We start from the raw sequence: 237,386 nt of genomic DNA on the forward strand, positions 1-237,386 counted from the left end.
ATGGTTTTAAATGTAAAAACAAAGAACGCAGACCCCCTTGCTCTCACAGTTCATTCATTTCAAACTGTTTTTCTAATCATACGTGGAACTTCTAATGTATTTGTTATTTACTGCTTTCCCCCAAAGCCTGCTTTCAAGTTCACAAATAATTGTTTCTATGCTTTCTCATGATTTAAAAGTCATCTTAATGATGGGAGACATTTTCCATTAAAGATCATTCCACTATTGCAGATGCAGTAAATACTTTCTAAGAGGCAGGTACTTGTTATAAGAATCCCCTACGCTTCTTGTTCATGCTAAGGTATTGGGAAGAGGAAATAAGATGTCTTATCAAGAAGCTAATTAGCATGATGGCACATAATTAAGGAAGGAGACTTTAAAAAAAGGAAAAGGAAATTAATTTACTGAAGACAGAAGAGTAAGATAGAAAGGGGAATAAGGAGCCTGCTTCCACTAGAAAATCAATTCAAGAGCTAATATTGCAGAAGAACTAAATTCAGGCGTCATCTGTGACATGGACTCCCAATATATGCAGTATTTAGGTACTTCAGAGTGGGAACACTGATTGAACCTGAAGGCTTTTTCACGTTACGTCATCACAGGCAGGGAATTGCCTGCTCTTGTGTATATGTGAATCAAATATCATTACCAACAGGGTAGAACAACACAAAAGGACTTTTTTTTTCACATGCTGGACAAAGTGGTTCAGAATCACTTAGGTCTCTGGTGGGATTTTGGTATTTTGGAGTAAATCACTCAACAATCTTAGCATTAAAGCATATCACCATAAGCAAAATCTAGAGAACTGGATCCAGGTCTTCTTCTTTTTGCAGATCAGTCCACATGTGGCAATGCAGAGAGGTGATGCAGTCATCCTGCGGTGCAGATAAACATGGCCATAAACAAAAAGCCAAACCAACCAACCAAACTTGTAGAATGCAAAAGCAAAACCCATTGATACAAAAGTTTAACAAAATGCACAGGGTAACTTAGCATCAATTATCACGCATTCAGAAACAGATGTATGAAAAGCAAGCAGGTTCTTGTTTTTATAGAACTGAGTGAACAGCTTTCAAGTTCAAGGCTGTAACACATGCAATAGCACGTACTACACATGTCAGTCCTACTACTTATTTAGAAAATAAAACAAAGGGGAATGAATAAGACAACTGTTTAGAATTGTGTTTTGCATTACAGATTAGCTGCCATGAAAGCAAGCGGCAGCATTTATAATGGGGGGAAATAGATATTCCCAAAAGAAAAATCAGCATTAGAAATCATGTCAAAATTACTAGTGGTCTTTCCGTATACAGAAGCAAGCAGGGGGAAATCAGAGATTATCAGGAGAGCTTCCAAACTTGCTTTTATTTGCTATAGACACAGACTACAAGTAGCAGATTTTTTTATAAGTAAAACATTAATTTGGTGTATAACGTATGAAATTTGGCTCCTGTTGCCTAGAATTGGTTCAATCCTCAACAACAGCTGGCTGACATTGAGAGAAAAAAACATATCTGGGATAGCAGCAGAGAGGGGTTGAATTAATTTTCAAAATCTCTGCATTTTTTTTTAGCTTCTGCTGCCATCTACAGAAGCCATCGCCAATCTGCACCAAGGGTAGGTACAGCAGTGAGAAGAACAAGGTAAACCTTCAGCCCAGTGACAAGCTGAGCTAGAAAGAACAGGGGTACTTCAGCTAACAGTCACTGAAGGACCTAAGGAGATCTCTTTGTAGATAGCATCTCTCTCTCAGTCAGGGCCCAAAAATTCATTCACAGCTACCTCTCGGCTCTGTAAATGAGTTAGCTCATCTGCATAGCACACAGATAAAAGCACAGACCTCATCAGTCTGTGTAGATCAACACAGCAGTGGAGCTGCCTGTGATGAAAGTTTTAATTTCTCTTGGTAAGACTGGTACATGGGTAACCACTACCTTGATTCAGTTTCTAATTTCTCCACTTGGTCATTTTGTGAAAAGATAAGCAGTACACAGGATTTATTTTGACTCTTCTCCTGAACAGCCTTTTGTCATCTAAATGACAAATCACAGAAATATTCTACATTTACATTTGTGATGACACCATACATTTGTGAAATATTTTCTCATCAGATTATGGTTTAACCAAGAGGTGAGTAGCATTCCCCTAATTTTTACATTCTATCAGCCTTGAGGACATAAGACCTCAGTGTGCTCTGGCTGAGAGACCTGCTTTGCTCAAGCTGAAATGGAATACGGTGGGCACTGGAAGATGGGAAAACCTTGGGATTTCTGCACCAAATAACTCCCTCCTCAGTACAGCCCAAGGCAGCTGCCTTCAAAATAATACTGGAAGATAAAGCAGAGAACAAACCTCCTTCCTGCCAGCCCACAGGTTGTGCAAAGCCTACAGCCGTGCCTCACTGTGGGAAGCACTGGGAAACTTTCCAGGTGCTTGAAAGCATCTGGATTTACCCAGCTTGGAGGCTGAGCATATACAGCTGTATAAACTATAGGGAAATATCCAATTAATCCCATCTCCTCCTCCTCACAGTGAGATTTAATGCATATAATCACTAGGTGAAACAGTGCTGTGCTGTCTAGGTGAGTGGTTGCAGGGACCTGTAAAGAAATGCTGGCACCCAATTACCTGCCCCTCCTTTGACTACACCCTCACAAACCATGCACGTGTGTCTTCAGCATGGGCTCAGGCAGGCAGAGAAGCAGTGTCTGCAATACTCCCCAGTTCACCATGTCTGGGGCAGGCACGGCTCTCCGTTCGGAAAAGGAAAATTCTGAGCTGCACACCTGGGTATGAATATGGGAAAAGGCAACAGGCATGAGCAAAATGCCACTAAAACTCATCTGCTTCGTCCTCTGCACTCTGATTTCACCTGATCTCACAGGTAAACCTCTGAAAAAGCTTCAGTTAACAGAAGCCAAATGACCAAGGGATTGTGAGGAACTAACAGTCTTTTGTCCTTCTGTTAAACCTGTCTCTGCAAAGCAATGCAGCATGCAGTCAGGTGACTCTGAATTTTAATTACTAAAAGTAAAAGAAAAAGACAATCCATATATTTTACATTCTAGAAGGTGATTCTGCAATTTAAGGGGAAGTTTCAGTCTGAAGGAAATTGACAAATTAATACTGTACTTGCCTCTGCTTTTTCTGTTCCATGAGAAGCTGTACTTGCAAGTCCTCTTTAACTGCTATTATCTCTGAGCACAGGGGAACACACTACCTGTAGTGTGAATGCAGGGTCAGGGAGTTAGAAAGTTTTAATTACTGGCTCAATTATGTTCACTGAGAATCTCCTTTGCCCTGGAAGATGGTTGTGCATTTTTCAATTTGCTTCTCCAAGTAGATGCTTGTCTCCAAGCACATCACCTAGATACGCCTGGTCTCCTAATTACTCTTCAGTGCTCTTGCAATGGTCAGTCCTCCAGAAAGGAAGCACAACTTGCAGGTGTACTCAGATTTTGCTCAGTGATGTCTTTGAAAACTTCCTTCTTTGCTCCTGAATTCAAGTTCTCTGCCAGAAAAAGTAATTTTACAGCTTGCTTGGCCAGCAGAACACTTTAAATCATTATTTATAAATCTTAGTTTCTTAATATGGAAAAACACTACCTCAGCTCCAAGTGGTGTGTTTTCTGCAGTTTTATTCTGTGGAATAAGGAGGACTGTGACAAACATATATATTTTTAAAAGATGACAAAGCTGGGCAACTATTCTTCAAAAAATCCATTTTAATTTTTACTGCTTTTTTGTATCTGTAGTGTCAGACAGCCATGCCCAGGCTGGTACCCATGTGCATATTGTGAGAGGCAGTGAGGGGGAAAGGTGGAATAACTTCACACTGTCTCCCCTGTTCCATTGGCCTCAGAGTAAAACATGAAGACTTAAGTGTCCTAATGTATTTTTTGAGCAAAGAACACTCTTTCATTTAAAAAAAAAAAACAAAAAAATAAAAAACAAAAACAAAAAAACAGAGAAAGAAGAGTATCAAAATCTACTGCAGAGCAAAGGAAATTTGTCAGCATTACTTAAGGCATTTTAAAATGAAAATCAAGAAAGATAAACGTACTGTGTGCTCCAGAGTGAAACTGCTTTCTTTTAACCACAGATTCCCTAAGTTGAGCATAGAAGGAGAAAAATGTTAAAAATAAAGTTCAAGAAAATCATTGCCATTGTAACTGGAAATCAGTTCTTCATACAACAAACAGAATATACTACTGATAGGGTAGCAGGCAAAAATGGTATTTACAGAGTAATATGGAAATGTCTTTTCCATGGCATGACTGGAGATGTCTGTCCAAAAGTACCCGGGCTTGAAAGACTGTAGCCTGCCTCTTCCTATAAAGCTTTTGTGTTTGTTATTGCTATTCGCAGCTACTTGCTACTGGTATTGCTTGTGAATACAAAACCAAATGGAAGCAGTAAGCAGCCCAAGGATAATCTCTGATCTCTGGGTCCTGCTGGCTTTCTCTGCCCAGTTGTCTCCTGTGCATTGTGTGGCTGGTGTTTCTTCTCCCTTAAAATAACTAAAGATAATGGAATGTGTTAGTACTGACACAGCATACTTCACTGTTCATACTTCGTGCCTCCTCTGTTTGTACAGCCTACAATCATCTTTCCTCCCACTTTTAAACGTATTTGTTTACAGGCTTCACTGTGCCAATAGGAGAACAATCACAGATTTTGTCAACAACAAAGTCAAGTAACACAGTGTAGTAAGCAAAGTACGGTCAGGAAATCAAGATTGGTCTCAATTAGACAAAAAATAGTTTAAGGGCCATCAAAAGGTAAATACAATATAGTAAGAAGAAATTCCATATCTCTGAACACAATAGATTATATATCCACCTCTGTTCAGACCTGGAACATCATACTGCGTGTGTGAGTCATATAGAAAAACTGGTGCCTGGTCATGTAATTAAAGTCTGTTATGTAATTCACACACCTCGATGCTGCAACTACAGAAATTCACATGGGAACCCAGAGTACAAGGAATAGCAGTAGCAAACAGCCTAAGCGTCAAGAAGCATAGAGAATTGAACAAGAGACCAAACGAATCCCTGAGCTGCAAAGTGAAAGGCAATAAAGACATTAAAAAAAAAAAAAAAATCTGTTTTTTTTTGTTGTTGTTGTAGTTGAAAAGTGTCTTGACAATAGTACAGAGCCCCAACCAGACAGAAGTGACAGAACTGCTGATATAGCAGACAGCAAGTCTTTCACTATCTGAATGCCAAGGAAGAAATCATCTCATCCCAGAGATCTCTGTCATTCAGTTTAAAGAAAGGCCAACCATTATGTCAACAGATTCAAATAACATCTTGCAAAGTATCACATCATAAGCTACGAATATGGGGAATATTATAAGGGGAAAAATGTGTTTTTGCAGTGCTTTAAAAGAATAATCACCACAAAAACATTGCTCATGGACTTGTCAACTCGGTTTTGATCTTGGGTAGAACAACTCACGTTAACTGGTAGCGTTATAATCACAGCTTTAAAAAAGCACCCTTTTTTGCAAGTTATATTAAATTTTAAAAATAACTTCAAAAATTAAAATAAAAAATAAAAGAGAAAGACAAGGGAAACAATTTTCTTGGGACTGGAAAACAGCAGAACAGAGATATGACCATTCTTATCATGTTGTGAAGGGTGTACTCATGGGGAAGCCTTCCTCTTGTGCTCTTGTCCAACCTTTGCTAAGGATTTTACATTAAAATAGAAAGGATAAGTGAAAGGATAAAATCTAAAATCTGTGTTGTAGGCATCATCCCAAACTTAGGCTTTGCTGATCTTCAGGAGAAACATTTTAACTTCATTAGTCCTTTAAATAAGTTTATCCAAGAAATTAATGAGGTAATTCGATTACAGCCTACAAGCACTTACATTATTAGAATCCTGAAACACGAAAAAATCTGTTCTAAAGCCAGAATCGTCAAATGACCAGTCCAGCCAAGCCTGGAAATAAATTGTACATTTAAACCACGATGAGAATTGTTCATTGGAACAGACTGTGGAGCATAACAGAGTATCTGTTATTTGGCTTCATTAAAATAAATTGGATCGCTTTCTAAAAGCTTTGCCTTTTCTCACTACTTTATATATTTAAAACCTCTGAAATAACAAAAAGACATGCTTTGCCTTTCTGTGAGCAGAGGCAGCTAAGTGTTCTGTGGCTTGCTCTTTGGTTGTCATTCTTCTTTGTGAAATACCTACAAACACTTAAATGACAGTGTCAAAATGCAGAGTTTTTCTGATGCAAAGCACAGTTTTGCACAATTCTTTTACTTTTTTTTTTCTAGTATGTTCATATAGATTTATTTTCTTTGTTTCATTTTTGCTAGGACTTTTAGGTGAAGATGCTTCGCTGCCAGCACCTCAGAATATCTCTATTCTTTCTACCAACATGAAACATTTCTTAATGTGGAGCCCTGTGACCGTCCAGGGAGAAACTGTGAGATACTCTGTTGAGTTTCAGGGGTAACTTCTGGTTTCTGTTTTGTTTTAGTTATGGTTTTTTCCTTCTTTGCTCTTTGAACACCAATTACAATCTCACACTACTTGGATTTCTTGAATACTGTTCAGCTCACAAGTGTAGGAGAAAGCACTGTTAATAGTGAGCAAGAAGAATACTCACGTTTGGTCTAATTCTGAGATTGCTTACAGACCAGGCTTTATCAACTGCTGGTTGTTAAGAAAGAGCTGCATAATCCAAGGCATGCACTAACTCCATGTATGCAAACTGCCTCTGTCTAGAGAATTAGGAAGATTAGCAGAAGTTTATTTAGAAAAGGAAAGAGAAAAGGCTTGAATTTTTTTCAGTGTTATTCCTTTAAACATATTATATACATTTATTTTTTTTCAGAAAGCATACAAGATTCTTATTTATCTCAAGCTGTGACTTATGTCATAGTTTGGCCTTTGAAATCTGATTCATCAGGGATAATCAAGTGAATGGGCAGCATCTGTGGCATCAACTCTGGGTTGCTATTCCCCACGATGCTTTTGGCTGATGAACAAGCTAGCTCTAGAATTTCTCTAGATAAAATCTAAAATACATTCATACTGGTTTTATAAACTCCCAGTAATCCAACCCAACTGTATTCTAGTGCTGGTCTTACTTGGAAAGAACTAGCATAGCAGCCTTAACCCAGCCTTAAAGGGGATGCGACAAGGATACCTCCTATCAGAATGCTGCCTGTTTGCTTTCTTTTCCCTAGGGAGTATGAACGAGAGTACGCTAATGAGAGCTGGATCCCCATCTGTGAGTGTTCCCTCATCACAGTCACTGCATGTAATATCACAGAGGATATCTCAGCCACCGTGGCCTATAACCTGCGCGTAAGGGCAGATACTGGTGCTCAAAGATCAGAGTGGGGCACCCTGAAAGGTTTCTTCATTCGAAATACAAGTAAGTCCTGACATTTGTGTTAAGCTGCACCAGTTACATTCATTTCTTGATGTCTGATAATAAGAGTTAGCTCTCATGCACGTCTGTGTATTGTACATGTGACTTGAAGCCCATAAATGGACAGAGCACATCCTACTTCTCAACTCTTCTCGTGCTTGGTTGGGACGTTTCATTCTTAGACGGTCACGCCGTGGTCTTGGATATCAGTCCCTCCATAAGCAGGGCAATATTTACCAGGGCTTGAATTTCAAGGGCTTCAAAGAAAGCTAAGAAGAGTCCAGGCATTCCTCTTAGCAGGCTGACCAGTCCTGCCGCTGATTTCAAGGAGTACTGATCAAGTGGGGTTGTTATCAATGCTCTATCTAATCCATTTAGCCTAGTTATTTTTAGGGTCCAGAACCTGATCCTATAGAAGCAGATACTCTAGAAAACACCCGTGTCATCCTCTGTCTGCTTTGCACTGCTCTGGAAATCCAGCTCCCTTCAAGGCACAATTGTTTCCAACCATGCTGTCAGATGAAGCTGCCTGTCTGAAGCCAGAGCTGACCTTAAACATTCATGGATCACTGGAAGTTACTGCTTCATGAGTAAGCAGCCCTCACCCTCAGAGAGCATTTAGTCAAAGCAGCCCCCTCAGAAATACCACATGAAATACCGAGCGTGTCTGTTGGTGTAGCAGTGATTTCTAGGTGGTGCTTTGGATGATAAATCTTTCCCTTTTCCAGGAGCTGTTAGCACAGAATTGAGTACAGACCACGCTGTCAAGCAGAGACACAGGAAGGATATTCCTTAGCTTAACTCTCTTTACGGACAAGAACAGCAACTTTCTCACTTTCCTTGTTATCTCTTTTCCCAAGCAGATCTCAGAACGGAGCAGTCTTTTTATCAGGGGATAAATTATGATTTTGACACAGCAGCTACAATTGGCATCAGATCTTTCCTAGTTATCATGAAATACGATACTAATGTGCCAGAGATTGCAGTTATCCTGAGATTCGAACTGTTCATGCACTGGTAGTTATACAGCTTCCTTCTTCAGTTCAATCAAAACTCCCCATCGAACGTATTTAAAAGCTAGCTAATATAATTGGAAAATCTGTTCTTTTGTCATGCCCTGACTGATAGAGTGGATTATCTCACAAGTGTTCAGGAAGGATGATAATCAGGCTTCTGAGGGTTTCTATAGCTTTGATCATAATGCAACAGACCCCAATCATTCAAGGGCCTTACAGTCTTCCACAGCAAATTATCAGGTCCACAGCAGATTATCAGACATTGTTTGAAACAACAATTCAGGATTTCAGATTAGCCCCATTGGTCTGCTCCTATCTGGAGCATCTTGTCTTTCTGTAAGCAGCTCTGCCTCATCAGCTCCTGCCAGCTACAGCATTGCTGAAGGACTCATGGCAGACTATGGAGGACCTTTGTAAAGTCCAGAATTTTTCATTCCCCAAACTGCTGGAGCCATCAGCACCTCCTAAGATTTGAACTGTGGCTTTGGGCAGTTCCCTTTTTGGTCACCAAAAGGCAGATGGTATGCTGCACATATGTTTATCGGTATCCCAGCTCCCTCCTCCCTCCAGCTCCTCACCAGCATTGTTCCATAACCTGTTTCTTTCAGCTGGCACCTTCATTACCTCTGCTGTAGTCTGATATCAAGTCTAAAACCAACACTGAGGAAGACATGGCACAACAAGGTACTTCCTTTCCTGCCTATGATTTTAATCCTCTTTCTTTGAGAACAGACTACCCAGAGTCTACTTGGCTTTAGGCCTAGGCAACCTTGGCACCTAGTTGCCAGGTGGGATCTCAGGCAGATACAGTCTGTAGGTCATTTTAAGACTCATTTTCAGCCAGAGCCCATCTATGTGGTCAGAGCTATCTCTGAACTCAGGAAGGAAAGATCCCACACTGCTGTCACCAATCTGGCCATGTTCAGTTGGTTGTAGCTCTCCTCAGTACCCAGAGGTCACCTCACATAGCAAGTACAATTTGCCTTTACATTTAAATGAGTCCATTGAGGGAACCCGCTTGCCCTTTCACATTCACAGTAAAGAATAAAGATAGCCTGTGTCAAAATCTATCTGCAAGATCTCCAGAGTGACCACCTGGAATTCCATTCACACCTTTTCTAAGTGATAAGGCATCACAGAGGCTTCCCAGTACTGTGAAGTATTTGACAGCTCGGTCCTGTGTCTTAGAGACCTCTGGGCAATCCTCTCTCTAAGCTAACTAACAGTGGAACTAAGTGGAACTAACAGCGTAGTTGATTTTAGTTCTTCATTTGTCATAGATCTGATACTTCAGTTCCCGAGCACAAGAGATAGATGGTAAACACTCATGTTTGGTTAGTATTTGTGGCTTAGCAATATTCATCTGTTAATACCCAATATTATTTTTAACCTCTGAATGGTGTTAGTATTTTTTTTTTCCTCGAGACATCATGTTAAGCATAATATCAGCTTTCAATTTAGAAGTACAAAGTAGTTTTCTAAGCCTCATTTTTGTGGCACATTCATCATAAACACACTTTGATTTCATATTTTCATATTGTTCAGCATCAACAGCAATTCACTTTGTGTAAGAGCAAATTCTATTAAGAACATCCCTTCTGTATGTTCTGTATGCTCTACTTCCTTTCTTGAAAGCAAGAGGGCTGAAACCAATTTCAGCTACAACAGAGTGCTAAGGAATAGCATGGGTAAGTAGTGCAAATACGATGTTTGTATTCCCTTGATTCTAAATTCATGAATGTACAGTGCATAGTTTCATCCATGCTTGATTGATTCTGATTGTTCCTCACAGCAGAGTCCCAGACCAAACCAAGCTTTGAATATGAAAGTAAGCATTAAGCATATCACCAACAGATTTACTTGCATACTAGTTACAAAAACATGTCACAGCAGGTCATCAGCACACCCAAGTCCTTCTAAAAGCAGATACTGAAACATAATGAAGATTCGTGTGAACAGACTGAACTATCCCAGGGCTTTATTTGCTTTCTCCTCCACCTTTGAATAACTGCCAAAATTCACATGAAGGAGCAGTGGTTTCACAGCTCCTCTTCTGTGTGCTAGCACCAAGCTAATGCCCAAAAGCAGAACTGGCCTGGTGTGGTGTCTCAACTTCTGGTTGCCCAGCTGGTTCTGCTGCTGATCACGTGGGACCCTCAGGCCAGATGCTTCATCCACTGGAGAAAATTAAAAACCTTTCAAGTCCATGCTAGTCAGCTATTGCCAAATTCCCGTTCAGAATGCCAGTCACAGACCTCCCCCTGCTCAAGCTGCTGCAAAATCTAGACAAGCTGGGAAGCAGGGCAGAGAGGTTTCTCCTCCATCGAAGAAACCAGCTATTATTCCAGATAATTGTTAGTGTGCTCATGATGGCAGCTGGAAAACAGCCATGGCAGGAGCCTCTCATTTTCCTAGCTGGGCCCAGTCAGACTTTTTTGAAGATATGCTTCTGATGTGATAACAGTGCTCTCTCCCCTTTGGCAGCTTTTCTGACCCCACCTCTGATGAAGGCCGTAGCAGATGGGTATCATTTACTAGTGGAGCTAGAAGACATGGGACCTGCTTTTCAGTTCTGTGTTCTCTACTGGGAGAAGGGCCAGGAGAGCAGGGTGAGTTTATCCTTGGATTTTGGCATGAAAAGAGAGCCCACGTGTCTTAGAGCAAAAGCATAAAAACACTTCCCAGGCACTGTTTTTCAAGTTCAACCTGCTGCTGCAAGGCTGGAGCACCTGTCTGGTATCAGCATGTGCCATGCTCCTCTGCACTGCAGGCTGCTGCTTTACTACTCCACAGCCATTAGCTTACTGGGCTTTTGAAATTGATTTCCTTCCTTTTTGGAAATCCAAGTAAATGAGATGAACCTTGTCCTATAGACTTGTGTCTAATTTCCTTTCACAAATGAAATGCTAACTGTTTGATATTTAAGATCTTAATGATCTAAACATTAATTCCAAATTTCACAATAGTTTTTACCAATTGAACTGTCACAAACACCAGGTTTACTGGTCAGTACACCTCCAGATCTCTACCAGGATTCTTTTCACTTTTTACTAGTTGTCACACTGGACGACTTATTTTGCAAGGTATCACAAACCACAGGCACTCATCAACCTGATTTGTTTCCCTGAAATCTTTTCAAACCAACGGCTCTCAAGGTCATGTTTTCACGAAGAAAATACTTTGATAGAGAGGACTGGCCCTGCCAGAAAAGCCCTACTGGCTTTTTAGAGATATCCATATGCATATGATGGTGGAAGCTGATCAGGCCCACTGTGAGCTAAGGCTTTACCTCTGCAATACAGCAAGATTTATGAACAACTAATTGCTACCTCTCCTTTCACGTCTTAGCAGATTGGGAACAGCAACTTCATCTTGGTTTCAGTTCACAGAGTCCTATTTATTAGGGGAAAAAAAGAGAGATTGGTTCATCTGCTATTTGAAGTGTGCAGAAGTGTGTTACAGTTGCACGCTCCAAGTTCATTTGCTCCTTACTAGCCCAGTCCCTCTCTGTACCGCAGCGTCACAGCACAGCTCTTGCACCCCCATCTCACCATACTAGAACAAGCAGGATATTGGCATCCCCAGAATAACTCAGACCCCACATCAAACAGAGAGTAGTGTGCTAGTGTTGTGGCTGACCACCATCAATAAGCTCATGGCTCTTTCTTTGCACCCCCTCCTACTTTTCCTGGCACATGTGGTCTGCACTCCACTGTGCTCCTTTTTATTGTCTCTTCCTATTCACACAGTCCTCTCTGACAACACCTGCTCCTGTTATTCTCCTCTTTTCCCCCAGCAAAGTCTGGGCTAGCATCACATTAGAACTCCTGCTCTCATTTAGGTCCTTGTCCAACATTCTGGTGTTCTCTTTCCTGGGTCTATGGCAGATGCAACAGAAGATGGTGAAGGAGATCAGCTCCACAATTCATCTGGCCACCATGGAGGCAGCAGCTGAATACTGCGTAAAAGCCCAGACATACGTTGAGACAATCAACAGACGCAGTAGCTTCAGCCAACCACAGTGCGTGAGGGCACAAGGTAACAGCCAGCCTTCCTGCATCTTCCAGTCCTGTAATCATGCCCAATAGATACCCCAGCAGCACTTCTTTGGTTTGCAGCCAGCATTTCAAGGTCAGGCTGGACTAGGCTCTGAACAACCTGACAAGCTGCAGATGTCCCTATTCATTGCAGAGGAGTTGGACTAGATGACATTTAAGGTCTCTTCCGACTCAAAAAATTGTATGATTCTGTGATCTAAGATTTCCTGTCTTGTTTGTAAATGTGCCACCCATGTGTTCTCCAAGGAAAATCTGGAGTGCAGCCCCCTGCAGTGGCATAGGTATCCCTCTGTCGAGTGTGGTGACAAAAAAATCTTACCAGAGCAGATTGGAAGGGCAGCCACAGAGAGCTGTCTGATTGCACTGAGTAACTTGTATTCTCACAAGCTAACAATTTTGTTGCTTCTCTTGTTTTCAGGCAGCAGAACCATGTGGCCCATCAGTGTCCTTTTGTCCTTTGCTGGCTTTGCTGTGGCTGCCTTGACTCTGCCTTTCCTTGCCTGGAAAACAAGAAGAATCTTCCAGGATTCCTGCTGCCCCATTGCTGTCCTGCCAGAAACACTGGTAACATTTTCACTTTGTTTTTAGGGCGCTGGATATTCACCGAATCATGAGGCAGGCAGAAAAAGCAGACAAATACATAGGAAAACTTGCTTATTGCACTGTAATGGAAAAGCTGGTACTTAGGGAAAAGAGCAAGCAAATCTTTCAACATAGCTTCATAAACTGGCAGCAAAGAGTTCATGCAAGCAGGCAGCTGAATTGTAGGATCAGGCAGCCCACATGGGTAGCTGCATGGCTGCCACTGCCTTCTGCCTAGAGCACTAGTGAACAGGGACGATGCTCCTGCTGCTTGTGGGGAAGCAGCTTGGAAAACACAGGCTGACCAGCTGCTCCTCAAACAAAACAGCTGTGTCATTGGCAACACAGCTCCATGTCCTCTGGCACCAGCAATGAAATCTTAATTCCTTGGTGAGGAGCAACCAGTAATTAAAACACCCTCTTCCACATACAGAAGGAGTATATTTAAGGCAGTAGCTTAAATGTGTTGTCTGTCTTAAGTGAGAATGTAAGGCAGCACCTTTTGTGGTCGTGGTCTGAGCCCCAGGTCTCTGCTGGTTGCAGCAGGCAGGATGAGAGGAGGCCTGTGGGGAGAGGCAGAAGAAAGAGACCAGGCTCATCAGTCTGAGAGGGTTTGAATGAATGAATTTGCTTTACAGAAAGTACCAGAGTCCCCCACCCAGCTGATATTGTGCGGGAGGGAAGAAGCAGAGCAATGTGATCTGATGGTGCATGTGATCCCCTCTGAAGAGGTTCTCTGCCTGTGGATTCAAGAAACACTTTAAGCATCCTACTAAAAAAAAAAAAAAAAAAAACACAACAACACACACAGCAACCAACCTTCTACAGACCAAACAGAATGTGCTTCAGCATCTTCAGAGTGCCAACAAGTAACTCTGTTCTTTGAGCCAAATCTGCTGCAAGGTAGTCTCTGTATGAACACGTGGCCGGCTCTCATCCTCTTCCTAACTTCATCCATCCACAGAAAAGCTAGAAAGGACCCCAGGTGACAACTGCCAGTTTCTGTACTTCTCCTTCATACCCATACCTATGGATAGGTTAACTTGTTTCCTTCACGGTTACATCGATGGTCCCAAGGCAAAGCCCACACTTCAGCCACCAGCATTTCACCAGAACAACGTATTTAGAGCTCAGACACTGAGTCCTAAACCACTTCACTGTCAGTAATTTTGCCTCAGATTTTTTTTTTTTTTTTTAAGAAATGAACCTGCCAGTCAGAGTTCCTTGCATGGTTAACACAGCTGAAATGAACAGAGATAAAATGCTGTCAGGGCTGCAGGCCCTAGACATGAAATAAAGATGTGTTCCATGTGACAGATACCAACGTATGATGCCATAGAGGAGAAAGATCGTTAATGATGAGTTAAGTGGGAGGTGACTGGAGCTGAAAAAGCAGGGGAAAAGTAGACTCAAGAAAAGGGGAAAGAAACAGAAAGAAGGATAGAAAGATATGCAGAGCATGCAGTCAGGGCCATCTGGGGTGCATGTTGGGCAGCCCCATGGTTCAGCACCACAGCTGAAGCAGGCTACTAACTGCATCATGCACAGCAAACCTGATTATGTGTCCAGGAGGGCTGTGGGGATCAACAGGAATGTTTATATAGAGGGAAAATATCAGGAAGGATGCATCAAACATCCCAGCACGACCACATCACAGCCTGTTTCAGACCTGATGACACCATTTTGTTCCAGATAGCTTATCATTATTTCTGCCTTCAGGAAGGAAATCTAAAAAGAGAAAGTCCTGCTAAACAGAAATAAGAGAGAGTACTTTTGCATATACTGCAGTGATGGCTGTTGCTGGAAGGTTAAGTCATTTAACACCTGCTCAGCAGAGACTTATGCTGGGAGGGTACGGGAAAGCTTTGATCTGAAGAGCTGCTTTTAAAACTACCAGCGGAACTAATGAAACACAGCAGAGCTTTTCCTCACAGAACGCGCCTTGACTTTCATTCTTGCAAAGTCAGCTGAGGCCACCAGGTGGAAGCAAAGCACCGCGAGGACGGCAGAACTGCCGGAGCAGAGCTCCGCGCTCCCCCGCCGAAGCAGCTCCTTCCGAACCCCCCGCAGCCCGGCTGGCATCTCGCTCCGAGCAGCACAGTCGCTTGCTTCGTTCCTGTCTTACCAGCTTCTGTCTGGACAACGCAAGAATCGAGTCACTAGGAGTTAAGTAACCACGAGGTTGGCTCCGATGGGTTCGTAGCAGAATATAGGGTAAGAAAACCTGTGCAAATCTGGCTCGGCATGGATGCTCAGGTTATCACTAATTAATTGGGAAATGGTGAGTTACAAGCACACGTATAATAGCAGCTCCAGACAATTGTATCAGCAAGTCCCTGCTGCTCCAGCTGAGCTGGGGGCTGCAGCAGGGGACAAGCAGCAGCTGGGTGATGTGAGGAGCTGTGGGCAAGGAGGGAAGTCAGCACGTAGCTGGTATGGGCTCTTTGTCAAATGCCTCCTCGAATAGCATTGCTCAGATCTGCCTTACAGTCAGTGACCTCGGCGGTAAAGCTGGTTTAGTGAGCTCCCCTGCTTCACATCTGTCCTGATTTTATTTCCATGGGTTTGGATGAGTTCAGTGTTTTAGTTTCTAGTGTGCCCTACAAGGGTGTTCCCATAAAGGAAATTGTCCTGTTGCTTGTCCAGCCCACGGCTATTATCTGAAAAGGCTTAACATTCCCTCCTATCTCTTCCCCCTCCAACACTGTTGCATTACAGCACTATCAGCCACTGCTCAGGGAAACAGAAAAAAGCAGGAAAAGGCTTTGTTAGTTTGAACAGGATTGGGAAAATTATTTAAACGCATATTTTCCAGCAGCGTGTTAAGCATAGTGAATGTGTTTCTCTCTCATTGCAATAGCAGATTTTATGACCTTCCTCGCTGCCAGTAAAGTGGTTTAACAATTGCACAATAATGCCCAGGCAATTTTAAAAGACATATCTGGAAGAAAAAAAAAAATCCAACAGCAGAGAGACAGGAGGGAATTGTTTACGTGTTGCTGCCATCTTAGCAAGACTGTGCTCCATTTACATCAGGATATTCCTGTTTGTGTCTGTGGAGACAAAACCAAATCTGAGATGCTGACTGAAAGAGCCTGGAAAGTTTCCAGCTTTGAAGTACACGCTGCATTTTGCTACGCCTGAAGATTAGGGGGCAGAACAATAGCAATTGTTTTGCCATCCCTGCACATAGAAACACAGTGGCACCACATTAGGGAGCTGCTGTCAGTCACTCCTTCCATTCATTTCCACACACTAAAGAGTTAACAGTGCCTTAGCAGTCATGGCAACGGCTGCCTTTGATAACTGATTTTGCTCCCACGACCATAATGCCACATTTCAAAGACAGGATCAGACAAGTAATCGCAGCAAAAAGCCATGATGAACTTTGTTCATTTCCATTAGGGTGGTGGTAAGTGACTCCATTTCTTTCTAAATACAAATTTCCTTTTTACTTTCCTCGTGAAGTGTCACATGGAAATAAAGTACAAACATGCATCACCTTGTCACTGCATTTGATTCTTAAGCTGCGTATAACCTGTGGGATGCAATTCCTCAATACAACCTTTTCCTGCAGACTTCCTAAGAGCAGAACAGAAGAAATGTCAGTAAGACCTTTTCTCAAAGAAAAACCATCCAGCCTGTGGAACACAGATCAGCATCAAGTGTTGATTACATGAACTTTTAAAAGGGTTACATGATGTTACTCAATTGACAAGAAGGCAAGAAATTCAATTACCTGTTCCATAACACTAACTGGCTAGAATATAGTCTAATTTTTCCTCTAAGTATATTTCCTTAGAAGTACATTACTGCTGGCAATTTTTAAGGGCTGCTGACATTAATAAACAACCCAGCATTTTACTCTCCCCTTGAGATTTTTAATTTGATATACTGTCATTTTCTTTAAAAAAAAAATATCAAAAAGAAACAAAGATCACTGCTTTTTCAGGACTATAAATTGATTTCAGTTTCTTGTGAAGGTGATATACTGCAAATGAAGTGCTACAAAGATCAAAAATGTTTAAAAGGTTGCACATAAAGATGTTTATTATTTAAAGACTTGCGTAGAAAAGTCTATTGCTATCAGAACACAACTGCAGAAACAAAACAGCTCAATTCAGACTTGTGGGATTCTCAATAAACAGAACTATAAAAGTACTCAGAAATCTCTAAATCAAAGTATAAGTATAAGTGGACTTAAAAGATGGCAAGGTTAAGTGAAGTCGTCCAAATAAGTACTGCACATGGAGCTCTAATTTGGTTTCCTTCACTATACGGGCTGTAAGTCAGCTCTTGGCTTAGAAGTGGCTATTTCTGAGAGTGCATGCTCCTGATTCACTGACATACACGTACAGCTGAGGACATGCTCCCACAGCACAGGCCAGCAGCTCTAAAGGCATCCTGCTCATCCTCACAAATGTTAGCCCCAGAGTGAGGTCTGACAGGCAGCTAGAATAAAGTAGAGGAATTAAGAACCTGCCGGCCTGAGCTTCCCTGGTGCACCTGCACTTCACAGTGGTAAAAGCCAACTACGCGCCAACCAGAGAGGTGCTGGGCTCACGCTAGAGCCTGCTGTGCCTCCTCCTGCTGTACGTCCAACTGGTTGGTGTTTCTTTAGCATGGAGCCAGGAGGAGAGTGACAGCTCACCTGACCTGTGGGCAGCAGGGACATCCTCCAGCAAGGCACAGACCCCTCTGATCTCTGCACTAGAAGAGAGGAACGGATCCAGAGGCTGTGACTGGGGCCAGACACATGGAATAATCAATGGCAACGAATGAGGGCTAAGAACACGAACTCGAATGTAGTTCCCTGCAGGAGGGAGAAAGGTAATAAGCCTCATCACAGCTCTCACACAGCAGTCTGACCACAGGAAACATAGGTGCACCACATTAGAACTGGCTTTGGTCACAGGGCTGTGACCTACTGAATTCCACATGTTCTTAGCCTCCTTTATAAGCTGAAGTCTTCATTTTCCCTTGGGACACAAGCAGCATTTGATTTATTTATTCATTTATTTTTCCCCAAAGCCACACATCTCTATGATATCCTTTGATTCACTAGAAATCAAAATCAAGAGAACTGCCCTGATGGACCAGTTTGGGATGAACTCACACATAATTCACCAAGGGTTTGCCTCAAGTCTGTGACACTGCTACCACCAGACACTTCTAATTGTGGCATGGCATTCTAACTGGGCAAAAACAGTCTCAACACCCACAGTAGAAATAAAGACAAAAAAAAAAAATCAGATATTGTTACATTGAATTCAAGCAATGGTATCACAGGAAAATTAGGCAGTTCATTAAAAACAAGAGGGAAGGGAAAAACAGAAGGAAAATCTTAGTAAGTAGATTAAGGCCCTTTTAAAGATACAGAACTTAAAGAAAATGTATTCTACCGGTCAGAAAAGAAAACCTTAAGAACAGAAGAAATTTAGTATGGTGAAATAGCAAGGTGAGGGAAGATGATAGAAGCAACAAGGCACCCTTCAGAAACCTGAAGTTATGTCCAAGTGAGGAGAAAAAAAAAAAGAGGGATCACAGTTTCATTCTGATTAAAAGTAAACACACAGTAAATCAAGACAAAAAGAATTTAAGATACAACTTCTTAAAAACATCTAAACTAATAATAAATCCTTTCCCAATTACATTAGAAATGGGATGCTTGCCAAGTAGTCTACAGGGCCAACAGATGGTGGTGTTACCACGCAGCTCTTAGAGGACTTAGAACAATAGAATCATAGACTACTCCAAGTTGGAAAGGACCCATAAGGATCATAGAGTCCAAATTCTGGACCACCCAAAAATCAGATCGTATGACTGAGAGTGTTGTCTACATACTTGTTCAACTCCAGCAAAAACAAAGCTGTGACTCTATGGGGAGACCATTCCATGCCCAGATTAACCACCCTCTCAGTGAAGGACCTTTCCAGGATAATAATTGAGAGAGGGCTCACAACAATATCAGCCAATTCTGAGTACTCTGAAACAAATCCCAGCCTCCATGGACTTATACATGTCCAGGTGGAGCAGCAAATCCCACACAAGTCTGAACTGGTTGGGAGTTTACCACAGTCACTGCCCTCTAACTCAGGGCACCTGGGGTCCCAGAGCCCATCACTGGTGTTGAAGACAGAAGCAAAGAAGGCATTAAACATCTCTGCTTTGTCTATGCCTCTATTTGTAAGGTGACTATTCTCATCAACAGAAAACATTTCCCCTGGTCCTCCTGCTGAGAACACATTTAATAGCAGACAAAGAAACTGAACTTGTAGCAACTTTGTTTGCTGTGAAGTATTGGAAAAACAGGATTACCTTTCACAAGTGGGCGTGCTTGGATTGTTTGTTTATTAGGAAGAAAATTAATAAATTACACAATCATTGTATTCAGTCTGGAGTTACAGCACGTGGGTGGGAGATTTGAGTACTAGCTGTGGTGCCTGGCTCTTCGTGTGATCCCAGGAGAATTTAGGCTGTGACAGAACTCAGAAAGTCTTTCATTCAACTTCCTTCTCATAGCAGGGCCAACTGCTGTCAACGCAAGCTGCTCAGGGCTTTATTCATTCTGGGCTTGGATATCTCCAGAAATACAGCCTTCAAAACCTCTCCCAGCAACATGCTCACCTTCGTGTCCTCTCAGTGAAAAAAAGTGACTCCGTAGATCTGGACGGAAACTCCCTTGCATTATTTTGGCCATAATACTGAACTTACCAAGGCCCAGTAGTTTCACTATAGGATAGTGATATTTAACTCCACGTTAGCAGGGAGCTTAGGGTTGGATTAAATGACCTCCAGAGATCCATTCCAATTAAAAATATTCTGCAATTCACTTTTGGCAGAGCTAATTTAATGGAATGCTCTTGTCTATATCAAATTATACAGCCTGTTTTGTTTTATGGGAATTATATTAACAAATGGAGAAGAATAGTCTTCTGTGAAACTGAACAATCCAGAGCCTCCTAGTAGAGCACACTGTGGAGAAACAGGGATTTCTTCAAAGGTGCACATGGCCTTAGAGGCCAAGCAGACAGGCAGCCTGTATCCTGCTTCAGGCATTCCAGGAAACAGAACAGAAAGGAATTTTCCTGATACAGAACTCAGTGGAGGAAGAGGGTAAAAAGAACTTGTAAGCCCACAAATTCTACCCCAGGATCCCAAGCTGTACAGATAGTTCTGCTACTGCTGAGCTTTTTCCCCCCTGCAAGCTTCACTCTCTTCAAGTTCCCAGAAGATTTAATGCATTTTTCTTTTGAACAATTGCTCTTTCATTTTGCACCCCTGCTGAGGTCAGTGTTCATATAGTCCTGCAAAAGCAGCCTTTGATACAAACTAGCTTAATCTCTATAGTTTTCCCTCATATTGTGGTCTTCAATCCTGCCCCCTGCTTTTTAGACGTATAACCTCTATCTGCTGTGCTTTCATTCTTTTAAATAGCATCCTGTTTGTCCTCCAGGTTGCTCATATATCTCATCCCTCCTGCTGCTGTCCAGGCAGGTGGATAGCTAACGTTTTTCCCTCTCTTTGCCAAGTTCTGGTCCTGACTCTCTCTCCTGCCACCTGGTACTTCTTTACTGTTCATTTCCACATTGTTTTCATCATATCACTGAGTTTGATGCTACTTTCGATATAGTACCAAACTAAACCATTTTAGCATATGTCTCTCACCATCACTGTATGTTATGTTGGAATAGTCTTACTCAAGCCTTCTCAGCTTCCCATACTCATATAATATGGCATTTTCATAGCCACTACTGCACAGGCATTTGCTTTCCTTCCAAAGCACTGTGATATATCGTTGTCTGCCAGGCACAAGCTTTCTGTGCATCAGTCTGTCAACCTCCCATTGACCTATTCCCTTCCACTTGGAACAGTTATGCAACTATATAACTGTTCCACAAAGTCGTATCTTTTTCTCTCTGTTTTGCATTTACTGCCAGTCTCTTGGTTTTTCCTTTTGTTTCTTTACCTTCCTCTGTCTTCCCAGAGGGAAAGACTTCTGCTCAAATTGAGATTTGGCACTGAAATGTTTAAAATCTGCTTGCTGTACGAATGAATTTGTTATGTTCTACAGCTCCTCTCTCAATGTAAACTGCATGCAGTATTCTGTAAAAATCAGCTTCAGCTTCTACATCCAACCTGACCATCCTGCCTTCCTGTGGCTGCCAAGCTTAGCACTTAGCTTCAGGATAATCACCCAGCTCCCATTTGTCTCTGAACCAGCACAACTACTTGAGATCGTGACCACAGTCTCAGGGCTCTCAATCCATTGGTTTGGAATAGTCCTTCAAATTCCATCAGAATCATGAGCCAGTAGTGACTTAGTGTTGCATCACATACAGGATATGCCTAAATCACGGCAAAGTCAAAACAAGAACCCGGTTTTCATCACAAACACTTTCTGCCAGCCATTTTCTTTCACCTCACAAGCTCACAGAACAAAGTTGGTTTGCACACCTCCATGGCTTCATTACAGCTGCACATTCATAAGCCCATTTCCCTCATCAACAGAAGCACAGTATCACAACGAAGTAGCTAGGAAGATGCATATGCTACAGCATAATCCCGTCTTTACAGTGCAGAGTAACATGCAGCAGTTTAAGTACTGCTGATATATTTCAGGTACAAATCTTGTTCAAACAAGTTTGTCCATTTAAAATAGCATTACCAAATCATATCCTACCATTGGTGCTTAGAAGCACTAAAATTACTTCTGATAAGTTCTTTGTGGTAAAGAGATCAGGCAAAGCATCATCAGAAATAGCAATAAACATACATAGGAAAAGTTGACTCACCCAACCAGTGATGAAAGTCTTTCCAACTGTAGAAAAAGCCTTTCCAGCAAACAGACTTCACTCAGAAAACATTCTCCCTTTGGAGGCTAGCCCTTAAATGAGCCCAGGGAAGGGTGACCCTTCTCCTCAGGTGGGAAGCACCAGTGAATTGATTACACCTGTGCTCCCTGGGCCAGCCACCCTCTTCATCAGGTGCTCAATCATCAGTTCAGGTCATGAAGTAACAGTTCCCCTGCATCTACCAATCACAGTGTTGGGGCATATGGATAAATCCTAGTTATTGCAGTAAAATACAAGGACATATGATTAAACAACATTGTTGTTCTTCTCACAAATGCTACCTAATGTACATGCCAGACAGAATCAGAAAGCTACATCATTTAAACTTTCTAGCTTCTGTCCATAACAAAATATATTGATAATAAAAAAAAAAAAAAGTACCTGAAACAAGAAAGGGAAGATGGTTCCTGACAGGAGTTAAAATGCTATTTCAGAGTTTGAGCCAAAGTACTTATTTTGAGGAAGAATCAAATTCTCATTAAATCTATCTCAGATTTGATTGTTTAGCTACAAGGACCAGCATGCAACATTTATAAGATCTATTCAATTTCAAAAGACTACTGAGCTATTGTAGTGAGTGTATGGAGACAGGCTGAGGGAACTGGGGGTGTTCAGCCAGGAGAAGAGAAGGCTCCAGGGAGATCTCACTGCAGCCTTCCAGTACTTGAAGGGAGCTTACAAGCAGGAGGAGAGAACCAACATTTTACATCGTCTGATAGTGACAGGACAAGGGGAACTGCTTTAAACTAAAAGAGGGGAGATTTAGGTGAGTTGTTAGGAAGAAATCTTTCACCCAAGAGAGAAGTAAGGTGCTGAAGCAGGTTACCCTGGGAGGTCATGGATGCCCCATTTCTGGAGACCTTCATGGCCAAGATGGTTGGGATCTTGAGCAGCCTGGTCTAGTGGCTGGCAACGCTGCCCACGGCAGGGTGTTGGAACCAGATGATCTTTGAGGTCCCCTCCAACCTAAGCCATTCTATGATTCTATGGCAATTAGTGCTTTAGGCACTTCCAAAGACACAGGGGGATATGAACACATCAACTTTTTATGAATTTGGAAATCAGATGTCTACGTTTTGAAAGAGCATATTTGTGCAATGGCCCTTTGACATTTGTCAGCTACATTTGTTGTGGGACCTTTTGTTTTGGGGCAACTATTTTGTGAGGCCAAGGAGTCTATGAATATTGTAAGGCTTAAAACCTGCCAATAAGGCCTGGATGTGCAAGAACGCTTCTTTAAATTTTAGCAGCGAAGAACATGAATTCTGCTTTAAGAGTTCCACTTAAGTGAACTGTAACTTCTTGTAACAATTTAAACATGTCTGAGCAAAGTTAGCATTGGAAAAGTTACAAAAATTAGTTAAACATTTATCTTACCCAACCTAACTGCCAGCATCTTGACTGTGAGGAAACAATACTTGTAATTCAAATACAGAAGAATTTATAATTCAGGGTCAGAAATGGATACCAAAGTCTCTTGCAGCAAATTAAAGAATGAAAGATGTAGCTGGGAAGCAAGCATGCTTTATGTTGGAAATATTTCTTCTGAGAATGAAGAAAGGCTTCCTTTTTACCCAGTAAGTATGAGATCAAAATATCTATACAGTAATTTAACAAAAGGTGCAACACGAGAAATGGAGGGATATAAAATTACTCAGCGTGATATCGAGCAGGAGTGCATCTTTGCACTGGACTGTTTTGGAGAATTTCACCCTGGTCACAGCTCCAACCCAAACCCAGCCACGTCCAGTCCCTTTTTATGAAGCAACTGTTGGCATCAACTTTCAGCTCTGCTCTATGCCATAACAAAAGCACTTGGAACAGATAATCACTACAGCTGCATTGACACTGCTCTGTTGTAGCTCTGCTTGTGCCACCTGCAAAACCACAACCTGAGGCTGCCCAGCCTGTTTTCTGCCAAACTGCTCAGTAATGTGAAGGCTGCTTGCTCTGGGGAATACAGAAGCTGCAGCCCTCCTATTTTCCAGCATGCTCCTACGTGGTGTCTGGCTGCCCTGGCTTTGGGACAGATGCTGGTAAACCTGTCCTGTTCAACCAAATGCAGCATGATTTGCATTGCTATGTCACTGTGTGCTGATGTCTTTGTGCACAGTCTACCTCTTCTAAACCTCAAACACAAGCAGAGGCACATCATGAAATGGCAAATTGGATGTGCTACCATGCAAACACATCATCCTCCAATGAAAGAGGATAGGAAGTATCATCTACTCTCTGACCTGCAGGAGATCTCTGGGGAAAACGGTGCCAAGACATTCCATATGATAATGTCCTCTTCTCACAGAGGGCTCCATTTTTTCAGGAGAAAGAGTGCCTTCAGATCCAGTCTTAGAGTGGCACCTGGTATCCAAGAAAGGATGAGCTACGTTCAAAGCTGGTTAAAAAATCCAAACTGGCTACTCTGAAACTGGTACTTAGGTATGTCTTGTCTACAACCAGTCACCCTAGATCAAGGTATTATGTGATTCTGTGATTCTGTGAAGGTAACTGTAGTTGGAAAGCAATTAAAAGAAAACCTGTTGATTATGCTGTTTGTTGTTTTATGAGACCTTTCTGTCGAGACTACTGAAGGTCTTTGCTACCATACTGTCAGAAATGATTTTTACCTGGTCAGATCAGTATAAAGTTCCTGAGCAGCCTTACTGGGCTTGACTCAATGCCCCAAAGTGCAAGAGAGACACATCCTTAGTGAAAAGTCAAAAGTTAAACTGAAGATTAAGATAACACTTTTTGCCACATTAAAAGAGCCGGAAAAAGATGAGTTATGCTGATATCTATGCTAAAGGAAGAAAAGGAGAATTTGGCCCAGAGGAAAAGAGATCAGCTTCTAGGAGGGGTCCATCCCAAGGTGGAAAGAGGAACTGAGAAGCCCAGTCCAGTGAATGCAGAAAAAGACATTTACAAACACATGGGAAAGCTCAGAAGGACGGACTTGTAAGAAATGAGAATTTGATGAAAAGCTTTTTTAAACTTTTGATTTAAAAACAGCATATAATCCCATGCAGCTGACACTGCTGGTCAAATAAACAACTAAACTAAGCACATCAAGCCCGCCCCTTCATTAGGGGACCAAAAGTCCTCTCATTTTATTGAACGTTTCTTTTGCCTTCAACTAGTGAAAAACATACCCTCACTGAAAGATTTCCTTCGAAAACACTATCATTAATTTAAATTCTCTGCAAAATTCTTTCTGTGCTCAAGAAAATACTAAGCAATAACAATTTGCACTGATTCTGTAGGAAATCTTAAAGCAAAAGGAGGATACCCATAACTCACAAAGGTAGTTTTTTTACATCTGATAAGAGCTATTGCTGCAAAAAGGATTTTTAAAGTTCTTGTAGCCACAATATGAAAACTACTTCTCCATAGCATTCAAACCCTTCTGCTTTACAATGCAAGATAAAACCACATAAATACAATTTAATCCAGGCATCTGAACTGCTTTCTGTAACATATGTATGACCTTTCCATTTTTATACACACCAGATCTGATAAACAGAGATTATATAAAGAGGAATCATTTGAGCTTTACCACATGAGTATAGGAGAGATTGTTTTCCCCCTTTTTGGGTGATCCTAACATCCAGTGGAGTCTAACAATTAGTCAATTCTTCACTAGGAAGAGGGAAAACAACTGACTTCTGACTTCTATTAGGAAAAAGAAAAATCATGTTAGAAGATGCCCTGACTTTGAGCATGCTTTACTTTGTGCTGAATACTTTATATTCTCAAGGCTTTAAAAACCTCTCTATCACAAATCACAAAAGAAACCAAACCTCTTCTTTATTTTGCTTTCCTTTTTTCTTCATACTGCCCCTATGTTTGTTCTCAACACACCTGTCAGCCCAAAAACAAGAATAAAGACAAGAACAGAAACAGAAATATCTGTTAGGATTAGGAGAAAAACAAAATCTTGAAAGTATTTAGAACAAAGTTACCACAATAAACCAAACTCTTGGATGCCCAGCTCCCTGGGAGAAGAAATAGCATCCAAAAGTTGATGCTGGGATCAGAAAACACAAGTGATAGAGCAGCAGACAGAGGAGACTGGTGAGAAAAGGTCTGTAAAGATGTGTGTTCACACTTGGAAAAGTGTGATGAGTTAGTCTTCCACCACTTGGAAGATAATCCTGCAGAGCACTAGTGATCCTATGAAGGTGTGCTGTTAAAGTACACTCTCTATTTCTCTAAGCAGCTGGCATGCCTCAGAACACAGAAACATCTAAATCCATTGCTAAATGAAATGCCCTGTGGTCATCTAAATAACCATCTCAAAGGACTGGAGGGGCACAGTGCAATTATCATACAATCACAGAACTGTCAAGGTTGGAAAAGACCACTAAGACCAACCCCACCCCACCACGTCCCTCAGTGCCACGCACTTACCCTCTTCTTGAACCTCCAGGGACAATGACTCCACCACCACCCTGGGCACAACTTAAGGCTATCACCTCTCATCCTACCAGTTACCCAAGAGCACAGACCAACCCCCTCACCACAGCCTCCTTTTAGGAGTTGTAGGGAGCAATAAGGTCTCTGCTGAGCCCCCTGCAGACTGAACAGTTCCCTCAGCTTCTCCCCCTCACACTTGTGCTTCAGGCCCCTCACAGCTCCATTGCCCATCTGTGGACACACTCCAGGGCCTCAATGTCTTTCTTGCAGTCAGGGTCCCAAAATTATTGCTGCACAGAAGCATTCCCCCCCCCACCACAGGCCACTGAAAAAAAAAAAATCTGATGCTGAGGAGGCAGTTGTAGATGACAGGATGGCAAGAGAGGGCAAAGTGAAGTCCGCTAAAGCAGGGAATTATCTGCTCTACCAAGCATTACCTTTGCAGATTTGATGTTGTAACTGTTCTCACAGAGCAGCATCTCTTAAGGACTTCCTAAATTATTTTTAAAAGAACAAGGCTATAGCCAAGTGATTCCGTATAAATAGGAAAATTTCACAGATAATTGGAAGCAGGCATGTAGGCCAGACACTGGCAAGGAGCATAATGGATTCCCACAGCTGCCTGTGAGGGAGGCAGGGCTGGGGCCCTTCATTCCGCTGTGGTGCTGACCAAGAAGAAGCTCCACCAGCAATTCCTTTCTTGGAGGAGCTGGAGAAGAACAGCCATATTCCATGGCTGTGGGCAGTGAGGCATGGAGTGAGTGAGGTTTTACGTTGGCCAGCATGCTGATTTAGCAGAGCACGGGGTGTAAGCCCCTCTGCTACTGTGAGCCTGTGTGGCTGTTCCAGGGCTCACTTTGTTCCCTCCACTCAGACTGCTCTGAGGGGCTGCGGGTGGCCCCAGAGTCCTTGCAGGGTAGAAGGAATAAACAGTCACTCAGTCCAAAGCCCAGCAAGTAAGTGGAACTTACCACAGAAAATTGTGCTCATCTGTGAAGTACACAACCACTGTGTGACAAACACTGCCAGTGCTCAGGTACACGGTCTGTACCCTGCACACACAGCAGCTCTGCATACAGACCATGTTGTCAGCACTATCCCCTCACAGCACACCAACCAGCAGTGTCCTACAGACCCACTTCACTAGGTAGTGTGACAGGCATCAGTTCCACTTATTACAGACTTTCAAATTTGAATTCCTCTGGGGCTTTGCTGACCTCCGGAGCAAACCCTTGCAGACAGAGAATTACACTGCTGTACCGATAGCAAAATCAGCCCTTCAGTTTGTTCCTCGTGAGCTTAGAATAGAAAAGCTGAAGCATTATTCCATCCCTCCTTCTCCTGGTCACATCCCTGACCGCTGGTACACGACCAACGCATTTCGCAGCCACACTGATCCCTTTGGGGAGGAAGGTGTGACTCTGCCCCAGTCCCGCTCAGCCGTCAGCATGATGCAGGCGCCTCCGAGGGCTGCTCAGGAGCGCGGTGGCACAGCGGCTGTCCCTGTCGCCCAGCTCCTGCCGAGCCTCCCCTGTCTCTCCGTGCTGGGAGAGAACAGCGAGTCCTGCAGCCTGCAGGTGTCTCCCAGCAGAGGAAGCTGCAGAGCCCCTGGGGATCATGTGTGGTACCCGAGCAGATGTTGACTTGCTCTCGGTGCTCTTGGTGAGACAGACCCTCTCTGATCCTCTCACCGCCTGCAAGAGGACGGCCGCACTCCCGCGCCTGCAGCTGCTCCTTTAACATACAAAGGCAGGATTTCAAGTGAAGAGAAGAATGGGAGTCTGGCTGCAGCGTTTCCTTCACTGCTACAACAGCAGATTGGAAGAAGCTGAGAGTTTTGGTGCCTGGAAAACTGGATTCTGAATCGTGAGAGGCTTTGAAACACCACCCCCGCCCCCCAAATAAAACAAAAACCTTTGACTTCTTCTCTCAGCAGGAGGGGGAGGGAGGGCGGATTTACCATGAAGACAAATCGAAGATGCAGAGCCCTGCTAGCAGTGAGTCTGAATCTGATGGCTCTCCTCTTTTCTACAACAGCTTTTATCACGACCCACTGGTGTGAGGGCACGCAGAGGGTCCCCAAGCCGAGCTGTGGGAAAGAGAAGAAGACAAACTGCCTCAACTACAGTGGGAATGAGACTGCCAATGAGACAAACCAGAATGTGGTTCATTACAGCTGGGAGACGGGAGATGACCGCTTCCTTTTCAGGTATTTCCACACTGGGATCTGGTACTCCTGTGAGGAAAATATCAATGCTGCTGGTAAGTGTAAAACAACTTCCTTCCAGCTTGTGTTGTTTTGTGTTTGGCTCAGCGTAATGAACACACAGACAAGCTGTTCTGTGCTGTAGCTAACGCAGATTTGCCCTGCAGAGAGAGGCAGAATTTTAACAGTTGTTCGTTGAAACACAACCTGTTCCCAACGAGAGCAGAAATTTGCTTGTTTACCTGCTGGCTGATGCAGGCTCTGTGCTCTGAAGGCGGCCGAACCCCGGCTAAGCGGTGTGTGCTACCCCTCAGCAGGCACTGCAGCTGGGCACTGCTCGGCGCTTCGCCTCCCAGAGCTGCTCCATGCAGCGCACAAAAGGCACTGGCTGTTAGTTGTTATGGAGATTCTGACATTTACCCTATCGGATTGCGATTGCCCCCTAAATAACCCAAAGGGCAGTGGTCTGAATGACGGGAAAAGCGCAGCGCTCCCGATTTTTATCAGGCTGTAGCCTAGAGTTCCTCTTTTCTAAGTAAATGAGCACTCAAATGCTTTCTAGTCGCTAGATTATACATGGTATATACTGGAGTAGAGAAAAGGTAGTTAAAGGGCAGAACTGAGCACAGGAAAGCTCATTTCTGTTCCCTGCTCAGCCATTTACTTACTGAGGAGCACTAGAGAAGACTGCTTCAGTTTATCAGTGAATTCATTTCCCTTTCTGTACCCTGGAATTTACCAACAAATAGAACACCGGAGGATGGATGGAAGGCAGTCCTGCTTCCAGAGTTGTCAAACAGAGCTCACATCCCAACTCGGATGTGAAAGAGCTGTCCTGCCATTGCCCAAGGAGTGAATCAAGGGCTGCTCACCACTGTGGGCAGAGGAGGACAGCTGATCATCCCATGTGTTGTGTCTCCTAGGACACAACCTCCCTGGCAGTGGGAAGTTCACAGAATTTGTTTAACTACCCTGTGTGCATGTGCTATAAAGTGGGGCAAACTTAGTGAGCAGCTCATAGTCCATCCCTAGGTGGTGTGCACACTCACTGGTAATTTGGGGGATAGTGCTTCAAGCTGGTCATTACAACTCAATTTGATGTAAGAAAAGAGAAGCTGATGAACTCTAGCCTTCGGAGTGTCAACAAGTGGCCCCATGCTAAAATAAGAGCACCAAAGTAACACTCCTGACATTAGGGGGGAAAAAAAAAAGAAGAAAAAGGAATACTTTTCTTATTGATTTGGAAATAAACTCAGGCCACAGCAAACTAAGTGAGTAGTTTAAGACCCTCCAACACTATAAGCATCTTATTTGGGAGTGGCACAAACGTGCCTGAATTCCTTGCAGATATTGCAAGCTTTCCAAGCCAAGCTTTATGTTTAGCAAAACTTGTGACTGTGTGGTTCTAATCTGAAACCTGAATTATCAAAGAGAAATATGGTGATCACTTCTGTGCTGAGTAAACAAAGCCATGCTGTAGTGAGTGATTTTTAGCAGGTGGCTGAAAGCCAGCTTTAGAAAGTTGTGGTGAAAGCGGGAGAGAGGGTTGTTACTCCTCTCCAGCATGCCACCATAGCAGCCTCATCATATGTGTTTTATCTTAGAACACTAATTTGGTGAAAAGAACTTTTCAAAATCAGCAGATAAGATGCAGCCAACCTTTAGAATCCAACCAGGTATAAGGTTATATTGGCTCAGACAGTTGCTTTGTTTGGGTTTTACAATAGATTTTCTGATAAGGACAGGAATGGTGTAATGAACACAGGTCTGAATTTGGCCCATGAGAGTGTCAACACATGAAAGGTCTTCATCCAGACTTAGTGGTTTGTGAGCACATGGTCTTGGCCTGTGGTCATTGCTTATACATGCAGCCCCTCTGCTCAATGCATCTGCAAGTAAGCAATTCCATAGGCTTATTGCACTGCTTACAGTACATTTATTGACCACAATTATCTAAATACTGCAAGTCATATGGTCACCATGTCATTAATAGACACCCTAGGATGCCAGGAGAATGCCAAGAATATACCACTTAGCATACAGAAAGTAGAGTATTAAGTACCTAAAAGGCACATACTTTTGATAATGCTTTTCTTAAAGCTTTACAAATACAATACCGAAAATGAAGGTATAGGAAATTTATCAACCCCTAATCATCTTTGAGGTCCTCTGCTGGACTCTCTCTGAAAGATCCTTGTCTTTCTTGAACTGAAGAACCTAGGACACAGTGCTCCAATGTGGCCTCATCAGGGCAGAGTAGAGGCAGAGGATCACCTCCCTTGACCCACTGGCCATGCTCCTTTTAATGCACCTAGGATATCATTGGCCTTCTTGGACACAAGCGCACACTGTGGACTCATGATCAACCTGCTGTCCACCAGTAAACCCAAGTCCTTGTCTGCACTCCTCTCCAGCAGAACTCTCTCAGCCCCTAACCTATACTAATGCACAAGGTTATTCCTCCCCAGGTGTAGGATTCTGTACTTGCCCATGCTGAACATCAGAAAGTTCATCTCCACTCAGTTCTCCATCCAATTATAGGTCCTCATGAATGGCAAGATGTCCAAGATTCTCACACAATCCACATACTGAATGCATAATTACCAGCATTTAGCCATTTCATTTAGCCAAAGTGCTGTTCCTAACAGTTCTTGTAAGCCTACTGTGCTGCTAACGTTATCCAGTCTTTTGGAGACCTGGGTCTCAATACCACATACGCTATACACAAAGCACTGTTCTGAACAACCCACACAGGACATTCTCATAAACATAATGCTTGCTTAACAGTCTTCTTTTAGCCCACACCTGATGCCATCAACAGCCATCATCTAGGCAAAGTCCTTCCAGTAAAAACTCCATAAGTTTATACTAGTCAGCATACAGTACGTATGACCAGTACATATGGCCACAGACAACAGGGAGCACCATTCCTACAGTTCCTGACCTTTCCCTCAACACTCACTGCAGATGTCTGAATGAATCCCACTGGCAGTGCCAGTAATTGTCTGTGTTGTCGTGGTGCTGTCAAAACAAAAATGTTTTGAGTTTCTTTCCACTGCTTATTTGAAACATCTGCTTAAATTTCAGGTGTAGGGGTACAAAGACATACTATGCACTGTATGGAGACCAGCAAAGTGAGCCCTCCTCTTGTTCCAAGATTTCACTAACATCTCTAACAGATGTTGAACGTTGTGATTATTTCTGAAATATTTGGTGTACCTGAAGTTTATTTTTATCCAGCATGCCTAGGTCTGCTAAAGAATCTGAAAAATATTTTGCATCTCAGAAATAAAATTTTGAATTCCCTCTGGGAAAAGAAGCACTTGAGCATTTATATTCCTTCTGTAGTTGAATCCTGTAGCTAGTTAGCACAGTTTCTCACTCAAAGGTATGCTGAATTCCAACCTGCTTGAAGGAGGATGGAGGCTCTCCTTTCCAGAGTAGGTTCAATGCTTTGGATATCAAACAGGTGAAGGTATCATTCATAAGAGCAATACATCTCACTTCCCAAAGAGCATGAATCTAAAGCATACTTTATGAGCTCTGTAGCTCATGCTGGTCACAAGTCCTGTTCTGCACTTAGACACAGCACAAAGTGCTTGCTGCCTCGTTCCAGGTTGTGAATTCCTTGGCTACAGCCAGGTGACTCAGAGCTGAGCTGCCTAACAATTTATTTCTTTTTGAGTATGACCTTGCATCTTATTTCACACCTGCTGTCTAAGTCTGTGCTTGGTCTACTACTGGATATGTCACAAGATACCAAACTAGTGATGTGCTAACAGCAGCATGGATGGAAAAGATCCAGTGGTAAAATGATTGGTGGATTTTCTGACTCAAGAATATAATAGTAAAAAAATGCTCAACACATGAAGTAGGTAAGGCAGCCTATCTTATCCTTTTGCACAACTGGGAAGCGATAAAATCTTAGCCATTTTTGCACATTAAAGCATGTATTTGATTTTAATAGAAATGAACCATAACTCGGATCTTGTTTAAGTGGCTAATGAGCAGGCAATATCGGTAATCAGATCTGCATATCAGAGAGAAAAGCAGCTCTTGTACACATGCACTTTAAGAGTACTGCCCCTTCCAATAAAAAAAAAAAAAAGAGCTTTTTTGTGTTGCTCGCCACACTCCACAAAAGCCAGAGAAATAAGAAAACTATATCTAGGCTCGTTTTGCATTATTGGAATTCCATTTTGAAAGCAAGGTGTCTCTGTATTCTCTGTGCCACCACATATTCATTAGCACTCTTCAAGGAGTAAAATCATCGAATGGCTTGGGATCACCTAATTTTAACCTCACTGCCACGAATAGGGTTGCTCATGTCTATAAGACATGAGATCAGGCTGCCTGGGACCCCATCCAGCGTAGCCTTGAACATCTCCAGGGCTGGAGCATGGGAGAGCAGAACTTACCTGATATGCAAAGATGCACCAAAGTGAACCACAAATACAGACACTAAAAGCTCATCTGCAGAAGGAGACAGAACTAGGGAGGTGCATCCTGCAGTAGTGAATAGATCTGTAACATTTGAAGACAAAAGCTTGCCATATATTTTTGCAGTATGAAGTATAGAAACAATACTGCTTCACCCTTCTCTCTCCAACAACATGATAATAAGAATATGTGACTCACCATAGGCAGCTGTCCAGGGAGAGGGACAGGGCAGAAGCACCTGTGGAATAAATAATTAACAAGCAAGAGGAATTGGGAAATCTTATTGCATTATGAAAAATGTAATATAATTGGCATAACTGAAACCTGGTGGGTTTATTCACAACTGGAACGTAAAAATTGCTAGTTACAAATTGCTTAGGAAGGAAAGAGTGGGTAAAAGAAATTGAGGAGGTTTAGCTTTGTATTAAAGAGATAATTTCCAGCGATAGAGGAACTGAACTCAGGGGGGCATGGTTAGTTTCCATCCGAGAATGCAGAAATAATTGGCACATGAAAATGCAGTTTTGGTAACAAGAATCTTTCATGAATCTTCACATTTCTGTATTCAGAGAGGAAGATGGGTAAAAATAATAAAGACCACTTGAGCCAGCAACATTAGGACAGGTTTTAGTGAAAGCAGTCAGTACAGGGCAACAACTGGATACCATCAAAGGTAGAGTTTTATCAAAAGTAGAACTAGACAAGAGTAATGCATTAGACCAAGTCTCTGTGGATTTTACAAAGCATCTGATGGAATGTCCCACTGAAAATTCTTCTCAGAACTGCAGACTGCAGAGGGAATGGTGACAGCAGGTTGCTAGGTATCCATATATTTCCACAGTGGAAAACAGCCAGAGCCTCTTCGAACTGGAAAAAAGGCACAAAGCACAGAGAACTATGGCAATAACATTGATGGGGAACGACAGGGTTCAAACAAAAAATATCACTGACTTTTTCAACAATTTAAGAACAAGAGGCATAACAGATAAATAGAAATATTTCCTCTTAAAGAGTTCCCTGCCATGAACGATGTGAAGGTGAAAACTGAGGACTGCATGTATCCAGGAAGGAAATATCCATCACTGACACAATGATTTGAGAGCAGCCTCTGACCAGGAAGTCCCCAGACTAATGATGCAGTACTGATATCACAGGAGCAGAATCACTTACTGCATACACACGTCTTCCCTAAATATCAGTTATTTATGATGATACAAAGATAATGAAGTAGGTAGAAATTTTGCTGGAAACTGGTGCAGATTTTACATTACATTATTTATTATTATTGGGATAAATGGAGAGGCTGCAAGCTGATTAAAGAATAGTCTTACAATGAGACTGAGGAAATTAATATAAAAAGAGTAAAGAATGCAGTGGAAATCAGAGATATCTAGCAGTCCTCAGGTTTAGTCTTGAGACTGATTTGAAAGCTGAGATTAACAATCTGCAAAAAAGAACCAGAGACAGAATTAACATTATTCAGTTTCTTTAAACAAAATTAATTAAAATTAAAAAAAGAAAGCAAAACCAGAAGAAAGCAAAATCCACAGCAAACCAGTGGACATTAACAAAGCAGATGTATGTGCCTCTACTGATCAGCATCATCATTACAGTCAGTAGAGAGTAATGAATACTTCGAGGGGAGGTTACAGTTTTCCTGGAGTGGAATGAACAAAGCCCTGTGACGACCTGTTCTCCTCGTTGGCCAGAAAAGGAATCTGTCCAAGAAGTTGGCATTCTAACACGGGAATCTTAATTTGAAGAGAAGAATCTTACTTTGAATGCACTCCTTACGTATGCTGTGTCACAAAGTCTGGAAATATTGCTACTACAGAGTAAAGATTTATCTCCATAACTAAAAATGTGAGCTGACATCACAGAGCAGTAAGAATAATACTGAAATAAATAAATTTAAAAGCATAAATTCTGTGAGGTCACAAGTACTCAATGATAGGCAAGAGATAAGAAACAAGATGTGGGCCAGCATTTGTCTGTGAGGTGACTGCCAGCTGCCAGAGTGCTGCAATACAAAGGAAAAGTGTTATTCTGTGGATGAATCAGCAGCACTGTGCATTTTGTTAGCACCATCATGAATAGTTAGGGTAAGAAAACGGGAGGGCAAAAAGATGCACTGTGGGATTTTTAAGGTAGTTGAGGAGAAGAGAATTTCCTTCAAGATAAGAAAGGAAAAGAAAAAAGTAGAACAAATCAAATATCAAGAGGAGCTATGATAGTACCATATACACACACATGCAAACATATATATTCAAATATCAACGAAAGAACAGTATTTGAGTTACTTATCACTGAGAAGAAAAATGAAGATGCAAGGAGGGGTTCTCAGAAAGTGAGTGCCTAGAATTCACCGCCACAGAGGGCAGTGTGAGCAAAGGAAATGACTGAAATACTGATAGTTTTAAATTTGCAGAACGAGCCATATGACAAAAGAGCAATCTTTCTGGCATGAGGAAGCTTGGACTGAATCCTGCATAACTGATTTGTTGGTATCTTGAGGAGGTCTGAAAGAAGCCATCTTGGTCTGACTGCCTTTTGTCACACCATGTTTATATTGTATTAAATTACGTAGAATCCATGCTTCAGGGTTTCCAGTGGTCATTGATAGGAGCCAAGAAAAAATAGCTGCTGGCTTGATGCACGTCGTATTTTCTGAAGGGTTTTATGCCTTCTCTAAAGCATCAGAAATTGGCTACAGATGGAGACTGTGCAAGGGTGCTTTGCTGCTCTCCACATTATTACAGCTTCTCAGAATCTAATTGGTATGTCTGTTCATGCACTGAACATTAAATTGATGATCTAATTTGCGATCAGAAGAGAAACCTCCTCCAGGTTAGATAACAAGGATGGTAATGGATTTTTGCCTTCTTTTAGAACAAGGGGAAAGGTCCACTTCAGGAAAGCAACTGTGATTCCTCGTAACAAATCCTGAGGTTTTGCTTGTAAGATAGGATAGTCCTGGCCATAGGAATTCAACCAGTGTAATAGGAGTCCTCACAATGATTCTTGTTCTTCTTCTCCTGTGGTACATGACAGCTGTAGTTTCTGTGGTCATTGGTACAGACCTTCAAGTTTCTGTAGAGTAATGGGGACGTTTTGTGTCTGTGATGCACTGGGAATTCTGAATTTGAGGTCCTCCTGATCCTGCTAGACACAGGATAGCTGTATGAACACGTATCATAAATTGCAAATATAAAGATGAGTCTGGTATGGTGAGTACTGAGACTGGTAACAGAGCAAAGGGACAAGGCAAGGCACCACTCCTTCCTTGCCAAATTTCTCCATCTCACAAACAAAAGCTACAAAACTACACTGCTTTCTCTTTGGATGAGTCCATCCTCAGCCTCTTAACCCAGCAGTCTTGAAGAAGCTGTCTGAAGGGCTTTCCTGGTTGCTTGTAGATGGAATAAACTTCAAAGAAGTAGAAGATAAACACATAGGTCCCGTATTTCAAAGAGATACAAATGATCATCCAGATGGATAATTGAGACTGTTACCTCAGTGCCAGTTACTGCAAAATATGATCAGATGCAGTTAGGACTACAGATAGGATGGAATATCAATCATCACACAGTCCTCCTGGATTTATATTACACCATACTTATTCCTGATTTTAAGTTTTCCTTTATGTGGAATTAGCAGAGCTAAAATAGATAAAATTAAAAATTGACTTACCTGACAGATCTCAAAATAAGGAATTATCAGGGAATAGGGCCACTTCTAGCATGATCCTCTGTTAATCATGCTTTGCTGTAATGTTATTCAGTATTCTTGTTGGTAATCTAAATGGTAATATAAATCTTCACTGATCTAACTTGCCAATGACTTAAAGACTACAGATGGTAGTAAATAATGAGAAGCAGATGTTATTACTATGGAATGACAAGGCCTGTATGAACAGTCACAGTTAAACAAAAATTTGCTTTATGCTGTTCCACCTTGGACTTGGCTGCCTCATGGGACAGGGGGAGGGAAGGATATAAGCCATGTTTGCTGGGAATCAAGTTCATTCCACGATGTTCAGATTATGAAATTTGGAGACAAAAACACCATGTCATACCATAATCAGTCATTCAGACTGATTTCATCCTGCATTATCTGACCAGACCAAAGAAAAGTGAGACTTTGTTGCAGAGTTCTTTAGGTCCAAGCTTGGGAATAAGGTTCACAAAAATAAATACATTTTTTCCGCCTGATTTCAGACACTGGATTTTTTTTTGCAGTATACTCTGTGTTTTCTGTTCTTCTCTTTCTCTTTGTTAAAACATCTGTGGCTGGAAGTTTAAGGTTGTCTGTTTCCATACTCTGAGTCAGGTGTGCCCACTTAGAAACTCAGGATGCCTCAACCTCAAACAAGGGTAGGGAAGATGGGAGAAGTTTCTGGAGTTCGCTTTGAAGCAAGCAGATTGAATCACACCAGCTAAGCAGTTAAGAGCAGACAGATGGGCAAGCTAGGGAAGAAATACTGAGTGTCAACTGTAAAGAAGTAGTACAGGTTGATGTAAAATTCAAGGTTCCCACTCCTCCAGCAACTACTTTACCTCTTAACCTACAGGCACTTGCATGTGTTTCAAGCTTCAACCTTAGACTTGAAACTGAAAGTATTTTGTTATTCTTACTGGTTATTCATATATCTCTACAGCTAAGAATCTAGAGCTTGATTCTTACAGAAAACCATGAGATCGATGTAAGAACCATTGCTTCTACTTCCTCTGGAGAGACAAAATGCAGAATCAATCTGAGATTTCACCATTAGATAAATGAATGAATGACTAAAAGAGCATGAAAACTGAAAAGGTTTCTTATTCAAACATTTTATTTTCAGAACCATTAAATAGATAAATAAATAAAAAGACCTGAGAACGGAGAAGGCTTATTACTCAAACATCTTTCAAGAATTATCTATCTATGATCTCTCAACTCAAAAGAAAAAGAGATGGGTTAGTTGCTATATATTTGAGACTGAAAGATAGCACAATACTGGAAGACTCTTAATTGCTGAAGACAAAAATGTCTATCAGTCAGGTTAATCCTACAGCATAGGCTAACCAAAACAAGATAATGTTGCAATTATATTGAAATAAATAGACTCATCATCTCCTGATTTATTTACCTTCCCATTGCATGGGTTCAAACTCAGATATAAACCCAAACTAGCTTGCCTGTATTTCTACTACTCAGTAGTGCTGCTTCTAAAATACCTGGAATCAGCGAGAGAAAGAAATGAAGATCAGAACATGTACCATCATCCTTATCTCCTCTATTGCCAAGACTTATTTTACTGGAACCTCCATCTCCCTCACCAGAATATTCTGAGAGCTGGTTTATGTGTGGAGCAATTGATGTACCTTTCTGTGAGCAGCAAATGCTTCTTCCTCTGCTGGAAATTCAGCAACTGAGGGAGATCTTTCAGTGAGCCCAAACAGATTAAGTTACCAAATGAAGCTTCTCATGTTTTCAGTCTGAAAAACTGAAAGGTCCTTTACTTTGCTATACTTCAACCTTGAACATTTCTTCACTGATTACAACACAATTTCCATCTTGATCCCACCATATCGTCTTAAACTTTCAATGAGTAGCCAAAGTTTCTGTAGAAAGCTGAGGGCTGAGAAGATACTGCCTTTGCTCTCCTCAGAAGAAACGTGAGATAAACATTTGGTTTCCTCTTCATCAGAAGAAGTCAGTGAATCCTCTTCTTTTATCTATGCTAGAGTAGCATCACAAGCTGTTTCTGGATCCCGTGTTGGAGGATCAGGAGAAGGAGAACCTGAGGACTCAACCTGCTTCTCTGGATCAAAACCAGACAAAAAATTAAAATTGAGCCACATAGATCAGAAACATCTTTTATTTCTGTAAATCCACGTAGAAAAAGACACTAAGTCCATTTTACTGATGGCGTAAACAGGAGACGTGTAACCCCTCTTTTGTTCCTATGCTTTTAGTAGATTACAAATTTAGAAAGCAACCTAACCAAAAAAGTGATGTACTTAAAGCCTTTTAAATCACAACTCTCCCTACAATATCAAATACTTAATCTGTCAAAGAAAGGCTTGATCTGGAGATAGTGTCTAGATGCAGGACTCAAGCATATGCCAAGTTCAAGGAGGAGAATGTGACTCCCTCAAGGATAGAGAGGCCTTGCAGAGAGATCTTGACAAAAGTGAGGGCTGGGCAATCACCAAGTGTGGGTCTCTTCCAAATTAGGATCTTCTTTGGTTCTTTTCAGTGACTCATGTTCACAGCAACATGCCATGCCATTGTAGTAACGCTCTGCTCTGATTTTGTCCTTTCCTCCATTTTTAGCGCACATCAGCTTTTGATGTTTCCATTTTCTGGAGTAATCCTAACCGTGAAACAGAGTTTCTTTCTTTGCTCTCAGAGACTTTCATCTCTGCTTGCTTTGCTTATGAATTTCTGCAGCTAGGGCACAGATCCAATATGAATACTCTGGTTGGGCGTTATCTGGAGAGAAGTGCTGGCATGGTTAAAAGCGGATCCATGCTGACCCACAGCTACTAATTGGAAAGAGTGGAAGATACTCCTTTGATCTTTGCTAATCACCAGCCTGAAGGGAACTGCTAATGCAGTCACACGAGAAACTGTAGAAGACATCATGCATATATATACAGCGAGGTATACATCAACTATACATATTCTGTCAGAAGCATTATTTCTGGTCTTTCATGGTTTCCTGGAAACCTGATAATCCCACAGATAATGGACTCTGTGATAACTAGTATGTTTTGGCATATTTACATTAGCAAGATTACTCTTCTTTTTACAGCACTTAGTCACAAATGACAGCAAATGGGAAGTGGACAAAATGGCGGCTCTGTGCCCTGAGGTGCCTGTGGAGCCAGTCAGTAGGAAACAACTCTGCCTTCTCATTAGCTGTCTGGAATGGCACCTTGGCATCTAGAAAGAGATGAGATTTGTAGAGCCAGTAAGGCTTCAAGCAAAGTGCAGTGTTTCTGACCACAAAGCTGACCACAGAGTAAGCACAGAGGGTCAAAGTTGTCAGCTCTGCAATGGACAGGTACAAATTTTCATCCTTCCATTCCGTTATTTAAAGTGCTTAATCAAAACTGTGCCCGATTTCATGTCTTCCATCTGATAAAGTCAGATCTAATTTGACATCAGAGTCACTGCAAGCCCCTCTCAGCACTATTGTTCTCTGAGTTCTGTTTTCCATCTCCTCAAATGTATGCCCATCTATATATGTGTACACAAAGGGCCTGTCAACCCATTGGGCCTTACAGAGATAGTCAGATGAGTCTTGTGTCTTTGTGTGTTTCAATCAGACACGAGTGTAAAGAAGTTTGCCTTCAGTGACTGTGAAGGATTTGCTCACCAGTCAGAGTTTTGGTGCAGAGAACACAGTTGCCATGGCACACAGTCTGACTTAGCACAGCACGCTGCACGTTCCCCTCTCTGCCTGCACCCAGTGCCCCTGCACAGCTATCTGCTGCTCCGAGGAAGCAAAAGGGAAACTTTGCAGTGTGCACATCCCCTCTCTGATAAGACTATTAGCATTTCATTTTGAATAGGTGAATTGAGGAAAAAATGCATGACTGAAATGAAAAAAGTGGAAAGCTTAAAGAAGTGGTCCTCTGCTTTAAAATGTAGGAAGGTTTAAGAGTTTGAGTCCACTGAAAGAAACAGAGAGAAATGAGAATTGGAGCAAATTCTCACATTACTTGGAAGCAAGAGAAATGTTGACGGGCAGCAGCTATAAATGAAAGCTGTTGGAGTGATAGAAAACAGTTATTTGCATAGCTCAATACATATTTGAGTGCAACTCTGTAAAAACTGGTTTGTTTTCCAGCAGAAAATATTGTTCCAGCGAAATCAACACTTTCAACAGTTGGTTTTGTTTGGAGATTAAGGCTTCATTTTCATTAGGGGAAAAAAAATAGTTAAGTGCTTTGTCTGGGATAAGTTTAATCAAAAGTGGAACGTTTCACTTGTTAATTAACCTGATAAACTTAGTTTGCACGAGCTCATTAACCTATATTTTTCCTCATGTAGTATTTTAATTCACGGAAATAGTGATGCAATCCTCATCCACTCCTTCAGACCCCTGGAGGGTTATATAATTTTTTCAGCTACATACAATGATTTTACTCTCCATAGATGACATGGAATCTCATTAGAATCACATGGCTCCAGATATAGTTGGAGAGACAAAGACCTGCTAGGGCCTATTGGAGAAAAAAGGGACCTTGTCTTTCATAGGCTGGGAGCCAGTGTGTTTCTAAAAGGGAATGCTGTTTAAATGAAATTTAATCATTTAACAGAACTGTACTTCTGAACTCATGAAATTTTATGCAGGGTAAGTGAACACAGATAGCTTTTTCTTTTTTCTTTTTTTTTTCTCCCCCCAAGATGAAAAACAGAGTTACAATGGAGCTCCTCCTCTCACTCAGAACTACTACATTTTTCTTAAAGTTACCTTTTATTTTATTGCCTTAATTGTGCCTTTAGAGGCACTGGCCTCTAAAGAAGGAACACAAGACCAATAAATGTGATCTCAGTCACCAACTTCTGGTCCTTGCTATTGCAACAGGTGTGTTAGTGTGTTATACCCTCAGCATATTGTCTTAATGCCTGTGCTTTTTTGTGTGTTTTCTGCCCTCTTCCTGATTTCTAGCCCAAACCACCAGTTTATATTCCGAGGTGTATTCTGGACCAGTTCAGCCACTGTGTTGTCCTGAAGACAGTGACTGAAAATGTTCCAGGGAAGGGTAGAAATCTGAATTCTCCATCTGTGGAGTGGGAAAGGAATGAACAAACCATACATTTTAGGGAACTCATAGAAGAAGAAGTACATCTGTATGCTATAGTTTAGATGCAATCTATGTGCACAGCTGCATCTCCAGCTGTTTTATATTGCTGTGCACTTGCTTTCTAGAGTCTACAACTTCCCCACAAAAGGATCTCAACCTGAGCTCTTGCACTGTGCCAGTGACAAGATGTGCACAGCATAAAGGGAAAAGCAGCTCACTGCCATGAAGCTGATATATGGCGCAGTCCTGATGGCTCTGTAGGGCCTTGCTTTTCTTAATTCTCTGTCAGGGTTGAATTTTTGGGATTTGGAATAGCCACTTTCCTTTTTTTCCTGAAGTGATTTGATTTCTCAGACATGAGAAAATTTTGATGACAATTATTTGCTGGAAACTCAGGAATTCTGACTGCATTAGGAATAGAAGAAGGCAAAGAAGTGGAAAGAAAGAAAGATCATGGGCCTCACCCTGCAAGTTAGACAGAGAGATCATACGATGCTGCCACAACTCTCCCTCATTCCCTGAGGCCAGCACTTCTTACCATACACCATTTCCTCAGAACAGAAGCCCAAAGCCAAGCTTTCCACAGTAGAAACCACTGAGGAGCTGGCAGTCATTTCACTTCTGTGCTATGGGTGCTTGCACAGCTATAGAGCCGTGAAATGGGAAAAGTTCCGATGAGCCTGTGTGAGAAAATGCTGTGTGCGCTCTTGGGAACAGAAGCTGAGCCCAAGGGACTTTAAGACCCAAGGGATTTCTCCTCTTTTGCCTGTTTGCCGCTTCCCAACTCAGCCTGAGCAGGTACTCAAGATGCAGGTGCACACACACCTGTACATGCACACAGATGCCTCTGTGACACTTACCTGCTGGCCACACAGATCAGTGTAGAGAGCTGTGCCTGCAGCAGCACCCAAAGAAACACCAGCAGCACCCCACCAGCTCCTCTTCCTCTCCATCTGAGTAAGTGTCAAGATCACCAGTGATAAACTGCCCACCTCTTCTCTCTGTAGATGCACAACATCACACCATTGGCCTCAGATACTGTCATGGGCTCTAGGTCTATTATCCATACCAAGACCTCAGGATGCTCACCCAGGCACTAGCTCAGACCATGAGTATTTCCAGATATGCCTTCTAGTCTCTGGCTGGTTCAGTCTGAAGATCCATACTAAATTACAAATACATGCATATCTGCACAATTAAGTAATATTAACTGGAGAAAAAACACAAATTTCAGTGTTTTCAGTCGCTGGTACCTAGACCTGTAGGTCACTATGACCTTCTAAGGAAGCCCAGCGAGACACAAGTGAGCCTGTGCACAGCCAGCATGCTTAGGATGGAATGCATTTGCCAGGGCTTGCACAGATGGCGTCACAGATTTCTACCTCATCCTTGGGAAGCCCTAGAAGGAATTGGCACCATGTAGTTTCCTCCTGTTGATGTTTGGGTAGTCAGTCCTTTCTCCTCAACCTGCAGCAATTTCCTGGTGCTGCTGAGCTCCAGAGAGTGTTGTACAGCAGTGCTGAAGCCAAGTTGTACCTCCTCTGTCTATGAAAGAGAGTTATGTACAGGAGAGACCATTCCTTGGCTTTCTCCTCTGTTAGAATCAGTGAGACAAGTGAGTGAGGACTATCAAGGAAAGGAACCTTAGACACTCTGCTTGTTGCAGCTCAAAATGACAGCCTTTTCTGTATTCTCCAAAGACTCTGCAGGACCTAGTTATTAGGTGACGATGCATCTGGAAAAGGGCGGCACAGCAGGATAAACTCTGCAAAGTCTAAAATTAAACTTAAGAGGGCTTAAGAGATCGGTTATACAAGATATCCAAAAATAACTTAGAATAAATCCTAAGAGGAGCAGTGAAAACACTGCTGACATCTTCAGTTCTTAGAGAGATGCATGTCTGCATGTCCAAGTACGAACACCATCTATAAATGCCACCAGTGGTTACCTCTGAAAACAGAGGAAGAAACTCCGATGTCCACGGGCAGGAACAACAGAGGGGAGAGTCCTTCATCAAGAACTTCTTATGTAGTTCTGAGCAGAACCTTTAGTACTAAGGCCATCACAATCTGGAAATCGGCAGTTGAAAGTGACCTCATCCTCCGTGCTTTTCTTTTTCTCAATCCCCAGTCTGCAACCAATCTTTGCATCATGGCCCAAAAAGGCCTTTTTCTGGTCACTCCAGCATTTTCTGTCCTTGTTATTTAAGCTGGAGGCCTTGTCACAGAGAGCTTTCCAGGGAGAGACAACATTGGGCAAGCTGATTAAAGGGAAGGTATGGATGCACATTCCTCCAAGCAGCATGCGATCACCCTCTCTACATTTGTCCTCTGGACAAAGCATCTAGAGCCAAACATGATGGCACCACTAGCTTCATCAGGACCCAGATGAACTGGAATGGCTTTGTCAGTACTTTACCATGTATCTGAGAGGCACTGTGCATCTCCAGCTCTCAGAATGACAGATGTCATTTCTCTAGTAGCAAATGCCATTCATTGTTAGCTTTCTTGGGATAACATGGGGGAGAGTCAGGCAATTTTTAAAGGTTTCCAGTAATATGGCTTCAGGTTCACTGCAGCCATGGGGGAGACATGACTCTGAGAAGGCAGGTTAAGATAATAGTGAGATAAAATTAATAGATTATGTCAAAACAAACAAAAAATGCAGATCCATATGGCTAAAATGAAAAATCCAACTTAATCTGCTTATATCAAATTCAGATCTAAAGGTCACTCTCCCTATATTAACTTGATATCAGTGCATTCCTGACAGACGTCATGCCTTATAATGCAATCTGGCTGAGAACGATTCCTACTTACAACACAGGATCTTTTATAGCCTACCTGCTTGCCTGAATTTCTTGATCAGGTCCCTAAGAACACCATGCATGAAAAAAAAAGGTAGCTGGCCTTGCTCATGTCCCTACAAATATAGGAAGAATGGCTACAAAGAGCAGCGAGAGAAGTTCTAGTCAGGGCTGCAGAAGCGGGTGCAGCCCTGGGAGGCACTACAGAAGGTGCATCACCATTCATCAGGGATCACAAGACTTGGTAAAGTCTCAGGTGACCTGATCAGGCCCCAGCAATAGTCCTACTCTGAGCACAAGGCTGAAAAGAGACCAGCAAGGCCCTGTCAACACAGAGCTTCTGAGATGCTGCTGTTTCTGTGATACACCACCAAGTATCTTTCAGGCTGTTTCATAACAAAATTTGTTCACCTGACATTCCCTCTGCTCAGATATGGACCTCTTTTGGGAATAGAGATGTTTGCTTTGATAAGTTGTTTTCTATTCTAAAATGTCCTCATAACGCCTGCATTCACAGAGAACAAGTCCTTTGCTCAGACATGGGGTTACAGAAACATTCGTTTCAGTATCAAGTGCAACTTTTATAGCAACTCATACACAGATTACATACACAGCACTTTGTAGCATATGTAGCAAATAAACAGTAATATTAGCAATCTGTTATGAATGTTTTCTTTTATCTCAATCCTACCAACAAAGACATCAAAAGGATTAACATTATATAGAGATCACGGAATCATGGAATCCTTGGAGTTGGAAGGGAACTCTGATGGCCATCTTAGTCCAGCTCCCCTGCAGTGAACAAGGATTTGTACATATAATTAATTGCTTTTAAGAAAAAAATGCAGACTTCAACATCTCTTCTGTATCTCACCATGTATTCTTTTTTAATGGCTCACATTTTCTAAATAAGTCTTTTGACTGTGCAACAATAATTAAAGAAAACTAATAAAAACTTCAGCTGTTCTTCCACAAATTTAAGTCTTAATGGGCAAAATGGATTCTTCTCCATTACCTGTGGAAAGCATGCCATGCTCTGATTACTCAGGGCAGAGCAGAAAAGCTACTGGCCACTTCGTAATGTATCTTATTGTAAAAACCACATGTATTCATTGGACAGATGCACCTAAACAGAGGAATTATTTTATAGTTTCTTCAATTGCCTGAAGAAGTAAAAAAGAAAAAAGTCAAAGCATTTATCTTTAAGATACGTTTGCTGCTTCGGTTACATTTGCTGAGGTAGAGTCCTAAAGAGAGAAGCTTTAATTTACAGTGATAAAAGGATGAAGCAGCCACAAGGCAGAGGGAGTGACACAGGGCTGTGCAACTGTCACGGCAACACATTAGCCTGCTTTATAACAATGGGTTTTAAAAGACTTGAAAATGCTATGCAATTTTTTTAGCTTGCTTTGTGCTTCAGCTTTTGTCTTTCATAGCCACATTTCATAGATAAATCAGGGCCTCATTCATCCCATTTGGAAAACTGGGGTGAGTGAAGCTTTGACATCTGCACCCAGGTAGCCAGAGCTGGACAAATCACTTTGTTCAGCCCTTCCAGAAAGATGAAGTTCTCCATCTCTCCAGTGAGTAGTACTAAATGTTCAATTCTTGTAGAAAATGACTGCTTCTTTGCTTTCTGCTGTAATATCCAGTGCCCAAGTGGAATTCCACATTGATTCTCAAAGTTTTTAATGACAGTCTGCTGACAACGTGAGTCTAGTAATGTCTACAAGTAGGATCAGCATGGTTTTTATTCTGCTTAGTCTGTTCCCTGAGAATATGCTTTCATGCTATGCCCTATAAAATGAAGTCAACCATTCCCTGGCTCACTCACATTCTCCCTTCAGAGAAGAATACGTTGCTTGGGGCACTGAGAAAGTGCAGCTGCAGCTTGAATATTGGGCCCCATTCAAGTGAGCCAAGTGAGTGTCCCCTCAAGGGCCCTCAAGTTGGTCAGAATCAAATCTATGAAAATTCTTCAAAATGTAGCACAGAAAAGTTGTCCAAATAATTCGAATTTTGAATAACTTTCTTTACCCTTGAGTAAGTATATGGGATTCTGGCTGTTTGGCTGCAGTCGTAGCTAAAAATACTATGACTGGGACTCAAAACTTGCTGTTAATGGTTTGTTGTTTTTTTGTTTTTTTTTTTATAGACAGCTTTACATAAGCAGTATAAAACTGATTATTTTTACATAACAGATACCTATCATTTGCAGAATCTGTGGAGTCCTCCTCATCCATGCTTGTAAATGACAGTCCAGTGTTGGTGAGCTGTGCATTATGTGGCTCCTTCCCTGCTATCAAGTTGTTTTCTCCTAATAAAAGGCACAGGAACCAGAACCTAGAAGGGCTTTTTCATACCCTTGATTGAAGGTGACTCCTGCCTTGTGAGGATAATTTGTCTAGGAAGGAGGCCCAGTAAACGTCTGCTCTGTGGCTGAGAACATGAGGTGGTGCCATAGAGTCTCAGGTGGGAGCGATGGCAGGAACACCAGGAGAAAGAGGAGGCAGAGCAAAACCAAACACCTTCTGTCTCCTAAAATAATCCTTTTCTTTTAAAGGTGAAAAATGTCGAAGTTTTATTGACCTTGCTCCGGCTTCTGAAAAAGGTAAGACAATACATTTAAGACTTCTTCCCTTTTTACAAATTGCACCAGTGCTGTTTCTTGTCATACTTCAGTGCCAGGGGAAACATTACTTCCTAAGCATACGAGAACTTACATGTCATCCAGATTACTTTCAGCTGAGGGGTTAAGACAGCTGTTTACTATGTTCCTGCAGACCTGTCATTTCTCTGATGCATTCCTTTTTCATTCAGCTGTTTGGTGTTGTTTTTTTTCCAAGTAAATTAAGATTTATATTGTAATACAGACATTTCCCTGCCTCTTCTAGTGAGGAAGGACACTGCATAGTTTCTTCAGGCCATGGAGACATTTATACTCAGAAAATTGCAGTGACACTTACTTTCAGGTTCCAAATGTCTCTTTGTGAGAGGGAATCATGTAACTGCTTGTGTGACCTAACATCAAGGAAAGAAAAGAAGGAAAATAATCAGGTGCAAAGAAAGGGCAGACTGCAAAGCTTCCCTTTACCCCATACTAGAGGTGCACATCCCCCATAGCAATTCAGTCCATATTTCCCAATAGTATTCATAATCAGAAATATAAAATAAAAGGTAGAATTCAATTAACTAACAAGTTGGGCAGCTGAGCACATCCTGCTTCCAGCTGAAGACCGAGCACTCTGCCCACAATCACAGAGGCACACGATCCACTCCGTCCTCATAATGAACTTCTGGAGAATCCAAAGGATGTGAAAACTCACATTTGTACAGAGACACCATTTTTTAGATCACGGGTGACAGTCCCAAAGCCTTTTCAGCAAATGGTACCTTCATGAAGTCTGAAGTGGTGAGTGGTGTAAGGAACAATTGTTCTCAGTCTGAATTGCTGATCAGCTGGGCAGCTTGAAAGAGAAGGATGGTTACTGTTAATAAACTATTGGGGTATTCAGCGAGAGGAAATACTAACAGTCTCTATGAAGGTCACTGTAAGCAAACTTGAACATATTATGCACATAAGGGAAAAACAATCCTGGGATTACTAACACTGATGAGCTGTGAGCTAAACCTTACGTAGAGAATTGTGACCTTGGGATTGAACAGATTTGAAACCACTAGCTCCTCATTCAGTAGAGGGCAAAAAGCAAACTGGATTTTAGGAATCCCAAGGAAAGGGCTTGAGAACAGAGAATATCCTGTTGCAGAATGACTGTACATGACCAAGAGCCTCTCCCATATACAGAATACAGAATGGTGGTATTTTTTTTCCCTTCTATTCCAGTTCATAGAAAGGCAGCAAGAGTATTCAGAGTTCTAGAAGGTTCTGTACAAGAAAGACTAAGATTCTTTAGCCTGAAGGAAAGAAATGTGAAATGACATTGATAAAGACGTGAAAGGAGCAAAAAAGGCAACAAAAGCACAAGGCCAAGCAGACATTGCATGATTTGAGAAGGGCTCGAGACAAGCACAGCCTGTCTGTTAGAAAGGCATGAGGATGGTTTTGTGCTTCATCCCTTTTCTGTGCAAGTTCATTAGGGTTCATAATGCATCACCCACGCTCATTCCAAAACAGCACTTCGTACTTGAAGTATTTTTTTTTTTGGTGGTGCTAAACGCTGTCAGCGTTTTTTTCCATAGCACTTTTAGAGTTGCTGCATGTTATCTATATTTCTAGGCTATTTTATTTTTTGTTTTCGAAGAAGTCAAGCTCTTTTGGTGCAGTTTTAGTGAACAAAATGATTTCTATTTCTGAAGCTTTTCCGTGCTGTTGTATGATTTTCACTGAAAGTGAAGGGAATGCTCAGCTGGAGATAAAAAATACCAACTACCTGACTTATAAAGAAAAACAGAAAAGATTCTGCAATTGCATATCAACTGAAACATGGCCAACCTGATTTCTTCACCATCAGTCTTGTACCATCCTGAGATACTTCCATCACATGTGAAAAGAAAGCTGTGTCAACGATGCCCAGCTTAGTTTCACTGCAAATTATTTAACTTGTAGACCTCTTGTGTTCTTTTGTAAATAGAAAGAACTTCCAACGTCTTTAATTTCTTCATTCGGTCACTCAGCATTGACTTTACAAGTATCCCTTCTGCTGTAGTAATATTCCAAAAGAAATCAGAGAAATCAGCATTTTAACATGTATTTCTCAAGCAGAGCAATGAGGGTATTCAGAGCAGATGATTGCAGAGGGTCATCTAAATTCCAAAGTGAAAACCTATTTAGGAAAGGTATGTAGCTGGATAACTGTGCTCAGCTGCTGGCAAGGGGCAGGAGATAGATTTCCCCACTTCTGAAGCCCTGAAAAACCTGCGTACACCTCCAGATTCTTGTGGTGTTGGCTGGGCATGCACACTGGGCAGAGGCTTGCAGCTATTTGGTAGCACCTGGTGCTGGGCCAGATACTTGATTCCTCTTCCAAGTAAATGAGATATGATAAAAAAGCAGCAAATACATAAAAATTGAGAGCCTTTTCCTGAGCTCAGCTGTACTAACATGCTTTGGTTTTCACAGAACATTGTGTAACTGGGAACACAACTTGTCTTTACAATGAGACTTCTGCTTACTCATTTTCTATACACATTCTTTGCATGAATTACCACTAAAATGTGGTTGCTCAAGGTTTTTTTAATATCCAAAATGTCTCTAGGTATGCATGCTCAATTACTGCAGCTGGGGACTCAGCTTTCCAGAGTGTTCTTTCAAGTTGGCTTTCTCTGCTCCAAATCAGACCTGTGTCTCACCAACTTCTCAGCTAAGTACAGGTTGTTGGAGACTGTCAAAATACTTCCAAGCACATCATCTCTCACTTTGAAGGCATGCTAGAGGGAAGCCTAAGCACAGACTTAGTCTCGTTGTGTAACAAGTTTTCCTATAGTCCATCACCAATTAGCAACAAGTCAGAGTAAAACCCCATCAGAATATTTAAAAACTTTTTTAATAGAGAAAAGTTGATCATAAACATTTACAGGAAAATATTAAAAATACGTGCTGAGGAGTAGGTGCGTCCTTACCACAGATCTTACCTTCATAAATGAAAACCTGTTTCATATTTTCACTGTTAAAGCATGAGGATCTACAATTTTGAGCTCCCTATCTTTAGTCCGCTTATGCTGATCGGGATGTTGTATTTCTGTTCAACTATTACAGCATTTGTATATATTGCACCAATGCCACCTACTAAAAGGAGGCAGATCTGAGCAGCAGGATTTGGGGCAAACAGACCCACAGTGTGGTATAAATAAACACTTCCAACCTACACTTGGAGAGCCCTTCCCTGCTCTTAAGACAGCTGCCAACAATCTGTCAGAACCCTTTAAGCCTAACATTGAATTTATTAGCTATTGCTGGTTGTTAGTGCTAAATCTGCTTAGCAAAATCAGCTTTGTGATGGTAGATATAATGAGAAAAAAATATTTTCTGTGTCCATATTTATTACGACATTATTCATTCACTAACGGTGAAGGAAGGTAGGATAGTAGGTTACTAACAAGGTTACTTTGGCCAAGACTTTTAGAGGACTCTCAAGGAGCAGTTGGTTTTGGGTCCCATGAAGCCTTCTATTTGCTAATTCTCATTACAGAAATGAGTAATAAGATAGCAAGTATTTCCAAAAGGAGCAGAAAGAAAGCTGCCACCTGATCTTCAAGTTCTGAATCGTCCCTGGGATTTTCTCAACAAAGCAAATTAAAATTTCATTCTTGCAGATTATTTTGACATCAAAAAAGGGTAGCTGGCTTAGTAAGGGGCACCAATCTCTTACACTAAAAGCACATCCAGTTTTTAACTACTTGGTACATCTTTTAATGCATCTTCCTCTGCCTATGGGCTGCTCAAGACCTCGCTTGTTCAACACAGCTTTCTTTCCATCAGGCGCCTGCCGCAGTGCCCACCCAGCACACTGGGCTGCAACATGCTCCGTAATCCTCCCTCTCTCACCAGCCCTTCTGGGCTCACCTCCTAGCTCCCCTCTCCCATCCCTGCAGATTTGTCCCCAGGAGGACATGTCCGCACAGGGCCACAGAGGATACATTCACATGGAAGAAAACAAGGCTGAATATTATGTCCGGAAACTGCGGCACCACGGTGTAAAACAAAAGGTGGCAATAAGTCCCATCAAGTGACCTGATGAATGACAATTATACACAAATACAGGCCTGTTCCTCCCCGAGCATAGAACAGTGTGGAGGTTTGAACTCCCTCACCCTTCTCTAAATGACATAAATGTCAGCTGTTAACCACAACGACAGTGAGGGCAGGAGAACGAGGTGCTCCAACCTGAGGAGTCCTGTTGGGAAGTTGCTTCAGGAACAAGCTAAAAGATCATTGTTCACTCAAAGCTGAGATTGTTGCACCAATACAGGGCAAGATTCACATATAGGATTCACAGGACAATCTCTTTACAAGGATGGTACAATTTGAACTACTCTAGTGTTCTGTAAGACCTCACTTGCTTAAACAGTCCAATCCATGGAACAGTACCACAAAAAATAACAAAACGGCAGGTCATCAGCAACTGTCTGCACAGCACTGCTTTCTACTTATTCACATGCATAAAATAAACAAGACCTTTTAGACACCATGAAAATTGAGGCAGCATAAAATCTTACAGAAGGAAAATGTTCATTGCTGGTGAGTATTTAACACTCAAAAATGTTACAGGGGACTTTTTAAATTATAGACTGCACTGGCAGAGATAGAAAATGACTCCTGTATGTCCTCTACAAAGCTCGTGATGATGCATCCTGTAGAGATGAAAAATAAAAATCTGTGCTGTCTGAAAAGTAGCTGGCAAAACTAGGATGACAAACAAGAAGTAAATAAAGTCTCACCTAAACAAAGCACAGAAAAAAGAGAAAGCTTAGCCAAATCTATACATGCTTTTAAGCCAGCACTACAATAGCAGCTAATGAGAAAGAAAACAAGATGCCTGATTTTAATGGGTACTGACATAACTGGTGTATCAGAAATTTGACAAGAGAAAAATAACTAGAAGGACAATAACGTCATGGCACTGATTGCACTGAAAGTCAAAGCAGATGTCTTGTACTGAAGTTGAACAAGAACAACAGAGTAACATCATTAACAAACAACACAATCTCAGACGATTCCATGCTCAGACAAAAAGTACAGAATTAAAGAAGTGATCACCCATTGGCTTGGCTATCAACGGCAGGGTCAAATCTGGGAGCAGGGATGGTATGAGGACAAGAAAGAAAATATCAGGAGAAAACTTCAAAACTCTGCACACAGGCTGAGAAAACATCACTCTAGATATGATGCAGAGACTAAAATTTGAAGAAACTTAATGAACATGGAGAAATGAGTTGAGAAACATGTAGTTCTTCATTTTTTCCTGAGCAGAGAGCTTGGTTCAAAGTGTTACCAGGAGATGCTTCACATCTGTGACTAATAAATACACATTTAGCATCCTTGCAAAAGCAGTAAGTCAATAAAAAAAATAAAACTTGGGAAGGAGGGAATATAACAAAAACAAAAGCTGATGAAAAGAAACCAATGGCTCATCTAAAACCTCTCCACAGGCAACAGCACAGGGCCTGTGCTCTCCCACACAGTCAAAACTGCTTGAAATAAAATGGACAAACAGCTTATTGCTGATAATGGGCTGTTCATGGCGCTGAAAGAAAAAGGAATTGCAGGAAATTGTGATTGCAATTATTGAGAAAGAAATCGACAGACAATATTCTATGTTGATAAATGCAAATAATCCTACCTTCACATATATAGTGATGGGTTCTGAATTAGTTTTAACCACTCAGGATAGAGTTCTTGGGGTGGTGACAGACACTTCTATGAAAACATCAATTCACTGCTCTGCAGAGCTTAAGAAAAGATGAACAGAAATATTAGGATCATTGTAGGAAATAAAGAAGAAAACACAAAAAATCTCCATAACACCACATGTATTCATGATGTACCCACCCACAGCACTGCGTGCACTTCTCATCCCTCCCTTGCCACCCCCAGCTCAAAAAGGATATAATAATATTTAAAGAGACAGAGAGGAGAATGACAGTTATACTCAAAGATAGGGGATGCTCTTTTGCATGGGAAGGACAATGCAAAGCAGATTTCAGGCTAGAAAACAGACAGAAGAAATTCAAAGCAGCCAAGATACAATAAAAAACCAATACAACTTTTTGGTTATGTATGTGTGACTGAAGAAAAAGAGGGTAGCTTTTCTAAAAGGGCTTCAACTGCCTAGAGATCTCCATCCAGTGAAAAGAAATGATTGGTTCTCCTTAAGGAATTGTACACTTTTCCAAACAGTTCCCACTGTCTTCTGACATATTTTACATTTTGCTTACATTAGGTTTAATAGTACTGTAACAGAGTATATGTATATATATATATATACACTCATGCAGACCAGTTCCTGTGCACTTGTATTAGGAGAGTTAAGTACACAATGAAGGAAACAATATGTTACTTACCTTGTTACTTAACTTTTATCCATGGGCTTTACTTTTTGTTTGTTTGTTTTGGGTTTTTTTGTGCATTTTTTGTTTGTTTGTTTTACACACCTATTATGAATCGTAAGTTATTTTTAAAAGCCAAGCAAATATACAAAGAAGAAATCATGCTTAAGAGCAGAATTCCAGCTAAATTTGCAAGCAGTAAGCTTGCTTTTCATGCTGATAATGCCAAAGGTCTGGAGAATATTGCTTCTCTGCCGTGGGGAATGCTAGCTGCAAGGTCTGAGTATAATTCATCCCTCAGCCCAGTACTGAGGAAGTACAGGACCAAGCCTGAACTGCAGCTCTACAGAGGGAACATTTAACCAAAATATACTCATTAATGCTTACGGGACAGTCCTGATTTAGAGTATTTTTCATGATCTTACACGTTATGTTACTCAACTGAACACACAGTAGGAAAAAGAATACAGAGCCAAGGTATTCCTCAGTCTGTTCAATGTCACATTCAGGATTAAATTCAGAACCAAGTACAAAGTCAAAACCACAAAAAGATACAGAAACCACATCAGCATAGCAAAGAGAATCTTTTTGTTTAGCTCACAGCTCCACCTCACCTTTCAAAACAGAGAAACCCATGAAGAACTACAGCTAAACAAAACAGCTGGCATTTCTTCTATCAGCTACACAGATCCTGGCAATTACATTTGTCAAATGTCTTTCATGTTCTGAGACTGCAGTCTCTTCTCTGGGAGCTTTTTTGACTGCCTTAGTTCTTTTACAAGAGCAGATAGTTTTAGATATTTCCAATGGCTCTTAGGATTATGAAGCTTTCTTTGCTTTAGAGGGAAGTTTTACTTAGTTCTGTGGTCTCCCTCATTCCACTTTTTCTACACTGCAGCACAAGAGGAGCAGGCAGATGGTCTGATATTATGAGACTGCATTAACCAACAGATGGACTGACTGCTCAGAGCTGAGTCCCTATGCCAGCCACAACAGCATGCTCAAGGTTTATTCCTTTCACCAATTTTTATTGATCATTCCAACATTTCTGGCTTTTAATTCCAGTCTTGAAGCAGCAGACGTGAGAAAATGACTCAAATAATCAGTAAGCAACTGGAAGAGAAAGCATGAGATTTACACGTCCAATTTAAGATTACATTAATGCTTTTCCCAAACAAGAAGTACAACATTTCACAATGTGTTCCTGGTTGTATATTTTTCCTCTCTTTTCCAATGAATGTGAAGTGGAGCAATTAATGTGAGATCCAGGTGTCAGTTCCAACACAGAAGACAAGTCTGGAAAAGCAGAGCTCTGACGGAGTGCTTAGAAACATAGGGGGAAGAAAACTCAAATCAGAAGAAACGAGAGGAAGAGGACCAGAAATGCAGAGAAAATGTCACTTAACATCTTAAAAGTCAGTAAAGCAAGAAAACCATACATCCATTTAGTCTACATAGCACTCACCAGAAAAAGCAGGATCTATTCTATGAACGTTGAAGGAGCTGTCAGTGCACCAGCAGCATTGTGCTACTAGTTCTGGAATGGAATATTAAAGAAAATAATGTTAAAGAAATAACTAGATTTCCACTGATGTGGCAGACACTTTGCTCAGTCCCACTGTTTCTATCACATAGAGACTTTCTGTCATATGAAATGTGATGTCAGAAACGTACTGCTTGTATCAGAAACTTTCAGACAGATCAAGCTTGAGTTGACAGAGGAGTGATTTAAGATGATGTCACATCATAGCTCAGAATTCCTTCTGACTGTCAGAGCAGATATTTAGCAGTGAATTACGAGGAATCTGGCAAGTATAATGCTTTTTGAAATCTCTTTAGCTGTCCTAACACTGGCCCAGTATTATGACTTGCACAGGGACAGCGTGGCACAGTGGCACAGCTAAAATGAGGCTGCTTTGGTCAAATCCTTGAATCCATCAGCCAGGAGGCCAGTTCTACCATTAGAACAGCTGGTGAGCAGTAACCACATTCCACCTCCAGTGGGGAGCACAGACAGAGGCAGGAGCTGTTTCCAAGGAGGATAAAATCCCACTGCGATATTCTGAATATAAGTTTACCATAATAAGGAAGCTGTCTTTCTGTTGGAAAAGGCCCACAGGAACCAATGCAGACTCCGGGCCATGGCTCCCATCGCTCATGGAGTAGCGGGGCGTTCAGGAAGCAGTGTCACTGGTTTGGCAGGTAGCACACATTTTCAAGCCACCAGCCAAAATGTATGACTAATATCTCCACGCACACAATTCTTGCCTGCACCACGTATAACACAGTTAACATGACTCAGCAGTCTCCTTCAGGAATAGCGGTACGATTTTCCCAGAAGAGATTCTTTATGAGCAAACAGCTCATGTTTATGGATTAAAAATGCTTTGAACTCTTAACAGCAATTCCACTGTCAGCCGCCTCTTCAGTGTTGCCTTGAGAACGAGCACTAATACTGGATCTTTGACAGTCAATTTCATGACCTGACCACCTGGAGAAACAGGCCAGGATGGGATTTCAATATCGTTATTTCATCTGGAGACAGGCCTTACAATCTGGCACTGGAAACTGTTGGCACAAGAAGCTGGCGTCACAAATCAACTTTCTGAATTTCCAACAAATATGTAATCATACATGCTGGGCATGGTTGTATATGCATGTAATAGAAGGCATAGATGTGCTTTTATATTCTCTAGAACTGGTTTGTCAGCTGTGTTATTCTCAGAAGCACAAGAGAAGATGAAGTTATGGAACTTTGTGATACCATGAACAGAGGCAAAGACTTCTTTATCAGCACAGTCTCATTCAGACAGCATTGAATTCTGGCTGTTTCAGTTCCAATTGCAAACAAGTCTGGGAATGGCTTTACTAACACAAGACAGCCAGGAATCGTCTTTGCATCTTGTAAGGAAAAAGCACTGAAGTGCATATCAGTAATTTCTTCCCATCCTTGAGGTCAATTTAACCAGAGCTCTCTCTCATATAAAAGGTGCGGTCACAACTGTTGCTTATTTTTCTGGACAGGAAATGCAGTGAGTTTGAACAAAGAGTACTTGGTGCTTTGATTTGTACTTCTGCTCAGAGCACTCTGAACAGCCCTTAGTTTTTTTTCTCCAAATGAAAAAGGCCAGAGATGGAAACCAGCAGAATACCCTACAAAGACAGCAGCAGTCATTGCAGTTTTGTATTTATACATCTTCAGTTGGGTACTGTACAGCCTAAACCTGCTCAAAACTTCTAGAAGTCATTAACCACACTGTTCTTTGGACTGCTTAATAGGAATTCATCAAAACGTGGCACGTTGCCTGGAGTTCTTTTAAGTATAATTTCTGTGACATTTTTCAGGATTCTTTTTTCAAAGGAAACTCAGCATTGAAAACTTCTGATTCAGGATGCTCCTTGCTGAGAGGTAATAGTGTGTTCATTTACAGTGCCTTGCCTGATGCTCAGGGTTGACATACTTGAATAAATTCAAGTTCAGAGAAGAATTTTTCATCCTTGAGACTCATTACAGGCGGAGGTAAAGCCTCTTTATCTCATTGTCAAAAATAAATTCTGCTTGCCTCATTTTTCCATTCCAGAATTGCCTGCAGCATCCTTTTGTTAGCATGTTGTCACTGTGCAGCAGTTGCACTCAACATGATCACCACTTTTGAAGATACGCACTTAGTATCTATGCATCTGTTTGATGCTGCCCTCCACTATCTGCCAGAAGAACAAGGGACTGATCTTGTCAGATGGTTATGATGTACTCAAGTTCCTCAACTTCCAGCAATCCTGTGAATAACAATTATCTTTTCAGTCCTAATGAGCAACATGTTCACTTCGTTCATGGTTGCAGGGAAATACATTTCCTCTGCACCCAATACTGCTGATTCAGAGGCAAAGTCCTTTCCTGGGGTGATCTGAAAGGTCGAATTCAGTTCTGTGAAGAGGCAGCACTGATGGTTTTGCACCAGGAACTCCACAAAGATGACACACTGTTAAGGAAACAACAGTAGTGCAATGCTCAGGGATGCAAAGAAATTCACTAATGTCCTGGCTAACTTGTTGATCTAATAATCTCTAAACAGAAGAAAGAAAAAATATGCTTTCAGCAGCACTATATTTTCATCTTAGGCAGAGATTGTTATCAGAGGGCAATCTGCCTTGAAATCAGGCTATAAAAAGGGCCTTCTGAAGGAAGAATCCTATGATGCAACTCAACATACACAGACTTTTTCAGTTTGCCCCAGCTCCATCATTCCAGGTTCCCAGTAACTCATCTCAGGTCACATACTTACAGGGCTTTAGCTTTTCCAGAGGGTTGTCCTGAAGATTAAGACCCATTCCTTCCAGGAGCAGCTCCACAATTTGTGGTGTTCAGCTCCAGAACAATCCCACCTGCAACATATCCCCACAGAACACTCACAGAACAGGAGCAAAGAGCCAAAGTGATCCACAATACACAGATTTCTATCATTGCCAGCTAGACTGTTGAGGATGTGACAGGCTGGCTAGTGTAGAGATACCTAGGGAAGAAATGGCAAGATAAGGGATATCAGAACAGCAGGTGTTGATGGTAATGAGATTACTAAGTCATCAAAATCCTCCTATCTACATGTAGCTTCTCATGATACCATGCTGGAAGACACAGGACAGCAAGTAAATTGTGATGTGTAATAGAGACATAACAGTGAGACAAACTGCTGTCAGCTCCTGTCTGACACAAGAACATAGCACATTGTTGATAACCTGCTAAAAGCTCAGGAGGTGTGAGGTGGACTTGACAGGCAGCATCCCTCTCACCCAATATCATTTCAGGGAATCCTGAAAATATTGTCTGAATATATTTTGCTTGTGAGAATGCACGTATGGGAGTGTAAGGGAAGCAGTTTTGCTTTAATTTGGTTTTAAGGTAGAAGACCGTTCTTTGTTAGGAAGTCCTACACTGCTGCCACAGCACTGCAAGGGGAGCAGGGATGACACACTGCCTGACTAATGCTGCACATTGTGAGGAAGAGGCAGGCAGGAGCTGGAAACTCTCCGCATTTACAAGGAACGTCCTTGGCTTAACACACATCTCGAGCTCTGCACATGAGCTCATGGCAATGCTCCGTTCTCACATAACAGTTAATTTAGTGAAGAAGCAAGCCAAAAGCATACACAGGACAAAGATCAAATGTTGAGAGGAAGAATACAGGCCCTCGGAGGTGAAGGCCATCCAGGTGGGAGACTCCTAATGAACCAAGTGCTGACCACTCTGAAGGAAATAATTTCTTAAAGGCTGAGTTAAGTCAGACAAACCACGGTGGCAAAAGACAGAAGCTAATGAGTACTGAGATAGTAAAGGCAACAAGAGAAGACAAAGAAAGAAAAATCCTCAAGAGAGCTTCTTGCCTGTCACATGAAACAACTGAGGTCTCCCCTAGAGATGGAGCTCTTTGCTTTGCAGGAAGGAGGCTTTTGAGGCTGGAAGTGGAGTTAAGTCCTGGCAAGGGACTGCCTGATGAATCTCAGGTTGGGAGCAGAACATTGGGAGATCACTTCAACATAAGCACAGAACAAGGAGACCTTCTCTCAAGAATGAAGAACTGTTCTGCTTCTGATCATCTTCTACATGAAGATGTAGAATGCAGATACAGCTTGCATTTGCAGGATGTTATTCTTTCAGATGAAATTCAAACTCAAAACAGGCAGGAAAGGACATACAACTGTGTAAATTCCGTACGTGTGACTTATCTTCTCCCTGTATTAAAGATACTTTCTAAAAGATACAAAGCAAATATTCAGCGTACAACATGAAATAAGACGTGAGGGTCCTGATCCTGCCTTTCTGGGTAGGACCAGGACTGAAAGAAGAAGGAAGAAATGTCCATACCTTCCACAAGAAACTACCTCTGTATCACACTGGAAAAAAGTTTCTCATCCTGTTTGACCAGGTGGATCCTATTTCTCTCAGCAGCACTTACTACTCTTATTACTCAGAGACCTACCGTTAGAGAACTCAAAGCACTTCCTGTGACACCAACCACAATCACTGTGTTTCTTCCTCTTGTCACTTTCTCCTTGACCAACGGTGTTACTGTGCCCTTCACTCTTACCTCCCAGAACTCTACAGTCACTCTGAATATGATCAGTGCTACTTCCAGCAGTATTCCACATAATGCATGAGCTGCAAGATCCAATAGTGTGAGGGCCAGATGAGCCTAGGCAAGTCCTCTGCAGCATCACAGCCCCTGGCATGCAGCAAACAATGCAAAACAGCAAGTCATGTTGATAGATAAGCATCTCCATCCCCTATCGAGGACAGACTCTGATAATCACCACCCTCATTTCCAGCTCTGTCACAATCCTTTCAGTGCATCAACATACAGTCCCAAGCAGTACCACACTGACCTGAGCAGAATTTCTGCTCCCCCTTCTGTCTCTGTGGCTCTTAGTGCTGTGCTAAATGCTGTGTCCTAAGTGCCACAGCTAAGTGCTGTGCTGGGCTCTGGGAGCTGCAGCTTTGTCTGCTGGGCCCTTCTAGAGAGACAAACTGTGCATCTCTGTAGTTTCCCAGCATTTCTCAAACTCATTACATTTGTGTCTACAGCATCCAATTTCAAGCACCTGCTCCTAGGTGGGCAATAGGCAGCTTACATGCAGTTTACATACTTGAAGTAAACTCCAGAAGCCAAAATGTAGGAATCCTGATATGGTCAGTAAAACCACACTGGCTTTCCTAACTTCTTAAAGCAATTGGCTCAGATTAATTCTTGATGACATTTACATTGAAGCTTGCCTTTCTCTCCTACTCCTTATAAACTGCATCAGATCGCTTATTTAATAGTGTGACGATGGAACACAGCGACAGTGTACAAATATTAATGAATTGCCTGTGTTTCTGGAAGCTTAGAAGATCTCCAAGCTCTTGGTTTCTTTGGGCAGAACAAAATTTACAAACTGAAAGGTGAATGAATGACAACTGCAGTTCATCATTTGGAACAGGGTGTTGAGGTTGATAAGCTTTGCACTGGAAGCTGGGGAGGAAGCAATAGCAATCAGGCTGGAGAGAGACAGAACAAAAAGAATCACCAGGACTTTGAAGGTGAAGTTAGTATTTTTGGTTGTATATAACTCTGAACAAAACAGACAATGGCTGACATGTTTTATTTACCAAATAAATCTAGGTCTGGCTCTCAGGTGAAAATAACTTTTTCATCTGCTCAGAAAATGAATCATGATTACTTTATAAGCTTACATCAAACAATGTTCAGCATCAGGACTTAGTATTGAGGCCTCTTCAATTCCCAGAATACCGAATCTCAAATCCGCACTTAATTTTGGAAGCAAGCCAGAGATTGTCATAGTGCGTGCGAGGCAGATTGAAGCACTTTTCTTAGAAATGTCCATGTTACCAATACTAGTAAACACTAATATTACAGTGGTGCTGGGAGATGCTGTGCACTGCAATGCTGTGTTCAGCACCGCTCTGCACAGCCCAATGGACATGTACCTTTAATGCCCTGGAAAGATGCTGGAGATGATCAGAGCAAATGCATGATTATTTGAGAGACGTGAGCCTGTGCAGGGTGAGGGTGGGGGCACGTGCATAGGTCAGCTGGAGACAAAGGAAACCTTGCAAGAAGAGGGGTTGAAACAAGAGGATAGATTACATATCCAGTGAAGTAGAGGACAGAGCCACACCACAGCCTTGAACTGCAATCACTGCTACAGCACTACCCTGGTCTGTAGGTACCAGCAGTGAGTATCCCCAGAAGTTAAAATGGGGAATAAACACTGGGGCAGACATGCTTTCTGTTATTCTATCAAGGTTGAGTGGAGGAATTTATGAATTTGAACTAGTTAGTCAGGGCTTCCAGCTGCCTCAGGTTACAATCAGGTTTACATAATCTGATTCATTCCAACTCAAAGCATTTCATCATTTTCTTGCTATAGAAACTTATGGTTTTAAGAAAATGAGGTAAAATCTCTCCTTAATCCTGCTGTATCTCAGAACAATACCTTGGCTGTCTCTCTCTCCTATTTCTTTTCAGAGAAGCGTTGCCAGTTGCCTTGATACCAAATTGACTAATAGACGTGAAAAAAGCAGCTGTTTGCTGTTGATAGATGCAATATTACACAAAGTCAGTGTAAGAAATTAAAAGGCTTGTTTACAGCTATCTTTGTAGCACCGTTTAAGAACTCAAAAAATCAGATATGGTGACAATTAATCACACATATTAATCAGATGCAATTTCTCAGACAAAATGTGAGCTGGGATCATCCTGGTCACTGATAAGACTCAAATATTTGATAAAAGTGAGACTGGGTATCTGATTTACTAAGCACAACTACGTATATTAACTTACATTTTCTTACAGTGGGGAGAGAATGTATAAATATAAGTGAATTCTGTAGTAGTCTCTATGGTTACAACTAGTATTTTTCTAATATACACCATTGTCTTCAAATGCTTAATTTTCCATGTTTCAATTGCTTAGGCTGAAATTTTCCATCACTGCTCGTTGTTTCCAGGTGAATTCTCTAGCAGTTACACTAGCAAATGTACAGAAGAATTCTAGAAGGTCCTTAATGCTGAAACAGCAATTGAGAATCTGGCAGGGACTTACTATTATCATCTGTTACCATCCTCTCACATTTACCCCACGGCTTGCTGACTTTTAAAGACTCAGCAGATCCTGCTAGAGGCTTTGTGCTGAAATTTCCAAATGTAACATCTACAACAAATGCACCAGCCTCACATGGCCACTACCAAAATGCAGCCAGAACCACGTATCTGTGGCCAGCCCCAAAGTGCTACAAAACAAGGTTCAAATGGGGCACATCAACACTTCCCTTCACCTGAGGAATTGTACCTAGGGGCTGAGGACACAGAAGGCTGCACAATTATTATTTTTTTACCTGCAGCTTTTCAACTGATTATAAATACTTGGCTCCACCCCACCAGTATTTTGGCAGCTTTCATACATGATTGGATCTCCAAAACCCACAGCAGTACAATCATTCTGCAAAACACTAACTTCTGTGAAAGGGAATTTCTAAGAGTAAAGCCCAAGTATTATGTATTTCAAACCTGCACAGGAAATATTTTCTTTGAACAGCCTTGCCAAAAAGAAGTATCCAAGAGTGGACATCTCCCACCAACCATACTCTTAAATTATGTGTGCCATCACCACCATGCATGCTAGATTCTGCTTATTTAAGTCATGGCATAGCAGGGGGAAAATAGACTCTATATCCTATGCTTTGGGTCACAGGAGTCAAGATGCTCTAGGTTCTCAAAAATAGGTTCTTTAACCAAGCTGGGATCCTAAGCAACAGCTTGTTCTTTCTCTAATATCTTTATCACCCTTCTTTTCTTCAGATCTTCATTCATCACCTTTTCTATTTCTCAGAGTTTAAGTGGTTGTCTACTAAGTTTAAGCTTTTTGAATATCCAATTATTGCTGTTCCTAATTTCCTAACCATTTTTATACCTTTGACCTCGTGGAAGTATTTAGCAAGTAAGTGACCAGTTGCCTTTCTTGTACATTGCAGGTGTCCTATGGTTGTCAGTAGTATCTGAGGTGTTATACATCATGCTGTTAGTCGTCGGATTCAGCCTTATGTGCCTCGAGCTCTTTCATTCAAGCAGTGTAATAGATGGGCTCAAGTTAAATGCCTTTGCTGCTGTCTTCACTGTGCTTTCAGGTATGAGTGTTCCTTTCCCTTTTTGCCGTAAGAAGGGGACAAATCAAAATGCTAAAACTCTGAAGGGATAAAAACTGGGGGCTACAAGACTCTTATCTCCATTGAACTATCACACATTTTCACTGCGAGTTGGGAGCTGGAGCAGCATAATAAAGTCACCTCTTGCCAGGGAGAAGTAAAAAAGTACAGTTCTGATTTCACAATGGCAATGCAGTAATTAGCCTCTCCCTTACCCTGCCCAGCCACTACCAGGGTCTTAGCCTCCTTTTTCATCATTTGGATAATGCAATAGGAAATGAGAAATATATTGTGTTGAAAATTCTTTTTTTCTGTGTTTATCCTAAGAGCATATGAGGGCTTGACACTCCAAACCAAAGAAAGATGTTTATCTTGTTGTTTAGCAAAACTGAGAATGAAAAGGATTCCAGTAATCACACTTAGGAGAAATCCCAAGCGTAAGTTTGGGACAAGTATATCCTTCAGAACAACTGGTTCAGACTGTTTTCATGCTCCATCTGTACTTGGAGCCTTTCAATGTATGAACTTAAGGAATTCACTTGTCTAAAATTTATTACATCTAACCACGTAATGAAGGACCACTTCACCTCTACGCTCAGAGCTCCCCATGATTTATACAAGCAACCAGCCACAGCTGGCTTTTGTGGGCACACCTGGATGGACTTCTCTGGCAGATAGAACATCCGAATTAAGAGAATTTTGTTCTGCTGTGTTTCAAGCTAAAAGACATCATAACATGCAATGTACATTTCTATGAAGGAGTGTCGATCTTCAGGACCGCCTCAAACTGAAATACAGTTAGCAATATAAAACTTTGATCAGAAGTGAATCTGAGAGGACAAAAAAAAGTCTGCTAGAAACTGCCAAAGCATAATTTTATGGTTCAGATGTCACTCCCAACCCTCTTTCCATTAGGCAGAAGTAATAAGTGCCAGCTTCAATTTCATCCCCGTGTTCCAGCAGCCCTTGTTCACGACCTCCTACTCACCTGAGTCAATGGACTGTCATCTCGGCCTCCCACTCAGCAAACGGGCTGAACATTGCTGAAACATCCATCTAAGTTCTGTAGGAAAGAAAAGAACAGAACAGCCTTGCTGAAGTTAGTCCTGGCTGTGTTGAACCTCCTGATGACTTTGACTGACAATGACATGCCTCAGGGTAGTCTGTAATATTTTATCAAGGCTGAAAAGCTACTGGCAGAAGTTATAGGAACAGCAAAGCACAGATTTTTAGTATCAATGTCATAACCATCAGCTGGAGAAAAATCCATTTACTTAAGAAGTATAGCAAGCTCTCAATGAATTCTGGAAATTAAATGTAGCCAGAGACAAGGAAGGTGTGCAGCAGCATGCTGTGCTCCTGTGAGGCCTCCCACCCTGCTGAAATCCCAGTTCTGCCTGTGGGATCTGCTCTTTCCTCCTCCTGACTGCCCAGTGTGTCACACTGACATGAAGCAGCTGAGCAATTCCCCGCAGTTTCCTGTAATAAAATATCTTCGTTCAGCCTGTGCAGCAGTTTGTAGCAAATATAAATTTTGTCTTGCTGAAGGTCCTGCTTAACATACCTGCAACAGAAACACATAATTCCCCTGGCTTCCTCCCCCAGAATTGCCCTACATCATTCCACATGTGTGATGTGAGACTAACGAAGTGCTTTTGATTCTGGAAGTAAGCAGGAGTCAAGTTTAGAAGAGCCAAAATTTGGGTCTAGGGGAGAGAAAATTGGGATCTGCCACCTGGAGGAAAAGCACAAGTGAAAAAAACATGAATGGTCTGAGACATCAGGTGATTTCAACTAAGGGGCAAAGTGTAATGCACCCTGCTGGGGCAGAATATCCGTATTTCAAAGTGTCTGGAGCTGCTGCAGCACGGGGTGCTTTGTAACATCTGTAGGAAAATGGACGGTCCTGCCTTACTCTCAGCTAACTGCTTGACCCCACGCTTTTGGTGAGCTCAGCTGCACTGCTCAGTACTTAAGCAGCTGTATCTCTAGCTACTGTAGCTAGAAAGTTCTCCAAGCATCAGAGCTGCTTTTTGCCACCGCTTCTTGAAAAGTGAGATTTGCTTTTGCTCAGTGGGATGTCTAGATGTAAAAAATACAGGCAGATTTTTCTGCTGAAGCTGAAGAGCCATGCTGGTGGTAATGTACCCTGTGACTTGACTGCAGCTCTGCTCTTTAACATCATGGGGAGCACAGTGCCTGTAATACACTGCCTGATCTCCCAGCTGCACTTATCTCAGCAAAATACAGTTGTGCCACAAAGCAAGCATCATCAAAAGTATTCCTATGATTGTCTCATCACACATTACTAAGAGTACCGTTAACTTTCTTGTGTAACATCCAAGTGTTTTATAAGTGCACAAATGTACATATCTATCAGTTATTCAGCTAAAATATAATCCTGTTTGGAACTGACACATCCACCCTAGCACTGCCTACAAAAGCATCTCTTCTCGTTCTCTTACCTGAGGCCTGTCTGGGTCAGGCTGTGAGATGCCTTCTGGGTGGCATACCCTTGTTTTGCAGCAGCGAGGTTGGTGGTGATGCTGATTGTGCCATATTTTCTTTAACTTTTCTCTTAATTGAGGTTTCAGTACAACGTAAAATAGTGAGCTCTCAGTCACACCTTTCCTCTGCGCACACCTCCACAGGAGAACAGGAGACATGAAAATGCAGCGAAGCCTGCAGCGGAGCTTTCAGAGCACTTCCAGCAGTAGCTATCCCAAGAACTGTAAAAAAATTTCAGCTGTTCTGCTCTCTGCTTCTCAGGTCTCTTGGGGATGGTGGCACACATGATGTATACTCAAGTGTTCCAAGTGACAGTCAGCCTCGGGCCAGAGGACTGGAGGCCACATTCCTGGGACTATGGATGGTCCTTCTGGTAAGTGTCACCACCTCTTAGTATCTTTTCATTTCTGAGTTGGTCCATCAACCTGTTGGGTGATTGTACATATCATCTCAAATTGCCAGGAACATGCATGTGAATTTCCAGCTGCCAAAACTCTACGAGCAAAACTCCGCCATGGCCATACTATCACTGAAGTGTTAGAGGACAGTTATCAGTAACTGTGCAGCAGCAGCTGTGCATATCAGCAGGTACATAGCATTTCTAAATAAATAGCAGCCACAATTACCAACACAGATTGAGCACTCTCATTAAAGTTCAATTTAGGTACATAATTACCGTGGCATTTCAAAGAGTTTTAGGGGGGTTTTGTTGTTGTTATAATTAATGTCTTCGTTGAACCCTACAGTGCAATTTTTAACACAGCTGCAGAGGAATGCATAGCACTCCTAGCACCATGGTCATTCCCTGTGAGTCAGGAGGAGGTTTGGAACAATAGACATTTAGGAGAATTATTGTTATATATATATATATTATTTTTTTTTGAAACTTTCCCATTATCTTTGAAAATTACATAAAAATAGTTTGGTCAAGATATACCAATTGCATTACATCATTTGCAAGTTTCTAAGAAGCTTGATAAGAAAAGGAGAATGCAGAGAATAAAAAGCCAAACACTGCAGACAGCATTCACATCCCTCCAGAAGCATCATCCTCTTTGTAATGGGGAAAATACTTCAGTTTTTCTTTCATTTCTGAATATATTGCATCATTTTAATTCCACCTCAAAGCTCAGACAACAATCTTTGCAAACACCAGTAAATGAATACGAATACATCTTATGCACAGCACTGCAGGGAGTTATTAGTCTCTCCTCTCCTCAGTAGACTTGTTTCATGAGAGGACTTATAAACATTTTAGTAACATATCATTAAATATAAACAACATTTTTTAAAAACGCAACTTATTATCTGTATTAATGGTAAATATTCATTATTGCATACAATGATGAGCTTATAAAATTATTATAAGTGTTTATAACATATGTAATAATAATCATTGTATATTTATTAATATAATTAAATAGTAATCTTGCTATCAGTTTTTAGTAATCTCTTTCATGATTTACCACAAAACTAAACATTCAGACTGTTGCTAAACGTCTTGCATGACAAATCAGTCATTAGAGTATTCTCTTTCATCCCATGCAAGACAAGAGGCACCATGCCATCAGAGGCTCATAGGTCCTGGTATCCTGGTAGACCACCTGCTAGAGCACAGAGAATTGCAACAGCACTGGAAGGAGTGCCAGGGATCAGTGCCATGGCTAAGAGCCGAAGGGCACGAATGGAGATCCAGGCTGTTGTTCACTTTCCATGTAACAATGGGAAAACTATTTCTCCTGTAACTTTATTTCTGCTCTATCAAATGGGAGTGATAATTACACTTCCCAAAATGAGGAATAGTTGCTTGTGTCACAGGGTTTGCAGTGCAGTCTTTGGTCCATGTTACCTTACCCCATTTTCCCAAGCCCTTGACAAAGCTTGGCACAAGTCAGGAGTGGAGCAGAAGGTCCTCTAGGCATGAATTTCCAGAGGATCAATGGATGTCCAAGCATGGCCCCTCCAGAAAGAAACAAACACATAAGTCAGAGCTGTTTGAGCCACAAACCGAGCACAGCCCTAAGCTGAGCCACCAGAGGCAGTGCAGATGCAATCCCACTACACTTGATCCACAGCTGGCACGGAGGCACTGCTGCTAAACAGGTCTCCACTAAGGTAGGATGCAACTCAGCACCCTTTACACTTAAAATTAAATTTAACCAGGGTCCATACAAGCTAAAATATATCAGTCATAATTGTCTTGTGATGATGATTTGCTAAATGCCAAACCTGAGGTCACAACCAGAGTCTTTGTTCTGCATTTCCTTCTCTGAACCTTTCAGTATTTCTGAGTTAATAATTAGAAGTTATCACAAGCCTTTAAGAAAAAAAAAATGTCTCCATATATTATTCACCAGGCACTAAGCAGGCACAGTGAAGCGTGTGGTTTCAGCTGGCTTCTTCCTTGAAATCAATTAGGAGACCAGCTGGAAATATTTGGGGATGTTGGAGCTTCTTCGCACACTGTTTGAAGCCACTTGCAAGGCTTCCCTGTGCTTGAACACACACAGCACAAGTTTCCTTCCCACTTCTCAACCCAACCACGAGAACCCTAACAAAGCTTCATCCCCCTAGGGTTCTCTGCACTTCTTTCTCATCTGGTTGCATCTGGCAGACAGGTTCAAAAATCCCAAGGAAAAGGCTGCCTCTACACACTTCATTGCCACAGAAGTCCCTAAAGGACTGTTGTTATGCACTGAATTTTGAAGTCACTGAAATGAGCCATTTCTGTTTACTTGAACCATTTTTTCCCCCAGATTTTTCAGTTCATGAATACGTGTTCTTCGCTTAATTTTCAACAAAGAACTGTTTCCTTGTCTGCAGAACATATGCAGAATAGGAAAACAGTTCATGCTGAGGGCTCTGTTTATAATGTTTATTTATGAGGTAATGCTATTGTGCTGTTTTTTTCTGTCCTGCATAATTTATAACAGTGTTAAAATTGGTTATAGAAAAGATGAAAGAAAGGAGCAGGTTAAATGTGTAGCTGACAGATAATTAAGTTAATCTAAGTTAGTTAAAAATTCAATGTGAACAACACATACCTGGAACTGATGGGCTGAATGCAATGTCCAGGGGAGCCTGAACATGGATAATTTCTGCAAACAAAAGGAGTTCTTCATGCTAGGAGCCCCATGCTAACATTGCTGATCCAGCCTGGCACTGCCACGGTCACTTTATTTCCACTTCCTTCTCCTGCTGTCTCCCCGTGTTCCTGGTTGTCACTTGCATATGCACACCATGGGCTGCCCAAGGCTGGCTAGCACCGCCTGCATGCTTGGGTCATGGCCCTCAGGTTGGGGATCTCTACAAAATGGAACTGTTGTCTTCTGCTCTGGTTGGGCTTTTGGAGACTGGATGTAAGCCAGGAATGCTAGAAACGACCCTGAAAACAGGAAAAGCATAAAGATATTAACCTGATGAAAGTAAAATGGAGTAGAAGCCACCCATCAAGTTGTGTTGGAAGTTAGTGTCCATACTCTCTGAGGATCTATAGTTTTCTGCACAGCTCTTTCCAGGAATTCCATACTGCATTTAGCACTTGCCTGCTAGGATCTGAAACACTGCAAAGAGAAATCAAGACATGCTGGAATTTTGTCAGAGTGCCCAGAGTGTTAAGATTAGCACTCTTCCATATGGTTCCCCACGAGATTGAAGCTGTGCCCAGCCCTTAGCTCAGCATCCTGCCTGCGTGCCTGAGCACTGCCAGAGGTCGCCGGAGGTAAGATGAGGAGAATGGGTTTGTCACTGCTGACTTACCTGCCCGGTCACATCCTGTGTGTGTGTGTCTCTTGGCTTCAGAAATATAACATGAGCTACTGTCTTAACCCAGCTGTCTGCTGGTTTCTCTCTCCACAGTCTGGCATGGGGTTCTTTCACCTGCTGCATGGCGGCCTCCGTTACTACCTTGAACTCTTACACTAAGACTGTCATTGAGTTCAGACACAAGCGCAAAATCTTTGAGCAGGGCTTTCGAGAAGAACAGAACTTCCTAGACCAGGAAGCCATCAAGTACTTCAGAGAAAGGTCAGTGCAGACAGCCTCTCGGTCAGTGGAGGTTTTCATGGACTCTGCTAGCCTCAGAAAATCCAGGCAGGTGGGCAAAGTCCCGGAGATACCTGGTGAAGATGTGTGTTAAAGAGACAAAAGATCCTACATGGTCTGGTTTTTTTTCTTAAATTTTGTGATGTCCCAGTGCCTGCTTGTTCTCCTCTACTCATTAAGACACAAGGCTGACCAGTCCTTATAGTATGCATCTAATTCACAGAAATTCATACGAAGCTGTATTGCAAATGCAAGCAGATATTCTTTTCCTGAACGAGGTGAAACTGGGGGGGTATAGCAAATGTTATAGCTGTCCTTTCTCAGAGTGTGTAATAGGTAATGCCTTAAAATCCCTAATAGCTGCTGAGATATATTCCAATCACCACTGGAGTTGCCATCTTCCACACTCACATGCTACAACTCATCCTGAACTCCTCCTCACAAAATCGTGCATCTGTCACATTGCAGTGCTATGCTCCTCTGCAGAAACACCCACATTTCCACCCACACTGCTGCCAAGGTCCTGGATTCACTTCAGATCTTGGCTGGGCTCTGGAAACCCACAAATGCTCCTTTGCTCTGCTCCTGAGCACAGCGTGTCCCTGTGTACTGCCCACCCCATGCTGCTGTCCCTGCACACTGAGCCCATCATCATTAACGGCCCATTGGCACACACTGCACACATCTGCAGACCTGGGTGGCTCTTTACAGCCAACTGCTCAGTAACCAGCTGGTCCTGACCACAAAGATCTAAGTTCCATATTCAGCTCTTTTCTTGATCAGTATGACAAGAGGAGTGCTACCAGCAACACCTCTCACAGGCATTTTCCACTTCTTAAAAGTGACTTCCAGTCCTTCAGACGAGATCTGTCACTCTGCTCTGCATTTCACCCCTGTATATTCCTGCTGCAAACTCAACACCTCAGTAGTGCCATGTCCTCCCCAGCAGTGAGAGGGCTACAGGGCAGAGGTACAAACACAGTCTACATTCAGTCTTGGCATATGCACTGCTCTTCCCTTCTCATTCATGACTGGCCTCTCACACACTCTTTGGCTTCCTATGTGATTCCATGTTTGATCCATGACACACTAATCGTGCCTTCCCTTTCACTTCCCCTGTACTTCTATATACACAAAGACTTCCCCCATACACATACACACATCTATCAGCAGCAACCTTCACCTCACTGCTTGCTCATCACAACCATCTGTGTCAAACATCATTCTCCTTTCCAAAGAATACTCTGGTCAGTCTGCTGTCAACCAAGCCCTGTGCCCTGACCGTTGCTACCCAGCTTGCATTTCTTGCTTTTACCAGTGCAGTCAGTCACACCTTGTGCTTGTCACTGGTGGGGTTGTGCCTGAGAACACAGCCCATGTGAGCCATTGGAGCAATTCCACTTGCTGGAAGCAGATCAACCACTCTGAGGGTGCTGACATATGTCACACAACTTAGTTTACTGCCTATGGAATAATTGTTCAATAAAAATCATAGAAAAGACCTTACACTTTATAGGATCCCTCTGAAGGGCACTGGGAGTTCACATCTAGGGCATAGGTATGCCATGTTAGAAAGTAGGCTAATTTATTGTGAGTTCTGTAACTTTCTTGTTAGCTGAAGTGGCTGCACTGAGATACTTGCTGTCCTTCTTTGACAAGAAGCTTAAGGCTTTGCCTAAAGCAGCAGAATGTGAAGAACACAAAAACACTGACCTAAGACAATAGGGAAGGTGTGAGAGGCTCCTTAGGGGACCCTCCATGGAACAAGGAGCTGCTAAGCTCAGGGAATCCTCACCAAAAGCCTGTTGCTGGAAGCAACATAGAAGTATTTTGGATAAAACATACCTAATGAGCATTTGTTCTTCTTCTTCTGACCAAAGCAGCAGGTTCTCAGAGGTAGAAGAACATGGCTGGGAAGCTTTGAGGAGACAGGAAAGCTGGCAGGATCAGACATCTCAGTAGCAAATTGAGGAGTTCTCCCGAGCAGGAAGAATGAGAGACCTTGCTGCTTATAACATTGCTTTGGTTAGTCAAACTTAAATAGTCTGTGCTGATGTTCCTCTGTCAAATCTTGAGTTTTCACTCTACCTTTCAAACAGTCTTGGAAGGATCATAGAAATGACCCAATCAACTGTGACTTTCTTAATTTTGCATTTAGAGATGGCAGTTAACTTTTAAAAACTCTTCGCATGAAATGAATATACGCAGGGAAGGGGAAGGGATCACCCTGCGCCTTTGGGGAACACCAAGTGAGGGGAAAATGGTCAGCGGAATTACTGAACTGAGAATTACAGATGTGAGACCAGCAGGATCATAAGCAGCAGAGTGTATTTTGTCATATTGAGAGGTGCTAAGGAAACTTGATAAAATATCACCACTGCCATTTCTGGAACAGGAACTAAAGACATTAACCGGACAGAGGACTGTAACCCTTTTCATCCCACATCTGCATTGTGTTGTTTGACTTGGATTCTTCCTGCATTCACACCAACACACCAGACGAGCAGGTCTCAGTCCACAGTGGCAGTAAGCTGAATGCAGCACTACAGGCTTGTCTCATTCCTCTTGGGAGCAAGGTTTCATTTTGCCTATGCAGCTAGTAGGGTATTTAACACACATGGCCAAGAAAAAAAAGAGAGAGGTGCTTCCTTAGCCAGTATAAATTCATGTTTGTTAACGCTTCTTTTATATATGTCACTCAAAATGAGCTCCATACTAGGCAACACATGTAGGAACAGTCTGTTCCTTGTGGTTGCTCTGTGTATGGGTCAGGGATGCCCTGAATTTCATGTTTTTTGTCTCTACCACGTGCTCTATGGCAGGACTGTAATTTTGTTCACTCCTTCCAGCTTCTTTGCTCATTTTGAGTCTGTGTGAACAATTCACTTGTTGCTCATCCTCCATTCTCCTTTGCACACGTGTGGCAAACACAGCCCAAGCACAGCATGTTTCCAAAGTGAAATCACACCACGTGCACATAACAGCTGCAGCAGACAACTGAAGGTCCCTCAAAGGACCCCCGAAATGAAGCTGCTTCTTTTCATAATACAGCCAAACACACACATGCATGGCATCCATCCTCTTCCCAGCTATGGCATGGAGACATACGTGCCCAGACCACACATGCAGCTCTCAGTCTAGCTGTCACCTCACATGCAGAATGAACATCTCTGCCACATCCCCACTCACACTGCAGTGAAACCTCACAGACCCCTCCGCAAACCCATCTCAGCTGCCAATGCCTTACATTTCTGTACTGGTAATTACAGCATTCTTGCAATGTTTTTAATTAGCAAGTTGTTGATACTTGAGCTCAGATTCCCTGTCAACTAATGTGCTTTGTGATTACGATGTTTTGGTTGGGTTTTTTTTTGCGTTATATCTGTTGTATCTGAATATGTAACAAGAAGTGCAGAGACAGCATTACCATGGAATCATCCCAGAGATCTAGAGCTGGGCAGCAATACAGGCATTTGTTTGGTTGTTTTTTAAATGCTAGAGCACTTTCAGTTAGCACCAGCACTGAGACCAGGGTGTACTGTGAATGCAGCAGTGCTGCAGCACCAATTAGCAGCACAGTGTTTCTGGATTCTTTGTGTCACCAGGGAAGTGCTGGCGGCTCCAGCAAGGACGTGACTTCCTCTAGCTTTGATCTTCCTTTGCACAAACAGAAATTAACTTAGATTCTCCTTCCTTCCTGGGCATGTATCCAGGCATATTTTTCCTTCCCTCCTACTCCTGCATCTCCCCGTTCCTTTTCAAACCTTATAAATAAAGCCCTCCAGCCATTCTCCCTTGCATTTCTGCATATCACTTCCCTCTTCCTCACATGTTTGTCTGCCTCAGTTCACATTTAGCACCCAACATACACAGTTAGCCCCCACATTGAAATGACTCAGTGCAATGGACAGTTTTCTAAGAGGAAATTATTTTTTTGTGAAAGTTAAAGTCTTAATGTTAGTCTCCACAGCTGCAATTCATCATTTGGGAGACAGGAAAAAAAAGTTACCCCCATTTTGGCTTGGGATCCCTTCCAACCCAAGCCATTCTATGTTTCTATGATGATTCATTGGAATTTATGTTTATAGGCCCCTGCTCCCAGATATGAAGAAGTCTGTATTACAAAAGATAATTGACAATAAAACAGCACTTGTCTTGCAAGTGCTTTGTCAATCACAGCATCACTGTATTGCTTTTGATTTTTACCACATATAACTGCATTATCTTCTCAAGAGGACCCCCTAAAATACCACCAGAAGAATCACCAGCAATACATTAGATGAAAGAGCTGTGATGTTCCCTTGAGAGCTCCTAACTCAAGAAGCATGCACACATTCTCCCCCACGCAGGGGATAAGACACATCAACACACGGCTCACAGCCCTGACACCTGATCCACCTCAGCTATGATGAACACAACGCTGACCTTTAAAGCTCCAGGGAGGAAGATCAGAGGCAAAGGAACACTAGAGGCTTTCAGATGAGAGTATGGAAGAACTGGAGCCTAGGGTGAGTGATAGGGGAGCTGAAAGGGTGGAAACCAAATTCAGGTGGGTTCTTCATGGAGCAGGACAAGCACTACCCAAAGTAGGGAATAAGAAGTTATTGAAAAGATATGAGTAAACATGAATGAGCCACTGACCTCTTCTACAGTTGACATGAGGGGAAAGAGGAGCAGCTTTTGAAACGCATCCAGGCCTGGTCGGGTTGTGGGAGAGGTGCTGAGTTCCACTGGCAGTGCAGCCACTGCAGTCAGCCATCTTCGCACCGTGGCAGAAAGGCCCCAGTCTGACATCCAACCTTCTGCTCTTGTGAAGCATTGTAAATCTCACTTACTAATGACCTAAGCCAACATACAAATTTATCTAGTAAATCTGGAAAGTTCAGCCTTCCACAGTGAATTCCTTCGTAGCACTGTAACTGCCAACTTGCAGCTGTCCATCAACACCCTCTGTGGCACTCAGCTGGTCTCACAGTATTTTCCTTGGTATCTGAGCCCTTATTCTGATCTGCAAAACCGGTGAAACTTCAGGCAGATGCTGCTGGTGACATTCTAACTTGAGCTGAGCACAAACAGACACTGATTCCAGTGCAGAAATCTTGTCTCTGCAGGGCTAAAAAATGCAGTTTTGAAATACTAGGAGTAGTGTGAAACAGATGACAGAACCAGAACTACTACTGCAGAAGTAATAAATCAGGACTGTTCCTAGCTCTGAGAATCAGAACTTGTCCACTCATCATTTATAGGCGCTATTTTTTCCTTTTTGTTCATTTCTTTCATGCACCTTAATCAGACCTTTCTTTCTCTAACTTCATTGTACTCACATAAAAATGCTGTCCAAAGAAACACTCACCTCTTGCTCTGATTTCTAACTGGGTCACCTATATATTTCAACAAGTTTTAAGCTACTGACCTACAGCACCTCCCCTTTACATTGTCAGTATCTTTTCCTATGGAAAATTCCTAAGAATTTCAAATCTAGCTACTCACCTTTGATTAGCACACAAGGATAAGTGTAACATTCTGCCTTAGATTTACACTGCACTTTATTCTGCGGCACAGAAAGGTTTATCCGCAGAGCTGTTCCCTCTGGTAAATTACCCAGACTAGCATTTAAATGGTGTAGAACTAGCAACCTACCCACTTCTACACACACGTACACAACACAATGTTGTTAGCCCCTGACATCCTAAAAAGAATGGGAGAGAAGCAGCCCTGAGCCCCTCATTTCTATTCCCCATGGCCTCTTTACGTAAGCTTTCCCCATAGAGGGGCAAAGCTGATGGAAATGAGTCCTTCCTGAGACCATTACAATCTCCATAGTGGGCCTGGCTGGCTATAGATGGAGGAGCCCAGGTATGTTGTCCCCTTATTTATTTTGACCCTTCCATTTCTGTAAATTTGGGAGCAGCCTTTGTTTCTGTTAAAGGTGCTACTTCTATATTCTCTTTTCCAGGACTGAGGAGGAGAGGGCTGAGGCTGGGGACCTGAGGTTACAGTGCCTCCATAGCTGCTCCCCAAATAGTAAGTGACCATGGCTCTGGATACACCCGATGCACAATGGCTTGTACTGTCCCCACAACCGGTTTCTTGGGGTTGAGAACAAGGTTTGGAGTAGGAAGCTCTGTAAACAGAGGTTCGTAACCTTCCCAGACAGTGCTGCCCAAATGATAATCAACTAGTATGTGAACAGTACAAAATTCTCAAGGATTCAATTTAAGATGTATCTATACCCTGTAATTTTATGCTGTCTCAAGAAGCTGTGATTTCATAGTAGTTTAAAAATATGCTACAATTTACACCTGTATAGCTTTCATTATCACTACCCTTTTTCATCTATATTTATCACAAATTCATGATGATGCATGCTATTGAATATAAAAGTGACTGAAAGCAGCTTTAATAGACAATAACCCTAGTATAATAAATGCTTTTTTTTTTCTTCCACTTCTATTAATCTTTATTCTGAAGATTGTTATGCTTTTATCCAGCATTCACAAAAAAATAATCTTACTTAAGCTCCAGAAATCAGTGGTTCAATGCATGGAGCAATATTGGTGGATGGTTCCTGTCCTACTCTGAATATTATATTTTGCCTTTACTCTCCAGGAAAGATGTGTTGTGTCTCCATCAATTTCCTTGCAAAGAAAGCAAGTGATTCTTCATACAGCAGGAGGGCGAGTTGGGAAAGTGACTTGCTTAGCAGAGCTCTAAGATTAACTCTGCACCAATAAAAATTGGAAACCTCATGGCATTTTGTAGCTCCTGGCTTTCTGAGATGCACATCTCAGCCACGTACAGAAGTTAGGTGTTCACAAGCCTAGAAACTGATGGTGCTGTTTTGTATCAGACCTGCTGGAACAGCTCTCCAGTGATCTCCACACAGGCACATTCACATTAGCACTTCTCTCAAGCTTGTTTTGCCATCAGCACAGTTGGTAACTCTTGCTCCTTAAGATATCATGGCACTTGTAAACCTTTCCATAGGCAGATCCACATCCTTCATTTTCACAGGCCTGAAAAAATCTATTGGTATGGAATTGACGAGTCATATTTCTTAAGAAAATTCTCTACCTACCAAGCTACCAACTAGTGCTCAAATGTGCTTATTTCATTAAGGAGATTGTCCAAAGGTGGGTTGGTTTTGTTTTCAGCTTTGACTTTTATAAAGAACAAATAACAACCCTTGATCTCAATAGGTGTTCCAAAGAATAGAACCAACTGGTTCTATGCCCAGCCCTGCCCTGGTGCTTCCCTTACAGGACGCACAGCTACCTCAGTAGGTGTACTGACTGCTCTCTAAAAGCAAAATGTATATGAGAAGTCAGGTACCTCAATCATCTGGTGTGCTTCACTCAACGTCATCATGCCAGTGTCCCGAACTACAGCCAATTACTACTGAAAGCAAACATGAAAAATTACATTTACTGCTGCTATTATTACTTAATACTTCAAAGGCAACATTATACAAAATGCTAAAAAAAAACTATCAGCTAACCAGGCAATGCTTTACTCTTATTTGTAAAGATCACAGCATTTCAGCTAAAAGAGACATAGAATAGAGCAAAACCCAGACAGAAAAGTTGATGTGAAATCCAGTCAGAAATTCTCTTCTTTTTTTTTTTTGCCCATCATCACACCCTGCTAATATAGGAGGAGATACAAATCCAACATCATTCCCAAGCCATTAAAAGTTCCCTTTCTTTCCTCCTACTACCTTACCCTCAAGTATTTCCCCAAAATATCCCAGTTCCCTGTTTCTGAGTGATACTTCAGGATAAACTTCAGACTCACTCCTTCCTTTGCCTGGTAGGAGTGCTTTTTTTTTTTTTTTTTTCCCCTCTCCAAAGTGCATCTTTCTGGTTACTAATGAGTTGCAGATATCCAATCAAGCTCATTATATTAGCTGCATAAGAGGTACCATGCAGCACTGCAGCAAAGGAATCAGTGATGAGGCTTGCAACCCCCTTGAGAAAGGCAAGCATCATAATTTCCATTGATAGACAGACAGGCAGCAATGAGATGACATCTCCAGTGTCACAAACAGGAGATACCCCAGCATCACACTTACCTTTCTAGACACTCTTCCCTAGGCTTGGTAAGTGAACCATCATGGAATTTGAATTTCTGAACTGCAGCCTGGGCACAGGTTCTGTGCTTGAAAAAAATCTACTTTTGTATGTACTTTGTGAACAAGGAAGCACTAAATCCAAAGGTAGACAGTCAAGTCACAAAATACAGAGAGAAAACAGGAGAATGAGTATTTATTGCTAACATTACTTTCTAATATTTGTACTGGTTCTGATGCATTTGTCTTGTGGCAGTAGCAAGGGGCTCCAAGGACAGGCCTGTTGCTTTGGTGAGAAGGCAGCACTGCAAAGGACTCATGGTCAGCAGAGAACGTTAATGTCAAGAGCGCAGCACAAGAATGCCTTGCTAAAGCCACACTAGCCACAGAGGCCTGCCTATATTTAAGAAGAGGACATTTCACTTTGGCCAAGTCTTCTGCACAGGACAACCTGCACTGCGCTAGCAGAGGAAATGTCAGCAACATCTGATATTCCAACTCTTGACACAAAGGTTGTCCTGTCCCAGTAGAACAGAAAGAGGTAGAACCAGGAGTTATTTCCCTTCACCTGGCATTTCCTGGAGGACTTGCCAGCTGGCCTCACTTAGAAGTGCTCCAAGAATGTTCTTATTTGGACCAAACAGCATATTGAGAACATTCACACATTCTCAAGATCCCATTCTTTCTCCTGTCCTCCCATGATGACAAAATAAAACATCTGGTCCTTCTTGAGAGATAAGGGCTTTTACTGAGTGCCACTGTAGTGCAAAACATAGAGCATATACATAAAAGATTGAAAGGACAAGGCTGAGCAGTTGCAGAAGACAAACAGCCACTGGACAGGAGACTTCAGAAGAGAAATATTAAGGGCTGGGAGCAGCCCACGAGCAGTGCAGTAGCACAAAGGGCTTCTGGCAGCCCAGGCTGCAGCAAGAGCTCAGGCTGCCCTGCTGGTGGGGCTGGAAGTTTGGGGAAGTGACCATCAGCTATTCATCTCTCAGAAGCTCAGAGAAGCCTTGATCAGGGTAGCGCAATAGCCAGTCTTGAAAACTACACATGAAACCATGTAATGTCCAGCACTGCACTGTAACAGGGTTTAAGCTTTCCAGAGCTGGGCTAAGAGCAGTGCTGGGGAGTTGATTCATAAGCTGGTATCCTCTGTTCTTCCCAGATCTGCTTCCTCTGCAGACATTCAGGTCTGGCATTTACTCATCGAAGTATCCCAGTCATATCTTGCTCATAACAGACTTACTCTTTCTACTGCAAATGTCTACACGCTCTTAGTTGCCTATTTGCTGTCCATTTTGACCTTCCAAGCCTCAACTTTCCCTGTCAGATGCGCAGTCGCTATACAAAAAAGATAGTTTCACAACAGAGTACTTTGTTGTTGTCCTGCAGTTGTCACCAAAAAATGCTCAGTTATTACACTCCAGGCATCATCTATACCTGATTTCTGACATCTCTATGTTCCACTTCCACTCTCTCCTTCAGCCTCCCCTCAAATCACTGGGCATTAAAACAACAAGCCTGCAGCTCGGGGTCTGCAGGGAAGGCAGGCGAGGTACAGAGAGCAGAGGTAGGACATGGGAAAGGAAGAGGCAGGAGAAATGGTCTGTATGCTGGCAGAGCTGGAGAAGAGTCAGGAAGCTCAGAAAAGCCAAGAGCTTAGCAGGAGGGAGAATATTTTCCATTTTACTGCTCACTGTTTGTGATTGAAAGCCTTGGTTGTTATTTGAGGCAGATTAACCCAGGGCCCAGAACAGCACCTTTTCTTGTAGAAAACTGAAAGCCTGTTCAAAATCAAATTGGCATGAAAAGAAATACAATCTAGTCACTGTTTTGGTAGTGTGGGCGTTTTTAGAGGGCCACCTGACTGATAGAAGGCCTGGAAAAAAAAGTAGTTTGTTCTCCTACCACCACCCTGCAGGCATGTCCCCAGGGTCCACCCCACAGCTCTTCCACCATCCTCCCACCCCTGCCTGTCTACAGTAAGCTCTGCACAACCAGCTTCACCATACAGCAAATAGTCTTTTTTTTTTTTTAATTAAATAAGGGCACCACAACTCTAAATTGAAAATATGGTGGAAACAATTCATAAAAATCTGTTGCTTTTTCTTAGATGCAGGAGTCACAGGAGGAAGATAGTGCTGGGTTTGCAGGAAACTTCAGTACATTTCCAATTTCAGTGCTGCAAAAAGTACATTGCACAAGCTCAGCTGGAGAGGGCAAGGCACAGACGGCAGGCAAGGTCACTCTAACAACAGGGAACATGCTTGATATGCTGAGCAGCACAGGGCTGGGAGAAGGCAGACAACAAGGGCTTGATGCGTTTGAAATGTTGCTCAAAGTTGAGTCAAGGATTATCCTTGTGGAGGCGCATGACAGCTGCAATCACCCTCCTATTTCATGTCAGCATTGATTTCAGCTCTGAGTCCTGCAATTGTTCCTGTAATTTATTCAGTTCATAGTGATTCACTACATGAAAAAAAATCCCCTCTGATAAAGCACTCTGATTATACAGCTATGATTTGGGCTTGCTATGCTGAAAGCAAAGGGGATTTCACTCCTGTCTTCAGACAAACCCGTGTCCACTAGGAAGCTCACAAGTAACAGGTTTCAGTTCTGTCTTCATTTGCCTCCGCCAAAATTCAGACTGACATTTTGCTATAACAAACTTCAGATTTCTTCCCAGGCCATGATTCTGTTTCCATGATCAGCATGATGGTAAATGCAAATCCAGGCCCGTGTTCAGCATTGGGGCCAGGGGAAATTCGAGGATGTCAAAGTAAAACTAAGGGATAGTTTGTAATACCTGTTCCTTCCTGCAGTGCTCCACTGAAAGGAGCTAGTTTCTTGTAGAAAAATCCATGAAATTAGTTACAAAACTTGCTTTCTATCACTCTAGTAAATATTTTTCCATAAACACGCCATCTCCTACAGTTAATGCAGGACTTAAAAAAAAAATGCAACAAAGCAAAAGAAAAACCAATGATAAAATCAGAGAATATCCCAAGTTGGAAGGGATGCGTAAGGTCCACTCATCCCTGCCTAATACTGCTAAAAATGAGATGAAGTATTTCAGACCATATAGGCACCCAAACAGCATTTCAACTACAGTGGGTGTTGTATTTCTCATAATGTGTAGCCAAAGGTTCATTTCATGTTCAGACAGTTTTACACCATATTTGAGGACAAATACACAACAAAGAAAGCTGCGCCACATATCTCAGTTGGCTTAAAGCAATGTTTGCTATTTTCAGAATAAGTTTCTTTCACTTTTCCACGGCAAAATGTATTTTCTGATCATGGGGTTTTGTAGTGAAGAAAGGAAAGTGTCAGTGACCTGAATCAAAGCCATGAGTCAACACATTTGAAAAACCTGTCCTGGAGTTTATTCTGTAAAATGACTGGAATTATCCTTTGAACTCACAGGATTGTCAGAGTTGCTGTGTATCATACTGCATTTCAGCTGCAGATACCTTTCCAGCTGAATAAAGCATGAAAATATTAACTCCAAAGTTAGGAGATCTTAAGAGATGTCTTTTCCTCAGCCTCCTCAGAAAATGAGCAGTGGAGCAGTATAGAAAAATCCAGGGTTCTTCAAAAGCACCTGATAAGGTTTCACTTTTCTAAGACATTTCAAATCCTCAGATAGTTGTTTAAAGATGGAGCTATTCAGAACACCCAAATACTGAAGGCCAAAATTAATATATTCTCTTTAATGCTACCCTTACGAGAATTTGTTCAAGCAAGTCCAACTACTAAAAACGCTTTAACTTCGATAGCAAATAAACCCCAACTTTAGAATTGGTAAAAGGTGGTCACTTTTAGGAATTATCTATTACACCAGTTGTAAAACGTGTTTACACATAAGTAAGGAAGCTAGAGGGACAACCCGGGCTGTCTCAAAAAAGAAACGCGACAAGTAGAATGGAGGAACTAAGCATTGGAAGCCACCTGTGAAGCTGGGAAGTCTTCCTTTCCTTTCCAAGTTTGATTTTGGAGAAGACAGTTTTGAAGCTGTTGGAAGTGTCTGCCCATTTATGATGGCATATCAATCACAAGAACAGGAAAAGCTGGTTTCTCCGTTAGCTAAGTCGTAATTTCTTTGAGAAAAGGAACAATGTCATTGATGATGCCTAAGTAATGGCAAGACCCCAGACTGATTTCAGCCCTAGGCCCCTGGCTGAGCCTTCTCTAGTAAGGATTCCAGCCCTTCTATGCTATATACAGCTTGTGGGCAGGAGCTAGCCCCAGAAAAAATGCTCCATTAGCCAACCAGAAAACATTTTATACAAGGAAAGGGGTCAAGGAGTATACATCAAGGGGTAGGACAGTGGTGGGTGGGGAGCACTGAGCCTGCAAAAAACATCCATGCTCCCCCAGATTCGCATTTCTTCCAGCTACATCAAGGCTTCTTTTTTTCCTGACATCTGTGGCCCATTCAGAGCTTTGTCAGTTCACCTCCAGCACCTTGTTCCAGACATGCCACATTCTCCATTGACATCTGAATGGGCACTCACGTGCAGCAGGAGTTCCCACCACCCTCTCCTCTGCTGCTGGATGAGGGCTGGCCGTGGCAGGAGGGACCCTGCTGTACCACCCAGCAGCTGCCATTTTGTGTCTTCAGCATCTTTAATTATCCCATTGAGGACATCTTTCCAACCTCTGTTCAGCCAGTTTTTGAAAGCAAAGACTTCTGCAGAAGGATGCTCCTCCTGATAGGAGCAGTCTATTTTTCTCCCGTGCCTTTTATGCAAGTCACATTATTTTGGGGGGCTCTGTTTTTATTTAGTTGCTCTATTATCCTCTTCCAGTTCCAGTTATAAAAAAAATCTAAATTTGATTTATAATTGTTATTATGCTCTGATCTAGCAAATGTCTTAATTGTTTCAGTAGCCCTAGTGAAGCCAGTAGGTGTGAGGTGTGCTCTTTAGGGTCTTAAAAAGTTCAGTTACATCCAACCCTGAGAAAGGTGTAGGCAGAAGTGAGCACACAGTTCAGACCACTGGTATTAGCAAAAAAAGACTTCTTCACAGCAGCCAGGAGAGAAGTGCAGAAAACAATATTCAGGAGTGGAGGTCTGGCATCCCATTTTGAGCACCTGAAAGCCCAACATACAGCGTACAGTTCAGGGTGGAAAGACAAGTTCTTAGCACTCCGAGCTCTCTAAGTGTCCTATAATGTCACTACAGGAACAATGATGTCACTCTGTGCAGTTCTTCTATTTTTATCTTCTCTGTTTATTCATCCTGTAATTCACTGGGCAACCATGCAGAGCTACCAGGAGGGTAAAGCACACAGGACCAAGGTGAAGGCCTCTCTTCACTCTTTGTAGGGATGATCAAGGGCAGGCAACGTGGCAATCTGCAAGCCAGGCTTCATCCCCTTGCATTCTTACTGGAATTTGTTCACAATCAACATCCCAGCAACTTTCTGCCTTCCTTGTTCTTTCCCAAATAGCAAATGCTTGCTTCTCACAGAGCTGTACGACTTTGAAAAGGAGAACACTGATGTGCCAGTGATTACTCTGATGATAGCTGACGATACCTTAGCTGGCATCCAGGAGGAACTGGTCCTCAATTTATGTGCCTTATTCTTAAATATTCTCAAAACTCTTGGTTATCAGAAACAAAGGATTTTATACTGAGATGAGAAGCAAATCAGGCTATGGGAAAATATGGTTATGAGAAATAGATCTAAGATTGTCTCAAAATAGAACTGAAATTGCTCTAAGCGATTAGCCCTGTCCAGATGAAAAAGTGTGTTTTTGTCTTTCCTCAGGGCTTCACAACACCCAGCTCTAAATGTCACTAGCACACAGAGGAACAGGAGTGACCATAATACTCAGAAAATACCCCCATTTGCTATGTCAAGCTCTTCTAGCAACATATCAAGCAGCTCTTCACTTTCATCAGAACCAACCTGCCAGATCTCCATGGTTCAGGATCAAGCCCAGCTGGACATTGTTTCCATCTCTAGGTTGGCCCCAGGAGAATCACCAAGCCCTCAACCATTTGAGCAAAGAAAAAAAAGCTTAGCAATATCATGTTCCAGCCAACTCGGTACAAGGACTCCTCCAGCATCTTGCCCAGCCAGCCCCAGGCTCAGTCTAACACCCAGCTCAGCCAAGCCTCAGCAATACTCGGACTCCTCTCCGGCCAGTCCAGGGACCAATGCTGCTTCCTTCTATGCCCTCCGTCCTCAAACAGCACAAAGCTTGGAAGCTTCAGCATCAGATTACACATTGACCCCAACCAGGAAAAGCACAAGGCCTCCAACAACGACTCCTGAAGATAGTTCCCAATCTCCTGGCTCTTCTCAAACTGGATTAAGAACTATAGGAAAGGGGTTTCAATCACATCTGGAAGATCCTGATCATGAAAGGTATGTATCCAGACTACACACATTTAAGCCCTCAAGTGATTATCAAACTATTTAAATATCTTTTATATGTACATGTTTCCAGTGGTTTTGATTGTTGTTTTTTTTTTCTCCCATAATTACCCTATACTTCCACTATGTCCTGCAAAAAAAAAAAAAAAAAAACATTTTCCAATCATTTATTTAGCTGGCTGGACATGAAAGAAGATCATGCCAGGCCAGGTTGTCACCCTCAGCTCTTTGCACAGGGCAGTTTAAACGTGGCCTCATTTCCTTTCAAATGAGAAATCATCTCTCCTCACTCTTCACAGCCACCAACAGTCACAGGAAGCAAAACTACCACAATACAGTTCAGTGGCATCATTACAGTTGAGCCATAGAATCATTAAGGTAGGAAAAGACTTCTCAGCTCACCATATCCAACTCCAGCCCACCCTCCCATGCTCACTGACCACATCCCTCAGTGCCACATCCCAGCATTTCTGGAATACCTCCAGGGACAGTGATTCCCCCACCTTTCTGGGCAGCAGTGCCAGCGCATCACTTCTGTTTCTTAGAAGAAACTGTCCTTTATATCCAACCCGAACCTCACCCTAATGCAATTTGAGGCTATTACCTCTCATTTTAAATTGCATGATCAGGACCCCAACCCCTGCAGCAGCATAGAAAATACACTGCTCTTAGGAGGTCTGAGAAATAAGGGCTGGAGATGGCATTCGGTGACATGGCAGGTGCCTCCCATCCCAAACCTCAGGTTCCATACTCTGGCCCCGTGCAAGTCAGACTGATTTCACCCCACTGAACCTCTGAGTTCCACACTGTGTCCACCACTTCTCTTGGCAGGAGATTTGTAACCACAGAGGAATTCCAAGCCATGGAGAAAGAACTAGAAGATGTAAAAGATGAACTGAAATGCTTGAAGTGGAAAGTGAGACACATTGGTGAGACTGTGCAGCCCCTGGCAGAAGACAGCAAGCGCTACAACGGCTACACCCTGACAGAGCTCAAGGCAATGGTGCAATCTGAGGAAGATCCTTACAAAGCTGCACACAAAATCCTGACTGCACTCTTCAGTGATGTGTACTTGCTGCAGCACTCGGTCACCGAACAGGCAAGCAATGCCAGATCTCTGCCCAGGCCCAAAATAGACCCAGAGTTGTACACAGTGTATTGTGACATTCTGAAAAGCATATTCCCTGGAATTAGCAGCCAGACCTTGAGGGAACAGACACAACACATGCAGAAAAGCACCCAGAAAGAAGCGCAATAACACCAGAGCCCACAAAACCTTCTGCAAAGTGAGAAGTCCCTTACGACTTTTGAGCAGTGGAGTGTGGTGTGTACTGCTGGTTGAGTCTATCCCTTCTAGGAACGAATCATCCATAACACCTTGGTGAGCTCTGAGCCCTTCACATCACCTGATGAGACAGGGTGGGAAGACATTCTGCATACTTACCACATTTTAGAGAAAAACGCCCCCTTAGTGTCTCTTTCTATCTTTCAATATTTGGATGCTTCCTTGTTTCCAGCAACTACAAATGCTGCCAAAAGAATTGAAACAAGGCATCGTGTGCTCAAGCAAGGGCCTCCCCAACCCCAAACAGACCTACCAACCAACCAGCATCTGGGTAGTTTCTATTTTCTAGACTACACCATTCATTAAATGACATTACTTGTTAGAAAACTGTGCTTGTCCTTTTTTTTTTTTTTTTTTTTTCTTTTGGTCTAAAAATACTTTGCATATCAAAATCAATCACCAATCACAATTTGAATACACACTGGTATGGAACATGAACCACGTAGCAAACCGACTCCCATGTGCAGCAGCATCCTGGGGTTACATGGGAAGAAAGCCCAGGCACAGCAACCTGGTCCCCACTGTAGTTAATTGGTAAGCCAAGACATAAGTGGGCACAAAGTCCTTATGTCTGCTCATGCCTGATAGAAGAAACAATCCACCAGCAAAACAGGTGAAGCTAGGAGTCTGTGACCTCTATTTTCTCACCCTCTGACAACTGCGCTGACCGAATAGTTCACAACTCTGCTTTGCCTTCACATGGCAGTGATGCATCTCTGGTGTGTGTCTTCCCCACGCCATTTGCCATATAGCAATCCAGCACCTGTGACACAAGCCCAGGACCTTGTGTTTTACAGAGGATAGTACACGTTTGTGTGAGACCAGGGGCAGTGACACTTGGGAACAAGAGTTGCTTGACTGCAGTCCAGTTCTGCTTTCATAATTCTCAACATGCAGTACAACAACACTAACTCTCACTGCTGTGTATGAACAACAAATTGTGTATTGAAAAAGCTGTTTCAGATCTGAATTGCACAGCCTTGACTGAAGGAGAAGGAGCACATATGTTCCATAAATCCTTGCTAAAACACAAGGGAAACAAGGGTTGGGGCTTTCCACTTTCTTCTAATATTTCTGCATTTTTGCCAATCTTCTAGGCTGTGGCTTCACAGGATGCTAAAAAGCTCCATCTCACAACAACAACGTGACTCTAGGCTCACTCACTGAGATGTACCCCTGCCATCACACTGCCTTTCATTCCTTCTTCCCAGCCTATACTCTTCAAGGCCTTCCATCCAGAACCTCAAAAACCCCACAAGCACACTGTGAGCCTTCTCCCAATGCTGACCCAGCTGATGAAGTTGGGAAGAATAGGTGGCTAAGGGGAAGCCCCAACCATTCCCAGCTCATTTTTCTGCATTTTGTCCATTCTTAAAAATAAATCAAATGTAACTGGGCAGCATCTACCTACTACACAAGCTCTCCCTCCTCTGCCCTTCTTTAAATATGGCTTTAATTTTCTGCTTCGCTGTATTTGACCATGGGGACTATAACATGCCCCAAGACCATAAACTAAGTCTTTAGCTATTGCTTACCTGTAAACAAATCCTATTTCTACATGTCCTACTTCAACAATACCAGCAGCACTGCTTGGGCCACGGAGCATCACCTCTCACATCCCATAGGGACGGGCGAAAAGAATTGGAAAGGGAAAAGTGCAAGAACTTATTGGTTGGAATAGAGATGATGTCTGGAAGTTAGACTGGGTGAGCAGCCACGAGCTTTCCTTGTAAGGTGTGCCTAAGTTTTGCTGGAGAGAGGCATGCTTGCTGGCTGTGCTTACCTGGCCTCTTTGGGGAGACAAGCATAGCTATCCTCCCACATGAAATTTTCAGCATCTCCTTTATTTTCTCTCTGGCCACCCACTCCTAACACAACAGAAGGGTGAGGGCTGAGTGCCTACACCTGCAGAAAGTGTCCTCTTTGGAGGGTAACAAAACTGAGTCAGCACAATAAAAATAAGATAGCAGTATCCTAAGTGCAGGGGCCTGAAAGCAGTTGTTGGCTTTCATTCCTAACATCCTACTCTCACCTGAAAAGTGTCCTGCTACGGGCCTTAAGACTTTAAGGTCTCACTGCCTTGTACTCAGACAGAAAAGAAACAGGACTGTGTAATTACTCCAAGAATTAAAAAATAATCATCCATTGTTCTTTTTGGACAACTCATCCTGATCTGCACTGTGCCTACCTTGGTCCTTAGTTTGAATAAGCCTTCTCTCCAAAATTTTGTCAACTCTGCCTGCATAGAAATAGACAGAAAAAGCAATCAGACACACAGGGATAAATCAGTCTCTAAACCCACATTGTACTTCATCCTCTTCTCCATTAAACTATGTAACTTTTTTTTTTTTTTTTTCATTTAGTACATACTTTCAAGTCTGAAGAGCCAGTAGTGAACCAAATAATTTTTCTTTCCTTTCTTAACTCTAGGCATTACATTTCCTATTCTCCAGCCATACCCAGACTCAGGGATTCATTAGTATTACCCTTACCCAAGCAGCACACACTGTTATGCATTCATCCCTGTGTGCAACTTGAGGACCTGAGAGTACTGCACACACAGCTTAGACCAAAACTCTGCCTTCCTCTGTGTCCTTCCCTTAGAAGCCTGGTCAGAACCACGAGGACATGAATACTGTTCTCAGCCTTCGGCAATCTTTTATTTGCACTGATTGATTGAGTTAATTAAGCAATCTATTAATATTCACCATGCTATAGCTCAGTAGAGTTCAGTTGGCAGAACAGATCCTACAGCAGATAAGTTATGCTACACAGAAGTTCGTGACCCATGCTACTTATAGAATCAGAAAATAATTTAGGCCCCGGGTTGACTGGAGGTCAGCAGGTCCAATTGCTCTATCAGGCAGTATTCTATAAAAGAAACTAAGTTATAAAAGATGTGCTGCAAAAAGTAAGCCATTGCAATACAGCAAACTTCATTTAAACAACCAACCTGTACTCGAGCCACTGGTAGATCAGATCTGCAATATGAAATCCCAAGGAGTTTTATTCTTCCAGAAGCACTGCACTGAGAGATCACCAAGGTGTAGAAACCTCATTTACATCTGCATCAGTGAATAAAGAAGATAAATGGTGAAGTTCCTGCGGCACTGTTTTGGAGGGCTGCTTACCATGGTTAGATCACGCACTGCCCATTCACTTTTTAGACTTCTCATGAATATTTCTAATGCATAATTACAGTCAAATTCAGTCATTAAATCATACATTTTATGACCTCATGCTTACCCCTTTGTTCTGTTAATAATAATACTCCTGCATAATGTGAATGCTTTCTGCAAAGTCCAACAGCCCTTCTGGTTTATGCCTTAAAATATAGCAGAACTAGTTCCAGGGAATGTCAGCTTCTTTAATATTCATTATCAGCATCATCTTTCCTGAAATATGAGTCACAGTTCTCGGGCAGTACCATTCATTACCATTAATCCCTCCTCCATTCTGCTCTCCTTATGTGATCTCTATGCATTTACATACCTACCTCCCTTTGCACGATTCAGTACAACCTGACTTCAGTAACTTTCACATTAAGCCTACAATCTCCACTTCCCATGGTGAAACCATCTCTGGAGATCTCTTTCCATTTCTTGTGTTCATACGTCCCTGCAGGGGGTTATTTTTCATTATGAGGTGAATCCCACCCCTATTGGGGTCTACGGAGGGAAACAAGATCCAGAAATCCGGAAGGACCTCAGACACAAGGACAGAATATACACTGCTGTACCCAAGTATCCACTGAGAAACACAGAAGATCTTGATTTCTTGCAGATTTATTGTGAAGAGTACATTTTTTTCAGCGTCCCAAAGAGAGTGATTAAAATACATATCAATGTCTTGCTGGGTCAGTGGGTTTTGATCAGATTCCCATTTTTGTATTAATATTCAGATACATTACCATCCCAGAGAGATGAATAATAGAAGCTATTTCATTTCTCTGACAATATTAAACATAATGAATAGGCTTACAACCATCCCGCATCCTTCTCCATGAATTCAGACCACAGATAGATCTCCTGTTGGTAATGGAAATGTCACTTTGATTCATCTGTTCGCCAGCCAATCCTTACCAAATAATTTCCACTATATAGCAAGTGATCCAAAAATGCTATTTTGGAAACAAGCCAGAAGTGACATTCATTGTAGATTAGATTTTACCACTGTTTAGGCTTAAAACATTTCAGAGAACTTTGCTGCTTACTTTCTTTTTAGCAGTGACTCCAGTAGAGCACAGAGAGATAGATCATAAGACTTCTGGTAATTTGCAAATCTAAAATTATCATTGGGAGACCGAATTTATTATTGTACAGCTCGATGATGACAGAAGAGATGACCTTTCTGCAGTGCCAGATGTCTTATCCATGCTGACCAAGGCCTTTAATCAGAGGGAGAAAGTATAAATTACCATGTGTCACAGGAAAAAAAAAGCATACTATTCATAGCCAAGTATTAAAGCAGGCTGCCCAGAGAGGCTGTGCAGTCTCCATTCCTAGAAGCTTTTAGGGCTGAATGGGATGCAGCCCCGTGTGACCCATCTGATCTCCCAGCTGTCCCAGCTTTGAGCAGTAGATTGGACTGCAGACATTTGCAGGTTCCTCCCAGCCCCAATTACTCTGATTTTGTGACACTCTCACATCTGACTTCAGCTTTGCATTGCTTTTCTAAAAGGCTGGGTTCTGTGCCCATGTTCAAGACCATGTGTATTTTTTTAGGAATGTAAGTGTTGAACGAATTCACATTTTTTGAATATTTTTTTGGTGTGCAAATTCCTTACATCCTCAAAAAAAATCTCAAAAATATTTTGGTAACAAATACTACTACGGAACCAGATGAAAGGACTTACGTTCTACATGACCCACATCAGCTGGATTAAAACTTAATACATAACAAATTTAATGATGTATATGCATTTGTGACTCCCACAGAGATGAGATTCTGCCTACACTACTTACAGAGAGCTTTGCACCAACAAGCAGCAAATGTCAGTATGACTGCATATAGAAAAAGATTATAATAGTCTAAGATGCAGGATGGAAACAGGGGCCTATAGCTTGGAACTGGAATGGTTCTGAGAAAGCCTAAATAAGGGCAGCTGGCTAAATGGTCCTGAAGACCGTTGTCTTGTTTCAGCCTTCAATGCATAAATGGGAAACTCAGCTAGGAGAACAGTTCCACCTCTCACTACATGGCAGTAGTACCCACAACAGATCATGTTCAGTTTGGAAGTCAACAAATCAAAACAGAAGATTCAAAGAAGAGGCATGCAAATCACTGAAGCATTGCAAGAGCTCTACAGCTCAGTCTATGCTCCTATGATCCCTGAACACTGGTCAAACCTGGAGCAGCATCACAGGATCAGTTCTTCTAGGAGCACGCTTTGCTGCTCTAAGTGTGCAAAGCACAGCTCTGTGTTCCTTCACCAAGAGCTTTCCTCTGGAACACACATGGCAACTCCTACACAGCACCCTGATGGTAAGAACATGCTACACGGGGTCAGACAGATTCCACCTTGCCCAGTATCATGTCTCTGAGCCAGATGGTTAGAAGAAAACACAAGAATTAAGCAGCACATGTATTTTTAACTAAGGATCTTCCTACATTCAAACATTTTTAAACTCGGGAACTAAGACAGCATCTATTATGCATTAATGATTCTGGTAGATTTTTGTTTGTTGGGTGTCCCCATGAAGCTGTTAACTTTTAGCAACAGTGAGCATCTGTTGGTAAAGGCATCCTCAGCCATCTGCTACATAAGGACCCAACTCTTCCATGTTCTAGACCTGATTCCTACTCTGCATTGAAGGAGAGAATGAACAACTCATCTCTGCCCATCCGTTTTCAGACTGCCACATTACTCTCCTTCCCACACAGTGTTGGCAATCAACATCTTGAAAGCCCTGTAAGGTCCAGCCTGGCAAAGATAACTAACATTAATGATTTCAAAAGAAGGGAACCAACTGCCTTTTGTAAGGTCTAAAATTGTGCAATTGCAGAAAGAAGCCCAAAACATTAGTGATGAATAGGAGCACAGAGCCATGAATAACAGGCACTACACTTGCTAATCCACACTTGTGAGCAAAAAGGGATGGCAGTCAGCGTCTGATCTCAGCTCAGCATGCTGGCTGACTCCTGCCAACTCTCTGTAAAACTGTACTGGTGCTGCCTCAGCCCCTGTCCTCTTTGAACACTCTTCTTCCTCAAGATGCAAGTTCTTCCCTCAGTAACAGACAATGTCTGTCCTGGCTACTCCTGACACTGCTATCAGGCAGAGAAATCTTAGTGAAAAAATATCAAAGGGCTCAACTGCTCTCAGTTTGTTACCTTTACAGCAGGGACCATCTCTTCTCCCAGGTATAATGCTCCTGTGATGGACTTCACAGCCAGGACATCATCTGTTTCCCCCTCTTCTTATGCCCACCACATGCTTTCTACGTGAGCCTTCTCTACAACTCGGAGATCTGTTCAGCCTCTAACACGCAGTAGGGTTCATGCTCTCAGGTGGCAGCAGCTGAGCCACAGCCTCTTCCCTCTTCTTACACAGTGGCTAGATATAAAACCTGAAATAAAGCATTTCTGTTTAGCACTGCACATACTGCCTCTTCCAGAGCTGGAATTCTTACAGGAACTGGCTTCTTTGATGTGAAGACTGATACTTGACTATTTCTTATTTCTGAATTTCTTAAGCATTCTGACACTCACCTCCTGAACATGCCTAGTCCATCATGTTGAACTTTCAAAAAAAATATTGGGAAATGCTTTTTCCAGTTAGAACTAGGTGAGCTTAGGGATACTCTGAAACAACAGTTCACGTGTGAGCAAGAGGAAAAAGCAGAAAACGAATGTTATCTGTTTTCCCAGAATCTCTGTTCGCTTGGGAAAGCTACACAGAATCTACATGTGCTAGTATTTTTATAAGTCCAGTGAAGTAATAAACAGCCAAACTGATTTTAGCCACACCAAACAGACCTTGAGGGAGTCAGAACCTAAAAGTAAGACTTGGGTGAATAATTTGGACTTTCCAGGAAAAAAAAAACCACCAGCATACCTGGAGAAAGCTGCTAGCAGATCATGAAGATGTTTTTCTCCTAATCAGAGTCGGAGCAGTGAGCTCTAAGTGCAGAACCAAGCACTGCTGGAAGCAGTAGTCCTACTGTGCTGCTGGTCATTGGGATCTCCTTCATCTGGGAGCTAGGAAACAGATCACTGGAGTCCCATTAGGTATAAGGCTTGTAGCCTTTTTTCCCCTCTTTGCCAGTAATTTTTATGTCAGTAAGAAGGAAGTTGCAGTTTGCAAATGTTTCCTTTTATGCCTGGGTCTGAACACTGCAGCACTTCCTAGGGTCCTGAGCCAGGGTGAATGGAGCTGATGCTGTTAGACAGGGGTGGAAAATTGATCTCTTCCCTGCAAGATTTAGAGGCCAGTCAGACAGGAAATTACTCCAGATGGGCACTCTGTCCCCATCTCTCAGCTCTTCCTGCAGCTAAGAGATTCACTCTATAATTGCTTTTTTAGTCCACATTTTATCCTCAGCTGACAGAATTCCATTAGGGTGATACAAGCTGCGTGATAAAGGGATGTTTGTCTCTCACATGGGCTGTAAGTCATTTCTCAGCAAACAAGCAAACAGTCACAGAAATGGGTGAAGAGACCACTGAGCCAGGAGCCCTTCTTCTTTTGATCTGAATACAAAGACCATAGCACTCAAATGGAAGCAAACGCTCCTGCAGTGTGTTCCATTCCCTCTCTTCTCTTTGGAGGAGACACATCAGAGCCTGCCCACACCGGTGCTGGTTTTGGGACTCACTAACACACCAGGACCTGGCAAAATCTCTGCAGGATCAGGAAATCTTGCAGAAAACAGCACCAACTAAACAGACCGTGGCGGTGTAATTTCACAACCAGCTTCTCATGGAACTCCTTCAGTTTCATCCTCCAAGATGAGGATGACTCTTCTACCTCAGTACTACTGCAGCATCCATGTATTACATGTCTCTTACATTGTCTGCTTCGCTGCTTGCTCCCCTGCTCACAGATGGGTGCTTCTCAGCAGCAGAAATTAAATTCTACTGGATTACACCATAAAAAGGAAGGCAGAAATTAAAAAACTGAAGTTGCAAGCCTTTCAAGGCATCCTTGGTTTCAGATTTCATTTCTGATTAAAATATTTTTTTTTAAAGATCAAAAATTATGCAGCATGACATTTATTTCCTCACAGACTATTCCTTTATCATCTACCCTTGTGGGACAAAATCATTTTGATCTAACCCCTGAAAAGCAAGTAAGCAGATAAAAGGTCAGCAACTGTGGCTCAGAGGTTTGAGTGGCCCTGAAGTTGATCTCGGCTGAAGTGTAATAATTCCTATTCAAGAACTCATTCAAAGTTCATGTTAACTGTCCTGTTTCCTTTATCATGTTTTAGATAATTTGGAAAGATATGTTACTGCTGCTTGAGAACTTCTGCTCGAATTCTGATATTACTTGATGCTAGCTAACATACTTCGTGAGAATTTTCTTAATTGCATGCTTGCTCTTCTTTTCCCTCCTTAGATGCTTCTCTGACAAAAATGTACCTGTAACAAGTCAAAATAAGTGAAAAACAATCATTATTTTTCTCCAATTCATTAGGGAAATGATTCTAGTAGCTGAAATACATAAGTCAGATTAGGACACTAAAATACCTTTGTTATGTAGGGCCATCACATCTCAACTCATCAGGAGGGCAAACGCTGATATCTCCCATACTGTAGAGATGAATGAAGTACTTTTAAAAATGTTACACTATTTTCTACATATGACTGCCCAGGATCAAGGACTTCATCAGGCATTGCCTCAGTGCCATAGACCATCCCAGAGCAAACCCCCCTTTCAGCCAGACATACTGCAGAGGAGAACATTCCACAACTTCATTTTTTTGAAATGTCTCAAAGAACTTCAACCTCTTTTCATACTGTAGCAATTATGGGGAAGGAAGCACCGGTATTAGAAGATGTCCACAAGTTCAGTAACTAGTACAAATGCCACTGTGGCCAACAGGCACTTACACACAGCCAGCTATTTACAGAAAGCAAAGCTCTTAAGCAAGCTTTGTGAAAATGTCTTTTATTCATATGCTTTTTTTTTTTTTAGCATGAGCACTTGTCATGTTAATAACAATACCAATAATTAAGTTCCATAACAAATTCTATTTATATTATAAACAAATAAGCATCTATTTTACATATAGAAGTGTTTTGCATTTAGTACAAAATACATTTTGTAGCTCCATCAATAGAGAAATCCAGGAAATGTATTGCTATCTTGGGTCTTTACAGCTCAGCCAACAACAGCTAAGTATTTTGTAAACAAACACACAAACTACTGCAGCTCCTGGCTTTACAGCAAGTAAAGCAGCACATTTTGAATCTATATCAGGAGCTGCGATAGTATGTATCTTTGTTTCACACACAAAAGCATTTCAGAACTTTCAGTTCTATTTGAAAACAGTAAGTTCTAAATGAGAAAGGAGGAATGGTCTATTAGATCTTGTAAGAGATTTACAGGTTGTGACCACTGACAAATATTCATTGAAAAGTACATTTGCATAGCTACAAATCCTGCAGCACAATTATTTGGTTAGAATTTCTGGTTAAACGGCCAGACATTCAGGGTACTCAGTGTTTTAAAAATGCCATTCACTCCTTCCCATCTGCTCATTAAAATGCCTTTACCACTTCTCAAAAGGGATGGTACATTGCTGGCAGCAGAACTGGTTGGTGCAGCCCAGAGGGATGGCCTCCTTGTTCGCAGATCCCAGTGCAGGCTGTAGTGGAGGGCAGCAGGAAGATCTGAAGGATGTGTGAAGTCCTAATGCTTTTTTTTTTTTTTTTTTTTTTTTTTTTTGCTTTTACATAGTAGTGAAATAATGGAAGAAATCATTTTTTCACTGGAAAAAAAAAAGGTAAGTGAAAGCTGAAGCTTACTCATTAAACCTCAATAAACCCACTTTCTGATCTGTCATTGCAGATAATGACAATAAAAGAACCAGAAAACTAAATAATTCATGCTTTCAATTTCATTACTGAAGGAAGTTTTCCTGTAGCAAAGGCAACTTCCTCTCATAAGACAGGAGGTGGTTCAGCAGCAAGTGTGGAGTAAATTCCATTTGGATGAGAAGTCATCTAGCTCTCCAGGATGTACGTGTCCAGAGCTGGATGTATTCAGGACTTTGCAGTCAAGCCCTTGTTATCTTTTCCTCCTCTGCAGTCCTTTTTCACATAGACAGGTTTTTGGACGCAAAGCTGTTAAGGAAAATTGAGTGCTGTTTTAAAAATGCTCCTACATCAACAACAAAGTCACAGACTAAAAAGAGGAAGAAACATTCTCATTTCTATTTCTATCCCAGAGTGAAGGTTACACTTCTCAGTACCATATCCTGCACTGACAGCAAGCAATACCAACTACTTCCTTTTAGAAGAAAAGATTTCAACGTGCCAGACTGTGGGACAGCAAACAAGTAAATCAGTGCAAGGAAGTAACTCTATAATCTGTTACTCCATCACTCAAGGGACAAAGAGGAGCATTTACATGTACACAAATTTATGTGCACAGCACAGGTGCTCAGAAAAAAGCCAGAAGCTGAACTGGGTCACATGGGTACCAGTGACTGCTGTGTCATTTCAGACAAAGCACTAACACTTGCTGTTTCTTGTAGTCCATCCTTTCATTTGACATTTTGATTATTTTACATGAACAATCTGGCTTCAGAGACTAGGTGTATCATCACAGGTTTGGGATTACGCATAGAAAACAGTATGGATATGGAAGAAAAAGGATAATAAAGGATGAGGCAACGACGGGAGGCAGAAAAGCAAAATCTGAGAATAACGATAGCGTAATTAATTCCATCTTTCAATAAAGAAGATGGACTGACTCCAAAGAGACAAAAACTTTTTTCCCCATGAAGACAATTCTGTGGAATCACTTCACTGGGAAATCTGGTCTGAATTCAGAGTCGACTCTGCTCTGGTTAAGCGTTTGGACTAGAGACCTCCTGGGGTCCGCCCTCCAACCCAAATCATTCTATCAACCTCTGCAGCTGATAGTGTAAGTATTTAGCAGTAGACCCTGGGCAGATACCAAAAAACAATGAATCCTCAGCTGAGAACCTCACAGTAAGAAATGAGAGCTCACCCATCTTTAAATGGCAAAAGAAAGCATTCTTCACTAGATACGGGGCACATCTGCACTGCAACTCAAGATGTCATTACAACAGGCACAGAGATGTGTAGGATACTTTTGACACAGCTAGTGCTAATGTATTAATACTCAAGCTATATTTGCACAGGTAATGGCATTTGAAATCCTTCTCCTACAGAAGTGTTATTAAAAGCCATCAAATAATTTCTTTAGCACTTTCCAGAGAAACGAACTAGAGAAATTGTCATGCCTGGGGAAGAAAATCAATCATGAATATACCAGCTTGGCTGAGAATATGTAAAGTATTTAGGGAGCTATCCTGAGGAATTTACAGTGAATGACTGGGACACTTCAGACTATAAATGCAATCTACTATTTCTCCTCGGGAAAAAGAAAATAAACAGGCTGTCTTTTTAATTATCACTTGTAAGAGAGAAGAGACCAACAAGACAGACATCTGGGATTTTCATCCTAGTTTCGTGTATCATGATTTTTGATTTGCTTGAGGAGCAACAAGCAGGTAATTCTGAGACACACATCATCTCTAAAGCTGCTTAAAAGGCCAGTGGGGATGCAACAGGCTTATTACTCCAAAAGCTATCTTTGGACCTGTACAATCACTGGTTTTTGGACTTCAGCCAGTTTCTTTCCTGAAGACCTCTGTGTATGTGTTGGTATGAGCTACGATTACATGTCACATAAATCTTCGATTTATATGATCCACTTTCAGATTTAGATACAGCATAAAAATCCAGAGCACGATATTCCATGTTTGCCTTCCTACGGAAGAACTAAATGAAAAGAGAGGTGCAAATCTCCTTTCTTTTCCCAGCTAGGTCTATAACAATGTTTACTATTCATACTGCTTTTGTGGAACATGAGCAGAAGAAAACTGTAGAAGATAGAACCAACCTGGATCAGCCACAGTCTGCTTCTTTTTGGTGTTGGTGACAATCTGATTTTCATTCATCATTCGTACATCCTGATCTTCCACGTGATTGCTGAAAAGATTAAAATCAGTATAATAACCAAAACAATCATTTGAAAAGTTACAAGAGTTATAGAAAAAGGTTAGCAAGTAAGTTATTCAGTTCAGGAGACTACACACACCCCTATGAAATATATATATATAGACTTATGTAATGTTCCTATACGTTAAGCTTAGGAACATAATATGAGACTTTCTAAAAAGGAAAGGCATTCTGCATCTACCTGAAGTATTTTTTAACCAGCCTAATGAGTGGCGTAGGTTGCAGCAGGCACACGTTCAAATATCAACATCATATTCACTCTACAGTTTCCTTGCCTGCCTACACAGTTTGAAACACATTACCCAAAGTGAAATTTTACAGTAGCTCTGTACAAAGAGTCTAAAAGCCCTACAAAGAACTTTGCACTATTTTGTAATGTTGATACAGTAATTATTCATGAAAAATTTATGAACTAAACAAAATTAATTTACTGTGACAAGTTTTGTTTGCAGGCCACAATTTTAATAATTTCTCTCATGAAGAAATAATAACCTCAAAGTTAAATTAAACCCATTACAGAAGAAGCTGTGAGCTGAATTGAAAGTTAAAGAAAATACTAATCAGACAAAAAGTGTCTGAATTTTTTCCTTTCTCTACAAACACTGCACACAACAGGCTTCTATTGTTGTAGAAAAATGGAACAACTCTCCAACAGACATCATGCAACAGGAGAACAAATACAGAAGTAAATCAGTATTTACACCATTGATGATAATATGAGAAGGTTCACGAAATACTGAATAGTGATACATGAAAGACAATAGGTCAAAGTTAGAGGAACCAATGTGGAAAAGTTCAAGAACATCTTTTAAAAGTAGGGGTGTTATTCCAGCAGATAGTAAGAGATGTGTCTTCTACTGCCAAAGAACGCTGTCCTTCAGAGGGTTACAATGAGAGAGGAAGGGAAAAGATGACAAAGATAAGGAACATTCCTGCACAGGAATTCTAGAAGAGAAGACTGCATAATTTTTACTGGAAAACAGATGCTGCAAGAAAGGATACCTCCCAAAACTAAGCCAACACACCTATACTTTATACAAGTACATGCAAAGGAAGTCACATGGAAAAGGTCTACAATTACAGCTGAAGTTTCTCTGCTTCCAGTAAAATAACTTTGCCTGAACAAAGATGTTAGGCTGAATAAAGTAGGTGTTCATTTCTCCTTCTCTTCTCCATATCCCCCTGAAAAATTTCTCAAAACTCGTGTTTTCATTCCAGTAACTTTTTTTGCTTGAAAAACCATCTACCTCCAAATTTCACCATGACAACACAGCTTCTTGTAAAAAAAATAACCCTAACGCAGTACTTTCAAACAGTAATAATCTATTTCAACATCTGACAGTATCAGTGGCCAACAGCCAATGCTTTGGAAAAGCAGAGGAAATTCCCATAAACAAATGTGAATTTCTGTTCTGAGTCGGGATAGCTTACATTCCTTCCACTTATTTTTAAATTTTCTATTGTTTCTGAAGTAACTGCTTTGCATTTTTGAATGCAAAACTGTCACCTTTCTTTCAAGTAATGCAATGTTTAAGACATTCTATTTTTAACTGTGCAATGTATAAAAGTGCTTATTTCTAGAAGACATTAGTTTTTCAGTTTTTCCATCTCATTTAAAATACATTTGTCTTTCAGTCTTGATTCTCCATGCTATAGACTGTTTCTTAGATCCTATCAATCCTGATCTTCTGAACACATTTTTCACTACATTTCCATTATATTCTCTGTGAGGTTGCCAACTTGGTGGCTTCATTGGGTTAGTTATGAGAACCAAACTCATTTTTCATTTAAAGGACTTTCTTTTCTCTGATATCTGATGCTTCTTCAAAAATTTTTGGGTTTTCCCCCTCCCCCATGTAATCCCATTGCAGTTCATCGATTCTTCTCTAAGGAAAACTGTCTTTCCTCTGCGTTTATTATTGCAGACTGACAAGAAAATACATTAAAATGTGAATCAATAATCCTAAAAGTGTTAAAAAGTAGTTAGAAATGAAACTAGTAATTTTGTCCCAGCATTTAAAAAGCTACTGGTTATTTACCATTAAGTGAGACTGAGTATGCTTTAGAGGGGAATTCTTCATAGCAACACACACATTCCTGACATCAGTCACATGATAACATTTTCCCAAAACAAAACACTTTTAGTCAAGATCTACTCACATACCTAATTACAGTTCTCTGCTGATGGCAAATCTTCTCATCATCCGTAAAGAGAATGGTATGATAGGGAATTACTGGATCACAGGTGGGTAGGATGCCTGAAACTACATGGTTCACCATATCCAGAATCCCATTGTACACAAGCAAGTCATCCACCAGAAGCTAGAGATAATAAAGAAACTTAATAATTAAAAAAATCTAGGAATCAGGTGCTGCTTTCAACAGTCCTTTCAATCAATTAACCAGAAATCACTTTGGACCAATTGTTCCACAACTCCAGTCCTCAGTTTAGCTTTTGTCCCTAAACCTTCAGTCTCTCTCCTCCCATTTTGTCTTCTCACTGATGTTGCTAAAGAAGTTTTCAAGTAGGTAATTAAAAATTTATTTCATGCTTTATGTAATTACCCTTCTATCAACTGGAGTAAATCACTCTTAGATTTAGGAATTAGGTAATCTCATCCCACTTCAGCAGTCTAAAACTTGGGTTTTAGTTTGAACTGGTGTTACAAACCTGCTCCATAGCTAGTGGAGAAATGAAAGCATTATTCTGTTAAGGCTATTATCTGAAAAACTGTTCTTTTCTTGGACAAGAAACAAAGGACTATGACTAGCACAGGTTAAGCATTTGAATATTAAATGCAGGGTTAATGAGATGAATACTATCCAATCAGATCATATAAAATCACACTTCGGTAAACTGTGAAGAAGTACAGCAAAAGATACAAAATGCACACAAAAATTACTTACACCAAATTCCTTCACACCTCTCTGGGGTGTTTTGGCATAATTCCACAACTTGATCATTGACACAGTGGTAGGTGCATCAAAAATAACATATACTCTATTCACCTGTAAAAGAGAATTCACTTATATTTTAGAGGATAAATCCCCCAAAGAGAAAAAGAATCTCATACGCATTTCACCAATTTGGTCTGTGTTTGAAGAGATATAGCTATAGGGCAGATAACTGATGGGAAGCATTTCAATTCAGCTATCATTTCTGCTGATAATTCACAGTTGTTACTCTTCTCCACAGTTGCCCTATCAAATGTACATACAAGTCATCAGAAGAGGATATTTGCATCTGTTAGGGGAGGAGCAGAGCAATACTCTTAATGAGTATTACATCAACAAAATACAGATGTGCTTCAGCATGAGACAAGCTGGCACATGAATGGAAAACACCTTATTTGCAACGCTAACATTCCTCCCGTATCCCCTAACAAAGCTCTACCACAAAACCTGCAGCTTCTGTGAGCTACACAAACAGGCACACAGACAACTCTCCTGATGCTTGCCAAACAACTACTGCTTGAGATATTGCTCATTTTACTTTTTGCACTGAAGAAAGAGAGGCAGATGTGATCAATGGAACTGTTTGCATCTCTCTTCTTTCCCAGAAGAAAATCTGGACTATGATGTCTCGTGACAATTGTGTCATAAATAATGAAGAATTTGATGGAAAATCCATTCAAGCAAATAAACAAAGTGACAATCAGTGACAGAGTGGCAAAGAATTCTAACCACGCTTACATTAGTAATAAATCTGCAAAAGACAAAAATACTTCAATATTAGAAAGGAAAAGAAAGTCCATTATAAACAACTTTCTTAAAGCACTCAAATTTTCCAATGTAGCAGAGTTTACACAGCTTTCTAAGCAACTGGAACATCTTTAAGCAGCCTGGCTTTGCAACAAAAGCATGGGAGATGGCAGAATTATATGGTTTTTGAAAAGGTATCATTTCTGAAAAGCTATCAATGGACAGAAGGGTCCATTGCTTATTCATCCCTCCTGCATGTCACATACTATCCACTTACCCTTTTAATACCAATATCTTACCTACAGTTTGGTGTCAGATTTGACACAAAACAATGCATAGAACTGTGCTTAAATCAGGCATTATTTTTCTTTTATCAGAACGAAGTAAGCTCTCTGACAGTGTTTCCATAAAGACATTAGCATATGCCAAACACAAATTCAGCTGTCAGATCACCTATTCCCAATGTTTCAATGGATATCTTCACATCCATTCAACATGTAGGATTCAAGATGTTGAATGTAGGCTGTAGGAATCTTAAGCATTACGCAGACCTTCCATTTTCTTACAAAATGCAAAGGGTCAGTACTCCCAAGTATAATTAACATTTTAATCTTAACTATACCCAATGAATTACAACATGAATTATTTTCAAAACTGACTTCCTCGTTTTTAATAGTCTAATTAATAACTGTAACATATGCAGTAAGGGTTTTTCCAACAGTAAGCTGTAGAATATCACACCTCAGCTTTACATTTTGTCACTTTCACAATCCATCTTCTAGGAAATGAACGCATTTTAATGATACCCAAAACAAGTCCACGAAAAAAGTCCTCCCAGAAATGAAGTCAAAACTCATCTAAGCTTATCTATTTTTCCGTATATTTCCTATATCTATATAATATCTATATTTACGTATATTTGGTCCCCATTATTTTAAAAACATACCACTTCTAGAAGGGCTCAATCACTTGTAGCCCTAGCTTACAAAACACAAAGCAGTCTCATCAATTTATGAATTTAAATTCAAGATAGGTTAAAAAACTCTACTGTAAAAAAAAAAAACCTCTAAAAAAACATACTGGCTTTTGTAAGAATTAATTCAAGATCTCAGTTCTTTCCCACTTGATAGGTCTTTATTGCACAACACACAGATTAAACTCCTTTGTCAGTAGTTTTTTCATTGTAACTGAACACACACTAGAAATCCTCCAGTTGCACCATGGAGATACAAGGAGGTTACAAAGCTGGGAAACCTACATCTATACTGCTGTGATCTGTGCAGTGCAGTAAAGAGAAAGCAGAATAAAGAGAACTCCTGACAAGCAGTTGTTTAGCATAGCTTACTAATGTCAAATTGACCTCAAAGTTATATATTCTTTCCCTTTCCATTACACTTCTAGCCATATCTGTGCACATCAGTAGAATGAGATGATAAAGGAAAAAGTACCAAACCAGGAAGAAGTGGTGCAAGCCACATATGTCTGCCATCAGTTGTGTTATTTACGCTGTCAATGAGTTTGTCTGGAGTTCGGATATCTCCAGATACATCTTCTAAAACGTTGACACTATCTGGAAAAGCAGCAATATCTGAAAAAATAATTTCAGCTTAAATAACCGAAAAGGACATTTCCAAAATACCATATGTAAGAGTTTGTGCCTCTCCTTTCAGATTCCGTGAGCAAGTATTCTCCAGTACAGCAGTAAAAGTTACAGAACACTCCAAGTACTTTATTTAAGATAGCTGAAGAGCTTGAGAGCACATTTTTAAAAGCAGGAATGCCCTTAGAGATTCTAGCACACAAGATTATTTTTAAAATAGGAAGAAATTAACTAGCAGCATTTCACTTATTTTAAAGCCCACTTTTATGACTTCATCAATAAAGTTTCCTTATCAGAAAAAGAAGCACTGCCTAGGGAATTTTTTGTGCAGTTGTAGGAACTCATATGAAACATATCTTAAGAAAAGCATCCCTGTAGACAACAGTCACCTTTCTGACCAGTTTTGTTTTGTTTTGTTTTTTTCCCTTAAGTTCCTTAACGCTTGTGATAAAAATTAACTGTCTAATAAGGCCTTCTTTCATTTCTTCAAGCAGGAAAATTAAGCCTTCTATTGAAAAGGTTTTCTAGGTAAGATTTTTTTCCATAAGGAAATGCTTATGTTTAAAAATATATGTATGTTAAAGGCACATATAGAAATAGGGATGAATTGCATTGTCTTCAGAATTTTAAGGCCCCAGCAATCCAGTTTGAGGGACAATAATTCTCCCTTGTTTTGCCTTCTTAGAGGCTAAAGTCTGTATGTACTTACAAAGAATTTAAGGAATGACAGAGATGATTCAGCAGCTTAGGAAAAGCTTGCTTCAGACTTGGTAGCTGAATTAGCACATTTAGTACAGCACTTGGACAAATGTGCTTTCTGGGATCCTGATATATCTAGGAGACACCGCTGTACAAGCAGATACAGATGTCTATTCCAAACTTACTGAATTATCTTTACCTGGCATTGTATTGTACTGTAAAGACATGAAGAATAATATAAGTTAACGATCCCCTCCTTTTAAAAATTATCTCTTTACACTTATCAATTTCCAAATGTTTCTTCTCCATCATGTTTTCATCATGCACCATACAAAATATGAATAAAAATGCCACTCAGAAAAGAGCTGCTTTTTTCATTGAAATCTCTATTAATTAAACAATGAGGATCCCTTTAGATATACAATTCACACAGCATCCATGTTTTTTACACTTAGTTTAGCTGATACAGAAGACTGAAGTGCAACTCTTCAATACCTCTGATTACTATGAATCTTGCAAGTGTGTCCTGCATTCCCTCTACTGGTTACCCACGAACACTGAATCAAATTCAAAAGGATACTGTTTTCAGTTAGTAGGATTTGGTCTCCATGTTCATCAAAAAACTCCAGACCAGTCAAACCAATGTAGTACGGATCACCCCAACTTGTCAGAAGCTGAAACTGGAAAACAACTAAAAAGGAAGGAGCTATTAAGGAAAATTTGATACTGATATTCTCTGAATAAGCAAGATTAGACAAGAAGTTTGTCATTTCTGTTACTGATGGTACACACACAAAAACTGAAGCCCTACAGTTGAAACAACTAGGCAAAAGTCCCTACATGTTGTTCATGTGTACGTATGCTCCTATAACATCTTCAGCTGCCAGAAGAACATATAATTTTTTATTTATTTATAGTGCACATCCTACCTCCCTATTCTGCTACCTATTAATACCACAGCTCCTATCCAGAACCTTTATTACCTTCCTACATCTTCTGATTATGCCTTTGCTCAGTGTTGAATTACATGAATGACAATTGGCCAGAAAATATTTCCCTTAACTGAATGGCAGAGAATATAATAAGAGCGTGTGCTGTTTGTTTTTCTAGTAGAGCACCTATTTTTATCTCTGAAAAGACACTGATTTTCATGAAACTGTCAGGAACTTAGTAATGCTGAGATCTCATTGACTCCAAACATGGTTAGGACAGCCTAATGGATTTAAGAGGGCTGTCAGGTAGATGGATGGCACAACAGTAAGCATTACTGCAGAAGTCTGTGCTTATTTAGGAAAACATAAGATTAAAGAGCCAGAAACATTAAGAAAAACAACAAAATATTACACAGTTCTGGTCAACACAGCCTTAATAAAGATGTAAAATGAGACAAATTTCAAAGAACAGCACCGAGAACATTCAAAGATATGCAAAAATGCAGATCATTACTAGCTTTGATAGGCTGGCAGGATGCTGTGCTAATGGGCTTCTAGCTCCAGTTTTCACGGATTCTAAAAGGTGGGAAGTGCTACCAGAGCATCTGACTACAGGTCACACCTTCATATATTTTGTTTCATTTATTTATTCTCAAATCATATTTAACAAATGCCTTTCTCATCATATTCTTTACATCTCATTCATTTTTTTTACAGCATTGGAAGTTGTACTTAGAACTACTGGAATTCATGACTACGATATACAGAATACCTCAGTTATGTACTAAGCAAGAAAATGACAGAGGAGGATACAACCACATGGCATGAGTGGTGCTTCATAGTCCATACTAGCTTGTTCCATTCTCTTTGAACCAGTCCTGCCAAAATAACCAAGACAAAATAGTTTACTTATGTACTTTTGGCTCATCGAGGAAAGAACAAAACAAACTAAAAACAAAACACAAAAAACAACTAAGCCACCACACACACCTTTCCCCTCCAGATTACGTAGCAGATTGTCTGATCTCAATAAAACATTCCATTTCATCCATGTGTCTCATACAGATTTGGTTCAAAAAGAGAATACAAACACTGAACAAATAAGAGTGGTTCAGATTGTAAAAATATGATACTTTACCTCCTTTGTACCCTGTTCATCAGCTGGGGCTGCAGATAGTCAAGGAAGAGAATTTCTTGGGCAAAGTCAAAGTGGCAGTTGCCCGGTCCCTTGCGGATCAGAAAGCCCTCCGGTGGGGAGATGTTGTGACCGTCCAGCATTACGTGGACTACCTTAGCCTTGTTTAAAAAAGAAAAATTATAACATAAATCCAACGCAACTGCATTCACTTCAGAGACTGAAATAATTGTTCCCGTAATTTTGCGGTATTTATTCCATTCTTCTATAGTGTAACATCCCTCGGCAAAAGGAAGCCTAGACCAGCAGAACCCAGTCTGCAACTCAGTGCAGTTCAATACATCACAGCTGACACTACCTATCGAGACTGATGCAAGTGCCAGAGCTTAGGATTTTGGAGGAAAAAAAAAAGATAAAAAATAAAATACAAATGATTGGAAGAGCTCCTTCAATTACTGCACCCCCAGAGACCTCAGTAAACTGAGAATCTGTGGGCTGCAGGAGAACACGTATCAAGAGACTATAAACTCAGCTTTTAAGTCAGCATATGCTGCAAAGGTGATTTGAAGAGATGGTTAGTCACTCATCACCCACCTGAATGCAATGGTAGATCAGTCGTGACTGCTCAACCCTGGCTGAAGAGATCACATAACCTAGTGATCTCTCACGAGCAAGCCCTATTCTATCTCTACCATGTTTATATAAAACCTCTGTTCCACCATTCTACTCATCTGTGTGGCAAGCAGCATTTGGACTTTTCCAGGATCATGCCCACTCATCTACCAAGCAGTGCTGTATATAACCTAAGGGCATATGAATAAAGAAAAGGTACTTCTACCAGGCAAAAAAGGATCAAGCCACAACTGTGTCACAGATGCATGCACATCTGATATAAACTCTGAAGATTAAACCAAATAATTCAGCCAAAAGATCAGAAGATGAAGGAGTTCAGGCCCCTTCATCCTCCCCCATTAACACCATCTGGAGCTGTGTGCATGATCACAGTCACATAGCAATTCCATCATGCAGCAACAATTATCACTGCATTTTGCCCTAAGGTATGTTAAATACAGTCTCATGTTAATCACAAGTATTGCACTGAGTATGTCACTAATTACTGCTTAAGGAAGGAATAATACCTGGAAAATAGAACAGGATAGCCTTATAACTGGCCCTATGATTGCAGCCTGCTGATTAATGGGCTGAATGAGAATAGGTTCATTTAGCTAGCAAAAGACTTAATTTAGTCTAAAGGTAATGTGAGTCAGTTCTGTCATCTTTAGATTTTATACTTACTGACGAATATATGACTATTTGAGAATAGTTTTGTATGGAAATATGTAGTTCTCATGATCTGTTATCAGTATTTTTATTAAAACAGAAGCAATATTTACTTTGAGATGTCAATCTGAGAACAACTCAACACTTCAGGTTTCCTATAAAGCCTGATATTCACAACAGCTTTCATATTTTTGCAATTTGCCATTAATTTTTTAGTCAATCACCATTTCAGTGAGTTGCTAGTGCAATAAACCAGAAGTAAATCTTTTTCAGAAAGTTTTGGTTTGTTTGGAGGTTATTTTCTTGGTATTTTTTTGTTTGTTTGTTTACAAAAGCATTTCTCAATTTGAAAACTTGAGGTACTGGATTGTGCAAGGTGCTTGCTTCAATTCCAAAGAGCATGAAGATAAATTAGGAGTGAAAGCAACAAGCAGAGAGAAATAACTATTGCTGGTTTCATCCTTAATAAGCTTGGGAGAAAACAAAGGAAATACACTGCGTGTGTAAGAAATTCTTCTGCATGGTATTTTCCAGCTGAATCAAGCTGCCAGACTAGGAAGAGGAAATGAAAAATCCACTGAAATATACTTTAGTTTAGAGAACATGTATTGAATGGGAAGTCTGGAGACTTAGAGATGAAATCTTACCTATTACACCACAGCTGCTTATATTTATGTGCCCTTTACAGCCCTCATTTCTAAGTAATTTTCATCATCTGAGGAGGCACTCAACCATCACACATAGCATTTTACAAATCACATAACAAAGCTTTCATAAGGTAATTTTTCATAGAGCTGGAAATAGCATACAAGCCTTCATTTTGACAGTTTACTGCCATTACCCTTTCATTCTAAAGCTGTGAATAGAATCCACCAGTCTACAGCTGCCTAGCAAATCATTATATCTCATGTCTTAGAAGAACAGCAATACTTTGAAAAACAGATGCCACGATACCCCAGGTCTATGGTCTAAAGCCTCTTAATTGTGACCCAGCAGATATCCTGGATCCTCAGTTTTTCAAGTACGTTATTTTATTCATTCTTTTACAGCATTTTAATTGCACCCAACTGGGGGCTTAGAGGTGAGCTGCCTGCATACATACTTTGTCAGACTCACCTCCTTTGCTACCCTGCAAAATAAACTGTAAAAATACACCTTTCTCCTAGTCTTGGTTTGTCTCCAAAGACCAAATTGCATGTTAAATAGCCAAATCTTTGAAATCTTTTAGTCCCTTTAATAGCTCAGATGCAAACACACTCAGAAACTTGATTTAGCTTGAAAATTCATGTACAAACATTTCTGCCCCCTGTTCTGCCTTGAGAAGACCTGCTCTTATAATGGGAAAGCAAAATATTCCCCATCACTGCATAGGCTGTTCTTTATATTGCATTGTGCACACAGAATCACAGTAAGATTTAAATCAGAAGGGACTTCTGCGTGTCTCCAGTCACAACTCAGACAAGCCTGCAAAGTTAAATCAGTTTGTTCTCTCACACTGACTCATCCTATCACTGCATGCTGCCCCAGTGCCATATCACTCCCAAGGGGATAAAGGGGAAAAAGCCCTTTAAGACCAATCACATAAATTAATTAAGCGATATCTCTAAAAAAACAAGACATGGTTACCCATGGATACGTTTATATGATAAGCTCATGGGAAGGTTCAGGTGCACAGTAAGTCAAACACGTTGGGTTACTGCACTGTATTACAAAAATTAGATGTCAAATGTTAAAGCTTCTAGAGGAGCTGTGGCTAAAATGAAAGAACTCACACTCTGAACCTCTGTGAGTCTTTGTCCAAGTCTTCAGCATTCTGCAACACCCCGTGCTTAAACTAAGAGGCCAAGGCTAAACTTCAGAGAGGGAACATTCATTTGTGAAAGGTAAATTTACACAGAAAAGTAGTTCGCCAATATTTATTACTATCTAAAATCATAGAATCCTCAGAGTTGGAAGGGATCTCTGAAGGCAATCTAGTTCAACTCCCCTGCAGTGAACAGGGACAGCACAGCTAGATCAGGTTGTCCAGGGTCTGATCCAGCCTCACCTTGGAAGCCTCCAGGGACAGGGCATCAGTCAACATCACTGGGCAAGCTGCTACAGTGCCTCACCAACCTCACTGTAAAATATATTTCCCTTATATCCAAAATAAATCTACCCTCCTCGGGCTTGATACCACATCCCCTTGTTCTATTACCACAGAACCTGCTAAAGAGTCTGTCCTCTTCTTTCTTGCAGCTCCCCTCTAGATGCTGAAAGGCTGCTATCGGGTCCCCTCACAGACTTCTCCAGGCTGAAAAACCCCTTGCAAAGTCTTATGAATGATCAAGGCCTCCAACTTCAATTCTAGAAACTTCCCAGAATTTTTTGTATTGTCTCTCTCTAGTTTCACACATAGGAACAATTTTCTCATCTATTAACAAAATTTAAAAAAACCATATTGGAAAATAAGTGAGGAAGTACACTATGCAATTTTAGCTAACCTACATCAGCCAAACTATTTGAAGGTATCAACTTTCCAAAACAAATGTTGAGTCCCAGAGACTCTTGCTTCTTGATAACTGATTAATGTGCCTAACTAAATTCATCCATGTCAGCCAAGTATAATGCTGCCATCACCTACTGCTTTCCGTTGAATTGCCTAGGAAGTACACAGATTTCAGGTACCATGAACTCTATCATAGCACATAATTGAAAACTGAAAGCAAATTTGAAAATTGCACTGCATGCCCACAGAGATAGAGCGTGGGGGTTTCATCATGCACGTTTAAAGACTTTTTATTACATTCCTAATTTTATAAAGATCTACCAAATCTCTATTTATCATGTTACCAAATGTTACTAGTTAAGCAAATCGTTCAATAGCATTTACGGTCAATTTACTAAATATCAACTTTATTTTAAGTGGCCGACTTCAGAAAAGCAAGATGCTCAAAAACAAAAGGATCCCCACAGTCAGAGAAAACAAGTTTATACGCAGATACTGCTTTCTTCAACTTATCTACACCAGATTGCTGTTGAAGTGCCCCCTGTTCTATCATTCCTCGTGCTGCAGGAAATAAAGAATCATATGGGAGACTTAAATACTGGATAGTGAAAGGATACCACTTTGGAATCATATATCTTGAAAATAATATGTGCTACTACGTGTCTCTTAGAAAAATCATCTGTGAAGTTTTCTTTAAACTGTCTCTGGCTTTTTTTCAATATTTGCTGTTTGCAGAGACAGAAATGCATTATACCTGCCACAAAACTCAGACTCAGACAATCTAGAAAGATTTATGGTGTTCCATTAAGGCAGCTATATTCATTTATCACAGTACCAATTTTCCAATGCACTGCTGTATATTTTTGCTGGCAGTGCTCCTTTTCTTTTACTTACCCCTCTATAGGTATCCTCTGGAGATTTATTATAGTTCCAGAAACGAAGCCCTGCAATACTTTCACTTTTATCAAAATGGATTGTGAGTAGATGATTTTCTCCAAAAGAGAAAGGAATGAGCCACATATGGTCATCCTCAGCTGTAATATTAGTCCCATCTATTAACCTACAAGGAGAAAAATCCATTAGTGACAGAAAGGAAAAGCCTGCTCTTCTCATGAAAACAGGTGTTTTACTAGGTGTCAATTTTCTTCTTATATCCACTTACCAATCCCATTATTATACCTACGTGCATGCAACTAAAAAGCAGATTAAACATAAAAAGTAATGCAGAACTGTTGAATTAAAGATGGAGTGGCTGGGGGGAACAACATTTCGTTTAATTGACTCTGTTTGAAGAAAAACAGAAAAATCCTTTGGTTTTCTTCCCTGAGCAAACAAGCAGAGAAAAGCTCATTTGGTACCTCTGCACCAAAATTACTAAAGGCAAAATTCTCAGTCCCAGACATTTTATAACTTATTAATATAGACCCATGCCTAAACTGGTTTATCTGGCAGTCAGCAGCATATTACTACATTGAGCATGACTGAGATGGTATCCGAAGAGCCCAGAGATGGAGCAGAGTTTGTTCACATCCTTTATCAGCTCTCATTAGGAACAGCCCTTTTTCCCCACCACTCTACAGTATGACAATGTCTTCTCATAACAGCAGATCTCGGACTGACTAGGTAAGTTCAATTCCATTATTTCCCTATTTTGGAATCCTGACTTTTACCACAAAGTATGATATATAAAGAAGTAAGGAGAAGATGATTCAGTTGCCCTACTGTAATTACTTTTGTACACTGCCCTATGTGCATACTGTTTTAAAGTGTAGTAGAAGAACGAGTACCAGATTTGGTAGTTTCTTAAAGAAATAGATATGAATAATGAGTCTTTCACAGAGGAATTGATTAGAGAGCCTACAAGAAAGAGACAAAACTTGACTTAGTCCTGAACAGTCAATACTACACAGGACCAATTCCAAATGCTAAGTTGAAGAGCAATGAAGTGCTCAACATGCTTACAGAAACATCAAAAGCAAAAAAAAATATTAAGCCCCTTTGTCTTATGCTCAAAAAGGCTCTCAAGTAAAAAATGAAGTCTGTGGAAAAAAAAAAAAAGCAAGACAGCAACAAAATAAAATCATTACACATATCAGACAGGATATTATGGATGTTGTATTTGAAACACAGAACAAATCTATCTCTCTAAGACAGACATAAGAAAAAGCAAGGACTTAAAAAAAAAATTAAAAAAATCAAAATAGAAGCCAGCCTGGCTTAGTGGCAGGATAAAGAAAGTTATTACAAATCATCTTTCACCAAAAGTCATGATCAAACTAAATCAATATGATCATAAACTCTGGACGGCTAAATGTATATGCACATGCCAAGAAAGAATATGTAGGCTAGCAAGTAAAAGGCACCGTAAATAAAAATCCATCAAACATATCAGGAGCAAAAAGCTTGCCAGAAATTCTGCAGGATCAACAGATGACTAGGCTGTAAAAGGAGCACCAGAGAAGACACCGAAAAGTTAAATGAATTCTTTGCATCTGGGTCATCAAAGCCTCTCCAGACTGCAGCACCAGAGCCTTTTCATCATGGGAGATCTCATGGGAAGATTTCTTTGATCTTGAAGCCTACAGGAGAGATTTTCTGTACATTTCATAATCTGAGGAAGCATATTTGCCAATGCATAAGACTTCATTAAAATTATAAAAACAAAAGCTGCAGAATTTGAGAGCAGCACCTACACTTGCAATTCCCTAATACAATTCTTACTGTTTGCTAACTTGGAAGTTTTCCTTGCAATTATCCAGAAATGCTGGATTATTACTCCATATGCATAGACAGATGCTACAGAACACACACAAAAATAAACATCTGAAGAAATTACTTGTAATTCTACCTATTCTACCTCTTTCACTACTTACTTTTCTAATGTTCTAGAATCTCCTGTATACTCTGGAAGATCATTTAAGTCTTGGGGCAAAGCAGAAATCTGTTCCGTACTTATTTTTAATGCTTGGCCATTCTTTCCTATCACTTCCAGTCCAGTCAGTCCAAGGTAATGAGGATCTCCCCAAGTCATGGTAAAATTCAGTTGCAGGCCTATGTAAAAGAATATACATACAATATACATATATACACACATGCATACTAGTAGTTTTAAGTATGGGCCCAAGCCTCCAAAACAGTGATCAGAATCAACTAGAAGATACTTTCACTGGTACAAAGCAGATTAAAAAAAAAAGAAACCAAAGAGCAGAACAACAATGAACACTGCTACTTACAAATCCACATCTCAAGCACTTCAAAAGCTGCTCTTCTTGCCATGGGTTAACACAGAATACTCACAAGAACATGGATAAAAGCACAGTAAAATGCTGTAGCGTTTACCTACATTGTTGGGGGCAGAAGGCTTCTCTTGTCACTCCTAAGTGAGCCAGAAACCTAGCAATTTGCTCTGAGTGGGGTCTGTCACTGCCATTAGCAGAGCTATTGGATCTACTTACCCTCCACTCTGTGACCTTCTAATGCACTAAGTCCAGCTGCTCATACTCTGGCACAAACAGCAGCTCATAGTCTGCTCTGAATCCACTTCATTCAAGGATCAGACTCAATTAGCACTGGCCAACCACATGACCTCTCTAGCCTAAATAAAGCTAAATAGAGTGTGGTAGATAATACATGCATCACTGTTTTCTAGTGATCAAGAATATTTACATTCATGGCTGCCTACTTGCCAACAGTTTGAATTTAAGCCAAAACTCCTTCCATTCTGCACTCTGCATTATCTGATCAATTACTACTTTCTATCACACAACTTCTGTTGAGCTAAATATTTATTTTATACTCCACACATATACTATATAAGTGCAGTTCCCATTAATTAGCACCACGTGTGATTTATTTAAATAATTGTATATCCTGCATTTGGATAGTTCTGGTTTGCTTGCCTACCTCCACATAATAGTGCAGTAACTGTCGTAAATCTGCGTTAGACCTTTAGTGGGCTGCTGACATCTTGTTCACTTGTAACTATACTGCTTCCAATCAACCATGTTATCAAGTGTCTCATTACTCAGATTGCAGAGTGACAGTAATTCAATAATACATTTAAGTAGTGACATGACAGATTTTGAGATTATGCAGAAACAGAAGACCTATTAGTCTGAAGGCTATCTGTTATCTTTTGCCGTCTAGGTGACTCTATGGACTTATCTAAATTCAGTCTCTCATAAATCCCATGAGTAGATTGCTTAGAGAGCACCAATTCATAGATATACTGAAAGAAGATATGTGGTTTATTATTGCATTTAATGCACTAACTTCATGTCCAAACTGTACACGTGGAAGCATTTCAATGGCACAGCACCACTGAAAAACAGCACTGTTGATTTCCAGAAATAAGAAAGGAAATATTGCATCAACAGAAAATTATCTTCAGATCCACCTGTTTCACGCTTTCCAAAAAATATGAAGAGCATATACAGAGACGACAAGCAATATTCCAGTCTGATCAGGTTCCATAAAAATTCACCACTGTAAATTTAAAATATTTCATTTCACACATTAAATGTAGCCCAGAGAGAATCAAGTTGGACAATGTCTAATGAAGCACCGATAGTCATGATGCACTGTAAAACAAACAGCATTAGAGCTGTTAAGCCATCCAGCCCAATTACCTATAAATAGCAGTAGCAATTTGCATGAGACTAAGTACACATAAATTCACTTGGGTGTTGAGATCTCTTCATATTTGCAAGGACGCTAAGAAATAAATAGTTCTATTAACTGACAAGCTTAGAACCATGGCTACAGTGGTATTAGCTACTATTCCCAAGGCCATTTCTTATTATAGAAATATGCAACAGTTCTCAGGCAAAAATATATAGGTATATATACTTCCTTTTTTTTTTTTTTTTTTTTTTCCAGCAGACTGGGAAAAGATAGGATCAAGCATCTATCCACACAAAGTTAGCATTCACATTCTGAACAGCACATAGGCAAATTCTACATAGGCTAATGCAGAGTGGAAGGGACCTCTGGAGATCTAACTCCTGCCTATTAGATCAGGTCTCCCAGAAGCCATTCAGTGGAGGTGTGAATGCCTCCAGGCCCTCAAATCTCAAAAACTCTGTCAATCCCTGTGTCAGATTGCCCTCAGGGTAAAAGGGAAGCTTCTCTTTAACCATAGTTGGGACCTTCTCCAGCTCTTTCCCTGCAGGAACTCAATGGGAATCAGGATTTCTTTGTTTGGTAGAGACAAGTTAGCCCAATCAGCTAGTTAACAATATCTTGTCAGTATGAGAGACTGCATCTGCTGAGCTCTGAATTGCAACCTCACTATCTGCTTCACCCACTTTGAGAAATGGGAGGAGGGAAAGGCATCTAAAGCTCACAAAAATGTAAACTTGATATGATGACAGACCTGTATAATATCCATCTATAAACTATGGATGAACTTCATAGATTATAGGAATAGCCCATAGATGTGGCTGAATAACTATATTGTGTGTATTTACAGAAAGGACATCACAGGTTGCCAAATGCTTTATATGCACCATGCCCAACAAGCCAATTTCCCCTCTGCTGGGAATTGGTACTTCTGGGCCATTCAGAAGCTCTCTTGAAAATAACCTGAAGTCCCAGAAAGGGTGGGGGTTTTTTGAGCAGTATCAACAAACCAAATACTTTCAGTACAGATACAATATTCTGGTCTAGTTTCTCTCTAGGTTTTCTATTGTCAGTCTGATCTGTGAAAAATCAGTCTAAATAAATATGTAGGATTGGAAGAGAATTACTTGGTAATGGACACAGCTATCACAAATCCCATTCAAGGACTAAACAAATGGCTAGTGTTATTTTCTAAGATTAAATGCCATCTGTTACAATATAGTGTTCTAAATTCCATAGTAAAAAACAAGAAAAACTTCTGCCTTAAATACTCAATTACTCTTCTTTATTCCAGACCTGACATCTGCCACAAAGGTCTGTACAAATGACAAACCAGATCCTCCTTGATAACGTTAGTGGGGTTTGGAAGCAGCATACGCAGAAGTGAAAGAGAACAAACAAACTTACACTTTCCAGTAAATATTCCTGGTTCCTTGGGTATACAAGTAGAGAGAGAATCTAGCACGACTCCCTGCTTCTGAACCTAAAAAACAAACCAAGAGGTGCGGTGAACATGCAGATCATATATATTTTAGAGACATGTTGTCTATACAATACACCTTGTTCATGTGGGATTTTTTGTTAGCGCATATGGGAATGTTAAGGAGGAGACTCCCTAATCTGGGCTGATTTTTCTTGGAAAGTCTGAAATTTAGGCACTCTTTCTTACCTGCAGACTGCCATTATCAGATGATACAAATGCCATTAGCATTCCAATATGTTGCAAATGTGTCACAAAGAAGTTAAGCCCTCACAGAGTGCCATCACACAATTTCAGTCTCTCCAAGAAAACCACATACTGCAACACACAATCCACAAAAGATGGAAAATAACTGCTACTGAGAGTAACATGTCATAAAACACTGACTCCATCTTTGATTCCTCATGCTTTTTTCTCAGAACAACTTTTAAAGACCAATCTGGTAATTACAATTTAAAACTCTACTGAATATCATTATCTGTGGACTTAGTAAAGGTACTGGTTTTATTGAGCTTCTCTTGCAGACCATAAAAGGTGGCTTATCACCTCTTTTCTCCCTATTCCTCATCTCTTGGCTACTCAGTTACCTCCATTCCATTACTACCCTCTATCTTTTCTTTCAGATTTAGCCTAATTTTCTACTATTTCAACACTCCTTGTGAACACTGACCTATTTATGTTCTTAGATCTTTACAGTAGAACAAAATATCATCACTGCATGGGAGTTAATGGATAAGAAATAAAAAGTAGAAATCATTACCAAGCTCCTAAACATGGCCATTCTGAAAAGGTTTCCTTAAATGAAATCATGGGTAAGGAGATGAAAGACAGATGACCATGGATAATAATGTAAGATGCTTTGCTAAGAGCTGTAAGTCAGTGCAGTAAATACACTTTCTCACCCATTGAAGATGTAACAGCTGGAAAGGGTTAATGATCAAGAGCCTGCTCAAACCCAGTACTAGTTTGAATTATGATGTTATGCTGGGGAAGACGAATCATCTAGATTCATATCATTCTGATAGCATACACATCCAGAAAATCTTGATGGTCCTAGCATATACTGAGTGACAGAGAGATCAGAGGTTCATTTGGAATAGCTATTGCTACTTCACTGCTGATACACCATATTTCAGAGTTAAAAAAGAGTAAGAAAAGCATCACAGATGAACAGTAAAAAGAGAAGCAGAGGATCTAAGTAAGGACCAGGGAGTCTGTGCCTAAACTTCTGTAATGAAAGAGGTCCTGGGTGAAATGCTAACAATGAACAAGTGATCAATAAATGAAAGATGAACCTCAATTTGTGTTGGTGAAATCCTGCATTACACAAAGCATCCAAACAGTTTAAGGTGCTGCAAGTGAAGATGGAAACAGAGTTAATGGTGTCACTATTAACTAGCACTGGAGGAGTCAAAGGGTTAGTGTCTCTGACTCAAGACAGCAAGACCAAATTCCAGTGTCAGAGCATTTCCGTATGTCATGTAAGCCAACAGAGTAGGTCAAGACAGACCACCCAGGCCTGAAAACATCACGAGGCTCATTAGGAACCTCATGTTAGGAGTACTTTAACTGAACCAGCTGGAATTTTGATTCAGTTTTGTGTTTACTCACAGTTGTGCAAGAATGTCCCACTGAAAAAGATGTCCTCATTGAAGAAAGAGCAGGTGCTCATCAACATTGCAAGAAGATAGAAAGCAGTTCAAAGACCACATCATACCACTTTAAGCTGAAAATCAAGCAGGACTGTTGCTCAGTCACTGGGCCATTAGGACAAAGCGAAGCAAGACTGCAATGCATGAAAATACAGCCCTCCTCCAGCAGTAAAATATCTACTCTATGGAATAGAAAGGAACACCTTAATGCTGCAAAAGGGATACAGATTTGTGAAGCTGCTAGTTAGAAAAGAAAAGAGGAAAAAATAAAGGAGAACTTGGGAAGATATAAAATGACATTACGCTAGATCCTATCCTACCTCAGCAATTTTATTTGAGGAGAAAGAAATAAGCAAGCGCATACTCTGTGTGGAAAATAGGGAAAAACAATATTTGGAGTGACTGGGAACAGAACTACTCATTACATGCATAAACGTAAGGTAAAAATCATTGACATTGGTATAAATTTTCAGGAGTACCTAAACCAAAAAAAAGAAACCCCAGTACTCTCTGCTCAAGTAAGTAAAGAAAAAAAAAATATGTATGATCCCTTAAAGCCTTCCTGGTGTCTCATTAAGCAGAGAAAGCAAACTGCGGAAGAACTTCTGGGCTTAAAAAACTCCCATGAATTATTAAGCCGATGAAAAAAAAAAAAACTTTAAAACACAGATAGCTTTATTAGTTCTTCTACAGAGCTTTACACTACCACAGAAATCAGCACCTCCTATTTCTACATCATATCTCAGAAAGACACATTTATAAGAGTACTGAATGCAGAGATCCCTACCTGTTGATCCTCTGTTCTTAACCCTGCTTGCGTAAAAGGTCTTTCATCTCCATCCCCATCAGCAGTGGTTGGTCTCTTTAGCTCTTCTTCATATCTCAGAGAGCTGCCATTCTCCATTTCTCCATCATATGTCTCATCATAACAGTATATAGCTTCAAGAATATCATCATCGGTACTGAACAGTATTGTATCCCCAAAGTGCTCTGGAGCTGAAGGCAACACATGGAATTAAGTTGAGAAGCTATGTAGAAGAATATTTAGAGTAGTAAAAAATGCTATTCAGTCCTTCACACTTAATCGACAGCAGTGGTTAAAGATAACACATGGGGAGCTGACTAGCGATACAGTTACATCCAATTTCAACCTTAATTGCCTAGCAGACAAACCTTAAAGACCCAGTCAAATTTTAAGTACATAAAGGAGATCAGAAAAAAAGCTTATCGCTTTTTCCAAAATATCGTATCTCTGAAAACTAAAAACCTGCAACTTATAAATATCTAGTGACTACATGAAGTTAATGAAATACAATCTTGTTCATAAGACATCATTTTGAATAAAAATTAGCTCTGTATGCTACTAAAATTCACAACATCGTTAGAGAATGCATTAGATAGTTTTGCATTACATTTTTGAAATTAAAAGGATTAAGTACTATATAAAAGTCCCAAACTGCATTGAAGAGTAAAGAGACAACAAACAAGATAAATGTATTTGTTTATATTGTGCTGCTGCTTCCACAAAGTAAGAAAGAAATGATAGCATACCTCCAGACAAGGTTCCCGAAGCCTTAGCAATTTCTCCTTTAAAGATGCACTGTTCATCTAACATCATTATAATGTCTTTCACACCCCTAAAAGAGTGTATGCGAGATTTATTATAATTCCAAATCCTAATCATAGCTACTTGACAGGGATTCACAAAGTCAATAAAGATAAAGTGAGGTTTTCCAGGGGTAAATGGTGCTAGCCAGAGATGCATATCATCCTGCGTCAGATTTACCCCATCAATTAGATTGGTTATTACTCTGGGATCTTTGCCATAAGCTGGTAAAATATTTATATCAGGTGGTTCAGCTGTTATTTTTGAAATCTGAACAGGCTCTCCTTTAGAACTGAAAACTTCAATTCCATTAAGACCAACATAATGTCTGTCTCCCCACGTTGTTCGAATGTCTATTACTAAGTGCTGCCCATAAGGTAAAACGGGTATTTTAAAATCGTTTCCATCATGTGCCTCCACAGAAATTTCTTCTCGCTTTTTTGGTAGTGTTTGTACTCCCTCTTTTCTCATGAGCTGATATTCTCCAGGCCGGTTGATTTTTTGCTGATGGAGAAACTCATCGAAGATATCCCCTTGAAAATCCATGTTAGAGATTCGGCCACGATGGGAGTAATTAAACTTCACCAATGAGTTCCAGGACTCCTGCAGAGTGTGTTCTTGTTCACTGTGCCACTTTGCTTTAGAAGTGCCAATCTCCTTGACAGACAAGTCCTCATCTGAAAAATAACATTACATATGCATTTAACATACTGACACAACTGGAAGCAAACCACTACAGTAGATGTTCCAGAACTATGCAGGTCACATTTGTGTTCCCCTGACTACAAAGTTCTGTTATATTAACGCTTTTATATTGCCCCCCCTGTTATAAAGGCTATATGTCACAATTTCCCTTTCCATTTAGACATAATGAAAATAATCACTTTAACACTAAAAAGCAACATGCAACAAAAAACAAAACTACAGTTTTAGACTGGCAATTCTTAACACTTAAAGAAATTCGTGTTTATGCAAATCTCATGATTTAAGACCTTGGGCAAAAACCCTGGAAAAAAGTCCCACAGATACTCATTGGGTGAGTATCAAAACGTACCATCTGTCTGCATTTCTGCAGGAGGTCTGTCAAACAGTTGGAGCTAAACTGTTTAAGTTCCTAAAGCATTACTGAGAAAATCCAGTGCTTCCTTTTTCAGCAAAATAGGAAGAAATAAGATAAGAAGGTTCATTCTGAGGAGGAGATGGACCACCAGGAAGGGGTCAGAGAAGCACAATGAAAAACAGAAACAAAATTATTCATACAACAACTGGAGGAAGACATTCCTCTGCTGCAGATGCAAGTTTTTATGTTGATGGAAATCAGAATTCTTAAAGTGTAACACTTTAATATAACTTTAAAAAATATCAATCCAACACCTTAGGTACCATAACAGCCTTGATATTCAAAGCTAAAAATACATTTGAGAAACCCTCAGAACGATGGTTGGAGAGATGCAAACCTAAAGTATGCTTTTTAGCAGGCCTGATGAAACAAAGCGTAATTACTGCTTGAACTTAGCATGGTAACTTCTATAAATTTAGCATCAAGATGTACACAACTGCAGGCCCTTTTCTCTTCAGCTGTTGCCACCATCTTCTAAAGTCTGTCTTCCACTGCAGATTCTGCTGCCACCATCCCACACAGGAGATGCCTTCCATACAGGTTTCCTCCATCTCATCCACCCAAGCATTCCACCTGTATTAGCAATCCTCACAGCTGAGCACTATTTCAACACAAGAGAAAGGAAAGGAAGGAAAGAGCTCGATGGAGGAAAGGTAAGGACAGGAATTAGGAAGAGGAGAGATGAGGAAGAACAATATAAGAGAGAAGGATGAGAAACAGAAGAGACTACAAAACAGATGCACTGCATGTGCTCCACTTCTGCTAGGTTCAGTAAAATACTGCAACTCTATTCTGAACACAGAAGAGACTGTGGGAGAGGCAGGACAGTTTGGTCCAATTCTCACATCTGACGAAAGGAAGATACAAAGTGCTAAGGGGTCTGAAGAGAACTGCTAAACTGGCAGCGCTCAAAGCAAATACAAATAATAATCAGCAAAAGGGAAAGAATCCTCAGCCACGTGCACAAGAAGAGAGGTGGGGAAAAAAGAAGTAGGTTCAGCATTCAGTGAGGATGAGGTGAGCACTGCGTTCTACACATGTAGGACCCAAATGCTTTTCTCACTTCAACAACAGTAAGATGCAGATGGGGGATAACCATGGATCTCATGGGAATGCAGTGGGGGCAGCACAGAGGAGCTGTGTAGGAGCAGTGCTCTCCTCGTGACCCCACCAGGGAGCTGCTTAATTTCCATCTCAGGACAATTAAGAGCAGATAATTATGATTTTCAAAAAAGTTGTCATTTTTGTATTTTTTTTTCGAATAAATGAAGAAAAGCAAATGTAGTACTGAACAATTACAGGCCCACGGGCTAGATTTAAGTTCTGTTCAATGTCCTTGAGTGTGTAGTAAAACAAATGGTTTTCAAGAATAAATGCCAATTGCAATAAAACGCAAAATAATGTTTTCCCAAAAGACTTTTTAAGACTAATTTTTAACTTTGTTTTTGGAATCACAGGGAAAGAGGCAATGTTCCTAACGTGTCTATGGCCAATAATCATTTACACAGGGGACAACTGAGATAAAAATAAGAATTCTAAAGCAGATGGGAAACTACCTGAAAGAGCATTGTGTTCCATATGCATAAGTATGAAAGTCTGGAGACCAACCTGGCCACTCTCCCCCATTTCACAAGCGAAATACAAATAGGAACCGAATTTCAGAGAGTGATTTCAGAGAAAAGTAGTCATTTGCAAATCACTTAGTTGTTGAAATCTATGCCTGTACATCTACTACTGGGGTGGGTGAACACAAACAGTACTTCCCACATTCTCAGAATTTAAAAGAAGATACCATATATTTCTTTACCACTTTAAAATAGCAAAGCTTGAAAATATCAGAATATGGAAGTATAGAAGTGTATTTGATATCCATTGGTTTTTCCTGTTGTTTTTTTTTTTTTTTTTTTTTTTTTTTTTTTTAAGTACTCCAAGCACTGCAGAGATTACAGCTTCTACAGGAGTTGAATTGGAGTGATTTTCAATGGGTGGTTAAGAAGTTTGCTGGCTATATTAAAGAGCAACACCAGAAAAAGAGGAGTTCTGAAAAGAAAGCAGAGGTCAATGGCTGAACATTTACAGGGTTTGACATTCCTTTCATCATCTAAAATATATTGCTTCTATTGGAGTCTTGTGAACAAGTCACAGTATTCCTGCCATCAACTTTGATAAAGAATATCCACTTGCAGGTGTTAGACACATCCCTAATCTTCTGCATGCCTGATTGTGTGATGGATGCCATCCAAAGGAATCCAGAAATAACAATCCCACTAACATGCATCTCCCCTGTGAGCTTTGGACGAGTGCCTTCAATCACCAAATCTCATGTCCTACTTCTGCCAGCAATACACGGCATGCAATTCCTCTCAGAACCTCAGTAAACTACATCTTGGGGGCAACACAAGCTTGAAAACATCTTTCTTCTCCTCTCCCTCTCCTCTGTTGTATTAATCTCACGCCTATTCCCTGCAGCTAAAAATAGCGATCGTATTTCCATACTGCAATCACACGCTTCATTTCCCAAATCATTTTAAATGCTCTCTTCTGTTCCACTTTGCAATCAACTTTCCTGAAAACGGATGATCAGAGCACCAGTTTTCCAACTGAAGTCTCACAAGTGCCTGTGCTGAGATATTAACATTTCCCTAACTAGCAGAAAAGCCTCTGCTGATACATCCTTCGAGTGCCTCGCTGTAATCATGCCTGCGTCACACCAGCACTTCATAGCCAATCTGTGATCAGCTACTCAGCCAGGATCCTTCTCTTCCTCAATCATTTGCAATTGATGATTGCTCAGCTTACAACTTAATTCTCTATTAGTCCCCAAATGCCCTTGCAAGCAGTACTTCTGCACTACATTCCACTCCTATTACTCCAGTTCTCAAGTTCATCTTGCTGTGCAGTTCTTCAATCCTCTCAACTCATAACACCCCAAATTATGTTATTCGCAAATTTTATCAACATACTTTTATCATCAGCTTTGCACACTGAAGCAGTTACTGAAGATAAAAAAAAAAACTTATGTTTTTATAGCAACAGTAACTCAAGCCAAGTGTGCCTATGTGCTATTTCTAACTGCCGTTTTTCTCATTATTCCTCATTTAATGACTGAAGAAGAGCTGTGATGTTGCATATGGGTGCATGTAGCAATGCCCTGTTCCATGCTTCTGTTGGGAAACTGAAGTTCCCACAGCCCTGTAGAAGTTTAATTTCACCACTCTTAAGGAAACATGTAAAGCCATCTCACTACTGTTAATGCTCTCTGAAAATGACTTTTTCCCCCACAAATTACAGTAGGGAGAACAAAAGTTGCAAGATATTTCCTCAGTGACAACCACATACTGAGAGCTTTTTGTCACTTTTTTCCTGCTAAGAGTTGTAAGTAGTAGATAACTAAAGCTGCTCTGGGCAAAATTAGAGGACACTAACAAGAGTCATGATAGTTGACATCACAACTCCTAAATTGTTACTATATTTATAGCTCAACAGAAATTATTAGAGTGGGATTTATTTACAATTTCTGTAATAAGGCAAGTATTAACTAGGAAGAGTTTGAATTTTAAAAGTCAAAAGCCAAGCCAAGGTGCTATAAGGTCTCTGTATTGTTCCTCAGTATTAGTTTCCCCACTTTAGGCACGCATCAAAGCAAATGTTAGAAGAATGTAACAGTGAGAGGGGATTTCTGTGCCATCTTGTGATATGGACAAATCTTTTGCTTTTAGTGCAGGGAAATCTCTCATTCTATATTGTTACAGATTCTGTTAAATTATATACTTCATATATATATTTATATATATATATATATATATATATATATATATGTATGTATGTATGTATATATATAGGTGTGTGTGTGTATGTATGAATTTATGTATGTATATGTATATAAAAATGAGAATTTAGACCTATCAGGTCTATCAAATATAGAGCTGCATTTCATGGCTCATGGATTAGCCTATGTATAGTATACCTGCCCATGTCACAGAGAGGAAACTGAGAATTCAGGAACATAAGTTTGGTTAAAACACTGAGATTGATAGGTAACAACAACAACAAAAATTTTTGCTTTTTTTTTTTTAATCCCCCTTCTTTAAATATACACCTCAGCAAAATTGCCAACACAGAAAGCTACAGCTTTTTCTTTGGAAATTCAATTAAAAGAAAAATAACCTGTTTTGCTTACATAGCAAAATGTGACATGCTTCTAGCAAAACATTTTACCTTTTTTCAACACGACTTGTCCAGACATCCTGCTTCTAGAGTCCCAAGAATGGGACAGCATAAGATACCCAAAATTGATACATTTTTGGACTATTGGATCACAATTTTCAGATTAAAGAATCTGAATGGATTCTTGGTTCTCTGATTTCTGTATTGCATACACAAAGAGGAGAGAGATGCACAGACAAAGGAAATGAAAGGAGTAGCAATACTACAAATTCCTGTAGACAGCATATATTCTCACTGAGAAAGACAGAAACCTAACTACACAAACTCTAAGTTCACTCAATGCCTTGAGGTCATGCTCTTCCTCATCACTTTGCAGATTTTCATTTGAAACAGTGAACATCTGCAGTCTGCAAGACTGCCAATTTCCAGAATATCAAGACTGTACATTTGGTCCTTAATCTTCTCCAAATAATTTTTAAAACACTAACCCAAAGTGTGAATTTTTTATTAAAAGAGCATTTCGTGTTCATTGTATAACAAGGTGAGAGGCTGAGCACTGCTGTAGTACAAATGAGAAAAACTGAATACTGCAAATAGCACAACTAAAATCCCACTGTTTATACACCCAGAAATTATCAGTGAGTAAAAAAGCTGATCTTTTTTCTCCACTCAGTACTGGTGATGCCAAAGTGGAAGCACAGCGTGCAATTTGAAGCAAACTTAACGGAAGAAGTCCATAGGAGGGCCACAAAGATGATTAAGGGACCAAAGCACCTCTCCTATGAGGGTATGCTGAGAGAGCTGGGAATCTTCAGCCCAGAGAAAACTCGGGCATTTTATTGATCTATGTAAGTATCTGGTGGGAGTGAATGAACACGATGGAGTCAGGTTCTCTTCAGCAACAGAAGATCAGGCAATGGACACAAATTAAAAACCACGAAACTCAATGTTAAAACAGGAAAGTGCCTTTACAGTGAAGGTAGTCAAACACTGAACCACCCACACAGTTCTGGATCATCTGTTTTAGCTCACTGTTTAAGCAAGGGAGTTGACAAGACGATGTCAAGAAGCATCTTCCAACCAAAGTGATTCTGTGCTTCTGCAAAATGAAAAAAATTTCAGCCCTTACACTACGGTTGCTATTATGAGCTCTTACCTTTGAGTACTGAATCATTTCTGAGGTTTATGGTGTTTAATCCCTGCTTTCTTACACTTCTCCTTCCACTTGTCGGGTACTCCGAACTGCAGCCATGCTTGTTAGGAAGTTGCTCTGAAATATCCAAGCCAACATCACTGTCCTTTCTGGTCAGCATCTGTGATTTCACATCTCCATTTGCATTTCTACTACTCAATCTTTCCAGCTCTTTTCTCTGACATTTGGCATCTTCATTAGTCAGATCAGGAAAGCTCTTTGTGATTACATCCAAGTGTGTTTGAAATTTCAAGCCTAAACAATGTTCTGAAGCAAGCCAGGGAGGCTTCTGCTTACCAGAACTATCTTGAGGATTCTCTCTTCCATGGGAAGATGAGTGCAACCAAGAAGGAATTGCACCTGCAGAATCAGACAATTTTCTTCCTGTTAGCTTTTCCATTTGCCCACTCAAAGGAAGTTCGTCATCAGACTGATCATGATCAATAACTTCTGTCACACTTTCTTTCGTATCTTTTATACGAACGTGAGATGGTAGCACTTCTAGATCATCCTCTAAGCCGGATAAGTTTTCCTTAGTCAAGCTGACTGAGTTCACCTTATCCTCAAGATGATTTTCTTCTGGCAGAGATTTCAAGCTTACTGACGTATGGTTTGTCTGTAAGCATTCAAAACGCAGGTCCACTTGCTCATCCTTCACTGCAGTTTCATTTACTTCTTTACTTTCATTTGAAGAACACGTTACACCCTGCTTGCATTCTGTAAGATCAATTGTAGTGCCATGGTCAGCAATGAGATCTCCACAGGCTCTTTCCAATTCACCATCAAATACAAGGTTCTCATCAATATATAACTTCACCTTCTTTGCTCCAACATCAAGGTCCTGGAAAAATAAAGGTATGGAGATTTCAAATAAGCTGTTCAAATATTAGATATCACTGCTCTGAAACTGTGACCAAGAGATGAAAGCAATAGAAAGCTCATATCAGTAACATGCCTATAACCAATTCTTATATGAAAAACTCAAATAAGTGAAAACTACTGTGGGATATTTAAGAATGTATTTAAAAAGATCAACCATGCTGCTAGACACTACTACGAATCATTCTGGCTGACATCTAGGAAATAAACACGTTTAGAAAAAAGCTTCAGCAAAGACAATTAGATTAAATATAATTATTTTTGATCAAGATGTAAATTCCTGTGGTAGGTTTTGCTTCAACATCTTTAAGAATCGCCACATGTACACTACAGGGTGAATAGTTACCCACATCAAAGCCCACTAAAGACTTATAGAAATACAAGGCTGAAAAGGATATTAAAGTTCTCATTCACCTATTAGCACTTAAGGAAGTAAAATAACCAATACCTTAGCAAATAAATCTGTTTTTAATAGTTTTCAAATAAGACAAATCAGACGTGATGAGAAAGGTTGACAGAACTCTTAGGTTTTCCCAGTACTGATGCAAAAGTCTATAACCTTGTGCTGGAAGAGAAGTCCATTACTAATAAGTATTTTCATCAAAAAGCCACCCTGCAAACACTTAAGACTTCATCTGAGGAAGCTTTTTTTTCCTTCCAGAACTACTAGAATGACACAATGTCTCATAACTAGCAAGTAAATATGATCAGAGAGAAAAATAAGAGATTTGGTGAAAACAGTTTTAAGATTATTCTTAACATTCCTTCCCAGCTTGCATCTTCAGCCCTCACAGGGTGCCTCTGCTGGGGTAGTGCTTCGCAGTGAAGCGACAGGGAGGGTATTCCTGGACACACCAGTAACATTTGTGCACGAAGGACAGAGCTTAAAACTCGAGAGGCTTTCCTGTGAATTACAACCGGACAGGGAACATTGCCTCTGCCTGACTTTTCAAAGTAAAAAGGAAAAGAAGGAGCAATAGGAAATAAATCAAAAATTATAAACTTAACCCTACTGGAACAAAGCTCCAGATTAGGCAAGAACTGTAAAACTGGACAGAAAATCATCCCTGTGCAAGGACTTGGGGGAAAAAGATCTCCAACTCAGGAGAATGGATATGAAATACAAACAAGCACTCGAAAGGTAAAATTATCCAGCTAGAGAGCAACTAAGATATTCATGCATTTAAGTATTAATTCCATACACAGATTATAAAGACATACAAACCACAGGCACTGTAGCAGCTCTCAGGAAAAGAGGTTTAATAGCATAAAGGTAAATTTAATTTCAAGGCCACAGCAAGCATTTATGTAATGGCTCAGTATTTCAAATAAACTTGGGGAGAAACCTCTAAAAAATAAATAAATAAATGGAGTGCCTTTACTTTTGTTCTACTCCTGCAGATTAAAACTGTCCTTGTTTTCCACAGACTTCAATGGAAGTAAATGAAGGATGCAAGGTGAAGCATTCCCTGAGACTTTCTTTGGAATGCACGTTTCAATGTCAATGTCATCTGGCTTTTACAGCTTCCTTCAGACATACTCTTTTCTACTTTCCAATTCAAAACCTAAAGCTCAAATATTTTCAATAATACATGAGGACTGGCCTGAATTATTCTTCCACCCGTTGTTTGAAGAAGTACATGGGCACCTCTCACTTATGTGGTCTTTGAGGGAAGGGTGGTTAGAATGAGTACCCAAAAGAAGTACAAAATACAGCTCTAGATTTACATTAGCAGAAATAAAATTTATGTAATTATGTTTTAGTTTTTATTACTTCTCAGACAAAATTTCCTCATGGAAAGTTATGGAGCTAGGCAGAACTGCTTCGTATTATTCTTTCACATACGGATGTGAAATGTTTAGCCCATGTGTATTACAGGACTGCTACTGAAATCTGTGGGGTATGCTCCTAATGGATTTTACTATTTGCTTTATAGAGGTTTATTAAAAAAAAATCATTGCCTTGCAACTTGCAAATATGTTCAGGCATATTTCCCATATTACGCTCAATAAGCTCAGTAACAAATTCATACTATTACCTCCAAAAACAGCAGCCCCTTTCACACCCTCTAACTGAAATGGAACATTCTGTAGCCCACATTTTAATAGAAAAAAGCTATTACAATTCCAGAAAATGAATATACATCATGGTATAGTAAACTTCGTTAAGCTGTTCATTCCACGTTTCTGTATGTATAAGTTACCATATATGCTTATATAAGAACACAGATGAGAAGAAAACCAGAGATAAAGCCTCTTATTGATAATCCAGAGCAGCAAATCCTCTTTGATCCAGTACCTGGGATTTTTTTCCTCAACATTGCAGTGTACAAACAAGAATAATTTCCATGGCAACATTCAAACACAAACAGGAGACCATCTGCCATCAGATGTCTCTCTAGTAACACTAGATTACTAGTTATTTTATCTATATGTAGTTAGTACTTTTTAATTAAAATAATAAAACCAGAATTGATCAACATTCAGCCTATTTATACTTACATACACAAGAAATCAAGGATTTTTTTCCTATGTTGTGATAAAACAGCTCCAAATGCTGAACACTAAAACGCACTCACCCTCTCTATTTCTCACCACAGTAAAGGACTACCTGACAGAAGATGCAACCCTTTTGTTAGGCTTGTAATACATATATAAATGCTATGAAAATGTTAGCATTTACATTTCTACCTCTTACAATTAACAACAGAAGCAGAAACCTACGGTAGACGTGGGCCCCTTTGAGCTCCATATTTTATCAGAGAAAATTTATCAGAGAAAATATCACCTACTTTTGTTTCACACTTCAGAGAGAAGATCAAACTGAGGTTTGTATAGAAAAAAGGAGAGCACGCACACAGAGGAGGTGAGGAGAAGACTACTTACACTAGCTGTTGTGCTGTAATTCCAAATCTTGATCTTGGATACACCAAAGTCATGGGATGGAGTGGGATTGCGGATAACAAAGTAAAGTTGAATGGGTGGATGGAAAGGGCACCTCCAAAGGACGCGTTCCTCTGTCGTCTGAAAACACATACAAGCAGAATGTTACCAATACTCTGTCTTCTGAAGCAGGATATTTTGATTAATTTACCACCCCACTGAAAGAAAAATCAATTAGAAAAGTAATCATATAATAAAATCTTCTATATTAAAAGCAAAACCTGAACCTCATTTCCAAACAATAAATCTGACTCTCCTGCTTCTAAGACAGCTCACAACCTGACAATTAGATAAAGGTCAGCTGCCTGCCATCCCAGAGAGACATCTGCACGCTCACAAATGACAGGCAGTCTGCCATGCTTTGTAACTGCAGGGTCAATGCAAGCCCAGTTTATTTTAATCAAATTAATCAGCTTTGCAAGCGCTAAAGGGGATCACTGAGCAGAATGGACACTGTCTAATCATTTCACAGTTTCTTAAGAGTGCTTATGCTTCTATCTTGCCATCTAACAAGGGAAATGTTATCAATTTTATTTCACCACCTCTATCTTCTGCAGTCTTTACAGACAACTAATTTCACTTGCAGATCTATTCCTTAGAGCTACAGTTAGAATTCAAGATAAAATAGAAGCTTTGAACACAGATTTTACAGACAATTGGTTATGGTGGTTATAGACAGCTTAAAGTACCAAGTAAGCTCTGGACACTGCTAAAAAGTGCTGTTTACTCATATTTAGAACAAAAAAGTAAAAGTATGTGGCAGCTCACTAAGAGAAAAAAGGAGTTTTGGAATCAAGATGTTGAATGTTAGTATACTTGACACCAAATGTTAGCCAACAGCAGAAATAAATGAGGGCAAAACAAATATGCATGCAAACAACATTTTGGTGATCTCAGATTAGTAGATACGTTACAGCTCTTTCCATTTTCAAGAATCCACAGTACATAAATATACTGTGTACACAAAAATCACTATTTTTGCACATCCTTTCACTCAGTCAGTCTTTCAGATTTTCCTAAAGACAGGAAGTAAACTTCAGGTAATTCAGATGTGTGCTGATGATGGTAAGGACAGATCTCTGTCGGTCTATGCAAAGGTAACGTGAACAGAACCACTTCTCAGAGTGGTCATCTACCCATTCCAAGTTCTGATGGTTGACAATGCCTCTGTCCCAGGAGCCACTCAAAAAGTCTTAGGAGATTATTGTTGTTCTGAACATCATGTTGGGGCATAAACAACCGTACAAGCACCAGAAAGGTTTATTCCTTTCTACATTTAAAGAAAAAAAAATTAAGAAGAAGTCTCTTAGCAGTGAAGAAGCTAAGGATATTCCTCAAACCAGCGTGATCCCCTAAAAAAGCAATAGGTTCTCTGGTTGTACTGTTCCAGAGGTGCCTTCACACTCAGAGTTAAAATGGACACTGCATAGACATGTTCATGCTTCTCTCCAGAAGATCTATAAAGTTACATGCCTTCCAGCTAATAGCAGACATATCAGAGCCAGACTCATTTGGTCTTGAGTGAGAAGCAACTATGGAGATGGCTGTTTATCAGTGGAAGTGCTTATGAATGAACACACTCATGTCAAAGATCTGACATCAGAAATTCAGGATACCTTGATGAATCCTTGTCAAAACTCAGACTGGAGAGGTGTCATGTTTTATCACATCATTATACGTGAAGTATTCCTGCTCTGGAGTTACTGTCATTGCAGTTAGCACTGAAAAATATCTATCCCCAAAGTCCTTTGAATCAACAAAGTGAACGTGATACACTCTAAGTATTCACTACATTTGCACTGGATCAAATGAAAAAAAGAGCAGGAATCTTTGATTTCTGGTTTTCTGGGAGACTGGCCTCTGAGACACTGCTTTGTATAATCTCTGGAGCTGTGCTCAATTTACAGGGAAGGAAGGGCTGAGCATTGAAGAGAAACAACATGGGTTCAACATTGTGAAGAAACATCATTCACACATGCAGATATTTCTACTGCAGTCCTTTGTTCTTGAGATTCTGAGGTCTGAAAGACCTATACATACACAAATCAGCAGTCACACTAGCTTTCATTAGAATCCTACCTCTGAAGTCCTGGGGAGACTTCTGAATGCTCTGTATTGAGCAGCCAGAGGACATACAGAGAATCTGCAGCACAACTGAAATGACAGCTGCTTAACAGGCTCTGTAAATTTGCTAATTCTTCAGGGATTTCATTTGTAATTTGAAGTCCATTGTCTCTAGTATGTAAGAGCACCTCATCTTACAATCTGACAAAAGAAAAATGAAGTAATTTTCTTCCACCACACTACGGGTTTCTCTTTATCTTTTGTTGAAATCAACTTATCTACCCATTCTTCCCTAGTCCTTCTCTAGGTAAAAGCATAACAAGGGAAGAGGAGCAAAGAAGTAAATTTCAGTCTTGAGTTTACTGAAACTTAGATTAAACATCTGGAACAAGAAGTTAGCAGTGATGCTCCTATACCTTCAGATCACAAGAACTAATTAACAGCATACTGTAAAAATGTGAAATTCTCTATCCTTAAGGTTTTTTAGTAATTTTTTTCTTCCAAATTTTATTCCAGTGTAAAAAATGTGTTCCTTCACCCAAGACAATATCAAAGTACTAATACATAAGAAACAGTTAAATGCACCTGTCTCCAGTTGCTCAGTTAACAAAATCAAACAAATGAATCAAATTATAAAACATTATAACTGAATAGCAACATCTTGAACATGAAAACTGGATTTGTTAATTCAAAGTGCAAACACACAACCAAACGAGAAACTTTGTGATGGAATATTAAACATTAAAAACAGAAGTTGTCACATCCAGGAATAAACTGTTGTCTTACATTTAAGTTCTTATTGACCAAGCAGCACAAATCCCCTGGGTAGTCAGCATTTCGAATGTCCACATCATGAGGAGACACAAATATCTTTTTGTTGTATAAATCAAAGAACTCCACCTCTCTCAAGCCAATGTTTACTGGATTTCCCCAGTTAGAAAGAAGTTCCACAGTCACATAAATGGCATTGTGTACTTCCACATTTGACGTTATCTGGACCCAAGTGAAATACAGTATACACGTAAGTGACAAAACAATAAAATCTGCAGCAATATATTGTTAAGACTACAATGCTATTGATTCAGAAGACAAGAGTCTGTAAATTCAGACCTATCTGGATATTTAATCATTCTGCAATCCACCAATTCTACTCCACACCAACTGAAAAACATATAGCAGGGTAAGAGAAAAGAGCTTACCACCCCCTCTTAGGTTTTAACCACCCCCTACACTAAGGGGAAAAAAGCTTTGTCTTATTCCTTTGCAACTCTGATGAACAGAGGAAACTATTTTCTGCTTGCAAAATAACCTGTGAACTGTGATTACAAACTGTACTATAAAACTTCGGGGTAAGATCCAAATAAGGAGGCATGAGAAAACTCTACTGTTGTACAGCTTTTGATTTATACTTTTCCAAACATTGCTCGTTAAACACTTTTGGGGGCGATTCACGTATTTGATAAATTTTTTTTAAAAGATTATCATTTGTACTGCAGACTGTAAATATTAAGATACATCAGCCAAATTGTTCCAACTTAAATTTAAAAATTTCAAACCACCATAGGGGTTTTGGTAAGCCAGCACAAGCTGATATTTGATGTCTTGGCTCCCACAGCACATGAGAGCCCGAAGGGCAGAAACAGCCACACAACTTTTACATCTCTTTGCCAATAAGCAGTCCAAGAGAATCAGACCAATAAGAAATAAGTGGGGAGGGAATTTATTTACATAAGGTCTCTCAGAGATCAACTTTTGCTGAAACATCTGGGCTTTCTTGCATGTTAGATCATTCACCTTGATGAATAATAACAGATCTTTACTAACAAAGAATCTGTTTTAATATGAAAATTTTTAGGTCCATTAAAAGCATGACTTAACAGAGACCTCTAAACTAGAACAGGACTTCAACCAAGACAGCACCCAATGCTGACATATTTTAGAAAGAGGTACATCATATTGCTATGGTTAATTAATCCAAGACATATTAGAGATCAAGTAATCTGATAAACATTAGCACGTTCTCATGAAGAACTGAGACATTTCTGAAGTACTAGCTGCTTTGATACTACTGACTAAGAAAATAAATATTTTAGGATAACTTCTAGAGCAACAAATATGCCAAAGAAACAGCTCCCTTGACCGCTAAGAATGAAAGCTAGCAAGTGAATTCAGTGATTTAGATAAACCAAATACACTGGTTACATGGGTTTCTGCAACAGCTTTATGAAATGGACCCCCTTACAAATATCACATATCTAAGGCCCTTTGTACGGATGTGAATTTTTCATTACTTTCACCACATTTACCAGAAGAGCATAAAAATTACGTTGCAAAACCATCAAAAGAAGAAGTCAGCAACGTATCCAACACTGACATGCAGTTCTTGAGAGTAGAAATCGCAGGGTAAGTAAGAGAACATCAATGGTACATTCCCAAAGCCCTACTACTGCAGAAAAGGTAATAACTACTAGTTGCATAGAAGAGAATGTAATATAGAAACAGCTGTAGCAGTAATTATGGACTAAAGAGGTCCCCTTATGTTCTCCTTCTTCAAAGACAATAGAATTAAATAATCCAAAGAACCTACCAATAAGACAGTGACTTGCTTTCTTACACTTTCAAGATGGCTGTAATCTGAGGGTGATAAATTCTCTTACCCTGCCACAGGATAATGTTGATCATTCAATGCATTTGTATTTCAGTAATACTTGGAAGCATCAATTACAGTGCACATACATACAGACCTTCTCTGTTAAAACACAGTCTGCTTCCGATTTTTCATCAGATAGGAGTACATCATTATCACAGGTAGAATTGCTCTCAGTCTCCTGAAGAAATTCCAGAAGTTTCTCCTGTTGTCTGAAACACATGTTCTTTTGTATATTATTTCCTTTTAATTCTCGCATTTTTAAGAAATAATTTTGTTGGTGTGAAAGTGAACAGATGACAGAATAAACCCATGCACCCCACAGAATAACTTAAGTACCCCATGTTGAACAACAGCTGTCACAGCATCCCACCCCAGATAAACACGGTCTGGTTAAAAGACCATGCTCCAGTTCTCTGCTAGATATGAGGCAGTTTGGGAAAGTAATTCAAAATAATATGAACAGAGATAATACATAGCTAAAATAAACTATTGGCAGTTCTCTGATTAATAGCCACTGGTCCAAGGCTAGAGTTTTCTCCATGTTTTTGCCAATACTTGCCCTTAGGCATCTAAAGGCCATCAGATGAAGTGGTGCTCAGTATGGAAAAATATCCCCTTAGAAAGGAAGTTAATCTTAGAGGAAATACGGATACCTGCTTCCAAAAGGACAAGTGCTCTCTACATCTTTTGTGACAGCAGTCTTTGCTTGGTTCTTTGCTGAAGGTTCAACCATTGCAGAGAGAACAGATGGAACAGAAAATTTCTTCTACGTGAGAAAAAGACATGTTTCATTCACATTGTTCTCTATATACCAGTGAGTATCAGTCTGTACCTTCAGAATAGATGAGTTCATGCTAATTTCTGGGCTCTGCTAACCTTAGTTAATCCGTAACTCTACACAGAGTTAAAGCACATTCAGCAGAATTGGTCTTAATTTGCCTCAACTTCTGATCAAAACTCCCCAAAAACTTCATGCTGGCTCAGAGATAATGGTGGCTACATATTCAAAACAGCAATATCTCACTATCTCAGGGAGCATCATTTTAGATTAGAACTGTAAACAGTCTTGGAAACTCTCAGAACTCAGTTAGCTCCAAGAAGATATAGAATCATAGAATATTCTAAGATGGAATGGACCAATAAGGATCAATAAGTCCAACTCCTGGCTTCACACAGAACTACCCACTCCCCCCCCCCCCCAAAAAAAAACCCACCACAACAGACTATCATCAGACCATTATGTATACACACCTCTTTTTTTCTTTCTAATGAAATGATGATTAAACAGATTCTGAATCTATGAACACCATCCCAAACAGATAGTTCTGCAAGCTTAACAACTTATGACTGAATTTCTTTATGTACTGTATTTCTGTTAAAAGGATAGAATTATTATGTCCAGTGCTTAGCAAGGACTGTCTGCACAAATCTTCTGTTTCTTTTACTTAAGAGAGAATAATGGCCTGACATGAAGGGAGTAGATTTTTGCTTATTGCCTTGTTTATTAAGTAAGTTTTTAATTGCTTTTAAACATGCTAATTGGAGATAAGAGATATACACACACTGCACACGCTGAGTATGTATTATTAACAAGAGAACGTGCTCATATTAATGAGTTTTGCAAGAAGGTAGGAAATATTGGCAAGGAAATCACATATCTTGTTTAAGAAGCTTTCAGAATGAAAATGGCTCAGATGGGCCTACAGCTGTGCACTTGACTGCGTAGACATATCACGTGAGTGAGCTATCAGTTGCTCAGTGGTCCCTGAAATCTGTGAAGGCTGTGGGATGATATCCGAGGAACCAGACTTAAAGAACAAATGAACATACACACACACACCCCGCATGGAAGTAATACAAATCCAATTACAATTGAAATATCACTGTTTATTCTTACACAATTGTAAAACTGTGTAAGAATTAACTATTACAGTTCGTGTTTAAGGAAAATTTCTTTTCTCCTTCTTGATTAAACATTTTTCTTTTCGCCATACCTTTTGAGGGCTTGTGGAAACTGACTGGCTTTGCAAATCTCTCTGCAAGGCTTCATTTTCAATTTGCATAGCTTTAACCACAGCTGAAACAGAGAGTTCAGAGTCCTTTTCACACTCATTCTTTCTAGCTGCTGAAAGTGGTCTTTCTGGTCGACTTAATGGTCCTGCCATGAAAAAGAACAAAGGAATATCCATTTGTACAGACAAATAAGTATGGAATATTTCAACAGCATACATCTGAAACATCCAATTCTGTTACTAGCACAGGGCTACCTTAATGAATCAGTAACCAACTAAAGCAAGGCTAAATTGCTCTAATTTGTTTTTACATTAGGATTCGAGGTCACATCTACCCTAAACAACAGCTGAAACTGTATGACAAGAGAAGCAAAACTGAAAAACGAGAAATGGGATGTTTATGCTTTAAAAATGTAGTTACTTTGTTCAGATATTTAATGGGAATGCTTTGCAACAGTTAATTGAAATAGAAGTATATGCGATTTCAGCACACCAACATTTCTCAATGCAACTTGAGTATTCAGCTATTCTGTAGGAATCCCAAGATTCTTCTGCTAAAATCAAGAGAGTCAGACATTGCTACTTGAAACATAAAATAAGTGACCTTATGAACTTGTTCTCATCTTCCCAAACACAACAGAAAAACAGAAACTTCACAGCCTGGAAAAAAAGTTTAAAGGAGAGGAGACTTAAAAAAAAAAAACTAAAAGCATCAACTCTGGCTGTGGAAAAATTCTGTTCCTTTCTTGCTATAAATGCATTGTGTTCAAAACTTTCAACTAAGCATGAATTCCTGATCTTAAGACACACTTCTGCTAATACCATAGAGAATAGATATCCATCAGAGAAGCAGAAAATAGAGCAAACACAAGGACCAAGAAGTGAGGAGAAAGTCTTAGGGTATAGAAGCAAAAAGAGAAGGAAATTAACAGAGACACAGCACAGACTCAAGTGTGCAAGTTCTGGATTTTTCTCACAATTCTACTTAAGTCAGAACTCTTGAAGTGCTTAAAAAAAAATTAAAATTAAAGAAAGGTAAAGAACTCTCATAATGACAGATGAAGTTACTCCTGAATCGGATTGAAAAACAAGAACATTAACACTTTCTTTATTGACATATATTCGTATTTCTTACTACAGCAAATTCTTTCCTGCCTATCTGGCTGCAAGGACTCAGCAGAGAGCGGTCGATTGATTTTACTTTTTACCACAACTGGTCTGACAGGAATGTACGTTTCAGCATTATCTTTTCTTTTGGCTGAGAGAACTCGCACTGGCTTCTGTTCTGTAAGATAAGGAAACAGAAAATCAACTTTAGAGATCTTCAGAAGTAGTGAAACAAGAATTACTGGACCTTAAATGCTTAAGTTTTGCCACTTTGATTATGCTGGCATAGGTAAAGTGATAACCTCCATCCTCCCTTCCTTATACTGTTTGCAGTTCTACGTTCTACTCATAAGCATAGCCCAACCAACTTAGCAGTGAAGTATATCACTATAAGGTAGGTCATTAGACCAATATATCTTGACATGGCCACATATTTTCAAACATTGATGACAAGAGGAGCAAAAATAAACAAGAAACCCTGAGTCACTCATTAATGTAGTTGTACCGGAATTATTCCTGAAGCATAGACTAAAAGTAAATGGTCATTTAGTTCATAGGAGTACTTATCTGCTCTTACTTTTGGAGGTGGGGGGATAATAAGCCATGTACTCATGTTCTCACTGCCATGACACCCCTTATTCTTCTCCCTATTTACGCGCTGCTTATTTCTATAAGAATACTCCTTTACTCAATTGATTCAAAGAGTGTTTCTCTTAAGTTGAGCAATTAAATATGGATGAATGGAAAAACAAAAAGAACAAAATGTACCTGAAATGAGTGGGGGGGTAATTTTGAGAAATACTGAGCATAGGTAAAGAGATCATACTTTAGTGCCCTAAAAATACTACACTTACCTGGAACAGAATCATCTTAAGACAGGGCAAGCACCTGATGTGTGGCTATTACTAACAGGACAGATGAAGAAAGAAGCAGCTGTGGCAACCCTAACCTCACTATGATATAATGCCAGAAATAAAAACAGAAGCTTTGTCTGATGTTGTTTCTTTGAGACAACCCAAAGGAGTTTCAGAAGGAAAGCCGCTGAGAAAAGGATGTCAGACAGTAGAAATGAAGAGATATTACAAAGAAAATGAGTGAAGACAGGTTAGACATCAGCACAAGTTTTAGGTGGCACTGCTAAAGAGCTATTTTTCTGCTACAGTAGAAAACAAGTATTTGTGCTAACAAGAATAAAGACCCATCAAGTGAAACAATGGGAGTTAATGAGGATGCAATAGAAGATATGAATTTCTGAGTGGGAAACAATGATTTTTAATCAGTGAAAAAGGTAGCTGAGAAGAACCAGACTACTAATGGGTAAAGCTCATTCCTACGGTGTCCTAAAAGTAGCACATGGAGAAGCAAAGCACAAAGTAGTCATACAGATATTCCTAACTCAGAAACACTCTGGCTTTGAAGTAGCAGCCCACATATGACCATTCTGTTGTATGCACTGCTAGCACTTGAAAACAAATAGAAACTTTCCCAAACAATACCCAGAATTCATTTGCAGAAGCGTTAGGTCTAGTGCTGTATAGGTTCAGACTGGGTGATTGAGTCATTTGCTGTTGTTTCTGTGATTACATCAAGGCTGGACCTAAAGCCCAGCTGCCAGACAGTCAGCACTGTTGTGCTTCTGCCTTCTGTATCAGAAGCAAGCATTCATCTGTCAAAACCAGTTAAACCTTCCTGCATATTACTTTCAATACGATGTAATGTAGATACTAGTTTAATGGTGGTTATTTTTTCCTATCTCAGACCTGAAACCTGCATACCTGGGGCCTACCAGAGGGGTTGAAACTTGTTACTAAATTCTTGAGGGAAAAGCTAGCCCAGGAAGCTGAAGCCTCATCTGAAAGCTGATGTAGCTGTCAACACTGAGAAGCTGTATGTGCCTACAGCTTCAATTGTCTTTCCTCTAGCAAACAGCATAGCAAATCCCAGCATACAGCTCCCTTGGGTATAACAGCATCCCTAATGGATCAGAACAAATAACCAGCTTTAAGGTTAAGATCTTGTCTCTGACAGCTGTGAGCAGCAGATGCACAGGGAAAAATATGAATTATACAGTGCATTCTTCACAAGGCTGAAGTTTGCATTTAATTCAAAGTATAATGAACTTGCTAGCTGAAGAAATTTGTAACATCTACTAATTAAGCCATTAATGTATTTGACCTTCTAAATATCCCATAGCAATAATTTTTGTATTTATTTATACATAAAAAAGGACAAATTATACGATGCCTATCCATGTATACAAACTGAATGTTGTATCTATGATTTTAATTATATTCAAGCCTGACACAGACCCTGGGACTACAAGAAGGTTGTCCCTTATAACTTAAGGAATTCCAAGTATACTTCAAGAAGAATTATTTCTGTAAGGACACACAGTAAAAGGATTGCCCCGGTCAGAAGTCTACGCAAAGACAATAACACAAACTTGTTTTCTCTTTATGTTATCCAAGGAAGGAGGTGATTAGGATGCACAATTATTAAAAAGCAAGGATGTTATCCTCATATGACACCTTTCCAGCACGTAACTGTGGACAGTGGTACTGTGAATTATGGCAAAGATTTGTAGTGATTCTCTTAGAAGCAACACTGTCAAAGATGTATTAGAGAACTTTAATAATGTACAACAGAGGCTTACTACTTTGATCCTGCTTGTACTCCAATGCAGTAAGGGTACCAGAAACCAGGCTAGAGCATCTTCCAGCATCCTGACATTCAGAAGCTTCCTTCTGCAATGATCTACTGCTCTGCAACTGAAGGCTTCCAAAGCTTGTAATTGTTTCTTCAGTAAGAGATGGTTCTGAAAACACTTCCTCTTCAACAAAGTCATAATCCTCACTAGAAGAATCTTCTTCCATCTTTTCCTCTTCTATACTGAGTTGCAAGCTGCTTTTCAGTTTCTGACACAATTCAGACAAACAAATCTGTCAGGAAAACTCAAATATTTATTTTAAAATAAACCAATGTAGCTGCCTTTTCCTTTAAGAGATGAGATGGAGCTAAAAATACTCAGATTCCTAGGTTATATTTTCACTTCTCTGGTGAGGACATTTAAAGAAAAAACATCCTACATCTCCTTTGTTCTTTCTCATTAGAGTCCTTGCAGGAAAATCCTATAGGCCAAGAAATTTAGGAACAAGTTACAACCATGAAGCAAGTAATTGAAAGGCCAAGGGCGTATATTTTTCTAGTTTTACACAGATAAATAAAACTTGTGGCTTGCTATTTCAAGACTACCAGCAATTCAGATTTTTCAGATGTCTTCCTCAAATTGTGGAGCTAATGCAATGTTTCAGCAACGTGCCTTCACCACTAAGGCTAATGGTACTCTTGATTGCATCAGGCTAAATATCACCAGCAGGTCAAGAGAGGGGATTCTTCCCCTCTACAAAGTGTTGGTGAGGCTATGTCTAGTTCTTGACCCCCCCCAGTACAAGAGAGACCTGGACATACTGGAGAGAGTCCAAGCATGGAGATGAAAGGACTCAAGTACCTCTCCCATCAGGAGATGTTGAGAGTTGGGACTATTCAGTCAGGAAAAGAAGTTAGGAGAAGGTTCAAGGGTATTTTATAAATGTCTATAAATATTTAAAGGAAGGTGCAAAGAGGACAGTGCCTGGCAATAGAATCTCTTATATTTTATTTTGTGTTTATCTGTTAATACCAGGAAACGTTTCCTTATTATGGAGGTGATGGAGCCCTGACACAGGCTACCCAGGAGCTGGAGATCTTCCAGAGCTGCCTGGATGTGGGCATCCTACTCTGGGCAGCCCTTGGGGTCCTTCTGCTCCAAGGTCCCTTCTACCATCAACTGTTCTGTGATTTTGCAAAGGTAACTTCTTTGTATATAACTTAATGTATGGTAATACAGTAGACATCTACACTTTAAGAGCAAAAAAAAAAAAACAATAGAAAAGACAGTCCAATTAATTAATTTAATTAGACCTGTTGTACCTGGTTTTTTTTTTTTTTTTTTTTTTTTTTTTTACAAAAATTGAGCTATTAATTTACTACTGAATAAACTGCCCAGCATCACTCAGCAAATGCCATAAATAGCATAGAAGATGCTGGAGAGCCTTTCATTTTTATGACTGCAAATGGAAAAGATCTTGTCTATCCTAAATGCTTTTTTTTCTACCTTTGCTGATACAGCTTTGAGAGAAGCAAACTGCATGAGTACAACAAAAACTCAAAGCTATCTTAGATACAAATGAACTGTGACAGTGTACATTTAGTCTGTAATGAAAACTGCGTGCTGCTCTCCTGTTACAGATTAGACTCGTTAGGAAAACCATGTTGACAGAAACATACTACAAAGAGAAGGCGAATTTAAGTTCAAGAAAGGGTCTACGAACAACATGGAGCTTGATATTGAGCATGTCTTAATGACAAGCAAGGCTAATATTTCTATTTGACAGGGAATTTTATGAGCTTTCGTTTAAGTTTAAAACATCACAGCAGCTGCATTGTAAGACAGTTCAGAAAACAAACTTCAGCTTCAGGAAAACCAAACATATTCCCAGTTGCGATAGAAAAAAAAAAAGTGGGCTTTTGTTTCAAAATTAAATTTAAAAGCTTGTTACTTATACATAAGCAATTATAAAAATCTGTCACTGAAAGCAAGTTACAGCTTTGCAGAGTGGCAAGTAAAATCATAAGCTCAAAAGCAATATTGGAAATGTAGAAATGCAGAATAATGGAGGTATTGGAACACAAAGACATGGAATGCACATACACTCCACCAGTGCATTAAGACTATATGCACGCCTAACTTAAAGATAAAGTTTAAAAACATAGAAGAACTGTAGGTCACGTCTACTGAGAGACTCATAAGCTTTTACAACATGACCTGCTCTATTCACATCTTCCGTTACAGGAGCATTGATGTCCCAGTTCATAATGTTAACTCTCACTTCTTAAATACTGTGTTACTTCCCATTCCAAATATAGACAGCTTAGCAATTTCTGTAATAATTCTGAAAACAGCTGCTCATCTTTCTATGACAGCATGTGCTGGCCCAGGGCACACAGTGAGGAAAGGCAAAGGATAGCAGAAGGAGAAGGTAGCCACAGTATTGGATTCACTTGTTTGCTAATTAAGATGATAGTTGATTAGTACAAGCAACTTAGCCAGTAAAAATAATTCACGGGATACATCAAAATGAAAGCTGATACTGAACCTCTGAAAATGCAAGCTAGGAGTTCATCTGATGTTAACTACACAGAGGCCACCAAGTAGTGATGTCATGCATAGATTAGGGGGTTGCAGGGCTTTTTCCCCCTGCTCTAAAAAGGATAGTTACAACATGCGCTAGAACAAAAAATAGTAACCAAATAGAAAGCTGAATTGCCAGCGTAGTCAACATAGTAATAACCCTTGATGGAAAAAAAATGTATTGATTATTTCAAAACTTTACTCTGACATCAGTAAGGTAAAGTCATGACATACAACAATTTCACCTTGACTGTCCAAAAACTAAGCTACAAAGAAAACAAATTATTTAAACTTTCTCTAATCTGACAGTCAAGAGTAAAGGCCACGTGGACAAACACTGAGTAAACTGACAGACCCATTAGTTCTGTTCAATAGAAACACTCTGCCTCTATAAATTAGGCCTTAACATGTTAGTGTTGCAGACTGAGAATAGGTTTTCAAGCAGCTTTACTTTTTCTTTTTGTTTTCTCCTTCATGTCACATTCTCAACATGGAAAAAAAAAATGTTGTGAACTAAGTATAAGTAATATATGCCGGATTTGATTGCTCTAGTCAATACTGATACTTGTCTCCATTCACATTTTAATTGATTGACAAAAACACCAACAATAGAGGGCAACCACTAATCGTACCTGGGAGTAATGGAGAGGATCATCACTATTTCTCTCCAAGCTCATGCTTTCATAAGGTTCAAAATCCTCAGAGTACTCAAGAGGAGGTTTAACGCAGAGTTTGGTCCCTCTTTCTGTTTTAATCTCCACAGCTTTCTGTTAAAACAGGCAAAATCATTTGATTATTTTTTCTTGCTATCAGCAGTACTGTAATCAATAAATATCTTTAGATAATATCTAGATCAAGCAATCTTTTCCTCAGCTGTTCCATGGAGGAGGTCATATCCAGCACAAGTCATACGTATGGCACTAGAGTAGGGAAAAAAAAGATAGGAAAAGGAACATAGCAAACAACAAAGCAGCTACAGTTAAATCTCTTAAAGCACAGGAATATAAAGAAGTATTTGCAGAATAGTCTCATGGGGAAGGCACTAAAGTTTGCTCAGGAAACTGGCACACTTGGGTGCCTCTCTGAAATACCTCTATACCAATGGAGAACAAACACATGGGGAACAAACAAGAGGAGTTAAAGTCTGTGTCATAAGAAATAGTTCAAAGATGCATTACTTCAAGCTGTTTCTCACCTGAAGCCATCCTTTGCGTTGTATTTTGCTTGGTGCAGTCCGTGCACTGTGCACTTGCAATTCACTTGCTTTCAGCTGGGATGCTGTTCCAGAATACAGAGGCAAGAATTAGAATTCAGAAAATAGAAATACAGTATTTAAAGATACATATAATTATTTATCTCCCTCAGATGAGGAGAAAAGGGAACGTTTCTGATACAAGAACACGAATAACAATTAGAAAGGCATTCCACTCCAAACACTGGCTAGCTGTGTACTAATGGCAAGAGTTCTGATTCTCTTTGGGGATTACTACTATTGTGTGTTCAAGAGTCTAAATGGCTTAAAGCTACATAAACAGCTTGAAAAGCTCCACATTCATTGATATGAAAGTATTTAAGTATGTTCTAGCATAGATATGCATGTCTTTCTGATTCCTACCTGGGTAGAGAATAAGGAGTCTTCAGAAACTGAAGGCAGACTGATAAAAAAAAGAAAAAGGTCCTGGAGAACAGTAGATGTTATACTGAGTTTACAAGGAAGTATTAAGTATCAAACTAAGGAAACAAGTTATTGGCAGATTAAATAGAATGTACTACATTTAACATACTGTGCAGAGAAGTATTCTTTGTGTGCTAGTCAGACTAAGGAAAATGATTAATTTTCTAAGGAAACAAAGAGTGTCATAACCTAGGTGAAAATTCCATGTGTGGTCAAGAAGAACAAGAGTCCTTGCACTGGAAATGGTCCCAGTGAAGCAATGGATTTTTCAAAGATACTATGACTAAGACACAGAGACCTACATCCTGCAGGTCACAGCAACATCCCCAAGAGAGCAAGGACATAATCAACACTCTCAATACCATCCTAAATAAAGGCATCTCATTTCCTATGTCCAAGACAGATTTACAGCTTCCATTTCTTTTCAGTGAAGAAAAATAGCTGATGCAAAACCTTTCTTTTTTAAGCCATAATTTAATGGTCATCTTAAGCCAGCAGGAACTTGTACAACCAATAAAAGAAGCAGTCTTCCTACCAAGGTCATAGAACCAAGGAAAGATTTACATTGGAAGGGACCTCTGGAGGTCACTTAGTGCAACTTCAATACAAAGCAGGGCTTACTTCAAAATTAGATCAGTTGGCTCATCCCAGCCTTCAATGTCACGTTTTCTTTGGGAGGCTGGACAACCCCTACATCCATCTATGCAGTGAACAGTTCAAAAAACTTGCTAACAGCAAATTTTAACTGAGGAAAAATACAGACAAAATTACTTTTAATTGTAGTCTCTTACCCTCTGGTAGCTTTCTCAAATGTGCTTCTACTAGAAATGACAGGGAACCAGAAAGGGTAAGGCCATTCTTAGGGCAACAGTGCAGGCTTATGCCAATTTAGGGCGATAGTAAAACTAGACTGAGAAAACGTACTTGTTCTATTGCCTCAGCCCAAACTATCTTTCTCATTCCCAGAGGCATGAAACAGGACAAAGAACAGAGGGAAAAGATGATGGACCATTTTAAGGGGAAACAAGACACTTGATACTTTGGCAAAATATCTCTTCTGACTGCAGCTCCCATTACTCCATTGGGCTACTCCTAAGTAACTCAAGAATGCCCTGCAGCCATCAGCAAAGACTGATATGGGGCTCTTCAGGCACCAAGGGTGACCAGTCCTAGAAGTACAATGCTTCAGAACAAAACTGGAAAGATGTTTAGTTTTCATTCCTAAGCAATTCATCTTTTCTCAGCAACTGTCCAGAAGGTCAACGTGTATGATACAAGTGTCTGGAAGAAAAGGGACATGGTAAGACTCGTGCCACCTCAGAGTTAGACAACTTTTCTTTTTTGTGATGGATTCCTGTGCTACATTTTTCTAAGTCATTAAAAACAGTAGTTCAATTGCCAAGCAGCAGATGATGCAACTAAGCTACCTGCCTTTGTGGCAAACATTCATTCTGTACAAAAACATTCTTCCCAAAAAGATGGATGGCATGTGAATACTATTACCTGTTTCAACACACAAAATAGGTCCAGTGTTGTCATTCTCTAGCAGGAGTACGTTTGGAAATACAAGCTGCCAGTGTGTATTCCAGCAGCCAACAACTTAATTGTAAGTCATTAAAACATTAGGAAGAGATCCCAGACTACCCTTAAGCCACATCATTTTTATTATATTGACATTCACAGGAAGGACATACTTGTTGTGAAAGTATATCTGGGTTATACATCTAAACCATGTATGTGGAGACCAGCTTCACTATCATATCAATTCACTTACCAAGCCTAAGCTTAAAAGGTTTGTCAACCACTATTATTAATTATTTTGAGGGAACACAAAGATGAATAAGGACAGTTTCAGGAAGCATAAAGGGCCCCTTCTGTACTATTAGGTATCACACATTCTTAATTTTTTAGAGAAGACTAATCAGAGAGATGGATGCTTTAGAAGTAATAAACGATGCAATAACTCTCATGAGAGATAGATAGGGGAAAAAATTCAGTACTGTACCTTAGCCAAAAATTGGTGAGTAAAATAACATTCAATCACTGAAAAGAAATGCTTAAAAATGAAACAGACTACAGAATTACTGAGATACTACCCTAGGGCAAGAATTCTACATAGATCACAGACACCTGTTCTGGACTGTGGTGGCAAAATGAAATTGAAGAAGAAAAATGACAGGATGATGATTTAGTTGGTGTCTTTCATTGTCACTACACATGTTTAAGATAAGAACACCTGGTGGCTGTTAAACAGCAGAACACACTTGTTTTAGAGACAGTGGCTTTATCTCTTTAAGTTGGCAGAGTTGAGGAAGGGAAGAAAGGTTGCCATGATACCTTTAAAAAAATACATCACAGTACCTCAGGTCCTACTGACAAGATCAGTATTCTACCTGAACTGAATCAAGGGACAACAAGCTAACAAAAATAATTCTTCAGTTAAGCTTCAAGAAGAGGTAAATCTCTCCTGAGAAATCTGTTACAATTGCCAGCACAATATTTGAACCAAAAAAAAATCAGATTTGTCTGTACATACTTCGGATACCAAAAAGCATATCTCCCTAATTCAGACAGAAACACTCAATTTCCTTTTTTTTTCCAATACTCAAGAATGTGGAGTATATGCACCATTAAACACAACCAAGGCAGGACACAAGTGATGAGCTTGTTCCTCATCTCCATGCTGTGTGATTTGCAGGAAATCATATAACAGACACCTAAATCTGAACTCAACATGAAAACAAATAGTACCCAGTGTAAAAGGGAGAGCAGGAAAAATAAAAAACCCCCAAAAGAGACTGGAGCATGGATACTGAATGAAGTTAGCTTTCAGTATTGCTGAGATTAGTAAGCTTTCAATCAGAAATTCTGACATTATTTTTAAGTTTGTCTTCATTGTTAAGCAAAAAATAAAGCTTAGACACTGTTTACATGCAACAAATTTAAAAGATATACTCTATGAGATAGGTTATATTAATATGAAGATAAACTGCTTTACACTGGGATTTACTGAAATTATTTATTTTCATTAAACTAAATGGATTAGAAGGCCACTAAGCTCACTCTCTATAATTTCACACATGCAAAATTACACCTACTACTATACTGCTCTCTGACAGAAAGACTTCAACTGGAACTAAAATACACATTTCAAGAAGAGCCAGCTAATCACTAGTAGATGACAAATTTTCTTGACTTCAAATATTTGAATAAAGATTACCTGACTTTTAAAGAAGACTACGATAGTTTACACAAAATTTAAGTCCATAATTTGACTATAGTCTATTTAATCAAATGCCATTTATCTGCAGGACACTAGACAACATGGGAATCCATCAGTTCTTTAAGTCTGAGAATAGTGCTACGTATCAAAGTCATTACAATGGCGATTTCTAATTTTCTAGTTAAAAGCAGGAAGATGAGGAAACTAAGCATTGGAATTAGAGATAAACTAAACAACTGATAGGGAGTTACAGAGACTGTTTTGTAACACACAACCAGCTTAGTCAGTACTCTACCACACAGCCTGGGAAGTAATTTCAATGATCAAGTGACAGTTCTGATGAGTAAATATTTTAAACAGCTCTAGACTGCTGTCTCTGTGTAGCTCACCGTTTGTCGAGGAGGACTGTCTCTCATTTTTGAAGCAACCAAATGAGTGGATTTTTTTGTGGTAGTTTCTCAGCTCCGAATTCGCTCCATTCATATACAGAGAAAACCCTTGCTCTAATTGCTCCAGTTTGATTTGTGCAGGATCCTTTCTTTTCAAACATCTCAGTAGCCTAAAGTAGAAAGAATAATAACTCAACCATCTGCAGTACAAATCCAGGTGAAGTTAGCAATAAATGCAAAGACAGTGCGACAGAGTTAAAAGAAAAAAGTATTTCATAGCTCAAGTAACAATTGAGGATATAACTTTCAGGATCTGTTCATGTTCTACAGTGCCTGTATGAGTATTGACACCCTGTGACTTAAGCTCACACAAGTGTTTTCCTTCTAAGACCTCCACTAGATTGCTTATCATTTCACTTTTTTTTTCCCCATTTGGTATTCTATATGCTTAAACTTACTACTTGAAAACTTTTGAGAGTTTTGGTTAGAAATTTAGAAATCTTAAAATAGTTGGGCTCCTCTCAAAACAACAACAAAATAACCTAGGGCAGGAGTTTGAATCACAAGTTCTAGTTCTCACCTACTTACGTATAGTCTGCACCTCCCTCCCAGTACATAGCAGACACCACTGATACCACAAAACAATAACCTGCATGAACAAAGGCTCCTTCTGAGGTTTCAAAGGTACCTCAGCTTTTTCAAGCACGTCTCACCAAGTCAGGTGTTGCAACACAGCAAACCAAATTTCACATTACAACCAAGTTTTTTTGAACAAACATTCACCACTGTTCATATTTGATACCATATGTTACAATTGGAAAGATTAATGTGGTGGAAGGAACATAAGAGCAAAGGGACCAGAGCAAATGGAATGGTGTTACACAGGAAAAGTGCTCACATGTCCCTGAAGAACTAAGGTAGCAGGGAAAACTCCACAAGGGAGAGATCTCCAACCAGAGACCCTTCCCCAGTGGCAGTCAGCCCTTAAATATGGTCTAAGAGAGGTGCAGCCAGGCTCCACCCCTTCCCCTCACACAGCTGAATTGCCTTCATCTGTGCTGCCAGGGCTGACCGAGTCCTTTTCCCAGGTGCTCAATCAATGGTTTAGGCTGTGACTCAACAGTTACCATACATATATCATGTACTCAATGAGAGTGGGAACAATGCTTACCGGTTTCTCTGCTGAAGTGCTATTAAATATTCATCGTGTTTTTCATCGAAGTTAGTCACCATGTCCTTAATATACAGCTGAAAAGAATATAGAATTGTCACAGTGAAGTGTTTAAATTATTCATTATAGAATATTACTGGTTCAGCACCCTCTATAGCCATAAATGCTCTAAGCTGAAAGAAGTTCCTCTTTCAACAGAATATAAGACAAATTATTTAACAAGTTTCCTGATGAACAGAGAATACATTGGTTGCTTTTCTCAAAATACCAGAACTAAGAGGCAGATGCTACAGTGAGTTTTCAATCCAGGAACTGACATTCCTTTGAAAGTGCCTTGCCATTTGTCCTGCTCATAGAGAAGCAAATCTTGCTTCTGACAGGTTCTCAGCAACAGGAGGCAAAATGCTTACAGGCAGCCAATAACCATATACAGAAAGAATTGTTGAACTCACCCCACTGGTGAAAAGGCTCTCTGGTGACAATGCACACCTCAGAAAGTAATCAAGGTCTAAGAAAAGCACTCTCTTCAGTGGCTGGGCCCTATATAAGCCAAGGGAGGTTCACCCCTTCTGGTCACAAGTGCAAACCATCTGCCTGTGCTCCGTGGGCAGCCTTCACCAGGTGCTCAATCACCAGTTCAAGCTGGGACCTAACAGTTCCCTGATGCCATTCCTGTACTGGTACCATTTATGGGGCCAGTTAAATCTAAGACTTATCCACTTAAGAGCCTGTATACATTTAAAAATGTATAAGTTGAAGATTTTACCTTGCTTGCCTTTTGGGAAATGTGAATATTTCCTACTGAGTATTCCAGAGTTGCTGCTACAAGTTGTGGTAGAGCGCACTCATATCATAGAATGATTAGGCTTGGAAGGGACCTTTAAGAGCATATAGTTCCAACTCCCTATTATAGGCAGGGACACCTCCCTGTGGACCAGGCTGCTCAAAGTCTCTCCCAGCCTAGCTCTGAATTCCTCTCAGGAGAGGGCATCCACAACTTCTCGAGGGCAACCTCTAGACACTATTCCAGTGTCTCACCAACCTCAAAATAATTTCTTCCCAATATCCAGTGTACTGAGAAGTTTAAACTTGTTGCTAAAAAAGTTTACTTCCTTATGAAAAAACTGAAACTTCGTACTTCGGCTCTTACCAATCGCACCGTACCTCTTACCACACCGCACCAGCGCCTCCACCGAGGCAGCGCAACGTCGGAGCTGGGCAGCGGAACAGGGCCCGAGCCCGGACCCAGCCGCCCGCGTACATCGATTTGGGCTCCACCGCACCCAGAACCCGCGTAACGCGGCAACGCCAGGCCAGGCCGCGCTGCCACCGTCCTGTTTCTGCGTTGCCTTGGTTACCGTCGCAGAACGTGACGTCACTACCGGCGCGCCGCCAAACTGTGCCGGAAGTGAGCAGCGCGGAGCATGGAGGCGCTGTGGGCACTGCTGGACGAAGTGGCTTTGGAAGGTTTGGATGGCATCACTCTGGGAGCGCTGTGGCAGCGCCTGGCCGCCCGCACACCGCCCTTCCCTCTGCCGCTGGAGCCCGCCACCAGACAGCTGCTGTGGGCCGCGCTCAGCGCCCAGCCCGACCTCCGCTTCTACCTGCTACCGCGGGCTCGGCCGCCGCTCCGCCTGCACGACCGGTGAGCGGACCCCGCCCTGCCCCGCCCCGCCCCGCTCCCCTTCCCGCAGCCCCCCGGAGCTGCCTGGTGACGTGCTGGCCGCTCTCATTGCAGGTATGAGGAGATCGACCTCGAGACAGGGATACTGGAAACCAAGAGAGATCCCCTGCCATTGGATGACATCTACCCTGTCCACATGATTTTGGATGATAAAGATGGCCTGCAGGGTTCCTGCCAGTACTTTAAAGAGAGAGTGGACATCACCGATCAGATAAGGAGGAAGGACTTGCAGCCTTGCTGTACCTACACAGAAGCTGTTGAAAAGTGAGTGAAATCCCAACACCTGGCATTAAAGAATACTTAATTTTGTAACTGTGATCTTTTAGCTTTGTTTTTGAAAAATTGTATGAAGAATGGTGGTCTTGCGGGGAATGTAACTGATGTCTGCTTTTATGGATTTAAGTTCCATATGAATATGAGGAAGAACTTTGTTACTGTGAGGGTGACAGAGCACTAGAACTGCCCAGAAAGGTGGGGGAATCTCCTTCTGTGGAGATACCCAACCTTACCTGGACTTTTTTCTGTGTAGCCTACTGTAGGGAACCTGCTTTGGCAGAGAGTTGGACTTGATAACAACCCCAGGTCCTTTCCAACCTCTATAATTATGTAATAATCTTTTGTTTCTTTCCCTTCTGTTAGATGGGGAGAGAAGCTGGTCATCGTGGCTTCGCAGGACCAACGCTACAGAGCCCTTATAGGCTGGGAAGGGGATCCTGACTTAAAGCTCCCCGACTTCTCCTACTGTATCTTGGAGCGCCTGGGGCGTGCCAGGTGGCAAGGAGAGCTCCAGAGAGACCTTCACAGTGGGGCTTTCAAGTAATTTTATATTTTGCTCTATAAGTTTAAATTAAATTGAGTGAATTTCTACTGGTAGCTTAGAAAATTTTGTATTCCTGTGTATTGTTTAAGCCCTTGTCTGTACCGGTAGCACCTTATCCTTACTAATGGGAGCGTTTGATTCTTGGGGCCTCTTTTGTAATTTTGATCACAAGAATGACATTGAGGCCCTGGAGTGTGTCCAAAGAAGGACAACAGAGCTGCAAGGTGTCTGGAGCTCAAGTCTTATAGAGAGCAGCTGAGGGAATTAGAGTGTTCCATCTGGAGAAGAGGAGGTACAGGGAAGACTTTATCCTTCTCTCCAGTTTCCTGAAAGGAGGTTGTAGTGAAGTGGAGGTAAGCCTGTTCTCCCAGGTAGCAGAATAGGATGAGAAGTGATGCCGTAAGCTGTCCCAGGTGAGGTTCAGGTTGGATATTAGGAAAAATTTTTTCTTGGGAGGAGTGGTGGGACATTGGCACAGGCTGCCCAGGCAAGTGGTGGCACTGAGGGACATGGTTAGCAGGCATGGCTAATCCTGGATGTGGCTCTGGGCAGCCTGGTCTGTTTATTGGCAACCCTGCACATAGCAGGGGGGTTGAAACTAGATAATCATTGTGGTCCTTTTCAACCCAGGGCATTCTGTAGGGAAAACTGTTCCATGGCAGGATGGGTTGGGGTTGGACTTAGTTGTCTATTCCAACCTTAATGATTCTTTGATTCTAGGTTCTGGTCTCTTCCTTGACTTTGTTATACATCCTGATACTCTCTCATGGAATCAGAGATTCTCTGTTGGGTCAGTAGACAGAACTTGAAGGATTCCAATTTTCACAGCACTGAAGACAATGTAGAGAACAGGAAAAATTAAGCTATTAATAAAGCCTGGTGCTTCTGCAACAGAAAGGAGTTTAAGGAAAAAAGCCAAGACCATCAGTCAGTGACCCAGCTTCTTTGCTTCAGTGACAGAATAGCTAGATTATACTGTAAGTTCTCTATAGGGAAGATTAGAGATGGAGAGGTTGTTCCCTTCAGTGAGCTGAATATCTACAAACAGGGATCAAATCATTGCTGAGCGTTCCATATGGCACCAGAAATGTGTTTTTCATATATTGTATTCCAAAGCTTCTTTTTTGCATATAGTTCAGAGGAAGGTTATAAGTCATCTTTCTGTAACATTTTGCAAAGTGCTATGCTGTGCCTGCGTTTTGAATGTAATTTTACAAATACTGTACATACAGAGGTAAGTCATTTCCCTCTTCTTGCTCTGGCACAATTGTAGGTCATGATGCATTAAGCTGTATGCCTAAAATTCTTTTTTAACTCCTAATTAAGAGCTATTCTAAAAAGCTTGGTTTTAGGTGGAGTGTTTATTATGACTTAGAATTTACAACAATGCGTTCAGTTCTCTTTCCTCAGGGACTGCATATTATTCTCCTACAATTCTCATCTATAATTCTGAAATAACAACAGTAATACAAAAAAATGAATCTGAATCCCCAAGTGGTCTCCTATTGTATGGCCACTCTTTTTCCTGGTCACTGAATAAAGCAAAAGCTTTTAGAGAAAGTGATATAAAGTGCTTTGTACAGTCAATCAATTTCATAGGTTAAGTTTTGTTACTTCCTAATTTTGTGATTGTTGCATTGAAAACTAGCACAACAGACATCACTAAGACTGTGGGTAATCTAGTTAATGGCATTGGAATACTGGGTAATTAGAATTCATTTGCAAATTTCCTTCGCTCCTAGATAACTTGCATTCTTTTCTTTAGAGTGGATGCTGGAAAAATTCATTATCACCGAAGAGTATTGGACAGAAATGGTCTCATAACAATGCAGTCTCATGTGATAAGACTACCAAGTGGAGCACAGCAGCACTCAATTCTTCTGCTTCTGACTCGCTTTCACGTTGATAGGTATGTGCCACTGACATGTTGAAAGCATGTCCTGGGTAGGCTGTCACCTTTTACTGCAATTAATGTTTGTGCTGTGGTCATCAAATCACCATAGTTCCTCACTGTTGACAATTCTCATTTGCTTAATTAACTCTTCTTGAAGATGCTGGACTTCCCTCTGAACTGTGAAAAATGGTATTCTTGGTGCCTGTCACTTGCCTATTTACCTCTTCTCATTATAGCTCTAATCCATCTGTTAATTTTAAATGTTCTCACTTAAAAAAATAAGTGAAGAACACTTCAGTGTACTTTCTCTAATAGCTAACACTTTAGAATGTTGTAACTTCTGCTTATAATGTTGTATGTAACATGTCAATTTTCTTTTCTCGGTTAGGAGGAGTAAATATGATATTCTGATGGAGAAGCTCTCCAGTATGCTAAGTGCTCGTCCAAACCAGATAGAAACATTAGGAAACTTGAGGGAAGAATTGGTGAGATTTCATTATTCTTTTTCCTAATTCTCTCATATAGAACATAGATGACTCATGTCAAAGGCAGTCTGTTTTTAAAGCTGCATAGTATTTTGGGTAAGATACCAAAAAGTAGGATCTTAAAGTTCATTGAATTAAAAATCTCTTTACTGTATTGCTACTGTATTGCTCTAGATCAACTTACTGTCATTGCTTGCTGTAAGGAAGAATTTCTATTCTGTCTGCAACTTCAGAAAAGTTTTGCCACAGTAACAGACTTTTTGTGTCTACAGTCAATGTAGTTGTGCAATTCATTATATTTGATTGCTTCTGCTTGAGCATAAGGCAGGAAGGACTGAACAGAGTGCAGAAACCTCTCAAGCTCTGCCTTGCATACACACTAATAGACTTTTAACACCCTTTCTTGCTATCCTAACACAAAGCACTGTTTCAAAAAAGGCAATATGATGAACGTCTTTGATACTAATCACCAGGAGTATAGAGGCTTGTGATAGCAAAGGCTATAAAATTAGAGAAATCCTTGGTCTTGTTGGTTGTTTTTTTTTTCCCCCATTGTGAAGATCAACAGGTATTTCTGTGGAATTCCTGAAATTCAGAGTTCTGTCCTGCACTGCTTTTTGACATTTCTTTTTGCATTAGGGTCTCTGTGAGAGAACTTTCAAACGTCTCTATCAATATATGATGAATGCTGGCCTAGCCAAGGTAATATCCATCCCACTGCAAGAAATACAACCCAATGGAGGGCCTTACAAGACAAAGAAAGGTAACTGAACCATATTTTGCTTCCTGTGGTATAGTTATATCGATGCTGATCTCTGTGTAGGGTTCAAACCTTAAATTAAAGTACATTTAAGTACTTAATTGCAAAGAAAGTTTCTCAGATGAATGCATTAATAAAGCTAGAACAGTACAGCCCACTTGAATTAAGTATTTATTTGAACATTGTAAGAAATACATCCATCTTAAATGAAGGCAGGTTTGTTTGATAGATTAAGTAGTTTCAGAGGATCACATCTCCTAGTAAGATCATTCAAGCCAGTGAGGAGTAAAGGGGCAAAGAGCAGTCTGCTTACCTTTCAGGCTGGACATTGAACAACAACTCAAACTTGACAAAATGGTTTAAGAGGATATATAAAACAAATGACTAAATACTAAACTCCAGAAACAGGTCAATTCAGTTACAGCTTTTCCTTTATCACTTTTGATAAAAAGCATGAGAACGCAGTTTGTCTGGGAAGCCTTGCATCAAATTATGAAAGTAAGCTTTGGCAGCATTATGTAGGAATTCTTTCAGTAAGCTAGCTAGGTTATGATTACTATTAAAAAATAAATAAATAAATAATATATATATATATTTTTTTTTTTTCTACTGAGAGTGCAATGTATAAACTGCTTTGAATTCAAAGTGAAATAGGTTTGCAAGATCTTCATAGTTTCCAAACACATAATGGAAAGACAAAGAGAAGAGCTGCACGAAGAAAGGAAACAAACGAGAGCAGATCCTCTCAGGAAAAGATGCAGATAAAACTTGTGGTGGCAGTAACTATAAGAAGCAATGATACAGAATATGAGGGATAGTATCACTATTAGAATTAATATAATTGCTGAAGGAAATAAAAAACAAATCCTTACTTACAGGAAATCCTGAGAGGTAGATTTGCCAGATAAAATGGAAAATAGTTCTAAAAGATGAACAGGTTTTTCTTCAGAGATGCAGTGAACTGCTTTGAGAGCAGGGGGAATAGAATAGTTAGAATGCAAAACTAAACACCACAAATAAAACAATCCTCGTGAATAGAGAGTTGTAATGACAGAGAGACCAACACAGTGGGTAGGTATTACAAATAAAGGGAAAGGATTGCTCACCTTTCTCCAAGGATCTAGGCTCACAGAGGAAACAACACAGGAAGGGATCCGCAGAAAGAGGTCTTTTCACAGTAGCAGTCAGCCCTTAAATGGAGTTGAAAAGAGGTGCAGCCAGGCTCTACCCCTTCCAGTCTCACAGCTGAATTGCCTTCACCTGTGCTCCCAGGGCTGACCAGCTCTTTTCTCCAGGTGCTCTATCAGTAGTTCAGGCCGTGACACAACAGTTCCTATCCAGGAGTGGTCGTAAAGGAAGAGGGAGAAGAACCAGTAAAAAAATGTGAGAACACTGGGAGGACAGAAGTGTCAGTTACATGGAAGTGGATGTAGGCTCTTGATAACAAAAATTCCTGCAACTCTTTTAAGTCTAGGGAAAGGAATGTTCTGTGAAGGGAAACTGAGTTATAAACAAAGAAGAAGCAATAGCCAAAAGCAGATGCCACATCTAGCAGAGATCAGAGAGAAATCTCCCATATTGTACTGAATAAATAAGAAAATGCTTGAAGGAACTCTGATAGGGTCAGCTTTGGCCTGGAAAGATCAGTTGTCACAAAACATAAAGGTCCATCTTCATGGTGTAAGAATATCACAGATTTTATACACTAGAACTCAAGTAGTTCAGGGTTTCAGGAACACAGTGGAGATACTCAAAAGATGCTCAATAAGATACATGGAAAAATTGTCATCATACTTTGGCCCAGTATATGTTGTACTTAATGTACAAGGAATGTTTAAGGAAGCGTCTCAGCATAGGTGCATCGTATGACATTATACTTTTGGTTACACCATTTATCATAGAATCATAGAATGGCCTGTGTTGAAAAGGACCACAGTGACCATCCAGTTCCAACCCCCTGCTATGTGCAGATTACCAACCAGCAGCCCAGGCTGCCCAGAGCCACATCCAGCCTGGCCTTGAATGCCTGCAGGGATGGGGCATCCACAGCCTCCTTGGGCAACCTGTTCCAGTGCCTCACCATCCTCTGGGGAAAAACTTCCTCCTAATATCTAACCTAAACCACCTAAACAGCCGTTCCCCCCCTATTTATACACTCCCTTCAAGTATTGGAAGGCCACAATGAGGTCTCCCCAGAGCCCTCACTTTGTATTGCCACTGTAAAAAAAAATAAATAGATTCTCTCTTATGCTGACTTGGAGTACATTGTACCATGTTGTATTTGTGTATATGCTCTCATGTTAAATTGTGTTCAGCAGTGCTCTGCTGAGCTCAGTACATCTGCAAAGAAAACTGGTGACACCAGAACTACTGTAAAGAGATAGACATTATAATTGTTAATTAAACATCTGACTTCCAGAGTATTTATTTAAAAGAAGACACACATCCATTTATAAATGTGGCAGTACACAAAGCAGAAGACATTTTGTGTTGTCACAGATCAGTACAACAGCAGCTGCGTTTACTTCTTAACATTTCACCATGAAAAATGCCACCTGGTGAATTTTTGACTTGAGTGATAATTCCATCTTATGGATGTAAAAGCTAAAAATCCACAAAAATGCCCTAAAAAACACTAGATATTAAACTAGGATTAATTAATAATACCTAATTTTCATAAGAGTTCAAGATACTTTAATCTCTGGAGATATACAGGAAAGCAGATAGAAATGAAGCCACAGCATCTGCTATGGGAAGCACATTATCAAGCAGCAGGAGCTAAAGTAAAAGAAAAAAATGGTTGTTTTTTTGTTTTGTTTTGTTTTTGTTTTTTTTTCACGTGGAAATTAATGGAGTGTAGAAACAGGATGAGATAACAGTGCCTACAGCCCTACCAAGATGTCAGAGCTTTATTTCTATCTTAAGCAGTATCTGGCAGGGGAGGAATTCAGATGAGGAAAAATAATGGGATCAATGGGATCATCTGGCCTGGAGTTCAGTCACACGTTTAAGTTACTGTGGATTAACTTGGTGTCAGCTAGGCTTCAGTAAGTCATCATATATAAGCATAAAATAGAAATTCATTCATTGTAACCTCAATAATTTCAGCTAAAGCTTTTCACTCTGTATTTATAACAGCAGGACTCTGCCAGAGGAGTCAAGATGATTGTAGATATTCCCACCCACTGCTGCAGGATGAACTGGCTGCTTCTGCCATAGCTACTGAAGTGCCGCACCTGATCAGCTGGCATTGCACAGTGACACAGTTCTAGTTTACCTTAAACACTGATCTCTTGAATGCTTCAGCAGCAGCTAAATGACTCTGGTGGATCATCTTTGTATCAGGGAACTGCTAACACTGTGCTGAAGTTGTGTCCCCACTTTTGTGATATCCCAGAAGGATAAGCAGATGAAGAGTTACCTAAACACGTTAACTGAATGGTATATGTTGTCTTCTGGCTCATGGACAGCAGTGTGTCCTGTCCTCAAATAGCACAACCTGAAATTTTATGTCTGTTTTCATTGTGTGTATTCATAGCACACCACGAGTGTTTATTCTTTTCATAGTGATGTTGGAACTATACAAAACAGCTGTACATTTTAGTTATGCTCTAAAATCCTGATGGGGAACTAGGACTGTTCTATTTGTTCCTTTTCTTCAGCATGCTAGGTGTTTGGTAAATACTTCTTCTGTACTGCATGCATGCATATTTGTCATTATGTAGTTTGCATCTATAGAAGTAAAAAGGTGCTATGAATCTGTAGGGAGGGAGGAAAGAAGAGGACTTGCACATGGCAAGGGATCTCACAATCAAATCTATGTTCTGAAGATGTCATTCTGTGGCTCAGTACATCCAGAAACACATTGCACTGATTTGTTTTTACCATTCAAAGTTTTCCCATTATTGCAGCGTTTTTCATTGCTCTCACAAGTCACTGCACCAGGGAGTCTTAAAGTTACCATAGCCATGAACGTTTGGAGCACATCAGGAATGCTTCTAGTCAGTGTTTTGGCAGATTCATATATAGGGAAAAGCTGTTGCAAACATTTTCCTAGAAATAAGCAGTTGTGTTTGGTCTTTTCTTCCCCATATGTCCACAGGTACTGATGTCATGGTCCGTTGCCTTAAATTACTAAAAGAATTTCGGAAGAAAATGGAAGATTATCATGATGATGATGATGAAGAGATCACAAAAGTTGTTCAGCCTGTGGATATTGTTTGTGAAAGGGATATGCTCACCCAGGCTTATGAGCTAAGTAGGTGATGGAGTAGAGTATTTGTGTGTGCAGAACAGTTTATCTGTTACTTTTACAAGGACTAACAGAACTGTTCCCTTGATTTGCTTAATTCTGGAGTGCAAAAGATTCTTAACTTCATATTAAGCTAAATTACAGTATTGTGTGCTAAGGCTCTTAAAGTAACACATATGACATGCTGAAGATTTTTCCCATTGCCTTCATACTCCTTATATTTATAAAAGAAAGATACTGTGTTTTTTGTTTTTTTGTTTTTTTTTTAATTTGAAGTTTGATGCTTTCTATGCATCTACGTGTTTATTTTTCTTATGGAAAAGAACTTTATGTTCTGATCAGACTGGAGCTGTAGGCTTTCTGTAGGTGGTGGGGCAGTCATATCATCTCTTTGTATCTCAGATGTCTGTGTATCAGAGAAAAATATTTTCCTCCTACAGTGCTCTTGCTTTTAATATGAAACTAATTTTGAATCTCATTCTACTGGGATGCTACATTGCATTTTATGACAGTGTTTGCCTGTATTTTGCGTATGCCTCTGAAAATTACATAGTTAACAGCTAGCAGTGACTGTTAAGGATTATGTTCTGATGTTTGTTTCAAAATCAGGTAGCTCTTAAGATGAGTTTGCCTTAGTAATAGTTATGGAGAACAAATGTGAGCATATATATATAGATGTATGCGTATGCAATTGGGCCAGAGAATCTCTGTGAGGTATTTTCTGTTTTTTCTTTTGTCTGAAACAGTTGAAAGTAGAGGAACCAAAGGTATTTCTCAGGCAGAACTTCGGTTGGCTATGAATGTGGGGAAGCTGGAATCAAGGATGCTCTGTCGTCTTCTGGAGAGGTACAAAGTTGTCAAAGTAAGGTTAAAATAAAATAATTTCAATACTTATTGAAACTGAAAATTTAACTGTGGTCTCCGTGGTAATAAGTTACAACATATTACATCTCAAACAATAGAAACGGTCAGGATTTAAGAGCTGACATGGAAATAATTCTGATAAGATTGAGAAGATCATGACTTAGGAAAAGATATATAGCAGAAGTATTCAAAAAGCATTCAGTTGAAATTTGAACTTAAGGACTGGGGTAGGAAATGCATCTTGCATCCTGTTTGCTGTTTATACTGAGAGCACATTCTGGTGATCTACACTAATGGATGGGATTGTACCAGATGCAGCTTCACAGTACTCCAAAGTGACACTGTTCCCAGCACCATGGGGCAGATGTAGCCTCTAAAAAGTGGCAAGGCAGACAAATGGGCCTCAACCACTAAGCACACTTACTGTTATCCCTGGTAAGCTACTGTTTTTTGGGAACGTGTATTTTCTGAATACATTTTGGAAGTGAGCATAAATGTCTCACTCTAAGTAGCCATTTTGGTTCATTTTTGACTATGAGGCAACTTCTGTTTTGCAAGATTGGCTGCTTTCCTGGTCTTTACTGTAGGATTTTGTCAGAGATCCTCTATACATTTACAGTCATCAGTCTACTTGCATATTAAAACAGCATTAATTCTGTAAAAAAAAATCTGAACAAAAATACCCTTCCTCTATATATAGAGATTGTGGTAATTAAACTCCTTATTTCCAAATATTTCAATATTTTCTCATTTCATCAGGAGTATGACTTACAGATGAACAAATTCCTGCATGCAAACACCCACTCCTTTCCACAAAGGCAGGATAATTGCCATCTTCCTTCAGCAGAGAACTGTTTGCTAAGATCCTGTCATTTACTAAGAAGTCCTGTAGAATAAAAAACAAATGAACAGTGTAAATCATAGGAACAAACTGCAGAGAAATCTTCCCTCATTGATGGCTCATGTGGGTTTCCAGATGCTTTAAAGCACCTGGTGTGGTACCTAAAAGCACCTGGTTTCTACCTAAAAATGATTCATTCTATTAACTTCTACATTGCAGAATGACTTTCTGAAAAGATTTCTGTGTTAACTACATAAAATTTATTCTCCCCTAGAATTTTATACATCCCACATATTTTAGACATTTCATTCTAATACACAGATAATATAAATGTGTTTTTCAAACAGAGTGTTTCTTTTCTAAATGCTAAGGTTAGTCAACATTTTTGTTATTTAGAAAAAAAAACCTAAAAAGGACATGTTTTGATATGAGGGGAGAGCAGTTAGAAAAAATTTCCACTACTGATGCTGGAGAAGAGACTGCAAAAATGGAGCAGTAAGGAAGTGAAATAACGTTCCAACTTTTTTCATAGGGTTTTATGGAAGATGAAGGTCGGCAAAGGACAACCAAGTATATTTCATACATTTTTGCAGAGGAGAGTGATTTAAACCGTCAGTTTGAGAGAGAGAAGGCTAGGAGTGAGCAGCTAGCTACAGTTACTTTGGCTCTAGTGCCAGAAGATTCCCCACCACTAGAAGATACTTTCCCTGGAGAAGAGGACACTTTGGTCTCAGAGTCTGATAACGAAGAAGAAGTGAAATATGGCAAGAAGAGAGGAAAAGGTCAGAAGGCCAATTCAGGTTCTCTGTTAAAATCAAGCTCCCAAGATGCTATTCATCAGTCGACACCAGCTAAAGGTAGGTTGTGATTTTGAGATTTGCAAAGAGCCCTGCATTTTTCTTAAGGATCATTCTATTAAAAAATAAAAAAAAAGAAAAAGCTATTAGCTTCCATTAAGGTTTTTGGCCATATATTTATTCTTATTTGAGTATTTCTGTGCTTTTTTGCAGTTTTTTTTCCCCCCTCGAACTGATTGTATTTTATAATACTATTGATGTGGTGATCTCTGGAGGTTCTCAGAGTTGAAATATCCTCTGCTGTCTGTGTCTCAGACAACATTTCTGGTTAGCACCAATCACTGGGAAAATAAATCTGCTTCTCATTATTCTTGCGTTATTTCCCCCTGCAATGAAATGGGCTCACAGTCCTTGCTCCTTGGATACTCAGTTATTTTTCAGGTGGTGTAAGAGCTGAAATGATTTTGAAGAGGATCAGATAAATTTCCAAATGGCTACAAGAAAGGATACAAAACTATATAAGAGTGAGCACACTGGAGAGACCGTGCTTGCTAGCAGTCAGGTTGGCTTAGGCTGCTCACAGAAACATTGTCCTTAGGTAAATTTTGTATTTGCCTTGGATGTTCCCTGATGAACTGACAAGGCGTCTGTCACAGAATGTTTTTCAAAGTACCTGATGCTAACTCAGCCTGTGCCCATCAGAGAGCCATCTTGGTAGAGCTTTAGCTTTTGAAGTTTCTGAAGACTTCAGAAGGGATTTAAACAGATTTCACATTTCTTGAAACGTTTCATTTCTTCCTGAGAAGAAATGACTCTCATTAAAATGCATCATCATTTCTTTCCATTGGATACGCAGCTATCTTAGGTGCAGGAAAAAGAACAGAAGCTGACAGACCAGCAAATTAACTTCCTTTTTTAGTTAAACATTTTAAAAAAATATTTCCCCTTTAGCAACACTTTGTTTGTTTTTCAGTTGAAAAGGTATGGAATTGAGCTCTAGAGTCTGCATCAGTATGTGGACTAATGTATTTGACACAGCCTTCAAGCAATATGACTATACGTGGGCTAATACTGATTTCTTCTCTGAGATCTTATCTTGGGATGATTTAACCCACAACCTTACTCATCTAAGCTTATTCTAAAAAGAAAAATGTCTTCCTAAGCTAATTGCTTCATCTTTTTCTTGAGCTATTTGGAATATCCTAATGTGAAACTGCCAGCCTTTTGGGGTCATGTTTTAAAGAGGACGTGGTGGCTTATTTTACCTATTTGCATGTTCCTGGAGCAATACTAAATCTGCTCTGGAGCCAGAGAGGTCCCCTCAGGTTTCTGGCAGAACTTGAGTATCTCTGTGACTCTTCTTTCTTCAGACAGTGCTTTCTGGATAAGCTGATGTGGCCCCTTGTGGCCTTTGCTACGTGGAGAGAATTATTTGAAGACCACACTTTCAGAGTTCACTTTTTAATAAAAAAGAAACAGCTTTGCTTTGTACACTGAGTTGCAGTCATTCACAATCAAACCACAGCTTCCAGCAGAGTAGAATAGCATATGAAAAACGTAGCAGAATGTTTTTAAGTACAGTTACCCATGTGAATGGGGGAAGGCCTTTTATAGAGAGCTGAACATTTAGAAGAAACTGAGAGCATAACAAAACTGCTTTTAAACCAGGCTCGAAGCCAACAGCTGTGAAGTCCCTAGGGAAGAAGCTGCCTTCCCCTCCAATTCTTGAAGAACCTGATGAAGTCCCAGACAACTTTTCAGGGGAGAGTTCTACTCTGGAAACTGTCAAGCAGGAGTCCAGCCTTTCTACTTGTCCTCCTATCACTGATGAAGATGGAGATGTGGCTGTGATTGAGGAGGTCAGACTTGAAGATCCTAAGGTAAGATCACAGGTCTTAATGTTTTCCTTTTAGTATGGCTGTCTAAGCAAAGTCCTGCATATGTTCACAAGGCTAGCAGCTATAGTTTTTTTTTCAATTAGCTTATAGGATTTGTTATTATCTTTTAAAATTTCATTTTAAAGCATATTTGTATCTTCCTTGCATTATAGTTAATTATGAAAGAAAATTACTCCAGCAGATAGGGAGATGTCCAAAATACCATTCTGGGTTAGTTCCCTGGGTTTCTACACATTCCCCATTTGACTTAACGTGTCTTATTGCCTAATGTCTGCTGGTGCACCCAAGTAGTGCAGATTATCTGGTTTTTCTCCTCTAAAGGAGAAACACATGGGCTTCAGCATAAACACTTACAGCTGAGCAAGAGCATGAGACAAGAAACCTTTTTGAGGGACAGGATATGTTGGCTTGGACTCAGCACTATGTCAGCTCTCTAGGCAAAAACTTTCAATTAGCTTGGCTCAGAATACAGAATAGGCAGACAAAGTGAATCTAACTGCATGGAAGTCTTATTTTCTGCTATAGCTCCATACTAAGGGGAAATAAAAGATAATCCCCCAACTGACTTTTTTTTCCCTCAACTAAATCCATCAAAACCCTGAATGGCTGAGATGCTACTATATGATGAAACAACATTAGACTAAGGACATTTAATAGCTTATACGAAATATTTTTGTGCCCATGCTGTGCACTAAAAGATGTGTGACCAAAAGAAGGAAAAGCGTGCCAGGGCTGCAGCAGCTGAGCGATCTCGTGAAACGTACAGACTGCTGAAACGCCGAAATCTCATCGTGGAAGCTGTGCGAAACCTCCGGCTGATTGAAAGCTTGTTCACGTGAGTGATGGAAAGCAGTGTGCTTGGGGCCCGATGGGCTGTGGTAGCACAAGTAGTCCTCTGTGCCTTTTCTCTTGTTGGCTTTTCTCATCCCTAATAGTAATATAATTGCTAAGGACGCAGACATTGCAACAGGTTAGGGGGGAAGATTAGAATTAAACTGAATCTTTAAAATTTATCAGCTGTTTAGAAGCAATAATAGTGTTTTGCAGATCATTAAACAAGCAAAATTTTCAATGGTGTATGTTACATGAATAGAACAGGAATTTCTATTGAGATCGATTGGAATTACTCTAGAGATTAACAGTTTTTTCTCCTTTCATAGTATGCCAGTGCCTGGCCTCACATAAGAACAGCATTGTCGTAAGAATCACAGAATGGCCTGGTTGGAAAGGACCCACAATGATCATCTCATTTCAACCCCCCTGCTATGTGCAGGGTTGCCAACCACCAGACCAGGCTGCCCAGAGCCACATCCAGCCTGGCACAGAATAGCACTGTTCATCTAAAAGGATAAGCTTAATAACAGAAAATACAGATTAAGGCTGAGTTCTAGCAAACTGTCTAGGCAGTTTGTAGTATTTCTCAGCTTAAAGAGCTGTGTTTTTTGTATCTTGTAGGCTTCAGAAAATGGTCATGGATCAAGAGAAGCAAGAAGGTGTCTCCACTAAATGCTGTAAGAAGTCCATCATCCGATTGGTACAGAAGCTTTCACAAGAAGGACTCCTCCGAATCTATCGTACTACAGTCATTCAGGATGGCATTAGCAAAAAGGTGACTGCTCAAAACCTGGTGACAGAAGCAGCTTTTCTCATAACCTTTTTTATTTACTAAAGTATTTTGGGCCTTTTTACTGATATACAAGGAGAACTTTACTTTTTGTAGAAGAACCCACAAGTGAGCTGCCCTTTTGGGAAGTGTCCCAAACTAAGCTATTGTGAAAACCAGATTATTGGTTACTTTCAATTATTGTACTGCAGTTAATCATGATGAGTCCCTAGATCAATGTCTCTGCATTTCCCTTCTGAGAGGTTCTGTTGCTTCTCTCCCTGCACTGTCAGGCTACAGCACAATTATATTTAATCTCATTTTGACAACAAAGAATATGTGAGAAACTTTAAGTAAGCTTCTGATTTGAAACATAGAAAAGCTAGTATCTCCATTAATATCTCTTACTTGTTTTCTTCTTCTTTGAACAGGTAGAGTTTGTTGTTCATCCTTCAGTGAGTCCTAGTGACCCACTTGTAAGAAGTGCCATTGAGCAGGTGCGTTTCCGGATCTCCAATTCTAGCACAGCAAGCAGGCAAGTTTCACTGATGGTTTGTATGGTTTTTGGGGAAACTGGCTTATTACAACTTCATGTTTATTAAACACGAAGAGGATATAAATACAAATTAAACAAAAGAACTTCTAGCCTTCTCTTTAATAATAGAGAAATCAAAGCACAGAGAAGAAGCAGGTGCTGAATATCACCCAAAGACAGGAAAGAAGAACTCAACACTAATCCCTTGTTTTAGCTTCAAGTTCTTGGCTTCTCCATTCTCATTTTGCTTACATTTCAGAGAGACTTGTTTTGCATGCTGTCATGCACAGAATTTTGCCCTTCACAGAGGATGGAGCTTTCTTATGGGCAACACTAAGCTTCTTAATTATATGTCATTAGGTTAGTAGTGGATTTGGGACCTAAGTTAGGCCTATAATCTTAGTGCAGTATTTAGAGGAAACTTAGAGCTCACTGCAACAACAGACAGAGAAATATGGGAATTGTAGAGATCAGTGAGGAAGAAATTCCCACTCTGTTTCATTTGGGATTTAAGCAGAGAGCATAAGATTCATGACTTTGGACACAAAGCATACAAGAAGGACTATGACTCTCGTAATGCGATAATGTGATGGAAAACACAACAGTAGTAGCAGAGCGGCAAAGTCATAGGCTGCTGCAAATGAGAATAAGCCCAAATGCAGAATATACCCATAGATGCAGAAACAAAAGAAGAAAAATCTGCTTACCTTTGCAAGGCCTCAGGTATGCAGAGATCTCCAGTGAAAAACCTTCACTTCCACTGCCAACCTTTAAATGAGGGCAGGGAAGGGGTGGATTCTGGCTCCAGCCCTTCCAGTCACTCAATGCATTGCATGCACCTGAGCTTCCCTGGGCTGGCCCTGCCTTCCCACCAGGTACTCAATCACTGCTTCAAGCCATGATTTAGCATTTCCACTACAACTGGGTAGCCTCGTAAGGAAACTAATTCTTTAAGATGATATTCCAGTCCATTATTTACGATCTGTTGATGCATTCTTAAATGAAAATCACCTTTACCTTTTGTCTGAAAAGATTAAAATAAAAAACTTCATATCAAGATAGCAGAGTATTGTGCATGTTAAATTACACCACCCAGCTTATCTTTTCAAATAAGCCCATAAATGGACCTCTTTTTCTATCAAAGTGCTCTTATTCAGTGTAAGTGTTCAAGACAGTCTTCCTTTTCCAAAGAAACTTGCGTTTCTTTTAATTACCAGCTGCAGTGATGCCATCTCTCTCCAACTGAAGCAGACAATCATATCTTATCTAAGTTTTAACAAAGTGCTGTATGATTTTAATGCAGGGTAAAAGTTCCCCAGACACCATCATCCCAGGACCACGGTGAGGAAGAAAACCTGGGGCAAGAGGCATTCCCTGAGTCAGGAGATACACAAGAAAGCTCATGTAAAGATGAAAATAATAGTCGGGCAGAGAAAACTGATGAAAAAATGGGCATAACACAACTAAAAAACTATCACCCTGTTACAGGTACAAACTTTCTGTTTGCGCTCATCTTTCACTTTTCTATTTATTATTAATGATCCGATTCAGATGTTGGGCTCTCCTAAGATAGAAGTGGTTGGGTTTTTTTCTTCTCTTTTAGAGATGTCTTTGATTTCCCACCTTGCCTTCCAGTTTTCCTCACATCAGTTTTGCAGGGATAGCTATTTCTCCTGTTTTAATTCACTTTTTAATTCTTCTGGTACTTGATCTTTCCTCCCAGTTCCAGGACTCGGGCGTTTTCTTGGCTTTCTTCCCAAAATGCCCCGTTTAAGAATAGTCCACATGTTCCTCTGGTACTTAATTTATGGACACCCTTTAAATGGAACAGACCGAAAAAGAAATGGTGATGGTAAGAAAAAAGGCAGCAAACAAAGGCCGAGTGTGAATGAAGCCCAGGCAGATGGAACCGTACAAATCATGAAAATTGTGACAAATCCTGAAATTGCTGCACAGGACTCAGAAGTAGAATTGTCTAATCAAACAGGTAAGAAGTGGCCTACTTTCACTTCACTGCAGGCATTGTCAGGGTTCAGTGTAGTATTTCCATAACCATTTGGCAATATGATTTCAATGGCAACACATTAAGGTAGGAACATAATTGCTTGGGAAAAGTACTGAGAGATTATTAATGACTGGTTCTCAAGCTGAAAAGGATGTCATGCAGGAGCTTTACTTTATTTCTTAATGACTTACATAACAAAATAAAATAGGCTTAAATTATGGATGACAACAAGCTGGAAGGTTTGCTATTCCTAACTTGCAGGTTTTCAATTCCAGGTTGTCTTAATTTGGAGAAATGGTTTAGATTTTGTTTTATTATGTCTACACTGAGGCCACAGTTGCATAATTCATGCTTATACTAATGTACAGTATGTTGCCACCTTCTGTTTCTCATATAAAAAGAAATTGTCATACAGGATGCATGTCTTCCAAAGGGAAAACAGGTATTAGAGTTGGTTGATAAACTGTTCTTCATATACTACTAGAAAAGAATAAGAATTGGATGGGATATTTAGATTTTTAATATACTTACAGGATAGTTAAGTGTTGGAACAGATTATATTGGGAATTTATTGTAATAGTAGCTTTCATGCATCCTCTAAAGTGTCTATAAGCAAAGAAACAAGAGCAGACTATTGTTAATAGACTTAAATATGCTTTTCAAGAGTCCTTCCCAACGCTGAAAAATGTAAAAGTCCACTTCAAAAAAGGATGAAAAAATCCATGGGTTAGGTGATTTTCATAGGTAACTAAACAATGAAGTGCCAAAAGATTTCTACCAATAAAATTTCTAGTGTAAGAATTGTGTTGATGCTATCTGAATCTAAGCCAGTTGTCTCATTCCTAGTGTATGTGGATGAGACATCATGGATGCGCTACGTCCCTCCTCTGCCAGTTCACAGAGAGTTTGGATTTGGATGGGCTCTTGTTAGTGATATTCTTCTCTGCTTGCCTCTCTCACTCTTTGTTCAGATAGTGCAAGTGAGCTACAAGGTACAGTGCTTTATTTTTTTGTTGTTTCATAATTGGCTTAATTTAAAGTCTGATAATTCAGCTGTTCCTATGAGCAGTAACAGGTATCATCTTAGGCTATTTTAACAAAACCAGCCAGAAGAAAGTAGAAATTTTAATTCTTGATAGTCTCCTTTCCAAAAAAGCTAGCTGTTCAAACAGCTGTGTGAGAAATATGTATAGCTGTGTAACACTGCACATTCTGAAACTTGTATTTTACAAAGAGCTTTCTGTAACCTGAATCTTCCATCTGATAGTCTCGAATGGATAATGTTCAACCATTTCACAAAAGCAGTAACCTTTGCGTAAAAAATATTTGAATAAACAGCTCTGATGATATCAAAGCTTGATACTTTAAAGTGCAATTACATTTCGTATTTTGATTAACTAACAAATAATTTTAGGTTGATGGTCTGGAAGACTTTTTAAATGATCCAGTAAAAAAGCACACACTGATCAGATTTCTGCCAAGGTCAGTCCGACAGCAGCTTCTCTACAAAAGGTGAGCAGAGGAGTCAAAGAAAATGCCTCTAGGGAGGAAACAAGTGGTTGACTGTTTTCTCAGTTATTTCCTGTTTGTGTCAAAGAGAACTTTGTTACCCAAGACAAGGATCATCAATCTTCTAAGGGTAGCGTGCCAAACTATTTTTCTCTCCCAAATAGAAGGTAATAAGAAACTAATAAATGGCATTCATGCATGCTGTCAGGCAGTGTTTGAGAACTGGGAGGCACTGTCCTTCATAACTCATCAGCAGGATGTTATTTCTGTTCAAAACACTCCTCACTGCTGTGAAATTCAAAATTTAATAGAGTCTAAATGATGCTGTCCTTCATAAATCTTTTAAAAGGTGCCACATTACTTAGCTCATGCCTCTTGTACGTAGCATTCAGTTTCTGCTTATGTGCTCTCACTGGCATGTCTGCCATTGTTTGCCATTCCTCATCTAGAAGGTTCAGAAATAGAGGTGAGGTTGCAGATGTAAAGGGGAAGCAGCTTAAGGGAAACTCATTTAGGTACATGGAATTAATAGCGCTGTTAGTTTCAGTGCATATTTGTTAATACAAAATCAGAATCAAACAGAATCATTAAGGTTGCAAACATCAGTTTCCTGAGGAAATCATGGCCAAAGGCATGGATTTGGATGGTTGGAGACTTGTACAATGTTTCCCAAATCTGCAAGCATGTCATCTGGGAGTGAATAGTATTGGACAGTATCAATTGTCAAGACTTGTCTTCAGCTAAGGCCTGTAACCTTTCTGCTTTCCAAGTTTTCTGTGAACTGACAACTCAGAGAAAATACGGCTTCAGAAACTCCAAAGCCTGGTATTTCAGAAAAGCAGCTGCTCTCCTGAAACTTGAGGTTGCTGTATGAAAATTGCACGTTTTCTGGTATCGTTGTTTCTGTCTTCATGAATGCTAATTGTAATGCTTCTAATGTCGCTGCAGGAGGTACATCTTTTCAGTGGTAGAAAACCTTCAAAGGTTGTGTTATATGGGGCTGATACAGTTTGGCCCAACAGAGAAGTTTCAAGAGAAAGATCAGGTAATCTTCTGAAAATTTAACCATTATTCTTAATGATATTGGCTCAATGAAACAAACGAAAGATTTGGGGGATTGCAGATACCTACTAATGTTTCAGACATACATACAGACCTTCAGTTCAACTGTATTTGAGGTTGCTCTTTCTCTGGATCTTTTGGCTTTCTTTGGAAAGATACTGTTCAGATGTATAATGCTGAAAGTTGCAGTAAATAATGACTTGGGAGTTTGCAGACTGGCAGCATTGTATGAGAAATGAGTGTGCCACATTCTTGTTCATTAAGGTGTTGGATGCCTCACACGCAGAATAAAGTCCTTTATCATAATAAAATAAAAACATTCATGAGCATCTTTTTTGTAAGTAAAGAGCACATACAAAGGCAGAGGCAGTCCCTATGTAATTTTATAAGATAGATAAATATGCCTCCAAATGAGAGGTTGTAGGAAGTAGTCACTCTCTGTGGAAACTTGGAATAGTCCTACGCACAAGGGGGAAAAGAAATCATTCTAAATCTGTTAGAGAAATTCCTGGATCATTGGTAAAGGAGGTTTGGAAATACAACGCAATACAGTGGATGTTGGTGTCTTTAAACAGTATTGGAGTATTGGCTCAAAACAGCAAAGACTGAGATAATTCTGATCATTCCTAATTCCTGTGCTATATTAAATGCTGTGTTCTGTAAGTTCTGCTATTTCATTGATCTCTATCAGTCTGAAACACACTGTATTTAACAGGTGTTTGTGTATATGAAGAGAAATGCTGTGATTGTTGATACCACAATCTGTGACCCCCACTATAACTTGGCTCAGAGCAGCCGCCCATTTGAGAGACGTTTGTACGTCCTGAACACCATGCAGGACGTGGAGAACTTCTGGTTTGATCTGCAGTGTGTCTGCCTTAACACACCATTGGGTATGATATAACTTACCTTCTCACCACCTTTGCTGTTTATTCTGCTTATACCATGATTGCTCTGTTTTTCCTTAAACTTGATACAGGCTCTGTTTTGTAATTGCCAGCGTTTTGTTCTCTTATCTGCTCCCCTGCTGCACCAAAATAAGCTAAAACTTAGAGTTCTGTCCTTTTAACTCTATGAAAGTTGAGAACTACAAACTCTACACTTAAAATTTTCAGCGTTAGAGGAAAAATTATTGCAGTTATATTAGAAATAACAAACGTGATAACAGCCCTGTTAGATTTCAGTCCAGCTATAAAAAAAAAAACCTTTTTGAAAATAGTAGTCACCATCCTCCACTAGTTCAAACAGAATTTTCTCTTGATTATAAATGTGTTGCTAAACCTTCTAGCAAACAGCCTGAGTGAGCTGGGAAGCAAAGGGAGTTTTGCACCTTGCTTTTTCAGTTTGTTTTCACGTTTGGTCCTTTTTCAATAGGATGTACAGCTACAGCAGGTGTAACATAAAACATAATGGAGGGATGAGATTCTGTTTCTGATGACACCCTTAGTTAGTTTAGTGCTTTGTACTCAGAATTAGCTGGAGCACCATGGACTCTGCAAGGAGGTGAGAAGCAGCTCAAACATGAGTGCTGTTTGGGCCATCAGTGAGAGCAGTACTTCGCCATAGCAGAGGGGATTAAAGTTAGATTGAAGCCTGACTCCTCATCCTGATACTCAAAACCATTTGTGTGTTGTGCAGGAGTCGTCCGCTGCCCTCGTTCAAAGAAAAGTAATCCTCAAGAGGAGGAGGCTGCACTGGCAATGGAGCAACAGTCAGCAGTGGATAAGCACAACCTGGAACGGAAATGTGCCATGTTGGAATATACCACGTATGTCTGCTTCATGCTTGTGTCACTGATGAACTTGTCCATCAAATGGTAACCAGCCCACTTCCCAGTACTACATGGTAACAAATCTCTTCCAGTGGGATATCTTGGTTTTGACTGGAAATAGCTGCAACACCAGATTTTGGATTTAATGAATGGTGTAATGTTTTCATGAACAAAAAGCTTGACTGAATCCATATTTTCATAGTAGCCTGTTGTGTCCTGAGAAAGTTTCTCATCTGAGCAGGTATTGCCAGTAGTTCTGTGCTATGAACGATAACGATTATGTCTGATGTGAGCATTGGAGCTTAGTTAACAATAATGAAAGTGATTCAGGTATCATTTTTAAACATGAAATATCAGGCATGAGTGCTTAATGGATAAGCCTTGCTGTTACTCTACTTCTGGAAGAGAGTTAAAGGAGGGAGCTTTTTGTCCCCTTCTTTCCCAACCAGAGGGAAGATAAGAGGTGAGCTCTGCACACACATGACTTGGAGAATGCTTTCTCAGCTGCTTTTACCAAATAATTACTGTTTTGTTACTCTGTCTCTTAGAGGCAGCCGAGAAGTGGTTGATGATGGAACTATCCCTGGGGATGGGCTAGGAGCTGCAGGTCTGGATTCCAGCTTTTACGGGCATTTAAAACGCAATTGGATCTGGACAAGCTACATCATCAATAAAACTAAGAAGGTACTATCTCATACTTCAATGATTGTTGCAGATTTTTGTTCACTTAAGGATTGACACACTGATTGCAAAATGTTACGTTCTGGGCCACAAGCACACATTGCCAGTTTATGTTGTATTTTCATCCACCAGTGCTCCCAGGTCCCCTGCAGGATTGTTTTCAGTCCATAATAAAATAATCCTGGAAAGCCCAGCCCATAAAAATGGCCATCACAGCTCTGGCTAATGTCCTGTCTCTGATGGCTGCCAATAAAAGTTTGGTTGGAAAGGTTGTAAGAGGAAGGGATATCTATAGTATGATCTCCCTAAATTAATGTTCTGAGCAGACAGTGCTGGAATACTGCAAGTAGGGCTTGAGGCCTTTCAGATTCCGGGGCCTTTTCATCCAGCATTAGCTTGTACAATTGATTTTTGGACATGTTTAGATCTTTGGTATCCACAACTTCATGCAGTGAAAAGTTTCAAAGACTTACTGTGTGCCACTACTTCCTCTTAAAGACCTTAAGCTCCCTAATAATTATAGTAAGTGATTTACTGAAATTCAAACCTTCATAATCAAGTGGTCATTTTAGAATAAAACTAGAGCCATTCAAACGTGGTAGTAAGACGACAAATGAATTTTTCATTGTAGCCATAGATCTTTCTGTGGTTTGTTCTGAAAACTTATTTATACTGCTCAAAGGAATTATTTATAGTGATGATAACACTGCTGCACTCCATTTGCATATCAACTTTTTAGAAGATGTATTGTTCTAGGAAAATACAGTTTCTGAGAACAGACTGACAGTAAGACTCCAAACCTTCTTGACCAAACACCCTCTTCCACTCAGTACTGGAGGTAAGGTGGTGATTCTGGTGGGGCTGTGATGTGCTGACTTAGTGACTTTGTCACACTCCATATCAATTACATGGGTTATTTCCATCTCCTTGCAGTAACCTAGGATGCTCCTGGGGCATTATAATCAATAAGAAAATAATTTCCTTTCCTGTTACTGAGTATCAGGAACAGTATTTTTTGTCTTCTGTAATGTGCAGTTTGCAGATCATCCAGAGGGACTCAAAAAGAAAATGTACTGTTAAAATTGCATAGCCTTGTATCTAAGCTAAATAGGAAAAAATGCTTCAGGTTGAATATAAAAAGCTCAGTTCAGTTCCCTTGTGCTCTCCCACTGTACTGGAGATTTAATAATTGCTTGATGATTCCATATTTATGTGGGATTTTATTCTGTTTAAGCTGCTGAGAAGTAGCATGAAATACCACGTTGACTGAAAAGGGCACATTGGAAAGAGCTTGTCTTCAAATACAGAGAAACTGGCACTTGCTTTTTATACCTTAGTACTGGAGAATGTAATTGCTATAAAGATTGATTACCTTAATCACATGTCATCTTAGGTAATAAAATTAACATTTTGGGAGAATCAAAGGTAGGACCCGAGTCTGTTGTCCAGAAAAAGGAATGTATTGAAATAAGTCAAGAAGCTACCCAGGATCGAAACAAACGAGTGAGAGGTGGAAAGAACCAAAAGAGGAAGAGGCTTAAGAAAGACACAGGAAAGACAACAAAGAAGAAGAAGAAAGGTAAGTAACCAGCACATACCACCAAGAGGAAGCATTCTTTTTAATGCCTCTCCCTAATGTGGTTTCCTTTAGTAAAGGTGATGTGACAGACAGTGTGCAAAATGGAAATTTACAGGCCAGCTCTCTGGTTTGCCACTTCTAGAGAAAAGGTTCAGAAGCTTGCTCTAACTGCTAAATATGTGTGAATCCTGACTGTGCTACTGTAAATGCTAAAGAAATTCTAATTGTGCCTTAGGCAGATGAACTTACTGCAATTCAGTAATACCCTCAGACAGCTGCCTTAGAGCATCATGCCATTAAGAACCTTTAGGTAATCTGTTTGCTACCTACAGGCTTGTTTTCTCATTTCTGGACAAGGTATTAATGCATTTACTTCGTCAACTGCTGCTGTGCAGTTCTTCCTGATTTAAGTTTTCTTTCTTATAATCTCAACTTTGGAATTGTTCCTAGCCCTATAATCCTCATCTTCCTCTTAGGAATTCACATCCAGACAGATAAACACCACTTAATCCATTTCATGTCTGTGCATATTTAGACTGCTCCTTGTTTCAGAGGTTGTATCTCACAATAAGCTACCCTGATACAATCAGTTTTTCACTTTCACTATCAGACATTCTATCTTACTTTAATCTTAATGAGGTTGAGATAAAAGACAGCAACAGTAGAGAAAGCTTTTTTATCATCTGAATTGGCTGGGATGTCAGAGGGAAGTTCTTTACAGAGAGAGTGGTGAGGTGCTGGAACAGCTGCCCAGAGAGGCTGTGGATCCCCGTCCATCTCTGGAGGTGTTCAAGGCCAGGTTGGATGGGGCCCTGGGCAGCCTGGGCTGGTATTGAATGGGGAGGTTGGTGGCCCTGCATGTGGCAGGGGGTTGGAGCTTCATCATCCTTGAGGTCCCCTCCAGCCCTGGCCATTCTGTGGAAGCTATTGGTGAGAACTGAAAGCTGTTGCTTTTCCATTCTTTCTCATCCTCGTCATAGTGAGCACCTTTTCCTTCTGCAGCTTGAAAAGTCATGCTGTATTGTGCTTATAGTGATAAGAATCATTGTTTTTATCCTTTTCAATATAAAATATAGTTGTCATGTTTTGGATTACTCCTCAGATATCTTTTGAAAGCAAGTTATTCTATTTCCTATTTTCAAGCAGCACCTAGTCCTAAGAAAAATTCAGTGTAAATTAAAACAAAATGAGATCTGGGGAAAGAAAATTGTTGTTCTGCTTAAAACACCTGCTTGTTGTACAAGTTGTACATTATAACATTTACCATGCATATACCAGTCAAGTTCTGTGGAATTCTTTAGCCCATTTATCCCATGATTGAAGCTGATTTTCAAAGCAGTGAGGGCACATTTAGCCCAGTAATTCTCTAGTTTTGGCTTTTGTCCTTGGAGCTGCCTTTATATTGAAAGCATTCAAGGCCAGGCTGGATGTGGCTCAGGGCAGCCTGGTCTAGTGGTCGGCAGCCCTGCCCACCGCTGGGGAGCTGAAACTAGACTTTCAAGACCATCCTTTTCAACTCAGGCCATTCTATGATTGCCTGTGGTAGAAGTTTGAATTCATTGAAATACCAAGTGCTGAGTTATCTTTTTCTTGATTGGTTAGAAGAAAAACCTGTAGAAAAAAGCAAAAGGCTGCGCTACCACGATGAAGCTGACCAGAGTGCCCTGCAGAGAATGACACGTCTGCGTGTCACCTGGACTGTGCAGGAGGACATCTTACTCATGCTGTGCCGAATTGCTAGTCACGTGCTAAATGCAAAGGTATTCACCAGCATCTCTGTTTCATGTCTGTGCACTGAACACATTTCTTTGGTGCTTGGAAATCTTCTGCTTCACAACCATCGCTTGTGTCCATAGAAGCTGAAGTTTAACTCTGAATTTTTTTGCTCTTTGTAGGTAAAAGGGCCCTTTGTTCCGTGGCAAGTAGTTCGGGATATCATGCATGCCAGTTTTGAGGAGTCCCTCGATAAAACTTCCCATTCTGTTGGACGAAGAGCTCGTTACATTGTCAGAAATCCCCAGACCTATCTTAACTACAAGTAAGAAAGTTTCTGTCTACGTTCTCAGTATAAGCTAAATTCTCCTGAAATTAAGGGCCACGTTCCTCCCATGTCTGTCTTGTTTCATGGAAATATCAACTCCTAATTTTCTGCATGCAGAATGCTATCAAACGTGTCCTTTCACTGGGAAGGGTTTATCAAAGGCATAAAGAATAGTACAAGAAATAGCACGTGGCTATATATGAATCCATTGTGCAATTGCATCTTCAGAGTCCTGCACACCTCTGATATTAGTTGGTGCTCTGTCTACTTACTATTCCCTCTCCCGTAACTTCCAAGAGTGATGCCATATAATTGAAAAATCAGAGATAAATGAAAGGCACAATCAGATAGAAATGGATTATATGAAAAGATTGACTGAATGAACTTATTCATGTCGCTGAAAAAGAGAACTAAGGGGAGATATTAAAGAACCATAAAATAATGTAATATATTCATGCTATTAAGGGGGGGAGCAGCTACTTAACCAACATAAGAATTGGGTCCATCACATAAAAACCATGGCCAGCAGTTTCCAAGCAGTGGTGGTTTTCAGTGCAACACAGCTGAGTTTAGAACTCCTTGACACAAGTGTCAAGGTGTTACTCTGTGCACCACCTCGTCATCCATCTTCCCAGTCTGTGTTCTGTTGGTGTCTGTTACAGGAGGACACTGACTGAAATGAAAATTTGGCTTGCTCCATTGCAATTGTACCTTTGTTCTTAAGATAGAAATTCCACAAAACCATGAAAGGAAGTCACAGATTACGTGTCTTGATAGATCCTTAGAAATGTTTGTAATTGCTTTTTTTTCCAAGCTAGGAAAAAAATGTGAGCATATCAGACGGTATCCAGTTGTACTGTCTGCAGATTTTCAGCCAGACAGATGTGTGCAGAAGAACAAGTTGAATCTGATTTGGGTTATCAGCGTGATTGTCAGATAGCTCTTACTAGAGGTATAGGGATACGAAAGACCAGTGAGAAGTGGCTCTCTTACACTTACATGTAAGTAATGCAGTAGCAAAATGAGCAGTTGGTTTGCTTGCATTGACAGTGATGGGATGTTGATAAGTTAGGCAGAATATTTCCATTCATTCTGTTTTTCAACTGAAGTTATTTTCTCTGAGCAGTATCAAATTGAGAAGGCTTCAACCAGTGACACCTTCAATTTTATCTACTGCAGAGTTTGCCTTGCTGAAGTTTACCAAGATAAAGCCCTCATTGATGAATTCATGAATAGAGAAAATAACTATGAAGAACCACAGGTAGGAGGGAAACAATCTGAAAGGTCATAGAGTGCTGAAGTAGCTTGTGTTACTGAGTACTTGCACTGTTTCAATTACTGTGATTTGCTTTCTTATCTCTCCTTTGTACTCTTTGCTATGTTTAAAAATAGCATCATTGTAAAAGTGCAGCATCATTGCTGTTTTTGCAGTGAGATGGACACGGACAGCCTTCCAAAGACACATCAACAAAGCAACAAAACCCACACTTTTTCAGTGTGTTTGTTTCTCAGTACCCATGACTGAGCATCCATATGCACCGATTTTTTTTTTAATCCTCTCTGCCTCCTTTTTACCTGAAGAAGAGAACATTTTTGCTCAGTAACATAATATTTTTGATCCAATTGCCTGCTGAAATATTGTCTCTGCATGTATGGGTAAATGAAGGATTGTAGGCACATTTTATGATGCTTGATTTGATTAGTTAAAAGTTTTGAGCTTCTACTGGCTTAAATCAATCTCAACTTCAAACTGAAAAGCTGTTACATACTATTGTCTGTTGGTCTGTTTCTCTGACTTGATAATTCAACACTTTGCTATTTCTACTGCATTCTTCTGTGAGCACTTCAGAAGTAGAGCATCTTTTCCTGCTCTGAGAAATGGTAACATTTTTCTTCTTGCTTTTAAAGGTTTGTGCAGCAGAGTTCAAGCAGTTTGTGGAAAGACTGAAAGCAAAATTCAGTTCAACTCTGGGAAACCCCAAGTTAGAGATTCCTGATACTTTGCAGGAGCTCTTTGCCAGGTATTTTAGTGACAGTGGTTTTTGACTCTACAAAGGCAGACAGCGTGGGCAGTTCAGAGTACACACGTACATTACTGATATCCTCTCTTAACCTTGTGTGTTACAGAAGTGCTGTAGATCATAACTGCAAGCCCACAATTTCAGTAAAATACCAAGTGTGTACAATTCTGCAGTGTCTGCTGTGTGTGTATTTCTTCTCTAACACAGTGAGAGCTACTGGAGCTACTGGGGAGCTACTGTATTGTTACAGTGACCAATGGTCAACTTCTGCATTTCACAGTTGATATAAATTAAAGACCTCCTTATAATAGAGATCAGCACAAGGCACACTGCTTCACATTACTTCTGCTACAGCACTTTTTTTTCCCCTTCCCTTGGCTAGATTTCGAGTTATGGCAATTGGAGAAGACACAAACCAAACCACAAAAGAAGACAGCCTTAATAGGTAAGGAACAGCAATACCATTTTTTTCCACTACAACTCCCAGCCCTCAGATCTGTGAAAGACTGTAATGCTATAGCATGATGAAAGTACAGCAATAATAGCAGGGTGGTACAAACCTAGGCTGTAGGAAACGAGAAGAAGCCCCAGTACAGCAGCTATGGATACAAAAGCAAAAGAAGAAAATCTGCTTACCTTTGAAGGGTCACAGGTATGCAGAGATCTCCAGCAAGAAACCTCCCACCTCCACTGCTAGCCTTTAAATGAGGGCTGGGAAGGGGTGGATCCTGGCTCAATCCCTTCTGGTTATTCAGAAGGGTTACTCAGCATGCACCTGAGCTCCCCTGGGTTGGCCCTGCCTTCCCCCCAGGTGCTCCATCACTGCTTCAGGCCACGACTTACTATTTCTACTACAAAGGCATATCTATAGTCTTCTAATTCCATTTGTCTTTCAGCTGTTTGGGGTTGATTTGTTGTTTTTCCAATGTAAAACTTTTTTAGAAGAAAAGTACACTTGCAAGGCTGCAGGGATTTCTAGCATGGATTTGATGAATGAATGAGCTGACAGCAGGAATGACCTCCTTCAAATTTCCCCATTAGGAAAATAAAATTTTCAGCATATATGTGATTTTTATCTCCGAAATCTTCTTTGCCCCTCAAAAGAAATTTATTTCACTTACAGTCCTTGCCAGATCTTAGGAAGTAGTTAGAACATTGCAAAGTGTATGGCTTGAACCACTTATTGAGCATCTGGGAAGGGACCCGGTCAGCCCTGGGTGAAGGCAACTCAGCTGTGAGACTGAAGGGGTAGAGCCTGGCTGCACCTCTCTTAGACCTCACTTAAGGGCTGACTGCCACAGGGGGAGAATCTCTGGTTGGAAATCTGGAGTTTTCACTGCCAGCCTAGATTTTCAGAGCACTTGTCCTTTGTGGTACCGTCCTGTTGTGCTGATCCCTTTGCCATTATGTCTCCTGTATCATCATTTTTCTGCATTGATATTACATGAAATATTTCAAGAATTATCTGTAGTTCTGAGAACACTGTGCAGAAGAGGTGCCTGAAAGCTGTAGAACATGAGGGACGTGTTTTTCAGTTCAGGTTAATACTTCTGATTTCTTTCCCAGAGCCAAATGCAGATTGTCTGTTAAAAAGCAGCATCTGTTCCTAAATAGAAGTAATAGGCATGGAGAAGGAAAACTAAGATTGAAATATTTAAATATTTATACCTGCCCTCAACAATTAAAATTTTATACCCAAAAGACTTTTTCTACATGAGTAGTTTAGTTCTCTGATCTCTGAGGTGATGTTTGTTACTTGTGTTGGCAAGAAAGAGAGAGTTGTGTAAGTCTTATCAGTCAGAGAATTGCATGACTTCTTGGAAGCTTAGCATAAGACTTGAGTAGGAACTGCTTGATAAAAGAGTCAGGGAGGGGGAAGAAGTAGTTGCAGGTAGCTCTCACTGGTACCCAGGCTGTCTCCTAGGATTAGAATTCTGTTGTGTGGGGTGCTGTACAAAGCCAGCACTGAAGACCTGAGATACTTGTCTCATAAATGTTTACCATTTGGATATTCCGAACTAAAAATTCACAATAGTCCATAATTCTGGTCGTGTTACCATTTTGACAGCATTTTTTTGTACCTTAAGAAGAGATGGTATCAAAGAGAACTTTGATATTTGGACCGATCCAGAAATTCAGGGTGGAAGGTTGAGGGAAATATAATAGGCTCTTTTACATTCATAATTCTCAGCTGGAGAGATCTCAGACCTTTATGCATCTATTTCAAAGGAGCAGGTGATTCAGTTTACTTATTGTGCTAATGTAACAGTCTAGTACCTCAAGCACAAAAATCATGATTAAAACCATTGTTCTTTTTCTTGCTTTTTTCTTTCAGTGTCTATGATATTCATTTCCTAGTGCTACAGAACCTTATACAGAGCACTTTGGCACTCTCAGATAACCAGATGAAATCTTGCCAGTCATTTCAGGTACAAAATCTAGACCAGTCTTTACTGGTCATACAGACCTAAAGAGCTTCTCCTTAACTTGATATACCCCTTTTTCAAATGGGAGACAAGAAACCCAGAAACTTAGATTTGTATCCTTTCTGTGAAGATTATCTCTTCTGCTTTTAAGAAATTATATATTCTATGCAGCTTTTCAGAATGTTGCTTTCATTCAGAGGAGGAGATTGCAAAATGCGAAGTTGAAAGCTGTATGAAATGAACTTCATATGCATTCCAGTGGGTCACGATTTAGTGCCCACCTGAGCAGCTGGAATGATGCTCTGGAGGAGATACCACAAAGAGAGACCCAGTGTCCAGCTGACAGGTGTTGGTCAGCCTCTCCTCCAGCACCAAGGGCCACCAAAATGCATCATCTGTCACTGAAGCATTTCAAAAAATAAAGTTAGAAGTTCGGAAGAAGTTCAATATCTTAATATTTTATCAGCAGATAAGTGGGGAGCCCGAGAAGTCAAGTTCATGGAGGCATGTGTGCCTGGTAAAATGATGGGAAGAATCTATCCAGACATGGTGCAAATGAGTATTTTTCCTATCTCTTTTTGGTGGGAGACTGATCCCATTTTGACTTTCAAGTATTCTCTAGTATTTAGTTATTTTAATTGGCATCTGCTGCGGAAAGCCTGGAAGCCAATAAAAGAAATAAATGATGAGTTAAATGAATTTGTATGTGTCATTTACTTTCTGACTTGTAGCTCCGTGTTCATTCAGTTAATAGAAACCTCAAGTAAGGAGACCTAACATTGGATTCAGAGCTAACGCTGCCTTTCACATTGGTGTTTCTGCAGACATTTCGTTTGTACCGCGAGTACCGGGATGACATCCTTGTGAAGGCTTTCCTGGAGTGCCAGAAGAGAAGCCTGGTCAACCGTCGTCGTGTAAACCATACGCTGGGCCCAAAGAAAAGCCGGGCTCTGCCTTTTGTAGCCATGTCCTACCAGCTGTCCCAGAGTTACTACAGGTGGGTGTCAGGTCATGCGTATGCGTGAGCACATAGAAGAACTGGCATGGGAGAGAGAATACAGGTGAAGTATGTGCAGCAAAGAACCTGACCTGAAGTTGAAGAGATGACAGATTTGTGCTCTGATTTTTGTTTGTTTCTTTCCCCCCAGAGTTTTTACCTGGCGGTTTCCCAGTACCATTTGTACAGAGTCCTTTCAGTTCCTCCAGAAGCTCAAGGATATGGGAAAATCCGACCAGCCAGATAGCTTCTTGTTTAAAGATCAAGAAAGCAAAGCATCAGAAGGCATGATTACGTTTCCTATGGACGGACCTGGTGGTCACTGCGTGGCAATGCTTTCCTTGTTCTCCCTGGGACTTGTATCTGTGAATGTGAGAATCCCAGAGCAGATAGTTGTGGTGGACAGCACTATGGTGGAAAATGAAGTGATAAAAAGGTAAACACTGTTGCTCTTATTAGCAGCTAAGGTTTGGGGATAACTTGAATGAACTTGGGGAGCATTAGTTTTTTGCTTTGTGTCATGGCATATTTCACTCTGATACTGCTTAGATTTCTATTTTTGAGGGACCTTTCTGAAGACTCAATGGTGCTGTACTTAGTGCCCATCATTACAGCCCTAGACTACATTTGCCTTCACCTTTGTGACATTTGAATTGCCAGGCACTTCCCTGCCATCAGAGCTAACGCAGTAATGAGAGCACTGTGTGCCATTTCAGTATTTTCATCAACATTGGAACCTCCCATTTCAAGGACTGACAAAGATTTAGCAGCCTCAAGGTTTCAGTTTTATCAGTGAAGCATATTTTGGGACAAGACTACAGCCACTGGTCATCATAGGATGCATGAGCAGGCACACCACCTGCATACCACAATGTTATGAGCACAGACCTACCAGCCACAGCATGGTATTAGTTTCTTGATGTTACAGTGCAGTGCAGAGGAAAGGAATGAGAAAAACACAGACCTGGGTAGCACATAAGAGGTGCTGCTGACAGAACCAAGGCTGCTTGTTTTAAAGAGCAGCAGGTTATGGGAGGAGGACTATGATAAACATCTTCAAAGAGGTAAAAAGCTTCTCTAAAGAGAAAGGGAACAACTTCCCATGTATACTGGCAATTTAATAGGAAGTAACAGATCAACACAGCAAGAGATCTTAGTTGCATTCTGACAAGGATGCAGGATTGGACTGCCTATGGAAGGAATTTGATTTCAGTGGTATTCAATTAATGCAGGTTTAAAAAAACACAAATAAATCAAAGAAGGAACCAAAGAAGGAAACAAATAATTGAAGTGTTTTTTCTGCATTGTTTTCTCCTTTTCTCCATTAAAAATAAATCCTGCTGGATGTGACAGACACATCTCATATCTGTCCTGCATGAGACCTTTATGGTCCCAGCCTTTGTGCTCTGACAGGTGTTCCCTCATGCTGAAGCCTCTGAACCAGAAGGATTCAGCACTGTAAGCTATTTTGGGTTCTTTTGAAGATGTTTAAAAGAAGAGAGCATTTTCTTTTCTGCAGACCTTTGCTGCATTTTGCTTTCTCTCCTTGCTTGCTCTCAGTGCTGTGCATATTGCAGCTGCTGGTGACTAACTGCTGGGATGCAGAACAGCACATGTTCTGGCTTTGCTCAGTGTAATGAGTCACTGCTTTATTTTGAGGGGGGAAAAAATACCAAACAATCCCTCTGTTTGCCATAGTTTGGGAAAAGACGGACTTGAGGAGGAGGAAGAGGAGGAGGATGACTTAGATGACAGCTCTGGAGGCAAACGGAGGATAGAAGTAAAAGCTCGTCAAGCATCTCATACCAATTACTTACTGATGAGAGGCTATTATGCCCCTGGAATTGTCAGCACACGCAATCTGAGTCCCAGTGACAACATCGTGGTCAATTCCTGCCAGGTGAAGGTGAAGCTGCGCTGTACACCACTCCCAGGAAGACTCAGCTCTCCAGGTTGGTTTCTGTCTGGCCTGATGTACACAGATATGTTGGAGCAGGACAGATGGTTCCTCAGCTCATGAGTTTTCTGATTTGAACAAAACCTCTTTTGTCCTCTGCTCTGTTTTTCCTCCTCCAGGAAGCTTTCCAGTCCCTATACTGTAACTTAAAATACTATCCCATGCTACACCCAGGCTTTTACCTCTAAAGAGGGGAAAAAAAAACAAACCTTCCAGGGCTCCTTGAACAGAAATTCACATTGATTTGTCTCTCAGAAGTGCCTGAAATAGTGGTGTTTAATTACTGTGGCTGAAAGACCAGAGATTGAACGTTTTGATAAATATTTAAAGCTTGAATATTTGCAGTGTATCAACACCATTCCTTCTTGAAGATCATCTTCCTTTGTGCTGTAATGCAAATGCATCCAGGAAAGACTTTAGTAGTTGGGCTCTATAGTGGGATAGTGCTGTCCCTGTCCCTATTATTATTGTGATAGAGATAAAATAGAAATTATTTCTCATATCTCTGTTACCGTGCACGGCTCCCAGGTCTGCTGAGCTAACAGCTCTTTACAGTTGTTCTCATTTTTCCTTGGCTGTCAAGGAAGTGCAGCTGTCACAGAAGTGCCTGTCAGTGCATGATGTAAGGGCAGCCTGCAGATAAAAGGGCACAGAGTAGATAAGAACACTGCTAAACTGACCTCTAATTATCCAGGGCAGAATGAAAGGTCTTAGGTTGCTTCAGCTTCTGAATACTCTGTATAACACTCAGTATGGGGGGAGTTTTGCTGCAGTGGTGGACCTGTCCCCAGACACAAAGATGCTCGTTACACTTAGTGGATGTACTGAGGCATTGTGAATTTGTAGTCTGTCTCACATTTGGCCAACAGCTTTGCCCTGGATCAGCTGCTTCAGATTTTTCAATAAGGTTCTCCATAGCCTTTCCTTTCCCTAGGCTGTTCATTCAAAAAAGATGATTCCCTCATTAACTTAAAGCTCAGCTGGCCCAGTGTCAGGGAATACCAGCAAGTTACACTGCCTTTCAGTGATACTTCGCTTTGATAAGAGAGTGAACCCCTTTAAACCAGCTGGCTCTGCTTCTGCAGGCCTTGTCAGCCACAAATATGTGAGGAGGAAGGAAGCTGCAGTAATGAGCATGGAAAGCTGAGCTCTGTTTTTAATCAGAACGGTCCAGAACACCTCTGATCTATCTGTCTCTGAATATTTATCTTTCCATGGTGTGTTGCATGGTAACAGTGCATCACTGCTTAACCATTTGTTTTTCGTTTGATTTTTCAGTTTCTTCTCCGCTTGATAACATGGCTGTGGGAGTCTCCTCCCTTCCCAAAACATTTACCAGGCTGATAAAAATCCAAGAAGAGAATTATAACCTTGATTGGTTTCTTCGTGAGTGTACAGAATGCTATGGCTACAATCCCAGAGATGTAGCTGCTGTTCTGGAGATCCGTAATGCAATCGAGGCTGCTTCCCACTTTGGGGTTTGCAAAGCTGAGCTGGGCAAACAGTTCTGCAGCTATGAAGAGGAGGAACCTGCACGCACCAGGAACCTGCAGCACTACATTCAGGTGATTTAACAGACAGCAACTTTCCATATGTTAATGTCTGCATGTCTGGTATTCCCCTTGAACAGAACAGTCTCTTAGGCTGCGTGTTGTATTTGCTAATATAAAGTGAACAAAGCTGTTCCTGTTAGGCAAGAGTTAACGTAGCAATAGTCTGATAGCAGTCTTGCCTCATAATTAGGAAGACAAAAAAATTAAAGCAACACTTAGTCAAAGATAAGAATTAACTTTTTCTGAAGCCCAGAGGTACCAACATTCACCTTTGGAGGGGAAGAACTCTTTCCCAGTTACATTTTAAATTAACTTAAGCTGAACAAAAGTGTTTTTGGGCTGTAATTTCAGAAAAGTTTAAGGGACACCGGAGCATAAAACTGAATATCCCACTAGGCAATTTGTCTTTCTTTGCTGCTAGTTAAAGATGGCAGTTCCACAGTACTTGGTTATGTTGACATTTTTCCAGTGTAACTTCCTGAGATAATTCTGGTTTTGTTTTCCATAGGACCTGATTGAAATGCAGCAGGTTTTAGAAGTAGGAGGCAATAGCATAAGACTTGTTGCAGTTGTGTTTGCCAAGCCGTGGCTATTGCATTCAGTGTGTCCAATGAACAAACCAGAAGATTCTGGTCAGCAGTGTGCAGACACAGCCCTCTCAGAGGTACAACAGGACTGCCTGCTGTCAGCAGCAAAGAAGGGAGAGGAATGTTCAGGGGAGGAGGAGCAGCTGGAAGAAGACACAAACCATCCCAGTGATGGAGAACCTCCAAGGAAGAGATGCAGGACTCAAAATGATGGCCCTCAAGATGGTGACCAACTCTGCCAGGGTTTGCAGAGCGGTTTGCTAAGTGCAAATGAGAGTAAGTTGGATGCAGATATTACTGATCCTGTTCCAATGAAGGACTCATCCATCCCAGATGGGGAAACAGGTTCCCTGGGAGGGCAGACAGAACATACAGCTGAAGGCCCTTCAGACACTGTCAGTGTGGATGTGCCCAAGGATCAAGATATGCCGCGTTCTGAGGACAAACAGCTTGAAGGAAGGAATGATGATCTCAGCCCTGAGCACAACGAGCATATCCTTAGCCTTGAACACTCAGCCACAGAGCAGCAGGATGATGTTTCCCAATTGCAGGAGAACCCAGAGGTCTCTAAAGGTATGTAGGAGTGCTCTACATCCAAGGAATAGTACCTGGCTCATCATCACCACCCAACCAGGTAGTATTTTATAAGCATTTACTAGATCCTTCATGAAGTGTGCCAAAGAGAGGTTTTTGTTTTGCACAGACACCATAGCTTTACACTAATTGGTCTGGAAGGTACTGGAAGTTTCAGATACATCAAAGTTTCCTTCCTGTGCCTATTCTTGGAATGTCTGGGACTAGTCCAGGAATGTGCTTTCCTTAAAAATCCATTTCCATGTCTTTTAATCTTCTCCAAAGACATACTTAGATGAATTTTCCCATCTCTGGCTTCAGTCCAAAGGTTTGACATCTTTAAATCAAGAAAACACAGCACTACTTGTGCTTTAACTAGAATGCCCATGACTAAAAGCCGTAAAGTCATTAAACCACTCACCAGAATGCAACACCTGCCAGTGAGAAGATTAATAGCCTAATTTGTGACCCAATCTGACTTCATTTTCCCATCCTTTGTACTGCCAATTTTCTTTTTTAACAGCTAATAATCCTTGCCAGGATTTACACTGAGTAGGTTGTTGGGGATTTTCTTCTAGTTTCATTTCTGTCAGCTCTGATTTCAGACTGAATCACACAGTGTGACATTTGGGCACAGTCTGCCCTTACCCTGCGTTTACAGCTGCAGACTGCCATGTAATCAGTTGGAGTTGGGTGTTGGTTAGAGCCTTCCTGCAGGACATCACCTCAGAGCTGCCTAACTGGCATAAACTTTTAACAGTTTCATGTTAAGAACTGCTATTGAGGATTTAACTTCTACCTGTGTGTAACATAGAGGGGATAAAAACGTAGCCCTTACCAAGCACAGAGTTCTTACCAGCATTACTGGTGATGCCCAGGAGGTTTCACACACGCTTAAGCCAAAGCTGTCAGCCTCTGGGTGCAGTAGAAGTACCAATGTTAAGTAATTGTGTAATTAAAACCCGTTAGGATCATGGAAATTGCAGAGGCAGCCTTCATTTTAAAACCAAACCCTGCTGAAATCTTGAATTTGCTTTCTCAAGCCCTGAGTCTACAGTTACTGAGACATCTCAGCCTCACTGTGACTGCCAGTGGGACTCGGCTGAAGACCTGTGTGAGTGCTGCTGGCAGAGCCCCTGCACTGCACCCTCTGTGAAACTTCTGTTCTTTGAAACACAGAACTATCTGCTGTTCTGTCATGCAGTGAGGCTTCTAGAAATAAAACTCCTTGCTATGATTTGGGAACAGAACCACTAAAAGCGTGGCTGGAGCAGCCAGATGTGGTGTTGAGAACAGTGTGGGAAGAAGGGCTGTGCTGGAGATGGGTAAAGACTGAGTGGAATCTTAGAACTCCTCATGCAACCCAGAACAACAGCTTGGTTCTGTTATTTTCTAGCACAAGTTGTTGCCTTTTACAGTTTAGCCACCTGTTAGTTAACATCCACCAAAGAGTTTGGGCTAATTAACTTCAAAACTGCATGTTTTTTTCTTTCCAGGCAATTCTGTGCCAGGTCTGTCCCAGGCAGCTGCAGATGGGTGAGTAACAGAGATGTCTGCAGTGTGACTGATTGTTCCACATTGCCAGAGAAATTTCTGAAGCCAGTGCTTTGGTGAACTCAGTTTTACGTTCTGATAGGCAGAGGGCATGGAAGATGAACCCCATTTTCCCCCATTGCTCTTGTTAATGTTGCTCATGTGTTCATATAGACGCTCTGATACAACCAGCTGCAGTGTCAGAGAAATGACACTAATTGTATTTCACAAGTGCAGTGTCAGTAGGTCCCCTCTTCCACGTGCCCAGGAAAGGCCTTAGAGAATCTCTGCAGTATGAGAAGCGTGGATTGCCATGCAGGGTCTATCCTTTCCCTCCAGAATGCTACAAATAAGGAGTTCAGTTTCCTGTCTGAGCACTGTTGCTGCATGTTGCAGATTGAAGATAAGTCTTGGGCAACTTCTGGAGGATATTAGGGCTAGTGCAGACGAAGAGGTGAAACAAAACTCAGGGCAGCAGTGGAGCCCTGGAGGTATTTAAGAGGCACGTGGCCATGGCACTGAGGGACATGGGGTACATCAGGTGCATGATTGGATCTAGCAGCTGGCAGAGCTGAATTTAAACTGTCTTTTGCAGGGCCTGCGAGAATGTCTGCTTCATTGGGAGACCGTGGAGGATTGTGGATGGGAACCTGAACAAACCTGTGTGTAAAGGAATGATGGAAGCTGTGCTGTATCACATCATGACAAAGCCAGGGATAACAGAAGGCATGCTGCTGCAGCATTACACAGGGACACTGCAGCCCGTTGCTGTCCTGGAGATCCTACAGGTATGTGAATAAGCAGCACTGTGATGTCAGGCTGCTTCAGCCCCTGAGCTTAAGATTATTTTGTTTAGAAAAAAAACCATTTGAAGGCATACATCCTTAACACAATATATGGTGAGAAATTCTGAGGTTCTTTTTTTTTTCCTCCACATCTGGAAGTTTGATTACCACCACTGCTACTTCCCATTGAAACCTTGTTGGTATTGGGTTTTTTTTTCCCTAATATAATTCAAAATCTGAAGGATAGGTCCTGAGAACACTTAACATGAAACAGCAGCGCGTGGCCTATGTTGGTTGGTTTGTTTTGCAGGTGCTTAAGCTGAAATGCAATTTCTCTCTGCAGGGTCTGGAAGCTCTTGGTTGTATCAGAAGGTTCCACATGAAGAAGGCACCCCCAGTGTCCCTCTTCTCTCAGCCACTTATAGCAGAGCAGCTGCACAGTCCCAAACTGAGCGAGGCCTCTGTTGCATACTATGAGCCCACCATGGACTGCACCCTGCGCCTGGGGGGGGTGTTTCCTACTGCAGTGAACTGGAACAAATGGGTGCAGGTTATCCACGTGTAGAAGAGGTAAAGCTGCATGTTGTTAAACTGGTTTACCCCTTAGATGCTAACGTGGATTAAATGCTGTAACTTGTTGCCTTCTCGTGTCGTGTTCTGGTTCTTCTTCTGGGGAATCAACTCTTTGAAGGGGTAGATAACAGCAGGACAAGGAGAAATGGTTTTAAGTTGAGGAAGGGAGGATTTAGGTTGGATGTCAGGGGGAAGTTCTTTACTATGAGAGTGGTGAGGTGCTGGGACAGCTGTCCAGAGAGGCTGTGGATCCCCGTCCATCCTTGGAGGTGTTCAAGGCCAGGTTGGATGGGGCCCTGGGCAGCCTGGGCTGGTATTGAATGGAGGTTGGTGGCCCTGCATGTGGCAGGGGGTTGGAGACTCATCATCCTCGAGGTCCCTTCCAGCTCTGGCCATTCTGTGATTAAGGAAGTTTTTTATCCTTTCTTTTTGATACTTTTGCACACGTCTGAGGTGAGAACAAAGGTTACGCACAGATCCACGGAACCACCGCGCCTCACAGTGCAGCCTCAGCTCCAGCGCTGCGTTTATTGACAGCCGGGGGGGGGGGCAGCGATTTGTGGGGGTTCGGAGGAGGGGGGATTCAGTCGCGCCAGCGGTGCCCGCACTGCGCGTTGCAGCACTTATAGAACGTGGTCATGGGTTCGTCGGCCGAGCGCGTCTGGATCTGCATGAAGTAGGCGCGGGGATGCTCGCACTTGGGGCACGGCTCTGCGGGGAGAGGCGGTGAGCTGAGATCCGCACCGAACCCCCCCCCCCCCCCCCCACACACACACACACACACTCACACTTCACCCCATCCACTCAACCCCTTCCCGCCCGTACCTGCGGTGGAATCCACATTCTCCCACGCCGCCGCCCCGCCCAGCACGTCGTCCACCTCCTTCAGCCGCGGGTATTTCCTGCTGCTCACCTGCGGGCACAGCGATCAGCTCCCATCCCCTCAGACACCCCCCAACCCCGCCCGCCGCGGCCGCGCACCTTCCTCGTGACGTTCCGCACGTACGGACAGGTGGTGCAGGCGAAGCGGTGGCAGCGCGGCCCTTCCTCGGCCACCAGCACGTTACCGCACGCCGGGCAGAAAAGCAACATCGTCGGATCCGCCTCTTCCGGCGGGATGGCGGAGGCGGAGGAGGAGCTGGCTCACGCCGATGTGCTCGAGCTGTTCCAGGCGGCGCTGGCGCGGCTCGTGCAGGACCCGCTGCTCTGCGACCTCCCGCCGCAGGTGAGGATGGGGGCGGGGTTGCGGGTGGGGGGCGGCTCGGCGCAGCTCAGCCCCGCGGTGCCGCCCGCAGGTGACGCCGGAGGAGATCGGCTCTCAAGTGGCGCTGGAGTACGGGCAGGCCATGACGGTGCGAGTGTGCAAGGCGGACGGCGAGAGCATGCGTGAGCGGGGCGGGGAGCGGGGCGGGGCGGGGCGGGAGCTGTGGGGCCGCTGAGCGGGTTTCTCCCCGCAGCTGTGGTGGTGGTACAGAACGCGACGGTGCTGGATCTGAAGAAGGCGCTGCGGCGGCACGTGCAGCTCCGGCAGGCGCGGCGTGGCGGTGTGCAGCATCTCAGCTGGTGAGCGGCTCGGCCCGGCTCTGCAGCCCCGGCACTGCACGGCTCAGCCCGGCCCGGCTCTGCAGCCCCGGCACTGCACGGCTCAGCCCGGCCCGGCTCTGCAGCCCCGGCACTGCACGGCTCAGCCCGGCCCGGCTCTGCAGCCCCGGCACTGCACGGCTCAGCCCGGCCCGGCTCTGCAGCCCCGGCACTGCACAGCCCCGCCCTGCAGCCCCGCTCCCACCCCCGTTCTCCCGCAGGAAGTACATCTGGAGGACGTACCACCTGACTTACAACGGGGAGAAGCTGGCGGATGACAGAAAGAAGCTGAGAGAGTGAGTAAACGGCCGCTGGGCGGTTCTCCGTGCCGTGCCCGATAGCTGCAGCTCGGGGCGGTGCTGAGGGTTGGCGGGTCGGAGCTGAGCGCGCGGTGGGCTCTGCACTGAGCACGTGAAGTACGGCAGGCCGCCTCCCTGAGAGGGGAGCCGAGAGCACTTGGTGGGACTGAGGCTGCTTTGTGTGTCTGTACTGAAGGCAGGAGGCATCAATGCATGGCAGCAGCCGTTGTGCAGAGCTGCAAGAGGAGCTCATCTGAAGGGATACAGGAGGGAGAACCCATAGTGAGGCAGCGCTGCCGAATCACAGAATGGCCCGGGTTGGAAGGGACCTCAAGGATCACGAATCTCCAACCCCCTGCCACAGGCAGAGCCACCAACCTCCACATTTAATATTAGACCAGGCTGCCCCATCCTACCTGGCCTTGAACACCTCCAGGGATGAGGCATTCACAGCCTCTCTGCTGCGGGTGATAGATGGTGTGCTTACAAAGGCAGAGTAGCAGACCGTGTTCTGCCTGCACGTGTGAGAAGTCCCACCTGTTTGGCAGTGGAGCACATTAGGAGTCCATCCAGCCCTGGGAACGGGAGCTGTAGGATTGCAGTTTGTGGTTAGAGGAGAACAGGCTGTAACAGCATAACTCTGTTCAGGTATGGCATCAGGAACCGGGATGAGGTCAGCTTCATCAAGAAACTCCGAAAGTGACCTGTCAGGTAAGTCCTGAGTAGCCGTTACGAATACTCATTCTTCAGCCTTCCCAGGGCCACAGCGCTCAGGCTTATAGTGCAGAGCAGCTCTGTGAGCATTTCTGTGTCTCTGCTGGGCTCCAGCCTGGCTCTTCCTCATGTCCTCCTCCTGGTCGTGTTGTGTCTTCCTCTCTGGGCAGGGAATTGTGGTTCAAACCACACTGGGTGCAGCAGCAATACCTCGGTGCTAGCATTGATGCATCCCTACCCCTACTGTGCATTTTAGGCTCTGAATTTGTTCCCGCAATGCTCTGAGATTCATTAAACGCAGTGTTCTTCTCTCTGCCCATTTGATTGCTTCTTGGACCTTGGTTTTAGGCTTCATGGAACTCTGGAAGTCCAGTGCCCAGGAAGACAAGGTCTCTGTGCTAGCACTGATTGATTGCCATCATGCAATTCATTTGATCCTCCTGTATGTCTCTTTCTCACTGTACCCAAGTGACTGTTCTCCCTCTCTGCTCTTCACACTCCTGTACCATTCAGAGCACCTGAAGTGTCTCATCGCCGCATGCAAGCAAATGCAGCCAGCAAAGGCTGCTGTTCCTCACTGGGTGTATTCTGAGCCATCTCTCTCTGTTACTGCAAGCTGTAAGGAGTTACCAAAGGCACCTCTGCTTCTGTACCCTGTAACTTTTGTTTAGTTTTTCTTTTTTTCTGATTTACAGCAGTGAGTTCAGCTGATTTGCTGTTCCCAGAAGGTGGGATAATATATCACTAGATGACTTTTGGTCATGGTAATTTTGTGCAGCTGATGCACTGAAGAAAACTTGTAACACAGGAAGCATTAGTAGCATATATATTTACCTGTGTGCAGTCCACATAGACATCACAATTCTAGCACAAACACACAGTGTGGCCAAGACTGCCAACCTCAATAGGTTTAAAACTGTCTCCCTCATCACAATCAGTTGCTGAGAGCAGCGATAACTGCATGCTTTCCAGATGTTCTGTTCCATGGCTCCAGCTAGCTGGGTTAGAAACTGTCACTCTGTGACCACAGAGGCTTTCATTCTCTTTCAGTGCTATCATATTTGCAGCATCTAGTGCAATATGATGTGTGCTGTGACAGCAGAGCTCTGCTTTACCCCATGGGGCCCTGGATGATCCCCTGTACTGCAGTGGTAGGAGAGCCTAGTATGCAGTTAACACTGCTATTCCCAAATATTTATTTTTTTTTTAAACAGGTAGAACAGAGAATCCATTCCTGCCAGGATCAGATAAGGGATTCAGTGCTCTCCAAGAGGAAGAGGTTGAAAGATTTCACAGAGAAGCAAACTCCAGTTGAACAGATGCTCTTACATGTTTTTGCAGTTCTTGCTGTTCAAAACGTCTGCCTCTGAGCTGTATGCAGAATGTGCTTTTTGTAATTAAAGTGACTCTCATTTTTCTGAGGCTTTGAAAGCTCTTATTTCCAGCTGTAAATGTGTGTCGGGCTACTTTGGGTGCTAGAATACCGATTCTATCGGTGCATGGAACAGCATGGGTGACATAAAGTAAGAAACGTAGCCACAGACTATGCAAAACAATTAGCAGTAGCTAAAACGCTACCTTTCCATTTAATCACCACCTTAGCAGTAGTAAATAACTCTAGTTAAAAATGTAGTATTGAAACTAGTATAATAAAAATAATGGCAGCAGAAGAGGTTCAATACAATTGAACAAGGCACCAACATTCTGTTCAGAGTCTTCTGAGATAAGGCAAACCACGCCTGCTGAGTGCTAGAGATGGTTTAAATTAACCACAGCCCTGGTTAGAAGTGTCATTGGATTAGAAGCTTTGTCCACGTGGAACTAGCACAGCAAATGCAAAGACAGTCCATCTCCAGTGCCTGCTCGAGAAGCCAGTCTTTGCCTTTCAGTGAAGCTGTGCATCCAGGTCGTATTTCTCGCAGAATTTGTCCGTGAATGGTATACAGGTAAGGAACTCACACCACTCGCACTTGATGGGGTAGAAATAGAATAGGATCACAAGTCCTGAGAAGAGTGCAATGAAGATGAGCTGGAAAACAATAATTTGGCATCGCTTCCTATACAAATCGAACTTCCCAAAGCTAATGTAGGGCAGGAAGGCAAAGGAGAGGAAGAAACCACTGATGAATCCTGAAATGTGAGCAAAATTATCGATCCAAGGCAGGAGGCCAAAGGCAAAAAGAAAGAGCACCACAGCCAGCAGCTTGAAGAAAGCCCTCCACGGCCGTGCCAGGATTTGCCAACTCTGGAAGAGCTCCACAAAGAGACAAGCCAGAATCCCAAACTGGGATCCTGCAGGGCCAACCTGCAGAAGAAGAACATTACAGGTAACATCAGGCACACCCCATCTGCCTGGCTTCTGCAACCAGCTGTTACAGTTATTTCAACTCCCTATTCAGTGTTATTTGAGAAAGAGATGCTGCAGCCTGAGACTTCATCCTGATAATGAGATTGAAGGCCTGGTCTGACATAAGGACCAGTGTAGCTCACCAGAACAGATGTTCTTTTTTAAAGAGGACGAATCTGGTTTGAACTATTACGGGGCAGAGGTCCTTAGAGGCAATCTCCTTGGTCCTTTCACCCACCACACACTTCTCCTTACTGAAGGATCTGGAAGGAGGTCCTCTAGGTCCTACCATGCAGTCTTCTAAGGTGAAGCTGGGCAGGCACATTGGGCTTCTCCAGCTGTGCAATGTGGGCAGGGACAGTCTGTGGGAACGGCGAGCTTTGCTCTCACCTTCTGCCTGCCTGTCTGCATGTGAAGGGACTGACACCAGCTACAGACCTGAATTCCCAGCCTGCATGTGGCTGGAATCTCCTCCATCTCATGTTGTGAGGCAGCCCTTGGGCTGCAGCCAGAATGGGTCAGTCACCTGGAAAGCCAACTAGAGTGCTCTGGGGGATGTTACTGCTCAGCAGCTAGATGATGGTGTGGTGTTGACTGCTAACTACAAATCTGCACAATACAAAGATAAGTGCAGCTCTGATTTTTCTGCCAGAGAGGCACAGCATGTAGGAGCTTGTATTGAAGCTGCCAGGACCTTAGTGTGTAGAAGACCCACCTCTGCTCTGTAGGGTAGAAATATTGCACTGGCAAGGTTCCCAGTGATGCCACTGAGCAGGTAGATGATAGAGATGCGATGCCATCCTGCCAGCTTCTCTAGGTCCCGCAGGATCGTCATTTGGAAACAGACTGAAACCAGACAGTGCAGGATCCTGCCAAGTTCAGAGTACAGGAGCTGAAGCAGCATCCACCAAATTCCCCACAGTGTGCTTGTCTATCGTCTCTGCTGTCTTCTTTGAGTCTTGTTGAAAGCACCTGGTGCAGTCCATGCCTCTAATATCCCTCCCAGCAAATTCAGCCTGGTAAGCCTCAGCAGGGACAACAGTTCATCCCCACAGTGGTGTCCTGAGGACAGAAACTACTAGAACCACCCTCATACAACCCCACAGTTCCCTCCCAGACACTGGAAGCTTTGCACCTACGCTTACCCAGCGTGGAGGAAAAGTGAGAGCCAGAGACGGTAGAACTGGTCAGGGACTTCTGGATTTAGGAAAGGGAGGAGTCCACAGACGTCATCCATGCAGTGAACCTAGGGCAGCAAAATGGGGGCTGTGGGATGGGCCAGCCAACACCACTGGGCACAGCCAGTTATCACAGACAGAGCAGAGGCTGCAGCTAGCTTGGAAAAAGGGTTTCTCCATTCACTTATCTGCTATCCAGCCCTTGCCTGCAGCATCATTTCACGTGTTCCCCACCCATTACTTACGGCAGCATTATGCCCTTATTCATCACCCCAACACATGTACAACATTTGCTCACCCATGGAGCAAGAAGGTTGCAGACACCTGCTGCTTCCCCAGTTGTCCCATGCTGGACTTTTGTGTCTGTCAGCCCCAAGTTCTAAACTGGTCTCCCTAGGGCAGATGCAGTTTTGTCACTACATCCTGGATCAGCAACTTCCTCTGGGACTCAACATTCCCACTCACACTGCTGCAGATAGGTGAACAGAAGTGAGAAGGATGGCCTTACAAACCACTACTCTGCACCTACCTGAGAGCAAAGTGTTGCCTCCTCATGGAAATAGCCCCGCATAAATTCACAATACTCTCGGGAAGTTATTTCACACCTGGAAGAGGCACAGCAATCAAAAGAAGGAACAAGTCACGCATGGAAGACATGGCAGATTATCCTGTGCCCTCCCTGGCCTCTAACTTTGTCTATGAGAACTGATGCCCTCGACATGCTACAGCACCTCTGCCACAAAGGTTCCAAAAGAAGTAATAAAACGGAGCTATTTACAGCTGAAAATGAAACACTGGAGCTTGGGGAATTTATGACTCTGGGCTTGGGGAGCCCTTTGCCTCAGACACGGACAGAGCAGAAAGTAGGGCTAAGCCAAGTGTCCTGCCATGACTTTCAGGGACAGCAGCACTGATTTTCCTTCCTGGCAGGGGAAGCCTGGCCCAAGCACCAAGTAACTCAAGCTGAGGAGCAGCATGAAGAACAGCATCCTCCTTGGCAAACCCAGATCAGATCACTTCCTCTTGGAATGCACACAGAAGCCAGGCTGTGGTCGGTGTAGCCTGTTAGGAACAAGCTGGTCATTCCAAGGAAAAGCACTGAATTCCCCAAGAGATACATTTAATCCTCAGGGCTCCGAATCACATCAAACTCAACCAGAGTCCTGTTCTGCCTGGGAAACACATCAGGGCTCCCTGCCAGACTCCCCTCCCCAGCACTGCTCTGGGCTGCATGCAGGAAGGACAAGGAAGACAAAAGGCTGTGCCTACAACCTTAAAACAGCCCTCCATTTCTCACCCCAATGCCCAGCCCCTCTCCACACAGATTAAACTCATTACCTTCCTTTGGTCCCAATGCAGCAGGGCCTGCCTGTAATCACGCAGTCCATGTGAAGGTGGTTTGTGTAATTCCCAGCACTGTTTTTTGTGCAGATCTGGAAAATGACAACAGCAGTCAGAGATCCATGGTTTGGCTTGCTGCCTGGGTAAGGTCAGAATAGTCACTTGGGAGGAAGGCAGTCCCATAGACACAGCCTCCCAAAGGTTTCTTCTGATACCCCATCTGCCTGGGCTGCTGGAGCCCAAACCAATCCCTCCTCCTCTCAAGCAACTAAAACAGCCCCTAGATGGAGTAAGTATCCATCATCCTATTACCCTGGCAGGGCTTAGGGCAGTGGGAATTTTTGTTGTTGGAGGATTTCAGGAGGCTGCTCTGAAGACCCCTTTCCACCAAGAGTGCTGCAACTCTGCACAGTGGGTTGGAAATGCCATTTTCCAGCACAGGCCCTGTGCACCAGTGATGCTCACCGGCCATTTGGTGATGTCGTCTGGCCACTCGTGTGGCTCCATCGAGGCTGGCTGCTCACACACCCTGCAGCAACAGGAAGCAAAGATCACCTAGAGAAATGATTTTTCCTAGCATACCACACTGTCCCTGCCCCCAGGCTAGGCTCCCATAGGTACCCCTCTGTCCCTGGCAAGGGGCTGGTGACACACTACTTCAGGTTAGCCAAGGCTGTGCTGATCAAAACTACCGCTTGCTTCCCACAACCAGAGATCACGGCTTCAGCTGACAAAGAGCACAAAGCTGCTCAACAACATAATGGAACTCCAAACGTGGACCTTCAGCTGGTTTCAGCCCTCCCTCAGCCTGTGGTGGTTAAGGGCAAAGGAGGCTGCAAGGGTTTTGCAGGAGAGTTGTGCTGGGAACGTAGCTGCTAGCCCATGGGAAAGCAGCCCATGCAGGGAGCAAAGCAAGCAGGTAAAGAGGAGAAGGACAGAAAAAGAACCCTCAGCTTAGAACAAACCACTCTGCACGTGGGCAGCCAACAACAGAGACTTCAGGGAACACAAACAAGTTTGTGATCTGGGAGGCTCCCAGAAAAAGCTGCCTCAGCTCCCCTGCCACCACAAGGGCAGGTAAGGACAGCACTACGCACACACTCTGCAATGAACTGGCCTGGGACCCCATGCCTCTGACTTGACTGTCACAGCACCCAGGTGTCCCTAGGATGGCAGGTGGGCTAGGTAGGACATACCTGGGGTCCTGATGACAAACAGACCCAAACTGCCTCTTGCTTCCTGCCAGCATTGGTGTGCTGGAGTGGTGGGGCCACTTTACCCACACAGCCAGGGTGGACTGCAAGAGAAGGGAGAGGAGAGGTATCACTGTGAATCCTAGGGCAGGAGAAAGCATCAAGAGAAGTGGCCCTGAGCCTGCAGTAACAGCAGGAAAGGGAACACCACACTCACTGAGCACTCCTCCTCCGAAGTCTGCACGCAACCGGACTTGTCATTTCGTACACAGCATGCTGAGTGCTTCTCCTTCTCACGCTTGGCCTTAATGAAGCTGTGCACTTGCTGGTCCTGCCTCATGCATGGTGAGAACTTGGCCCCCAGGTGGATCAGAGCCTCCTGGGAGAGAGATGGAGAAGCTCACCTCAGTCAAGGTGTACACAAGGACTGCCCAGGGTAGAACAGGCTGGGAAGAACAGCAAGGGGTACCCAAAGCATGGCCAAAGACATGTCCTGCATGATGATGTTCAAAACACATCATCAGGCATATTCTCAGTATTTGCCTCAAATAAGCGAGCTCAAAACAAGAATCCAGAATTTGCTTGCCCATGGCCCCAGAAAGGCCTGTTCTGCAGTGAGGAAGGAAGCTCTGGGACATTACAGACTTTCGTGGGGAAAATGGCATCACGAAAGCTGCCATGCTCCACATAACTTCTGCATTTTCTCTGGCCTCACGCTTGGCTTCATACAACCATGTGCAAGAAGGAGTGCCAAGGCTCATCCCCAGCTCCCAGTAAACCATTCTGCAGGGCAGTTGAGGCAGGAGCACTGCTGCACCCTGCCAAGGACAGCAGAGCTCTGTGGAAGCCCAGCTGATGAGAGCTGCTAGCACCAGGCCCCAAGCAGTGGAGGGCCCAGGTCCCTGAGGCGATCTGGCTGCTGCACATTGTCCCCTGCCAGCCCCAGATGATAAGACTCACTGAACTGGGGCCGATCCAGAAGTTTTCCTGCTGAACATATTTGACATTTTCATAAACCCCTCTGTTTCGCAAAACCTGCAAGGAGAGGAAGTGAGAGTATCATGAGCAAGTGGCAGGGACTGGTGAAAACAGTTCCCAGAAGGAGCAGAAATCCCCACAGCAGGTGACTGGCTACACAGCTCTCTCAAACTGGTCTTTTGTAGGAGGGCAGGTCTGGGCATCTTTATTTAAAGACTCCTCTGAAAATGTCCACCTGGCTACTTCACATTCTCCCAGGGTGGCTGAGAACCTGTATAAAGCTTCACACAGCGCAGCAACAGAAGCAGCAGCTGTCAGCAACACAGCAACACAGATCCAGATGCTGGTGACAGTGTTGTGAAAGCCATCAGACTTGTAGGTGAGAAGTAACCCTGGGCATCCTCTGCTTGGAGCAGGAATATGGTGCTATAGAGATATGCACCTCAGGCAGACCTTTGACAACAAGTGGGAAGGCCTACAAGTAGCTTCAAGATCAGCTCACAAAGTCAGACAGGTCCATTTTGCTCCTGGCAGAAGCAAAATCTTGCAGCTGTTACAAAAACTTAACTGAGGTTTGAAATATTTCCCTACCATGAACATCCTTCTGGTCCCCAGCAGGAGGGGAACAAGTTGCTAAAAAGGACTCCCAGCACTGTCACAACCAGAACCTGCCAGGAGCCCACTGTGCTTTGTACCAAAAGCCCACCTGATAGAGCTCAATGTCAAGAGCAATGTGACTGCAGGAGGGAAAGCAGGCAGCACGTGGACTCAGGCAGGCCCTGGACACCTGGTGTCCAGCCAACAGGGCCCTCAGTGGCCATTGTGCTGAGAGCTGTGACACAATCACACCCCAAGTCAGGCAAGTCAGGGTGATTTACTTACTGAATCAACAGTTTCATGTTGTGAGAACCCCACAGGGGCAATGCCATAGATGCACACAGCAAGGATGGTGATGAGCGAATGCACAAAGGTGACCCAGTATGTGAAGAAGGGCCTGGATGGAGGGAAAGGGAAAAGATTAGAGGCAGAAATCCAGGCACAGAATCATAGAATCACAAGTTGGAAAGGACCTACAAGATCATCTAGTCCAACTGTCCTATCACCATTACTACCCACTAAGCTACTTAAACTGCATCTCGTAGCACTGTGTGTTACATCTCCTCACAGAGCAAGGAGAAAAGCTGCTTTCTTTCCCTAGGAACCCTGGCAGACTCTGGTGACAGGACCAAGATCGCTTAGGGTGTACATGACTGGAGGCAATAATCTTGCCAGCAGACAGCCTCTGTTTACTGACTCCCCTAAACACTGGGCAAGCCACTTTTTGCCAAGAAAAGCATCCACGAATACAAAAGCCTAATGCCAAAATGCGTCATGCATCTGAAATACTGAGTTTATGGAAACAATCAGAAGCAAGAATACCTGAGCCTTCCTGTTCATCACAAGACAGCAGCGGTGGGGAAGAGATGCAGATACCCAACACGAGGAGCAGGCCGTGCTCCCAGCGCCCGGTGTTTTGTTGGAACCCCAGCTATGACTGCAGCTCTCACCTGTGATCGTCCATGTCCTCAATCTGCCGCTTCACATAGCTGTCGATGCGCTTGCGGTAGGTACGGTTTGTCAGCTTCCCCACCATCCCCAGGCCGTACGGCCGCTTCTCCTTGGCGAAAAGCTTCCTGACCGGCACGGCGATGCGCTGCCCACGCTTCTGTGGGCTGACACTCACCACCTCCTGCCGCAATCGGACTTTGGGTTGTGCCAGGCCCCCATCCTTCTGTTTCCTCCAGCCTCGCTCCAGTGGACTGGAATAAAAAGTGGAACAACAGTGGTTTGCTTCTCTATGGCACAATAATATCGAGCAGCCCTTCTCTGGTCTTAATGGCAGCAGACCTTGTGCCTGTCCCGCCGTATCCAAAAGCTGAGCAGCAGCTAATGGCAGACAAGGTGCTCTGAAGTACAAGTTGTATTTTCAAGTGTTACAAAGCCCCTCCCCCCCCCCAAAAAAACAAAAAAGCACTGGACTATGTGCAGAAGGTGGCACAAGGCAGCTGCCAAACTGAACCCCGCTGCTGAGATGCTCTCACAGCTTTAGAATTTTTTGTCAGCAATGGGTTAAAATGGGGAGACTGCAGCTGGGTGTCACTGAGCATCTCGTTCTGGGGAGACACGACCTCCAGCCTCCCAGCATTGACACTGCAGCAGGGAACAAGAACAGCATCCTGTGGTTGTGATCACCTCTAACAACCTCAACTTTAACTTTAATTCTTTTCTGATCCAGAATGAATGGAGAGAAATGGAAGCCATGTGCTATACTCTCAGCATCTCCAGGATCAGCTGCCTTATTGGGCAGCTAACACTCATACACATCTATTTCTTCCTCTGCTTCATTCCCCTCACTCCATTCTCTCCTACGAAATGGAAGTGCAGTTTAGCCCCACAGTGGAAATCCCAACCCTTGAAGCACTTTACTGTGATTAGACTGGCAAGTCAAACCCTCATGCTCATTAAACCATTCAGAGAAGAAGAGCAGGAACTAAAACCAAGGCAGTTACTTCTCACAACTTGTCTTCCACTCGTCCCTTTATTTGCACTGATGCATGAATTTCTCAGGAGAAAAACAAAACCAGGCTCCAACAATACAGTAAAAATCCCTGTCCAGTGGAATGCCTTCTTACAAAAATAGAGTATGAAATGAATGAACACTGCACAAGCTACTGATGAACAGAACCTGCTCTGGGCATCTTCATGGTGTTTTTTTTGTTTTTTTTTTTTTGGGGGGGGGGGGGGTTAATTTCCCTACTCTTAACAAGCAGTCTAAAAGCAAAGTTCACAGCACTGAGAACTGCCTGTTATTTCTCCCTTTTCCAATGCCTGGAAATCTGGTAGGCATGTGTCCTCGGCAGGTCTGTAGTTAACAGAAACCTCCTGTGGCTTCCTACGTGACCAACTCTGCACAAAGACAGTGGTTGTCAAATGTGGTCACAGAAACCATATTTTTTTTTTTTTGAAAGATAACCAGAGTGTCTTGGTGAAGTTAAGAGAGCTTTGAAGTATGGACAAGCAATAGGATGAGGTTCAAGTGATTTCTGTGTAATGGACATCCCAGTATTTTCATGCTAGACTATAAGCCTATGCTAAAACAAACACCTGGCCACCTAAAAGGACAAATGACTGCAATTCTGATAGCAGTTCTCTAAGTGGGAAAGGAATGTAGATTTGAGAAAATCCAAATGGAACCAAAAAGACTGAGACCATCTCAGTGGAGAGACAACAAGCTCCCACCATTTGCTGCTTCCACTTTTGTTAAGACTGAGTCAAGTTCTTGGAAACACTTGAAGGGAAAACTCCAACACAGCAAGATGGGCTGCGAGCAGCAGAACCACAACAAGGACCTCCCTGTCTGCTACATGTTCACTCCCAGCACTGCTCTCTGCTGGGGTGAGCTGCCAGCTAAGTCAGAGCTAACTCGGAAACGACACCGAGCAATTACTCAGTACCAGTTACTCAGGTGGAAAAAATCTAGGCATACAGTACAGTACCACCCACATATTTGCAGGGCTTTCAGCATCAGTGCCACACCTTTCTCTGGTTTCAAGTGAGGAATGTAGCTCAGCTTGACGCTCAGCAATGCTTCACTCCACTCTTCTCAACAGTTCCTGGTGACTGTGGCAATGGCAACAGCCTTCTTACCTTTGTTGTATTCTCCACAGCTGAAGGCTGGGCCTCCAGCATTCTCACAGCTGACTTAAAGCGTCTTTTGTTTCCCCAAACCATGATACAGCCTCAAAAGCACATCACATCAGGAAGCTGCTGGAGAGGTGGCCTCAGAGTCACCTTTCAGGGGTTGCTGGGGCAGGAGGACTCTCATCCAAAACATCAAGAGAAGCATGAAGGGCTTAAAGAAATCCCATCACTGCTCTGCTCTTTGACCTCTGTTCCAAACACCCATGGCACTAAGATCCCAACTTCCCTCATGAAGGAGCAATGGTCTTGCCCCAGCAGCTGCCCAGCACCAAAGATTCCACTCTGAATAGGCAGGCCACCATCCCGTGTTAAGCTTTGGCTCCTTACAAGAAAATACTTACAGTAGCAAGTGGCTTCTTTCAAGCTCATTTTTGTCCAAGGCACCTCCTGTGAGATCTGTCTGGTCTAAAGGTTTCACTTCAGTATCTTTGACCGCAGCTTCTGATGGCGACTCAAACACCTCATCCGGGTAAGTAGAGAGCTCCTCATGAAGGACTCCTTCCTGGGCAAAGACACAGAAGTCCCATCAGAAGGAGGAGGCACCACATTTGAGACACCAGCACCACACTGCAGCACACAGCCCTGCCAGAGCTGCAATCTTGCAAAGTCTCTGGAGTCAGTACCATACCACTGCCCTGCCCCTCACCCGAGCAAAGAAAGAAGTGTCGAGCTCATCTGGAAAGTCCACTGTATCCTCCTCCATGAAACTTGCTGGGGTGAAGCTGCGCCGCTGAGCTCTCCTCAGTGTGCTGTCCTTCACAGAGCGACCCTGCAGACAGACAGGGTGGCATCAAATCACTGCCAGACACCCCAGCCCCAGGCCCATGCAGTGCCATCCTGGCCTGCACACAGGGAGCCCAAGCGCTGACCCTGTCACACTGACCCATCAAGCACAACACCCTACTGATGTGCAGCATCTTCCAGGTGACAAATCCTAGTGCTACCCCACTTCTTGATCCACAACTCCCATGAAGGCTTGCAACTTGCCCCTCTACCACACATTGTACAATGGCTGAACAGCAGTCACAGAGCAAAAAGGTCACTCATATATGACCCTTACGAGAGAAGAAAGAAGAGCCCTGCATAGCAGGAGGCTCAGGCACTTCTACTCTGCCATGAGCGGTGCAGACAGACCACCCAGAGGTCCCAGCTTAACCAGACCTGCTGGAATCTTCTAAGGCTGCTGGCTGTGGGCATCAAAGCCCCAAGGCTGATAAACAGCAAGCAAGGCCTATACCACAAACCAGCCAGCATCCTTGCTTCTTGCACATCCTGTCTGGTAGGACAAACAGCTGAAATAAGAGAGGACTTGTCCTGGTTTCTTCTCCTCCACCACTGCTCTCCTTCGCTCTCTCTACTCGCAGAAAGTGCTTTTTCCTACAAAAGATAGCTCCTTCCCTCCCACTCCTCTTCCAGGGCAGGGCCGCATCCTGCTGCCAGCCTGATCCCTGCCCTCCCACATGCAATACCTTCACCAGAGCCGCAGCTGCTCGGAAGCTCATTTTGGCAACAGATTCCCGTTTCCGCCGTCGCGGGAGGCGATTGAAGCCCGAGCGTGAGCTGGTGAAGGAGCAGAGTGACGTGGCACCTGGCGTGATGGGTGTGTGGGGGATGCTGTAGCCATCACTGTCGTCAGCCATTCGGAAAGCTCGGCCGCGGGCCAAAGGGTCTATGATCTGCCAGAGAAGAAGCCCATCAGTAAGTACAGCCACCCCCCAACATCTGCCTACCAAGCTCTCCTCCTTTCAAGCCTCCATCATCTCTCTCTTGAGACCAGGACAGTGGCCAGCCAAGAACCAGGCTGAAAAAAAACACCAATCAATTCTACATTAGGGAGATAGGAAATAACTTTCGAGTCCCCCAAGCTCAAGTCCTCAAAGTCCTCCTCATTTATTTTGTTTGTTGTTGTTTCGGGGGGTTTTAGTTGGTATTGATTGCTTTCATCCAGAACATTTCTGAAGTTCACATGACAGCTTCAAGCCTCCTTCAGCCCTTTCTAAGCTCTTGTATTCATTCATCTCCTGTGACAGAGAAGTCTGCAGTGGGAGAATGTGATATCTGATCAGGACTTGGAGAAATCCCTCAACAGAGCCAGGCTCTTTCAAGATCTAGTTTCCTTTCTGTTGGTGTACAGCTCTGAATTTAAACAGTATCCTGGTGGAGCTTAACTGTATATTTACATCTGTTTCTGTTAATCCTAACAGCTGGATAAAGCAGGCAAGCTTCCAGGAGCTACAAGCCCTTCTCTGGGACTCTTCAGACCAAAGCTGCCAAATACACGAATCAACCTAATGAAAACTTTGCCTTCAGCTACAAACCTTTCCTCTGTCCTTACATCATCACAGCTGTGGTTTCTTTATGACTTCTGTGCTTTATCCTAATGTTTTATGAGCCTTTTTTAATCCACAGTTGCACACTCAATAGGAAGCTTTATGGAGTTACACCTACTGAAACCAAGTTCTGACTGAATGTAGTCCACATAGAGCCCAACAACATTTCTCAGTATCCTATGACCAAAGCATTCAACAAGGTGAGACTGGATTGAAAGACACAATATTCTCCTGTTTCAGGAACGCAGCCAGCTTTGGGTCACAGATCAACTCGGTTTGGAAGGAATTCATTTCACACTTGCCCACACTGCAGTGGTGTTCACTGATGCCCTAATACTGTATGGATTAAGGTGCTGAGTGGAGCAAGGAGTTTTTCCTTTGCTGGAATATTATGGGTTACTTCTGAAGTGTTGGTAACTGAATGTGACTGACAGGGTCCTGGTCCCCTAGGAGCACACTTGAAGGGCTACCAGATACCCTTTGCAGGCACCCAAACCAACTTCTGAGGACTCGTGAGCAGAGCTGTGGCACAGCTGAGCAAGATATGCTTTTCCAAGTTCCATAATCAAGTTTTCAGTTTGTAACCACTGCTCCTTCTTCTGTCAGTACAAATCCTGTGTCGCTACAGACTCCAGTAATGTCTTTCTCTCTTTCTCACAAGCCCCCTCTAAGTGTTGAAAGGTAGCAGTTAACCCTACTATCTATGTCAGTGATTAAAATAGTATGTAGTACTGGTCCCAGTATAGACTCAATAGACACCACATTGAGTCACTGACTGTAACCCATTGGACAAGACACATTCAGGCAGAACTAAGCCCACAAACGAGTTAAAAATGGTGAAGACACTGTGCAGGAAGCTCTTGATGGCCTTGACTCTGTCCCAGGCTACTCACCTTCTGCATGCCCAGCTGGCAGGGCCCAACATATAGTGGAGGTGGGGTTTCTGTGCTTGTTAGAGAAATATTGTCCTGACTGGGCAAGTCCATTTCCCGGATGACCTGAGGTTTCAGCTTCCCATACCGCAGGCTGCAGTGGCGAAGGCTCTTTCTCTGCCATTTCTGTGTAGCATCACTGTCTTTGCTTACTCCAAACCAGTCAGCTGTGCCTCTGAAAAATGCCAGTATATAAGTAAAGCAGGAGCATCACATTTGCTCAGATTATGCAAATGAAAAGATAAAACCCACGGTGGTCACTTCCAGCCAACCCCAATCCAAACGTAGGCAGAATTTTCCCCCACGAGCATCTCAGAGCCTGTCCTCAGCCAGTTTTAGCAACCTGACAGGTCCTGGTCAGAAATGTTTAACCATCAACAGCACTGTTTTCCCTCTTAAGACAACAAAAACAAATTCAGTGTATGTAAAGAACAGTTGACTCTGACTTTTTCTAGAAAGAAAAAAGAGGCGATGGAACAGAAATTCAGAGAACTTGGTGAAATATTGTTTTTTTTCCCTCCTCTAAAAGACACTCACAGAAAACACTTACCATCTTCAGGCCAGCTCTAGGTCCCCATTGTGGGGCTGCAGTTTTTCTCTGGAGCTTTTCCCAATGGCCAGCAGAATTGTTCCCTCCCAGCCTCCCACCACACTCCCAGAATATCCCCAAATTCTCCATCTCATGCTGCAGGATTCCCATCCTGCTCACAAGTAACATCAATGGCAAACGCTTGCTGTGGTCCTGTCCTCTCCTGAAGCAGGCAAACACAGCTCTGAGCTGCTGGTGGCAGAAGCAGGAGCACAAGGCTGCAGCCACAAAGCAGGTTTGCTGCCAAGTGGCTGCTGTTGTGGAAGAGCATTGGGTCAGAAGCAAAATGCTAAGGAAGGCAGAGGGATAGGTCTTCAAATACTGCAGGAGAAGCTAAAGATCACCACAGCCCTGCCAGTCCTTTCCCACTGTGGCTAATCCTGCATTAGAAGATGGCAAGTTGCATCAGCACACAACTGGCCCAGGTGTTGAAACCTGAAAACCCTTCCAAGCCAAACCCAAAAATCTCACCTCAGGCCACTGCTTACAGGTAGGATTTCCAGTTGCTGAGAAGGAAGACCTCACAAATCACAAAGGGAGTATCAAAACATACACTAACATAAGAGGGTTACATCTAGAAGCAGGTCACACTGGTGAACTGAGTCAGAGCACCAGAGACAGGAAACTAAATCCTGTGTTTTACTTATTGCAGCCTGCAGAACAAAGATACATATCATCAACCAGCAACTGAAGACGTCCTGCCACTATGTAAAAAGATGTGAATTCAAAGCAGGCTTTCCAGCTCACACTTGCAGATGCAAACCACCAACCATTGCCAAAAGCACTGTTATTCTCCCAGTGACCCAGAACAGGCCCTCCAGCAGGCACAAAATCAGGTGAGCTATTGCCAGCCTTACCTGCCCTCACTGAGCCAAACCTTTCCAGAACTCCTCAGCTAGTCACTGGGTGCCATCCCTAGAGAAGGGGCTATGCAGGTCTCAAAGCACTGCTCTGTTGTCACTGTGACCCACAGCAATCTTTGTCCCAGCTCACAGCAGACAGGCCTGGGGTCAGAGCCTGGCCTGCAACAACTGAAGCAAGTCCACAGACAGGCACAATGCACCAGCTGTGCAGATGCACAGGCACAACACACATCACAAAACATTCTCATAACACAACTCCCAACTTTCATAACCAATATTTGGACACCAAGGTGGCCCTGGGTGACAAGCTTGTACATGGGGCCACTGTTAGCCTGCTGATGAACACTGTGCAAAGAGCTGTGCCTCAGAGCTCTGTGAAACTGCATTCCCATTAGCGTGGAAGGACAGGCACTGCCACAGTTGCTCTGCACAGCAAGTATCACTCCCAAACTGCCAGGGACCACTGCTCGCCCAGGGCTAGGATAGGGATCTGTCCCAGTCTCTGATTATACACAAGACAGTCCAGGAGAACCTTATAAACTGAGTTTAGAGCATGTGGAGCACTCTGGAGAAACAATGAGAGCTCTGTCCAACCAGGGAGCCCCATTATCTGCTACAGATCCTGCAGAACTAACCAGCAATGAATCAGTACCAAGGGCAGGCTCTTCTATCAACTTAAGCTAAGCAGCCCTGAAAGCTAAAGCCCAAACACCAGCAGACATAAATGCAAACACAGCATCAAAGTGGCACCTGGCAACGGTGATGAGGAAGGTAGGATGGGAAGGAACATCTGGGCATTGGGTCCAGTCCCTGACAAACACGAAGTCACCATGTCTGTCTCATTCAAAAGTTCATTGAGTTCTAGTATGAGGGTGGTGGTTGATGGGCTATTGAGCGACTCCAGGAGCCCAGAGCACATCTCTTCAGTGCTACATAAACAAAGGTCTCCACCTCAAAGAGAAGCCAGTCACGTTAGGATTAGAAAATTCATGATGTTGACAGGAAAAGGGTGGATGTTATAATGAATTCACCAGCTCTGAGCTTCATTCAAACCACATCTGTTTGGTGCAACTTTCTCTCTTTCCTCTTCTGCTTCAAGAAGGCTTTGGGACCAAGATACACATATTTCACATGTTGCATTAAAGCTAGCAAGGACAGGCTGCACGGCGGCTGCCCCAGAGCAATACTGCAGTTATGGTGAACACCAGGAGATTGTCAGCTTGTTAGGAAAAACAGAAAGAAGTGAGGCTGGAGAGTGGGCAGTTTGTTAGTCCCATGCTATTTATTGACATCTGCCTAGATATTTAGTAGGAGTGACCATTGTTTTCTGTTAGATATGCACACGGGAACTTTCTCACTCCCATCCATTTGCAGGCCTCCTGGTCAGGCCTTGGAAGGCAACGTGGTCTCAGCAACAGCCAGAATCGGTGCAGTTCACAATAGCCCTTGCACACACATGCAGGGGTGGGTTGCACACTTAGTTCTACCAGTACCTGAAAAACGATCGGGGCAAGGACTGCCGCTTTCTCAGGGAACTCCTGCCCACCCGGTTCCCCTGAACAGGCAGGGTCTGACTCCTTTGAAACCGTACCTGTCTGCTGCAAAGAAAAGAAAGCTGAACGGAAAGAGCCCACTGGGCTGTGGAGGCAGGCAGCAAGCTACGTCTAACATTTCCCCATCTCTTTAGTCAACCCCATCAGCAGCAATTGTGCCGCAATGCACGTGACAGCAGGATCCAGGAGGTTGCTGAATCCCATTGGTGCATCTGAATCTCTGATGTACATCTCCCATTGGTCTTGATGACACCACGGATGCTTCAATCCCCTTCCACCCCCAGACCTCTTTAATCCACCTTCTTCAGCCCAGACATACAACTTCAGATCTCAAAAGACGGCTTTGGACACCACAGAGTGAAACACCAGAGGTGTCAGCAAGCTGAGATATGATCTCTTTGGATACAGGTGCTTGATGCCACTCAAAGTGTCCTGGAGCCATTCTGGTTGACCCTGGCAGGGTCTCACCTCAGGCACAAGGATCTGTGCTGCATCTGCTGCCTTGTGTGGACATCTCGGACATTGTAAGAGACCGGAAACAGTGTTAGGTGCCAACACTCAAGCAGCTGAACCATTCCTATGGCCTTATGTTCTGGACCACATACAGTTGACCTTAGGCTCATACTTGATCCGTGTCCTCCAAGCCCCATGAAAAGAAAGGGATGGAGTCCTGCTGCTAGAACAGTTTCACATTCTGTGTTTAACTGGGGCTGCATTAAGCAACAAACCTGGAAGACAGCCTCCCTGGACTCACAAAATAAATCCCAAAGACATCCTCATGGATATATGGTCTGCAGTTCTTTACTGCACACCTTCCTCTGCTGTTCACTGGTTTTTAGGCTACCCTCAGTACTTTCCAATTCCCTGTCTTTGTTTCTGATCCATTTATTTCATGCTTTTATTGCTAGTTCCACGTCTCACACATTTCCTGTAATTCTGCCTCTCACAGTCTTTCCCACTGCTGCGCCTGCCTTCCTACCTGCATTCCACAGTGCACTGCAAAAACCATGTACAAGCTGCAATTCCTCCTGGACAGAGTCTTGGCTGCTCTTCATGTTGTACAACAGCCTGTGTGAGAAAACTCTGCACTGCAGAATGACATCAACCCCCTGCACTCAGGATTACAAAACTGCTACCCAGACCATTAGGCACAGGCACGGATGCTGCCACCAGCTGGTCCCCAACACTGCCATTACATACAGGCATGGAGGACATGACACAGGTCTGTCAGTGCACCAGCCACATGTGCTTGCCCATGGCCTTGATGCTAATAAGTAGGACACTGGCATCTCCCTTGGTATCCAGGAGCTTCACCATCACTGTCTAGCCCTCTTTTGCTCACTGTAGCTCCATGTGCCCTGTCTGTAAGGACTTATGGGGGAAAGGGCTGCCCTGGCCCTTCCATACAGTGCTTCTTATGAAGACCCCTAAGCAGCATTCTCCAAGGATATCTTCTCAACCTTAACAGGCTCTTGTCTAACTGTCCTGGCACAAAGACTCGCAGAGGCCTGATTTCAGGCCATGTTGAGGGCTGGATGGGCAATGAGGTGGATAAATAAATGCTTGAATGACTGGGCCCAGAGTATGGTGAGCAATGGCACTAAGTCTAGCTGGAAGACAGTGACTAGCAGGGTATTCCAAGGGTTAGTCATGGGTTCAATCCCATTTAATATCTTCATTAATGATCTGGACAATGGGACAGCGTACCCTCAACATGTCTGCAGATGACACAAACTTGTGGAGTGGGGGATACTCACAGGGTCATGCTCCCATCTGGAGGGACCCTGACAGGACGAAAAAAATGGGCTGGGAGGAAACTCATGAAGGACAACGAGAAGTGCAAAGCCCTGCACCTGGAGAGGAACATACCCAGACACCAACACGTGCTGGGGGCACCCAGCTGGAAAGGAGCTAGGGAGAAAAGCCCTGGGGATCCTGGACACAGCATCATATGTTGCTAGCTACACATCAGGCCCTGAAACAGCCAGCTTCTTCAGGCACAAGGGCAATCAAAACTTATCTGTGATCGGCAAGAACCATTCACTGTTCTGATCAGCACTATTTTTCTGTCAGGACTTTGCTCCTCACTTATTAAAGGCAAGCTATACAGCACCATCAGGCTCATATATTGAGAACCTATCTGCACCTACCCTCTACCTCAACTTCATGGTAAGTAACAAGGAAGACAACTCAATCCTATTTTGACAGCATGCCTTAAAGTGCCAGGCAATGGGAGAATGAGAAAACCATGAAAAAAGGACGGCAACAGATGGCAGAATCCACTAAACCAAGCTCCAGGAGCTCAGCAGCTCACCTCTTGATGGTCTGGGTGATTGAGGTCTGTCGTTGTAGCACCGGTCTCCTCACTTCATGAGGCAAGGAGGGCACACGGCTGTTGTCAGCAGGCATGCTCACACTTCGTAGAAAGGTCTGGCGTCTTGTTGGCTGGAAAGGAAAGCAGAAGGGGAGTCAGCATTCTTAGAACTATGATCTACAGGGCCAGCCAGGGTGTGAATCACTCAGTCAGCAGCACAACAACCCCCCTCTGCCCCCAGCCCAAGCCACAAGCTGGGTGCACACAGCCTAACAAGAACTGAGTTCATGACTGGCTAATGTGAAGAAACAGGACTGGATCTGCAGAACAGAGCAGTCAGCACTTGAACTTGGCATCTGCAGAGGTTGTTTTTTTTTTTTTCTTAGTTTCAGTGCAGACTGGCTCTAGCCTAGCCCACAGACTGATGTCCATCTGCAGATGGGTGTGTGACAGGAGCTCCTGCATCCTTCTGGCTTTTTTTCTAGCCAGAAGGAACAGAGATCACAAGCTCCTAGACCACTGCACAATGTAAAGTAAAGCACACCAAGCAGGGCCAAGTGAAATTAGCTTTATAAATAGCTCTGCATCTGCACTAAAAGACTATGAGAGTCGTGGGTGGGTCTGTGCTGCAGTTGCTGCCTGGCACAGGCTAAGCAAGCTGGGAAAGCCACATCAGCTTTGTTCATAACCTAATTGTCTGGATGCACTCAGGTCTGAAAGCTCCTAGCACCTCCTGGCTGAATGTCACCTGCCAAACCTGACACAAATCACCAGACTGCTCTCAGCCCATCCTACTAACTGCCCCAAGGCTGTTCTGCATGAATTTTTCATTAGCTTGGCAGATACTATCCCCTTTCTAAAACACAGACTGAGCAGATTACCCCTCTGCTTCACTTGCCAGTGAACCAACTGCTTCTCTGGTCAGACACTATCTCTAATTGCTTGAAACTCTAGTCCTTCTAGCCAGACAGATAAAAACTTTCAATAATTTTTATTCTTTTTTTTTTTTTTTTTTTTTTTTTTAAGTTTTTTTTAAGTTTTATGTTAAAACAATGCCTAGACACTCCAAATTTAAGCCATGGGAGCCTGTATGCACTCCCACACACTGGGCTTTCAGAAAACATTACCTATGCCAACTTCCACTGTTGTGTACATAATGCCTCTCCAGAAGAAGCCTCCCTGGATTTAGAGATTTCAGGTAAAAGAACATCCATCTAAGCCATAAGCAATTCAGAAGGCTTTAACCTACACAGTTAAAACCCTGTGTTCTCTTCTGATCCTCGCAAAAAGAACCCCAATCTCTTTCCCTCCAAGGGAAGATCAAGATGAAGGTGTACCTGCCAGAAGTCCATTTTGTCCTTGGATCAAAGAACAGCAGAGGCCAGTCCATGTTTTTCCAAGAACACAAATGCCATTTCAAGACAAGCACACCCTCGACACCCCTCCAGGGAAGATGCAAAACCTTCCATTTCTCTGAACCCAGACATCACACTCCACTCATGGACCTGCTTTTGGTGCAGGCAGCCTATTATCCTGCAGCAAGGTCACGAGCAGCCAGCAGTCATCTCACCCACATGTAAGAGTTTTTGCCACTCTGAAGCAGATTCCTGTTATTCCTCCTATTCCCAGCAGAAACATGGGTGCTCTCATGCTTTGCAAAGTCCCAAATAAACTATCACTTCATCTCTACTCCACCACTCTTCAATAACACTTATTTCTCCTCATATGTGAATTTCTTGCACTCATGCTATTAACAGCTTTGTGCTGCCAGTAACTGTTCTTTCTTTGCTGTTACTGATGACAGCCTGTCATTATCTTGGCTAGTCATAAGTCAGATTAATTCCCTGCTCATTTCAGCCGGAACTCCAGCACTTTCAGGTTGGTGTTTCTCTAGAAGCCCTTCACTTCTTCAGTTCCTTTAAGGAATTCTTGTTTAGAAACCTCAGACTCACATCCACCCCTACAATCCTCACACCCAAATGGCCACCTTAGATCCACTGATCTAAAGTGAAATACACTCATTTTTCCTCAATATCCCCTTCAAGGGGCAGCCTGTTACTGGTCCCAGTGACCTCTCACACACAACACTGGCCAGGGCTGCTGGTGACCACACAGAGGCATGCTGTCAGCACAGCAGGGCTCTGCACATCCCCTGCATGACCGCAGTCCCCATACCTGCACTGGCTCTTCTGGCACCGGCACAGGCACTGGCACCGGGATGTCCAATTTTAACCATGGTGGCTTCTTGCGCTGTAAACTGCTCGTGCTGTCATGCCGTGCCTCCGACATCGTCCCACGTTTGTCTTCCAGCCTAGGAGAGGGGAAAGATCACATGTGAGGAGGAGTCAGACACATCCCTGATGCAGGACATGCTGTAGGGCCGGGCCGACCTTCTCCCGGCTGCCATTCACAGACCTGAGCCTTGCATGGGACAACTTCCAAGCGTTGGAGAGGGTTCAGAAATCAGAGCTCGTGCAGCATTTCTGAGGCTGGGGGGCATCACGCCAAGTGCCAAAGATCACAGCTACAAGTTTCAGAGTTACTCCCCATTAAGATTTTCTGGGACTACTGTGAAATCCAGATTCCAGAAGAAATAGTCATAATTATATCTTAATTAGATCTGGAGCCAGTCCAACCAGCTAAGTAACTCAGTGCTAAAAGCTGCTGACCTCTCTCTAAAAACAGCCTGTGACTCACGCAGGCTCCCTTGCCCACCCAAAGCCACACAGCACCATTTCCCTACTAACTGCTATTTGGGAATTAGCAAGTGGCCACTTATAACTGCTTCTTCTAATCTCCTTTAAATGTAATCATTTTCCAGAAATACAACGTAGCACACAGACTAATGCAAGTGCAGCATGAACATCAGTTCAGCATTAATGACAGTTTTCTAAGAGTGGTTTTCATACATAAATAATAATTATACGGTATTTAAATAAAAATGAGTTACAGAAACACCAAAGCAACCAGAGCGACTCTTGCCCACTCTGCAAACTCTTCACCTTCTCCAGCATGCAGCGAAACAGAGACTGAGCAACTTCTCCAGGCTGTGAGAGTAATGACTTTGCTGCACATGCTAATAGAAACGGTTAGGAAAACTGATGTCACTGGAGGAATGAGATCACAGACCTCCATAAGTGCCTTCTAACCTAAGCTACTCCACAAGCACATATTTCTTTCTTCCTTTCCTAGCACATGCACAATAGCAGGCTCACAGTGGGAAGCACATGTGCTGAGTAGGCCAACAGACCCAATTCCTTCCCAGCTTCCTTGTGCTGACCCAGACCACAGATCCCACAGGAGACAAAACCCAGCAGGGTGTCAGCCTTATCTTCGCCCGAAAGCAAACAGATGGAACGAGCATCCCAGTAACTTTGCAGGTACGCACGATTTGAGAGGGAGCAGAAGAAAGCTCTCGTTGGATTAAAGCTCAGAACTGTTAAAATGTAGGCACAATTTATTCTGAATGCACAACAAATCTAAAATGTAAGGTGGGAATTCTTCCTTGAGCATGGGCAGGGCCAGAGAGGCAGTGAGACCTCCGTCTGTCCTCAGAGACATCCAGCACTCAGCTAAACAAGGCCTGAGCAGCGCAGCACACAAACCAGACAGCCTGTAAAGGGCCCTTCCAGGCTAAATGAGGCTCTGGTTCTCTGACGCTGCCTGCCATCTGCGGCACTTCTACCAATTCCCACAGCTCACCCCAACTGCTCTGGAAAGGGAGCCACACAAACAGTGAGGCTTACCAGTGCAAACAGTACGTGGTGGAGGGGGAAGCAGGTCAACAAAAGGGAGAGGAGGGTGACCTGGACTGGGTTAGAAGAGGAGAATCTCATCTAAAAGTGGGTGACGACCAGCTGCTAGCAGAGTCACACAGGCTGGGCTGGCTGCCAGGAGAGCAGGGCTCAGCTGAGCTGGAACGAGGGGAAGGGACAACTCAGTTGTAGGTGGATGAAGGTTTGGGTTTCAGCAAATACCACAGGCCCCCAAAAGTCTGGGAATTCATAATCTGGCCTGTACAGACATACTCTTTGTACACACACCACCATCCTGCATCCTGCATGCACGCCTCACAATAAAAGGTCACAATTCCTTACTTTGCTCCATTTATAGCTGCAGAGGTGCCTAAAAGCATCTGTTCCAACTTCCTACGTGATGCAGATAGTGAGGACATTAGGAGGGCTCCTGCCTGCTCGTGTGCACTTCTGAAAGGGATTTGCTGGTGCCCACACTTGCCCCTTGCTCAAGCATCACCTAAAAGAGCATCAAAGCTAGCAAACATCTCAGTACCAGGCAAAAAACACTGAGTTTCACACTGACCCCATGACTATTTTCAAGAGATGTTCCAGGATACAGTATCCACGTACTTAACCAGACCAGTAGGCTTGGTTTCAAAGCTGATCGCATTGACACATATTTCATTTGAATGGACACATATCCTCAAACAATCCCTACTTCTCAGTACTGCCTAATCAGTATTTTCAAGAGATCTTTGAAAGCAGCAGGATAAGATCATACACAGTATATCCACGCAAGATCAGGCCAAGCGTCTGCCTAAATCCAGTATCTCATTACCAGAGGATGCCTGGCAATCAGTACAGAGCACAGGATCACTTGACAGTCATATCTCCCTGGACAGCCACTACATGAGCTATGAATAACTCAGGGACTTCTTGTGCCAGAGACATCCTTTGCATTTAACTATTCTGTTTTCATCTTTAGATCCATCCAATGATTTTCCTTCCAGAATCTATCAAAACTCCCTTTAGAAACCAATGCAATCTTTGATTGCAGCCTTTTAGTACTCATGACTGCCTGTGGCAGAGCAGAAATGCATGCTGTGCGACGAGCTGTCCTCCTCAGTTTGTCTTTAAACCCGATACTTCCTGCGTTCAATTGATGCCTCAGTTCTTGGGCCAGACGAGCAAATAGTTTTTCCCCGTCTCTCTTCTCCACTCCAATCCTGGCTGTACAGATCTGTTCCAGGCCCTTCCTACCATCCTCTTTGCACACACTTTGGGATACCACACTGAGGACAGAAGCTCGGGGGCTGTCAGAAACAGCTGGAGGGAGGCAGAAGGGCTCTATACCTGCCTGCACTGCTGGCACGTTCACTGTCCTGGCTGAGGCAAGCAGCAGGCTTCTGAGCAGAATGGCAGCAAAGAAGTCAGGATCCTCAATATGCTCTCCAGACAGCAGCCAAGGAGGCAGCAGAATTGCTGTGGGCCCAGCTAGCAGGGGGAAGGCAGGGAGTCCGAGGAGAAGCAGAGCAGCAGGGTGTCAGCCTCAGTGCTGCCAATAACATCATCTAGCATGGATCAGACCCAACTAGTTACAAGGATTATCTCAAACACCAGTGCAAGCCAGATCTTTAAAACAAGTCAGATGGAGGGCTGAGGGCAGGCAGGGATGGAGAAGGCAAAGCAGGCTCATGACCCTGTGTGCCAGGGGAAAGCTGTTGAGGAACAAGCACCACCCAGGCTTTGGCTGAGACCTGCATTACATCCCTCACTAAGAAACCCCCTTGGAAATAAAGCAAGAGCATCAACCCTGTCGTGGTGGGGATCTCTCCTGCTTTCCTCACCAGTGAGCTCAGAGGAGATGTGAGGCTTTACAGAGCCGCTGCCCAAGGGGCAGACTTACCCCGGTGAACATCAAGGTGTTTCACCAGCACAAAACTAATCGTATCCAAAAGTAAATTACTTCTTGTTGATCTGACATTGGTCAGAATTGCAGATAAGCTCTAAACAACCTGAGACAGGAAGGGTAGGACCTGCCTGTTCAGTGATGGCTCACCGTGATACCAGCTTAGCTGAAACACCAAACCAGGCGTGAGTCTTTGTCACCTGCCTCCCAAAACACCTCCCGTCTAGAACAGCTTTCAATGGAACCGCACACCATTTCCTCATCTCTCTCCCAGAAATATATGCTGTCATTATGCACTGACCCACTGGTAGCTGTGATGAATGCCCTCAGGGGGTCAGAAAAACAGGTGAATTTATCTGAGACGCTGCAGGGACAAGCTAACAACACAGCCTACAAAACAAGCAGGGACCAGGAAGCAGCTGTAATCGTGGGACATAGAGTGAGGGACAATTCGTGCTGATGTCAAACCCTGAGAGCAGGAGGACAGCCTGCCCCACCTCACCCCAGCTCTGGGCACTATCCAGAGGCAATGGCAGGAGCTCAAACAAAAGGTGCTTGAGCAGATGGCTGTAGAAGCAGACTGTGTAAAGGCAGAACACAAGGGGTACTACTGAGATGCTGCAGTGAGAATCAGCAAGGCAGGCTGAATGCAAAAGTCATGGGGAAGTTCTTTAATTTCTGTGGCTACACAAGCAACCAAGCCAGCACTGAGGGATCTCACTTTGAACCACTTAATGTAATTAGCTGAGAAATACCAGTGGAAACTTCCTGTCTTGGAAGACACCAGGCAGATCCATAGACGGGAAATACGAAGCTGCATTAGAAAAAAAAGAAGGGGAAAAAAAAAAAAAAAAAGGTTTTGGATTTCATGCAAAACCCTGTAGGCTGATACTGGTACGCAAGAGATGCAAGGAGTACAAAGCCTCACCTGGGAACCAGGGATCTTGGAGAAGGTTCAGCTACACAGAGCCAGAGGGTCTTAAACACAGGCTGTAAGAACATTTACCAGTGAGGTGCAAATGGCTGTGAGCCAATCACGTGACCATGAAAGCAGATCTGAGGTCCCTTTGAGCAACCCATCTCCCTGATTTTCAGAAGACGTGGATCACGATGGAAACCAACTAAAAATGAGCTCCTATGGGCTTTCAAAGGAGCTCTGCGTAGGACATGAGGGACATGAAGTCTGATGCCCTCATATGGAAGAGGTGAAAAAAAGCTCAAAAAGCTCTCCTGATTTCTGCTGGTGCCTGCTGGATCTGTAGCTGCACTTCTCCATAAACAGGTTAGAAGATGACACCAGCTGCAATCTGCTAACATTCCCAAGGCAGCAGGCTCTCATCTTCCAGGTCCTTTAGTTCCAGCAGACAAAAGGCAGAGCAGCAGTCAGCACACAGAAGTAAACACTAAAATTCCAGCTCTGAAGACACCACAGCCACTAGGAGAAGCGAGCCAACAGCAGCAGTGTCCCCAGCTGCTGTGCTGTCCCCTTCTTGTGTTGGCACAGCCACCCCTGCAGCTGCCTGGTGCAGAAACCAACCCACATCACTCAGCAAAGAAATTGGTTTGTTCCAGCCCTGCTCCAAGTCACCGTGTGGCTCCATGAACACTTGTGGCAGTGCAAGGAGAGGGGAAGCAGCAGGAGCAGCCGCAGCCAGATGATGGAATCACTTCTCCAGGCAGCAGGGTTTGAAGTGATTGTGAAAACATGGCCAAAAACTCACATTTGTAGCACTGTGGGAAGCTAGCAGTTATCACAAGGGGGAGGTGGTAGGTTCTGCATCCCTTGAGACCTAAATTATTTTCTCAGTGCAGGTGCTGAGTGCGGCAGGAATTAAGTACTACTGTTTCACCAGAGGCAGAGTGAGTTTTTGCTGGAGTCGCTGGACAGGAAAACAACTTCACAGACTTCTCCAGAGCTGACAGCCAAGCCTCACACACGGAGAGCTTTCACAGAAGGGCTTCCAAACTTCCCCTGTTAACCAAAGGCCAGCAGCACCAGCAAGAGCAGCCAAGTACAGCAGACTGGGCAGAAGCACCACCTTTCCCATTCTCCTACAGCATATGTGTCCCAGATGACAGAAGGACACTCATGGCACTATGCAGTACGTGCCCCAGAGTCCAGACATAGCCCAGATAGTGAGAAGCAGGCACCCAGCTCCGCCTCTGAAAGTAAGCCCAACACAGAGCCATCCACAGCCTTCCCTGAAACCAGCAAGGGGAGCAGCGAGCATAAAACACAACCAACACAGAGGAGGGAGCAGCAGGAAGCTTTCTGGAGCACTCTGGTGTCTTCATCCTGTTTGTGTTTCTCCATGAACACACCCTGCAGCTTTGCATAGGGAATGCTAGCCTGGCACGGCATGTGATAGCCACGTTCCTGCTGCCACATCCTCATGCCTGGCCCAGAGCACGCCGCTTATGGGCTGCACCTGGGCAAGGGCTGATAGCAAGACTGCCTCATAGCTGCAGCAATAGCACATTGAGCACTGTAGCTGAGCAGCTGGCAGCAAGCACCTCCCTTCCCTGGTGAATGACCACTGCCTGATCCTACAAAAGGAGCTGGCTTTTACCTAGATCCACCAGCAGCCCCCAGACAGCTGACACATCTCTGTATGCTTACACAGGACATCAGAACACCGCTGCTGGTCCACTGCCACACTGCGTGCAGCCAGACTGGATAATAGCATAATCACATTAACAACCCAAGTATTAACAAATCCAATTATAAATAACTGACTGCCAACAATGGAAGTTTATGCAGACAAAGGTTCACCTAAACAAGCCTTGCTCTTGCAGCCTTCCCAAAGGTGCCTAGGCTGAGGCAGTAGAGCTCTGGGTTCCCCAGCAGCAGCACAGCAGGCTCCTGGGACTGTGTTCTTCGGCGTCACTGGAGCTCACCAAAACAAAGAAGCAGGAAAGAGTGATTACAGAAACTATTTTTGTACGTATTAAACTCACTGCAAAAGTTCACTGGGACTCCAGAAGACACTGCGCTGGTTTGCATTAGTAGCACAAGGGATGCACAGCGAGGGACTGGCTCACCCGCTGGTACCACGGGCACAGTCACTGCCTCAATATGTGGTAAGGAAAGGTTCAAAAATGGTTTTGTCAGCACAGTCATAATCCCACATTAGAAAGTAAAAGACAACAACAACAAAATCCTACCTCTGTACTTTAAAAAAGGTATCCTTTTTCATTGAAATTCTGCATTTTAACTTTGATTTTCTAGCAGCCTGCACATTCATTACAAGCACTGCAATTCAAAACACAAGGAAAGCTAAGAACAAGGCACCAGAATGAATTTCAAGGCAGAGAGACTGCTGGCTCTGGCTGCTTTTAGAATAGCTGCTGCCCATGCACCAACCTCAGCATTAAAAGCAGCTAAGAATCACTATTTGTTGCGCTAAACAAAAATACCTCGCTGGCAAATGAGATCAAAACTGCCGCAGATGACAACATTTCCTATGGAAAGTTACATAGATCCACGGTGAATGGCAATCTAAAAAAAAATTCTTAGAGGAAATAACAAACACAGACACCACTAGAAGACGTATATTCAGGAGGGATGGAAGCAGCAGCATTTAAGCCATTCGGGCTATTTTTTTACACGTTCCTTTGAAATGCAGTGCATTCTCACTCAGCATCACACATCTGCTTTCTCCAAAGTGACAGGAGTTCTGTTCCCCTGAATACAACTAAAAGCCCACACACACCAGCAATGCCCACAGCAGTGAGGACTGCTCTTCTTGCAAAAGGAGATGCTCCTGTTGCTCCAATTTCTACTCTTGCTGGGGCTCGACAGCTGGCCATCCATCTTCTCTTTCCTTGTCTAATGGGAAAGCAGTTGTGGGAAGAGCTCACCTTGCTCTGCAGGTGTGTGTTCACATAAACTCATGTGTGCCCCACGCTCCGACTCACAGTGTAAAGAAAAACGATCAACATTCTAACTTTGTTTCAGAAAGAAGAAAAAAAAGTGAAACATTTTTACAATGTAATGTCTAGTCTGAGTGAAAGGCACCTCCTGCCTCACTGCTCCTTCTGAGCTTCCAGTCCCAGGGCAGCCAGTGAAAGGGAAGGCATGCTCACACCTTCTGGCAAAGCAATTCGGAACCAGCTGTCTTCTGCAGCTCACTTTCAAGTACTGATCTTTGCATTCAAGTGAGGGAGAAACGTATCTCCCATCTGCCAATTGCTACGGGGCAATAACACCTGAAACACGGAAGCTGTATTCACCAACCCCAGACATCTGAGTCCCCAAGATTTTAAAATTCAAGCTGCTACAACTTGCACGAAGTTAAAGCTGAGTGAGCGCCAGACCTGCAGAACAGTAAAAGCAGCATCTTGTGCAGCTTCAGGATGATCTCATCCAGATTGTTCCTTCTAAAAGGAAAACCTTCCAAGCAGACACTGCTGCTGACCAGCAGAGCAAGGGGCTGCCTTGCAGCAAAGTGGAAACAGGAAGGGGAGGAGGCAGCTAGGTAGGCTACCCAGAGAAGGCATGATCAGGCATGCCTTCAGATCTCTTCTCCCCTGGGAAGACTTTTGCAACACACTTCTGAGATCGCTAAGAAGTTAAATTTCCTTTAATAATCACTGTTTTAGAGCTGCTGATTACTAAGCCCCAGAACCTCAGAGAGAGTGCCCTCGTGTACTGCTCAGGTCTATACTGCAATAGCTCTAATATTTCTGCAGCACGCACAAAATAGCTTCAACTAAGTTTCAAACAAACAATGCATCTGTAGAGCTGAAGAACAAGCCCAATGGAAATCTTAGCACACGCAAGCCTTATGTCAATTTGGCATTTACTGTCCCTACTGCAAACACAGCACACAACCAATAAACTTGCACTACATAACATTTGGGGACTGAACAGCTGAGGTTGATATGAAGAATAAACTCTGCTTTCACCACGCAGCAAACAGCCACTGTTTGTTATTCGTAAGGATTTGACCAGAGTTTGGGTGAAAAAAACTCTTCTACTGATTTGTTCTTTGTGGTATCATCTCAACACTTGGGTTTTTTTTTATTATTATTTTTTGTGGGGTTTTTTGTTAATTTTTTTTAAACCACTTCCTCATTCCTAGAGCAGCATGGATTGCTGAGAGTATTGAAGCATCAGGGATGTGATCTTAAGTGGGCTCCCACTAGTCCTGGTGAGCAGCCAAATGAGCAGGACCAAAAAGCCCCTAAAGTTCAGCTAACAGGACATGATGACACACAACCTCAAACCAACACACTGTGCACCAACTCCACCAGCTACTATCTCACTGTTAGAGCTGCCCCAGACCTTCCTGATGGCACTGCCTGCAACCAGAGGGAGGGCTGACAGATAAGGCAAGTCCTGCCCTGCCTTCCCTGTGCTGAGTGAGGGGCTCTGCATCTCAGTGCAAGTTGTGATCCACACAATGAATCTGTTCAAGGCTCTTCAGGGACACAGGAACACAACCATCAGAAATGGTGCTTGATAAATCCACTCACTTCCAAGGTGAAATCTTGCCTGTTGCCTCCCTCGTCTCTGGGGTCTGACTGCTGTAAGGCCTGGAAACATCCTTCCTAAACACTCTTCTGTCACTTGCATGGCAGGTGCTGACCTGTGAGAGGAGTTAGTGGACACTAACAGGCTGAGCAACAAGTCCTAACATCCATTCAATCTATAGTTCTACTTTCCAGGAGCACCGGGACATTTTACCCATGGGCCAGACACAGTAATTGCCATTAAATCCAGGTTGCAGCTCCCACCACGCAAGTTGTAGCTAGAGAAGATGCAACACAGCTCTGTGAGCTGGCAGGCAACGCACACATTCCACGGGTTACCTAAAACAACAAGTATATACCCAGCAGCAGGGAGGCAACCTTACGGTAACAGTGCCAGATCTGCACAGTTCCTGTCTGCTTCATTCCAACCAGATGATGACAAAGTTACACAAAGGGTCTGGCACCTCTTCAGCTGAAAAGAAACTAATCCACATCTGACCTCAGAGGGAAAAAAAAAAAGAAGGAATCCATCCTCAAGTTTTAACTACTTCTACTGAAACGGGCCATATGATGGTGACAGGCAGGTGGCTGCAGGCATTAATTAGCATTGTGTTTGGTCACAAGTAAGGGTGGAACCTCCACATAAAGGGTGTACGGTCTCCACACGATGTCAAAGCCTCCACAAAGAACTAAGGAAGAAAGGTAGAAGCCACCAGGATTATGGAAGACAGGTTAAAAGTTCTGGAGATGAAGACACAGAAATGTCCAGCCCATCTCATCCACAGGCAGCAGCCCCAGCAGCACACAGGGTGCTCTGCCAGCCCTGTCGCTGGGTGCACTGAATAGAAAAGGAAAACAACCCAGGACTCTTGCTCATGTTGCCCATCTCAGATGTTCAGCACTAAGTGGGCTATGTGCTCACACTGCAGAAAGATCCAATACATTGAATGGAATCAAATTTTTACTATTTATATCTAAGCATGTGGGCTCCGTGCCTGAAATAAACTGTCCTATCATGCTACACTCAGCAGACCCTGCCTGGCTCAGGGCAACATGCTGGGACTTGCTGGCTACTCTCTGGGGCTGGATTCCAGAGGAACAGGACTGATGATCCCAAAAGGAATTCCTATTCCTGCCTTGCGCTCGCTCTCAGCTGCAGCACTTTCAGTCCCCACTGCAGAAGTGAAACGTGCTATCGGCCAGACCCAGCGACAGGGGCTGCTCCCCTCCATGGGGCATCACTCCCAGAGCCGACCTGGGAAGCCCGAGTTCCGGGCCCGCAGCCCAGCTGAGGCCCACCCTGCAGAGCAAGGTGTTGCTCAGCCCTGGGCCACGGCTTTCCCCAGAACCTGAAAAGCCAGTTTGTAGGCAGATCTCCTCCGAGTGGATTGCTTTTAAAAAAAAAAAAAAAAAAAAAAAAAAAAAAAAGGCCTCTCACGGGAAGTCCCAAAGCAGAACGAGTTTTGTGGGAGTTGCTTTTACACTGCCCAGCGTTAACCTCCTTTCATGGGAACACGCTGCAGCGGGCACAGCACTGACACACGGCCGTACCAGAGCTGCTCGGGACAACGAGCTCAGGGACAGCAGCAGAGCTTGCTCCCCTCTCCCTGGCCCAAACCAGGTCTCCCGCACCCAGCACAGGGATGGCAGAGCCCTTTTGGCCATGGAAAGACCTCAGTAGCAATGAGGATCTCTGTGCAGAGCAGCAGGAGGGGGAGATTCTGTGAGAGCATACCTGTGACCAACAGACTGGAGGGACAACCAGCAAACAAGCCACAAGGCCTCTTCTGAAGCTCTTTCATCAGAATCTGAAGGAAGGAAGCACCTAAAAGCTCACCTCTTCTTTCCAACTGTATCAACTGATCTAACACAGCTTATCACCTCCTCTCACAAACATTGCATCACAGATACGTTACTTTCCAGCTCTTCTCCTTCTACACACAGAGCAAAGACCTGATTCTCCTTCCCAGGGTCCGCCTCCCAATTAGCCCCAAGTGGGCCCTTCTAACCCTGCATTTATTGTCTTTGTATCAGCATTACCACAGCCAAGACATGGTGTTCCCTCCTCAGCCCATGCTTTGTTTCAAAGCGCCTGCAGATCCCTTCCTCCAGCTTTCGCAGCCTCGTCCCTTCCCATTACGTGTAGCTTTTTTTTCCTTTACTGCAGAATGCACAGCTTTCTTCCCAAAGGAAATCAGCAGCCAAGGGGACAAAAACAGGAAGAAAAGAACCAACTTCCTGCTTGTTGGAGACATCCCCAACCAACACCACCACAAACCCAACCTGTGAGAGCACGAGCAGTCAGCAGCACGAGCAGTCAGCACCACAGGGAATGTTCCACTGGGCAACCCTCACCTGTGCCCCTGCCATCACTTGAGTTACCACGAAAGGAAAGCACAAGACAGAAAGCACTCAGGGGGCCCTTTGGTGCATGCTACAAGGGGGAAAGAAGATGGATGGCTTTCTGAGAAGCCCAAAAAGGCTTGGCTCTAAGGGTGCAATTCTGCAAGAGCTTCAGCCAGCCCCATACCGCGATTCCCTCGTTTCAGTGAGAAAAAAAAATCAACGTGGGACTGAATGCAGAGGAAAACTCTCACATAGAGAAGCCACGAAACCCGCTCAGCTCACGAGGCAGCTGCCCAACGACTACTGCCAGCGCCAGGGGAGCAGTGGGTGGGAACGCATGGCGAGATGGGGCTGGGAGGGCCTTTCAAGCATGGACCTGGCTCAACTGAAGCGAGCCATGAACACGCTCCTTCCCCTGCAGCCAAACTCGCCAGGGTCACCGGGTCCCCGCACCACCGCTGCAGACCCTGTCACTCCCGCTCCTAAAGGCTGAACGGGTCCCGCGCCGCTGCTCCTGCCCTTGGCTGGACTCCGAGAGCTGACGGGACCGGGCTGCCCCTGCGGCACCGGGACGAGCCGAGGATCCGCAGCAGTCCGAGGCCGACAGCTGCACCCGAGGGCGCCCCGGTGCCCGTTTGAGAGACGCCGGCCGAGGGCTGAGGACGAGATGCCCAGCCGCAGCGCTCGGGACAGCGCTCGGAGCCGGCACCTGCGCGCCGCACCGCGGAGCCTTCTCCCGCCGGCGTTCCTCCGCCGGGCGGCCGCCGCTCGGGACGCACGGAGCCCGGGGGTGTCCGGGGGGTGCCCGCGGGGCCGGGCCGGGCGGTGCCGCCAGCAGGGGGCTGCCGAGCCGCGGCGGAGGCGGCGGGGCCGCGGAGCGGGACGGAGCCCGCGACTCACGTGCGCAGCGGGGACGGGGCAGCGCCCCTCGCCCGGCGCCCCCCGCCCCGCCGCCCCCCTGCCCCGCACTCACCGGGAAGGCGGGGAAGCGCCTCGGCGAGCCGCCGGACTCGGGCCGCCCCAGTGCGGCTAAGGGGCCGCCGCCGCGGAGCACGGCCCGAGCAGGGCGCGGAGACTCCACCCCCGTGCCAGGGGCCGGCCGGCCGGGCACGCCATTCACAGCCGCGGCATGCAAATGGCCGCTGGGCGCCGCGCCGGGTTCGGCGGTGCGCGCCCCGCCGAGGAGCTGCGAGCGCTCGGGGCCGCGGGGCGCATCCCGCCGAGCCGCCGCCTGACTCACGGCGCTGGAATGCGCCGCGCCGGGCGGAAGCGGCCGGTCCTCGGCCCCCGCCCGCGGCCCCCGAAGCGCGAGGCCGCCCCCCCCTCCTCCCGCTCCCCGCCTCGCGCCGCCGCTGCCGGTTTCGGGCTGGGCCCACGGGCTGCGGCTCGGAGCCCCTCCTGGGGTCCGCCTCGGATGGCGGGCGGCACCCCCCGCCGGCGCCGAGCTGAGCTGCGCGGAACCGCGGTGCCGTCAGAAAAGCCGGTCCCGTTACTTCCGAGCCTTTGGCTGCTCCGGAGCTGCTTTCCCCTGAGCAGCCGTGCCCAGGGGCTGCGGAGTTGATCCCCGACGGGCGTTTGCAAAGCCCAAAATCAGGAGTGGGGCAGTTTGCGTTGCCGGCACTGTGCTGGCAGAAGGGACTGGCAGTGTTCGGATCGCAGCCGGCCCTCGGGGTCCCGCAGCCACCCCGGGAGCCTTCGAGGCTTCCCCAGCACAGGTGTAAGCTGCCGGCCCCTAGAGCAGCTGGCACTGGCTGCGCTGCTCTCAGCCCCCTCGCTCTTTCTTGCCATTGCACCGTCCTTGACCTCCCTGCCTCATTTTCTTGTCTCTCCTACCCCTCCGTTATTCCTGTGTTTCCCATCAGGTCCTTCACACCTTCTCCCTGCCCAGGGAGGTGGTGGAGTCACCGTCCCTGGCAGTGTTCAAGAGGTGTCTGGATGAGGAGCTACGAGATCTGGGTTAGTGCTTGTGGTAGCAATGGTAATGGGAGGATGGTTGGACTAGATGATCTTATAGGTCCTTTCCAACCTTATGATTCTATGATTCTCCCCCAACCATTTGATTAGTGTATCATCCCTTCCCCGAGTTGTTTCTTTCCTCCCAGCCCAACCATTCCCCCTCCTGCATGGCAGGCTCCATCTCGCTGCTCAGCCTCTGTCCTGGGACTGCTGCTGACGATTTCTCCATCCAGCCCCTGCAGAGCATTGCTCAGCACACATTGCTCACACCGAGGTTTGCTAGAGCCCCATCAGACATTCCCATAAGGTCACTAGCGTGTACGTCCATTTTCATCCAGTCCCAAAACCACAGCTCCATATGGCTTTTGTATCAGAAATCACTGTCAGGAGCATCTTTTGCTATATTGCCATCTCCATGCAAGGATGATGGAGTCAAGCAGGAGGGCAGCGTGCACTGAGAGCTCAGCAGTGCTGCACTCAGCAGTCCCACGGAGCCACTCTGACAGCCGATAAACCAGCGCAGAGCAGCCCCACGGAGCCCTTGACAAGGGGGAAACCAAATTGCATGCAGAACCTCAATTGTCTACAGAGCTTCATGAAACTTAACAGTCACAAATTGTTTTCATATGTTTCCACCACACAAACAAGGAGAAGGAGTGCATGGTAACAAGAGAGATGAACTTGCAGGCCCCTCGGAAGGAACGCACTGGAGGCAGAGCTGCTCTGACCCACCCCTGCTCTCAGCCTCCTGCCAACAGTGGGTGTGTTTTGTGGGGAAAACAAAGTTCTTGCACTGAAAAATGATTTTTCACTCTTATACAACACCGTTGCAGCACTTCTCACACCACTCCAAGCTAAGGTGCTCCTCCTTTAGTGTACTATATCTTATCAGCCTAAAACACACGGAATGAGGCGACTTAAAGCCAGATACTGGCAGCAACAATCAGCCTGTGGTCATGACATGAGGCACGTCCATAGGATGTGTGGGCATGGAACAGGCTCCATGGGGCAGTGATCACATACGCTGCTCTCAGACATGGGGTTTGGGTGGTCCTGTGTGGGTCCAGGAGTTATCAATGTATTTTCATCTCTGTTCATTGAGTGTCGCTCCCCGGGAAGGCCTTAGGAGGTTCCCCTCCAAACCTGGTACGTGGTGGGATAGGTTGGCCCCAAGATGCAGGGCTGTACAACATCCCTCTCCAGCAGCTCTGAGGATGGTTCCCTATGCACTGGGATGGGATATCAGGTGTTTGCCTCCAGCGGCGTTTCACAAGAATAAATCAGAGTCAGTGTGAGCCCAAAGCTGGTCATACCCACCCTGACCAGAAGAGCTTACCAGATGCAAATGCACTTCTGAGGAGGACAAAATATACCTCCTGTGTTTGCTATTTGGGTCTTTCGTTTCCTTATCTGAAAGAAAAAGAGATCTCCTGAAAATAAAGAGGAGTATTTGGTCTTTTTCTGAAAAAGGAAAAGTCCAGCCTAGGTCTCAGCCAGCAAAGGGGAGATGATTTGCCTGACTCAGTATCCAAAGGGCTGCAATGGGAAGGAATGTTATGGGGAGAGATTGCAAGGAACGCTTCTGTTTCAAATGGTGCCTCCGAGGATCAGCTGAAGGACAGCACTCTTCTGGTGCTGGTTATGTCAACATGAGCATGTGATTACATGATTTTGCCTCATCCTTCTCTGCTGAAAACTGGCATTTCCTGTCTTCTGCTTAAAATCCATGAGGAACTGTGCTCCTGCCACAAAACGTGGTTGAGACTGTTCATAACAGCCACAGCCCTCTTGGATGTTGTATTGCAGAGCCACGCTGTGCTTAGAGCCAGCACAGTCCCTTTTCCATCACCTTTCTGTAGCCTGTGTGTGCTGCCCAGCAGCTCTATGAGGACAGCTGGGACACATCAGGAGCACAGTGGTCTATTTTTATCCGTATCACTTGTTATCTAGACAGATGGTTTGATTTTGACCTGCTTTATTCAGTATTTGGGCCAAAAAAGTATCCCAGTATACGGCAAGCACAGCTGAGAGCATCGGGTTGCAGCCTTCAAGGGGAAAACAGGGCTCCCCTGGCCCCCTTGGAAGCACACCAGCTTCACAGTGCCTCCTGTGCTGACATGAAGCAGCAGCACAGCCCTGGCAGCTGGCCTAGCAAGGAGGGAAGAGGTCCAGAGCAGCCTGGGATTTCTCACGGGGAGGATTAATAACATAGAAACCCAAGCAAAGTCCCATGGACTTTCAAACGCAGGTGGCCTGGTCAGGAGCCAGAGAGGGAACTGCCAGGAGCTTGAGGATGGGGATTCCCCTTGGAGAATGCTTTGCCATGGCAGTTCTGAGGTCACATGCAGCCCCTTGTCAGGTTCCAGGGCACCCACGTCAGGTTGGGTTTTCAATTTGAGCGAGGAAGGTTTTTGCTTTTGTACCCCATGCACTGGGAAGATCCCATGGCCAGCAGAAGTGGGATCTGCTCACCAGGGCTGCTGCAGAAATTGCCTCCTGCTCATCCTTGCTACGTGTGTGCTGTTGCTTTCTGCCACAGCCTCACGCTGGGAGCACACTCAGCCTTTGCTCCTTCACCACTACCAAGGATTTAGCAGGTGGTTGGACTAGAGGTGAGAACGTAATTTAGGCACTGGTGACCTGATGGCCAGGATATGCTTGGCACTAACAGGCAGAAGAGAAGAAAGTGAGACTAATGGGTGATGGCTGACCCAAGTGCCTGCAGCACCTTCCCACCCCCTTCCTGGTACAGGCAGGGGTTCAGACTGGCAAAAAAATAATACTGACACTCTTTAGAATGCAAAATAAATACCAGTAAAGGCCACTAACAAGTAGCTTTGTCACAACTTGAATTTCTTACAATCCACTCAATTTACATTAAGTTCAAAAAACTAATGTCAGGCTGAAGCCTCTGTCACCCTCAGGCACAAGCAAATTTTGCCAACACCATTATGTTTGATCACGATGTGGCAATGAGGGGCACGGAAGTGGATCCAGCTTGGCAATTTCACGCAGCTCACAGAGTGCTGAGTGTGTTTGGGGCTGAGCTGGCGGGGCTGCACACAGCAGGGACTGGAGTTGAGCCAGGCATTAAGGTTGAGGGAAGTGCCCCCAGAATAAAGCCAAGCCCCATTGTCCTGGACCAGGACGACTCATTCGCATCTGAGGCACGTTTGGTGAGTCCGTGTGGGATGTGGGGAACAAAACCAGACTTCTCCCTGAAGACAAGGAGGGTGAGGAGGCAAAATGTTGAGAATGTGGGAAGCTGGTGGTCTCCCCGACCGCTTACAGCCACAGGAGCTGCTGCCCAGCAGGAGCATGAAGAAATCACATCAAAACTCAACCCAGGCATTTCCTGCCCCAATTAATTGCAATTGATGATTCCTAGCTCTGGCTGTGGGAAATGTGTGTGTTTTCAGTGGCAGAAGGAGGTGGAGGAGTGGAAATAACATAAAACTATGATTTCAGTGCCAGCCCTTACAGAAATATTTATTTTGAACTGCATTTCACCCAGAAAAGCCATTCAGATCAAAAGGGCAATTTTCATTTTGGTCAACCATTGGGGGAATTGGCAAAAATAATATATATAAAAAAGCATGAGTGAGGAAGGCCATTATATCCAAAATATTTAGGAAATACCACTTAGCAAAGCAACTCCCTTCTCCCCAGTTTACCCCACAACAACAAAAAAAGTTTTTAACATATATACATAAAGAGAACATACATATGTGCATATATGTTTCACAATGAGGGAAGAAAAATGTGATGGGGAAAGCAAGATGAAACCCCCAAAATATCTGCTATGCAGCATGAAAGATTCTTATCATTTCCCAATCCACTGCTGGCAAGAGATTCAGTCGTATTGCTCCAGGATTTGGAAGCTAGGCAGACTTATTCCAGAGCACACAAGGGCTCTTACAAAGCGGTCAAATATGGAGCAGACTCGCTGAGCCCATGATCAAACCTTGCTATCACAATGCAAGAACACAAGAAGCAGAATTCAAATGGCACAAATTACCTCCGAGTTAGTGATTTGTAATTCTGGAGTGCCTCTATTTGAAATGGTGAGCTTCACGTCCAACTTCTGCTAAAGACTTGAGAAGAACCTCCTCAGCCAAAGTTACAGGGTTGTACAAATCCAGTAAATCCTTACAGAAATCTTGACAAATACTTTTGGCATAAGCGAATTGGAGACAAAATAAGAGGCTGAAATTTCAAAGTGAAATCCTTTTTCCCTGTTTCTGCAACACAGCCCAGATCCACCCTTCATCAACAACCAATGTAACCATATCAAAGGTAAAAAGATAAACTGTAGTGAGTTAGACTTAAGGTGCAATATTTAATGTAAATTCTATTTCAGACAATCCAATTTCAGGGATTCTGGCCTAAACCGATGGATCCCTGTGCTTCCCAGGCAGTAGGAAAAGGTACAACTGGAAAGGTTTATTATTGGTACAACTGGAAAGGACTCTGTCCTTGTCCTTTATTAGTTTGGTCTTTCTGCACTAGTCCTCATTTTTCAAGTTGCAATGGGAACCAAAGAAAAAAGGCAGCTAGCTAACAAGGAGGAAGGCAAGCAAGGGATGAGAATTCCTAAGCTGAAAAAGACAACAACAGAGCTGAGTAGAAATCTTGACTCCTACCCAAGACCTCTGCATATATTACATTTTATTATAAACATTTATTTCAAAAAGTCTTCACTTGGAGCAAATGAGCCCAGTGGAGTGATCCCAGTAGAGTGGTTTAGCACTAGCCAGCCCACAATTATCCATGCTGCTTGTTTATCCTCCCCTGACATTCTGGCACACGAAGCATTCTGAAATCATAGGGAGCTTCCTACTGCTCTAGGACTTGTGGAGCCCCAAAGCCAGTCATTCAGAAAAGTCCCATGTTGCTGTTTGGAATACTTTCGGGTTGATGTGTGACCAAGAGGTCTTCTCAGAGCCTTGGCTAAGGCAGACCATCTGCTCCAGAGACTTCTTTTAATGGGCATGACAATTGTACCAGTAAATATGGTCAAAGAGTCAGTTAAGCAGAAAGCAAAAAAAATTGGCCAACCTTCTGCAGGATTTGAAAACAAACAAACAAACAAAAAACCAAAAAATAGAGAACGTCTTCATTCCAGATTGCTACAAAGCCCCAGGATTTCAAGCTGTCCACAAAACGTCTGTACAAAATGTCTGAGTCTTTCAAAAAATAAACCCCAAAAGACCAGCGTGTCGACACAGTCCATTTTTAATGTAACCTACAGAAACATCTGAAAAAATGGGTGGGGGATTGTTTCAGAAAAGGACAAAGCCTTCCAGACTGCTCTCTTCCAAGATCTCTCAGTCCTGTGGATGAGATGGAGAACTGTTTTACTGGTATCCCAGTGCAATTCCAACAGGGCACATTCAATTCTCTGGGGAAGGACAAGTTTGCAACTTCATTGCCCCAATCTCCTGCAGCAGATGGGTTGTGCCCTCTGTGCATCTTTCCAGCAGTGGGGCCTTTCCTGGGTTCTGATGTCTATTTGGATTGCAGCCTTCAGTGCTAGCAAGTGAAAGAAGCTGCTCACTGTCTCAATCCTATTCTCCCCTGAATAAAGCCTTGCAGGAAAGGGAAGGGATCATTCCATTTCTTAAAGGGCAGCTGACTCCCCTCTAAATGGCCACATTCTTGTCCCACTTGCAGAGTGCAGCTGGTGCCAAACTTGGTCACAAAGACGTATTCACGGCTTTTTCCTTCCTACACATTCAGGAGTTGAAAGCCAGTTTGGTACAAACTCTCCGAAATGACTTATTCAGCAGCTGCTCGCCAGCTTCCTGTTTGCAAAGCAGGAGCTGGAGCCAGGGCACGAGCCCATACACTGTGCAGGCTGCCATGGGGAGACCCTGCTCCTCAGACAGCCCTCAGGCCAGAGAGCCTGCCAGCCATCCCTGGTGGGGCTTGGTTTGGGTAAAGGCCCCATCACCACACTGGATTTTTCACCTTTGCTTTTGGTTTCATCACCAAATTTGCTCTTTCTTGAGGTTGCAGCTCCCTGGGACATGTTCCAGCTGTAATGAGGATCTTTTCGGCAGTAAATAATTCCTGCTGTCTCCAAAGGAATAAAGCAAATACTCAGCCTCAAGCTACTGAGCACTGAGGGCAGCCAGCTCCTACCCTTGCCAATAGCCATGGAAGCTATTATACTCCCTGGGATCAAGAGACTTAATGTCTTGTCTGAAAAACTACAGGAAAACATTATGGGAACAAGGACAAAGCTATCCCTCAGCTCTTAGGTTCATTTATAGCAGGGAGATTAGGCAAAATGGACAAGCTTTGCACAAAGCTTAACATAGTGCCATCTTTGCACTGGATCCTTCCTGGTACCCACTCACCTACATCACACTTTGGAATTGCAGAGATGCCAGACTGTAGGACTGTCCAGGTGCTTTTCAGTGGTGGGCAGATTGCTCCCAGTGGCTTGGGATGGCAGGTGTCCCTGTTTTGGGGTCACATTGGTTAACCAAGGAGAAAAACCCCTCAGTCTGTGCGAAGAAGGTGAACAGCCCATGGGAAAACCAGTGTCTGCTGTGAGTGTGTTGGTGGTAGCTCCTGTTTGCAGGGGGAGGTGACCACGAGGTTTTCTCAAGGGCAGCCTTGGGTTATGTGGGTTCTTCACCATGTGAGGCTTTAGCATGACTGCCAGCAACACGGTTTCTCCTCTCAGCTTCCTACATGGCTGGAAAATGCCTGCGTGGGTCTGCGATTCCCACATCCACGCTTGCTGCTCAGGTTACAGGGGAGAACTGAGAGCATCTGCAAGTCCACTGACATCTCTGGTAAATGACTTGCCTCATACAAAAGTCAGCCTTCCCAAGAGCATGCCACAGCCTATGGGAAAGGATCCTTTTGCTACCAGATATAGGTGTGTTTCTTCTAAAGTGCCACGACCATTACAGCTCACTTCTTATAACCGAGCAAGCTGGCTCCTCATGGCCACCATGGTGATGTGAGGCAGCAAGACTGCATCAGCAGCCCCACGCTCTTTCACAGTTGTACAAAGTGGAAGCTCAGGCTGTCCTCAGATGGAATTACTTTCTCAGCAGCATGCTGATATGCTGGCTACAAAAGCTGGTAGAACGGATGCGCAGATGATCATTTGTTGCAGTTCGGTGGTAAATGAGCTCCTACCTGGTTTCCAGGAAGCAAGGAAACCCTTCCTGCCCTTTGAGTGTTTGCCCCTTCAGCTGTGGTTATTTGTACATGAATGAAAGTGGTCACACCTGACCCTGGCTGTGGATCAGAAACATTGCTCCACTGATCCGAAGAAATACAGAGACCTTTGAAGGTCAAGTGCTTTCTTGGTATTTTGGTGGTGAGAGAGCCAAGAGTTTGGCACCTTTCTGTATTTAGGATAAAGATCTGGAAGGTTTTCCTCAGAACTGAGGTGTGCAGTTACTGTGGTACCAAGAAAAGAGATGGCATGGAGGAATGGTGAGCATCCTAATGGCCGTGGAAAGGTCCCAGAGAGTTTGGCCGTGAATCAAGAAAGTCTGCAATGAATTTCTAGCTTTCATAAGCATATCCTGCATGTGCACATGTATGCAATTACAAATGGTCAGAGAGCCAGCATCAGAGCATTGAAAAGAAAACTCAGTCCTTGATCTAAAAGCCAGAGGAATCATGAGATCTTCATAGCGTTTAGTCAGACTGAGGAGTCAAATGATTTCTTCTGGATTTGAAATCTATGATTGTATCACACACACTCTAGGCCAGCCCTTAGTTATGCAGAATTAGCTAAGAGTTATGTTGGAGGAGCAAGATCTGGGGAAACAGCCCCATGAAGCACAAGGACCCAAAACCCTATTGGAGCATCTTTGCAGGGCCAGCAACAGCAGCGCTCCACATCCCTTTGTAGTCCCTGCTCACACCTTTCCTTAAAGAACTCCCAACCTGGGAATTTGTTCTCAGGGCAGCCCCCTGCCCCACGGACCTGCCTACATAGCCTCTACACCAGCGATAGTGTTGGAGGATCCCACAGCTTCTGCCACCTGCACTCAGCTGCATGACCTGCCCATGGGAGTACACAGCACCATGCTCTGCCACAGTGTGCTCCTGAGATGAGGATCAGAAGTGCCTCTGGAAGGAGCAACAATCGCTGCCAAGAGTGGATTAGAGCGGGAACGAGGAGGGATTTGGCAGCTCGGACATCAGAGATGAAGGATATGGGTGTTGCAGGCATGGAGCCGAGGCACGTCGGCGCTCACGTCTTTCAGACACAGTGCACAGATGGCACCAATGGGACCGGAGCTCTCCTGGCCAGCCTCCATCCAGCGTTTCCCTTTCTTCTCCCTGAACTGTTTGTGCTCTCCCTTCTGCTCAGCTCTCTCTTGACTCTGCAGCTGTCTGGCTCTGAGCCACCCAAGCCTGGGCATCCTCTCTGGTTCAGGCCTCCTAGCCTGGGATACGGGAGCTATTACAATCCTCTTAGATTGCAAGGTGTGGATCTCTACTTTCTGGAAACGGGCCTATCCACATCAACATCTTTTCCATCTGATTGCCATGGAGAACACAACAGAAATATTTTTGTGCCATTACACACAGCTTAGGTTAGAATCTAGCTGCAGCCAGAGTTGTTGATTAGCAAAAGTACTTTGATGACTCGTTCAGCTGATCCACAGGGTAAGGCTCTGGGTGCCAGGCTGTGCTACGTGCAGAGACAGCTGGAACTGATTCTAAATGGCTACTTCCAAGGAAAAGTGCCACTGTTTCCAAAAGAAGCAATGTAAATTCTCAGTGATCTTTGGGCTTGAAAGAAATGTTTGAGGGACAGGAGGATCTAGCACAGCACTGGGCCCAGGAGCCCCTCCACACTCAGGAGCTGCTAAGGCAGACAGAACATGGTGCTGCTGACTCAGGCTCAACAATCACAAAGTCACAGTATCTCATATATTTTTGTTGCATGTAATCACACCAAAGCTGCCAGCTCCTTTGGCACACCGTAGGTGAGTGGTGCTGTAAGCAAGGCCAGTTTTCCATGGTATGTTATATATTCTTACAGCCCTTGAATTCAGCTGAAAGGATGTTCCACCCTGGGGCCGGGCAATTACAAATTTAGCAGCTAGAGTTATATGTCCATAAATGTTTTTGTGGTAATGTTTCTCACTGCATCTGGGAAAAGCCCAAACAGGAAATCTCAGGTAGAAATGGGAAACGAAACCTCATAATTTGAGTCATCAGTCATATGGTAAAGTCAGGATTGAAGCTAACCTTAGCACAAAGGAGCTTGTCTCTGGCAGGACTTCTAGAAATAGAAGCAGCAATTTCTTCTAGTTTCCTGGAAATCTTGCATTTGAACTTGCTTTTAATTATCCTGCTGGAAAATGAATAAAATCTGACCTACTTTTGAGCAAGAGTGCCACTGGAATCAGAGTCTCAAAATAGGCTTGAGCATAGATGCTTTCTTGGTGCCCTCTGAAGCTGGTTGTTTGATGCAATGGTATAATGCCTCTGTGGAAGAATTTCAAAGAAGGAGTTTCTGTAACTGGAGCTTCAAATAAAATTGTCTGCCTTGTTTGGGGCTAAAGAGTCCACATTAATACTGAAAGGCAGTTGTGTTTTCTGTTTAAAGCTGGAGCTTGTCATAAACAATAAAAAAATCATAGCCCTGGTAACCAAACTGATGAGAAACCACTGCTCATAGTGAAGTCAGACCCTGAAGTCACAGTTGCTTTGCTGGCCTTTCGAAAACAACTCTTTACAAATGTGTGATTGGGAATTTGCCAGGCTGCTCCAGATACTTCCCCAGAGGTCCAGATGGTATCAGCAGACATGGAAAACAAAATATGTCATTCTTAAGTAAGATAGCTGACGTCCTGCCTTGCAGTAAAATACTGCCATTGTGTTAGTGTAGTTTGAGTGCAAAACCCTTGGATTTACAGTCCTTTGCAAACAGAGGGTGTTGTGCTAAGCAGGAGGGATGCGTGCAGGGCTGCATGTGTCCAAGTGTTGAACCACAGTGCAATGCACCACGGTACCCAAGCAGTCCAGTCCGGCTGGAGGAGGTGAGAAGCACTGTCCAAACCATCCCCATGATTTTCTTTAGTTTTAACAGCTAAAACACCGTCTTTAAGAAAATCCAAGAAGCCACGTAGCAAAGGGCAAGCCTTGTGAGAGTCCCTCAGAACCCTTGCCTCAGCCTCTCAGCAGGGTAATACTGAGAGCTGTCCTATAAACATAAGTGTCTGAAATTTGCTGTTTGCTTTGGGTGAGGAATTCCAGAGAAGGGAGTTTGGGAAAAGTTGCCATTCAGTTTCACAATGAGGACCAGATTGTCAGTAATTCCTACTGAAAGGAAATTCCATCACATTTGGAAACTAATTTTGGAAAACAGAAATATTTCCATCTGTTTGGGGGTGGGAGGCGATATATGTCCTGCACAGATCACTATCCCCAGCATGCTCTGAGCACCAGGGGTTCACCTGGAGGACGAGGGCTCCTGGCTGGCTGAAGACCTCTCTCAGTGCCAAGGGGAGTACGTGGAGGAGATGGCCCATCAGCCCCAGGAAAAACTGTCATTGATTTGGGTGCATCTGCCTCACATTTTTGTTTGTATATCTCCTTTACAGGCCACTGCTGGTCATCACCCCTGGTGCCCCGCTGCAGCCCCCAGGAATGCTTCAGGGGACAATGATAGTGCTGTGGAATCTCGCTGCCCACCAGACTGCTGCACGCTGCTGCTTGCAGAATACTATTTCTGGCACCATCACCAGCCTAAAACCCAAACCAGAGAGCTATAGCTGGAGCCTGCCCAATTCCCAGAAATTCCAGTGACTGATGAGACAGGGGATTCTTCTCACACACCCACACAGGAACTCAGAACACAAAAAGCTAAATACAAATGTAAAGCTATTGGTAGGGTTACTTAGGCCAGGATGCCTGGTGAAGCTGCTTCGTCCTGAGATGTGAAATGGTCTCTGGATTCTTCTCAGGAATTTGCTCCCGGGGTCTAGTTTGACCCACCTTGGGGAGCAGGGCCCATCACTGAGCTAAAACGTGTCTGCCATGTTGAGTGAACAACTCGTT

At 42.4% G+C, this 237,386-nt stretch overlaps 6 protein-coding genes and 1 long non-coding RNA gene across 20 annotated transcripts; 3 read left to right on the forward strand and 4 right to left on the reverse strand.

Moving 5' to 3' along the window:
• Positions 1–2,682: 2,682 nt before the first annotated feature.
• LOC100551382 (interleukin-20 receptor subunit beta) lies at positions 2,683–86,471 on the forward strand. Of its 3 annotated transcripts, XM_031555823.2 has the most exons (11): positions 2,683–2,884; positions 6,345–6,471; positions 7,212–7,402; positions 10,900–11,024; positions 12,303–12,453; positions 47,137–47,184; positions 63,105–63,257; positions 66,045–66,156; positions 69,642–69,809; positions 83,680–84,282; positions 85,123–86,471. In XM_031555823.2, exons 1-11 carry the CDS (start codon positions 2,818–2,820, stop codon positions 85,547–85,549), a joined length of 2,172 nt encoding a protein of 723 aa, XP_031411683.2. In that variant the 5' UTR covers positions 2,683–2,817; the 3' UTR covers positions 85,550–86,471. The 3 variants fall into 3 exon arrangements, with proteins under 3 accessions (XP_031411683.2, XP_019476246.2, XP_085093751.1); XM_019620701.2 differs by lacking the exons at positions 47,137–47,184; positions 63,105–63,257; positions 66,045–66,156; ... (1 more) ...; positions 83,680–84,282; positions 85,123–86,471 and adding exons at positions 12,892–13,037; positions 13,694–16,473 and having other exon boundaries at positions 6,336–6,471; XM_085237625.1 differs by lacking the exons at positions 47,137–47,184; positions 63,105–63,257; positions 66,045–66,156; ... (1 more) ...; positions 83,680–84,282; positions 85,123–86,471 and adding exons at positions 12,892–13,037; positions 13,694–16,473.
• Positions 33,579–66,202, reverse strand: LOC104913363 (uncharacterized). Its single transcript, XR_014886816.1, has 9 exons — positions 65,741–66,202; positions 64,264–64,338; positions 57,863–57,962; positions 55,045–55,116; positions 52,874–52,982; positions 47,967–48,040; positions 47,540–47,594; positions 42,628–47,175; positions 33,579–36,492 (listed from the first exon to the last, which is right to left on the reverse strand). It is a non-coding gene; the product is annotated as an uncharacterized LOC104913363 (long non-coding RNA).
• Positions 86,472–94,828: 8,357 nt separating the features above from the next.
• KATNIP (katanin interacting protein) lies at positions 94,829–150,232 on the reverse strand. Of its 4 annotated transcripts, none has more exons than XM_085237836.1 (26): positions 150,037–150,232; positions 148,873–148,949; positions 147,702–147,871; positions 143,610–143,692; positions 143,047–143,181; positions 139,838–140,099; positions 137,279–137,362; positions 136,060–136,223; positions 134,719–134,831; positions 134,160–134,274; positions 132,202–132,408; positions 129,295–129,432; positions 125,494–126,370; positions 118,996–119,727; positions 118,232–118,440; positions 115,720–115,795; positions 112,566–112,743; positions 110,587–110,752; positions 105,927–106,084; positions 105,602–105,666; positions 104,437–104,547; positions 103,006–103,145; positions 100,763–100,864; positions 100,020–100,177; positions 97,737–97,825; positions 94,829–95,926 (listed from the first exon to the last, which is right to left on the reverse strand). In XM_085237836.1, exons 2-26 carry the CDS (start codon positions 148,932–148,934, stop codon positions 95,871–95,873), a joined length of 4,650 nt encoding a protein of 1,549 aa, XP_085093962.1. In that variant the 5' UTR covers positions 148,935–148,949; positions 150,037–150,232; the 3' UTR covers positions 94,829–95,870. The 4 variants fall into 4 exon arrangements, with proteins under 4 accessions (XP_085093962.1, XP_010717708.2, XP_031411681.2 ...); XM_010719406.3 differs by having other exon boundaries at positions 137,213–137,362; XM_031555821.2 differs by lacking the exon at positions 137,279–137,362.
• Positions 150,233–150,239: 7 nt separating this feature from the next.
• Positions 150,240–189,027, forward strand: GTF3C1 (general transcription factor IIIC subunit 1). 2 transcript variants are annotated; one of them, XM_085237834.1, is made up of 37 exons: positions 150,240–150,517; positions 150,611–150,820; positions 151,196–151,372; positions 153,142–153,285; positions 153,659–153,755; positions 154,395–154,518; positions 158,618–158,773; positions 159,514–159,629; positions 161,005–161,329; positions 162,938–163,149; positions 163,866–164,002; positions 164,623–164,776; positions 165,202–165,305; positions 166,609–166,793; positions 167,029–167,292; positions 168,157–168,302; positions 168,725–168,822; positions 169,768–169,864; positions 170,597–170,774; positions 171,520–171,649; positions 172,201–172,336; positions 173,090–173,171; positions 173,727–173,912; positions 175,515–175,672; positions 175,808–175,950; positions 177,133–177,214; positions 177,862–177,974; positions 178,357–178,419; positions 180,310–180,403; positions 181,225–181,397; positions 181,549–181,833; positions 183,096–183,349; positions 184,633–184,919; positions 185,416–186,067; positions 187,564–187,603; positions 188,196–188,388; positions 188,729–189,027. In XM_085237834.1, the coding sequence occupies exons 1-37, from the start codon at positions 150,297–150,299 to the stop codon at positions 188,948–188,950; spliced, it is 6,438 nt and encodes a 2,145-aa protein (XP_085093960.1). In that variant the 5' UTR covers positions 150,240–150,296; the 3' UTR covers positions 188,951–189,027. The 2 variants fall into 2 exon arrangements, with proteins under 2 accessions (XP_085093960.1, XP_085093961.1); XM_085237835.1 differs by lacking the exons at positions 150,240–150,517; positions 150,611–150,820; positions 151,196–151,372; ... (1 more) ...; positions 153,659–153,755; positions 154,395–154,518 and having other exon boundaries at positions 158,751–158,773; positions 159,514–159,613.
• A 427-nt stretch (positions 189,028–189,454) lies between these two features.
• Positions 189,455–190,070, reverse strand: POLR3K (RNA polymerase III subunit K). Its single transcript, XM_085237843.1, has 3 exons — positions 189,940–190,070; positions 189,784–189,871; positions 189,455–189,669 (listed from the first exon to the last, which is right to left on the reverse strand). Exons 1-3 carry the CDS (start codon positions 190,048–190,050, stop codon positions 189,542–189,544), a joined length of 327 nt encoding a protein of 108 aa, XP_085093969.1. The 5' UTR covers positions 190,051–190,070; the 3' UTR covers positions 189,455–189,541.
• SNRNP25 (small nuclear ribonucleoprotein U11/U12 subunit 25) lies at positions 190,046–192,974 on the forward strand. Of its 3 annotated transcripts, none has more exons than XM_085237840.1 (6): positions 190,046–190,183; positions 190,254–190,344; positions 190,416–190,521; positions 190,761–190,835; positions 191,487–191,549; positions 192,767–192,974. In XM_085237840.1, exons 1-5 carry the CDS (start codon positions 190,076–190,078, stop codon positions 191,539–191,541), a joined length of 435 nt encoding a protein of 144 aa, XP_085093966.1. In that variant the 5' UTR covers positions 190,046–190,075; the 3' UTR covers positions 191,542–191,549; positions 192,767–192,974. The 3 variants fall into 3 exon arrangements, with proteins under 3 accessions (XP_085093966.1, XP_085093968.1, XP_085093967.1); XM_085237842.1 differs by having other exon boundaries at positions 190,254–190,338; XM_085237841.1 differs by lacking the exon at positions 192,767–192,974 and adding an exon at positions 191,901–191,943.
• Positions 192,975–193,096: 122 nt separating this feature from the next.
• On the reverse strand, positions 193,097–225,648 carry RHBDF1 (rhomboid 5 homolog 1). 6 transcript variants are annotated; one of them, XM_085237839.1, is made up of 19 exons: positions 225,352–225,648; positions 213,087–213,222; positions 210,912–211,042; positions 208,538–208,642; positions 205,554–205,767; positions 203,800–204,006; positions 202,977–203,099; positions 202,672–202,832; positions 200,137–200,388; positions 199,472–199,583; positions 198,572–198,646; positions 197,829–197,990; positions 197,615–197,715; positions 196,884–196,947; positions 196,416–196,510; positions 195,607–195,682; positions 195,045–195,145; positions 194,615–194,768; positions 193,097–193,857 (listed from the first exon to the last, which is right to left on the reverse strand). In XM_085237839.1, exons 2-19 carry the CDS (start codon positions 213,198–213,200, stop codon positions 193,438–193,440), a joined length of 2,667 nt encoding a protein of 888 aa, XP_085093965.1. In that variant the 5' UTR covers positions 213,201–213,222; positions 225,352–225,648; the 3' UTR covers positions 193,097–193,437. The 6 variants fall into 6 exon arrangements, with proteins under 6 accessions (XP_085093965.1, XP_019476241.1, XP_010717703.1 ...); XM_019620696.3 differs by lacking the exon at positions 225,352–225,648 and adding an exon at positions 222,036–223,395; XM_010719401.4 differs by lacking the exon at positions 225,352–225,648 and adding an exon at positions 219,331–220,794.
• Between the last annotated feature and the right edge of the window lie 11,738 nt (positions 225,649–237,386).

This window comes from Meleagris gallopavo, chromosome 16 (assembly GCF_905368555.1).
Source record: "Meleagris gallopavo chromosome 16, MGAL_WU_HG_1.1, whole genome shotgun sequence".
Taxonomy (NCBI): domain Eukaryota; kingdom Metazoa; phylum Chordata; class Aves; order Galliformes; family Phasianidae; genus Meleagris; species Meleagris gallopavo.

Coding starts and splice junctions, on each gene's coding strand:
- RHBDF1 (XM_085237839.1), bottom strand. CDS start 213,200: ATGTCGGAGGCACGGCATGACAGCACGAGCAGTTTACAGCGCAAGAAG. Junction 199,584..200,136: donor GAGGACATGGACGATCACAG/GTGAGAGCTGCA, acceptor CCCTCCATCCAG/GCCCTTCTTCACATACTGGG. Junction 193,858..194,614: donor TTCTACCCTACAGAGCAGAG/GTGGGTCTTCTA, acceptor CTTCTTCTGCAG/GTTGGCCCTGCAGGATCCCA.
- POLR3K (XM_085237843.1), bottom strand. CDS start 190,050: ATGTTGCTTTTCTGCCCGGCGTGCGGTAACGTGCTGGTGGCCGAGGAA. Junction 189,872..189,939: donor TGCGGAACGTCACGAGGAAG/GTGCGCGGCCGC, acceptor CTGTGCCCGCAG/GTGAGCAGCAGGAAATACCC. Junction 189,670..189,783: donor GAATGTGGATTCCACCGCAG/GTACGGGCGGGA, acceptor CTCTCCCCGCAG/AGCCGTGCCCCAAGTGCGAG.
- KATNIP (XM_010719406.3), bottom strand. CDS start 148,934: ATGGTGACTAACTTCGATGAAAAACACGATGAATATTTAATAGCACTT. Junction 112,744..115,719: donor AGGAATATTTACTGGAAAGT/GTAAGTTTGTTT, acceptor TCTTTTACATAG/GCCTGCAACTGAATTTTACC. Junction 103,146..104,436: donor AATCCTACTAACTGAAAACA/GTATCCTTTTGA, acceptor TTATTTTTTCAG/ATATTGCTGCTTTTCCAGAT.
- GTF3C1 (XM_085237834.1), top strand. CDS start 150,297: ATGGAGGCGCTGTGGGCACTGCTGGACGAAGTGGCTTTGGAAGGTTTG. Junction 153,286..153,658: donor ACTCGCTTTCACGTTGATAG/GTATGTGCCACT, acceptor TTTCTCGGTTAG/GAGGAGTAAATATGATATTC. Junction 154,519..158,617: donor GCCTTACAAGACAAAGAAAG/GTAACTGAACCA, acceptor ATATGTCCACAG/GTACTGATGTCATGGTCCGT.
- SNRNP25 (XM_085237840.1), top strand. CDS start 190,076: ATGGCGGAGGCGGAGGAGGAGCTGGCTCACGCCGATGTGCTCGAGCTG. Junction 190,184..190,253: donor TCTGCGACCTCCCGCCGCAG/GTGAGGATGGGG, acceptor TGCCGCCCGCAG/GTGACGCCGGAGGAGATCGG. Junction 190,345..190,415: donor GGCGGACGGCGAGAGCATGC/GTGAGCGGGGCG, acceptor TTCTCCCCGCAG/CTGTGGTGGTGGTACAGAAC.
- LOC100551382 (XM_031555823.2), top strand. CDS start 2,818: ATGAGCAAAATGCCACTAAAACTCATCTGCTTCGTCCTCTGCACTCTG. Junction 6,472..7,211: donor TACTCTGTTGAGTTTCAGGG/GTAACTTCTGGT, acceptor TCTTTTCCCTAG/GGAGTATGAACGAGAGTACG. Junction 47,185..63,104: donor TGCTCCGGCTTCTGAAAAAG/GTAAGACAATAC, acceptor TGTACATTGCAG/GTGTCCTATGGTTGTCAGTA.